Consider the following 251,276-nt stretch of genomic DNA (forward strand, 5'->3'; position numbering starts at 1 on the left):
GTGTGGCAGGGACTGCAGCACTTAACCAACTACAAGGGCAGTACAAGGAACATGGTTAATACCGATGCCTTGTTGGCAGAGGAGCTGGATATCTTCTTCGCTTGCTACGAGGTGAAAAGACCAGACTCCGTAGCCTCTGCTGGCTGGCCGCCTGATTTTCAGCAACTCACCCTGTTTGAAGACCATGTGAGAACTGTATTGAAGGCTGTGAATCCCAGCAAAGCCGCAGGCCCAGATGGGGTGCTGGGGATAGTGGTTAAGAACTGTGCCAACCAATTAGCAGAGGTCCTGACAAGGATCTTTAACATCTCCTTGCAAACGGCATGTGTACCATCATGCTTGAAAGCAGCTACCATTGTCCCAGTCCCAAAGAAAACTGCAGTTGAGTGCCTGAATGACTACAGACCTGTTGCACTAAAGTCTGTAGTCATGAAATTCTTCGAAAGATTGGTTCTCCAACATCTTAGGACATACCTCCCACTGGATTTCGACAAACATCAATTTGCCTACAGGGGGAACAGGTCGACAGACGATGCCATAGCTACTGCTTTACACTCTGTAGCAAGTCATCTTGAGAAACCTGGAAGCGATGTCAGGATGCTTTTTGTTGATTACAGCTCGGCTTTCAACACCATTTTGCCGAGTGCTCTCATTGAAAAGCTGACTGACTTGAAATTTTCCCCCTCCATCTGCGATTGGATTCAAGACTTTCTCAGGGACCGGTTACAAACAGTGCTTTATCCATTCCCCCTGAAGCTTTGCACCGGCTCGCCACAGGGCTGCATGCTTAGCCCCTACCTGTACTCATTGTTCACATATGATTGTGTATCATCCGACCCATCTACTGCGATAATTAAGTTTGCAGATGATACTACCGTAGTGGGTCTTATTACAGGTGGGGATGAGACAGCATACAGGGGGGAGGTACAAAAACTATCCATATGGTGTTGCAACAACAACTTGCACCTGAACATCGGCAAGACGAAAGATATGGTGCTAGACTTCTGGAGGTAAAAGGAGGAACCTGACCCACTTTACATCGGGGGGGCTGTTTGAAGAGAGTTTCCTCGTTTAAATTTCTGGGAGTCTACCTCTGTGAAGATCTTACCTCGAAAGTTAATACAACCCAGGTGGCCAGAAAGGCCCAACAGAGACTTCACTTTTTCAGGGTCTTGCAGAAGAACAGGGTAGAACAACGGCTAATGACCCTCTTTTACCAGTCTACTATAGAGAGCGTCGTCTCGTACTGTATTGTGGTTTGGTATGCTGATCTGACAGCCGCGGATAGGAAAGCATTACAGAGGGTGGTGAGCACAGCACAAGACATTGTGGGCTGTGCCCTGACACCACTGGATGACATCGCGAGGCTCGTTGCCTTGGAAGAGTGAGGAAGATTCTCAGGGATGACTCACACCCTGGACTCTCCTACCATCGGGTAGGAGATTTATTTATTTATTTTATTTTAATTCCATTTATATCCCGCCCTTCTCCGAAGACTCAGGGCAGCTTACAAGCTTAGCAGTAGCCTTCATTCTATGTATATGCCTGCTTGTTAGGGCTTTCACACACACCCCAAGCGGCATTATTACAAAGTCAGCTTAATTGCCCCCAACAATCTGGGTCCTCATTTTACCTACCTCGGAAGGATGGAAGGCTGAGTCAACCTTGAGCCTGGTGGGATGCGAACCTGCAATAATTGCAGGCAGCTGGTGTTACTATAGGAGTATAGCCAGCCATACCAACAGGCTGAAGAACAGCTTTTATCCATGGGCTGTTAGGCTTTTGAACGGGAAATAATTTTATAAACTTTATGTATGATTGACTCGCGAGGCCGGTGTGTTGTGCAATTAGCTCACATGGTGTAATAAGATGGAGGGTTTGTGTCACTGTGAGTTGGGGGTGGGGGCACGAAGGGAGGCTCAGCCAATCTCAATGTATACATGGTTGTACTTTGACAATAAAGGTTCATTCATTCATTCATTCAATATCAGTTCTCAGACAGCATTCACGATAGTGGTTCATAATGAGAATTACTTCAATTTGTTGTTGACACTGCAGTCCACAATACCTCTTCTTTATAAGATTGTCCTACATGGGATGGTGGATCAATCACTGCAGCTTCAAAGAATTATGGAAGATATGCTAGCAGATTTGGCATTGCCCCAAAGAATGCTAAGTTTGTTTATTTTGAACAGAACACCTACAGCTTACACAATCAGGTGTGTGTGAAAGTCATGGACATTACCTGCTGGCAGCTGGTTGCTCCTCCTTGCTATTACACCCCTTCACCTGCTTACTTTTGGGAAGGTGATATGAGAAGGGGGTGATAAACACTTTCCACAAGCCAGTGAATGAATGAACTGCTGCAGGCCTGCTGCCCAGGTCACTTCACCTCTGTCTTCAGTTTCAAAACTGTCACCAGATCCCTCTCCCTCTGCTCCTGCAGTTTTACACTCAGTGTTTGAATCTTTTTCCTCTTTCAAAAATGCTGAGCTTTTTGACCTGCTGGTCAGCTGCTGAAACAAACATCTCAAATCCTCATGCTAATTGTGCAGCTTTTCGAGTCCCAGTTCCTTTTACCAACAAAATTGAAACTGAACATTTGTCTGAGCTGATAAGGTTAGTACAACCCTAGGTTGCTCTCCCAACTATTGGTGATGGCTGCAATTTTTGGATGTTATTCATTAAAGCCATTGGACCTTTTTCAAACTTTTGCGTGAGCTAGGCCTGGAAGTCTGAAAAATGTCAGGCTACTTTAAAGAATAGCAAAAATGCTGTACCTTCATGAAGCACTTCTTCCCAATCATTTTTCAAAGCACTATCAGCTATAATGAGTAATTTATAGTACATTTCAGTGAACCATATGGATGAAGGATTACAGTCCAAAATTAAAGTCAGTGTTATATAGATTAATATACAGGAGTAATTTCCATGCTTTCTTACAGACTAAAATTTCTCCAGTCGGATTGGCATTAAAATCATGTCATATCACACTGTGATCCAGTAAGTGACCATATGAATGGACAAGCCATTCTACCAAAGCCTTTGGGTTATTGCAGAAATTTATGGGCCATCCTGTTTCAAGTAAGAAGATGTCTTGGACAAGACAAATGACTGTGCTGCACTTGAGTAAAGTTACCTGTGAAATAAGAGCAAGCTTCCAATCTGCACTGGAATAATGTCACTGTAAAAGGAATGTGTTTAATACTTTTTGCCATAGAAATACCTGGATTCTTGTCTCCAAAAAATAGCAAAGGCAATCACAGCTTTATATATTTGCCACAGATTTTTAAGTTTGCTAAAAACACAACAGAATCTGGTAAGAGTTGTATTTCTGAAATCCACTAAGGTATGGTTTTATGTGAAGGGACGTGGTGGCTCAGTGGGTTAGGACGCTGAGCTTGTCGATCAGAAGGTCGGCAGTTTGGCGGGTCGAATCCCGAGTGCTGCGTAACAGAGTGAGCGCCTGTTACTCATCCCAACTTCTGCCAACCTAGCAGTTCGAAAGCACGTAAAAATGCAAGTAGAAAAATAGGGACCACTATGGTGGGAAGGTAACAGCCTTCTGTGCACCTTTGGTGTCTAGTCATGCCGGCCACATGACCACGGAGACGTCTTTGGTTTTGAAACGGAGATGAGCACTGGCCACTAGAGTTGGAAACGACTAGCACGCATGTGCGGGGGAACCTTTACCTTTACTATGGTTTTATGTATAGTTCAGTCTCATCCTCCACATAAATACTACAAATGCAAAATATTCATATTTAGATCAGGAAGCTAAGCTGGATTTTCAAAACCATTACTGTAATCATTTGGGATATGTTGATGTACATGTTAATAATAATATTAGGGTTATCCTCCAATTAAATCAATCTCAGTATCAGTATCCTTACCAAGCCCTGGTTCCCACAGAAAACAAGTGGTAGACGTCAAGGTGGCTGGCAAAAAACCGGAATGGTCTGACAAGCATTTAATCACAGCAAACAAAGTTAGCGCTGGGAGTCGTTTCCTCCCAGCACCTTACATACATTCCTCCCCACCAGCTGCACCCCCACCACACACACACCTAACCAGCATCCGATGGCTAGTGCTAAGAACAGCGATGCAGGCCTCTGGCTCTCTTCTCTGTTCAGCTGTTCGGTAGACACTGCTGGGTGACGCATCAGCTGTGCATTGGACGCGCAGCTGCTCAGCTGTTTAGCGGCTCTGCGTTTGGTAATAGTTCAAGTAAGGCTGCCCCTGGCTTCTTCCCGGGCATTGTCCTTGCCACTGGCCTCTGCTGGCCTCCTCCCTAATACCTCCCCACTGGCTTCCTCCCGGCGGTTGTCCTTGCCGCTGTTCTCCTCCCTAAGGCCTTCCCGTGCCAAATAGCTGTCTGGCGGCCCAGCCAATGAGCCGCTCAGCCATTCAGTGATGTCACTGGCCTCCTCCCAGGTATCGTCATCTCTCCCCCCCCTCCTGTCAATGTCGAGCCCATGGGGCTTGACACTCAGTTTATTACCCATGCTTTTAATTCACTGATTAAATTTTTATTTATTTGCATATAAATCAATAGTTCTGAAGCAAAATAATTCTTCAAATGTTTTAGACAATGCATGTAGGCACTGCTTAAAAGCACAGAAAGAAAAAGTAATTTTTCCTAAGATGCTTGCCATCTATGTTTAGAGAGGAACCTTTATTTAAAATTATCAAGTTTAAAATGTTTCTAGCTAATTAATTGGGAGCACCTTTCAGTCAATTGATTACAATCATTTGTTCAGTCTGTGATGACTCCCCCCCACACACACTTCCCCAGATACCTCTCCAGATGTCAGCTCGGAGGAAGATGAACCAGTTCCAGGCATGTCTGGACGGGAGTTGGTTAATGGCTCCGAGCAGCTGTCTGAGAGGGATTTGGCTGAAGCACAGCTGCAGCAAGAACAGCCCTGAGGCTTCAGGTGGGGAAAGTATGCAGCTGCAGCTGGTCAGTGATGAGGAAGAGGAACTGCCTTCTGCACCTGATCCAAGTACACCTAGGGGAGAGAAGGTCAGCCAGACTACTCATGAGGAAAAAGCCTTGCCTTTCTTGATGGGCTGTACCAGAAGCTGGAAGCGATAGTGGGAATATCATGTTCATTTCCTAGCTGTGTGTTTTCTGGTTGTTGTAATTCTTGCCTTGCTTTGGATTGACACCTTGCCTTGCCTTGGATCATGCCTTGTGAACTCTGGAATTTTCTTGCTGTGTGAACCCTCTTGTACTGTGGATTTAATTTTGCCTTGTGGGTTTATTTTGATTGGGAAGCTTTCAAGTGCTTTGTGGACTCATTGGCCATTGCTCTGTGGACTAGCATTGGTCTGCTTGTGGCTTGACATAATTGGGACAGTTCTGAGGTTTTGATGAAAGGAGTTGTGGGAGAATATTAATAAACCTACTAAACCAAGGTTACATGTGTGTGTGAGAGAGAGGGACAGCACACTAATAAACTATTTAAGAGAACTGGGATCCTAAATAATGTTATTACTACAGCTATTTATAAAAAAATCATCATTATTATACATCTTGAAATCAAGTAGGAATGCATAAATAATTTTAACATGACCAGCTTGGTAGAAGTTTGAATATACTTCTCTCTATACCATATAGTCACATTTCATTCAGTCACAGACTTTGTGTGTGTGTGTGTGTGTGTATACGTGTACATACTTATATGTGAAAATCAGAATTTCTTCTTCCCAATGTTAAAAGATAACATCATAATATCACTTTCTTTACAATTAATTATTGTTGAGATCTGGAACTGAGATAAGATTGCATTACTGCAGGATTTTTTTTCTTCCATTATTCTTAAATGATACCCACATAAAAGAAGGTTAGGTATTATTTAATATTGCACCTATGCAATGAATCTTTTTAAATTTTGCTGTAACTCAGAACACAATACAGACTTTTTCAAGAATGCCACCCGTCAATTGCAGATTATTCTTTGCTGTGATATGAAATTTAGCGTTGTGGTGTCATTTAAAATCTGTGGGATGTAAGGGGCCCATTCTTTCCCTTTCCCCTTTTGTGGATTGATCTTCTCCAAAGACCCAAGCTGGGGAATGACAGATGCAAACAGCAGTGTATAGATCTGAGAAATCCTGTATAAGTACCATCTCGTTCTATTGCTCAGATATATTATGGAGCAAAGGAAGTGATTGTGCTTAACTGAATAGGAAAATACCCAATATTCTTTGGTATTCTGGCCTGTCTCAGATTCTCTGAAGAAAAATCCTAAGTCTCATTCATAGGAAAAAAACACTGCAGTATTTTTTTATGTCCAAACAGTCAATTGGATCCTTAAGAACCTTCTGTCTCTAAAAAGTTTGTGTTTGATGATTGGATGAAGCCTCGCATATGATAATTTAATCAGATGAATTTCCTATTGGACTTTAGATTTCCTCTAAAGCAGACATGTCAAACACAAGGCCTGGGGGCCAGATCCGGCCCGCGAAGTGGTTTCATGTGGCCCGTGAAGCCATCCTGGAAACAGTGAGGGAATGGCCCTCACTGCTTTGGCCCTGGCCCAGAGACCCTCCTTCTGCCAGAGACCCTCAGATCTGTCCCACTCCTGCCCAGGCCCCCATAGGCACCCTTGATGCAAACGATGTAGAGCTGGCCATGCCCACCCAGTAGGCCATACACACTCTAGCCACGCCCACCCAGTAGGCCACGCCCACCCTGGCCATACCCACCCGGCCCCGAGGGCAACCGCAATGCTGATGCGGCCCTCAATGAAATTGAGTTTGACACCTCTGCTCTAAAGGTACCTGGGAGTTACAGGTAACTCTCAATAGTCTCTGACTTGGTTGTCTCCTTTAAGGGACAAGAGACTGAGTCATTCCATCACATTCCAGAACATTTCCTTCCTTCTCCTATTGGTATTGGGAATGCACAAATGTATGACATTTTAATGGTCTAAATCAGAGGTCCCCAACCTGTGGGCCGCCACTACGAAAATTGGGCACTGCACGGCAAAAATGGGGCACTGCATGGTGAAAACGGGGCGTTGCTAGTGTCATGTGCACGGTAGCACTGCCCCTTTGCATCGTGCATGCTCGCGGCTCCATTTGTGTGTGCGTGCATGCGCATAAGATGCTTCCTCCTCCCTTTCCCTTCAATCCGCCAATTGAGAAAGGTTGGAGACCTCTGAGACAAAATGCACGTATCTTTATATGTCTTGCAAAGCAGAGAATAAGGAGGTGCCCAAATCCATAAATCAATTGTAGCCCTTGAGCCTTACTGCCCATTGCAACATTTCCAATTTTATGAGCACATTTATCCTCCCCACCCCATAATAAAATAATATTATGGCAGAGGAAAACTCTCAGCAATAAGAACACAAGAAACTTTTCTTTCTTTTCTTTTTTTTTGCCTAAACAGCATTGCATTTCAGCTTTTAATGAGGAATCTATTCTGTAAGCATAAATAACCTAAAGGCTCGGATTTATTAAGAATGCAAAAAAAAAAAGAATTAAAAAAATAAATCAGGGCAAAAGGAACATTTCCACCCCCCCCAAAACAGTGTAGCACTTACTTGTCACATCTAGAGCTATTGTCACTGCAATTTTCTTGCCCTGCAAACAGGGCTCTCCTTTCTTACCAACCATTTAAATAATAAATTTCCAACTATGCTGCTCGCAGCATTACTAACAAAAGAGAGAAAAAAAATATTAACTTACAAAATATCCAATTCTTCATACATAATTATGACAAATAAACATTTTAAATTAAACAGCTTTCTTTCTTTCTCTGGTTATCAACATTTCATTCCAGTTTCAGGTAGCTTGGCACTGAGTAATTGAACATTAAAAAATCAAGTTTGTAGACTTCATACAGCTGTGTTTGGTGCTCTGAACTGATGTTCTGGAAGAACTCTGTAGTCATTTCATCAGTAGTTCTTGTAGACTTTGCATAAGTGGGGAACTTGAGATAGTTTCCTACTCCTGCTAGTTGAAGAATGTAGTTGGAATCCTCCTCAAGAGTCTCATACTTCCCTATGAGGTCATAATGGATGTGACAAGGATGGCACAGAGAAAAGACAGTTTGCCAGTGTTCGTTGAAGGGCTCCTCTCTTTGAGTTTGCGGGTCTATGAGGTAAGCCACAAACTCTTCAAATTTTACATCATCACCTTTATGCAGAGCCTCCTGTGTTGCATTTTTCCTTTGGCGCTTCACAATTTTGGTACCATATCTCTTGTGAAAGGAGGTGTTATATTTTTGGGTAAATTTGTTTCTGTAGGCTGACACCAGTCTCTCAAAAGGCTCACGGACAAATAAAAACTTCATGTAGTTTTTCAAGCGATGGTTGATCTCTGGGATGCTGTACTGGTTGAGTGTTTTCAAGTTTGATGAGACATGTGCTTCATTTGCTGGTATCTCCATTGGATCGGTGTATTTTCCTCTCCCAGTCAACACCATCATGACTCTTTTCCAGTTGGTACAGGCCACTTTGGGGACATAGCAATAAATCAATTCATGATCTTCATCGACCACTAAATGTTTGAGATCATTAGGTGTTAACACACGACGCTTCTTGCTGGACATGCTGTTGGCTCGGCATGTATCTGTCACTTGATCCCTCCGGATTTGATGAAGGATTGCCGTGCTGGATAATTCCAACTATGTAAATAAAACACAAATAAAGACAATTTAGTACTGTTTCGAAAGACTTATTCCATCTTGTTATTTATATCTTTTGTTATCCTTGTTGCTAAGGCCCACCAAAGTGTTACACTACTACAGATCTCAAAGATATCCTAGGCAGAAATTGAAGAGCTACTTCTAATTCTCTTCTATACATATTCTTCTTCTGTTTTATTGGCACACAAAACTTCTTTTACCACTTTGAAATAAAATAGTTACTAAAAATGCACTTTCCTTGAAAACTAGTGGCTTGTTCAAGAGCCACCTACCCAGTCTTCTATGTGCAAAACCAACATTACAACTTAAGGATGATGCTGAATCTTGTACTTTATAGGCATACTCTTTAAATGCAGTCTACAGATCATACATTACAGTACACCTTTTGAAATTCTACTAAGAAAAAGGGTTCAGTTCTTTTGTGTACCTCTGTTCTAAAAGAACATTTTGAAGGCGACAGCATTTTATCAGTTGCTACATTACACTCCAGCTAGGAACACAGCAGACAAATTTGCATGTAATACGCTCTCTTTCCATCCTTTTTCTCCCCTGTGCTGGATTTTGATGCATCTGTGGTTTATCAATGCACAATTCCCCATCACCTTCAAATTGTGAAATAGATTTTATACTGGGCTTCAAATTAGGATCAGATCCTGACTCATTTCCAGTCTCTAGTTAATAAATAAACCATTGTTTACCTATGTGGAAGTAATGGAAATTGTGGTTTGATTAATTCTACATGTATTGGAATCTGCCTCAGGCAGTAAAGAAGGATGATGGATAATGAAAGACTATAAGTAAAAGACCCCTTCTTTGGTCAGATCAAGTTGCTATCCCTGTTATAGCTAAGATATCATATTGGAGAGAAGGGTACCGAGTATCTGGTTCTGCAGAAATGTGAAATGGCATTTACCAGAACTTAATGTCCTTTCAAAGCATTCTACCTACAATAATTGTATTTCTTAATGAGTGCAGAAAATCCATATTTTCCAAAAATTGCCAAGAAGATTTTTTGCTTTCAAGCAAGAATGACAATGATTTTCCTACAAGTTTGCCCTAGAAATCCTACAATCAGAAATCTAGTGTCTCTATGGATGGATGTTCCTCTTGCAGATAGGATAATTGTGGCTGTTATCCTAGCCATGCCCAACCTACAGAGACACTTATAGCCATAATGACAAGTGAAGCTACAGATGGAAGCAAACACGTTTTATTGGCTCCTAAGGACAATGCAGTCGTATAACCTAGTACCAAAAATATTTCAGTCTACCTTTGTGAAACAAGGCAAAATAAATCTTTCCCTTATTCTAAAAAGACTTCTTCCTGCAAGTCTAGTCAAACTCATTTTGAAAGAAGAACAAAACTTGGTGTGACCTTTGCTGCTGAGAACAGGAGGAGGACACTTGTTTTCCAAACACCTTTGAAAATGAGCACAGTATGTGTGCTTCTGCTGTTGATATGTATCTCAGCCTAAGATTAATTGTTTTGTCTGGTTGGCAGTGACCTTGGCGTGTGAAATAAAATATGTGGAAATGCACCAAAGGAATTTTAAAATATGCTTCCCAGAAGTAGTTGTTTTGTTTTCTCTCAGTGCTGGCTTCTGAGACCCACATCAAATAGGGCAAGCACGAGTTGGCTTTTAACATACTGTTTGCTTATCATATTCTTTATTACTAGATGGATATACTTAAGGTAAAGGTAAAGGTTCCCCCGCACATGCGTGCTAGTCGTTTCCAACTCTAGGGGCCGGTGCTCATCTCCGTTTCAAAGCCGAAGAGCCAGCGCTTGTCCGAGGACGTCTCCATGGTCATGTGGCCGGCATGACTAGACGCCAAAGGCACATGGAACGCTGTTACCTTCCCACCGTAGTGGTCCCTATTTTTCTACTTGCATTTTTACATGCTTTCGAACTGCTAGGTTGGCAGAAGCTGGGATGAGTAACAGGCGCTCACTCTGTTACGCGGCACTCGGGATTCGACCCGCCAAACTGCCGACCTTCTGATCGACAGGCTCAGCATCCTAACCCACTGAGCCACCGCGTCCCTTATGGATATACTTACTAAGGATTTTTGTAGTTCCAAATTGGAGCAATTTTCTTTTATAGGATAGGAATACATTCTTTTTTCCTATTTTATTCCTCTAATCCTTGACACACTACAAACACACTACAAGTTTTCTGGGTAGGTTGCTTAGTTAGTTAAGATATCGCAGCAAAAAACAACAACCCTGTAATACACTGGGATATAGCACATGGATGTTCCAAACTATAAAAAGCCTTACTGTTTATTCTGTTTTCTCCAGACATACTCTTAATACTCAAATTATCACTGCTCTAAATCCACATTATCCTTAAACGTAAAATTAGGTCTAATATTACCCATTTCCTTGTTATTTTTTTAATGGCTGAAGCACAACTTCTTGCTTTTTCAACATTCAGTTAATTTATCTGAGCAATTAATACCAAATAATGAAAACAATCTCACCTATAGAGAAAATTAGTCCACTGAAAAATTGGCTTGTGCTGATAGATGATTCCTGGATGACAACTTTCACCACAGGGAAGTAGCTTTACTGAATGGTTCATTACCAAATATACTGTAGTTCCTCATCTAGTTTCATTTTAGTATACGTGCATCATATTTTTTCATTATATTGGAAAGTTATCTATAACAGTGTGAGAATAATTTTGAGGCTGCAACCAAGCTGATGGTCATATAAGAGAAATTTGATTCCATATCAGGAATGTAATTTCAGAAAGCATCTCAAACTTGCAAGATCCTGTCACAGCACTATAATCTTAGAATGAAAATAACTTTGCTTTTCTGATCTGGACTACCTTAAAGGGCTGACTATAACCTACCTTCCTTTTCCTCCTTCCTTCCCTCATCTGAAGAGGACTATTTAAAATTCCACTGATTTGCCATGAATGAATGAACGCGCAAACATTCATAAACATTCCCATACCATTAATAGGCTTCATAATTTACACAACCAAAGTCTAATTGCAGCAGGAATTTAACCATTATATATTACCAATAGCAATCAATATCTTTCCTATTTTTCCTTAATTAATACTCATTGTGTTGTGTTATTTTATTCCTTTGCATTGTGTTATTTTATTCCTTTGATCTGAAAGTTAAGTTTTCATTTAAAATAAAGTGCCATGCAAATTCTATCAAGGTCCTGGAATCATATTGTCATGATTTGTAGCCCCACCTCACCCTCCAGTTTTACATTTTGTTCCTGCTGAGGTGTCTGTGTAACCTTGAGCTTGTTGTTGCCATATGTGACTGGCATTCCTAATATGTGTATGAGACAACTGACCTAATAGAGCTTTTATCCAAAGTCTTAATGACAACAAATTAAGAGTCACATTGGAGCTTATCCTCTTTTTTGGATGCTGACATACCTAGAGACCCTTAATTTGCAATTGCAAATTAATTGCAAATTACTTTTAGCAGATCTGCTGATTGAAACTGCACTGCAACAATGCTAACTTTTAAAGCATTTTGAAACTAATGTTTAATAATAATTGTTTTTTTATCGGCTTGCTGTTTTTTAATCTTGCCGTATGCCGCTCAGAGTCACCTTTTTGCAAGATAGATGGATAGATATGAACGTGCATCAATATGCTTAAGCGTTTTTGGCAAGCATTTTGAAACTAATGTTTAAAAATAATTGTTTTTTATCTGCTTGCTGCTTTTTAATCTGGCCGTATGCCGCTCATAGTCACCTTTTTGCAAGATAGATCTGATAAATACATAAATAAACATTCTCAATATCTTTAATAGCTAGGGACAGATGTCTCTTCTCAGCACTTTTATGACATAATCCACTACCAGTAGCAAGAAGAAGGCAGGTGTGATACATGTACGGGTAGTCCTTGACGTACGACCACAATAAAGACCAAAATTTCTGTTACTAAGCAAGAAATTGTTAAATGAATTTTGTCCCATTTTATAACCTTTCTTGCCACAGTTGTTAAGTGAATCACTGCAGTTAAGTTAGTAATAATGGTTGTTAAGTGAATGTTGCTTACCCATTGACTTTACTTGTCAGAAACTCACAATAGGCAATTACATGACCCCGGGACACTGCAAGCATCATAAATATGAGTCAGTTGCCAAATATCCAAATTTTGATCATGTGAGTGTGAGGATGCTGTAATCGTAGGTATGAGAAATGGTCATAAGTTACTTTTTTCAGTGCTGTTGTAACTTCGAATGGTCACTAAATGAACTGCTGTAATCAAGGACCATCTGTATGGAACCTTACTGTGTGGCTTTATTGAAACAGTATGATAATTATTTAGCAGTTTCCAAAAACTTCACCACATGCCAGCTTTTACCTAAAGCAGTCTGAGAACCCATGAAAATATACAAATCAGAAAAGATAATCCTTGATTTCCCCCATATTTTAAGATACTTCAAATCTACAAGATGAACAGAAATATTTTTTATTCCAGTGTATGGATCCAAACTGGTTTGAAAGTTTCATTTATGTCTTGCTACCATCTCTGGGCAGATTGCATAGGTAGGGCTTTTTCAAAACTTTGGAGACCCAAAATTGCTCAGGAACATTATCTTCCTATACCACGACTTCCTTTCACTGTACCTGTGGATTTATTTTTTGTTCAGAGATGTCAATTGCCCAATTATTGGGATTGTTTATGTAATCAGCAGCATCCATAAAAATATTTTTTTTAAAAAAATCAAGGTGGTAGCTACCACTGTTCAAAGCCTTGTCCTCTTTGATGTGCATGACATTAATTAACAAAAGGATGAAGCTTTAATTGTGTAGTCATGGCCACCAAGTTAACTTTTTTGGTGCTTCTCCCATGGGTGCACCTGTCTGTAATAAGCTTTTCTATTACCTTTTAACTGATTGTTTTTGCTACCTTGAATGCATCACTCCATCTGATAAATCTCAAATACTAAGCATTACACTGAAATTAGAGATAGAAAAAAAGCAAAGTGGCCCCAATTTTTATGAACATCATAGAGGTAAGTATTGTGGGTCCCAATCCAAAATACTGCCCCATGTACTAACTTTAAAAAAAATCAAAGTTGTAGGCAAGTCATTTCATGTCACATTTAACTAAGACATATCTGAAAGAGTAGGGAGACATTCTTTGTTTAAAACTCCTGTAAATCATTGCTCGCTAGTTTTTTCTGAATTAAAATAAATTTCTATTTTTATCTTCAATGGGTTTTTGTCATGTTTCTTGCATGTACCATACATATTTTCTTTACTTTCTTCTTACTTTGCCTCCCTTTTGTTATTTGCTCCTACTGTAATTCTACTTCATTTGTCTGCCTTGCATTATAATCTTTTCATCGTGTTTGAACATCTGCCAGGTCCTCACTGTTTCATTCTGTTGATGTATTTGAAGATGCTAATTCCACTTTGGATGGCTTTGCATCCTGTCCCACCTCATCCACAGAAGCTCCCAGCAAGACCAGAAATCAAACAGATCTAAGGCATCTTTGCCAGGGGACGTGCACACAAGATCCTTCTCTTTGTCTCCCTGCTAGACTTCAAGGGACAATCAGATAAGGTGATCCTGATAGGCCCTTTGGTCTATGAACCCCAAATGTGATCCCATTGTTCCTACTCTAGCATCACTATGTGTCCACTCATCCTCTGGGTAAGTTCTTTCATGGGAAGCAATACATTGTATAATTTCCTTGTGAGGAGAGAGAATGCAATTGCAAGACATTTTGTGCACAATTCAGTGTTTCAAATGACCAGATGGATTTGTATATTTTTCATTTCAGTTTCAAAAAAACCCTTAATGGTTAAAATATAATCCCATATATTATTTCAGCATCAGAGGTTCTCTTGTGTAATCCTTTTGATATGGCCATTGTCTCCAGTGGACAAAAAGTAATAGCAATAGCACTTAGATTTATATACCGCTTACAGCACTCTATAGGTGCTTTACAATATCAGGACATTGCCCCCAACAATCTGGGTCCTCATTTTACTGTCCTCGGAAGGATGGAAGGCTGAGTCAACCTTCAGCCTGGCAATGAGCAGAATTAGCCTGCAATACTGCATTCTAACTGTTGTGCAGTGAGTTCTTTGCTGGCAATAAGCGAGACGAGAGGTTGCAAACAGGAACATTGCTTTATTGAGGCAAACAGGAACAGAACTGAAACAGAGGCTTCTGCTCAGCTATTTATATGGTTGGCCACTAGGCGGCGGCCAATAGGTTTAAAGGAACCCATTCCCGCCCCAAATCATCCAATGATCTGTTTGGAGACAGCAAGTCTGGCTTAGCCAGTGGCCGTTACACAGACACCCCAATTGAGCAACCTTAAGCAGCATTCAAACAGACACGTGAAACAGTTCAAGTAAAATCCCAATACATTACACTAACCTTTACACCACTACAGCTCACAAAAGCAAAAGAGGAAGTGGATGTTGACATCAAGCAGAAAGTAAGGTTCCCCTGGGTTTCTTAGAATATACTACCAGTGCAGATGGTAAAGATGGGAGTAGCATACTGGTTCAGTGAGATTCCAAAAACAAATTACAATGGCTGCATCCTGGGGAGGATTGTCTTAGGTACTGGAAATAAGTATTTTACCTTGTTAAACTGAATGAAATGTGAAGAAAAATAGAGAATGTTTTGGCCTGGTAGAAAGCAATGCTCACATCTTTTCCAACATTTAGTTTGACTGAATACTAATATGTCAGTTCAATATTAAGTCAGAGTCATTTATAAAGAAACAATGTGCAATGAATTTTAAGATAAATATTTAGCAGTCCAAGCCAAGCATGGAAAATCCACACATAGCTTTCCAAAATCTTTGGTGTAGCTCCAAGAACTCCCCCACCCATTTCTATTAAATTAATTTAGTATAATAAGATGGTGAAATTAATTGTATATAGTCATATTAACTGTCAGCAATAATTTAAGATTAATTAAAATTTAATAACATCAAATTCTATTGTCCTCCACCATCCAATTTTTTTTGTAGTGTTCCCCCTAGCACATATGTGGCTAATCAGAAGTTAAACCCCATCCTGAGCTTCACAAAAGTATTCTGTTTTTCAGAGTATTTACTCATCCTTTCTGTTTTGCTAAGAGTTAACCTCTTAGTGTACCCACAATCAAGTGATGGGTATGCTAATTCAGAGTGGTTGTATTTTCTCTGACTTGCCAGACCAAACTTTGTTTCTCCTTGAGAAAAGATGACTGTCATGAGCTGGAGTGGAGAAGTGCAATAGATCTCTTCAAATACCTGAAACAGATGAAGGTCAAGACCTGACTTCTACTCTTTAAGCATGTAGGATATAAGCTAATGGATGGGCTAATAGGTTTAACTTACAGGAAGAGAGCCTCCAAATAGATATGGGGAGGGGGGGAACTATTAATAAGAGTAATTCAAGAAGTAAATTGCCTAGAGAAATAGTGAACACTACGGTATTTGTAGATGTGTTCAGGATAAAGGTGAACATTCATTTGCTGAGGTAGCTTTGATCTGGATGCTTGGAAGATGGAGGTGGTAAAATACTCTTCCAATTCCATGGTTCCCCATTTGTCTGACTATAAAATAGCAGTCTTGGCAGCTGCCCTTTCTGTGCAGGTGATATTAACATTCTGAGGTCAAACCTCCCTTCTGTTGCTTTTCAGTGATTATGATCCTTGAAAGATACTGCTTAGATTCTTTGGCATCCTGTCATTACAGCCATCTGGAAGAGGTTTTCTGTCCTGTGTTTTTATTTTTACCTTTTTGTCTTTGTTTTCTTTTGTGTCTTGAAAGGGGCTCATTTTTCTCTGCTCGACCAGCAACAACAATAACATGAAACTGAAAGGTTAAATGAAGGCTACACGTGTGTAATAGATGATAGATGAGCTTTCAACTACCAGGAAATCATCTTTCAAATGCATGAAAGAATAGTCAGGTATATCCTCACAAGAGAGAATTGCTCACAATCATGCAGAAGGCTTTCCCATTTAAAAAATAATAATAATCTCCATCCAACCCCAAGCAATCAGCCCTCTTATTTGTGATTCTCCAATAATTAAAGTGGCACTTTTTCATATTTACATTTGTTTATAGCGACACATATCAAAAAGGCATGTTAACATATTGAACCATCCTTTGGAATTGGAGGCTATTTCCAGATCTACTCTAAAAGCTTGATATTTAAAATTATGAAGCTCATTAGAAGTATTTTTCAACAAAATGTCAGCTGGATGCAACAGTTTCCTTATGGGGTTTTAAAAGTTGTTATGGAAACTTTTGAGAGCACATCAGTAAAACAGTAGCTGGTAAATTCTGGTTCATGAAGAGATCCAGTAGATAATTGCCTGCAACATCACTACATTCTCTACCAATCAATTGGCCAGGCCAGGTCAAAGCACCCCTCCCCCCCAAATTTCTTTGTGTTAGCTGATTTGCACTAGTGGATCAGAACCTGAAAATAGATGCATTTGTGCATGTCAGTAATAGAACAAGAAGTTTTGCATGTATGAGGACAATAATTAGGATCTGAATGCAGTTACTGATTGTAAAGCTGTGCGTACTGTGCTAAGTGGAACTGGGATTTTCCACACAATCAACGTACAAGAAAAATGCAAAATGAAAATATGGTGATTAAGATATATAATAAACAGGGATTACTTTGGCCTGTAAATCCAGTAATCTCTAGCCCACAAATTCTAATGAACATTCCTGAACAACAACAGTTGTTATGATGTATGGAGTTAGTATAATTAGTTGGTCTTACTAATTATAGTAGTAATATCAAAATTATAGAAGATAATCTTTTTTTATGTTGTCATCTGAGATCCTGCAAAATTTTAGACATACAAATCTTCCTTTCTTCCTTCCATCCACATTGCATAAAATCAAGTAATGGCCCCTCCTTCCTGTAATAATAACTGATCTTAATGTCAAACCATAAACTCTTCTATAGTATGTAGATCCAAATCACCACATTTCGACTTACTCTGATGTGAGACTCCAATCGTTTTATCTGTCCCAACATCCACAATTTTTCTGAAGCTCTACGGCAGGGGTGTCAAACTCAATTTCATTGAGAGCCGCATCAGCATTGCGGTTGCCCTCAGGGGGCCGGGTGGGTATGGCCAGGGTAGCCGTGGCCTACTGGGTGGGCGTGGCTAGAATGTGTATGGCCTACTGGGTGGATGTGGCCAGCTCTATATCGTTCGCATCAAGGGTACCTATGGGGGCCCGGGCAGGAGTGGGAGAGATCTGAGGGTCTCTGGCAGAAGGAGGGTCTCTGGGCCAGAGCCAAGGCAGTGGGGGCCATTCCCTCACTGTTTCTAGGATGGCTTCGTGGGCCACATGAAACCACTTCACGGGCTGGATCCGGCCCCCGGGCCTTGTGTTTGACATGTCTGCTCTACGGCTTCTTTCTATAAGTCCCCCAAATGAGAAAGAACATACAAATCTGCTTTTTCTTTTTTTTTCTTCATTCATATACGAACTTCTCAGTTCTCCTTTAGGGGAAGCATAAACTGAGAAAGCTTATTTCATCTAAGAGCCTTGGTGGAGCAGTGGGCTAATGCCTCCTTAAGTAACACCAGCTGCCTGCAATTAGTGCAGGTTCGCATCCCACCAGGCTCAAGGTTGACTCAGCCTTCCATCCTTCCAAGGTAGGTAAAATGAGGACCCAGATTGTTGGGGGCAATTAGTTTATTTTTTAGTTTAGTTTTTATTAAATTTTTATACCGCCCTTCTCCCAAGGGACTCAGGGCGGTGACTTAAGCTGACTTTGTAATAATGCCACTTGGGGTGTGTGTGAAAGCCCTAATAAGCAGGCATATACATAGAATGAAGGCTACTGCTAAGCTTGTAAGCCGCCCTGAGTCTTCGGAGAAGGGCGGGATATAAATGGAATTAAAATAAAAAAAAACCTGACAAAAGAGAGCAAACACACAAACCCGCTAGTGAGGCCAAAACACAAATAACTGAAAGTTGCCTCAAGAGTTTACAAATTAAAATAACACAAATCCTACTGTCCTACTTTAAACCTGATGCAAAACATCTACTCCTGCTTTGGTTTTCACCTTTTCTGTTTTCTTACCTAAATCTGTAATGAGAAGGCGGGGACAGATATAACCGGATATAAATGAATATAAAATTCTTGCTGGAAGTAGAGAATCCTTATTGTGGCCAGTTGAATATTCAGAAAGAAAGCCTACAGACTGAAAGTTCAGCCAGATAAGGAGGAGATTTGTTCTTTTACATTCTCTCTTAACCTGTCTTTGCGATTGCCCTTGTACCTTAAGAAATGTAAGTTATTGATTGTATTAGAAAGCCCAAAGGGGGAAAAAGTGGGGGAGAGAGGAAAGCTTGAGAGAGACAGAAGAACATGTATTGTAGGGAAGAGAACAGTGTATAAGTAAAGGGGCTTTTTTCTCTTTTGTTTATCAGCTTCAAATCCTGCCTAAGCTAAGAAAAAGACTTCATTTGATTGTCCCACGGAAGGAAAGAGATATCAAATATCCACTTGTTCTATATAAAGAAACTGAGCCAGGTGGCAGCTGAATCTTAGGTTGACACTAGAAAAGACTCTGGCAACCTCAGCCAAGCTATTTCCAAAGAGGCCTGGGTAGAGAAGCAAGCACACATACTGGAAAATGGTAGGAGGCCTGCAGAGATTTCTTCACATCAACTTCTGCTTGCCCAACAGCAGAACCAGTGCTGACAGTCTTGCATTGTCACTGCACGTTTTTTTTTTGTTCGTCAGAAAAGTTCATTTCTAACTGTACATTTCCCCTGCTCTCTACACCTGTGGAGATACCACTTATCTGGTAACCATAGTGAATCCCATATGTTATGGTTTCAGACTGTTTTGTGCGCATGTGTAGAAAAAGTTTATTGTCTTTCACTTTGCTGTTACTGTCTGTTACGTTAGGATGTAGTCAGCTAGCTCTCTTTATAATATATATTTAGTTTTTATATTTTTTGTAATTAAAAGGTATTTAGTAGGATTATGCGTCGTGTTTTATTTCCTTCCTTCATGCACATCATGCATCCTCTGAAGCATGGTCCTTCGCCCTCTACTAAGGTGATTTATACCTTAACATGTATTATGACTTGTTGATGTGGATTCTCCTAAACAACTTCTTTTTACACAAACTTAAACAAACTTCTTTCAAGACATATGCAAAATGCATCTATTTGTAATAATTCTTGAGTTTTTAATTTATATTGAGTTCTTAACAGAAGCATCTCTGAGCAAATTCATTCAAGATGATGATGATAACTTACTAGCTCAAAATGCATTTTTCTCCCCCAGTTGGTTTGACCCCTCTAGTTTTAAAACATACAGTAACTTTAGCTCACCCTGGAAACAGGCTGCAGAGCACAAGCTGTCTTCACGGGAGCTATCTCCACTGAATACCATAATGTTATGATCAAATTACAGAACTAATTTTTCAAGGAATACAGGATGAGCCACTCCATATTAAAGTTAGTAAGTTTCCCTAACATGATAGAATTTGGATAAACAGAAGTATATGGCAACCAGCTACTTATCTGGAAATCTAACTTTCTCTAAGCTGAGAATCACATTCTTTAAAGTTAGATTTAACATTCTTTGATCTGCACTTCTTCAAGGAGGTATAATAAAATCCTTGTAGCTGAGCACATTTACTCTTTTAAGATTATCCTTCAAGAAGGTTGAAATCATCTGTCATGTACTATTGCATTTTATTCTTTTTTTTAGTTTTTGTTTTTTTATTAGTTTATAGCAGGGGTGTCAAACTCAATTTTATTGAGGGCCGCATCAGCATTGCGGTTGCCCTCAGGGGGCCGGGTGGGCGTGGCCAGGGTGGGCGTGGCCTACTTGGTGGATGTGGCTGGAGTGGGTGTGGCCTACTGGGTTGGCATGGCCAGCTCTACATCGTTCGCCTCAAGGGTGCCTATGGGGGCCTGGGCAGGAGTGGGACAGATCTGAGGGTCTCTGGCAGAAGGAGGGTCTCTGGGCCAGGGCCAAGGCAGTGGGGGCCGTTCCCTCACTGTTTCCAGGATGGCTTCGCAGGCCGCATGAAACCACTTCGCGGGCCGGATCCGGCCCCCGGGCCTTGTGTTTGACATGTCTCGTTTATAGTATAAAATACAAAAATACAAAAACAAATAGGAAAAAGGGAGGAGGGAAAAGGGAAGGAAAAAGTGAAAAAAAGAAGAGGAAAAGAAAGAAAAGGTGTTGCCTTACGAGTCCCTTTGGTGCAGTAAAATAAGATGGTAACCTATTTTTTTTACTTTAAATAGTAGTATAAACTAGCCATTTTTATATCAACAAATCTATGTAATGGGTAAAACTCAAAATCAAAGTTTCACTTTTTTCCACCTCAAGCAAAGTCCAGAAGCGGTTTCCAGGTAGTACTTATATATATTTTTCTTTTATCAAAACTGTCAATTTAGCCATCTCTGCTAACTCCATCAACTTTTGCAGCCATTCGTTCATTGTACGAATCAGTGTCTTTCCATTTTTGTGCATAAAGTAATCTTGCTGCCATCAACATATGTAACATCAAAGTTCCAAATTTTTCCATTAAACCCAAAAGAAAAGTTACTGGTTTTATTTTAATATTCACTTTAAGAATCTTCTGTATTAAGATATGAATCCTACTTCAATATTTCTTTGCTTTATTACATGTCCACCACAAATGATAAAAAGTCGCTTCTTTACATTTGCATTTCCACATTCTTATATGTTGTTGATAACTTATCTGGTGTTAAATACCATCAATACATCATCTTATAAAAATTTATTTTAAATTAATGTTAAATTTAGTGTAAATGTTGAACCTTTCATCCACATATTCTTCCATTGTTCAAGCTTTACACTATATCCAAAGTTCATTGCCCAATGAATCATACAATGTTTTACAAATTAACTTTGCAAATTCAAATTCAATAACTTTTTACAGACCTTAGCAATAATACATTCATCACTACCACACAGTAGGATTTCCAATTCATTTTTAACAAAGTCAAACCCATAACTCTTTTTGTCTAATTTAAATCTTTCTTTCAATTGTAAATACATAAACCAATGGCAGACCTGTCCTTCTGATTCTAGCTCTTCCTTAGGCTTGAGGATAGGTTCACCAAGATTAAATGATATTATTTTACCATAGGTCCACCAGTCCGGTTTTGTCACCATTTCTTTTCTGGGGAAAAAAGCTTCCTGAGGGGATACCCTTCGTAGACGCTTAGAATGGCACATCTAACAAAGTTGTTGTTAAAATCAACATTTACTTTAATCTCACCATACCAGAAATAACCATGCCATCCAAATCTTAATTCAAATCAAGTAGCCCCTTTTTCTGGAGGTTCACCCACTCTTTTAGCCAGACCAAATAACAAACATCGAAATACAGTTTCAAATCTCATAAACGTAAACCCTCTCTTTCCTTAACATCTTGCATACTACTGCGTTTTATAAAGACATTAGGTCAATCTATATTGTGCCACTAATACATAGGTTTTCTGAGAAGCCAAATACATTTTATATGAATTGTCTCCTTTGGGATTTAAAACCATTCATTATATGTAAATAGCTAAATTTTGTACCTATCAATGTTTTAGATTTATTACCCAGTTAACAACTATATTAACATAGTAATAGAGGGATGAATATTGTATTATATGATTGATTTTGCTAGTTCTTTGTATATTATTGTATTCATTTGCTTCACTCTGTTTTTGTTCTTTTAAATTTTTCTGGCCATTGACTGAATAAATAATGATTGAATTATAATTTATGGTGAAAAATAATGCTACATTGAATGACATACACAGTTATATTATCATAATATATCATACATAAAAGGTATACATAGTTATATTATCTCCCCTGCCACAAATTATGGGTACTTCCCACATGTACAATAGGTTAGAAATTACAGCATTATCTTATTGGCATAGTTATTAAATAATTATGGCATTATCTTTCATTGACTAGAGATTATACTTCATGAGTCATATAGAAGATAATTGGCAGGCACAGGAAAAAAAATCTAAATAGTGGGATCAAACAGCAGCAAAAACAAAATACATGTGTGGCCTATAGCAATTAGTAATACCAGTCATAAGTACTAACACAATGGAGTTCATCTCAATGTTACTAATTCTGGCTTGTGTACTTCCTCTCTTTAGTTTTTTAAGAGATTGGACAGCCTCTTCTCAAGGATGTTCTAATTGGTTTTCCTGCACACTGAAGAGAGTTGGACTAGATGATCTCTGACGTATAGTACCTTCCAAATCCATAATTCTACAATTCTGAAACTAGTTGCATTGTGAATCCCAGCACTTTAATTATATTGCCTAGAATAAATAGTGTGGGAATAGGTGAGTGGCACTGCAGTTGTAGGCAATTCAATAATTAATTAAAAAGATTTGTGCGGTTATACCCATCTTAGAGCACAACTCTGGGCTAGTTACAACAACAATAAAACTACAAAAATATAAAAACCCAGTCTATTTGTTTTGCTCAAACACCAAATACGTTTCTATGTACTTGCCCTGTATGTCAATGCCTTTGTGAAATGAACAATATTTATCCTTCACATTTCAAGCCTCATGTCATACCTCTGCTTATGGCTGGCTGTGCAAGAAGTAAATTTTTTCACCAAAAAAATTCAGTGGGCTTCTGTGCTCTGCATGCCACAAATACAAATTCCTTTGAAAACAAATTAAATACAAGTGTCGTGTGTACTTTATTCTGAAGTGAAGACTGTAAAATTAAGCAGAGTTCTGTTGGCGGGATACCATCCTGGGCACTGAATGGGGAGATAACACACAACTCTTGTGTTGTTTCCTTGGAAAAATACCACAGGAAGGAAGACAAGGAGAGCTTAGTTTCTGCAGCTGAGCTATAATGTGCCCAAAGGAGCAAGATTAGAGGCCTAGAGTTAATTATGAAAAACAGGGTTTTCATAGGAATGCATTTTCAGACACCCAAATTACCACGTACATTTAACCAAGGCAAATACCTGCGTTGGGAAAGGGACCGAAGAACATAAGGGCTGTTGTATAGAATCAAGCCAACAATTCTTTGGAGCAGGCAACCATTTTCCACTGAAAGTAGCAGGAACATGGGCAGAATGTGGGAGGGGCAGGCAGGGATGGGTCCCATGCTGCTTGCTGAGAATGTTGAAGCAACCATGGATGGGGCAATCATTTTCTCTTAGCAACTTTGGGGGAACATCTATTTTCCCCCTCTTTTTGACACCCTCCTTGGTTTTCTGCTCCCATCAAAGAGGCTCACAGAGAAATGCTAGATTCCTTTGTCCTGTGGTCTGAATTGCAAGATTCAGCATAATGTTTAGGTTAAAAGCTGGTGGCTTTCGTTGTTTTGGGGTATCATTTGAGGCAGGGGCCACAGGTGTTTGTCCCCAGCCTCTCAGCTCTGGGAATTACAAAAAAAAAGATGTTCACAGAATGATATCACAGAAGTGGCTAGGATGGTTTATTTTATTTCATTTTTGTATGGTTTGAATGTTTCTTTATTCTCACATAACTGGATATCCAAGTATCCCATGCTACAGAGGGACAAGCCCAAGAGCTTCATAGCTCGTTGGTGCTTCTTTTGAATTTTTAAGGTTCAATCACACTAATAAAAAAGTCCAGAATAATCAAGGCTGAAACATTAAGTTATGTTAACACCACTTCTTCAGTGGTACTCTTGTTACAAACGTACGTTTGAATCTCTTTTTTGATATAAGGCCAAATTGTAGAGACTGTTCCTGATCATTAATTCTCATTGTATTCCTTTACATTTTGGTTTCCCAACCCTAAAATGCAATGATATGAACTCTACATGTCTGTCGACATGTTAAATAGACATATTACTCTCCATTCATTATATGTTCCATATTTTCCCCAGTTAAGTATTTGGCACTTCTGGCACAAATCTATCAAGAACTAGAAGGATCAATTATATTCAGTTAATGTGAATTTTCTCTGGGCGTGTAAAATGCACAACTACAATTTATTTAAACTTGTTAGAAGTCCATATGGCACACTACACGTCCTATCTTATATTTCCTAGACACTTTTGACAAAAGATCACCTTCCATTTCCAAAGCACAAATATCCTGCCCACCCCATGTCTACTTACTTGCTTACTTACTTTATTCATTCATTCATTCATTTATATATCAATCAAATTAATATGACCATTCACATTACATGTGCTCCCATGTTTGGCTTATGATCACTCACACAGTCCTACTCTCAACTAGGCTGGCACTAGAGGGATGGAAGTGGAAGCTGCCAAGTCTGGATCCAAAGACAACTCAAAGGCTTTAGGATCTCTTTTACCCCAAACACCCTTGATTCACAAGGCTGGTAATAAATAAATAAATAAATAAATAAATAAATAAATAAATAAATAAATAAATAAATAAATAAATAAAGTTTATTTATTTTGTCTTATTAATTTACAAGTATGGTGGCTATTGAAGGGACTTGGGAGCAGGGGATGTGCTCAAGCCCAACTTCCTTTGTCTAGTTTAAGTCCCATTTTCCCCTTTGCTTTCTTAGCAACTTGGTTCCTTCTTAAGTACCTCCCAGAAGAGATGTTTAGGCAAATTATTGGCTTTTGTCCATCCTGCTTATGTTCCTGTTTCATCTTTAGCTAAGGCAGCCTCAGCCTTGTCTCACACCCATCTCACAAAAAGTGACTCTGGCTGGCATACAACAAGTGAGTAAAACAATAAATATAGAAAAATAATCATTATTAAAAATATAAATTAGGCATTATTAAAAAGTACAAGAGTCACAGGAGAGAAAGGATATTAACGACAAAGATGGAGCCACCTTAGAATGTCATTGGTCCCTGATATCATAGCCTGATGTCATAGACAGGTGTTGAGGGACTTCTGGAAGATTAACAGGGATGGAGCTTAGCTAACTTCAAGAGAAGAGGAGGAATGTTCCATAAGGCAGAGAAGGCCCACCACCTGGGATCTGCCAAGCATAAATCCCTAGCAGACGGGACCCGCAGCATGCCTTCTCTGCCAGATCGAATGCACTGGACTTGAGCAGTCATGATTGCTAACAAGTTCAAGGAAAGATGATGGAGTTGGCAGAGATGGCAAAAGTGTTTTAATTAAAGAACGTATTTATTTTTGTTGCTACTTGGAAAGCACTTCTCAAGTTTAAAAGGAAAACATGGTTTCAGATCCATTAAATCTAAAATCCCGAGAGGATATATTGGCTTTGAAACCATTTCAACAAAGTAATTCCAAGACTATATATTTTTATTGATTGAAGTATTATTAAATCTACTAAATTAAATCATTATGTAAACATTAATACAACTCAGTGTAGCTTTCAGGAGTATGTATTGTTTCGGCCAAAAACTCACTAGAAACTCTCAAGAGAGTTTCAGCCAATAACAGAAAAACGCTATGCAGACAATCTCATTCTCTTTTCAACCCCAAATTAGCCAGATGAAAACCTGTCATCCTTCAGTTGGCCAAAAATATTGCTGCCAGAGAGTGACTTAATTGCACATTATAGCATATTGTCTACACTCTTCTGACACTTGAACATGTGCTCAATAAAAAAACAACTAATCTGCTGATGCATGGTGGAAGTTTCAAACACTTGGCTTAGCTAATAATGAAGCCCCAGGAGCCTTCTCTCAGGTAGCAAGTGAACAAAGAACATTCAAAGGAAACCTTGGATACGATAAAATGAAAAAGATGGATCACCAAGAGGACATTTTAAATACAGAAGGAGAGGCCAATATTGAAAGCATCTTTTCTAATAACACTGACCAGGGAGTCCACAGGGTGTGTGTACAAGATGGTGGGTGGGAGCTTGCCACAAACAAAATAAGTAGGCCTACTTATTACAGGTAGTCCTCGACTTACGGCCACAACTGAGCCCAAAATTCATGTTATTAAGTGAGGCATTTGTTAAGTGAGTTTTGCCCCATTTGACAACCTTTCTTGCTACAGTTGTTAAATGAATCATTGCGGTTGATAAGTTAATAACCTGGTTGTTAAGTGAATCTGGCTTCCCATTGACTTTGCTTGTCAGAAGGTTGTAAAAGGTGATCACATGACCCTAGGACAGAGTAATGGTCATAAGTATGAATCCATTGCCAAGCATCTGAAATTTGATCACATGATCATGGGGATGCTATAAAGGTCATAACTATGAAAAAGAGTCATAAGTCACTTTTTTCGTTGCTGTTGTAACTTTGAACGGTCACTAAATGAACTATTGTAAATCGAGGACTAGCTATATTCTACTATTGTTCTTGGGTTTCCCATTTTCACAATTTCTTTTTACTCTCTTCCAGTTCTGAATGTTGTTTTTTTTGGGGGGGGGGAGATGAATCTCCTTTGATCTGTCAATTGTTCAGTGATATTTGAGTCTGGATAAATTCTTTTCCAATGTTCAAACATTTGCTTTAAGTACCCCAACTCTTTGTTGGTTATAATGGTGTAGTTTTCAAACACAGCAGACATTTGCACTGTCTACATTTGTTGTTCTTTCAGTGATGCTACAGGGCTAGGCCAGCCATTGTTCCTGAGTCCCATTGCCCATTTGTTGACAAATTCCCAGGAACTGATACAGTCTGATCTGTGAGACACCCAATTTGGTATTGTTGTTGTTGTTAGTTGCAAAGTCATCTCCAACCCATCGCAACCCCGTGGACAACATTCCTCCAGGCCTTCCTGTCATCTACCATCTTCTGGAGTCTATTTAAGCTCATGCCTACTGCTTCAGTGACTCCATCCAGCCACCTCATTCTCTGTCGTCCCCTTCTTCTATTGCCCTCAATCTTTCCCAGCATTAGGCTCTTCTCCAGTGAGTCCTTCCTTCTCATTAGGTGGCCAAAGTATTTGAGTTTCAGCTTCAGGATCTGGCCTTCTAAAGAGCAGTCAGGGTTGATCTCCTCTAGGACTGACCGGTTTGATCGCCTTGCAGTCCAAGGGACTCGCAGGAGTCTTCTCCAGCACCACAGTTCAAAGGCCTCAATTCTTTAGCGCTCAGCCTTTCTTATGGTCCAATTCGGTATAGGAGACTTTTATTTTCTCACCATATTAAATGGGTTGATGAATATGGTTAATCTGGCTCTTCCGCTAAGACCAGTCTGGCATTGGTAGCCCTTCTGGTAGAATACCCAACTGACAGCACAGCTCTCAACTGCACTGGAACATTGCAAGCATACTCAGCCAGTTGTTTGGGACTGGATTTGGAATTTTTATCTACCTATCGAGTCCTTCCTAGAGCCTTGTGATAGGCATATGTTATTATTTCATGATATTAAAGATATTGTCATAAGATATAAATTGTTCCGAGCAAAGTTGCCATTTCCTAAATAATGGTGATTTTGTCAGTGCTAAAGGTGTTCAAGTGATGCTCCAAGAGGGGAAAAAAATGAAACTTTTGACTTTGGGTTTTGTGGATTATATAGATTTTTTGCTATAGAAATGGCTAGTATATATCATACTATGTAAAAGGAAAAAGTTAAGATTGTATGCTACTGCCTTATTCTACTGTGCTAAAAAGTGTTGGAAGTCAATGTTTTTCTTCCCTTTCCCCCTTTTTCTCTACACTTTTTCCTTTCCTCTTTTCCTCCCTAACTTTCCCATTCTTTTAATTTTTCTTTGTATTTTATATTTTGATTGTTGTTGTTGTTAGTTGCAAAGTGATGTCCAACCCATCGCGACCCCATAGACAACGTTCCTCCAGGCCTTCCTGTCCTCTACCATCTTCTGGAGTCCATTTAAGCTCATGCCTACTGCTTCAGTAACTCCATCCAGTCACCTCATTCTCTGTCGTCCCCTTTTGATAAACGAATACAAATTTCAAACAGTAAAATGATACTCCAGATGTTGTGGGATTGCACCGAAGGTGCCTATTACTATTTGTACTATTTTCTCCTGATATTGAGACAAAATAGTAAGGATTCCTGCCCTCCAAGCACCTTGGGTGTCTACTTCATGCTGCCTAGTATTCTAACAAAGTGCCAGGCTGTGGAAAACTGATTTGGTTGCCACAATATAAAAAAGATGCTGAAACTCTAGAAAGAATGCAGAGAAGAGCAAAAAAAGATGATTAGGAGACTGAAGACTAAAACATATGAAAAGTGGTTGCAGGAAAGGGTATGTCTAGTACAAGGGTCTTCAAACTTGGCCCTTTTATGACTTGTGGACTTCAACTCCCAGAATTCCTCAGTCAGCATGGCTGGCTAAGGAATTCTGGGAGTTGAAGTCCACAAGTCATAAAAGGGCCAAGTTTGAAGACCCCTGGTCTAGTATAATGAAGAGAGGGGCAAGGGGTGACATAATAGCAATGTTCCAATATCTCAGGGCTGCCACAAAGAGAAGAGGGTCAACCTATTCTCCAAAGCACCTGAAAGCAGGATAAGAAGCAACGATGGAAACTAATCAAGGAGAGAACCAACCTAGGACTAAGGAGAAATTTCCTGATAGTGAGAAAAATGAATCCATGGAACGATTTGCCTCCAGAGGTTGTGGTTGCTCCAACACTGGAGGTTTTTAAGAAGAGATTGGACAATGATTTGTCTTAAATGGTGTAGGGTTTCCTGCTTGAACTGGAGATTGGACTGGAAGACCTCCAAGGTCCCTTCCAACTCAGTTATTCTGTTCTGTTCTGATTTAAACAATTGAGAAATCTATTGCATGTTAGCAGGGATCTTGATCTAACTTCTGCAAGTATCTTCTCTAAAGTTTCTGGCAGGGGGGACCTCCCAGCTAAAGGAAAATAAAATATAATATCTGAACAAGCACACAAACAAACGGATGTATAAATGTCAGAACTGTTGTTACTTCAGGCAATTTCTGAAATATCGACTTTTAGTAGACTGTGAAAAATAAGATAAAGAGTACCGTATAGAAACAGCATGGCCTAACTCAGACATGTCAAACACAAGGCCCGGGGGCCAGATCCGGCCCGTGAAGTGGTTTCATGCGGTCCGCGAAGCCATCCTGGAAACAGTGAGGGAACGGCCCCCACTGCCTTGGCCCTGGCCCAGAGACCCTCCTCCTGCCAGAGACCCTCAGATCTGTCCCACTCCTGCCCAGGCCCCCATAGGCACCCTTGATGCGAACGATGTAGAGCTGGCCATGCCCACCCAGTAGGCCATACCCACTCTAGCCATGCCCACCCAGTAGGCCACGCCCACCCAGGCCACACCCACCCGGCCCCCTGAGGGCAACTGCAATGCTGATGCAGCCCTCAATGAAATTGAGTTTGACATCCCTGGCCTAACTGAACTGTTTCTTCTAAAATGTCACTGTGTGTGTTTTAATCACTAGGTGGCAGCACAAAACACAAAACTTTGATTGCTTATACAATTTCCTATTATCCAAAGCAGCAAACAAAAGACAAAGCTACATTAAGAGGTCCAGAAAAAATAAAGTAATACAAAATTTGCTCTTTTGTCACTTATCAAAGTGATAGTTGCACTTTTGCAGCAAAAGTAACAATATCACATTTCAAGTGACGCTTATGGAAGAGGTAATAGAAAATAAAGAAAATCCCATATGTTGAAATGTTCCCCTATTATTTACCCCAATGACCAGCAAAATATGGGGGAGGGGGGTTTGCTACAAATGTTGGTTCTATTGCCAATGAACTAAAGTAGTCTTATAAATAAGAACTAGGATGATATGATATCTGTTCTATGATGGTCCTGTTGCCATAACAATGGAAACTATATGCCGAGATTCCTGGATTTCGTTTACAGTGAGGTACTTGGTATGGAAAGCATTTCTCTGCGTTTTTGTAGTTATTATTCTTCATTTGCACTTTGACTTATTTTGCTTTTCAATGATGTCTCTGCAGTCAAGGCTTCAATCCATCCAATTGATATTCAGCACAAACTATTAAATAAACAGTAGTATATGATGGGATCCGAGGAAAATGCAAACGCAGAGACTAGGTGATATTCAGCCTTAACTACAGCTCGTAATATTACATAGAGGTAATGTATCTGAACTGAAAAAGAAAAAAATGACAGTATAAACTCTTAACACATAATGTCAAGTTCTTACCCTTTGATTCTAATCTCTAGCCTTTTCACTGTGAAGTCACAGATAAAACAAAGACAATTATTTATTCATTATTTCATATTGTCTGGCTCCAGTTTTTTTTAAATCTAGAAAATAGTTGAATAATGAATTGTAAGTTATAGCCCTTATCAAAATTCACAATGGAGTTAAAGAAAAAGTCTGATCTTTAGCTGGATGCCCCTGACTGGACCTGCTAGTGCCATTATCAATGATTTCAGATTTTTGCACAAAAAACACTGCTAGGTACTAGGAATGTCCATGAGACTCTTTGAAAGATTGTGGCCTACAAAGTCTTTAGTTAGTAAATAAGGTACAGTTCTAGTAGCTCCAGCCACTTGAACAGTATTTCTCAACCTTGGCAACTTTCAGATATATGAACTTCTAATTGGGGAATTCTGAAAATTGATTTCCCCATATGTTACAATTGCTAAGATTGAGAAACACCACACTATAAGATAGCAGGACTTGGTTCCTTTCCAAGAGAGGGCCAATTGAAATAGGACACTAAATATGTCTTCAACCACATTACAAACAATCTCAATAAAGATTAGCATGATCATCATAATTGTATTCATTAAAATATTTTGGAGCTCCTCTTCATCCTTGCAGATACCAGAGCAGTACATAAGGCTGCAAGCATAATTATTATACAGTGTACCAAAAAAAACCCCAATTAGAATCATTTCAACAAATGGCAAAAAATGAACAGATCTGATTGTTAGCTCAGGCACAGAAGCTTCCATTTATGCTACCAAGTATTTCCTTTCTGGACTACTAGCAACCATAAAAGCAGACTGAAATTGCATTAGAATGAGTGTAGTATTAAACCAAAGCATAATCATTACAGAGTTAATATTTTATTGTTGTTCTCAATAAAAAAAGGTTTGGTTTTGGAATGTGGGTTAAAGCTTCTCATCCTACTGGATTCATTCCTGATGAAATCACCCTGCCTCTACTGATGGTTTAAAAACTCTGATTGGTAAGGATATTGTTAGACTCACCTCTAATTCAAAAGACCACTGTTCAATCAAGTACGTCCTCTGTAGAAGAGGCACATATGCAACCATGCTTATGTGAAACCTATTCCATGATATTTTGTGATGAGATGACTGATCACAGTATAGTTATTACCATCTAAGAGATGCTATATAAAGCAATGTAATTGCTCTTAGTGCTATATATATGAGTTTCCTACAGAGTTGGCCTGGATCCAGGCGTTAGGGTTTACTGTTTTAACCAAAATGGATAACCACATAGCTTTGCTAGTTTCTCACCATGAGTAGTAGTAGTAGTAGTAGTAGTAGTAGTAGTAGTAGTAGTAGTAATAACAATAAAAATAATAATAATAATGTTGGAAGGGACCTTGGTCATCTAGCCCAACCCCCTGCTCAGGCAGGAAACCCTATATCATTTCAGACAAATGGCTGTCCAGTCTCTTCTTAAAAACTTACAGTGTTGGAGCATTCGCTGCTTCTGGAGGCAGGTTGTTTCACTGATAAATTGTTCTAACGGTCAGGAAGTTTCTTCTTAGTTCTAGGTTGCTTCTCTCTTTGGTTAGTTTCCATCCATTGCTTCTTGTTCTGCCTTCAGGTGCTTTGGAGAATAGCTTGACTCCCTCTTCTTTCTGGCAGCCCCTGAGATATTGGTACGCTGCTATCAGGTCACCCCTCGTCCTTCTCTTCATTAAACTAGACATACCCAATTCCAGCAACCGTTCCTTATGTTTTAGCTTCCAGTCCCCTAATCATCTTTGTTGCTCTTCTCTGCACTCTTTCTAGAGCCTCAACATCTTTTTTACATTGTCGTGACCAAAACTGGATGCAGTATTCCAAGTGTGGCCTTACCAAGGCATTGTAAAGTGGTATTAGTACTTCACATGATCTTGATTCTATCCCTCTGTTAATGCAGCCTAGCACTGTGTTGGCTTTTTTGGCAGCTGCAGCATACTGCTGGCTCATATTGAAGTGATTGTCCACTAGGACTCTGAGATCTCTCTCACAGTTACTACTATTGAGCAAGGTACCACTTATACTATACCTGTACATTTGGTTTTTCTTGCCTAAATGTAGCACCTTACTTTTTTCACCATTGAATTTCATTTTGTTAGATAGTGCCCAGTGTTCAAGTCTGTCAAGATCCTCCTGTATCTTAAGCCTATCTTCTGGAGTGTTGGTTATTCCTACCAGCTTGGTGTCATCTGCAAATTTGATGAGTTCCCTGCCTATCCCCTCATCCAAATCATTGTTGAAGATGTTGAAGAGCACTGGGCCTGGAACAGAGCCCTGGGGCACCCTGCTACACACTTCCCTCCATGTAGTGGGTACATGGAGATTCAGGCTGCTTATATTAATTCTATCACAGATTTACAGAGTTATGACACTTACTGTCATAAGCTTGTAATTCAGCTAGACAACCAGTCCTTGCAGGCAAGCAGGGGTAACAGTAGAGCTGAACAACTATCAGCACTGCCTGAGGCTCTAGGATGTAAAGACCTCTTTCTCTTACTGCAGTGCCCTTACATCTTGTCCTCATTTAAAAAGCTATCACAGACCTTTCACAAAGAACTCTTGTCATTCCATGTCAGTGACATAATACTCGGTAACGAAATGCCCTCTATTTAAAAATATTTCTCTGAGCTTCATTTCTGTCATAATCTCAGTGCCTCATTTTATCCTCCTATGGTCAGAAGAAGGCAACATCTGATGCCAAACTATTCTTCCATCAGAAGTATTATTTGCTGGTTTACATGTAGAAATGAGCAGCCAAGTCTATTTTTTGCCCTGTCAGTTTTGCATAAATTAATTCATAAGATTGTTTCAGCATGAAATTGCAGCTTTGGAAAATAGCATTAATAAAACATTTTAAAATGAGCGCAAGTTTTTGTAAACTACCCCTTTGGCATACATTTAATCCTAAAATATGAGTCTTTGTATTTATTTTAGCCTGAAACTGCCATTCAGAGGATGCATTTTGGTACTATAAAATTTGAAGAAGCATAAATATAAATAACTGGATCCCAGTTTGTCCAAAAGTTCTCTTTGGAGTGTTGACTTATTACAAGGAGATGTCTCCAAAGTTTTTTTAGTAGCAAAGGAAACTTGTTTTGTTTTGAGGAGTTTTTTTTCAACTTTCCAGTCTGGCTTCAGATTTCCTGGTGGACTTGCAACCAAATCCTAACCGGATCCAACTGAGCTCATCTTTTCAAGATCAGTAAATTGGCTTGATGCTATCACTTTAACAGCAAACAACATATGCAGGAATTCTTACCATCATATTTATCAATTTACTGAAAAAAACCCTAGTTACCATCATACTAGCTGGATAACTAATAGTGAGTAATCTTCAGATGTGCCCTTATACCTCTAGTAGAGGCTAATGGACTTGCTAACTTTTCTATTCACATCATGACATGTGACTCTCCATAAGTGATCATCTTTATATTCTGAAATGCTTTACTTAATTTGTTTAAATCAACGAGATCTTATACTATACTTATATACTTATACTAATATACTAACCTACTTTATAATCATTTTTAATGGTTTTTCTAGATAAATGCAGTAGTGATTGGGAAAATCCCATTTTAAAAGGTTACAAAGACTGCTCGTCAAACCTGAACCAGTCAGTCCAGGATGGGTGGGTGGGCAATCTACCTCCAAAAAAAAAAATCAAACTGCAAGCAGTCAAACAGGAACAATGGGTGGGCATTTAAATGGGTGGGCATTTAAAAAGAGCAAGGGACAGCTCCCAGTGTATACAAATTGAATTGGGGAGCAATTATTAATCCTGAAAGTTTGGAAGTGAAAATTGGATGAGGAATAGGACTTATCCTTTACTTAAAGGATTGTGACCATCAATTTCAACCATTTCATCAGGCCTCGTCCTTTTTGTGTATGGTGTTGAGAGTTGCCAGGAGTCAAATCAGTGCTGACTCTTGGCAACTGCCTGGACAGGTCTCTGCAGTTTTCTTGGCAAGATGTTGGAAGAGGTTTGCCCTTGTATCCTTCCTAGGGCTGAGACAGAGTGACTGGCTAATATCACCCAGTTAGCTTTGTGCCAAAGGCAGGCTAGAACTCATGGTCTCCCGGTTTCTAGCCTACTGCCTTTACCGCTATCCCTCGCCCATAAAATCTTCCTTCTTTTGTTTCTGCAATTCCCTTTTGTTCTTTAGATATACCTAATAAAAGACTTGGATTCTTACTGAATCAGTGAATGAGAGAAAGAATTTAATTACTAGCACATGCTTGTCTCCACTTGATTAAACCACCCCAAACTAAGGGACTTTACTTCCTCCTCAGTAGACTCAGGAGAAGATCTTTGGGGATAAAAATAAAGAGGCTTCCAGGGTGTCTGAATTTGGACAAGGGCATAATAGGAGTTTAGGAGGAAAAGTTAGAGACCTCTCTAAGATCAGGCATGTATAACCATTGCAAAAGCATGTTAAAGGTACTTTGAATGTTGTTGTCATGCTAGGTGAAGATGAGGTTTTCTTTCAATATTCAATACATTCTATTGAAAACACATACTTATTCTATTCTACTTCCACACAACACTTTCAAGGGAGATTTTGTGTATAGGTAGTCTCATTGTTTAGCGATCATTTGAAGTTATGACAGCCTCCCCTCCCCCACCCCACAAAAGCTGCTTACAACGTGGCCCCCCTGGGGTCACATGAATTCATTTGAGGCGTACAGCAGCTGGCTCACCTTTACAGCCAGTTGCAGTGTTCCCCAATCACATGACTGCAATTTGAGACTTTTTTTGTTGGTTTTGGCCTTTTTGATTAGTTTCCAGTAGAAAATACCCATAGTTTAATGACCACCACATTCACTTAACAACCATGGCACCTGCTTAATGATCACTGCAAAAATGTCACAATTGAGTCTGGTCACATGGTTGCCATGAGTTATGACAGAAATTCCTGGCTCCATTATGGTTGTAAGTTGAGGCCTGTCCATATTTTGTGGAGAATATTACAGGGGAATATTATGTATCCGGGGAGGTTGAAAGTGTACAAAACAGGAGGGTGTAACCATGTCATCAGGCAAATGTTGCACAATGATATCTAAATAGAACTTGTTAAATATGAAACTGAATAGCTGAGAAACTATTCTGAAAGAAACACACAATTATATATGCTTACAGGAGGAAGGGGAATATACAATATTGATTTTACTGTTTTATGCCAGTGAGGATAAGAATGGTTTTATTTTAAGAATAACTGCCAGTTGTCAGGGCAGCTGCAGCTTTAAAATATAGTCAACTGCCCTAAAATGCAACGTTATGATCTCTACATATTTGCTTGACAAATAAAATAGCAATAGGGATTTTTCAGCATAACCAAGGAAGTTGAATGAGATGTTACCATTTTTAAATAAAATTACAGTGAAGGTTTTTTTTAGAAAGCACTTGCATCCTACACAGACTTCCTGTGGTTTGGTATGTACCTTAGAAACAACTTTGTCAAACATAAACAATTCTTTCCCATTACTTTTTAGTAATATACAATAGTACTTTAAAAAAATAGGCAGAAACTTTTCCCAGCATACAAAGATGCTTTTTAGAGGAACTGTAGAATTAACAAAGGTGGCTCGGAAATATTATTTTAAAAGCATTAACCATTAGGACTATTTTTAATTCATCTTCTTCTATATAAGTTGCTATCCTCGAGTTTTTGCTACATTTTACTAAAATGTCTGCACCAATAAGCCTTCTTTTGTATTCCATATCCAAGAGCTCAAGCTACCTTCCTTCCTCTGTACACCGCCCCGAGTCCCTCGGGAGAAGGGCGGTTTATAAAAACTAATAAATAAATAAATAAATAAAATAAGTAAAATGGGTCACAAGTTGAACCAAAATATACTGGCTGAACTACTGGATGAATGTAACTTCAAACTGCTGCTTCAAACAAAAGAGTTAGGTTGCAGAAAAGATCTTTAATAAAGTACTTAGATAAACATAATAGGAAACATTAAGAGGAAATGAGAATTTGGCTTGAGGTTAAAGGGCCAATCTCAGCCCAATATCTAAAGCTGTACTTATAACAAATAGAAAGCAACCTTATATTCTGTCAGACTTTTTATCCATTTACACATTAAAAGTAGACTGTAAGGGTACACTGGGAACAGAAAGTCCCAGGTTCAGATGGAACTCACTAGGAAATTTTGAGGTGATCATTAATTCCAGCAACCTCATATGTTTGCTTGTTATGGAGATGCTGCAAAGGGGAACACTCCCATTTGCTGCTTTAAACTTTAAAAAGAAACTGGAGATGAATAATTAAATGAAAAACAGTTGTCTACTATATGCTGATCCAGATTCCCTGCTCCGGAGCTTTAATGTTGTCTGCTACCTTAGTTGGACAAAATAGGGTTCAGCGAGTTAATGATATTGCAACAAATAACTCAACTCTTAGCAATGAACAAGTAGCTAACTCCCCCCCCCACCTTAAAATCATTTGTTTATTATCTTCTAGTTCCACCTGGATTTTCCTTCAGCATTTCTTTATCAGCTCCAAACCTGAAAAACTGTAAAGCAGTTTAGTTCTTTTCTTAAAATACAGTTAACAGCTTATCAAAAGAAACAGTTACTGTACGTAAAATACATAAACAAAACAACATTTATGAATAGAAAAATAATATTAAAATTAAATGTTGGAAAAGAATTTTAAATGCACAATGTGCTTCTACAAATCACACCTTCTTGGACTTTCTACAAATTTGCTAAGTGTGATCTCACACACTTCTTGGAATATAGTGCCTGCAAGGCACTTTCGAAACCTGTGATTACGTTCCTCTGAATTTTTGCATAATCTCCCCAGACCTTTTACTGGGACTTGCATATTTTGCAATCACAGCTTTTCTATCCTGAGAAAAGAAGATTTGTGATATGATGAGGTGCATTATTGTCTTCCCATAAAAATTCCAACAAATGTTTTCCCTGTTTCACCTGATCTTGTGTAGTTGTTCTAAATAATATCTTGTTATTGTTATTGTATTCCACAACAGAAGCAGTGGGAAGCTGTTTCATGTAAACATGGGCATCATTTAGAAATATTGGGAGAAGCTGTAGGATACAAGGGCATTGAAGAGGATGTTCTCCAAGTGAAATTTGTGAATATCTAGAAGGACTCTTATCTTGGTTTTAACCTCCAATAGCCTCAATTTATGAGCATTCCAGATTTATGGTTGTATTTTTACAATTATCCCAAGCTAACTGCCTATGTTATTAGGTAAGTTCATTTATCCACAAAGGAAAAAGATGGAAATCTTCCATTTCTTTTTATATCTGTGTAAAAATAGCCAATTAGAGCAGACAGTTCTAATATATTTTCATTCTTTCCTCTACAATAGTGAGAATAAGAAACTTCCCTCCATCCCAAAATTGCTACCTTTAAACTCTGTTGATTTTAAAGAAAAGGAAACCTCACATATAGTTTTTAAGCAGGTTTCATTGTGATTGAATCATGGCTTTCCTAAATACAAGCTGGGATTTTCAGGAAAACAGATCTAAAATTCCATAGAGCATAAGGACATAGTGTCCTGTCCAAACATATCCCATACAAACAAGAGTAATCCATGTCCATAGGAACACAACTGGCCCTTGATTTTAATTTCATGCAGCTTTAAGTCTAAGTTCAAAACTCTTTTATAATTGAACAGTTTGAAAAGAGCACTCCATCCCTTCCATCAGCAAAATGTTGCATGAAGAGAAAGAGAAGAGGGAAACAAGGGGGCTTTTTTTGTCAAAGATTTGCAGCCCTTCTACAAAAAGAAAAAATGTTTCCCCAGTTCTGGAATGTAGTAAACATTTTATTAGAATTTTCATTTGAGGAAGAATTAGAGCCAGAAATCTCTTAGTGCAAAGGTGGAATGGAACATTCTGGAGTTTTCCAGAACTTTCCATCTTGAGAACAGAATGTTTGATATATTTCCACTCTGCTTTCCTGTATATAGGGATGTGCTTTGGTGGATTTTGGTGGAAAGAGAGATGAAAGTGTACTTAAAAATAGTGCACAATGATTATACAACCCAGAGGATCCACTTGTTCTAGGACCAAACTGTTTACTGTAATTTCAGCTTTGCCTAAGCATTTTAAAGATTCTGGAGAATCTTTATGCCTATCCCCATATCAAGAAGCACCCTAGGTTTTGATATAGAGCAGGGATAGGCAACCTTGGCTCTTTTATGACTCGTGGACTTCAACTCCCAGAATTCCTGAGCCAGCTGACCATTTGTCCAGAATGGTACAGAGCAGGGGTCTTCAAACTTGGCCCTTTTATGACTTGGGGATGTCAACTCCCAGAATTCCTCAGCCAGCGTGCCTGGCTGAGGAATTCTGGGAGTTGAAGTCCACTAGTCATAAAAGAGCCAAGGTTGCCTATCCTTGATAGTAACCAGTGACACTGGAATCAAAGAGGCTAACATCTGGCCTCTGTATCATAACCAAGTCTCTGGAACCCATTCTGTAAAACAGGAATTTCAGTTTTTGGGAGTGCAATCTTTTAGCAGCTTCCCTTAAAAATTGCTCTCTTCTGCACAGGCATCTGAACCCCCATTTGAATGTAGCAAGTGTGTTTGGAAATACTTGTCTAAGGAAAAAAAGGCAAAGGCTGCCTGGCCCTTTTAAAGCCTTCCACCTCTCATGGAAAGACAGAGCACAGGAAAAATTGAGCTCTTCTTGTAGGAATAAAACATCACAGTCCCTTCGCATATTTTGCAGCAAGACGTTGCTTATTTGGAGCTTTCCATGGTACTGAAACTAATAGGCTGTCTTATCTCATATTGCCCCTCATATCATCAAGACAGAACAGGACCATGACACATTATTATGAGTATTGCTCAGAACTTGCCTGTCATCCTTCTTATTTCCTACTACATACTGTAAGTATGTCTGTTGCTCAAAGTATTTGTTTTCCGGTAACACTGAAAATATTGAAAGTTGAGTATACTGGAGGGACGCAAAATTGGGGAAAACTGTCATGGAGTTTCACATTCTGATGCAGATGAGCAGCTGTAGGAATTTGTCTACGTTAGAAGAAATAATTTACACATCGAGGACAGTACTGTTTACTTTCTATGGTGCTGGCTCTTTCAAGCATTAATTTTTCTTATTAACTGATACCTGGCACTTTTAATAACAGATGCTAGGGACTGAACTTGACACCTTTGCAGGAAAAGCTGTATCACTTAGGTATAATGTTAGTAAAATCTGTATGCTCAGTTTTTTAAAAACAGCAACAAACAAAATTTATGCAACAAATGAAGGTAGAAGCTTTTCTGGACTTTCCTTCATTTAAATCCCCATCCACAGTAACTACTAAATCTCATTTTGGTGCGGGTAAAATGTAAAAGTAAATATGCAGAATCATTACCCTCACAAACAGCAGGACCAATAGCCACTTTATGAAAATAAGTAAAATCTCCCTCAAGCTTGGCTTATCTTCACTATTTCAGGTGAATGTTTTGTTTTCATGTCAGTAATACAGAAGATATTTCATACTTTCTTCTTTTTATTTCTCAGTTTAGTCTACTGCCTTTGGTTTTTTATGGTCTCTCTTTTAGGTATTAAACCCAATTCTGCTTAAATAACTCAAAGTTATCCAAGGGTTACATTTAGGAAAATAGGCACAATTTATATGAAGACAAAAGCATATACCAGTAGGTAGTCCTCAACCGATGACCACAACTGAACCCAAAATTTCCATTGGTAAGCAAGGCAGTTGTTAAGTGAGTTTTGCCCCATTTGATGAGGGCAACTTTTTTTTGCCATAGTTGGTAAACGAATCACTGCAATTCTTAAGTGAGTCACATGGTCATTAATTGAATCCAGCTTTCCCTACTGACTTTTTTGGAAGTCAGCTGGAAAGTTTACAAATCATGATCACATGACCTCGGGATACTGCAACTGTCATAAATACATGCCAGTTGCCAAGCATGTGAATTTTGATCACAAGACCATGGGGATGCTGCAACAGTTCTAAGTGTGAAAAATGGTCATAAGTCACTTTTTTCAGGCCACTGTAACTTCAAATGGCCACTAAATGAATAGTTAAGTCAAGGACTACCTACGTGGAAAGAAATAGCTACTCTATCACTACAATATTTTTGAAGTAGCCAGGGGTTGGTTTTAGGCTGAAAAAGAGAAGTCCAATGTTATGGATTTCCAAGTCACAACCATACTCAGAGACAAAGCATATACTTAACTCCAACACTGCAATTAATGAAATGATAACTATGGATGTTATTTTACCTATCCACAATGGAGCTCTAACTTCAGTCTTCTGTTTTTATCCTGCTAATTGACAATATAATCAGAATTCAGTTTACAATCAATATATCACTGTTTTAAATAACTGTTACAGTTCACTGCTGTCTTGAGGTGGCTACATGTCAGAGGCCATCATCTCTTGAAGCATGAGAGCCAGATGCTGAAAACACAAGATCTTCTTAGAACGGGTAAAGGCATATAGAGGTTGACTTATTGCCCACAATGTGGCTTTCAGCCAAAACCAACACAGAATGAGTGAAATGCAAGAACTCTATATAGAGTATAAATTGACCTTATGTTTAAGGATAGGGCTTCTCTCCCTTTGCCTTCTTAACAGCTTGCTTAAGAGCTAACTGACAGCCTTTGACTTCTTGAAACAAGATTGCATTGTATAAGTCACTGCCTTTAATTGCTCAAACTTCCCTAGCTTATATAAGATACCCCAGAAACCTGTCATGTTTTAGAGATACAAATATGATAGTGCTTCAGTACAAGATTGATATATTTAAAATCCTCCTCCATGAAACCTTTTTGTTAAGTTAAGCGGTCAATCATGGTTTACATTTAAACTCAGAAGAGTTCAATGTATTTGAAGAGGTCAATGGAATCCACTGAATATAGGCAAATAAGTATAAGTCTATCGCCATTATATAGCGATATTGTATGTTTTCTCCTTTGAGTCAAAAATATTTAATTCTCTCTTTAATAAATAAACAAATAGGGATGTGCAAAATGAACTCCAGGGTATTCTGTCTGCTTCCAGGCCACCCCAAACTACTTCTGGACCCCATTATGGAGACGGGTGATTAGAAGTTTCCAGGAGTATATCCTCTGAACCAAAAGAAGTTCAGAGTGTTTGGAACACAACATTCCCAAACAGGCATGGTTTTAAGATGAGAGCATCCCTGAGACATCTAAAACTACTTCTTGTTTAGAGGACTTACTTCCAGAAATATCCAGATTACCCTTCCCAAGAATAGCCTGGCACAAGGGAAATGAAATATTCCAGAGTTATCTGGAATAGATTCTTCCCAGATTGACTAATTTTTCTCATTCATATAAACAAATATTCAAATATTTATACACCTATAAAAAGAAAAGTAGTAAAAATATTTTTGTCAAATAAAAATAAATGATAGTTCAATTGTCATTAAAAGTAAGCAAAGCTACAATTGACATGGTCCTATTTCACATTTAGAATTGCAAATTCCTCAGAAGACTCAAATTGTTCTGCAGGAAGTCCAAGACAACATAGGTAAACATTGTGGAAATGATATATTTGTGTACTGATCCCTCCAATGTGAAACATAGATCTAGATTGACTTTAAATTGTGCCTGTTGCTGTCTTGGGAATGGGAATGTGCTTGTTGGATCCACTCTCTCAGTCATGTATTTATCCTTCTGAAATCTGCAGTAGTCATAATGACATCATGCAGAATTGAAATCTGTAATCTGAGAAACCTAAAGAAATAACAAAGGCATTCCTTAAGGATTGTGGGGATTGGAGAAATGCCTTCTGCATTCAAGTATTTCCAATCTAATAAGAAAATAGAACTTTGGTGTGTGTGTGTGTGTGTGTATCAAGGTTTTTCACTTCCCAAAATAAAGATATAAAATATATAAACACTTTCTCATACAAAGAATTGCAATTTGCTAAGTACAAATATGCACAATGAACTCCTTTATAAGAATATGATGAGATTGGTATCTAGTCTTAAATCCTGGGAGTAACCTACATTATATTTAATTTATCTGTGAAATTTGCTACTACCTAGTTGCTTATAAAAGATACATCTGGAGAGTAAATGTATATATAACATTCATTGAGGTAAATAAATACAAACCCTATATATATAGACAGGGAATTTCTGAAAGAAAAATAAGACAGCAATGATGGTGATGATATGATGATGGCAATAATAACTATGATTCAAGACAATAAGAGCTAATATTGTCTCTGCTAGATTATGTTCTCTGTTCTTTATCCTTTCAAATATCCCAGATGTACTGATATAACATGACCTTGGATTATACTAACTGGCATCTGGAAGCTGTTGCTACAAGTCCTAGGAATTTATACCTGAAGTCATGCCAGAAGACTTAGGAATGAACTGTATCATAGTATAACTTCCTTTCTCTCAAGTTAAATAGCAAGTGACTGGTCTGTTGCCAAAAGCAGTAAATTTTGATGCTGATATAAAAACTAAGCTACGCTCTAATAGCATCTGTGACAGATGACTAAAGGCCAATTCACAAGGCCATTTTACTGCTTTTTTGTGATCAGTATGCCAAAGAAGATAGTGTGAATTTTCCGCAAGTGGCAAGAGAATTGATGGGCAAGTTATATTTGGCCTTCAAACATCATTCCTTGAAACACAAGCGACTGGAGATATTACACAGTGTTCCACAGCTGTCAAAACTGAGCTTCAACATAATCTCATGAAATGAAGAAAGAGATAAAAGCCCTTCAGTCTTTTCTAAAGTTCAAGGTTGCTGGCATCTGCCTTAGAGGCAAAATAATAACAGCTAGCATGAATTAATTAGTTTCGCTTTTCCCTTAGCTGCCTTATGATTATTTTTTAGGGGAATAATTTAACAGCCATCCCAATGTTGCTAGTTGAAAGATAGTGGTAATCGTGGTTTAACAATATTTGGAGGGCCACCAGTCCCACAAGATTCTTTTTCTTGACATTCTACAACTCTACAGTAGAATATAATAACCATAATACTCCAGTGTAAAATAAGTCAAACACAAACACACACATGCACAAATCTCTATCTATGTGATCCTGTACAATTGGCATGGCTTCCCCTTAAAATTTTCCTCACATCCTTTTTCCAGGCAGCCCTTGTAATGCTTATCAGTTCCACACCTTCCTTCACGATCAAATATCACCCAACATTTAAAACCACTATATTTAGATACCAAAGGTATATAAAAATTAACCCCTCTCCCACTATTTTATTCTGATCTTAAAACAAAATAGCCCTACTTTGAATAGTCAGGACAAGTATGGGATACTTGAAATGCTGGACTTAGGACATTCTGCTTACCGCCATTAGATATGTACATAATTACGACCTCACTGGTCAGGATCTTGGCTGAGAAAGGTTCATGAAATAGAATGAATAATATGTATATAAAAGCCATCATAATTTCCCTCTCAGATTACTCTACTTGGAATAGCTGCCCCCTGCCTCTTTCTCCTAGATAGTAGATAGTAATTACTAAATAGTACTAACGCCATTTCAGGTATGTGTAAAATACATTGACAATATATTTTATAGATAGGCAAACAGGATATTCCTTCACATTCCAATGTCCTACTTACGGTATTCCTACTCACTTTTTAAAAATAATAAGACAAAGGCAGGCAGTAAGTAGGTGAAACTGAAAAAAACTCCCTAAAGCAATTAACAATTCTATTCAATTCAACCTTTCTTAATGTGTACCATATAAATATGTTGTGAATTCTAATTCCAGAATTCTCCAGGAAGCAGATTAAAGGTCATGCAGGGATAGGCAATCTTGGCTCTTTTATGACTCGTGGACGTCAACTCCCAGAATTCCTGAGCCAGCCATGCTGGCTCAGGAATTCTGGGAGTTGAAGTCCACGAGTCATAAAAGAGCCAAGGTTGCCTACCCCTGTCTAGAGGGTATCAAATTGGGTGAAACTGCATTTTCTGGGTATGTTCTATATGAAAGCAATTTATTTGAAGGAAATATCAATAATAATCTCAAGAGGTCTTTGCTATATTTGTCTGTGTCTGTCCAAAGATTGGTAGTTTTCAAACTAAAACCATCCTGATGATACCTCATAGGTTAAGAGAATTAACTTATTCTCTTTGCATTCCTTTCCCCTGATAAAAACTGAGAATCAGTGCAGGAGGTCAGATACATCAAAGAGGAAAAAGGGTAATCAAAACGCTTAATTAATGATTCACCTTTATGGGAGACATTTGAACAATTCTGTAAAGTGCCTAAGATCAGCAAGCATCTGATATTATTAACATAATCACAGCACGATAATAATATGGTGATCGTTCTTCTCCCCCCCCCCCACCGCTTAAGGTTTTGTTTTACACTCCTTTATATTCTACAAGTTAATTATTTTATAAATTAGCCATCAAGGCTGAAGAAGACCAGTTTGATTGGGGATGATGTGCTAAAGTATCCGGAAGGTTCTTAGATTGGGATACCATTTATAGGGATCTTGCCTCAATTGAAGGGATAAATGTCACACAGCAAAATGTTCCTCCTATAACATGTGAATTTTATGAACTTCAACACACAAATGCATTGACATTAAAATTATAAAAATTATAAAATATTAATACAAATAAAGATACGGATCTTGCTTTTTAGTCAAAAGACTTTTTCCTTATCTTTTGATTGCCAGATTCATCCAGAGTTTACCTAACATTTCCTCATTCAGGATATTTAAAAATGACAAAGTAGCCTACTCTACTATAATCCTAAACTCTTCTGGGCTTGTCCAGGCTTGTAAACTGGTGTGACTACAGAGAAAGTCTTCTGTTAAAGTTAAGATGAGAACTGCTTTGTTTCTCCTTGGCAGAGGAAGCAAAAGCAGGCCTTTGACGAACATTATATCAATGCAAAGATCTGAGCCTTTTTTTAAAAAAAATATGACTTTTTAATATTCAAAATATCAGAAGCAGGCACATGAACATTGCTGCCATAATTTCATTCCTGCTGCCTGTAATCCTGTGTAGGTGAACATAGGGATACTAATAATACCTCCACCCTCAGTTTTATAAAATAAATTGGTATTCATGCTCACTCTCACTCAAAGATCTTGCCAGAGACTGGACTCCAGAGAACTGGAGAATTGCCTGTATGCTGGGGCATGTGGGCCCTCTGGGGAACAGTCATAGTTCAGCAGATCACTGCAGATGAGGACTGTAGCCAAGAAATTAAAAGACGCTTGCTCCTGGGGAGGAAAGCCATGGCAAATCTAGACAGCACACTAAAAAGCAGAGACATCACCCTTTCAACAAAAGTGCGTATAGTCAAGGCTATGGTCTTCCCAGTTGCAATATATGGCAGTGAAAGTTGGACCATAAGAAAGGCTGAGTGCCAAAGAATTGAAGCCTTTGAACTATGGTGCTGGAGAAGACTCCTGCGAGTCCCTTGGACTGCAAGGCGATCAAACCAGTCAATCCTAGAGGAGATCAACCCTGACTGCTCTTTAGAAGGCCAGATTCTGAAGTTGAAACTCAAATACTTTGGCCACCTAATGAGAAGGAAGGACTCACTGTAGAAGAGCCTAATGCTGGGAAAGATTGAGGGCAAGAGAAGAAGGGGACGACAGAGAATGAGGTGGCTGGATGGAGTCACTGTAGCAGTAGGCGTGAGCTTAGATGGTCTCCAGAAGATGGTAGAGGACAGGAAGGCCTGGAGGAACGTTGTCCATAGGGTCGTGATGGGTCGGACACGACTTCGCAACTAACAACAACAAGAAGAAGAATACACTCAGTCAAGCAAAGATGCCAGAGTCAAACTACTGACTGTTTGACTCTGGACAGCTATTTTCAGTCATTTGATAAGATGTCAATTAGAGATAGGCAGTCTGCAATCCACTTGGAACTTCCAGAGATCTCTCCTCATATTTGATTCAAAAGCAGCATTTCTTTTCTGAGATAATTTTTTTCTGGGAGAATTTTTTTGGGTAGTAGGATTTGAAAATTGGTCTATATTTTTCTTGTTTTTTTCTCCTTATTTTATTCATTTTCTCCCCAATCCAGCCCACTGTTTTTGAATATGACCTTGACACAACATTCAGTGGCAGATGAAGCCCTCACACTCCCATCCTCCATGTTTACGCCTACCCTTGCTATAGGTATGACTCAATCAATATAAGCAATTTCTAGAAACATTTCCACCTATCCCATGTCAGGACATAATTTCAAAAAACTTTTAAACATGGATTCTTAAAGAGGCAAAAATGAACGAAGGAGATTTATTAGAGACAGTTGGAATATATACTATTCCTCTCTCATTCTGCTCCCAGCGTTTTACAATGACTTATGTAAGTACGGTCCTGACTAAAGGAATATTTGGAAACAAATCAAAGTAATAGATTAAACGTATTGCGTACTGAAATAAATCCAAGGTAGAAAGGAACTACTCCAATACTTAATTTTTTCATACTGTGCTGTCTTATATTTTGTGCCATATTTTTCTATCAAGGGAACAAAATTGCAAGCTGTGTTCTTTGTGTTCTATGAAGCCAAATGCTTGCAAGGGTGTACTGAAAGGACCACACATATTCTGGCATTCCTGAGCCTTCAAATGATATCGTCCCTCTAGCAACAGAGAGATGTATTACAAAAACCTAACAGTGCTGTGACAAGGTTAAGCCCTTGCTACCTGATCAAGTAGCATTCAATCTGCTAGGGAGGGTTTGCTTGGGACACTGCTTTATATAAATGAAGGAACAATTTCCTACCCAGGTTACTACTGAAACATATGATTTTCCACAGGAGCTACTGCTTGCATTTGGACTGCAGTCATGTGCCTTGTTTTGTTTAAGCTGCCTTTCTTCATTCTCATGTGAGCAGTGGTGGGATTCAAATATGTGAACAACTGGTTCTCTGTGTGGATGCTGCTTCTGGAAGTCCATTCTGGGCCTGGGCAATAAAAAAAAATAGCTACTGGTTCTTACATTTCACATTGAAAGAGTAATGTCTTTTCCAATTTTTAAATATTCTCCAAATGCATTTCTAAATCCAGTGAATTTATCTCTGTTGTGCCCAGGGGATTTGTTCATCTTTGGTCATAATTTCTGGTTCCAGTAAAGGGTTAAAAAGTTCAAGCACTTCACAGGCCCATAAATCAAATTTTTCCTTTAAAGTAGCTATCTTGTGCTCTGGTGATTGACCTTCAAGGTTTTGTTTTACAACTATGTAAACAACACATCTTTCCCAGAGAAGAGGTTCATTCTATTCAGTCTTTCACAAATAAAACCTATTTCTTTCCACTTAAATATTTTAATATCCCTAGTTGTCGCCTATTTGTGAGGTAAGCAAAAGTCAATAAATTCTCAGGAGTGTATAAATATTTTAATCCCAGAAATAAGGAAAATCTCCAGAGAGAAACATTATGTGAAGAAAGTCTCTCTTAAACCAAAGAACAATTTATAATCTCAAAAGTGCATTAAAAGTCAGGAAGATCAATTCTAGTTTCTGTAAACTTAGGATGTATTACAGCTGTGAATTTGACAGAAGAACCTGCCTCTCTGTCACTCAATTCACCAGCCAATTTTGGAAATCTAATAATAATAATAATAATAATAATAATAATAATAATAATAATAATAATAATAATAATAATAATAATAATAATAAGAAGAAGAAGAAGAAGAAGAAGAAGAAGAAGTTGGAAGGGACCTTGGAGGTCATCTAGTCCAACCCCCTGCTAAGGCAGGAAACCCTATACCATTTCAAACATCTGCGTTTGTACAAGTTGCTAGTGGGAAAGGAGAGTCTGGAGGGCAAATGGGTTGATTTCAGATTTCCTCTTTAAATCTGGAGGAAGAGGAAGCCCCATCTCCACCCCTGAGCAACTAGAGCACGGGGTCTTCAAACTTGGCCCTTTTATGACTTGTGGACTTCAACTCCCAGCTATGCTGGCTGAAGAATTCTGGGAGTTGAGGTCCACAAGTCATAAAAGGGCCAAGTTTGAAGACCCCTGAACTAGAGGCAAAATAAGCTGTGATGCCATCCCTTCAGAGACAAATTGACATTCCATCCCCCCATCCCCAAACCGAACCAACTTCCTCCTGCTGTCAACAGCGTTCAAAGTGCTGCTGCAATGGTGAGATGCCACCAAAAGTCCTCTGATCAACTTTGATAGTATGGATGTTCTTTTGAGGGACATTAATTTGGGGCAAATTTAAATTTATCAGATTCATTGCCCCCCTTTCTCTAATATATCAAGAGAAATGCCTGCATTTCTGAGATACATGAAGTTGATTCTGTTGATAAATGTGCTTTTTTCTTAAAAGGAAATGTGCAAGGTTCTGTTAGATTTCTCCTGAAATGGGATGCTTTTCCACAGTTGATGGGGAAAAATAGCCTCCACTGCTCTTTCCTCAAGTTAATGGGAATGGAGCAAAGTGTTTCAAATTTGAAGCTGTAGAGCATTTTATACCAGAAGTAAGCAGCAGAAGTATTGTGGATCATAGTTCACAAACCGTTAACTTTAATCTTTATCCAGAAGATACATATTTAGTATATGACTTTTGTTCTGCAAGGTTAACAAATACAGAATTAGTTGAAATTTCCCTCCCTTTACCCCACACTAAGATATTGTTGTTTTCAATAAATTATAAATATTTCTTTACTATCATTTCTGGCAAACTGTGTGGTAGGAATAACAGAATAAACAGAATTGGAAGGGACCTTGGAGGTCTTCTAATCCAATCAGGAAACCCTATTATCATTTGTCCAATCTCTTCTTAAAAACCTCCAGGGTTGGAGCACCCACAACTTCTGGAGGCAAGTCATTCCACTGATTAATTGTTCTCACTGTTAGGAAATTTCTCCTTAGTTCTAGGTTGCTTCTCTCCTTGATTAGTTTCCATCCTTTGTTTCTTGTCCTGCCTTCAAGTGCTTTGGAGAATCCCCCCCCCCTTATTCTTTCTGGCAGCCCCTTAGATACTGGAACACTGCTTTCATGTCACCCCTAGTCCTTCTTTTCATTAAACTAAACATGCAATTGCAATTCCTGCAACTGTTATTCATATGTTTTAGCCTTTAGTCCCCTAATCATCTTTGTTGTTCTCTGTACTCTTTCTAGAATCTCAACATCTTTTTTATATTGTGGCGACTAAAACTGGACAAAGTATTCCAATTGTGATCTTATCAAGGAACATTTATACAATGGGAACATTTAAACATGATGAAGTTAGTCACAAAAACAAAGATATGAAAAACCTTCATAAATTCACAAACTTTGAAAGCATTCCTTTTACACAACATTCTTGAACTTGAGCTATTTTGCATCATCATGCAATGGCATCCTAAAGTGGTAAATCAGGCCTTTGCAAGTAGAGCAATTTTTTTTAAAAAAATTAACCTTTAGATCCAACTGAATGAAATGATAGAAAACATACCATTTCCATAGGCTTTTATTGCTGGCCTAAAGGGCAGTAAAAACTTAATCCTATTGATCCAAAACTAAACAAAACATGATTAAAAAGGCATTTCTCGGGGGAAAAAGTTGCTGACTGCTGCAAGGCAGAGGAACTAAAGACAAATCCCCAAATATTACTGCCAGATCTGCTAATCCACTTAATTGACCAGTAGCCAATTATGGAAAAATTTGAGGACTGAAAGAAATTACTGTGAATACAACCTGCTATTTTCTTCCAAGACATCCCATCCTCAAACTTTGCATTTGAAAAACTGCTTTCTTCATGAAACTGTGACCTTGTTCCTTAAAAAGAAAACCTCTACTTATTTCCAAAGTACTATGATTCACTTGAGGCCATCAATGTATGCCAGTAACTGTGAGAGGGATCTTGGAGTCCTAGTCACTTAAACACTTAATGAGCCAACAGTGTGCATGAACAGCCAAAAAAAGCCAAAGCCTTAATAAGACCATACTTGCAACCAGTTCTGGTTATCACAATATAAAAAGATGTTGCGCCTCTGGAAAGAGTGCAGAGAAGAGCAACAAGAATGATCAGGGTGCTGGAGGCTAAAACATACAAAGAACAGTTACAGAAATTGGGTGTGTCTAGTAAATCTAATGAAAAGAATCACTAGGGGAGACATAGCAATATTCCAATATTTGAGGGGCTCCCGCAAAGATGAGGGGATCAAACTATTTTCCAAAGTGCCAAAAGGCAAGACAAGGAACAACAGATGGAAATTAACCAAGGAGAGAAGCAACCTAGAACTAAGGAGAAATTTCTGAACATAAGAGCAATCAACCAATGGAATAACTTTCCTTCAGAAGTTAACAGTGGGTGGTCCATCACTGGAAGCTTTCAAAAAGAGACTGGAAAACCATTAGTCTGAAATCGTATAGGGACTCCTTGAGTGGGGGGTTGGACTAGAAGACCTCCCAGGTCCCTTCCAACACTATTATTCTATGCCGCCCTGTCAAGGTCCAGTCTTATTCTAGAACTATTGAATCTTCAGCCCTTATAAAGACCCTTCATCAAATTACATTTCTCCCTCTTAAGTTGTCCCTCGCCCCACAGAATATCTTCAGTTGGAAACCTAAGATTCAACAAGAACTATTATTCCTAAATAGATATGTACGTAAGAGTTACAATAAAATAATAAAAAATAATAATGGCCAATCCTGTCTAAACATCTAGTTGACTGTGCAATCAACAATAATAACTTTATTTATTTTCTGCCTTATTATTTTTACAAATAACTCAAGGCAATGAACATATCCAACATACCTTCCTCCTTCTATTTTAATAATAACCCTGTGAAGTAAGTTGGGCTGAAATAGAGTGAGTAACTCAAGGTCACCCAGCTTATTTTCATGGCTAAGGCAGGACTTGAATTTCTGATTTTCTGCTTTCTAGTCTAGTGCCTTAACCACTAAACCAAACTGGCTCTCAAGCCTCACCACTACTGGCATTGATAAAATCACTATCAAGCATTTGCAAAAGGCAGCTTTAGTTGGAACAACATATAAAGGTAAAGGTAAAGGTTCCCCCGCACATGCGTGCTAGTCGTTTCCAACTCTAGGGGCCGGTGCTCATCTCCGTTTCAAAGCCAAAGAGCCAGCGCTTGTCCGAGGACGTCTCCGTGGTCATGTGGCCGGCATGACTAGACGCCAAAGGCGCACGGAACACTGTTACCTTCCCACCATAGTGGTCCCTATTTTTCTACTTGCATTTTTACGTGCTTTCAAACTGCTAGGTTGGCAGAAGCTGGGACGAGTAACAGGCGCTCACTCTGTTACGCGGCACTCAGGATTCGACCCGCCAAACTGCCAACCTTCCGATCGACAAGCTCAGCGTCCTAACCCACTGAGCCACCGCGTCCCTTGGAACAACATATATGCTCAGTCTATACGTTTAACACCATTAAACAAAAATGTCTGCCTCTCCTAGTTCTTGGGAAGAACTTGATAGGTGGATAAAAATGTCAAATTCAATCTAAACATCTGGCTAGTCCAATCATATTAATTGTGCATAATTTAACTTAAATTAAATTTAGTTTCTCACCTTGCACTGCTCAATCCTTTGTTCAGCTCTTTGAAATATGGCTCCTGAAATACCTACCAAAGGCTAAGGGTGGTCCTCCATTTAAAAAACATCATAAAAGCTTTTGGGTATAAAATGGAACCATACATTTGTACTCCATTTATATCAAATGGTAATCTGAACCTTTGCTCAGGGTCCTCCTGCATTGTGGCAGGACACAACCAGAATATTCAAGAACATTGGAAAGCTATTTATGAGTGCTTCTTTTTCCTCTTCTCTTCATGGAAGAGGTAACATGGAAGAGCCTTGGTGGAGCAGTGGGCTAATGCCTCCTTAAGCAACACCAGCTGCCTGCAATTAGTGCAGGTTCGCATCCCACCAGGCTCAAGGTTGACTCAGCCTTCCATCCTTCCGAGGTAGGTAAAATGAGGACCCAGATTGTTGGGGGCAATTAAGCTGACTTTGTAATAATGCCGCTTTGGGGGGGGGGGCGAAAGCCCTAATAAGCAGGCATATACATAGAATGAAGGCTACTGCTAAGCTTGTAAGCCGCCCTGAGTCTTCGGAGAAGGGCGGGATATAAATGGAATTTAAAAAAAAACATTGCCTTATCAATATCACTCAATGTATTGGTAACTCTAAAATTCTTACAGTTCTCTCCACATTTACTCCATCAGAAACTTATTTATGCATCTTCTCTATTTTCTACATCTCGCCCAGTCTTTTTTTTTACTGTCACAGAAGTTCTCCTATTTTTCAAATACTTCTCTCAGTTGCTACACATCCTCAGAGCCCCAAATAATCTCTGCATCTCAGATGTCATGTCAACAAATCCATCTGTTTCATTTGCTACTCTTTGCATGGCAAATGCTTCCATATGGGCTTTTTCCACTACTCCAACAACATTTGCTCAGTCACTCATTCCAAAGAATGCAAAGAATATTCCTACTTTGTTATCCACAGCTTTCTCACTTTTCCTCCACCTTAGTAGTTTCTTTTTTTTATTAAAGAGTTTTACAAAAACATTTTTACAATACATATCCCCAAAACCCACCCACCCCAAACCACCCCCCTTCCCCCCCACTTCCCAGAGCTGAATACAGGGTTATAGATATAATAATCATATTCTAACTAAAAATATTCATTATAAAATTAACCAAATTCATAATGTGCTTTAACTCCCCTTTAACATAGATACATTCAAATTATTAAAAACATAATAATAATAACTTAAACAAAAATATAATCGATACTAATACTAAAATTAATAACAATATCCCTCTAAAATCTACTCATAAGCTAAGTGGAACTGTTTAGTCCCATATTTATTCTGAATATAATCTATCCATCTTCTCCAAACTGAAATATATCTTTCTTGTGAATGATCCTTCAAATAAGCAGAAATCTTAGACATTTCTGCAAGATTCGATACTTTAAGTACCCATTCTTCTATAGTAGGCAAACTATCCTTCTTCCAATATTGTCCCACCAGTAACCGTGCTGCTATTATCAAATTCAACATCAGATTGGTTTCTTTAGTATCACAATCTACAACAACACCCAATAAAAACAATTGTGGAGAGAATATCTTTTTCTTAAAAATCTTTTGAATGTTCCACCAAATTTTAATCCAAAAAGCTTTTATATTTCTGCAAGTCCACCACATATGAAAATAGGTGGCATCTAAACTACCACATCTCCAGCATTTAGACTGTAGGTTAGGATACATGTTAGACAACTTTTTGGGATCCAAATGCCATCTATAAAACATTTTATAAAAATTTCCTCTTAAATTTTGAGCCTGAGTAAATTTAACATTTCTAACCCAGATTACCTCCCAAGTATCCAACGGAATTGGTTCCTGGATATTTTGTGCCCACTTTATCATACAGTCTTTAACTAATTCCGTTTCCGAATCCAATTCAATTAAAACATTATATATCCTCTTTATATGTGCACGATTTAAATCTCTAATTTGCTTTACTAAGTTTTCATCTGTAGTTGTGATGCCAACCTTCTGATCCAGCTTCCACCTAGCTTTCAATTGGGTGTATTGGAACCAAGAGTAACTTATGTTTTCTTGTCTTAACTCATCTAATGATTTAAGTTGCCAATTATTCCCTTCCAATCTAAGTAATTCCTTATAGGAAAACATATCCAAACTCACTCTCATAGATACGCCTTCTATCACGTAGTTTCTTATAAAAGATTTCATTATCTATTTATGCCAATGTTGAAAAAAGTGAAGGGGATAAACACAACTAAAATTGAAATAAAACTTGAAAGTTCTGACAGATAGACCATCCCTTTGTGTGATACCAAGCTATCAAAAAGGAAAGAGGTGTCTAATAGTTAGGGCGTGTTCCTTTGATAGTCCTGAGCTTTACGGAATGAGTAGAAATCTAACCTTCTGCTTTAAATCAGATAAATATGAAAGTGAAGAAGGCAAAAGAAGCTGAAAAAGAAAAGTTCTGTTTTTTTGTTCTTGTCCACTGTGGGTGGGGAGAATTCCTGAAGGAAGAAAAAGAAAATCAGGAGAGAAGAGCACAGAAATCTATTTGGTTGAAATCTTTCCCTTTGCCATTCGAGACCACATTATGAAATGCCTTTTGCTTACAATATATTATATTGCTTGTTGGAAAGACTTTTATCTACTGCAATAAATAATTATAATAAATAAGTAAATAATGGTGGGAAATCAACAGAGACATCAACAGAGATTTACCTAACTATCCCACCTCAGAGGGATCCTGTTTCAGTCTATGCTCTGCTGCCTGTCCTCCTTGTCATTGCTATCAAGATCTCAACTGGTTGTCCTGTTTTCCTCTGGGAGATTATATCAATTGACCCACAGGAAGGAAACTTTATATGTATGTGTATATATATATATATGTATATATACTGTATGTACATACATACATATAGTTATACATACAGACATATATACATACATTGTTAGCTGCAAAGTCGTGTCCGACCCATCGCGACCCTATGGACAACGTTCCTCCAGGCCTTCCTGTCCTCTACCATCTTCTGGAGTCCATTTAAGCTCACGCCTACTGCTTCAGTGACTCCATCCAGCCACCTCGTTCTCTGTCGTCCCCTTCTTCTCTTGCCCTCAACCTTTCCCAGCATTAGGCTCTTCTCCAGTGAGTCCTTCCTTCTAATAAGGTGGCCAAAGTATTTCAATTTCAATTTCAGGATCTGGCCTTCTAAAGAGCAGTCAAGGTTGATCTCCTCTAGGACTGACCGGTTTGATCGCCTTGCAGTCCAAGGGACTCGCAGGAGTCTTCTCCAGCACCAAAGTTCAAAGTCTTCAATTCTTTGGTGCTCAGCCTTTCTTATGGTCCAACTTTCACAGCCATACATTGCAACTGGGAAGACCATAGCCTTGACTATAGGCACTTTTGTTGACAGGTTGATGTCTCTGCTTTTTAGTGTGCTGTCTAGATTTGCCATGGCTTTCCTCCCCAGGAGCAAGCGTCTTTTAATTTCTTGGCTACAGTCCCCATCTGCAGTGAACATACATACATACATACATACATACATACATACACACTTTATGTAGTTGGTGAATGAAGCTAGCTAGCTAAATGTGAGCAGGGCCAAAAATGAAACCTATCTTGTTTCTTTCCATCCTGTCTCAGCAAGCTATCAGAGGAAAGATGGATCACTCTTGTCAGAAAGCACTGATAATCCACAAAGGAACTCTAGTCCGCTTCCATAGCTTCATCTGTTTCATTTTCTCCTGATACTTTTCTCCTTCTAGGTTCACCTGCTTAGACAAAATTATATTGAAGACTGCTCATCACCCATCCTGGTTTGAAGCAAACACATAGCCAGATAGTGAACACAGAACCTTACTGAAAAATGAGGGTCAACTGAGAGAATAGCAATAGCACATAGACTTATATACCAGCCCTTTACAGCACTCTCTGAGCAGTTTGTAAATGTCAGCATATTGCCTCCGACAATCTGGGTCCTCATTTTACCAACTTCGGAAGGATGGAAAGCTGAGTCTACCTTGAGCTAGTCAGGATCAAACTATGGGCTGTGGGGCAGAGTTAGCCTGCAATACTATATTCACTGTGCCATCAGGGCTCCTTAACTCAGGAAATAACTGAAATTAGATTTTCCTGGGTCTAGGAAGGATAGCAGTTCAATAGTATTTCTTAATTTATTGCAAAAACATCCTTCTGTGTTCCATACATATACTGATTTTTACTTTTTTTAACTTTCTTTTAGGGGAAAGCATTGGAACAGCAGCTATCTGAGAGATGGATTTTAAAAAGACAAAGAAACCACATGGTTTGACCAAAGTAATCCAATCCAACACCATTTGGCACAAATGTAGCAATATATTATTACAGCAATAGAATAACATTTTCCTTACTGTCATCTGGTGTCACTTCATGACTTCTTCCACAAACTTGGGGACTTTGTTATTTAATATTTCAACAAGCTATCAAAAAAAAAAGAGAATCCAGGCATTTTGCCCACTTTTTGGCAGTACTGTGAGCTGATTGTGTTATGCACATATTCTACATGCTTTGAAGCTTTTTGTTATTCTATGCCATTTCTCTCCATTAAAAAAACTATAATAATCACAAAACCTGAATTCATACAAGAAGCAGAAAAATGCTTCAAAAATCTTAAAACTGGAAGTTGGCTGGAAATTAAGAAATGTTCTAAGAACAAGAGTAAGTTGCCATGGAAATGGCTGGTTTTCTCTGTATGTTATTTGTAAACAATAATCAAAATTGATTTAATGTTCTAATCTTATTGTCATTAAATAATTCAATGACATTTTAATGGAATTTAGCCTTCTGGTTAAATTACTGTGCAAAGTAATAAGGAAAATGTGTACCTGATTATATGCAGTGTCCTTTCTTCTTGACAGAGCAAACACCCCAAATTCTCAACGGAATTAAACAGAAATATATTTGTGATGGACATAAATTATTCAAATTACAGTATCTTTCAACTGATGCTCTTTTGACAAGCCTGTTCAAACATGCACTTAGTAGATATAGATTATGATACTTCAAAACTGCCAAAACTCTTGGCTTCCTCGATCTGTTTCTTGCTTAACACAAGAATTTGTTTAGGAGGGAGGGGAAAAAACACCAACAGACTTTACAATCTTTTACAATATTGTTAGGAAGTATAAGAAAGAAACTCAGAGTACAGTAACTCTGCCTTAAAATAAGGTACAAATAGAGCTGCTGAATGAATTGACAGGCTTTTGACCTTCTATTACAATACTCAACTATCAGTAAAGATCCTTCCCAAAATTTTTATCCCCTGAATTTGCTTGTCTCAAAGTACTTGACAAGTGGCAGCTAAAAAACGAGCAATTACAAGAAATTGCAGATGATCCATTACATTTGGGACATAAGATATTTATGAAAAGCTTTACCTGGAAATGGCAGTCTGTTAAACAAATAGCAGTTATGAGTTGGCTTATTATTTTTTGCTTATTTTATGAAACCTGTGTGTTGGTGTAATGTAGTTTTCATCATGAACAATAAAGTTGGCTAGGTATTATGGGATCTGTAGTCCTATTTATTGGAGGTTATCAGATTTGGAGAGGTTGAGCCAACTCATTCCCTTTTCTAAAGGTACACTTTAACGCGGTATAGGTAGGGTTCAGCAACTGTTAAAAATTATGACAGCACTGAATGAATGATACTTCTGCCCAGTGGTGCAGTACTGCCATGGTCAGGTGATCAATATTTGTGTGCTTGGCAGCCCACCTGCATTTATGACCACAGGATACATGTCAACTTCCCTCCACCCACCCACCTTCTCCTTAGTCTGTCTTTTTGGCCACCTTGTACTCCACCACCTCGGCTGTCATGCTCTGCAGCAGGAGGAAGAAGATGGCAAACGTCAGTTGGGGAGAGCAACAGGGTTGGTGGAGCACAGGGTGGCTTCTATGTCCTCCTCCTCCTGCTGCAGAAGCCACTCCCCCCTCCCCTAGCCTAGCTGTGTTCATGTCAGGCCTACAGCAATCCCTTACCTGCCTGTCCACCTGCTTGTAATCCTCCCAAGACTCCCAATTTCCTGCTGGCTTCTCCACTGGCTTTGCTGTTGGTAGCTGTTGGGAGGTCATGAGAAAGTCCTTTCATAATGACCTGCAATCCTTGATTAACAATGGCAACTGGGAGGAGCAGGATTGTTGCTAACCTATGTGGTCATGTGATATCATACTTTAAAACTGCATAACTTAGTGACAGAAATTCCAATCCTTCTTACTATCATTAATCAAGAATCGTTCCCTTCTAACAATGAATTTGGTCAGACTCGTGAAAGGACAAGAGGTTAAAAAGGAATAAGCATTCATCTTTGTTATCCTCTAATTTTCTAAGATTTAATAAATGAACTAAGTCAATTTCATCTTTGTTTCTTACTGATTTATTCAGTAAGAATGAACCTCCATTCTGTGGCTATGTAGTCTCCAATATAACTTCCAGGACCCAGAGAGCAGTCTTTTGGGATCACTTGATATTAAACAGTCCTATTCATAAAAACCCTGTCCTTTATTTGATTGTTTGCCTTTATAGCTTCTTTGATTTCATTGTAGTTTGTTCCAGTGTAAAATAATAGGATGCCTTCAGACAGAAAGAATAAGTTGAAATAGGGAATAAACTCCATAGGAAAGAAAGCAGTTACTTCCAAGTGCGCAAAACACAAAATTGAGTTGCATGAATGTTAAGTGGGGGGCGGGAGGCTTCAAGAAAGAATACGCCACAGTCAATCTTAGATTAAAATTGCTTTGCTACTTATTCCTGTTCCATGTCCTAGCTGGCTCCCAATATCAATTCCTAAGCTAACAAGTAGAGTTTATTCTAACAATATTACTGTGCCATTCTTTGTTTGATTGGGATGTTTTCTGAGGCATGAGCTTAAATGGGCTCCAGAAGATGGTAGAGGACAGGAAGGCCTGGAGCAGACATGTCAAACACAAGGCCTGGGGGCCGGATCCGGCCCGCGAAGTGGTTTCATGTGGCCCGTGAAGCCATCCTGGAAACAGGGAGGGAACGGCCCCCACTGCCTTGGCCCTGGCCCAGAGACCCTCCTTCTGCCAGAGACCCTCAGATCTGTCCCACTCCTGCCCAGGCCCCCATAGGCACCCTTGATGCCAACGATGTAGAGCTGGCCACACCCACCCAGTAAGCCATACGCACTCTAGCCACGCCCACCCAGTAGGCCACGCCCACCCTGGCCATACCCACCCGGCCCCCTGAGGGCAACCGCAATGTTGATGCGGCCCTCCATGAAATTGAGTTTGACACCCCTGGCCTGGAGGAACGTTGTCCATAGGGTCGCAATGGGTCGGACACGACTTCGCAGCTAACAACAACAAACCTAAGGAGACTTGTCTAAAGATTTATTTCAAAGCAACTTTGGATTGAGATTTGTCTTTGTCTATCCCAGTTATTTTGGAATGTACTCTGTACTGAGATGAGGGGCCCAATCTCTTTCTTTCTCTCTCTCCGCCCCCACTTTTTTTAACCTTTAAAATGCCCTAAAGTACATCTTTGAAAATAGGCTTTCAGTTATTGTCTTTAACATCATTGTTTGAATTTTAATTTTATAATTCATTGCAAACTGCTCTAAGATGTTGATAGTCAACACTATAAGAAGGAAGGAAGGAAGGAAGGAAGGAAGGAAGGAAGGAAGGAAGGAAGGAAGAAAGAAAGGAAGGAAGGAAGGAGGGAGGGAGGGAGGGAAGGAAGGAAGGAAGGAAGGAAGGAATCCCTTGCAATGGGACAATACAAACTTGAGCATCACTGAATATTATTTTTGGAGTACACCTGAACTTCTATATGAAAATAGCAACAATCAATTCTGTATAGTTGTGTGCCTCATGCTGTTAAATATTTTATTATTTTCACTATTGTCCAGGCACATTTAATGGCAAAATTAAGTGGGACTCTACTTATATTAAGAGAGAAGATCAAAGTGCTTTTAATATAATTTTAACTGCTTTCATTCCAAATCTCATCCACCTCAGATGAATTAAACCTCCATTCAGACTTAGATGAAAAAGAATTCATAAAGGCTTCACCATAATCCATATCTGAACTAGGTAGAATTCAAACTGCAGTTTCTGAAGATTAGGCAATTGCATTCTGCAACCTGCCTCCTTTTGAATAGAAACCTGATAGCTGTATTATAAATCCTAAGCATTTTTTTTAAAAAAAAATCTAACCAAAAAGGAAAACTTAGTCTAGGAGTTGAATCATTCTTTATAGCCAAGCCAAAAACCCCCACAAAGATTTTTAAAATTCTGAGCATGGAAGATTTGACATCTATCGGTTCTTTGCTCATGTCCATAATGGCTGCATAATGACCATCATGCTTGAATATCCAATAGTATCTGTTCTATGTAGTCTGTCTGGCACCATTTGTGTTTTGTACAAAGATTCCTGTTTTTCTGTTTATTATTTATCAATCATTTCCCAGTACCAATAAATCACTGCCCTGTGGAGCTTTAAATATAGAATTAAAAAGCTGGGTTTTTTAAAAAAAAAATTACTACAGCAATTAAAGTGGAAAGGGACCATAAACCTAACTCATAGTATGCATGGATAAGGCTCTCCCAAAATTAAATAAACACCAAGGAGCAAAATGTGAAAAGGGCTTTCAGAATTGCCAGGAGCTATTACCCTGCATTAAAATTCATTATGACCATTTATTTTCTTTAACAGCTTGGTGTAAGGAATAATACGAAGGCAAGAGATAGATATTTAAATTTAGATTTGTTTTTATTCCAGTAGATCAAAATATTATTCAAATATTGGTAAACATTTGTTATTCTAAAAAGTGCAAAGATTAAGTGCTTAACCTTTGAATGAACAGAGTCCAAGCTTAATACTCTGTGCATAAAATTCTGCTATGAAGAACTTTGTCTCTAAGCAGTCAGGCTGATCCATAAGAAAACCACATCAAAACCCAGATCTGCATTCAGGATTTTTCAAGTAAGAATCAGGGATCTCCCAGTCCTATGGATGGAACTGGAATCTGTGGAGTAATGGGTAGAAGACTGAGGAAGATTGCTCTGTCAGTCTCCCAAAACCTATTATTGTCTTTTTCCTGCATTATTCCCTGCTCCAGAGACCAAAGTAAGAGCTCTTGGGTGACCATCTCTCCTCAAAGGTTTTGGTTGATTAGTGATCAATATAATATGGAACATCATCTTCACTTACACAAACTACATGCCCTTATTTCAGTAAAAGGATACATGAGCGACTCTATTACCATTTCACTCTGTGGTCTTTGCAAAGCTGGAATTCACCATAACTGATCCATCTGTGTTGAATAACAGCATCATATATGATAATTGGATTTTATTATTATGATTGTGATTTATCACTTGTTACTTATATGTACACTGAGAGCTTATGCACCAGAGACAAATTGTGTATCCAATCACACTTGCCAAATAAAGTAATTCTATTCTATTTTACTCTACTCTACTCTACTCTACACTCTACTCTACTCTACTCTACTCTACTCTACTCTACTCTACTCTTTACAGGTAAAAATTTCCTAACATGTTAGCACCTGAATAAATCTGGAAAATGCTGAATACAACAACATTTTCAGTACCAGTGTTTTTATAAATTCTATTAATGAAGTTATTGTTAATTGAACAGCTACTGTATGAAAACCATATTTTGCAGATAGGAGGCATTTCCCCTAGAACATTTTATTTCATTCACTTTCTTCATCAACTGCCCATTTTCTCTATTTCTAAAAAGTTTTTTCCCCTTATACCTGATGAATTTTTATGCATGCAAACTAAAATAAACAGGAAGAGAACCTAAATTCCCCATGTGAGAGTTACTCCAAACCATAAAATTATCCTACGCCTTCCAGCTTCTGGGTCTATGGATACAAGATTCTGCCCAAAATTGGGAATAATTGATGATAGAAGTGAGATGAGATGAAGGTGTACAAATAGTTGCGTGGTGCCCAGGAGAGAAAGGAGAAACAGAAACATCAAATTAAAGAATTCAGAGCTGAGAATTTAATTTTAGCTTAAAATATCAGAACTAAATAGCAACCGTATGCTTTTTTCTACATGTGGTTCCATCCTGGCTATTAGCTACATTAGAATTGTTTCTTCATTTTTCTTTTGGGGTAAAAGAGAGATATTTCCCTCTATTACCAGAGCCATGAAGGATCAGAAATATTTGCCCCTTAATATAGCCAATAAATCTTCCAATAAATCCAGAGATATATTGTACCCATCAATGGAGTCCTTTTGGAAGGAGAAACTCCTATAAATATGCAACTGCAGGGACTATTTTTTTCACCGTTTTATTGTTAAAATTGCATATTATTTTCACAATCAGTGTTCATTTTCTAAAACTGGTCAGAGGATTCAATGGAAAATTCCCTCATAGTATTTGCTGTTAGGCACAGTATTACACTGACAATCCTTTCCCCTTTTTTAACTATAAAGTGTTCTTTAAGACTCCAAGACTATGCTTCAAATAGAAAAAAAGGTGTTTCCTAATAGAAAAAAGGCAAAGTTATGCTCTCTCTCTTTTTCTTTAACTTTCTCTCTCTCTCTCTCCCCTCCCCCTCTCCCACATTCACAAGGTATGTGAATCTTGCTTTAGGAGCAGAGTCAACAAACCCTCATGCTACGCAGAGGACAAAAAGACCGTGTGTCCCTACTACTACATTATGACTTATTACTTGTGAATTACTGCAGAAACCAAAAGCAGTTACTTCTGTATATCTCACCACACCATATGCATCTCTGTTATCAAGTTCAATAGTGTCAAGATGTTATCCATTGAAGTGGTATATTAAAAGCGTTATGCAGACATACTGATCCAATATCTGTCATGGCAAGAAATCGTAATCTCAGTCTGATGTACTGCATTTCATGTCAAACAAAGAAATACCAAGCTGATATTTGAGTGGTGATTGGAGGTGAGCTATCTCATTTTTTTTTTACAATCTTGTCAGTTTCACTAGAATCAGACATGCTTCTTCTGGATTATTCGTTTCAAACTGAATATGGAAGCTACAATGGGTTGGTGAAGTTCAGTCCAATGATATATTTATAAATCTAGTATTATAGAAGGAATGATAACTTATTTGCCATAAAGAGGACCCTGAAATGTTTCCATTCTAAAATCAGGAAAAGGTGGGGGGAGGGGAAGAATTGATGGTTTCCTTTGATCACTCTGTTTTAAGACCTAAGAGATCTGTAATAGCAAGCTAGAGGCAAAAAGTTAACAGATTTTGAATAAAAACTTCATAAGCAAAATAATGCAAAAAAGAAAAAAGAAATCTGCCAATTTGTGTTTCCCTTTTGATCAGGAAAATATGTGTTTGTAAAGATTAGATGACAGATGAACCAAATTTTCAGTCATCAAGCACAATCGTGTGATTTCATGAGTATTAAACAAAAATAATAAAAATGCAAAAGGAAAATAAGCTAGATTTCATGAAATCTTATGGTACATGGATATCTTGCAAAGCTGAGCAGAGTTTTAATTTTTAAAAAACATTTTGAGCAGCATTGGAAAACCAGTTTGGGCATTTTATGGGCTCCACAGTACTGCAGAATCATACTGCTGACCCCACAATTAAATCTTTAGTGCTGTTTATATATGTTCCTGGTCCTTTTGGACCAAAGAACCTTTACAACATGTTTAAAACTGTCTTCTAAAACAGAGGTCCCCAACCTTTTGGGCACCAGGGACCAGTTCCATGGAGAGAGGTTTTTCTGTAGACCGGAGGGTGCATGGTGTTTTGTGCTGCCTGCATCCTGCGGATGGGGCTTTGCTTGTTTGTGTAGACCGGTTGCTGGCATGCCATGGACACCGGTACTGGTCCAAAGACCAGGGGTTAGGGACTCCTGTTCTAAAATGTTTGGGTTTTATGATCTTTTTTGTGCTGAAGTATTCCATTTAGAAGGGACGCGGTGGCTCAGTGGGTTAGGATGCTGAGCTTGTCGATCAGATGGTTGGCAGTTTGGCGGGTCGTATCCCGAGTGCCACGTAGCAGAGTGAGCGCCTGTTACTCGTCCCAGCTTCTGCCAACCTAGCAGTTCGAAAGCATGTAAAAATGCAAGTAGAAAAATAGGGACCACTGCGGTGGGAAGGTAACAGCGTTCCGTGCGCCTTTGGCGTCTAGTCATGCCGGCCACATGACCACGGAGACATCCTCGGACAAGCGGCTTTGAAACGGAGATGAGCACCGGCCCCTAGAGTTGGAAACGACTAGCACGCATGTGCGGGGGAACCTTTACCTTTACCTATTCCATTTCTGAGAACTAAAGGAATGTATGAAATAGTAACCACGATTAAGATATTAACATTTTGTCCCATGACAGCTGGCAACAATCTGTATTTCCAGAACAAACAAGCAAAAGGACATTGATTTTTTCTATAGGTTTCTCCAATATACTGTAGTTTTACTTAATATCCATTGAAAAAATTGTTTGCAATTTTTATTAGCTGTATCAAGTTATACAGTTGACTCAAATCTTTTGAATTAATGTACATATTGAAAAGCCACATCCATAAGGTTTTCTCTCAGGGAGAGAAGCAACCTAGAACTAAGGAGAAATTTCCTGACAGTTAGAATAATTAATCAGTGGAACAACCTGCCTCCAGAAGCTGTGAATGCTCCAACATTGGAAGTTTTTAAGAAGAGACTGGACAGCCATTTGTTTGAAATGGTATAGGCCAGACATGTCAAACACAAGGCCCGGGGGCCGGATGCGGCCCGCGAAGTGGTTTCATACGGCCCGCGAAGCCATCCTGGAAACAGTGAGGGGACGGCCCCCACTGCCTTGGCCCTGGCCCAGAGACCCTCCTTCTGCCAGAGATCCTCAGATCTGTCCCACTTCTTCCCAGGCCCCCATAGGCACCCTTGATGTGAACAATGTAGAGCTGGCCACACCCACCCCGTAGGCCATACGCACTTTAGCCACACCCACCCAGTAGGCCATGCCCACCCAGGCCACACCCACCCGGCCCCCTGAGGTCAACCGCAATGCTGATGCGGCCCTCAATGATATTGAGTTTGACACCCCTGGTATAGGCTTTCCTGACTGAGCAGGGAGTTGGACTAGAAGACCTCTAAGGTCCCTTCCAACTCTGTTATTCTGCTCTTTTTCCAATGTTGTTGATGTTTTGAGTTCAAAAAATATATACACACACATACACATTCCCAGCATAAAATTAGATATGTAAATCCTCTGTAAAAAATGTCTAACTCCTCCAACAATTTGTGTATTTTTTTTAAAGAAATGGGGATTAAGATAGAATTTTTTTTAAAAAAATGTGTTAATGGATACATAGAAAACAAGAAGTAGACTTAAACATTTATATTTATATTTTATAATTTATAGCAAGAAGATGGTTTGGAGGGGGGAATTAACTATGAGCCTAAACTTCTGACCAAGACTTTGCAAATTGGAAAAAGAGAAGCTGCACAATGTTGCACATTGATGCAGATCAATGTTTCATATCATCTGAAAGTTGATGATACTTGCAAAATATTTTCTGACATGCCAAAGTAAAGAAAGAAAAACACAGATGAAGGATCTGTCAATCAAAAGTCAAGTCATTGCTAAGGAGCCAAAAAGGAGACAAGGAGGGCTGGGCATTCTCTTTGCTTATTTTTCTTCATGCATATACTTATTTATTTTTGAAAGAGTGCCTAAAACTCTCCATTGCAATTACCAGTATTTCAGCAACTGTGGAAAAGTACCTAAAAGAGGCAAGTCCAATGTCAAAGAACACTGCTGACTTTGTTTCTCTCCCCAACCCAATACCTTCCAGCTCAGATGCTGGGAAGAATGAATGATTTCTATTCTGTTCCCAACAGAAACTAAAAAAATTTCCCTTCATCATCTTAAGCCAAAGAAGTACAGGTAACTCACTGAACAAGCTTCTATTGCCTACTTTTTCTATATTGCAGAAGAACTTACACACAGAGAGACATGATTATAAAATGAATACCTTTTTTAAAACCATGGAAAAAAAAGTAAAAAAAGAAAAACAGCTGGTGAAATATGATAGACTTGTTTGATTACATAGTGCTGCAGTGAACTCTAGGCATTTAAATTTTTATTTAGTCTTCTCCTTTAATAAACCCTGCACTTAGAAAACAATTTAACAAGTAGCAAAATTCAATACTTGTTGGATCACCTGTGCTAACACTATGGCCAGAAAAGGGTTAAAGGTCTTTATATTCAGTTTGCATCTTCTAACTTGGCACTAGCTGTGTCAACAAATGAAAGAGTTCACCTTTCATCTTTTTCATTCTTAGGATTGGTGCTGGTAGGGAATTCCTGGAGGACAACAGACCACTCTACAAACAGCCCACATTTTGCTTTCCTTGGTTAAAAGCTTTTTAACTGTCTCCCAATTGATTTTACCAGACACAAGGGGAGAATTAGCTAAAAGGCTCTTTAACAATTCATCCTTTCGAATTAAGCCTAGCCTCTCAAGGCTTACCTACTGTTCCTCTCTCTTCTTCTTTTCTTTCCTGAAACAATTTCTCAGTAGAAGTAAATTATTAAAACAAACCTGAAAGGTAAACCAGGTGAAATAAAAGAAACATTGCAAGTAATCACCAAGTGCCTCAGCTTTTAGCCCAAAGAAAGAAAGAAACATTGGATGAAAGTATATCATCACAGTCCAGAACATATTTATTACTCAGATGTACCCTGGCAGTTTTAGCGGGTGGCAGTGATGAAGAGTGGGAAATACTGAAGCTTCCTTGCACCATCTGTGCTCTGTATTAGTTAAGCAAATTAGTATATTTATTGTGGGTATTTCAGAGAAGACTTAAGCATACATGCCTTCACTCATATCTTTTATGTTAAAATAAGCCATGTTTTCAAATTAAAAGCCAAGGCATCCCAACTATATCTTCCATACATTCAAATTCTGCATCAGTGATTGATATGTGGAATAGGCTATGGTAGAGAATTAGGCTGGAAGAAGCTGCAAGCAGGATGGTCTGCAGATGAAGGACTCAACTACCTCAAATTGATGGGCATGACTGGGCAATTGAAGCCCAGACATACGGCATGGCAGACATATAAAAAGGGGCAGGGCCTTGATCTCTCAGTCACACCTACAATTTGACTTCACTGACCCCTCCCTACGATTGCCCCTGTCTATAGATAGATGATTCCAACACACCATGAGAGTCCATATAAAAAGAGCAATGTGGAAATATTTATTTTAAATTTATTATTTCTTTATATATTATATTTAGAACCTGCCCATCTCCTTCATAGAGCAAATTTACCATTTCCACCTCTCCTAATCACAAGGAGAAACATATTGTAATAATGAAACAAGAATATTTTGTTATTTGCTCAACAGCAGTACCAAAGCAAATTGTTTGAAATGTTGGTGACCCTTTGGCACTGCAATATTAGAGACATGAAAACCAGTGGAAAAGAATTCTTGCTATCTTCTTGTAAAAGGTTAGTTTCATCTTTATCGGACAGTCAATAACCTAACCACCGCTTAGTAACATTTTGAACATTTTCAAAGGCCAGAACATTGGAGTTCACAGATTTGATAATTTACCTAACTGGATTAGAAATTCCAGTAAAGGAGAATATTTCTGGTTCAGGTGTGGAATGAGGAATCCTTGGTGCTCTCTGAGATTGGTTGTTTTCTTGCAGATGTTTCATTACTCAAACTAGGTAATACCATCAGTGCTAGTGAGGAGTGGTGTTTGTTCTCAGTTTATATTCTAATGGCTTGCCTGGGGTGGTCTTAGAGGTTCTGTGGTTGGGTTGTTTACTTTTGGCTTGTTTGGCAATTCCTTGATTGTTCCTGGATTAGAAATTATCTGCCAGGATTAGCCGGGCCAGGGTAGTAGGAACAAGTTTAGGTTTTAGCCATGCACAAATTCAGGATAATGTATGTTAACCCTAAATGTAGTGCCACTTTTGCACACATACCTGCCTAACTGTAGGACTATATTACAGAAATTAAGACCAAATCACCTCCTATGCCGTGAATCCCCTGGACATAGCCCTTACCCCAAAGATCCCTGTGGGTGCTGAGATATAACATCCAACTATCCTTAAAAAGCAAAGCAAAGGGGGTCACATTCGTCTGAACATCCTTGGACAAGTATTTGGCATGTGTCTTCTAACGCCAGCATAATATAGAAGGCAGTGTCAAAATATTTATAAAGTTTGTCCTGTATAATTAATTTCCTATCTGTTGCCCCTATTATCTTCTTTGGGAAACAATGGAGCTGTTGGTAGTTGAAAGTTGGTTGAAAAGTCTCTCAGAGACACACAGATTAAATGAATATTTTGTTCCCCATTCAATGTAGGCCAGGGGTAGGCAACCTTGGCTCTTTTATGACTCGTGGACTTCAACTCCCAGAATTCCTGAGCCAGCATGGCTCAGCTAAAGCCCCAGAATGACAGTGTGACCATTTGTGAGCTAGATCTGTGCTTCAAGCTCCAGGAAGGGGACGAATTAAATTAAAATTAAAAAGTAATTGACTCAGTGTGTGTCTCAGAATGTTGGTTTGTCATCTTCCTGCCAAACCTTGTTCCAGGAAGGCTGAAGTATTCAGCAACAACAAACATTTCCCGCAGTCCCACATGAGGTTAAAAATACCAGGAGTCTGGAGCTGTTGTTGCAGCAAATGTATAGTGGGGAGAAAGTGATAAATTATTGACAGCACAGCTCAGCTCTGCATTTGTTGGTTTTATTTCTTTTCTGGCAGGTTCCTGCAAGGGAGGCTGAAAAAAGATTGAACAAAAACATTTTCCATGATAGTTTTTAAAATAGTAATTTTATTAAACATTATAATTAAGAAGGTAAAAACTTTTTTTACACAAACTAAAGAAAAAAATAGAAAGTGCAGAAAATGAAATCAAACTACAAAAGAAACAATACAAATGTAGTAAAAAAAATAAAATAAAATAAATTTATAAATGACTTCGCCCTTCATTGCAACAAGCACAAACTATTTTAGCAACTTAGTATCTTCTCTTAAAATACAATAGATGGTATCTTTTCCCCTTATTTCATCTCTTCTCTATAAACAGATCCTTAAAATCTTGTCATTTAGTTATGATCAGCAAATGTCTCTTAAGGGTTAACAGAGCTAACAACTTATCTATTTTAACTTTGATCCAAAAAAGCTCAACATTATATTCCTTCCTTTTACTTTTAAAGATCTTGATCTTTTATCCCTTCAAATAATGTCATAGAACTTCATTTCCTTTTATTTTTTCTTTGATCCATCTCATAGAATTCTTCAAAACTTTTTAACATTTTTAACATTATCTGTCACTCTTTTAATTGATTATTAACATGTTAAAAAGGTAAAGGTAAAGGTTCCCCCGCACATGCGTGCTAGTCGTTTCCGACTCTAGGGGCCGGTGCTCATCTCCGTTTCAAAGCCAACAGTTTAGAAGTAAAATTACTTTTAACACTAAGATCTCAGAATGTGGCCGCACGGGTTGTGATGGGAGCATCCCGATACTCCCATATTACACCCCTCCTGCGTGAGCTGCATTGGTTACCGGTTGTCTTCCGGATGAGATTTAAGGTGCTCGTACTTACCTTGAAAGCCCTACATGGCCTAGGCCCGGGATATTTGCAGGACCGTCTGCTGCCGGGGACGACTTCCCGTCGCCCAGTGCGCTCACACAGAGAGGGCCTCCTCAGGGTGCCGTCGGCTAGACAATGTCGGCTGGCGACCCCCAAGGGGAGGGTCTTCTCTGTGGGAGTGCCAGCCCTGTGGAACCAACTCCCCTTGAGCTCCGGATGGCCCTGGATCTCCGGTCCTTTTGCCACGACCTCAAAACTTTCCTTTTTCATCAGGCTGACCTGGATTGACGACGGGTTTTTAAAATGTTTTAATTTTTAATTGTTTAGTTAATTTATTTTGGGGCTGTTTATTTAATTTCTTTTAACTTTTGTATTGTTGTTTTTATTGTTGTTAGCCGCCCTGAGTCCTTCAGGAGATAGGGCAGCATATAAGTCCAATAAATAAATAAATAAATAAATAAATAAATAAATAAATAAATAGTCTTGAGATATAATTCTTGAAAAAAGATTCCTCCTGTGATCTTGTGTAAAATCTTCCAGCAATTTCCAGAGCCAGCCTAGGTCAGGGCAATAAGGTTGGTTCACAAATCAATATGTATCAGTCTGCAGCTGTTGTGGTATGTAGTCTGGAGTCACAAGAGGGAAAGGCTCCTTCTCATAGGGCAAAGAGATAGCAGAACGTGGAATGCCTAATAGGCAGGAAGAGGGCAACGACAGACCCTTTCCAGCAGTTCACAAAGTATATCAATAGTTTTGCAGATAATTGCTTTAATCTGGCAAGATGTTGTCTGTAGGCCAACAAAACAAAGCAACTAACACCATATGTTTTTGTTTTTGTTTTAGTTCTTTGGGCTGACATCAGCCTAAGAATAAAGCAGGGAATCTAAATTGGGCCACCCAAAGAAAGAGGTGAGGCAGAGGCATCAGTTCTGGAGGTATAAAGGGAATAAATGACAAAAGCAATATTGGGATGTAAGCTCTGCCTGTTTTGTACGTGCACTCTGACATCACCATAGCAGACGCCAAAAAAGCAGAGTTTACGGCACAACACTAGTTTCATCATTTTGACTAACTCGTCATACTCTGTGGATGCTTCTGGATAGGGCCAAGAGAAAAAGGCCTAAACTGTATTTAAGTTAACGTTAATTAAAATTGAAAACATGCAATATGTGGCCCTGATGCAAAGGCTGTTTGCCACTGTCTAATGCAATCCTGGATACTTTTCTTGGCTCTGCAATCACAGATTCTTGCAGTTCTTTATTGCAGCTCATCAGCCAATGTGATACAGTTGGGGCAAGGATCAAGAGACGACCTACAATTCCTATATTCTTTTATCAGTGGCATCACTGATAGAAATTTAGGAGAATTTTAAAGAAAATCTCAGATATTTGGAGAAGGCCAGACTGCCTCTCATGAATGTTAAGATAAACAGAGGAAATACAGTTACGGGAAGTCTGTGATTTTTCTGGACCACAGGAAGTCTCGTGACATGAGACTACAGGGTGAACATATCCAATAACCCTTCCTCCTTCTATTTTCCCCATAACAATAGCCTTGTGAGGAGGCTACCAGCAGCTAACCACTACCAGTAGCTTTAAACATAACAATGACAGGACTCTCCACCCCACACACCTATATCTAAGCAAACATACACACAAACTGCAGAATATCCATCCTGCATTACATGCTAACATAAACATATGCAGCAAATAAAAAGGTAATACATATGAGTGAGAACGAAAATATGTTTAAAACCACTGGCTGAAACTCTTTTAGCCCATTATGCTGGGTACAGTCTATAAATGTTAGGACAAATACTTTCAGCTTCTAAATGTTCCATATGCTCAACCTTTAAATTCTGCATGAATTTCTACCTTTAATACCCATATTATATAGCTCTACCTCTGAGTAAGCAGAGAGGTTTTCTTTTATCCACAGAGTGAGGGATATATTCAAGGTGAGGCTTAGCTCATTATAAAGATGTTCTTTTCAGGAGAAAAGGTGGAACACTGAAACACCTAAGGATTGTTAGTGAAAATAGAAAGAGGAACCTTTATTGAACAACTGCTATTTTTTTGGCATTTCCATGCACTTTAGAGTATTGTCAGATCAATGCTGACACAGGTTATGACAGGGCAAAGGAAATATGATGCAACATTGTCAAGTGTCTGAACCATTCCAATGTCTTCTTTTCAGAGATCAGTTAAAGCTTCAGCACAATTACCGGCTTGTGAGACAGAAAGATCCCTTTCAATAAATCAGCTTATCAGGTTTCTCCTACTGCATAGGGATTACCCATAGGCCTAAACCTGTGCACGTAGTGATATGCCCATGTCAACAAGCATAGATTAAGTTTCGTTTTCAGATACAGTTTCCCTCCTATCTCATTTAACCAAATCTTTGAAATGCACGTCAATTTGGCATGCACACCCTCAGTTTTAGATTTTCTTTTCTGTTTAATTGACCTAGCATTCAGAAACAAGATTATCTCACCCCAGCTCTCATGCAACCTATTGAAATATTACAAGATAGGTAAATTAAAACAGATTACCTTCTCAGACCCTCTCTCAATGTCATATTTCCTTTTGGCTCCAGTCAAGTAAAATTTGTGACACTCTACCACCTTTCCACCAAGATATTTTAATATTTCTCTCACTCACAGATTCTACCATCAATTTCTCTACTTCCCCAGTATCTTCACATCTTATTCTGACCTAGGCCTTCTATAATACTATTAGGGGGGGGGGAAGAAATGCCCACATCTTCAGAGATTCTTCAAGGAATTTCTAAACAGGTTGACTCTTTCAATTATTAACTAATGTTTTAATAGGTAGTTGCCACATTCAAAATGAAAAACAGTGTTCCAATGTCTTAGGGGTTGCCACAAAGAAGAGGGAGTCAAGCTATTCTCCAAAGCACTGAAGGCAGGACAAGAAGCAACAGATGGAAACTACTCAAGGAGAGAAGCAACCTAGAACTAAGGAGAAATTTCTTGATAGTTAGAACAATTAATCAGTGGAACAACTTGTCTCCAGAAGTTGTGAATGCTCCAACGGTGGAGGTTTTTAAGAGGAGACTGAACAGCCATTTGTCTAAAATAGTACAGGGTTTCCTGCCTGAGCAGGGGGTTGGACTAGAAGACCTCCAAGGTCCCTTTCAAATCTATTGTTGTTGTTTTGATATTGTTATTGTTGTTATTAATAATAATAACAATAATATAACTTGTCATTTGCTTAAATGAAGGGCACATGGTGCCAGAATCTATTTTTAGTACCATGATTGAATGTAGAGAATCTTTGTAAAAAAAATCTGTTTCATACACAAAGTTCTTTTCTTTCCCATTTCCACTCACTCAAACGTATATCAAACCCAAGCTACTATAATGCTATTACAAAAGAAATTTATCAAGATGCGGTTCTGATTTCCTTCTATTGTATTTCTAAGTTTAGAAACATTTTTAAAAAATTCTTGAAGATGAGAAAACTTGAATTTGAAATTTACTGAGAGAAAATCTACTATTTTTAAGATCAAAGGTATATTTGAAAGATCTATATATGGATAAATAGTGATCTATCCCATTAAAGTGAGATAAAACAATACTAGATACATCTGTGTCCGTGCGTATAGACATTTAGAGCACAGCAAATAAAAAAAGGACAAGTCAATCTATTAAATGCTATAATATTTAATGACACAATTTGTATCAAGAAAGTCTAATACTCTACATATTGCAGATGATTTGTGTCCTCCAGATGTGGTGGAACTACAGCTCAGCCTCTGTTCCTGGTGGCCAAGCCATCCAGGGCAGCTGGAAAATATAGTTCAGCAACATTTAAAGAACCACAGATTCTCCCAGCAATCTTACTTTGGTGTCTGAGAGCCTGCCAAATCTATTACTGTCTTTCAGTTACTCTTTAACTACAAAAGGGAAGATTTATGCAAATTGCAATGAAGCAGATAAATTATATATTTCAAGAGGAAAGCAGCAGCTGAAGCACAGGTTTTTCTTCTCGTGTGTACCCATTCCAAATGTTCAGATTTCATTTTATGATTATCTATTAGTGCATAAGAATCAAAGCTACAGCAAAGGGATGAAAGCAAAAGTATTTAAAGGCTGCATGATGAAGTTGGGTTTTCTCCCAAGAACATAGAACAATATATGACCAAATTTACCTTCCACCATAATCCAAACTTTCAGTGAATTCCTTGAGGTACAATATGGGTGCTGTGAGTGTATCTCCCTTCCCAACTCCTCACGCCCAATAGCTTCAAATGCTCAATCTGACTTCCGTCTAATTGAGTCACGGTTGAAGGCCATGAAGTAAAAGATTTGGGAAATGTTTTTGTGTCCTTTCAAAAGAAAGGCAGGATTGTGTTTTCCCAATTCTCTTCCAAGAGAAGAGGGAGCCTCTGATTTAAGATTGTAATATACAAGAATCTGGAAACCCCCTTCCCCCCCCAAAAAAAAAGAAAAGGAAGGAAACATTTGTTGATATGTCTTTAAGGTACAAGTAGTACACGAGATATTGCAAAAGATTACTTTTTTATTTTGAATATGTGCTGCTATTTAAGCTTATTGTCTCTGATACCTCTTTTTTCCCACACGCTATTCTTTTATGTTTTTAGGTAACTTGGAAATTCTTTATGTTGGGAAGCTTCATATATGTATCAGGTGGGACCAAATCAGCATCATCTGGTAGTTTTCTGAGCCTTATCTTTTTCTGTAACTTTTCCTATTAGAAGTCCTTTTAAGATGCTGTCAGTTAAACAGCATTCTATTTGCTGCTATTTGTTTTATGTGTAAATACTTAAAGTCATAAAAGAATGTTACATGAGCCCTCTTTGTTCTTAAAATAAGATTTTATTTTCTTTACCTCCTGTGAGATTGGACAATCACATCACAAAGCAGGAAGGAGAGGGAGAAGAGAGGATTTCCCTAGTCCAGGGGTAAGGAACCTTGGCTCTTTTGTGACTTGTGGACTTCCATACCCAGAATTCCTGAACCAGCCATACTGACCCAGGAATTCTCGGAGTTGAAGTCTACAAGTCATAAAAGAGCCAAGGTTCCCTGCCATAGCCACATGTCTCAATGTCAGATGACCAGAAGTGGGTCTACAGTTTATTGCCTTGTTACCTTTTTTAAAAAATACTTTTAAGTAAAATAAAATACTCAAGGTAAGTACGATTTCTCTCACCTGGTGAATTTGAAGGGGGGCCAGCAGGCAAAGACATCTCCCTGGAAGATAGATAGTTGCAGCAATAACTACTAACTTGCTGCATCAAGGCAAAATGCACAGCTAAATTGTATTAGACATAGAGGTTTCTGGGGAAGAATTTTTGCAATCTCCAACTTTTCACCATCCATGTCAATGCGGCTTCATTGAAACTTTTCATTTGTTTGTTTGTTTGTTTGTTTGTTTGTTTGTTTACCACTCTTTCCAATCTCAGAGCTGTGGTGGTGCAGTAGTTAGATGCAGTATTGCAGGCTAACTCTGACCACAGCCAGGAGTTCAATCCTGACTGGCTCAAGGTTGACTCTGCCTTCCGTCCTTCCAAAGCCAGTAAAATGAGGACCCAGATTGTTGGGGACAATATGTTGCCTCTGTAAATCGCTTAGAGAGGGCTGTAAAACACTGTGAAGCAGTATATAAATCTAAGTGCTATTGCTCATCTTTTAATGAGCTGTGAATTATCATGTTTATTTCCCATTTGCTCTATGGCATTAATATTATCCTCAGGGGACTTCTGAGAAAAAGTTATACTGTTTTGTTTCTGAAAGTCTTCTGAGAAAGTTGTTATATGATGAGATGTTTTCCTCCATTACCCAAACTGTGGGAAACCAAGTACTTCCCAGTAATTCTTCACAGCCTGAAGAATTAAAACTTGTTTTTAACAAAAGAACTCTTATTTTTGATATTTCAAATTCTCTGCTCAATAAGTAGGGAATTCAACCCTTGCCATGTGAGTAAGCTAATTACATCTAAACTTTCAATGGTTTGAGCATTGAAAGCATATATGCCTTAGATGGGATAATTTATCATAGTAAGTAAGCTTGTCTACATAGCATGGCACCACAGTTTATCACACTCAGATACTATGTGAAGTCAAGTGAAAAGTAGCAGCTCAGCTGAAGAGTTTATGTGCTACGGTATGCTGAAACACTGAGATTCAGTACTCCACTGGAAACATCTATACTACAAATATGAAAATACACCACTTATCCTTGTAGCATGAATGACTTTAAAGTTTGATTCTATCAAGATTTTTACCTTGTATTCTGTATCCTTGTACGGTCTGTTTCAATTATGGTTTATTGGATAAGACACAATAACTGGATTATTAGTTTGTAATAGGACACAAACTTTACAAGCCAAAGTGCTAATGCAGATAACCCCCCTAAGGTCTGGGTTCCTGATTTCTGCCCTCAGGTGCCAATCTGCACATCATGCTTAAGATTCTGTCAACTGAAAAATAAAGTAGTGGGATGCATGCAGACTGCAATATAAAGCATTGCCTTCAACTGTAACTGGCATTTCTCCTGCTGCTTCTCAGCTCTACATTTATTCCAAACAAATTCTTTAAAAGTAGAATGGTAGGTGGCTAGAATCTTGCGCTTTGCCTGCATTTATTGGTGGTGAACCCTCCAAAGTCATATAGTTGAGATGGGCAGCTGTAAAAATGGGAATAATTAATAAAATAAATAAATGTCTACTCTGGGCAAACAGCTCATAATATGTTTAGCATTGCAAAAGAGACACTATCCCCCAAAGCTTGAAGCACCCTTTCTAAACCAAAAACTGAACAACTCACATAGTTCAACACAAGGCATGAATTGCCTTTATATATAATGCCACTTCAGATTTGCCAAATAGAAACTACTGGAGAATTGCATCAGAATCTTCAGGAGACAATGCTGAGGATACAATGGAATTTCTAAAGGGAATGGAATGTTCTTTCTCGGCTTCCACCAATCCCAGCTGGGATATTATTGCATCATCACGTTACAGAGCAGGAAATAATTTCATTAAATACCAGTGGTAAATTTGTCCCTTCCCATTTTTTCCTAATGCAAAATGAGACAATGTTCTGGAAAAAGTATCCACCAAGGTAATGAAGCAGAGGCTTGCTGGAATCTATCCATCCTCCAGCAGTGCAAAAAGAAACAGGTAATTCTATTAGCACCAGACATTATAAACAATTACAGTTATTGTAGTGACATTAACTACTATTTTATTTCCCTTCCGGTGGGACTATTCACACATCTCATCTTCTTGTAATATTAGCAGGAAACTTTAGAAGATTAAATACTTAAAATAGATCTGTAACCTACTAATCAGGTTAGTTAATTAGCATCACAAAAATCTTAGTAACCTGTGGTTTTTATTAAATGCCAAAAATCAAAGCACCACTTATCAAGGGAGGTGAATACCCACTTAGGATAAAGATAGACCTGCTTCAATTAACCTGTTAATCATCATTTACTCATGGTGATAACTTCCATTCACTGACTGGTCTAGCTACAGCATAAGTAACAATCCTAAATGCTAAAGAACTGGAAACAGTGGGTTTTGCTTCCAGGTCAAATCCATTTCAGTGGATTTGCACTGCAAATACCTTGCAGTAAGGTATTTTTCCAAAATGAACCACCATTTAGCAAAACTATTATAGCCCCTTTCAACAACTCTCTTTATTAGACTATCCAGACTGTTTTCTAGGTTTTATATTCAACTAAGCAATGTTTCTCAACCTCTGCAACTTTAAGATGTATAGACTTCAGCTCTCGGAATTCCCTAGACAAATGGCCAGGGATTTCTGGGGATTGAAGCCTACTCATCTTCACGTTGCTGAAGTTGGGATATATTAAATTAGATAAACTGAAAACAACAAGAAATTTTTTTCCACATTTTCTATATCTCCCTTTAAACATACCTAGATAATGTCCACTCAGTAAAAAAGAAAGAAAGAAAACTACATATCTGGGTTTAGAAACTATATCGAAAGATGGTTTTTAAATTATTCTAAACCACAGGGCAATAGCTCCCAGAAATAATAGCTAGCATAGGTGAATAAGCAACTAAGATGATTTAGCCTGGAAACTAAAACATATGAAGAACGGTTGCAGGACGTGGGTTTGGCTAATCTAGAGAAAAGAAGGACTAGGGAGGACATGTTAGCAGTATTCCAGTATTTGAGGGGCTGCAACAAAGAGGAGGGAGTCAACTTATTTTCCAAAACACCAGAGGGCAGGACAACAAAAAATGAAGGGAAACTAATCAAGGAGAGAAGCAACCTGGAATTAAGGAGAAACTTCCTGACAGTGAGGATGATTAACCAGTGGAACAGCTTGCCATCAGAAGTTGTGGGTGCTTCATCACTGGAGGTTTTTAAGAAGAGACTGGACAGTCACTTGTCTGCAATGACAAGGTCCCTTCCAGCTCTTTTCTGATTGATTGATTGATTGATTGATTGAAGAACGAGGAACTATCAAGTAGGCTGATCCTGTAAATCCTCTGTGAGGAAGGAGAGGCCAAGAGATTGCCTACAAGCACTCAGAAGAGTAACTTCTGACAAGGGGATCATAGAACAGCATTCCCCCTGTAGAACTGAACACCAGGAGATGAGGGAGATGACACAGGAACAGCGGAGCCTTTACAAAGGACCCTAACCCCATTGTATTCACTTTCTATTCACTTTTTGGAAATAATAGAACAACAGAATAACAGAGTTGGGAGGAACCTTGAAGGTCTTCTAGTCCAACCCCTTTACTCACACAGGAGAAAATAATTAAATTAAATTAAATTAATCTCATAGATATTTCAGACCTTCACAATGCTGAGTTTAATTTGACACCAGGTGAGTTTTGCTTTCTTCTTTTGATACTCAATTTTAAATAGATACTTAACAGTTTAAAAGCAATATATAATTGGCAAAAAAGGTGAAAAAAAAGATTTTGATATAAGAAAGTTATAAACAGACTAGGAGACCAGAAGAATTCAGAACTTTTGTGCTTTTCAAAAACAAGTATATAATTAAATAATATCTCTGTGGGAAATGGCTGAAATGGAATTAAATCCATATTAGGAACTGAGATTCTTTTTTTGTGCAGATGGACACTAGAGGGGACCAAAGGACCAGACAGAAAGAAAAAAAATGAAGTGCATCTATCAATGTTTAATGGGCAATCCTAATATAACTTTTGAGTTAATTAAAATAATTCTTTGGAAAATGGACTGTGATATTAATAACTAAAGCATACAGAAAGTATATAGGTTCCAATGGTTAAACTTTTAAAAGATGTTAAGGGAGATTTTTAAGAAAGCATCTTATACCTCACACAGACATAACTTGTAAGAATGGAATATAATAAAACTAAAACAATTACTAAAATCCAGAACCGCAAAAGAGAAATGAAGAAAAGGACATGGACAGGGAGCAGTTATGACCCAAAAAAATCCTGGACAAAAAAATCCAGCCTCTTCACTGAATTTACAAAGTAGCTTGGGAGAGGATTTGAAAAACCTTTCCAAATACCAAAAATTGAAGAAAGATAAAATCTTGCAATGCTACTGGAATAAACTGAAGACCAAGATTGTTAAGGCGCAAAAGGAAGAAGCATAAAGTTGGATTATTTGATCACAGATAGATTATATATTTGATATTTATGGTAGCTTCTAAATGACGTTTTGCTAAATCAGGAAAGAAAAGGTGAAAAATAATTCTGGATTGAATATAGATGTTAGAGTATGGGAAAAAGAGGTTTTTTTGTTTGTAATTTTAATACAGGGTGAAAAGTTAGCATCAGTGGTGGGATTCAAATATGTGAACAACCGGTTCTCTGTTTGGATGCTGCTTCCGGAAGTCCATTCTGGGCCTGGGCAACAACAAATTAGCTACCGGTTCTGCCAAACTGGTGCGAACCGGCTGAATCCCATCACTGGTTAGCATGTTGGCTTCAGCTCAGCATGATTAAAATTGGTAGCCACTTCTTCTATTTTTATTGAATTTTTTTAATTTTTTTTAAAAAACCCTAAAACAAAAATATAGAAATCTAGGTGATACTCCTTTATTGCTATTTGCATATTTCTTTCATTTGATGAAATGAAATGATCCTTTATAATTAATACTTGGCCATCTTGATAGTCTATGTTGATTATTTTTATTGTCCTGTTATTAACAGTAATAATTTATAGTTTTTAATTTAGTTCTCTAATGTTTATTTTGTACAGGGATCTCATGCATATACATGAATTATATTTCTGGATATAATTCCCACTTGCCTTGTTCAGATTTCTTCTGTTATTTTTGGAAAAAATATATCCACTTTACAATGACCAAGGAAGAGCAGATCTTCCTTGTTGCTCCTTTAATTTCAATGAATAGAAATAAATCTGAGCTTTTTGTTTATAATGAATATATCCACAAGTAATTAATTGTGTATATTGGGTATATTATTTTTCACCAAGGATAAAGGGCAAACAATTTAACACTCCTGCAAAATTTATCAGAGATGTTTATAGAAGAAATACTTATTAAAGTTTCCTTTATACCGGACATGTCAAACACAAGTCCTGGGGGCCAGATCCGGCCCGCGAAGTGGTTTCATGCGGCCCGCAAAGCCATCCTGGAAACAGTGAGGGAATGGCCCCCACTGCCTTGGCCCTGGCCCAGAGACCCTCCTTCTGCCAGAGACCCTCAGATCTGTCCCACTCCTGCCCAGGCCCCCATAGGCACCCTTGATGCGAAGGATGTAGAGCTGGCCATGCCCACCCAGTAGGCCATACACACTCTAGCCACGCCCACCCAGTAGGCCACACCCACCCTGGCCACACCCACCCATCCCCCTGAGGGCAACTGCAATGCTGATGCGGCCCTCAATGAAATTGAGTTTGACACCCCTGCTTTATACTGTTATCTTATGAAACTGTTCTGAAACTGAAGATCTCCAGAAGTGTTAGACTTCAATTTAAATAACAAATAACATAAATAACATCTGGGGTTCATGAAGTTAAATACATTTGAAGGTCCTAGAACAGAAAAGGTTGCTGTGCCTGGTTGTACAGAATATGTGGCTGTTCAGATGATGTTACAGCATAATACTCAACAACCTTTTCCATCATGTAGGTCACCAAAATCTGGAGGACCACAAACTATACAGGATGAATCCACAGGCAGTATATAAGGATCCAGCCTACACTGCCAGATGCACCCAAGAACTTTTGAACCAGTTCCGTTGGGATGTTTTTGATCACCCTCCCCATAGCCCAGATTTGGCACTGAGCAACTACTACTAAGGAATTTCAAACCTTGTAAGATGTTATGACAAGTGCCTCAATTTGAATGGTGATTAGGTCGAAAAGTAATGTAATGTTGTAGTTTTCTAATGTGCATAATAAAAGTTCTGTATCTGCTAGTGTCTGTCATTGACAACCAAACAGAGGTTTATTTCCAAATTGCCCTCATATTACATTTGCTTTTTATTCTCCTTTCACTTCAGCCTTCCCCATGATTGCCTCCTTTGGCTTAACCAACCAGGAAAACTCTTCCTCAGCACAAAAAATATCATCAAAGTCATAGACACTTGGGTTTAATAAGTGATTTATCCATTGAGAATAAATATATATGAGTACTGCTTTGCTCTCACCTGAATGGATATGCAAAAGGAAGGAACTACATTTGTGCTTGAGGTTCATAATAGCAGTAGTCTATCTTCCCAGTTTGTGCTACTGATCCCTCGACTCTGTTAGTCAGACCCCTTGATTACCTGCCTGTTCCTTCCTTCTTCACTGCCCTCAGACAGTAGCCAACTATTTTTATCCTCTTTTAGTTCCTCTTTTGGGGCAAACCCCACCCACCCCAAATCTCTGTCAAAACATGGTGTGCTTGCAATAGATAGAACCTGTTTCACCTCTGTCCTTATTACATTTTTTTTCATTTTTCTCTTTTGTATTCCTCTTCTTTCTTTCTTTCTTTCCAATTTTATTCTTTAATTTTAAAAAAATTAGAACAAGACTTACATTTCAAATTGCCTGCTATTAAACTTGTGTTTTCAAGCAAGGCTGAGCACATAGCTGGAATGGTTCCCGTACACATCCCTCCATCCAGAACACCAGCAAAACGGTTGCTTCAAGTGGGCGATCAAAAAAGCACCTGCTTGATCTCCTGCTCACGTGGTTAGAATTTTAAGCATTGCATCTGCCACAATCACCAATTATTTCAAATTACTCACATTTCTAGGGATTGTCTTTTAAAAGATCATTACTTCTTAGACCATATAGACATTCATAACAATTCAATAAAATAGAAAGCCCCACCCAAACAACAAACACCACTGACCCTTTTAGAAAAATTCTAATTCAGATGATTGAGGAGCTGTCCTTTCCATTCATAACCCTTGAAGCTGTTCCAGCTGAAGCACACAGAATCTGAAATGGCCTGGGAGTACAGAGAAAAATCTTCCTCTGTGAATGTTATACACTGAATATCTATGTCTAGAAATAATTCTGAAGATACTGCATCATTTTCTAGTAATGCAGCATAAACATTTTCGAATGGAGAGGTTCATTCAATTCTAATATCTTCTAAGAAAAACTGTCAGGGATTTGTAATTTATATCCCTCTGCAACCTAGAATTACCATATAAATCATAGTAAATGTCTTTATCCACAATTGCATAAACCCATAAAACAAACATCATTCTCCTCCCCATTTGTCTTTGTGTGTGTTTTTTTAACTTCAAAACGAGACTTCAAGCACTCTTCTAAAAACAACCTGGAATTGCTACAGTATGATGTTACAGAAAAAGAATTGTGCAAGCAGACAATTTACTTTTTTATAGTTGTAAATGGTGGTGTCTTCATCTGGAACTGCTATTGTTAGGAGTTCATTTGTATGTTCTTTCCTTTATATAGAAAAGAATGGCTGGTGCTGTTTAATATTACCCATCCTTGGTGGGTTTTGCTTTCAGAAGTGTGGTCAAGCATATTGAAATTGGCTATTGTATTTCCGGTTGCAACTTCTTTTCAACGGAGGATTTGTTAAATATACACAGCATATTCGCTGGGACAGTTCCTTTCCACCACCTAATTATAGGCAGTCATAATACCAGCTTTCACATTATTGGTGTTGGAATGCTGCCATAAAAAAGCCCACTTTTTAGGGATGTACAATGTTGACATCAATCTATCTCAGTATTTCTCAAATTTGGCAACGTTAAGATGTCTGGACATCAACTCTCAGAACTGGGAGTTGGAAGTCCAAACATGTTAAAATTGCCAAGAAAAGTTTGAGAAACACTGTTCTATGTGCAGTGTGCTCCAGTATGATATTTATTCACTAGATTTACTAAGTTCAGTTATGTTTTCTTATTTTGACAACTGATTTTGATAATTTAAGCCTGGCAATTTGTGCCTTAAATATGAACTCTAGGTTGAGATTTGTACTTTTAGAATTGCAAGATTTTGTTAATGTAGCTTACAATAAAGTTAGCTCATTTTCATTTGGTTGTGTTTTCTGTCTGGTTTACCTAGGAAGGTTGACAATAATCGATTTTTTTTTATTTCTTGGCTATCCATGGCATTCTCAAGAGTCCTCTTCAACATCAAAGTTCAAAAGTGTCATTACTCATTCCATCCTGCTTCTTCAAAGTCCAAAGACAAAATAGCTTGAGGGGTCCTTGGTGCTCTCTGAGCTTGATTGTTTTCTTGCAGACATTTCATTACCCAAACTAGGTAGCATCATCAGTGCTGGGCAATGAAAGGTCTGCAAGAAAACAGTCAAGCTCAGAGAGCACCAAGGACACTTCATTTCAATCCTGAGCTACTAATATTCTCCTTTAGCTTGCTTAGTATTGGCTAGTGAGTTTACAACAGAAGGGAGATTTGAATGTAGGACTTTTTAGTTCAAAGCCTAATCTTTTCCAGTGCTGTTTTGGATGTATCTTCTCAAATTAAGTCCCATCAATTTCACTGAAGTTTCATTTAAGGTAAGTAAGAACAGAATGGGTGTCCTAGTCTGTATGCTATAATTATTCTAATACATTAAAGAAACCTGCAGGCAATGAGATAAAAAAACAATAACAGATAATAAAAACCCACTGCTAAGATGCTATATGTGTAGAAATGAAGGTTCCTGATATTTATACTATAAATATGCCATTCTTTTCCAAGGGCAAATGTGACTCAAGTAGTCACTCTACATTGAATAAATCACTGTGCAGATTAATTGTTGTCAGTAACTAAGTCTGCAGGACTGTATTTAAGATAGCACATATGAAAGGTCTATATAATTGTATTTAAGTGAACAATAATTTTGCTTCACAGTAGCATGGAATGTAATATGCAATACCAAAAGTGCTAGTGCATGATGCATGGGTGGTGCTGATGCATGAAAATGTGAAGAAAAAAAAAGACAATTAAGTTTCAAAAGAAAGTCCAGTTGAAGAGTAGACTGAGGTCCTTGCCACTGCACAACGGAACATTCCTCCTCCAAAAATCAGTGCATAAAATGATATTAGAAATACTTGACATTTCACTTCAAATCCTTATGACATTTCATAAGGACTGAGATGATGTATATATTATAACCTCCCAGAGAAATTTCTAAAAATAATCTTACTAAACTACAACATTGGAAGGGAACAAAAAATTGACTTCATTTCTATAATTCTGAATATATTTCAATAAGATACCACACTATCAGATTTTAACACCAATCCATTAATATAAGGGGAGTGAAGGCCAGTCTGTTGGTTGTGTCAGAATGCCTATGCCTTATATGTATATCTAATCATTTTCCAACACGTTGTCAGGTTTTTCAAATCTGTTAATGTGCACCCAGGCTTTCGAAGGAACCATAATTGCCAGTTGTCTTACAAGCAATCATCGTATCAAAAATGGGGTCAGAATTTTTTTTTAAATTGCACAGGAAGATGACTGTTTTACATTACCTGCTGCAGATCAATCTCTGTTACCTGGTGGAAGAACAAAGAAATTGCTGCACCACATGAGCACATTTAACATTTGGTTGAAAAGCATAACTGAAGCTTATTTATTATGCTGCCATAGGTCACATTTTTCTCTTGCATTTTAATGATTATTAATAGCTTTCTAACAGGGAAGGAGCTTATTATTCCTAATTCAAATAAAGGTGATTCAGTTAAGGTAATTTTCCTGCATTCACCTCAGTTGATCAGGGCAATCATTATTTACCAACTGCAAATAGAAGCAGGCACAATCATTATTTAACAGCTGCAGCTAATAGCAGGCCCTAAATAGGATAGAGAAAGATGATATGACACCTTTACAGGCATAGCAATAGTAGATTTATATACTGCTCCATAGTGCTTTACAGCACTCTCTGAGCGGTTTACAAAGTCAGCATATTGTCCCCAAAAATCTGGGGCCTCATTTTACTGACCTCAGAAGGATGGAAGGCTGACAACCTCAAGCCCTGTAAGATCAAACTCCAGACTGTGCACAGAGTTAGCCTGCAATACTGCATTCTAATCACTATGCCACAGGCATAGCTTTATACTTGATTAAAGAATCAACTGACAGCAAGAGAAGGTGTCAGTTGACACACTCAAATGAACATACATTTATTTGGTCTCCCACTTTTTAGCCTTAACCACTATACCAGGGATCTCTAAACCTGGCAATTTTAAGACTTGTGGATTTTAACTCCCAGAATTCCCCAGCACGAAGACCCCTGCACTAGGCCAAACTGGCTCTCTTATCAAATTTATATGGCAGTCCATCTGTTGTATGGCATATAACAATTGATGTAAGACATGTAAAACATGTGTTAAACATGTAAAACAATCCTTATTAAATAAAAAACAAAGCAGAAGGGGGAATAGGTGTTAACTGCAGTAAGGAGGCCATTTCAAGATCTCACTGGTCCCCTACATCTCCCAGGGCTGATGACAGAGTGAGCTCTTGAAGGACATCTGAAAAATTAACAGGGATGGAGCTAACCTCAATTTAGAGTAGGAGAGAATGTTCCACAAAGTGGCACCATGACAAAGAAGAGCCCCAAATGTAAGCCTCTAGCAGATGATATCCACAGCATCTGCCAGATCTGACAAGCAGCTCTATAATCAGGAAGACACAGTCCTTCAGATGACCAGGCCCCATGCCATGAAAGGCTTTAAAGCAGGGGTCTTCAAACTTGGCCCTTTTATGACTTGGGGACTTCAACTCCCAGACTTCCTCAGCCAGCGTGCCTGTCTGAGGAATTCTGGGAGTTGAAGTCCACAAGTCATAAAAGGGCCAGGTTTAAAGACCCCTGCTTTAAAGGTTAAACCTGCTCCCTGAACTTGACCCGGAAGCAAACTGGCAACCAATGCATCTTGCAAATCAGAGGGGGAACTTGTGCTGATCTAAGGTACCCATAATTACCCCTGCCACTGCACAGTTGAAGCTTCCAGATACTCTTCAAGTGCAGCCCCAGGTACAGCTATGTAGTCTAGCATCTAACAGAACTCAGTAATGGCAGGACTAGCAAACCCAGCATGAGTTTCAAAATGAAAGAGAATATTGGACATGTTTTGAAGAGAGAAAAGGGCAAATCAATCCTCATCCTCAAAACTGCTCTGCAATTTAGTAATCCTTTTATCTCAGCATCTATATGGCTTATAAAAAGCTCTGGAGCTCCCTAAAACAAGGCTCATGTTGTTACATTTATTTTAAAGAAAAAGAAGAATGAAAGAAATGCTCTCTCAAAATAGCAGCCACAATGATGGAAACATAGGCCATGTTCTGTGGATTAAATGACTTCCTAGGGTTAATGGCTTTGAGCAATTTGTTCCTCTCAGGCAGTCATTAATCCCCTGGAAATGCCACATGCCTTCATTGCTTTTGCTCATAGATTGGCATAAATACAAAACTCTAACTTACCCTGGATCCTGTGGAGACTAAAGTGTACATATTTGAAGCAATCAAGCCTATTAGAAATAGATCTGCAGCCCCTCCAATTGATTTTTCAGGGCAAAATAAACTTTCCCTTGGTTTACTTTTAACTTTTCAGATGTAGATGACGTCCAGCAGTATGTTAACAGTACTATTTCAGTATTTTGTTAAAAATATTAGAATTCAAATAACAGTGTTTGGCTGGAACATTTAAATATTCTGAAAAGAGATACCTTGGCACCTAGCTAACACAGATAAGGCAAGGAAGAAGAACAATAAATAATGTATTGAAACCCATTCTTTCACCATTCTTTCACCTGAAGTATTTCATTTCAAGATCATTTACACCTTGCAAAGTCTGCCTTTAAAAAAGCAACATTCTGGACTGCATCCTATTGAAGTAGGGCATAGGAGAGCTAGATCAGCTATGCGAGTGAAGAGCAACCCCAAATAATTAGAGGTGCTGCCACAAAGAAGACAGTGGGTCAATCTATTTTCCAAAGAACAAGAAGGAAGTACAAGAAGCAATGGATGGGAACTAATCAAGAAGAGAATCAACCTAGAACTAAGGAGAAATTTCCTGACAGTGAGAAGAATTAATCAGTGGAGCAATTTGCCTCCAGAAATTGTGGCTGCTCCAACACTAGAGGTTTTTAAGAAGAGACTGGACAACCATTTGTCTGAAATGGTATAGCAGGGGGTTGGACTAGATCTCCAAGGTCCCTTCAAATTCTGTTATTCTGTTAGATGGAGGAATAGGGGAAATATTTCCATTTAGGTGCAAAAATGTCCATAACAAAAGTTAAAGGATTTAGGGTTGAGACAGAAAGCAATCAAGACTTTTCAGCAAGGCTCTCAATCAGAGAGATGTTCTGTTGACAAGTGGAGTTTATTTCTATTAATTTCTCCTGCTATTTCAACCTTCTTTCCAAACTTCTGAAGATGCATTAGCTAGTTTCCTCTTGCATGGGAAGGTCACAAGACTGGAGATTAGGTAATAATTTTCTTTGGCTATTTTCTCCCAACATCTGTACAGTAGTTAGGCCATCATGACTGGTAGCCTTTGATAACCTAATCCAGGGGTATCAAACTCGCAACATCACATGATGTGTCACGACATACCATGACTTTTTTGCTATTGCCAGCAATGGGGTGGGTGCGGTTTCGCTATGATGCATCTGGCCCACGGGCCGGCAATTTGACACCCCTGACCTAATCCAAGAATTTATCTAGTCTTTTTTTAATAACATTCACACTTATGGCAGTGGTTAAATCTGACAGACATAATGCTGTAGTTTGATTTTCCGCAATAAAAGAAACAGCTAGATTCCTTTGGAAAAGGAGCTGGAGGTCAAACTGCACCACTCAGTACAGTCAAGGCTTCTCCAAAGACAAAACAATACAGATTTTACACAGCCCGACAGGGAAATATTTCTGTCTGGAACCCTGGAGAATATCAGCCTAGCAGAGAAAACAGTATCTACCAAGAGAAAATAATTGTTCAATTCAACTTTCTGTCTTCAGCTCTGACCGAGCTCAGCATTTGGTTTTAAATGAAATTAAAAGAGACAACTTTGTCCATATAAACCATGTTTATATCATTTATTCAACCATTTACAAAAGGTCATTCTACCCTAAAAGATCTCCACACTTTTAAAACAATGTCGAAATGGCTGTTTTCCCAGGTCAGGGGTAGGCAACCTTGGCTCTTTTATGACAGCTGTGCTGGCTCAGGAATTCTGGGAGTTGAAGTCCACGAGTCATAAAATGGCCAAGGTTGCCTACCCCTGTCCCAGGTCCTAGAGTAGGTTGGTTGAACAGCCCCTTTCAGATTGTTTTCTGGATTGCTATTTGTAACTCTCTCCTCATTATTTTATTATTTTTTTGGATTAATTTTATTGCATTGGTATTAACTTTTTTTACAGTTTCTTATTTTGTGAACAAGCCAGAGTGGATTGAAGTTGGGTGGCATTAACAATGAATGAATGAATGAATGAATGAATGAATGAATGAATGAATGAATGTTGAAATATTCCCCAAACACATTAAACAAAATAAAACAATCTTTCCCAATCTAGTGCCGCCCAGATATATTGGGTCTGAAAAAGCAAATAAAGGAGGTCATGATACCCCACCCAACATTTTGCATATATTCACACACATACACACAGAGACGCCACAGTATCATCCACAAGATGGATAAGGATGGTGAGAACTGTAATCCAATAAATTTGGAAGGAACTTAATTGGGGAAGGCTGCCACAGAATTTATGTCCATTCAATCTGTGCAAAGTAAATATCTTGAAAATATTCCCCATTGTCAACTATGAGTGTTTCCATGGTAGATCTTTCTTGTATCACGGTAATAAAAAAAATCAGATTTAGAAAGTAAAATAGTCTTGAGAACCCTGAATATTTATAACTGCAGTTGTTGAAAACAGTCTTCTCCAACTTGGCATTCTTAGGATATTTTTGAGCATAATTCTAATAGCCATAATTTTAAGTCTTTAGCCATCCATCCTACCTTGGAATTTGGAGGTTAAAGCTGATTTGATATCTTTATTAGGCTTATAGAAGGTCATTTTAAAAAGCTTTTCTCTTTGAATGTATTCAGCTTCAATATTTCTTGAGCCAAAGCTTTTTAAAAAGTTGTATTTTGTGGACTCCGTGAATTGCTTAGATGAACAATCTCTTAATTGCTACTTTTTAAAAAGTTGCCACATGAACAAGACTGTCAATAAGGTAATACATACTGCCATTGCAGACATCTAATATACATCTCATCTTCATGCAGCAACCTTCACTGAATTTCCACTGAAATTAGAGATTACATTTTGGAGTGCCTCCAAAGATCTTAACCATCAATATAATCCTTTGAAAAATTCTCTGTTTTCTGTTGTAGCTGACTGTGACTATTTAATTCTTTCAAAGGAACTGAAAAATCAGCCATAGTGTAACTAATTTTGACCTTCTTCTAGTCTATTCTCAACATACTATAAGACACTAAGTTTTTTATTACCTAAATAGAAGTTTTTTTCAACAAGACCTGTCATTTCTCAACAGCAGCCTTATTTTGCCCTTCATTCTCTGTTTAACTGAATCATTATGTCCTTTGTAGCAATCCCTACCTGATCTCCACAGCAGCATATCACTTTCTTAGAAAAGATGGAAAGCACAAGTGGAGCTATAAAAATTTAATAAATATATAATATAAATATAAATATCTGTAATAAAATGTTGCAGTGTAGAGTGCTTGGTCCTTAAGAGTTCAGCTACTGCATCCCACCAACCTGTTTCCATCCCCTTCACTGCATCCTGAAGAGGTTAAATAAATATTTTAGTCTTTATTTGCTTCGGCATGGATGAAAATATTCTAGCCTTTGCTTCTCTCAGCATATTGGAGGCCACTAAAATTAAGTGAGTTGGCCATAAAAAATACAGGTTCTTCTTGATTTATGACCACAACTGAGCCCAAAATTTCTGTTGCCAAGTGTGATAATTGTTAAGCAAATTTTTTCCCTATGTTACTTTTTGTTAAGTGAATTACTGCAACTGTTAAGCTAGTAACACGGATGTTAAGTGATTCTGGCTTCCCCATTGATTTTGCTTGTCAGAAGGTCGCCAAAGGGGATCACATGATCCTGGGACACTGCAAGCACACAGATGCATACCAGTTGCCAAGCGTCCAAATTTTGATCAGATGACTACGGAGATGCTGTAATGAGTGTGAAAATCAGTTTTTTCAGTGCCATTGTAACTTTGAACAGTCCTTAAATGAACTGTTTTCATCACCTTAAGGAAGGATAATGCTGTCTGCCATTTTTAGTAATAAGCAGTCCATTCATAAGTACAAATTCTGACTCACATACAAATCAGGGTTAAAGACAGACTTAGGAACAGAAGTCATTTTTAACCTGGGAACTGCCTGCATAACAAAACGCTGTATAATTTGCCACTTCCACCAATAAAAGAAACAAGAGTAATATTTAATAAACTCTAAAGCATCCTCAGGTAACAAAAACAGGAGCCTCTTTGTAGGGGAAGAAAACATGTGAGAAATTGCAAGACAGATATCAGCACTGCTTCACATACAAACTCTTATTATTAAGTTACAATTACCATACCTTGGGAATAACATCCCCTCATTCTGGTGTTTTCAAATTAAAGATGTCTGACTAGTTTGCCTTGGCTTTTGACATATAACGCTAGGATATGATATATGATCCAGAGCTGAAGCAAAGCAGTTAATTTCCCTGATGTCTAAAATACCGTATCCCATTTCATGTATATGTTAATAATACTGCTGTTGTGAGATTAAGGTAATATGTCATCATTGGCCATTTGCATGCATTACACAAAATAATATTATATTAAAGTATTTCCTCAGGAATCATTGTTTTAATATGACAAGAAAAAATATTTTTAAACATTATATCAGCGGTGGCTGCAATTCAGTTGTCTCTGTCTTTACAATTTATAATGGAAAAAGGGAGAGCTGATTTATTGTAGGAGGGAAAAGCTGAGCAGGGCACAGGCGAATGATGGTTTGCTGGTTTGTTGTGGTTCCATCATCCTCATCACTATTTTATTGTATAATATCCTTCCTCCAAGGAACTCAGCGTGATATTCCCTTTAAAAATGCTGTCCTCACAAAGAATGTACGGTATATATTGAAACTTTAGAGCTGAGAGTTGAATAGGAATTTAAAACACAAGTATCTAACAGCAGTTGATGTCCTCAAACTAATTCAAAGCTAAATAGGGTCAGGCTTCGTAAGAATTTTGATCAGTGATCACCAGGAAATCCCTAGACTTGAAAGTAGCAAATGACACAATAGCATATTATGCACTATGCCTTAGATCCAAGTGCTGGTTCAAATATTTTAATGATGTTCTCTCTGATAACCATACTAGGCTCCAGATGCAATTAAAGGGATACATATGTAATGGTATGTGAGAAAGACTTTGGAAGAAGGAGAAAAGAGATGTTACTTAGGCCCAGGGAATGGTCAGATAAGCGAGGCTGTAGCCCATGGCAGCATAATGGGTAGAGAAAATGGCTAGCTTTATGGGCTTAATTCTCCTCAGCATTCATTAATGTTTGCTCCATTCAGTGAATTTATAATGCTTGAATTGTAAAAGTGTTTTAGGAAGCATAAATAAGCACATTATTTTATATAGTAATCTATGAACCTTTAAAAAGTAAGATCCACTCTGAAGCCTAAACATATCTATTTTATTCTCCTGTCTTTGGGGACATAGATCTACTGCTTATATCCTGGCATTTTTGTCTTTCTAAATATCTGAGTATTGCATTTGCAAGCAGTAATGGTTTCTAAGGTTTTATGTGAAGGAAACAGTTAGAAGCTGCATAAGTTAAAGTAGCATACTTTAAAATTATTGTTTAGTGTAATAAAGTTTGTATTTTCTGATGCCTTCAAACAAGGATTTGTGGGGTGGGGTGGCATTAAAGCACAAGGTGAAATAATTGTGGATACGGCCTATTTACTCCCTTTTCAGTCTTCACATACATGATAGACAAACTAGGAATGGAAAAGCTTTGTGATTATATAACTTGTTTATCCTTAGGTTTAATATCCTAGCTGGACAGTGCTGAGAAGTGTAATCTAAAATTGCTTTAAGGAACAGATACTTCTGTTTCCCAGTTACATCACAATTTCATATAGCCAGAAGTATTTTATTAGTTCATATAATTTCTCAGGCTGCAGTTCTTGTTCAGTTCTTTTGCTTTCCCCCCCAAAATAGATGTTATAAATTGGGATTCAATTAAATAAATTACATAAGTTGTTTTACTATTAAAAGCATGGTCAATCTATTTTGTAAACCTTTTCCCAAATCACCATCTCCTTATGAAGTCCACCCAAAAATGACACTACGACAGAAGCAGACCTGGATATTGGTGAGAATGCATAATAGTACCTAGCCAAATGTAAATATCCAATCAAATATTACCTGAGGATAGGAACAGCTCATATGCAAATCTTTATAAACAGAGATATCTAAGAGTTGACAACAATTTGATGGCACACAACCAATCAACCAACCAACAGAGATAGTCAAGCGGTAATCCTATATATCCACAATAGGCACTAATAGTTGTAACCTCTGAGACTTAGCTTCAGCAACCAGGATCAAATTTATATGTTGTTTCACTGTGCATATACATCAAAACCCCTACCGTAAAATAGTTTAGTGTGCAATTAAAGAGCTGAGTAGAAATTTATGGTGCAATAGATATATTAGTCACAGAGATCTGTCTGTCAGAAATTTTAGCCACTGCTGTACAGACAAGAGAGATTTAAAGCAGCCAAGCAAGAACTGTTTGCATCCCAAATGTCCATTAGCTTTTTTCAAAACCATGTAACCAAATATGATTAATTTATGTAGGGTATCAAGAGATCTCTGAAATATCATTCCTGAAGTAAGCAAGCATTAGAAATATGATTTAAAACACTGCGTCTAATCAATTCAACTTGATTCAGAGCTCTATGTTTTTAATAAATGAAGTAAATTTGGCACACAACCAAGATATATACTTAGGAAATAAAGATGCAAAGGCCTGGAAATTTAATCATTATTAGAATGAGAATTGACACATTTAGAAATCAATTCTGAAGCTTGTGGACCTTCAGAAGGTATTAAATTCCAATTTGCACAAGCATGGACAGTGATGAGAAATGATACTGTGGTACTTTAAGGTTGAAGAGACATCTTGTCAATGCTGCAAACATGGACATGTTTTTGCACTGACAATATAAGAGGCAGCATTTTGCTTTAACTGTTTGGTTTTGAATCACTAAAGCGCGGGTGGAATGCAAGATAAGGGATGTTTTGACAAGATAAGGGCAGGGCTTTTTTTCTCATAGAATGCTCAGAACGGAGTTCCGGCACCTTTTTCTTTTACAAAAAAAGCACTGGGAAGTGAAACTTCGTGTGTTAAATTAATTGGTAAATGTGATTCATGACGTGTAAAGACAGAAAGGAGTTTTGGCATGTTTCTAGACATGTGGAAAATTGGCAATTGCTTGCACAAAATGATGCCTGCCCATAAACCAAATTCTTGGATAAAAATGATCAGTCACATAAAAGCAAATTGTAATGGGCTGTGAGAACAATTGTGGGAGACATAGGAAGAGGAAGAGACATAGCCTAGACTGGAAATGGAGAAGCCACCTTAGATGGGACTTTCCCTAGTTCTCTAGAACAGGGGTCCCCAACCTGTGGGCCATGGCCCATTACCAGGCTGGGCCTCTTGGCCACCAGGCCATGTGAAAGGCTGGCCAATGTGTGCTTGTGTGCGCGCGCACTCCCCCCCACTTATGCTAGCGCTGCTCTGAGTGTCATGTGGGTGCTAGCTCCGCCCTGAGTATCACGTGGGCATTAGGCCTGCCCTGAGTGTCATGCGGGTGCTAGGCCTGCTCCCAGCATTGCACAGGCTTTAGGGCTACTCCCAGCTTTGTGCAGGTGCTCGCGCCACCCCGAGCATTGCACGGGCACTCATACCATTCCAGCTTCATGTGGGTACTAGCCCTGCCCCAGCATCACATACATGCTCACACTACCCCCATTTGCATAATGCATGTGGCCCCATGCCTGTCCCTCCATTCCCCTCCATGCAGCCAACCTGGAAAGGTTGGTTACCTCTGCTCTAGAATGTAAAGTTAGGGGAGGGGGAAGGACTTTCAGATTTGTAAGAGTCTGTTAATGGAAGTTTAATCTTACATTAAAGATAGTATTAGTACCCATGATTTTGGTTTCCTGTCTGGACTATCTTAAAAGGCCGACAAAAATCACTGAAATGCAAATACATATAAAGTGAAAGGGAGCTACATAGTATATGATAGTCATGGACATTACTTTGATAATTTATATCAATAAGCAGGCATAAACATTCCTCAATTACTTGATTAGTTAAGACAAATAAGTTATAAAACAATTCTAGAGTTATTTATTTAAAAAAATATCCTCTTTAAAATAGGTTTTTTTAAATTGGCATAGCAAGGAAGAGTTGATAGTATTTAGTTAGAAGTTTTTCCTATATAGAAGAATGGCATCGAGACCCCTTCCAAAGAAGAAGGATAGTAATTTTGTCTCCCATCATCCTCTCCAATCTGGTCACTAAATTACTTATGATTTGTTTCTCTGTTCAGCTGCAGTGAAAAGATCAGTGACACCCACAGATGTACTCAAACCTCAAATATGTTGGCATCTTTGAATCTTAGTTGACTTAAGCTCTGTAGACTGGTAGGTAATTAACTTATTTTTAGACCACCACAATCCAACAAGTACACACTAATTACAAGATGCTTCAGTGCGTTGCTTTTCTAAGAATATACTTTGCAAATACATAACTTTTTTTAAAAAAAAGAGGCCTGGAAATACAAGCAACAGGACCTGAGAAGTTTGATCCTTTTTCTATTCAGTTAATTCTAGTGTCTCCCTAACTCTGCCATACATGACATTCACCTACCCTGATCTCCTGCCATTCTGCCATCAGTGGCAGGGATGGGATTCAATAATCATGTGGAATCATGCATTATGATTTTCTCCCCTATACCACCTTTCCTTAATCCAATGCCATTCAGATAGGTGGACTAAAACTTTCCAGAATAACCATGTAGCATGGCTATCTGGGGCAAGTGATGATCTATCACAGTGTTTCTTAACCTGGATAACTTTAAGGTGTATGGACTTCAACTCCCAGAAATCTTCAACCAGTTGCTGAAAGTTGCTAAGACTGAGAAACACTGTTCTATCATGATGTGTCAATGAGGCCATGAAGAACCTTTTCTTATGGACAGCCCTTGGGCACAGGGAGCACATATCCTCCACATGCCAAATCCCTGGTGACCACGATTACAGTACCAAAAATTGGCAGCACCATTTCCCTTACTTTGTTTTTATATTTTTTACATATTGTTCTATTACTGTATTTTTAGTGGGGGGAAACATTGTAAAACATTGGAAATATAACTGTGTGGGAGACAGTATTGAAGTATTATTGCTTCAGCAGAGGGCAACCACCTAGTGAAACAAACTATGGAATCAGAATCTATATTGGGTCCTTGCACCTGATTAAATGTGCATGGGAGAATCCCAGGGCTATAGGCTAGACTGGGAGGTTGAAATAACATCCCAAAATATATCAGTGGCAAACAAGTGCCATACTGCTCCCAAGAAAAACCCACACATGTATCCATGAACTCATCAGGAACTGAATTCAACTTGGAGAAGACTTTCTTTTGTAGAAATAACTTAAATTAGAAAAGAAGCGGGCTTAAAGGCTACTATAGGAGCCAGTTCAGTGCAATAATTTAAAATACTGGAGTAAAAGTTGGGAAATTAAAAGCCAGCTGGTTGACTTTATTTCAGTTCTAGGAAAAAGGTACTGACAAGCAACTTTTAAAAATGTTGCCAAGAAAACTACATGTACTTGTTCCTGAACTCACTATGAGTCAAGATTGATTAGAAAGACCGTAATAAGAGCAGGAGAATATATTCTGGGATAATTAAAAGAGAAGCACCTATGCAAGTCACCGGTATTCTGATCTGCCTCAAAGAGAAAGCTTTTCCTCTTTCTGCTCAGAAAGAAAAAGCTGCAAAAGAAGAGAGGCAGCATAATGGAATATGGCAATGACCTTGGGAAAGAGTACGAAGAGTCACAGACTAGACCAGGGGGTCCCCAATCCCCAATTGTGGCCAATACTGGGCCTCAGCCCATTTGGAACTGGGATGCATGAGCAGCTCCACTTGGCACAGGGTCTCCTGCTTGAGGAGGGGGTTGGACCAGAAGACTCCAAGGTCCCTTCCAGCTCTGTTATTCTGTTATTAGCTGGAATGCTGGGATTTGCTCAATATCTGTACAATATGTCAGGAGGGGTCTAGGAGCCGCTTTTCTATCTATCCCAGCAGTCCCCAATCTTTCTGGCTTGGCAGCCCAGCTAGGGGGAGGAGAGGGGCTGGCTTTGTGTGAGTGACAGGCTCACGCGCACAAGTGAAACTCCATTTATGTAAGCGGCGAGTGCGGGCACCCGCCAGTGGCACAAATGGAGTTGTGCAAGTGCCTGCCACTCACACAAAGCCATCCTCTCCCCCCGCCAACCTGGCCGGAAAGGTTGGGGACCACTGGGTTAGACAATGGTCAGATAAGTGGCAGCTGAGTCTGCAAAAGGAATGGGGGCATGGCAAGCATCTCAGAAGGGACCCTCCCTAATTTCTTGGACTGTAAAGGCAAAAGGGGAGAGGCACACTTTCACAGTTGCAGGATTCTGTTACTGTAACCTTATAATAAAGATAGAGCTAGTATTTCTGGGTCTGCTTCTTGTTTGGACTACCTTGCAAGGCTGACAGGCTGAGATAAAGAATTCTGACAGAAGAAGAATATATGTAGCCCAAGTTGGAACTGTAGAGTCCTTGGTGCTCTCTCAGCTTGGTTGCTTGCTTGCAGACATTTTATTACCTAGATGGGTAATGAAACAACTGCACACCAACAACCAAGCTCAGAGAGGACTATAGAGATAAGAATTGTTTGGGTTACTGGCTGCCAAATGTCTTGGAAGAGCGGTAACATGTGGGCTGCCCAAAGGGGTCTTAGCAGGTAAGAAAATCTAGAAAAAAGCTCCTAAGGTATCCTTTCATCAGAACCTGCGTACTTCTTAATGAGAAAATTGCCTTCTCGAGTTTTCCTGCCTCTGTGCAATTCTAAAATACCTGTTCCAAGCTGTGCAACTGAAAGCGGTGAGAGATATTCAAGATGACTATTACTGACGCTCACCTCACTTCACCTCTCCATCCCGGTGTTCTCTTGCTATTTTCTCTCCTCTGAAAGAAACGGTGAATGTCAACAGTGCACTGTTGAAATATTGCTACACCATGTGCCCTCTCTCTATTTATGTATACAAAGGCTGTCCAAAAAGGTAGCTTGAATGCCGTCTAGAGTCTTTCCACTTCTTGCCCTTCCTCTCTCCCCACCTTTCCCCTTCCTTCAATCCAGTATGAACAGAAATGCCAGTGTACTGATGTCAATTCTCTATGTGTGAAAAAGTCGCATTCAGTCATGTTGATGAGAAATTCTGGCCTTATTTAAACATTGATTCTACTTAGCTCTCCCCGGTTGGAAGACACTGAAGGAATTCTAATGGTGAATATTTGGAGAAAACATAATTAGAAAGGAATGAAAGAGAATAGTATTTTAGAAACAGAACTCACTGCTTACCCACAAAAAGGCAGGATACTGTTGCATTCGTTGATTCTACTGGAATTCAGATCTATTGAACGGTCTCTCTTGCTTGTTATCCTATTTTATAACTTTTAGCAATTGTTGGTAAATCAGCAAATCTTAAATTATATTTAGCTATTATCTTTGATATTTAAATTATTAATTAGAATATATATTTTGTTATTTAAATTATTTTAAAAAACTGATCTTGTATTGTATTTTATATTGTAAATTCAGTAAGCCAGAGTCCATCTGATTTTAGTAAGTAGATAATTCATATAAATATATTCATAAATATAGATGCTACTATTTCCTCTTTGGCAGATTTACTCTCTTTCTGTTGAAAGTTTTATTTATATCTTCCAGTTAGGACTTGCCCTAATTTACACAATTTCAAGTAAAACTATGACTCATTTAATGACATTATATTAGTATGCTTGACATTTGACACTCCCACATTATGACAATTATGCATCTCTCAACTTCCAGCAGTTCTGTTAAAAATGAAAGAGAGCCCAATTTATAGTCAAGTTAAGATTTCAATCATTTAGTGACTTATTAAATCTAGCAAGGAGATTTATTATGGGACACTTCCCTTAATATCTGACCAATTTTCACAAAATGCTGTTCATTGTTATAAATATACTGTAAAATCAGCAGGTCTTAATGCTAATAAATATGGTTAGAGTGCCTGAAATCTATTGCTAAGATTAAACCATACTGTAACAGTCTGTGAGAACGAGGAGGAAGAGGAAGAATCACAGACTAAGCAATGATGAGGTAAGAGGCACCTAAGCCCTCAGAAAGAATGTAGGGCTGGCAAATACAGGTGGTCCTCAACTTACAACAGTTCATTTGGTGACCCTTTGAAGTTACAACAGGACTGAAAAAGTGACTTATGACCATTTTTCACACTTATGACCCTTGCAACATCTTAATGGTCACGTGATTTACATTCACATGCTTGACAACTGGTTCATATTTATGTCAGTTGCAGAATCCCAAGGTCACATGATCTCCTTTTGTGACCTCCTGAAAAGCAGTCAATGGGGAAGCCAGATTCACTTAACAATCAGGTTATTAACTTAACAATTGCAGTGATTCACTTAACAAATATGGCAAGAAAAGTCGTAAAATGGAGCAAAAAGTCACTTAACAAATTTCTTAGTAACATAAATTCTGGGCCTGGTTGTGGTCGTAAGTCGAGGACTACCCGTATCTCAGAAGGAATCGTTCCTAGTTTCTTGGACTGTAAACGCCCTGGGGAAGAAATGTATCTTCAGACTTGCAAGATTGATGTCAGCCCCTTGAGAAAGTCCAGACAAGAAGCACCAAACATGAGTGCTAAAACTACCCTTATTGTAAGATCACAGTAACAGAATCTTGCTATTAGCCACGGGTATTATTCATTAAGTAAAGGGGCAATATGTACTTAATTCCTAAAAATAATTTTTGGCATGTAAACTTTATTGGCAAACTAGTTTGTAGATGACTAATCTAGATTAGTATGGTAAAGAAGAGGTAGGTTTCTCAAATCATCTACTTCCTATAATGCTTGCAATCCCTAAAAGTACTTTGGTCTTCCAGGATGCAACAGAAAAGAGGCATTGTATTCTACTTCTCTGATATATGAAATAACCGAATACATATGTGAATAAGAACATACAGGAATCTTGTTTAATTACACTACATGTTTTAACCAGCTGATTGGTACAGAATATCTGCCAAATCTAACTACTCTTTTGTTTACAGTTACAAGAAATGTCACTACCTTTTAATATCTTTATTTTTACAATTCCCTCCTTTTCTCTCCCACAAATAACAGGGAGAAGTACAATATGCACTATGTTTTCAATATTCATTTCTCAAGATGATATTCCAGGCATCCAATGAAGAGCATTGTGATCCACAAAAGCTTTAAAACAAAAGATAATGTGTTAGCCGTTAAAGTGCACAAATATTGTTTCTTTAATTACAAGAGGTTAATACATTTCCCCCCTCTGGAGCAGGTTTCAGTTAGCACCAGGATGAGTTTTTTCACTCTCTCCCTCTATATCTTCATTTTCACCATCAGCAGTTCCTCCCATACAGTTAAGAAAACAAAGATGCTATAAGTCTGTAGGTGTTGTCACTACTTTATTGCTCTGTCCACAGAAGATACTCACAGGCACTCTCAGATAAGCAAAGGTAGGGCATCCTTTTTTGGCGTCTTAGGCACTTCACTATATAATAGAAGATTCTTTATAAAAAGGTAAGAACGGAGTCTCCAGGATGACTGGAGGGAACTCACCTGGGTTGGGTTGTAGAGTTCTTGTAATGGGCTCCTTGATCCTTTTCGGCAGCAGATGTCCATCCCAAAGCTATTCCTACGTATTACTGATAGAAAATAAACTGAAATTAGTGGATAAAATGCTAACATAGTTTCAAAGCATACATAGAAGAATTAAGTACAGGTAGCCCTCGACTTACAACAGTTCATTTACTGAACGTTCAAAGTTACAATGGCACTGAAAAAAGTGACATGACCATTTTTCACACTTGCAACCTTTGCAGCATCCCCATGGGAATGTGCTCAAAATTCGGACGCTTGGCAATTGACTCATATTTATGATGGTTATAATGTCCCGGGGTCATGTGATCACCTTTTGCAGCCTTCTGACAAACAAAGTCAATGGGAAGCCAGATTCACTTAACAATGGTGTTACTAGCTTAACAACTGCAGTGATTCACTTAATAACACTGGCAAGAAAGGTTATAAAATTGGGCAAAAATCACTTAAATGTTTCGCTTAGCAACAGAAACTTTGGGCTCAATTGTGGTCATAAGTTGAGGACCATCTGTATTTTAAAAACTGAGATACTGACACACATACACACTCACACCCAGATATATCACACATAACAAAAGCCAGATGTAAGTGTAAGAGGAAATATGACATTACGTGCATTTCAGCCATCCCAAAACATTCATCATTGCAATAATTTTATCCAGAACATTAAAATATTATATTTCCATGTAAAGATGAAACAAATTGCAAAACAAATTACCTCACTCTAGGTCTAAGCATTTGGAGGAGGAAGTTGTGCATTGTATTTTCATATTGTTTTCATTTTGCAATAACATTATCAAAGATCTAACATTTTTTTTAAAAAAGAAACAGAGGAGAAGTTTACCAGATTTAATTTAGTTAAAGGCCATGGTAGAAAACTTGGTGTCCTGCACAAATGAAAAATTGTGGCTGGAGATAAAGAGATCCATTTATGTGACAGGAGACCCAACAAAAAGCATGCTCCATCTCTAGTAGTGATTTTAGCCACCAGCAAACTTCCATCCTCAAGGCCAGACTGTCTTTAGGAATACTGTACTATTATATTGAGACAGAAAGCAAAGGTCAGTCACTATGTAGGTGCCTCTGTGCACCATACAGTGGCTTACCATTAACTTTGTGATATATGCCTGAAAACAGAATCTAAGGAAATAAATAAATTGAGGTAAGTTTATTCTTTTATCTAATTAAAATCTGTATAAAAACTGCAGAGACTCTGCAGAGGTAAGGTGGCTTTCAAACATTTAAAAAATAAATCTTAATTTCAACGGCAATATTTTAAAAAAATATTTTTGTGTAACAACATGTGACTTTTCCTTCTTAGCAGAGAAGTATACCACAGCTTGGTAGGCTCTTGAGTGGCTTCAATAAACAAGTAATTCTGCATGCTTATTTAATTATCAAATTTGTTCCTGCATGCTCTCAATAAAATCCAAACACTTAATCAATCCTATATGTTTTAATTTTCCTTCATAGTTCAGGTAAATGGATATTATCATGTGCTATAATTTAAATTAACTGTTTAATCAAATAGTTAATTGGAGCAATTACTTAAAATTGGAACACATGCAAGCTAATAATCACTAATCTCTAGCAGGCACAAATATGCCAACTTGGAATAAAAATATTCTTCTCTGGAGAACCATTTGAAGCTTCTAGCTTCAGTCAGTATAAGGTACCACCGACCCAAGGATTGTTCATGTCAGTTTGGACTGAATGAAATTGCTTCCCTCAGATTTCTGCCTCTCCCAAAATTTATCCTGGAACGGACATTTTGATGTTATCAAACTATGGGCTTTTCTACTGTGAGCAAAGACAGTTACTACAAAGATATTTACATATCACAGGAAGATGGAAACTTGGATACTGAGAAATGTGTCTCTTAGCAACAGTAGTGTAAGACTCTGGGTGATTTATAATTGTTATATGGCACAATATCAGTAAAACTATTGACTATTTTTTTATCAGTGGACTTCTAATAATGGTTTACTTCCACTTCCTAAAAACCTCCTCCTTTTTGTCTACTTAAAAATGAATTATTTAAACATTGCTACTAATAATTGGCAGGCTTCTATTGGAAAATATTCCTCATACCTTGTAACTTCTTTTGCAATGTTTTCAGGGAAATAATCCTCAATTTTAAATGCCATACTACATATTCCAAGTAGACTTCACCTCCAAATGTTGCTGCTCCTTGAAGGTAAGAGTGAAACTGAAAAGGTTTTTTTTTAAAAATAGGCAATTCTGCCTACTCTAGAAGTTTGAAGCTGCGTGGGCATGAATGAGTAAATTTGTGAATGAAATTACATATAAATATCACACTATTTATAGAAAGATAATTGGATTCCCGTAAGAAATATAGTAGAGAAGTACATGGCTATGAAGAAAATATGTGGAAAACTTGAACTTAGCTCTGGGGAAAAAGAAAGCGTGAAAAAAGAAATTCAGAAGTGCCTCACACTAAATCTCCTTGGTATAAGAAGATGGGAAGGAGAAACCCTATCAACCTATATCAATAAACTAAGCTATATTATTTTTTGTGATCTTTTGTTTCCTGACTTGCTCTACCTTGAAGAGCTATCATGTAGCTACATTTGAGTTCTAGCACTCTGAGAAGTTCCCTGTTGGCACCAACAAGAACATCATTGCTATTTGCTTTAAGCAAGGAACCCACCCTGACCCTTCTCATTTTGTTCCTAACCTTCTCTCACACCAGCAACCCCCCTTATTTCTTATCTGCACACTGAGCAGTGGTGGCACAATGGTTAGAATGCAATATTGCAGGTTAATTCTGCCAACTGCCAGGAGTTTGATCCTGACCGGCTCAAGGTTGACTCAGCCTTCCATCCTTCCAAAGTCGGTAAAATGAGGACCCAGATTGTTGGGGACAATATGCTGCCTCAGATGTTGACTTTGTAAACAGCTTAGAGAGAGCTGTAAAGCACTATGAAGCTGTATATAAGTCCAAGTGCTAGAGCTACTGCTACTGCTAACCACCTGAAAAGATCAAAACTCTTTCAAAATTCTCAAAACTCAAGGGACATTTGTGGCCTTGCGTGACATGGTGTCCTCCAAGCATTTTGTACTGCTGCTCTCATATTAACCAGCAAATACTGCTGAAAAATATAGCACAAGGTCAACCCAGCTTTCCACCTTGTGAAGTCAAGTGAGCAAATAGGAACATTTATGCATGGAGTTTGTCAAAAAGTCTTTGGCAGATCAGATGAAAGCAGAATGGCATGAAAATATCTGTTAGTTAAAGGGCAGAACAGAATTTTCTACCAAAGCTAGAAATAATAGACTGACCTTTAAAATGTATCATACTTGTATTATTTTTGTGTTTTCACTGAAATATTAATGCTACTATCTTGAGAATTCAGTATAAATAGCCAGACCACTATTATGGGTCTTTTTTCTAATAATGTTACTGTATTTGCATTGTTGATATTGTCATAATTGCAATTTACATCATTAAAATATACTGATATTGAGAAGTTGCTTTGTGAACTGTATATCATTTTACGTTTCTAAGATATTTTAATAGTTAACTTTTCACTTTATTACTATAAATGTCATTTACATCAATTGAAGTAATCCTTACATTGACCTCATTAGAATCTTAGAATCAGAATAGAGCTGGAAGGGACCTTAGAGGTCTTCTAGTCCACTCCCCTGCTGAAGCAGGAGTCCCTATATAATTTCAGACAGTTGGATGTCCAGTCTCTTCTTAAAAACCTCCAGTGATAATGCAAATTTTTGCAAGTTGCCTGAATTCTGGTTGGTTTTAGGCTGATGAACAAATAAAAATGATATAAATGTACAGAAGTGACAAATAGGTACAAATGAATTATGCAAATTCATGTACAGAGTTTTTGATGGAATCAATTTGTTTAGCATTGGGGGGATATATTTGGATATACATTTGATTCACTTCATCTACTGTGAATGGTGGCTTATTAAATCAAGATTTCATTACTGCAGTTTTGTGACTGATTGCAGTGAAGGTAACTTTTCCTGGTAGTGATGGTCAAAAAGATTGGTCAGGATAATAGTTAGTCTTTTAAAAAGAGCTGGAAACACCTTGATAGACTTTACTTTCCATTGTGTTTGCTTGTGAAAAGTTTTGTCCCAATAGGTTTTTAACAGTTTCTGAAACAATATCCTCCAGGCATGGGTGATAGTGCAGATATTAAGCAGTAGTCTCTCTTGAAAGCACATTCAACCCTATCTTTTTTTTCACCTTTTATTCGGAATAAAAGTACTTGCCAGTTAAAGGTAATATCCCTAGTTTTGGTGAAGGCTGAAGGAATTGATGCCAGGCAATGGAAGACTTTTTCAGTTCTTATTTCCATTGCCACCAATTTCTTAGAAGCAGATAGCTGAATCTCCAAAACTTGATTACAACAATTTTCCCTGAACTACTTCCCTACAAGTTTTATTGCATGACAATGTCCATTCACTCTAGTCAATATGTGGACTAATGTGTTGGAGTGGATCAATGTATTTAAGTGGATCACCATTTTGGAGTACAAGTAATTTGTCTTTGAATTAACATGAGCTGTGAATCCACCCATTATGGTTTAGTGGTATGTGAATTAAAAACTGATTTAAATGTATGTGGATGCAAGCAATGTGTGAAAATCTAATTTTGCAGTAACACAGTAACTGTAAGATAGAATTCATATTGTACCAAGGATTCTACACTAGAATCCAAATGGCTTATTTTCTGGAGTACAATGCACCTTGATGCTGGCTTGGCCTCTGCAGTACTATAACATCACAATGACAGATGGCCGGGGAATGCTATTGCAACTATAATTTTGACTAGGATCAGAGGACACAGGAGACCAATATTGTTTCACCTGCTGACTCTCATTTGAATGATTTATCCTTCAAACACAAATTTAGTTTCTTGGGCTGCCCCCTCCCTTAACTTCATACTTCCTTCTCATGTTCAACAAAATATTATTTTCCCATACGATTCATTTAGCCCTACAATTCTGTGGCTAGAAAAAATTTGAGATCTGTTAACTTAAGTCCTAGACTTCAGTTTCTGTTTATTCTGTGTCTGGAGTATTCATGTTGGGAATGTATTACAAACTATCTGTCTAGTGGGTTGCATTTTTAAGAATTAAAACAGTCTTCCTGTTGATTTTGAAAGATCAAAATCTTAATTAAATAAAAGTAAAATATAAAATGTACTTCTTAAAATGTAAAACATACTTCATTTAGTGAAAATGTTCACTAAAATCATTTTAGGTGCCTTGAAGAATATATGTGTGTATTTGCCCATTTAAACAGTATGCATCTTGTTCCGAATGGACACATGAACACAGGAATTCTGTTTGTATACTTGGCAAATACTTGAGTGAACTGACAGAGATGGTTACACAGGTGCTCTTCCAAACTCTTTAAGATTTTGATCATGAGTCCCCTCTCCCTATAAGCACCGATGATGTTACCTAATTCAGTAAAGAACTGAAGCATCAGCAAACATCTGCATGAAAACAACCAAGTTCTAAGAGCAACAAGGACCCCACAGTATAATTAAATATTCAGACTCACCCTGATTGACTGACTTGATTTTTATTCCTGTCCATCTCAAAGACAATAATAAATAGGAAATCAAAAAATACATATACAACAAATTAAAACATGCAGCAGCCAGGAAAAAATAACAAACAGCCATTCCCACAATCAGGAAGCGAGCTCTGTCACACACCCAGATCCCTAGGCTCAGGCTCAGAGCCAGATCATTATGGCTGTACAAAAGGCCAGCAGATTTGTTAGAGATCTCAGATTTTGAAAATAAATGAAATAAAATATTGTGTCTGTGCTAATCAATTCTAGTGTAGTTTATTACATTAAAGGTCTAATGCAGGGGGAGCAACAGCAATACACAAAACAGAAGTCTGTTTTCATACAAAAAAGAAAAGTTAAATTCTGATATTCTATAATAGGGGGAAAAATGTAACAAGCTTGAAACTGCACAGCCATGGAGAAGACACAGCATTTGATATTTTTTCTCTTCTTTACTAAATGCCACATCCTGAAGGACTAAATATGAGCTAATTGTTAGTTCAGGTTTGAATGACATGCTAAGATATATTGCTTAAGACTAATCAACTATCAAGTGTGGTTAATAGCTTCTCATTTAAACCTGAAGTAACCATGTTTCTAAGTTCAGACAGCCAAGCTGTAACCCTGCATATTATGTAACTATAGTGACAGTATCAGGGCTCACATATAATAATAAGCCATAAAGTGTCTTAATTGGTTTATGTGCATTATTAAGTGAGAACCAAGATATGGCTTGTTCAACATACCATTTTTTTAAAAAATTAAGTGTTCCATGTGACAAACCTAAATTACACACAATTGGTCTTCCACATATGCCAATGATGGTGAACCTTTTAGAGACTGAGTGTCAGTGTCCTTACCAACCCCTGGTTCCCACAGAAAACAAGTGGTAGACATCAAGGTGGCTGGCAAAACACTGGAACGGCCTGACAAGCATTTAATCACAGCAAACAAAGTTAGTGCTGGGAATGATTTCCTCCCAGTGCCTTACATACATTCCTCCCCACCAGCTCCACCCCCCACCCACCTAACCAGCATCCAGTGGCTAGCTTGAAGAACAGCAATGCAGGCCTCTGGCTCTCCTCTCCATTTGGCCATTCTGTACACACTGCCGGGTGATGTTCCTGTGCTGATCAGCTGCTTGTCGAACGCACGGCTGCTCACCTGTACAGCGGCTCTGCATTCGGTCACAGTTCAGGTAAGGCTACCCCTGGCTTCTCCCTGGGTATTGTCCTTGCCTCTGGCCTCCACTGGCCTCCTCCCTAATGCCTCCCCACTGGCTTCCTCCCGGCAGTCGTCCTTGGCGCTATTCTCCTCCCTAAGGCCTTCCCTCACCGAACAGCTATCTGGCGGCCCAGGCAAGGAGCCGCTAAGGCGTTTGGAGACATCGTTGGCCTCCTCCCAGGTATCGTTGTCTCCCTCCCCCCTTCTGTCAATGTTGAGCCCACGGGGCTTGACACCGAGTGCCCAAACCACAACCCAAAACCCACTTATTTATCGCAAAGTGCCAGGGCCGCATCAGCATTGCGGTGCCCTTGGGGGGCATGGGGATGTGGCCCACTGGGTGGGCATGGCTGCGGTTGTCATGGCAGACTGGGTGGACATGGCTGTGGTGGGCACAGACACCTCAATGTTGCTCATGGGGGGACACTTGTGTGGGGGTAGGGCTGGGGGAGATCCAGGGGGTCTCTGGTGGGTGGGGCAGTGGGCAGGAGGTCCAGCATAGATGGGGGAGGCATACAATCCTAGCTGGGACTGGGGGACCATGGTGCTGATGGGGATCTGGCTTTCCCTGCTTGGGACAGCCTTTGGCTTGCTGGGCGTGGGCATCTTCTACCACCTCTACTCGAGCTTGCTAGCTGGCCGCTTCAGATCCTTTGTGTTGGGTGGGGCTGCAGCTCCGGGTGGTGGCAGCGGCCTAATGGACCTGCACAAGCTTCTGGCAGCAGCGGCGCGCATGCCCACAGAGAGAGCTCTGCGTGTTTCCTCTGGCACGCGTGCCATAGGTTCGCCACCACTGACATATGCTTTTCTCTTTTAAAGATGAATGCATAGTTAATGTTGAGCATTTAACTATGAATTTTATCTGCAATTGGTATTGCTTGATGTTTTGTTTTGTTTTGTTTTTAACATAGCTTTTTTAGCAACAGTTTTATGTTTTGGATTTTTTTTCCAAAGAGAATCAGCTCTTCTTGATTTTGCCAATTTCCATAGCATCCCTCACCACTGGTCCAGGTGGGCAGCCTGCTGTTCATTGTAATTCAGCAATATTTAGAGGCCACACAATGTCTTACTGCTGAATGAGAAGAATGTAATTTGCAGGTAGAATATAATAGCAATAGGAAAATATTGAATTAAAGCAGCATGAAAGAAGATTGAAATAGTATAATACAACCAAATGAGATTAAGAGTGAGAAGTAGGCTAAATAATCTGAGATGCTTCCAATTGCTCTTATTTTCTGTCTCCCTTGGCTACATACTAACACCTGTAAAACCCTAACCTCATCAACAAAGAGATAGCTTGAAATGGATTGTGTTTATAAAAGCTATTTAAACAAATTGCATACCCTTTTCATGCTGTTTTTATAGACTCCCAACTCCTTTAAGGAATTCAGGATAACTTTCAAATCTCCATTTAGACATAAAAGTTCTCTGTATGGGAGCATCTCCTTTCATTCCTTAAAAGGGCAGGGATTTTAATGCAATCTTGGTGGGATGCAGGGGCAGAATATAATACTTTCATAATCTACAATTTGTCACATGTATTGAATTGTATTCTTTGGTGTATTTAGAGTTAATTTTAATCTCACAATGGATGAGTTCAGAAGAGAGTTCCCACTGTGAAAGGATAAATTGATCGACCCTTTTCTCATGTCAAAATGGACTCAGGTATCTCACTTCAGAAGTCTGTAGATATACAGGGGTGTCAAACTGCTGGCCCATGGGCCGGATGCATCACGTGGAAGCCGCACCCACCCCATTGCCGGCAATGGCAAAACCGTCCCAATATGTTGTGCAACGTCACGTGACATCGTGAGTTTGACATGTCTGCATTAGTATGTTTCAAGAAGACAAAGGAACAAGTAATTAATTGTTCACATTTATCTTATAGTTCAGTGTTTACTTCTCCTGGGTAAGGGATTTTTACTTCAGTTTTTCAGAGAGAAAATGTTGCTGTGAATATAACTATTTTAGATTCATTTTGTGTTTAGCCAGTTTAGATATGAGGGCTGCCCTTCTATTTTGAATCCTATTTATTAAACACTCTTAAAATAACCTTTTGCCAGATGTACAATGGCTGAGTACATCACTGTACTTTTGCACGTAGACAAAAAGACCATGCAATATTATTGAGTAGGAAACCGAACAATTTGCAGCAAATGTTAGATTGTTTACCGGATGCAACAAACAGAACGGATCTGAAAATCAACGTATCAAAGACCAAAGTGTTTGTCTTCAACAGAAAAATTAAGTGAGCGATTGCAAGATATATAAATGGTGAAAATCTGGAACAATCAGATAAAGAAATGTTCATCAGTAACATTATTAGAAAAGATGGGGAACTGATGGATTTTGGGGAGGACCATGCCAATGAGGCATTAAAAAGAATAATAGTTGCGTGGTAGTCTTTTGTGAGGAATGAATGTTTATTAAAAGCAAAAACACCAGTGTCTGAAAGTGTGATTTCACTCACTTATATGTTAAGGGAAACATAAAAGGGAGATGAAAGAAATGGGAATTGGGTACATGCGATAATGAGGCACAATAAGATGAGTGTAAGGTTCAAGAACAAATCAGTGATGAATCAATGTGGACTGAATATAAAAGCGTGTGACAAATACAAAAGAAATATGTTGAAGTAGTTTTGTTATACAGGGATAAAATCAGAGAAGGCACCTGGCCAGAAACTGAGAGATGATGAGTTATAGTTGTACGTTAGGCATGAGACTATATGGGCCAGTCACTCTCTCTCAGCCCAACTCACCTCACAGAGTTGTTGTGAGGAAAAATAGGAGGATGGAGTATTAGATATTTTCACTAACTTGAGTTATTTATGGGTAGTTCTCATCTTACGATCACATCTGAGTCCAAAACTTCCATTGCTCAGCAAGACAGTTCTTAAGTGAATTTTGCTCCATTTTATGACCTCTCTTCCCACAGTTGTTAAGTGAACCACTGCAGTTGTTAAGTTAGTAACACTGTCAGAAGGACGCAAAAGGGGATCACGTGACCCCAGTGGCGTAGCGTGGGGGGTGCAGGGGGGGCCGGCCGCACCGGGCGCAACATCTGGGGGGGTGCGCTCGCACTGAGCTGCTCAGGGAGCCCCAAGGGCTGCACAGAGTCAGCTTGGCTCCGCTCTCAAGCTGCTCTTTCTTGCAAAGTGAAACGAGTCCGGCAGGTGAGATGGGCGGCCACATAAACTGAATAAAATAAATAGAAGTGCCCAACTCTCCGCCCAGGCTCAGGCCAACCGCAAGCGCCCCGCAGGCGCCCCGGCAGGCTTGGCCGAGCGAAGACGGACCCGCCGGCCGGCCGGCCTAGCTTCATACGCATGCGTGGCTTTATTTAGTGGGGCTCACGTGCGAGCTTGAATGCAGTGGCTCTTGCAGGTCGGAGCCCCGCCCAGCCGCCCTCGAGAGGGACCCGGAAGCATCCCGCATGCGCGCGACTCTTCTTAGAAAGTCTACGCCGCTGTGGGGCGTGTCTTTTCGGCAGTGCCGTGACGTCACTTGCCTTGCTCCAGGTGCTGACAACCCACGCTACGCCACTGCGTGACCCTGGGACTCTGCAACCATCATAAATACGGGTCAATTGCCAGGTGTCTGAATTTTGATCACATGACCATGGGGATGCTGCAGTGATCATAAGTTTGAAATACGGTCATATCACTTTTTTCAGTGCCATTGTCACTTCAAACAGTCACTAAATGAATAGCTTAAGTCAAAGATTACCTGTATAAAAGCAATAAAGGTAGATTATAAATAAATACTTTAAAAATATTTAAATATAGGAAGAGAGTGAATGGGTTGAAAGGAAAGGTAAGACCAAGTCCTACTTGATGGAGGTCTTCAAAAAGTCAGAGCTTAAAATTTTAAAAAACAAAAGGGAATGTATAAAGTGGATATGGTGGAAGCCAGACTGGTTGTCAAGGAGTGACACTTTCCCAAGTAAATAATAGTGCATGGTGTTTGTGTAAACTAGATTGAGTGTATTTCAGGGGTGTCAAACTCAATTTCATTGAGGGCCGCATCAGCATTGTGGTTGACCTCAGGGGGCCCGGTGGGTATGGCCAGGGTGGGCGTGGCCTACTGGGTGGGCGTGGCTAGAGTGCGTATGGCCTACTGGGTGGGTGTGGCCAGCTCTACATCCTTCGCATCAAGGGTGCCTATGGGGGCCTGGGCAGGAGTGGGACAGATCTGAGGGTCTCTGGCAGAAGGAGGGTCTCTGGGCCAGGGCCAAGGCAGTGGGGGCCATTCCCAGGATGGCTTCGCGGGCCGCATGAAACCACTTCGCGGGCCGGATCCGGCCCCCGGGGCTTGTGTTTGACATGTCTGGTGTATTTCATATCTCTTATTACATGTTCAATTTTTTTTGCCTACCATTTTCAACTTCTTTTCAGGTCTTTATATACGTATACTTGAAAAATATTGTGCAGTCCTAGAAGTATGTAAATTTATACTTGTATGCCATTTTAAAATTTATTCTTAAACTATAAAATTATTCTGTTTCTAAAAACATTTTTTCCTCCAGGAACTCAAGGTAGCATACACAGATGCTTCTCTGAGCATTTCTTAAATAGAAAAATGGGACAAAATATTTTAAATAAATAAGGAATATTTATTCCAGAATTGACTTGGCATCAACATGAAGCTGACCTGTCTGTTGTAGCACAGCTCTTTTTCCCCTTCCCCACCTTTTTGAAAATAGAGACATTTCCTTTTACCCAGTCCTCAAAAATCATACAAAGTGGCTCTGAAATGACATCATCAAGGGCCCTCATATGTAATTGATGATCCTGGAGATTTATATTCTTGGTAACCAAGCGCTCTCTTAACCATCTTTAATTACCTGGGTTGCCACTCTGCTCTTTTGTCAATCATTCAGCTTAGAACACATTTTCTCTTTGGAGAGGAGACGAAAATAAAGTTGTGGCTGTCATTGGGTTCTGTTAGCTTTATGCTAATGCCAACTTAAGCCTGTCTCAGTCATGGACTGGAGATGAAATGAAAGTAATGAGGCCATGGGACAAAAATGATGTTGCAAAGCAGGTTTATATTGTGATAGGTGTAATTGAGGAAAGGCTCTTATAGTATTACTTCAAACACACTCTTCCAGTACAACTGATTAGCATTCTGAATGGGTTGATCTCCATCCTTTTCTCCACTGTATAATAGATGAAACAGAATCTCATTAGCAAAACCTCAATGGATTTACAAACACCATTAACAGTTCTGTCTTCTCATCTCACTCCTTCCTTTAAGGATTTCAAGGAGCTTTGATGATAAGTAATTACCTTACAACATAGCACCCGTTAGAGGTGGAGCTCTGATTTTACCTGTTTATATTGCCACTGTGGTTAAGGGAGGGGGGATTATTATGCCATATGTTGCACCCTGCTTTCCATTTACAAGTCTCTCGCCAACAGATTGGTGCTAGGATACACACCTGTCTACAATATTTTATTCCTAGTAATAGAAGTTTTGTTTCTGTTATCTCCTAAAAAGCTCTTATTTTTGAAATGATCTTGATCCTGAGCAAGTCATCCCTTCCTCTTAAGCCACTCTGTGTGGTTGCTATATAAAGGCGCCATTTTGAATGCCTTGGTTCTGAACAAAAAGCTGCATTTCTCTGTGCACAATATATTGCAATTCCAACTGAGATTCCAGTCAGACATTTCCTGAGTATTCTCTTGAAGCCTAAGCTACGATAATTTCCCACAGTTCAAGTTAAGTGCTTGGAGAGGGAGAATGAAATGCAAAAATTCCAGTAGGAGAACATTTTTGGCAATCCCCTTCTACTTCTAATTTAAAATTTACATTTATTACACTCCGTAAAGAATTGTATTTAGTATTATAAATGGGCAATCTTCTTGCAACTATATTGCTCTAAACACCCATTCCATCCACAACCAGCATGGCTATCAAGCTGGCACCCTCCAGATCTGAAAGGACAGCAAATGTCAGAATTTGTCAGCCAGAATTGGGAAACCTGGGAGCTGCAGTGCCAAGACTGGATACACTTGAGCTTTCTCATTGCACAAGTTGAGCTAGAAGAGGTGGAGAATTTAAATGTGTTCATTTGCAAATAAGACTGCGTGTAATGTCTGTATGACCTGAACAAAGAAAAGTGTGTGCACACACCACACACATAAACACAGTGACTGTGATAATTAATATGCAACACATTTTCACTCAAGAAAGAATCATAGATTGCCTATGTAGAAACCTACTATATTAGAGCTGACTTTAGTAGGAGGGAAGCAGACAGAATAAAAGCTAATTCAGAGACGTAGAAAAATGCAGGGGATACAATTGCTTAAAAAGCTGTTTGTTCTGATATTTGACAAGCAAACATTTCCCTGTCTACTTCCCCTCCCCCATCTCCACAAGCCTTGAAAAAGGTACATAATGTGATTTTTGTTAGGAAAGGACGGTCCTGAAAGTCTTACTTTCGCTGTATAGCTTTCTATCACAAAAAACAGCTTATCTGTGAAAGGAAACTGATGACGATGCGTAATTTTATCTCTGACCTGTGCTAGAACAGCTTTCAGATTAGAAATACAAAGCAACATGAAGGTGAAGGTAAAGGAAAAGCCTTGTGAAGAAGGCAATGGCACATCAGTTCGAAACTGTGGCCAAAAAAGCTACATTGATGGATCCCTGAAGTGAGCAGGGATAAACTTAGCTCAGAAGCTTAACTTTAATCAATCACCTTCCACTGTGTCCCCTTTGCATCCAGGACCTCAGAAATGGATGAATTGCTTATCCAGTGACTAGGAGCAGAGAGAGTGCTAGGACAGCATAGCTCTCTTTATTTTTATTTTTTTTAAAAAAAACATCTCGAATACATGCAATAAGAAGCACAAATTATAAATTTGTTTTTCCAGATGTTTTGATTATATATCAATTATATAACAATGAGAAGATGAATCAGTGCTTGCCTTTTTACTGAAACTGCTACAATATAGCAACTACAATCTGCCGACGTTGCTTAATTTGGTTTAAAAGCCCTAATTTTAGTGTACTACTTTTAGTCCTACTATTTTCGACTTTGAGAATAAACCTTACAAAATTCAGCTGGACGTATATCTCTATATGGACAATAGGCTTGCAATGCTCAGATGCTAATTTGTCCAAATATTTCTATTTTATTTCTTTGTTTGTTTGTTTAAGCAGTCAAGGCATCTGACAAGGATAAAATTGCAGTGTATAAAACTTAAGAAAACAAAAACAACAAAAAGAAAAATTAAACTCAAAAATTAAAATAATTAAAAGTTAACAGATTGACAAAATAGTTTTTAGGGGTTTTTTTAAACCATCTTCTTAAATACTGCAAGGGGAGCAGTCCAGAGCACCTCCCTGGAAAAGGTATTTCCAGAACATGGCTCTAGAAGATCATTTCCTGTATATCCAAAAACTGAGTTTTTGGTCAGGAATAATAAATGGGAGGTGGGGGGGAGGAATATTCAGACAGGTTCTTAGCTGGAGAGACAGTCTCATGCAAAATCAAACCTTAAGTCACTTAAATTGTGCCTGGTAAGCAATTGGTAGCTAACAGAGATCTTTTAAAATAAACATCCTCTAAGCCTCTGGATCTTTCAGTGGAAAATAGCTTGGCTAACACAGGCACTTTTCTAGGGTAGCTCATTTTTAAGTACATTGTACTTCTAACAAAGATGTGAGTAATTCTTATTAAACCTGACTGGCTCAGTTGGTGCCATAACTGTGCAAAGGTGCTTCTCACAACCGCTGCCAGCTGAAAGTCCAGGGGATGTTGGAAATCAAGAAGCCTGAATTGCAGACCTGCTCTTTCTGGCGAGTGTTTCTTGTTTAAAGAGGCAAAAATCTTAAGATACATTGACCTGGAAATAAGCCACCATACATCATATAGAACAGCACCTTTTGTCAATACATGCCTTTGCTTATTTCTGAGTAGGCATACAGGAAAGGGTGATGGTGCAAGTAATGCCTTTGATTATTTTGGAAGGATCTCCCATATAGTTCTTCTGTGTGTGTGTGTGTGTGTGTGTGTGTGTGTGTGTGTGTGTGTGTGGTTTGTTGTATCTTTGGTCTTTCAGATTTACAATTTAGCTCTTGAAGCCTTTTAGAATTGAGCTGAAAAAGACTTTCTGTCCCTTGTTGTCTGATGTAGTGTTTTACCTCTCCTTGACTATAGAGTAACCTTGATACTCCTCCATTTACAGCTCTGAAACTCTCCCTTGACATGATCTGGAATGTGTACATGACTCTGATCCATTCAGCAAATCACTTACCAATTAGTTTACCAGTTAAATTTGCAAAGCCCTGGGCTGAGTCTTTTTATACAGGGAGCCTTCTAATTCTCTCCTAAAAGTCTCCTCTTGAAGAAATCACAGTACTGAGCTAAACTAATCAGATCTCATAATTTGTTTTCCTTCCTCTGGGCTAAATACCAGGCTAAATTCCTGGTATTTGGGGAACTGTCTTCTCTTACCTATAAAATCATCCCAAGAAAGACTATTAGTTGTCCCTGACTTCTGTGATGTGAGGGGGGGGCGTGCTGAAGTTAGGTAATGCTAACCATAGTCATGATTATGGTTTTATACAATAGTCCTCTCTTGATGGCTCCTTCTCCAATTCTTTGCAAAATATGACAAAAATCGGTCTGTTCCAGAAAGTATATGGTGACTAATTCTCTTCATTATTTTATCATTACATTTGTTGGTTTTAATAGTTTATCACTTAATACATAATGATTAGATTTTTTTCATTCTTTCAATTAGTTATTGATTGTCAGGTACATATTACTAATGTTTAGTGGCTAATTATAAGTGTGAGTCTTGGGCAGATTTGGTTATATAGAAATATAATTAGCTATTTAATAAATTAAGACAACAAATAAAAGACTAGTGAAGGAACAGGAAAAAGGGATGAGCTGTACTTGAGAGACACTGAATAGACAACTCAAATGTACAGTCTTTTATTTGTTGTCTTAATTGATTAAATAGCTAATTATATTTCTATATAACCAAATCTGCCCAAGACTCACACTTATTCCTTCTTTTATTTGCTGTGCAGGTGTCTTATTGAGGTAGAATAGATACTTGATGTTAGGCTCAAAGAATGACATGTGGAGTTACTTCTGACTAGTGCCTTTATTGTTTTTGTCCTACAAACAAAATCTTACCAGACTAAGGCAAATATCTGCAACAACTATAGATTATATGTAGAGGACAGGAAGGCCTGGAGGAACGTTGTCCATGGGGTCACGATGGGTCAGACACGACTTCGCAACTAAACAACAACATAGATTATACCTTTGTGAATTGCTAGGGAGGGTTTTATCTTGCACTCTTCCTGCCCACCAGACACTCCAAGTTCTGATATCTCTTTGGGAAAGAGCCTCTCTCTCTCTCTCTCCTGCAACTCTAGACTATATTCCACCTCCCTTAATGAGGAAGGAGAAGGAACATCAGAAGTCATAATTGCTATAGATATTTTGATTTCTTAAAAGGACAAGTTATCTTCAGTCAAAATAGGCAACTGTATTATAAATGAATAGTCTTCTACAAAATCTCTGGCAAACTGACCCATTTCCCATTGAAAGAAAGCTGAATTAGATGAGTTTTCCTTCCTTCAAAAGTGCAGAAGGAGGACTCCATAAGTAAAGCAGAGTCGTAATCCAGTCTGCCTTTCCTTCACACACAAACATGAACCATTTACGGTTCTGACCTCTTTCCAATTCCTCTTTTCCATCTGACATGACATAAACTGTTGATTTAAATTCCTGGCATGCATAGACCATTACTTCACTTCAGTGTAAGGATCAAACAGCAAAGAACCGGAAATCAGAACTAAGCTGGTGATAACATTTTTTCTTTTGGTAAATAATGATGAGTCACAAGAAAAAGATGATCAGCTGTTTTATTACTGTTTTACGAGGCAGCAAAGAGAAATATCATGTCCATAGATTGTTTATTCTAATGCTCAAGGGGAAAATGCTGCTCTGGTCTTGCTGAAAATAAATATTTAGTACCTGAACTTCTGTAACCTCAACAAATCCTTTGTTAAATGCCTTGTGCTTAGGCAGCTTTATTTCATTTTTGGAGGAATGAGGCTATGAGCAAATGGATTGGTAATGGCTAAGATCAGGCAAGTCATCCTTGGACTCTAGACAAAACAGGCAACAACTTAGTGGCCAGCCATCAATATCCCAATCAATAGAGAGGGGGCCACACAGAACCAGGCACCATATAAATACTGTGCATGAAGTAGCCCAAAGCACACAATCCAGTAGCGAAAAGTTCCCTGAGGATAGGCTCAGCATGAGTCCGAAAGCTAGAAAGACTAAACCACTGGTCCCAATGACTGACCCAGAATGGATCTAGGTGTCAACTCTACAATGAACCAGGCTGCAGCCATTTTCTTCATTCTAAAGTGCCATAAGATTGGGAGGGGGATGGAGGATTTCTACTAGTCGATACATTTTACTGTCCCGTGGGAACCAAGGTCATTTCTGTCAGTTAGACAGGGGCAGGAGTATTTAGTTAGAAAGCCCGCCAAACTCTTCTATTGGGGAACGTAGCAAATTGCATAGCACTGGGGTGGGAAGTTTAATTTTGTAATATTGTTGCGCTCTGAAGGGATCTTCAAATTTGGTTTCACTTTTGACCGTGCCAATACTATGTAACCAATAAACATATTCTTTGAGGAAATCTCTAGCCTCGGAGTTCTGATTTGTTTGGTCTTGTCTATCAGAACCGTGACACTAGACAAAAGTCTTTGTTGAATGGCCAGTCATGCTATAGATCACCTGTCACCTACAGAATAGGAACTCACTTCCTTAAAGTTGATTCTAGAGAATAGTGGTTACCTATGAATCAAATCTTTATTACATCACTGGCTTCTATATTTTAAGAATTTTCTTCCATCTATAGAGATATGTCTGTCTGGGTAGCAATTTCTCCTGGTGAAGTAATTACATGTTGACTGGAAGGTTGCCAGCCTCCATTACAGACTTTTCCAAAAGATGCATACTATTTCCATTCATAATGATTCATTTCTATTCTGCATAAATGGCATTAGTCATTGTTGCCACACATCCCTGCACAACAGATGCTACTGCCACACATCCTTACTCAGAAAGAAAAATGAAAATGCAAAGAACATTTTGTTGTCCTATCTGTACTATTTCAGTACATAAATTAAAGCAAGTAATTCCAAATACACCTGATCCCATTCTTCTATTCTGCATGTCTTTGGATTAAAAAAGAGAGTGTGAGGGAGAGCAGCTCATATTTTACAAATGAGCTGAGTTTCCAATGAAAAGATTTGATTGGTAAGGATTAAACTAGGTCAGAAGTCAGCAACTTTTGAGGGGAGTTAGCAAGTCAAATGTTGTGTCAGAAAAATGGCTGCCATGGTGGACATTACAAAACGCCCCTTTAGCAGCAGTAAGCTGGTAAAGAAACTCCCTCCCAGTCTTCTCCCTTCCCAAAATGCTCCCTACCATCCTTGCAACTTCCCCCCACCATTGTTGAGTCCCCTTTGTAAGCAAAAAGGTTGGTGATGTGCTTTGCATCATGCCAGCTTCCCCATTATTTACTTATTCAGCAAAGTTATGGCTGAAAAAGTGATGTAAACTAAATTTAAAAATTACAAACGCTAAGATAGAACATCAGCTATTAACAAAGATCTCACTGGTTTCCTGGGACCTCCAAACCAGATGGCATAACCAGGATTTGAGGGAGTTTCAGACAACCAATAGGAGTGGGGCCAGCCTGACTTCAGAGGAAGGAGGATGTTCCATAAAGCAGATGTCACAGGACAGAAAGTCTGCCTCCTGGGATCCGCCAAGCGCAAGGCCCTAAAAAGCTCCCCAAGTTTTAATGACAGTATTTTTTAACTTGAGTTGGAGTGGCAGTTGCCATGAGATGTGTCCATAGACGTCATCTGGTTTATTCCTGAACTAAGGACAGAATCAAAGAATTTGAATGCAATATGTTGAGGATGCCATCTATGGTAAAGTTTCCCTAGTTGCTTTTATCTCTCTCAGCCAAGGTTCTGTATACATATTTTTAGAGCTGTAGGGAATAGCAACAGTAAGAACTGAGCTGCAGAAAATGATAGCTATCACAATGAGGTTTTGACCTTTCCATATTATTTCCAGATTCTCCACTACTTAAAGCAGTAATTTTCAGCTAATTTTTAGTCTACTACAATGACCAGGGTTCTCAGACCTGCCCTAAAACATCCAGTTCGGGGAATTGGAGAACAGTTCATTCTTTTCATTATCAATCTGTAGCAACTTCAAAGGACAAACCAGTTCCAGGACTGTTTTTATTGGTTGGGACCTCTGATTCTTATATTCACTTGACATTAATTTACTATTGAAATTGAGAGATGAAGGAAAAGTAGCATTTAGGAAATCTTAAGATGGAGTTTTATGAATCTATTTGACATTTCGAGACAAAGGAAAGGAATATCCTGGCTGTTTAATGTCAGTAGTATATTAATGTCAAAGTTAAAGCTGAAGACTTCCATCCCTAATGACTGAAAAAGACTATAAATGACTGATTTGGAATGTACAGTATAAATGTATCATGAATGGGAAAGGTAAATGTGATGGCTACATTATTATTTTCATGAAATTTTGGGCAATGGTAGATTTTTATAAAACCGAGAATTTTTATTCAAATCACAGTAACTATGTTGATTGTATCCAACCATTTCCTGTATCCAGAAAAGTATATGCTTATGAATTACAAGGATAACTGGCTTGGTAACAAAATGGTTTGGTTTTATATTCTTTATCATCTGTACTCTATCATTTAGGTTTAGGTGGGGACATTCTAAGTATGTTGAAAGCATTTGGAGATCTTCTGGAAGGGAGTTCCACAACTGGGTGTAACCACTGAGAAGATCCCACTCACTAGCAACTGCACCTTCCATAGTTACCTTTGAGTGGAAATTTCCTTAAATTCAAAATGATTCCTCCATTGTATAATTTGGTTGGGTGAACTGGAAGAAGCAGCCTCGCCTAGTGTCAGATGAGGACAAGCAGTCATCTATATGTTCAGAATTCCTTGCTCTGAATTCTAAAAATTATATGTGGTATGTCATCCTTTCCAAATCTGAAACCCTCTAGAATAGATGCATAAGGATTACAATTCCCAGAATGTTGGCCAGCCCAGCCCAGAAATTCTGGAAATGTAGTTTCAAAACAAACAAATGACAACTGGCTGTGGAAAGCTGTGCATGCCATTCATAGTTGTTCCATATAAAGCACTTTCTAATGTAAAGGCTGTTCTTCTTAACAACCACTTGCTCAGTGATTGTTCAAAGTTATGCCAGCTCTGAACATATGGTAGTTACATCTGATCCCCTAAGTTTCAGCCATTGTAGCACACACATACCCCAAAGTCACATGATCAAAATTTGTGGACTTGGTAGCCCATCTTCAGGGGCTTACAATTGCAGGGGCACTTCAATTCCACCTACCCACCTATTTCCTCCTTTCTGCTCTTTTGGCCATCCTGCAATCCACCACCTTTGCCAGTCCTGGACGCCACAGGCTTGGCTGGTCCTGCTGTGCCCCCCCCCCCTCCGCGGATGACCTCTGCTATCTTCTTTCTCCTGCTGCCACTGAGGTGTGCCTAGGCTGGGCCTTTATGAAGGAATTGATGGCTCTGGCAGGCCTTCCTCCCGGAACTGTGTGTTGACTTGTCCAATTTATGTGTGGATTTCTTGTGAGACTTTGGAGCCTGGGATGGCAAGGTCACTGGAGTACAGGGTTGGCAGAGACAATGTAGGGCATCCAAAAAAGCAGATAGCGGGAGGTAGGTGGTTGAGGAGTGTGGAAGAGAAAGCAGTCTCTTACCCTACCAAGGTTAAGGGCTGGGAGGAACCAAGCTGGGAATGGCTTGGATCAGGATGGGTCTTTGCCAATAAGGGAAGGAATTTAGTTACTAATGGCAAGGTGCTAGGATTACTGTCGCTAAATGATGTGATCATATGACATTGCACTTTAGGAATCACTTTACTTACAGTGGTCATTCCAGTCCCTACGGCTGTCATTAATCAAGGACAACCTGTATGTTATTTCACCATCTTTATAAAATCTACCAAGAAGTTCTGCATTTTTCTGTTTTTTACTGAATCTGAGCATCATCTAGGCCCGTGGTGGTGAACCTATGGCACGCATGCCACAGGTGGCACCCAGAGCCCTCTCTGTGGACACACGCACTGTTGCCCCAGTCCTAAGCCTTCAGCTGGGTTTTATAAAGCTTTTTCACTTTAGGCCTCTACTGCCATGTGCAAAAAAAAAAAAAGGTTCAATCAATCAATTTCAACTTCTCGCCGAAAAAAAGATCTCACAAAGTTGGAATTGATTGATTGAACTTTAGTCCCACCCAGTCTGCTGTTACCACCTCAGCCACGCCCACCCAATGGGCCATACCCACCCGGCACCCAAAGATTCATAAGTGGGTTTTGGGTTGCAGTTTGGGCACTCGGTCTCTAAAAGGTTTGCCATCACTGATCTAGGCCCCAGGCTAGAAGCCAGGAGACTGTGAGTTCTAGTCCTGTCTTAGGCATAAAAGCTGGCCAGGTGACTTTGGGCCAGTCACTCTCTCTTTCAGCCCAACTCACCTCACAGGGTTGTTGTTGTAGGGAAAATAGGAGGAAGAAGGAGTATTACGTGTATTGTATAGTGAGTTCTTTGCTGGCAATAAGCGAGACGAGAGGTTGCAAACAGGAACATTGCTTTATTGAGGCAAACAGAAACAGAACTGAAACAGAGGCTTCTGCGCAGCTACTTATATGGTTGGCCACTAGGCGGTGGCCAATAGGTTTAAAGGAACCCATTCCCGCCCAAAATCATCCAATGATCATCTTGGAGACAACAAGTCTGGCTTAGTTAGTGACTGTTACACAGACACACCAATTGAGCAACCTTAAGCAGCATTCAAACAGACACGTGAAACAGTTGAAGTAAAATCCCAATACATTACAAGGCGTTTCCTGCCTTGAGTTGTTTATAAAAATGATAAAAGTGGTATTATAAATAAATAAAATCTAGAGCACTCCTTTCTTTGCTTTCATCCCCTTGCATGGAAAACAGAAGACAATATACTATCACCAGAGTTTTTTAGCCAGCAAATGGTTGGTTCATTTTGGCTTGCAGTTCATCTTCTGGAACAGCCTTAGTCATAATACTAAAAATTACTTTCCCTATTAACAACCTGGCGTTTTGTACCAAGTAAGTACCAAATAAGAGAACTGAAAGGAACAGAAATAATCAACCATTATGGTTCTGCAACAATCACCTCAGCCCACCCATGTTGAGCTTTAATCATACTGCTTGCAAGCATGTGCAAGTTTTTATAGACAAATTTGTGACAGCTATCATTTTCTAGTGGCTCCGATCATACTAGCAGACACTCTGTCCAAATCTTTGCCTATGAGAATAAAATCAACTCATACTTAACTCATATTAAAGCGGCTACATGGACGACAGATAGTATTGTGACCTTTTGATGAACAAGTAAATAACAAGCTGTATTATTTCCATACATATGAAAACAAGAGAAGATCTTTGTGCTATTCTTTCCATGGTGATTATATGTTATAATCTTAACATATCCCGAGATTCCTAATTTGGTAAACACAAGTGAAAGCATGTTGTGAGCAGGCTCACAAAAAACCTGTTGGTATGCCTTCTCATTTTAAAAAATGGCTACTATAGGACAGGGATGCCTTTAGACCAAAACTGAGTAATCCTGATCTAGGGTGCTAAAGCTTATAGGGTGCCAGTGCCACCCCCTCCTTCTGACTCTGTAAAAAATGCAAATCTTTGCATTGGCAGGAGATAGCACCATCACTCGATGCAGCCTATGGACATAAAATGTCCTTGAACCAGAATTGCCATAGTAATAAAACCAGCTACACAATAAATATTTTAGATTGCTATTTATCACCCCTTCTAATTTGCTTTCCCCAGACACTCCAAGAAAAGTACCTGCCAGCCTTACCAGGTAGGTCAGAAAGGAAATATGACCAGTTCAACTAATTCAACTTTATGGGAAAGCTCCATTAACAGAATTTTACAAGTCTGAAAGTACAAAACTCCCAGGTTTTCTGCTTATAGTCTAAGAAACTAGGGAAGGTCCCTTCTGAGCCTCTTGCTTCACCCATTATCCAGCTGTGGGCTATGCCTTCTCTTATCTGACCATTCCCTAAGCAGCATCTCTTTACTCCATCTGTCACAGTTTTTACCACATATCATTAAGTACCATACTGCAGCTGCCCCTGCTTTATTTTCTAAGAAAGCATAGGGGTTGATCTGGACCACAGAAAAAAAATCTTGGAAACTAAGATCTTGCCAGGCCATCTCTTCTTTTTGAAGTATGTCAATCTTTCTGCATTGCTCCCAACTGCACCTGATAGAAAGCCTTTTAATGCCCCATCACAATGTGGAATGACTGGGTTGAATAGGGAGTCTGAAGGAATTTTACCTGCTGCTTTCCCTCCTTCTCAAAGCATACTTGGACATCCATCAATTACCAAATCTTTCCCATTCTATTTGAGCACACACTTAAATCTGGAAATCCAAGCTTACAGTGTCTACTCTTCAAACAGGAAAGGGAAGGAGATCCCTCCCCTTGTAATCAGTCCTGCTGTTTATCCTAAGGTGCCTGGTCTCCCCTCCTGTTTTCAGAATGCAGCATTATGGAATTTCCTTTTTAGTGCCCTGGTACTCATTCACTCCATAAGCCTACGTCCACCCTGCAAGCAGCTGCTAAATTACACCGCTAAGCAAACAACTAACTAGCTATTGCCATAGATAGCACTGATTAAAGGCTGCTGCTTGTGCTCCATATTCCATTATATGCAATAGAATGAGCAAGCAAAAGCCACCCAGTCAGAAGGGACTATAACTGTACTGTTCTGTGCTACAGACGGAACTGTGGAAAGGCATTTCCTGAGCATGCCACTCAGAAGCCAAAGTCTCTAAAGATTATCTTCCAGACACACCATTTTTCAAAGACTAGCTGATCCAGCTTCCTTCTCCTCCCAACTGCTGATCCAAGAAACAAAACTATATACTATCCTTAAATTTGGGAGGGGGGATGAATTGGGGCAGCCTGCTTTAAGAACCATGGCTGTGCACCTCTGATACCAAACTTCCATAGTCTTAGTAGTTGGCAACTTCCTGTCGCCTCTCTCTTTGGATATTTTACACCCAATTCTTTCTGGAAGAGAGGTATGTACATGAAGTCTTGGACACTAACCACTATTAAGTCCTTGTGTGCTAATAACCTCCAGGTTGCATATTCCAGACATCTTTTTTTGGCAAATAAATTTCTGTCACGTATGTTGTGTTCATAACCAATGAAATAATGTTCTGCTCTTCTCTTAAGCAATAAGTGAGGGGACCTTATCTGGCTCCACAGCTTCAGAAGGTGGTTGATGTCATAAATAAGGTCGTCTGTATGAACAAAAAGATTATCAGCAATAATGCCATTATACAGACATAGCTAAATATGGCTACATCCTTCACTATTACGAAATATGTAAGCTTATTTGATATTATATATTTCTTTGGTTAGGCAACTCTTTATTTCTTTTCCAATATGCTCTGAAAAGTTGCAATATGGCAGTACCAGTTAATTAAGTGATGGCTTTGCAAAGATGAAAGTAAAGCAGATGATATCTTGCATGAATTAAATCCATGCCTCCGCTGTTGACAAGTAACAGAAAACAATGCAGTAAAAGTAAAATATGCAATAAGTAAGGATTCTCCAATATACATTCTTGTTGTAAGTACATGGATATTAGTGACCTCTGGTACTTATGATATATCATCGCATAAAAAGCCCTGCCGTTTTGAATCAGATTTTGAATTTTGTAATCATGTTGTAGGAGAATAGGCTTATAGCAGATTGCACAATTCTGGAATTTAGCTTCCACTGGCTTTCTGATAGCAGCTATTTAAGAGTTTATTACTGTTCACATTTTTTCTTTTCTCATAAGAGTTTCTATGTTTAAAGCAATTCTGGCATTAGCAAAAATATAATATAGAAACTATGTTGAAGACACAGAAGCTAATCTATTTCTTTATGCTCTTTAAGTGAAAATAATGAATGAAATTGTCTTCTAAAGCACAACAACGGCACAGTAGGGATCAAAGGCCTAGAAAAGAAGGCAATAAAAGATTTAAGAGACTAACCACATCACACTCATCCTGGGGTACAATGCTAAAAAAAAGGTCATTTCTCCTGGATAATTTTTTTTTAAAAAGACTGTGTGGAGGGGAAAGGTATGATAGCTGTGTATAATAGTGCCCAGTGGAAGCCCAGGGCAGGGGTGGGGATGGAGGGAATAACCAGGCTGAATATTGCAGTGCCACTGTGGTTGCTCGCAAGGGCGAACAATTGCCATGGTGCTGTAATATTTGTAATTTCAGGACTTGCTTATAAGCACTAGGCCAGGGGTGCTTATCACATAACTTCGAATGAGTGTTAAGTGAACGCTCGTAACTCAGGGATTACCTGTATCCCAAATTGGGTAAAAGTGTTTTTTCTTTAGGTAATGACACACATCAGGGACATTTAAATTGACATGCTTTACCTATATTGGGTGAAAAAGACTTTCTGGGTAATAAAGAAGAAGGTTTGGAAAGCACTGGCTTAATAGAACCACTCCTAGTGGTAATAAAAATCTGACACTGGGATAAGTTATTGAAGGAGTTGGTGGGCTCCCTTCCTGTGGCTCATTGGGGAATATTTTAATTTATATTCCTACACTAAACAAGGGCATAAGTGCAATGACTGTCAAACTTCCATTCCCCTTCAGTTTAATAGAAAAAAATATTTTTCCCACAAAGAACAAATATTTGATAACATTCTCATTAATGGACTCCTGTATTTATCTTAGTTACAAGACCAAAGTGTGGGCACGAATATTCTAGCTTTTGCTAGACAATTATTTCTCCAGCAATCTATCACTTTCCTGGCTTCCCAGCCTGTATTGAGACGAGGAAATCAATTTCTCCCATAGAGGAAAAATATGAGCAATCAGTGAGACTTCAAAATAATGGACAGCTGCATAATTTGAAGAATGTTTTCTACCTCTTGGCAGCAATGAAACAGATTCGAAAGTACCAGTAAAATACATTGCAGAGACATTTGAAAGCTCAAGAATAAGGTAGAAAAGGGAAGCTTTCTTTGCAAAAAATAAAGATTTCAGGAAATTAGAAGAACAATGTCTGCACGGTATTAGTGAAAACTGACCTAAAAAAAATCATTTGTGGGCTCTGGTCAGCAGAGATTAAAAGCAGAGTACAGAGGCTTTGTCACTGCTGGAATTACAAAGAAGCAAACATAACAATCTGCAGTGACCACAGGAAAAAGGGTGATTTTCATTATTTGAGAATTTCACAGAGTCAAGGATAAAGCATTCTGAAAGCAATAAGAAGTCAGAGTATGGTTAAAAATAACCAGTGGCAAACAGGTGTACAAAAACCAGTGAAACCTGAGTGGTTAAGAAGGGCAGAGACATGTCATCAAGCATGACTGGCAAAATTGGCAAAAAGTGATTTTTATGAATCCAAAAGCAATAGGACCCTTCTTAAGAGGAGCTTCTCCAGGAGAAAAATCAGATACTTCACAGCCTCTGATAAAAGGGAACTTGGGAATTTTTTTAAATCTGAAAAAAAATGGATACCATAACTTGCTTCCTCTAAGTAGTCTGCAGACTACTCAGAAATTATCTCTTTTGGGAAAGAGATCACAGAGAGGGATTTAATTTCTCCAAGTGATTTTCTTCCAGCTTGATGCTTGCTTTTGCAAATCAGTTGAAACCATCTGGCCCAAGCAGATTTCACTTCATTTGCATTTACTGTTGCAAAAAAATCAAACAAACCGGAGACTTATTTAGCACTAGATACATATACATTTATACAGTCAACAGTTATTTAGAAATATTTCATTTGGTGAGTAAGCTTCTAACAAGATTTTTCTCCTCCCTAAATGACTACATGATTGATGATGATTGATGATGATTGAGGGAAACAACAACTCATGATCACAAGGAGACTTCAACTTACTTTCATTTGAGTACAAGTAAGAACCCATTTCAAATTTTGTAGCTTAATTTTTAAAATAAGAAGCAGCATATAGTTTCTTAATAACTATTTATTATCTTTCCTACACCTGTAATTAAGGTAAATGGCTTACTTAGATTATAGCATTCATAGTAGAGACAATGTTTCAACAGCATACCTCCTGATTTTTACCGGCTGTATCAATATGACTGGTTTTACACGCTGCAATGGTACAACAATTGTATTTTATAGCTTAAGGCGGTGTGTGAATCAGGACACTAGGACTTGTCCAATAAATATAGTAAATCAATGTTTCCTTTCCCATTTCACCATCCAATTAATTTCATAACACTATCATTAGGACTCTAAGATTCAGCATAGATAAGTAACTGGGTGTCCTTTATTAATTAAGTGCTAGCCAAGGATAGAACATGGGAGTAACAAGTGATGTATGACCATTGTATTTGCACTGGACAAAAATAAAATAGTTAGCATTCTCTCACACATGTGAGATTTAGTGTTAGGGGTGTCAAACTGCTGGCAATGGGGAAAAAGTTCTGATACCTCATGCGACGTCACGTGACATCGCGGGTTTGACATGTCTGCCTGGATTCCACCTTCATTCCAAATATTCCAGGCAAAGAAACAACAGTGTGACCTTCCATGTTGTTTCTCAGAAGTACAGTAGATCGTACTGAGTTCAGTGAAGCTTATTTCCAGATACAGATAGCAGCCAAAATCACATGTTGGCCACAGCAGCATTTGGCTCGAACTAAATAAAACTGAAGAAAGAAATAAAATTTTATTTTTATAAAATTTTAATTTTAATTTTAACTGGGGTTTTATTTGTTCAGGGACGGATATAATTTTTTAAATTGTTTTTAACTTTTGTATTTTTGCTTTTAATCACCCTGTAAACTGCCCTGAGTCCTTCGGGAAAGGGCGGTATATAAATGTAATAAAATAAATAAATATCATTTAACAAATTTAATGGCATAATCACTGAGCTAACTAGAAAGGGCTAACTAAAAGTTAGCAGAATTCAACTGTCCCTTTTATGCCATTTTTTTTAAAAAAAATCTCTTTTTAACATCAGTATTTTAAGACTAAGAATTTAGGGACCAATCTACACTAGAGTTTTCTTCCAGGCTTGAATCAAAAGATATACCAAATACATTTTAATTAAGTCTTCTGATGCACTCCCTCTTCATTCCATTTTACCCCAGTTTTTTTTTTCTTCTAAGTTTCAGTAATTGCACTTTTCAAGCTCTATCAAATTACATGCATTCTAATTTAGCAGTACTCTATTATAACTGTTTCTAATAGGAATACTGTAGGTTGAAAGCTATAGAACAAGGATGGAGAGTTCTCATCCTGGTGGAGTTTTGAGTCTCAAGATTACTGCCAAAATTTGATGGTGTGGTGTTTTCTTTTTTCTTCATCATTTCAGCTAATTAGTGCTTCTAATTAGTCTGTCTACTACTTTTTTAAAATCTGAAACATTGCATTAAGACAAAGGTCATATTTGTGGAAACATGATAGTTTTTTTAACTTCTATATTCCTGCATAGGTGCAGAGATTATTTATTAGCCTAAAAAAAGAAGGAAAAGAAGGAAAAGAAGAAAAGAAGAAGAAAAAGAAGGAAGCAACTTGAAAGAAGGAAGCAACTTGTAGCACATTTAGTGCTCCCACACTAAATGTGCTACAATTTAAGTGATGTACTTATGAAAATGATAAAATGCATTTTATCTTGAATGTTCAGGCTTCTTTTTCACAATTATAAGAAAATACATGGCACTCAATTGCTAAATAAATACGGCAACTTCTCAGAAGTCCAGAAACAAACGGTGCAGTTGTGTAGAACCACAAGCAAAACGCATTACACCACTATGTTGAACTAAACAAAGTTCCTGCCATTTTTAACTTGCAGTACTTACTCATTTATCTATTTATTCATTAAATTTATTATAGTGTTCCCCCCCCCCATCAATTCCAACAGATTCTGGGCAATGTACAAAACCAGTTTTCTTGACGAAATAATTTTTTTTCCAGGTTGGAAAGCTTTAAAATTCACCAAGTTGTCATGAGATAGTTGTAACAACTATATGTGTGATAGGTTAAGATAATCTATTACTATTTCAGTGATAAAAATGTCTTAAAAAGGAAAATGTCAAAATACGGTATAATACCTTGTTAAACATTCTGGAAAAATACATTTTTGTTGTAATGATATACAATATTACCAAAATTTCATACCAAAAGCCTGTCCTTACATATTATATGCAAAGACCCAAAGGACCGATAATTCAAACAGATACTTCAAGCAGAAGGTTCATATAGCTACTAAGAATTAACTTGACAGCACATAATCCATCCATCCATCTATCAATCAGCTTTTTATCTTGAAATATCTCTTCCTAAAATACCAGAGTCCAGTTGTTTCACATACTCTTAATTAAGCATTTGTTTTAATATTCTCATTATAAAAATCACATGACATACAAGACAAAATCAAGATAAAAGCCTTCTAATCATTTCAGGGAAAATTTACCAAAGCAAATATTTTGCCACATATGCAGACAGTGTTTAAAAAAATTGTATACTATGCAGGAGGGAGGCGCTATGGCTCAGCAATTAAAGACACTGAACTTGCCAGGTGGAAAGCTGAGGGCCTGAGTTTGAAACACAAGTGCCATGCCATGGGGTGAACTCCTGTTACTTGCCCCAGCTCCTGCCAACCTAGTAATTCAAAATGTGAGCAGATCAACAGGTAACACTTTGGTGAGAAGGTAACAGCATCTCAGTTTATAGTCATGCTGGCCACATAAATACAGAAGTGTCTTCCGACAATATTGGCTCCCTCACTTAAGAAACAAAGATGAGCACCAACTTCTAGAGTTGGTTGTTGTTGTAGTTAGCTGCGAAGTCGTGTCCGACTCATTGCGACCCCATGGTCAATGTTCCTCCAGGCCTTCCTGTCATCTACCATCTGCTGGAGTCCATTTAAGCTCACGCCTACTGCTTCAGTGACTTCATCCAGCCACCTCATTCTCTGTCATCCCCTTCTTCTCTTGCTCTCAATCTTTCCCAGCATTAGGCTCTTCTCCAGTGAGTCCTTCCTTCTCATTAGGTGGCCAAAGTATTTGAGTTTCAACTTTAGGATCTGGCCTTCTAAAGAGCAGTCAGGGTTGGTCTCCTCTAGGACTGACCGGTTTGATTGCCTTACAGTCCAAGGGACTCGCAGGAGTCTTCTCCAGCACCATAGCTCAAAGGCCTCAATTCTTTGGTGCTCAGCCTTTCTTATGGTCCAACTTTCACAGCCATACATTGCAACTGGGAAGACCATAGCCTTGACTATACACACTTTTGTTGACAGGGTGATGTCTCTGCTTTTTAGTGTGCTGTCTAGATTTGCCATTGCTTTCCTCCCCAGGAGCAAGCGTCTTTTAATTTCTTGGCTGCAGTCCCCATCTGCAGTGATCTTGGAGCCCAGGAAAATAAAATCTGTCACTACCCCTCCCTTGTGCTCAACCTGGTCAACTCTTTCAATTTGTGGGCTTTTCTAATTATATTCCAATATAACTCAATTGTCTTTAGTACTATAGATTTTAAGAAGCTAATCTGGAGGCAGGGATAAACACCAATGGTTGTTCCACTTCAGGCAGCAAAATATCTAAGCCCCAAATATGTCATCTATAGTCACATCTTTTGCCATTTGAACATATTTCACATCTGTATATTTAACTGAACTGAATAAATGACCACACTTGCCTCTTCTTAAATTCAATATATTGACTTATTTCATAATTGATGAATCATTTGGTCATCTTCCTAAAATGTGGATCAGCTTAAATATGAGTTGTTTTAAACAAACCAACTTCAAAAAAATAAATAAGAAAACCTAGCATCTCCTTCTTCACTGAAGCAGCCTTGTCTCTTACATCTACTGTTTACAAGAACAGGGCCTCTTATTATATAGCATAACCTTTATTTTCTCTCTAGCCCTCCTTTTTTACTTTTTGGAGAAAACACTGTGTTTGTATAGAAATTAATGAAACAGTGGTTTACTTGCTTTGTGTAAAATTTTGTACCTGAATGTGTTGTTTACTCTCTGCAGTTAAATATCATGAATTGGGGAGAAACATTTAAAAACTGTGCGCTTCCAAGGATGCACTTCTATAAGGACATAATGGCATATTTCAGTTATAGTATCTATATTCAATCAGGCAGGGGCAATTAATTTTTCACTTAAGAGAAAATTTATGAAGCATTATAAGTAGACATGAAACATTTTTCTTTCCCCACAGTGACAATTACCCAATTCATTACTGAAGAATACAGACTCATTATCTTCGGATGGAAGTCTTGCTCTTCTTATTTACGTGGCACCATAAAGCAACATAAAACTTTAAAAATATAAAAGCAATGTCCATACTTTGGAAGCAGGCCTAATTTTATAGCATTTCCTCATGTTAAATACTGAAATAGCATTTTCCACATAATTAGGTACCAGGAAGTAAGAACTAAAGGGCAAAGGTGGTTGTAAATGGACAACAGAAAGCACCACTTTGTGGTCACTTTCTATATCAGAGTTACCACATAAACTGACTTTTAAGTTATCCATGTAGTTTGAACATGGAGGATTTCCAGAATGTTGACCCTAAAATTATAATTTCTAGCTTCTGAAATTCTTGGCTCTTCCTGGAGTAGAAATGTTACATTACAAGCTAAGTATTGACATCCTTCAATTTGAATATTTTTCTGATGGATTTAATTTGTGGTGAGGAATATCTATGTTCTCTGAACCTAGCATTTTCTTGGAGTTTTGAATCAAACTGGGAAAGGCTGGTCGTGGTCTGGGAGTTGAAGTCCATGAGTCATAAAAGAGCCGAGGTTGCCTACCCCTGGACTAGGGGCAAAGAAATCCAGGTTCAAGTCTACGTTCAGCCATTAAAATGCCCTGGATGACTTTGGACTGATCACTCACTTTCAATCTAGGCTGCTTCAGGGGATTGTTGTTTGTGGAGGAAAAGAGAGAAAGTCAGAATTTTGCATGCCACATTGACTCCAGAATTACAAATAGGATGTAAATCTAATAAATAAAACCATGTTTGTGGATTTAACTTAGTTTGAATAATAGTTTGATAAATGGGTAAACCCTAAAAGCTTCTGGCATCAATTTATTATTAATTTTATGTTCTATTTTTAGTTCGCTTTTTTGCAAGTCATATTAATGAATCTCAGAATCAAATTGACTGGGGTAGCATATAAATGTTGCAAAGGGAGGAAGGAAGAAGCTGGATAATTTATGGTGTTATATGGTTACAGCTATTGAATCCTTTTGAATAGATGCATTTTGTTTGGTACTGTAAGTATACTATAAAGCAAGTTTCAGACATACAACAAAGCTAGACCTATGTATACTTTGGTATGAACCCAAACACGGTGATTTACAAATCAAGGTTTAATATATGGTTTATAATAATATGTGAACCCAGTCAATTGTATTCAATCCGTAAAACATATTTAAACAAACTATATTTGATATAATGTGGGAACCTGGGCTAAATATCTCAGGTTCTGGTTACTTACTATTTACCTTGCATGAAATGAGACATTTCTTTTACCCAATGAGTAATCATCATCATCATCATCAGATGTGGGGGTATAGTACCTGTATAACTTTTGGTTTTTCTGCATTATTCATCTGATACTTTATATCAGACATGTCAAACTCATGATGTCACATGACGTCGCACAACGTATCGGAGCTTTTTCCCCATTGCCGGCAATGGGGTGGGTGCGGTTTTCTGATGATGCGTCCCGCCCGTCGGCCGGCAGTTTGACACTCCTGCTTTATATCATTACATCCTATGAGGCATGACACCTAAGGTATGTGGCTTAGGTTTCAATTTCCTACTTACATGGCATTTGGGATGGTCTTAATTTGGATTTAAACAGAAATGTTAATATCATTTCAGCTAGAACTTGGACTAAAATCCCTTCCCTGAGTCCTGAGAAAGAATGCTTTCCTTTTCAGTCTGATTTGAGTTTTCTTAAGATCCAGCATCAAACCTTGAATTATGACCACAGGCTGACTTTGTCATACATTACACTAAGCTATGATTTACTTCAACATACAATATACATACATATTTTAAGCTTAACATACAATATGTTAAAATTAAACCAAGTGGACAATATTATAGCATTGTTCAGTGCCTAAAACCAATTGTTTCATCAACTGAAGAAGGAAACTTGCATTAAATGGGGGGGGGGGGAATGGTTTCAATCCAAAACAAGCTTTATACTTATAGAAGTGTTCAAAATTTAGCACTAGAAACCATACAAAGCCTTGTACTGAAAATATATATTTAATTTTAGTTTGGCATTAGGTCAATGACATCTCTCATGAATGACATACACTTGTATTTGGAAAACCTTTGGTTTTGACCCTAGGGTTTTTTTTTCACAAGAAATACTGTTAGATCAAACGTGCCATCCAAAGTAAACTTTTGGATATTTTTAATTTAGTCTTAGACAATTATTTGTTAGGTAGCTATATAGAAAGAGCAGTCTTTTGAAGGAAAAATAATCTGTTGAGTGTTATTTTAAGAATATATTTCTGAAATATAGTGAAAACAATTTTTACACAAGACAACTGAATACAGTATCTATTATACTCAAATAATAACAAAGCTGAAACACTGGCTCAGAACTTTGTTGCTCTGGTTCTGGGAATCACTGTATCCAGAGATGCAGTATTGAACAGATCAAGATGAAAGCCAAAGCCAAGCAGTTCTAAATCAGGGTTGATGATATACTTAACAGCACAAACGATAGCCCAGGCTTTGAATTCTTGTTTGTATGCACTCTAATTTTGCTCTGTATTATAATCAGCATGCGCACATTCACTTTTTTCAATCTTCAGTTCATTCACTCTTAAGTCATTCACGCACAGCACTTACATAATACCCAAAACTATTCATTTTGACAACAAATGAGACTACAATTTCCAGAAATCCTTCACAGGCCAGGCATCCTTAGTGTTGTAATCCCACAACATCTGGAGTGTTCCAGAATAAAGGAAAATGGTTTAAAGACCTGTCTTAAACTAAACAAATCAAATAAACAGAATTTCATTTAGGTTTCATGGCTACAAGATGAACACTGTAATAATCGCCTTTCCATAAAATCTCACTGACTAGCAGCAACCTTTAACTTCAAGCAGCGGTGGGATTCAGATATGTGAACAACCGGTTCTCTGTGTGGATGCCGCTTCAGAAGTTCATTCTGGGCCTGGGCAAAAAAAAATTAGCTACCAGTTCTGCCAAACTGGTGAGAACCAGCTGAATCCCACCACTGACCCCAAGGAGAAAAAAAAACCAGCTTCAATTGCACCTGTTCAACTATGACATTGTCTTATACCACTTTGATCCCACCTACGCCTACAGCCATTCTTCATTTAACAACCACCTTGGTTAGTGATCATTAGCAAAGATAACAGTAATAAAAAAAGTAATAAGTAATTTTTCTGAGCAGTACACATATTTATGACTAAATTTTGTGTGCTCATCTAAGATTGGCTCTCACCTTGATGGTTTTCTAAAAGCCCCTCGACATGGTTCTGCCTGCAGGCTGGTTGGCCTGGAGCCAATCAAGTGATTGTGTAATTGTGCCTGTTGCCACCATGGGGTGGGGAGGGTATAAGTTTTTATACTACGGAATTTTAATGTTGTAAGCTACCTGGAGTCACTGTGTGTGAACTGGGCAGGCATATAAATGAGTTTAATTAATTAATGAAGTAAGAGTAATACGTAGCTGTATGAGAAAACTGAACGAGACAACAGCAATTGTTGTTCGCAGTGTCTCTATTTCTCTTTGCCAGAGGTTCACTTATGGACCATTTTGCTTAATGACCAAGTTGTTGGAACAAAATGTAGTTGCTAAACAAGGACTGAGTGTACTGTGTATCTCACCTTTTGATTGTGCCTTGTAAACAAAGCTTCCTAAGAGAATTAATTAGGAGAAACATTAGAAAAAGCTAAATCCATTGTTATCCTGTGGCAAGACAGCGTTAGCACTCACTGCATGATAGTTTGATTTTCACTGCAAGAGAGAAGTCACATAAATGGAGAAAACAAAGTTTTACATTTAGGCAGGAAAAATCAAAGGTACAAGTACAGATTGGGTGAGATCCGGCTTAAAAACAGTAACTGTGAGAGGGACCTTGGATTCCTAGTGGACGATCACTTGACTATGAGCCAGCAGTGTGCAGCAGCAACCAAAAAAACTAATACAGTCCTGGGTTGTATAAACAGAGGCATAGAATCAAGGTCACTTGAAGTATTAGCACTGCTTTATAAAACCCTAGTAAGACCACACCTGAAATACTACAACCAATTTTGGTCACCATATCACAAAAAAGAAGTTGAGAGTTTTGAAAAAAATCAGAGAAGAGCAACTAAGATGATTAAAGGCCTGGAGAATAAAACATACGAAGAACGGCTGCAGGACTTGGGTTTGGCTAGTCTAAAGAAAAGAAGAAATAGGGATGACATGATAGCAGTATTCCAGTATTTGAGGGGCTGCCACCAAGAAGAGGGGGTCATGTTATTCACCAAAGCACCAGAGGGCAGGACAAGAAACAATGGATAGAAACTGATCAAAGAGAGAAGCAACCTGGAATTAAGCAGCAACTTCCTGACAGTGAGGACAATTAACCAGTGGAACAGCTTGCCTCCAGAAATTGTGATGGCTCCATCACTGGAGACTTTTAAGAAGAGGCTAGACAGTCGTTTGTCTGAGATGGTAGGTTCTCCTGCTTGAGCAGGGGGCTGGACTAGAAGACCGCCAAGGTCCGTTCCAGTTCTATTCTATTCTACTTCTTTACAATCCAACAGTTACCACTTTTGCTCAGCACAAATGGGGTTTTGAAATTCTCAACCTAATCATTAGGTGATTTCTCTGATGTTCTCCGGGAAAAAGAAATCCAGTAATTTCTCAAGGATAGGATTCCTCGTGATGCTGATAAATGCAACTGGCAAAGCTTCACGGGAACATTTCCTTCATGCTATCTCCCCTGACCTAAAGATTCAATGGAAGTGCACAAGGTTAGGGATTTTACAGATTGAGAATTTATTCTAAATTCACTTCTTCTTCAAAAGACTTTCTAAAACATTTTCTTTAAATGTAGGCAAACTTCTGTATCTGCCAATAATGGTAACATATCCAAATTGAGTTGCTTAATAGTTAGCCACTTTCAGAATGACACGGATAAAGCACCTGAAAATGGCAACTCCAAATTAATATCAAAACTGAAAGAACCACAAAATATTTACAAATTGAAGAATGAAAAGCAGCAAAGAAATACAAGGTTATTTTGAAATGTCTGAGGAAAAAAGGTGCCCTTTACCTGTTGTGAGAACAGCTAGAGATATTTATGTCTCCAGACAGCATGAAGGTTTTTTTTTCCAGCTAACAGTTGAGGAAAAAGCAAGATGACACACTTAGTACACTGGAACCCACCAAAAATGAAATGTTGCCATTTGGTATTAAAGGTGGTAAAAAGTGCCCAACCCAAAATCTAAACCCTGCTTTCTTGCCTACTTGAAACAATCTTGTGACTGTTTGCAATTCCTGCAACCTTTCATTTCTTAAATAAGATGGAACAAGACAGACTTTGCCAGTAGGACACTGCAATAAATCGTAATATAGCTTTGCGGGGCGATGTTGTAGCTTGTCAAAACTTGCCACAAGAATTTCAAAATCTGAAATATAGTCTCTTTCGATTGCCCAAATTTATTGGGAGAGAGAAAGGTTTCCAATCAATTAGATTCTGTTTCAGCCTTTAAAACTGTATGAGAAGATAAAACTGTTCATACCCCAAACCAGACTTTCTTAACTTGCTGCCCTCCAAATACTAGCTGATACAGAAGGAGTCAAATGGCAATTATGTACAGCATATCTGGAGGGCACTCAGTTGTAGAAGATTGACATAGATAGTATAATTTTCTACAGAGAAGTCCCCAACCTTTTGGGCACCAGGGACCGGTTCAGTGTAGAAAGGTTTTTCCGCAGACCAGAGGGAATGTGGTTTTGTGTGCTGCTTGCATCCTGTGGATGGGGCTTTGCTTATTTCTGCAGACCGGTTGCTGACATGCCGTGACCCGGTACCGGTCCACAGACTGGAGGTTGGGGACCCCTGGTCTACAGCATATATCAGATATTTGGCTGCATTAAGACCCTGCATCAAGACCCATGGTTTTTCTGGTTTAGGCTTTCCCAACTACTTGTTTTATATAAACCATGATTTATGCCATATTATTACATGTGAATCATACCTTTATGCTCCATTAAACAAATCTTAGTTAAAGCACACTATGGCAGCTTTAAACTAGCTTCTGTATTATCTTACCTCAAAACTCAGTGCATGAACTTCCTTTGCAGAGATGGAGTTGGGGGGGGGGCAGGAGTAGAGGAGCATATTAAAGGGAAAGCATCATTTAATTCAGAAAGAGGTAACAGTCTGTGCCTAGAATTTAATTATTGCAGAGTCTTAGAACTACTTTAATTGTTCTCTCTTTACTTGCCAGTTCCCTCTTTTGTCTTCCTTTTTGTTTGTTTTGCTATTAAGAATTGTTCCTCTCACTCTTTCCAGGATTAACAAATTGCCATACATGGAAGTGCTCAGCATTTATGATTGATCTTGTCTTATTCATCTTCAATCTTCCATTCTGATTCAAGAGTTTAGTCAGCTCAAAATAAGGGTCATAATTGGTAAGATACAGGCCATACTTGGACCTCTTTCCTTTCTGTTTGGAAAAACATTTAATATTAATCAATTAATGATATTCTGCCCATGCACCGGATGCTGAAAATATCCAGGATCAAGGCCAGCCCTGTCAAATACCCACTTATAAACCTTTGCAGATACCAACAATGTTTAAAGCCATATAAGTAAAAAGTTAATGTCACTCCTGGCATTATGATTGCATACAATATGGTGGCAGTGCATAAATGGCCCTTCAATGTTTCGTACATTTATAATTAAAATGGGTATCGACCCAATGTTCCCAAAATATTAATTAGCACCCCAATGAAAAATTGTTGAATCTGTCAGGGGGAGTCCTAATAGCTAAACTTTTACTGATTGGCTTGCTATGCTCCTAAAATTTTCAGAACTTGCTCTTTCATGAAAGAAAAAAAAAAGAACATAGCTGATAAAAGCTATAGAAGGCATCCATAGAAAGCAAGACAAAGGAAGAAAAGTTAAAGGAGACTTTTATATAAGATTTTAAAAGCCCAGCGTTAGCAAGAATTAGCACAGCTTTGTTTTTCAATTAAAAAGGAAGCTAGATTGTGTTCATTATGCCAGGGGTCCCCAACCCCCGGGTCCGTGGGCCAGTAACAGGCCATGGCATGCCAGCAACCGGTCCGCACAAACAAGCAAAGCCGCATCCGCGGGAGTCAGGCAGCACACAAAACCACGCACCCTCCAGTCCGTGGAAAAACCTCTCTCCACAGAACAGGTCCCTGATGCCCCAAAGGTTGGGGACCTCTGCATTACGCTATCCAGGAGGCACTACTAAAGCTGCTCCAGATAATAACAGCAGTTCAGTAAATAGTAGCAGTAACAATAGTTTTTCTGTACTTATGGATATGTTCTGCAATGCAGCTTTAACTATTGATAATATTAAAGAATTGTTGAAAGAAAGATCTTCATCAGGGTCCATTCCAATCTGGGAATAAACAAACTGGAGACTGCTTTAGAAAGAAGGCTGTAGTTTATTGAAGAGGAGAGCCAGACAGAAAAATGGCTCTGGGAAAACTGACCACATGTAGCAGGGAGTGGTGGGTTTTTATACCTTCTGGGGCTGTTGAGTTGTTTCCTGTTCCTGTTTGAGACTTTGTATTTCCTGTGTCATGACCTGAGTCTGAGTGGGCCCTTTTGGTATTGGTTGATTAATCCTATTATGTCTCCTGTCCTTAGAATTTGGGTGGGCTTATATATTTTAGGTGTCTTTATCTTCCTAATAGCTGCCTGGCTCCAATCTTCCTGAATGGATTATTACATCTGCATTTGTAAAAGCTGGCCTCTGCCTAGTTTCTGCTTGGGGGAGTGGGGCTGGGGCTGGTTTCTGTCCCTTTTTTCTAGATCTTCTCCATTATTCCTTTAGGGAAATATATTCTGCCTTTGTAATATTCCTCAAAATATTTATTTCTCTGGATTCTTCCCACCGAATAATGCAACAATGGCCTTTGTACAGAGAAGACTCTGTACTTCCTCTTCTCATCAGTTTGTGATAAGTTCAGAAATTAATTTGAAATTTTCCCACCATCATCACTACCATGACTAATCGCCAGAAAAAAGGCTCAGCCTTCACTACTGCACACAAACACAGAGAACAGGCTGTGTGCACTCCTCATTCCCCCCCCCCCGGGTGGTATTTCAGTATCAGGGGAAGAAGGCCTTTTAATGTAATAAGGCTTTTAAACAGTGTGTCTTGATGCAACAGATAGGGAAAACAAGATGAGGACACAAGATAAAAAGGATTCCAAAGTTTTAGAAACTCCACTCATTTGCGGTTCTGCCTTCGCCAATTTCACCTCCAGACACTGACTGAGATTTTCTATGAGTTAACATGCTTTACAGGAAAAAGGGTTCAAACTTTTCATGTACAAAGAGAAAGGTCTTCTCCCTACCCTGTATAAGTGGTCTTCTTAGTAGATAACAGCTGGTGAATTTGCCAACCTTCCATGTGAGGATTGTGTATGTATTTGCTCAAACCTAATGGCTGCATCTGTTTTACAGATCCTTTTAAAGTACCTTCTATACTTTCCTTGGCAATCAGAGCTAATACAGCCGCTCTTGAATCTGACGAATTCTACTCATGATAAGATTGAAGTATTCTTACTAAACAATCAATGTCCAGTGTTTCAAAGGCAGTAGCAACTTTTTATTTATAGACTTAAGTTAATAGAAACCATTTGGTGCTTTCAATGAATTGTTACTTTAGGGTGTTTCTTCCTTTTATATATGTATGTATTAATGGTGTATTGTATTTCCAATTTTTGTGAGTTGGTCTTTCACTGTAAATAAAAACACATAAACAGAAAACTTAGTCTAGACATAGGTTAAAGACTGAAATTGACTCACTCTACTTGTCTGATGATAAACCATAAGTCACAGGGTGGGAAGTATTCTTTTATGAATACCAAAGTTCTACATGCTGTCTTTGTCTTATGTCTTGCCCTGTTCAGCAAATGTATGGTTGAACAGACAGATCACAGTATTTTCCAGCTTTTATGAACACAGGCCAGCTACATTATATATGTGGAGTATTAGCTTCTCCCCAATCTAATACAGTTAGTCCATATTGCTTCATATTAATTCTTGGCTGTAGAACAGAAGTGTCCAACCTTGGCAACTCTAAGATTTGTGGACTCCTAACTCCCATGTTGACCTGGGAATTCTGGGAATTGAAGCCCACAAGTCTAAAGTTGCCAAGGTTGGACACCTCTGGTATAGAGTTTGTGGACATACCGGTACATACATCATCATAGGAGGCTGTATAATTTCTTGATTATTCATTTAGAATCATTTCTATTCCAGAGCCAATTATTAACATGATTCACTTTGTATAATATTATAGGCTGTGGAACTCACTTGGCAATTCAACATGACATTCTGGAACATAAAATTACAGAATATCTTAAACATTTAGTGCAAAAGTCCCAACTTTTGGGAGTTGGTGGGGCCTTGTGAAATGTTGAAGACATGCTGAAACAACTCATGTTGGAACAGCTTGCTCATTTGCAACATCCATCCATCCATCCATCTATCTATCTATCTATCTATCTATCTATCTATCTATCTATCTATCTATCTACCTACCTACCTACCTACCTACCATAATCAAAGGTCCCTTACCAGGCATACACATGGCTAATCCAATATGGAACATCTGTAGGAAAATAAATAATAGTAAAGTAACTGGAGCAACATGAAAATAGCTGCTATATGGGGCATATATAATTGGAAAGCTCGCATATATCAGAATGCTGCCTACCTCAACCTTTCCTACTCCTGGCTTGATTGTGCCAACTCTTAGCAATCACATAGATAGATTTTCTTCATGACCTGGTCTTCAGATTATCGTCATTATAATTGAGTTCATTCACCTTGCTGTTGGTTGTCCTGTTCTCTTTCTTTCCACTTTTCCCAATGTTAGAGGAGCTCTGCTGGCACAGTGGTTGGAATGCAGTATTGCAAACTAACTCTGCCCACAGTCTGGAGCTCGATCCTGATGGGTTCGAGGTTGACTCAACCTTCCATCCTTCCAAGGTCAGTAAAATGAGGAGCCAGATTTTTTTATTAATCCCATTTATATCCCGCCCTTCTCTGAAGACTCAGGGCGGCTTACAATCTAAGAAGCACAAATCAATGTGCTTAGCAATAGCCTTCATTCTATGTATATGCCTGCTTATTAGGGCTTTCAGCCCCCCCCCCCAAGCGGCATTTTTACAAAGTCAGCTTATTGCCCCCAACAATCTGGGTCCTCATTTTACCTACCTCGGAAGGATGGAAGGCTGAGTCAACCTTGAGCCTGGTGGGACTCGAACCTGCCCTAATTGCAGGCAGCTGGTGTTACTTAAGGAGGCATTAGCCCACTGCTCCACCAAGGCTTGTTGGGGAAAATATGCTGATGTTGTAAACTGCTTAGAGAGTACTGTAAAGCACTATGGAATAGTATATAAGTCTAAGTGCTATTGCTATTATCATTGCTAGTCTTCTCATAGAGCTAGATTTTCACATAATGAGTCTGAACTAGGTTAATTTGAGCCTGCTCATTTGGGCTCAAGTTAGAACTTGATTGATTTGTTTGATAATCCATTTATTTTGGGGTGGGGTTTTTTTGGCTGTTCAAGATAATTTCAGGTGTCTTCTCCAACACCAAAGTTCAAAAATATCAATATATTTCCTAGCTGACTGCTTCAAAGTTCAACTTCAATCTTTTATGGAAGGAAGACGCTTTTCTAAGCAAAGCGCTATGCTGCAGCTGTCCATTTCTAATTTCTCTGAAAGCCTATAGGTGCCATTTGGGGCTTAGAAGCCATTCTTGGAAAAGATAATGTTAATATGCTGCTTTCCAGTATGCTTGTCTCTCTCTCTCTTTTAATTAAAAGCATTTTAAATGTAAAAATTTAAATGAGGTATGGAAGTTGGTGATGACAAAGGGAGATGTCTCCAAGCATCTTGGGAACCCAGATCTTGAACTTCTCATATCTTTGATATTATATTGTTATAACAACATTTGTGTTTTTTTAAACATGGCATTTTTTGACATCTGTTAATCTAACATTCATCTGATGCTTGCATATTAAGTTCCAATGTCATGCAGACACTGTGCAAAGCACCTAGGACTTCAAATTCAGCCTTCAAATTCTATTTATTATATTATAAAGAAGAATCCTTTCAAGCTGGTAAAATCTTCAGAAATGCCACAGAAAGTTTAAAATACAATAAGTGAAGTGCAGTGGAGATGAAGCAGAAAAAAGATAACAGTTTAACAGCAGCAAGTCCACTGATTAAATTGATTTTTCCTCCCTCCAATTACCTGTCATCTTTCATCTCCAGTCTTCTCTTACAGAATTAATAGATACAACGATAAAGCATTGGGGAAAATCAAATGGTAGTGTGAAATTCTCCCAGCCTGTTCCAGATCTACCCGGCTTCCGGAAAACATGGAAATACCTAACAAGCTGCCAAGCAGCATCATCCAGCATGCTGTTACTATACCAGAGCCAATTTCTTATTAATAGATTTATATAGTTGGATTTGATGTCTTTATTCTCCTCACTGCCCAAAGTTCTCAGGATGGCTGTCTATATAAATTTGTTGAATAAATAATAAAGATTTATATATATATCCCCCAAAGGTTTATACAGCTCCTACCTTAACGATGTTTAGAAGATCGTTAAAAGATTGGTGTCCCAGACCTTGGAGCAGGATAGTTGGAGAGTCCCTATGATTTTTGGATTTTCATTGGTAATGTGCAGCCTTCTGATGAGCCTTCTGATCATTTTTCTTTCTATATATCTTTCCTTTTTTGTTTGTAGGCCACCCAGAGTGTTTATGAAGTTAGGCAGCCTCACTTTTGATTTAAATATATAAAGAAACAAATAAATCTGGTAATGGGGAAATCAGAAAAAAATATCCCCAAAGGCCTCTACACAGCAGGAATTAAACCTGATCTATCATATTCCTGGAAAAAGATCTAGCTCTGATTTTAAAGTCCTCTCTTTGATATAGCTGAACAGGTAGTCAATAATGAAAATTCTAGCGTAGATGCTTACTGATATTTTAATAAAACTCAATCAAGAAAGCTGTTCAAGAAAATTGAAATCAAATTTAAGCCACTGGTTTCCTGTCAAATAAAGTATATCTCTCCAATAGGCCTATTCTGTCACCTCTTCCTAACTACAGGTAGTCCTCGACTTACAACAGTTTACTTAGTGACCGTTCAAAGTTACAACAGCACGGAAAAAAGTGATTTATGGCCATTTTTCACACTTATGACCATTGCAGCATCCCCACAGTCACGTGATCTATATTCAGATGCTTGATAGCTGACTCACATTTATGACAGTTGGAGTGTCCCAGTGTGATCACCTTTTGCAACCTTCTGACAAGCAAAATCAATCAGGAAGCCAGATTCACTTAATAACCATGGCAATTTTACAACTGCAGTGATTCACTTAACAAATGTGGCAAGAAAAGTTGTAAAATGGGGCAAAACCCATTTAACAAATTTCTCACTTAGCAACATCAATTTGGGGCTCAATTGTGATCATAATCTGAGGACCTCCTGTATGTAGTCTATTAGTTTTTCTTTTGAATGTGTGTACCTCAAACCTTTACACTTATGCTATATTCCCAACGTAGTATATATACGCACATACTTTCTGCCCCTAGAGTCAACCGTATCTAATGAAAAATATACTTCAAGTTGGTGTTTCATGTCTCCCTGTAATCTTGCATTGCAAAATGATCTTCCACGCCTCCAGCACTGCAAACCAAAATGCCATATAGCAGATGTGCACTCCAGGCTCCCAGTGGGTAAAGAAGCAATTTGAAGAGCATAATGTGCAAAGGGCAGATTAACCACTCTACATAATTTCCATCCCTGGCATTAGTTTTTAGAGGTAGAACTCAAAAACAATTGCTACTAACCCTTCCCTGCTCCAGGCAGAATGTATACTGTGTCGCAGAATATTTACCTGCTCATCGTATTCAATATCAGCTGATTTAAAATTATGGACCTTTTCACAAATAAATAAATAAATGTGTTTATGTTTTTTACAACACATAAGAATGTAAAAGAGTTAATATCACTATTATTGCCTATATGGTCTATTGCCTGGCGAAAGTACTCCAGTAGAAGACAAGATGAGAGGAGTTCTTGAAGGGCTCTGCGCCTGATTGGTTTTTTGCAGGCGTTTCATTACCTGACCAGGTAACATCATCAGTGCTGCTGGGTGTGCGGTTTGCTTCCTGTATCTACTACAGTATCTACAGTAGCTCTCTCTCCCTGTCAATGTGGGTGGGGCTGTAGTTTTCTTCTTGGTAGTTCCTTGATTGTTTTCTGCTTGAGTACTCCAATATTTCAACAACATTCTTTTCCCTTTGGTCTGGAAGTATGCTTACCTGATCAGAACAGAAAATAAATATACCGTATATACTCGAGTATAAGCCGACTCGAGTATAAGCCGAGACCCCAAATTTCACCCCCAAAAACTGGAAAAAGTTGTTGACTCGAGTATAAGCCGATCCGCCGTTCTGCAAGCCTCTGCCGCCAGCAGAGGCTCGATCCGCCATTTTGCAAGCCTGAATACACAGTCGCCGGGTCTCCGTTCCTCTGTGCCCTGCCTGCCTGCTTCTTTCCACAGCGGAAAGAAGCAGGCAGGCAGGGGGCGGAGGAACGGAGACCCGGCGACGTTTGGGGAGGTTTGGGCGCCTCTCCAAATATCCCCAAACGTCGCCGGGTCTCCGTTCCTCTGTGCCCTGCCTGCCTGCTTCTTTCCACAGCGGAAAGAAGCAGGCAGGCAGGGGGCGGAGGAACGGAGACCCGGCGACGTTTGGGGAGGTTTGGGCGCCTCTCCAAATATCCCCAAACGTCGCCGGGTCTCCGTTCCTCAGTGCCCTGCCTGCCTGCTTCTTTCCACAGCGGAAAGAAGCAGGCAGGCAGGGGGCGGAGGAACGGAGACCCGGCGACGTTTGGGGAGGTTTGGGCGCCTCTCCAAATATCCCCAAACGTCGCCGGGTCTCCGTTCCTCCGTGCCCTGCCTGCCTGCTTCTTTCCGCTGTGGAAAGAAGCAGGCAGGCAGGGCGCAGAGGAACGGAGACTCGGCTTCGTTTGGGGAGGTTTGGGGAGGTGCGCGCGCACCTCCCCAAACCTCCCCAAACTTCGGCAGGTCTCCGGACGGCGGTGGCTTGGGAGAGGTGAGCGCGATCCCGGAAGCTCCAAAGCCTCGGCCGCGCACAAGTCCTTGGTAAGTTTTTTTGTTGACTGGAGTATAAGCCGAAGTGGAATTTTTCAGCCCAAAAAGTGGGCTGAAAAATTCGGCTTATACTCAAGTATATACGGGAAGCAAGAAATATGACACAGCCCACTCTATGCATCTGATGAGGTGGACTGCAGCTCAAAAAAGCATATGCCTTTTAATAACATTTGTTAATCAACAAAAATTTGCTACCATATTCCTGTTTGTTTGTTTGTTCGTGTAAGATGGAGTTGCCACTGAAGAGGATTCAGAAACTTTACTTAGTCCACAGGTCTGCAACCCGCGGCTCCGGAGCCGCGTGCAGCTCTTTCAGCCGTCTCCTGCGGCTCCCAGTCCTCTGCCATGTGCAGTCCAAAGAAAAAAAGTGGGACTAAAAAAGTTCAACCAATCAATTCAAATATGCAGGGTAGGTGCATATCTCGCCTTGGCTCCACTCTTCAGTCAAACCCTGTTCTGCGCATGCCTACATGTACGCGCATGCGCACACATTTTTTGCGGCTCCCAGTTTTTCCTTTTGTGAGGGAACCGGTTCCGAGTGGCTCTTTCACTGTTTCAGGTTGCTGACCCCTGACTTAGTCCAAAGAAAGCAATTATCTGCTGACGGAAGGAAGCCAATTCAGCAACATTAACACCCATGTATAGTTGCTGCACTGATTCCTGCTTTGTCCCTGAGTCCAACTAAAAATGCTGTTGATTTCCTTCAGTCCTATGTTGATTAGCCCATCCTGTGTAAACGTTATGCTTCCTAGTTTTCAGGAAGTTCTAAACATCATTCTTATTTCACAGAGCATATGGACAATTATCACAATTAGGTAACCTTTGTAGTTATATTCTCAGTGGCCTTTAGTTACTGTATTTTTTTAAACTGCATAACAAACGTCCTTTGGGAAATGATTGGCCTGTAAATAATTGCATAATAAATAAATGCATCAAAGCGCCAACAATCGGAGTGACTGCTGACAGATTCAGAAAACCCCAACTCTGCCACCACCTAGTGGTCCTTTGGATTTTGGCACTTTCAAAGTGCCAAAAGTAGGATCTCCCAAACATCGGCCCAGCATTATAATGGAAAGTTGGACATCTCCCAAGAAGGAAAGTGTTTCTTAGTATAAGTAATGCATTGCCTTTAAACAATCAGATAAAGGAACATTTCTGCATTACAGGAAAGTTTAATGTTGGCCTTTTTAAAAAACCCTTTTTTCATGACCAGTGTATCAACTGAGTGAAGAATTCAACAGGAAGATAGATCACAAAGATTTCTGCAGATATAGTGGAGAACAAGGTTTTGAAAGGCAAGTTGTTTAGTTCATTGTAATGCAGCTAAAACATCAAAAAGGGGAGGGGGTTATTGGCAGTGTTTTTAGAGATGTTCAGATACCAAATTAAATTGCCAGAAGTCGTAAATCACTAATAGCCAATCATAACATGTCTCATCTTTTCTACAGTAAAAATACTGCTTTTTTAAAATGTTATACTCTTTGAGTAGAAATCAAAACATTAAAAACGAAAGGGAATTGGGAAATATGTATTAGATCCCTCCAGATACATAGTGTTCAGGGATTATACAAGCATCCAGAAGCAGAAAACCTTAAATAAATCAGGTATTGATCATAAACGCAATTGTGTCTGGATGAACTAAACCAGAAAATTACTGCAACGTCTAAGGATTATCTATATTTTGCAGAATGTAATCATACGGGGAAGGCAGTGTACTTCTGAATTAATACTGAAATTAACAGTGGGCCATTAGTACTAAAATTAACCACTGACCTTATCCAGGGAAGATAGCTTTTTAGTTCAATACAGACAAAAATGTAATATCAATTTTTAAAAATAACCTTAACTTCACAAGAAAAATATTTTTCTAATTAAGTTAATTTTGTATTATCAACACATGAAGTGCAGCCCTGTTCCTGCTCCCAAATTCCATTAAGCATGGATCTTGACCTGCAAAGGCTGTCCATTTCTGATATACAACACTTGAATTACTCTTTGCTAAAGCATCGTATTCATAAAAGTAAGAAAACAGATTCAGAGATTATATCTCTTTGGTATATCCTCAGAAGCTAGAAAAAAAATCTTCAATATAAAGATAGTTCTGGCAAATTCCATTGAGGATTCCTGGTGAACTAGATATCTCTGAAGGAGCAGAGACAGCATTGCAGCAAGAATAGTGCCAAACAAGACTTCTAATTTGCACTGTCTTTCTGGATAAAAGAGAGATTGTGAGATTGCCCATATCTACTCTGGACAGTTGCTTCTCATGAATAAACTGCAGGAACCATGAGTTGAGCTCATGAGTTGAGTGGCTGGGAGTTGAGGGGTTACAACTAAGCTCACAACCACAATGTAACCTAAGTGGGCAAAGTTCTGCTGAACCTCATTTTGTAAATCACTTTTGGAAATTGCTTTTTAATTTCTTTTCAACTATTAAAAACCTTTTGGTTGACACTTACAGCATGCATCAGGTCATATTTTAATCCTTAATGAAAGACATTTTAAGGATAAGTTTAAGAGCATTTTTTTTAAAAAAAATTTTGGAATAAACAGCAAAAAAGTTTCCATTTTTTTTCTTTTTTTGTAGTTTGTTTTATATTCTGTTATAGACCATAATCAATAAAGGAAAGTTCTAGTATTACTAATGGTGTCTATTTTCTGATTGGCCTATCTTGAAAGGTGACCTCTGGAGGAGAGAAGAAAAAGAGCCATTGAGATCTGTGATGTAATGAGTTCCCATGATCTCATTAGCATCAGAATAATATGACACTCATTAATTCCTATAATAACTTACTTTTAAAAGGTAGATATAAATATATTTCCTTTTATAAACTGAATATGGAAAAAATAAATTCCTTCTCATGTCCTGCTACAAGCAATAGGTTCTTTTCCTAAAATGTTACTATGCATTCCAGCAAAATCAGGATTCACCTACTAATCTACCTAAATAACCAAGAAGTTATCCCATGCCAACTCCAGTTCCCAAGAACAAAAGCAATACGAATCCTATAGCAAAATTAGTAGTGCTAATGAGGTTAAAACAATGCAAAAGGCTAATTTGTCGAAGAATTGCCTTACAAAACAGATTATTTAATGAAGACAAAGCACTTATGCATGTACAAGTAGTCCTCAACTTACAACATTTAGTGGCCATCCAAAGTTACAGCATCACTGAAAAAAGTGACTTATGATCATTTTCATACTTACGACTGTTGCAGCATACATGTAATCAAAATTTGGACATGTGGCAACTGGTTTATATTTATGACAGTTGCAGCGTCCCAGGATCATGTGATCACTTTTTGCTACCTTCTGACAAGCAAAGTCAAGGGGGGGGGGGACAGATTATTTTAACAACCATACTACTAACTTAACAGCTGCAGTGATTCACTTAAAATTGTGGCAAGAAAGGTTGCAAAATAGGGCAAAATTCACTTAACAACTGTCTCATTTAGCAACATAAATTTTGGGCACCATTGTGGTCATAAGTCAAGGATTACCTGAACAAAAGAGTTGGATTTCCACCATAGACCTGCAGCCACCAACCTTTTTGACCCTGCCTCTATCCCTTGAAGCCTTTATATTTTGGATTGCAAAAATCAGCAACCCTGATTTTTTCCAAAACCTTGTGACACTCAGACATAGCCGAATTTATTTCCTGGGAAATGTCAAATAAGCTCAGGAACCTAGCCTGCTACATTTTTTCCCCACATTAGTACACACGGCATTCTGGATTAATACATAGTGTATATAACCTGCATTATTCTGCAAATTATTTTTGGTAAGAAAACTGACTTAATTGACAGATCAATGATTGAAATTACAGTATCCTTTCCTCTTCCTCCTCCTCAACATCTGTTTAAGAAATGATGGTTTTAAATGGCTCCACCGTGTAAAACACATTCGTACTATTATCAATTCAGCCTGTGGAATAAATCTGAACCTTTTCTACAGCATGAATGCATAAGTGGCATCTTTTGGGTGCAAACATTAACAGGGACTGGTATCAACAGAACCCTTTCATTGACTAGAAATTGGATCGCTTGCAAGGCAATTTACCCGCCAAGAGAGACTCTTCAATGTCCTCCTTTCATAAAAAGTAATGAAATACTAGGTCCATCCAAATTCTGGCTAGCATTGTACATACACGTCTTGCCAAAGTAACCGAAATAGAGGAAAATCAAAGAAGGAGACACTCACTGAGTCACAAACACACAGAAGAAAGCACCTTTTGCTGCTAGCACATTGCATACTCATTCACATCCAAGTGTTTATGAATGCATGTGAATAAATTGTAGAATTGGAGTCTATTTTTTAGACTGAAACCCCAATTCTATCTTGTCAAAGGAAAATCCATGGATTTTAATAAGACTGCCATGTCAATCCATTTTGTGTGATTTTTGTGATTTTGTAATACTACATTTATTTTATACATAATGATTATATTTATTTTATAAATACTCCAGTTTGGTATAGTGGTGATTTCTAGCTGGCCTAGAAATCAGGAGTCTGTCTCTTAACAGAACAGAATAACAGAGTTGGAAGGAACTTGGAAGTCTTCTGGTAAACCCCCCTGCTCAAGCAGGACACCCTATATCAGGGGTCTTCAAACTTGGCCCTTTGATGACTTGTGGACTTCAACTCCCAGAATTCCTCAGCCAGCATGCCTGGTTGAAGAATTCTAGGAGTTGAAGTCCACAAGTCATAAAAGGGCCAGGTTTGAAGACCCCTGTCCTATATCATTCCAAACAAGTGGCTCACCAATCTCTTCTTAAAAACCTCCAGTTTTGGAGCACCCACAATTTCTGGAGGCAAGTTGTTCTACTAATTAATTATTCTTACTGTCAGAAAACTTCTCCTTAGTTCTAGGTTGCTTCTCTCTTTGGTTAGTTTCCACCCTTTGCTTCTTGTCTTGCCTTCAGGTGCTTTGAAGAATATAGCTTGTCCTCTTCTTCTTTGTGACAGACCCTCAAATATTGGGAAACTGCTGTCATATGGGGTGATATGATACACTAGATATGTTTACACTAGACATTTTATTTATTTATTTATTTATTTATTTATTTATTTATTTATTTATTATTGGGATTTATATGGCGCCCTATCTCCCGAAGGACTCAGGGCGGCTAACAATAACATACAATAATACAGAAGTTAAAAGAAAATTAAATGGCCCTGTAGAATAAATTAAAATTAAAATTAAAATAAGTTAAAAATTAAAGTTAAAAATTAAAAACATAATTAAAATCCCTGTCAGTCCAGGTCAGCCTGGTGGAAAAGGAATGTTTTGAGGCCGTGGCAAAAGGACTGGAGATCTGGGGCCATCCGAAGCTCAGGGGGGAGCTGGTTCCATAGGGCTGGTGCTCCCACAGAGAAGGCCCTCCCCCTGGGGGTCGCCAGCCGACATTGTCTAGCCGACGGTACCCTGAGGAGGCCTTCTCTGTGTGAGCGCACTGGGCGATGGGAAGTCGTTCCCGGCAGCAGATGGTCCTGCAAGTATCCAGACATACCCAGTTTCTGCAGTCATTCATCTTATGTTTTACCCTCCCATCCCCTAATCATCTTTGTTGCTCTTGTCTGGTCTTTCTATAGTCTCAATATCTTTTTTATATCATTCTAGTCCTGCCTTAGGCATGAAAGTCAGCCGGGTGACTTTAAGCCAGTCACTCTCTCTCAGCCTAGCCTCCTCATCTTGTTGTTGTTGTGGATGAACATAGGAAAAGGAAGGCGTATTAGGTTAAGTCCACCACATTGAGTTAACTATAAAGTAGTAAAGGCAGGATACAAATCAAATAAATAAATATAAATATGCATACCCAGTTATCAAAAACTGTTATAAAATTCTGTAAGCATGCATACAATTAAATTGAAAAGCTGAAATAACATAGTGTAGATAAATACACGGGATAAAAGCAGTCCATGCCCATTGCATGGCTGACCTTAACTTCAAAAAGGGGTTGGACAAACTGCCCTGTTAACTCATTTTCTCCATCCATGTCCTGCACAGTAGTAGAATAGCCTAAGAAGCTTCTGGGCAACATAAAGCAATTGGATCCAGTCTTCATTCTGACTTCACATGATGTCTCCAATCACCCATCTGCTGCAAGACATTACAGGAAATAAAAATACCTTTTATTGCTTTGGCTTGGGGGAGGGGGAAAATCTAAGGAGAAGGACAGAAGGAATGGAGAAATTAAAGGAAAAGAATGGCTATCCAAGAACGCTGATGTAAATGTCAGCCATAATTGTTTTTCCAGTGGAAAAGGATCACTTTGGTGCCCAAGGAAAGAAGCCAGAAAGTGATGTGCTTAAATCTTTCCGAACCGACTGCTGTTCCACTAAATTTTCCAAAATATAATTAGAAACCACTAGTCCCTCACACATCTCTATAATGGGCAGGAGAAAGAAGCATTTAAAAAGATGCTTAGGAATTTTTGCAAATTGTGCCTAATAGAGAAAGCAAATGATATGAAAGGTTTATTTATTTCTTTATAACCCATGCTTATAACCCATGCTTTTATAAATAACTTGGGTGGCAAGCATACCTAATACTCCTTCCTCCTATTTCCCCTCAACAACAACCCTGTGAAGTGAGTTTGTCTGAGAAAGAATGACTGGCCCAGAGTCACCCAATCAGCTTTCATGCCTACAGCAGGACTAAAACTCCCAGTCTGTTGTTTTTTAGACTAAATTTCTTAATCACTAGACTAAACTGGCTCTCCTACCTGGTGGGATGTATATAACAACATGTTGGCTTGGAAGATAGTATCAATACTATAATACTGGCGATAGCCTTCATAGAATAGTCTGAGTATGCTTGGAGTAAAAACTGACTTTTGGTTATGCATGTTACATGCTGGCCAAAAATAGCCAGAGTTTGCCCAGAGTGTTCCCATTGTTGAAGGGTATGCTCTGCAGACCATGGGTACAACTAAAGCTAATAATCTAAATTGCTACCTCCCTAAACTGTTTTATTCAAAAGCCTCAATTCATTAAACCATGATCAATGATAGACATCATATTAACAGAGTTGGAAGGGACCTTGGAGGTCTTCTAGTCCAGCTCCCTGCTCAAGCAGGAGACCCTATACCAGAGGTCTTCAAACTCGGCCCTTTTATGACTCATGGACTTCAACTCCCAGAATTTCTCAGCCAGGCATGCTGGCTGAGGAATTCTGGGAGTTGAAGTCCATGAGTCATAAAAGGGCCGAGTTTGAAGACCCCTGCCCTATACCATTCTGGACAAATGGCTGTCCAATCTCTTCTTAAAAACCTCCAATGATGGAGCACCCACAACTTCTGGAGGGAAACCGTTCCACTGGTTTATTGTCCTCCCTGACAGGAAATTCCTCCTTAGTCTTAGGTTGTTTCTCTCCTTGATTAGTTTCCTTTCAAAAAAGCTATTGTTTAGGGCTCTTTATGAAGATACAAACCGGTCCAGTCTCCCCTACATCAGCGGACCCATTGGGAACACTGTGACTTGGAATGTAAGACAAGTAATTACAAAGAGATTGAATTAACAAATGAGAAAAGAAGAACAGACATACATATTATTGCTTGTGCATTATTGTTTTTTATGTATAAACCAAGGAAAGTCGAATATGATGGCATTAAAAAACTGTAAAGAAATGTATATATAACTACATCATTATTTAAGGGAAAAGGGTAAAATATAATATACTATCTGAAGGAAGGTGATCTGAACTTGTGGACTGGAGTTGATTAATACACACAGGGAAGTGAAGATGTAGGCTTAATTATGAATGACAATTGTATGTCATGCTTCGGTGAATGCTGCCAATGAAAGAGTCAGTGATGTATTTCAGGAATGATTATACAACATTCATAATTTGTATTTTGGATGTTGACGACGTCAGGTTGTTTGGCTGAGAACCTGAGAGATTTGCAGCAAGTATTAGCTACCTCTACCATCTGAAATATGGTATGGGATACAGCTCTAAAAAGGTATGTCTGAAACCTCAAGATGGTTCTATTTAACAGAAAAAAGAAGTAAATAATAAACGGTAAAGAACATGAGCAAATAGATCAATGTGACTACTTTGGGTGAGTTTACTAAAGACAAGAAAATCGAGAAATTTTAAGACAGGTAAATGCGAATCGAAAGATAATGGGCTGTGTGTGGTCTGGGGCAAGGACTGAATGTTTGTCAAAAGAAACTGCCTCTAAATGCATGCTTATGTCCACTTCAATATATAGAAGCAAGAGTTGGATATGTCACAAGACACATAAAAATTAGCCACACGCTCTGGGAATAGGATACTTAAGAAGTGTCTACAATAAAAAGAGAAGAGATGGGGCAAGAATAAATGGGTGTTGAATGAATGTGGATGGTTAAAAGGATATGGAAAGAACAATGCTGGGATAAACTAGATTTAGCTATATTCGCTTTTCTTTACTTTGACCCATTAACATCAATATCTTATTAATTCTTATATCTTTCCACGCTTTTTTTCCAATTAAACACTAAGAGAACAAAGAACAAATATAGGCAGTCCTTGATTTACAACAGTTCATGTAGGGACCGTTCAAAGTTACAACATCACTGAAAGAAATGACATGACCATTTTGCACACTTACGACCGTCGTAGCATCCCCATCAAAATGAATCAAAATTCAGACGCTTGGCAACTGACTTATATTTAGGATGGTTGCGGTGATCACCTTTTGACCAGCAAAATAAATGGGGAAGCCAGATTCACTTAACAACAATGTCACTAACTTAACAACTGCAGTGATTCACTTAATAACTGTGGCAAAAAAGGTCATAAAATGGGGCAAAATTCACTTAACAACTGTCCCAGCTACAATAGTGGGCTCAATGGTGGTTATAAATTGAGGACTACCTGTAATGAAATGCAAATGGATAAATACAGAATTTGAGGTATAAAAAAAACTTTTGATATATTGTTATGTACGTATGATATAAAATACATGATAAAAATTCCTATTAAGCTTTAGACTAAAGATATCTAATTAACACAATATAAATTGCTAACTCCTTTCAGTGTTTTGCATAATCTTGCTTATCCCAAAAGGGAATAGTATGATTGGCATTACATTTCAGTATAAATAAGTATAGAATGCCTTCTCTAATTAATCTTTTAAATTCTATCAAACATAAACACTATTTTATGCAGTATCAATTACATCTATTATATGCTTAAAGCACTAAAGAACGAGCAATTATTTGCTGCCATGCTTAATATTTAATCTTCTAATTTCTGACATGGTTGTTGTATCACAGATTATCAGAGAAAGCACACTCAGTTGAGATTTGCATAGTTATGTACAGAACCAAGAATTGATACAAAAGTATATCTGTAACTCTAGGTTTTGCATGATTGAACTGATGGATTCAAATTGCTAAAATCTTTTTACATAATGATGGCAAGAGGATGAGAGAATCCAATTATGAATATTTCTGACTATATGCACAAAGTTCCATTATCCACTTCGTGCCTTCTTATCACTGTGCCAAAAGGGAAGAGTTTGTGAAGCTAATTAAAATCCAGCAATTATTTTTCATTATTTTTATTGCACCGATAACTTCATAAAAGGGTTTTCCTTCAATTAACCAGGATTTTTTTCTGCATTAAAACTCCTGATAGAGACTGTTTCAAGAGAGGAACCTCTAAATATTTTCAATTTCTGTAACTGAAAGTGAAATTAGAGAAGTACTTCCACATGGGATTTAATATAGCCATACTTTATTTACCAAGATATTCTTATGAACAAAAACATCTGATGAAATTAATTCACAATTAAGTCCCATTCAGTAAATGTCCTCTACAATTTCATTTAAAAACTGCTTCCTACCCTATTCAACAAAGTGTACTGCGACTTTTTCTATATGGTTGAAATTTGTAATGGCTTGCCCCCAAATTAGTCACACACTGTAGCATAAATCAGATTAACTGCAAACTATATTCCTTTATATTTTTCAGAAAAATAACACTGGCATACAAGTCAATACTAAAAGCACTTGTAAATGCCATCTGACACAATATAATTTTAATTTAATTTAATTTAATAACATTTATATACCGCCCTTCTCCCTGAGGACTCAGGGCGGTTCACAGGGCAGAATAAAATACCAAATACAAATATATTCAAACATACTGAATGCATGTCAAAATAATAAAAGCAAGACATTATTAGTCCTGTTCACTTTATAGAAGTTTTTGTCCATCTCAACAAATATGCTTGTAAGACATTTCACCCCATAATACTTTCCCAATTTATAGAGTGTTTTCCAATTTAACAATAAAATAACATCAAATGGAATGACTGCCACAAAAAAAATCAAAGGACATAAATTCATCATATGTACCTGGGCCACATCTTGTTCTTGTTCAATTATTGTAATCCGGAATACATCCTTCTGATTCCTCCTTTCAAAATTATTATTATCTGAGTATCAGCTGGTTTGAGATACTCAGCTAATGTCCAGAAAAATCATCAAACAAGGAATTTACAAAGACTACAGGAATTTTTAAATGGCAGCTTTTAGCATAAGAATCCTATAAGAGTTGATGTTGATGAGGAAGGAATCCTTTCTTCTCATACCAAAGACATTTTATAAACAAGGGACGGATGGTAGACACAGCTGATGATTCAAAAAGGTAGGACGAACACATAATTCAAATCTGAGACTAATAGATATAAAGAGCAAGTTTCCTTGATATTGTCAGATGGACAACTTCTTTTACGTATGACTGTATAGTTCTTTACCATAATCCATTTATCTAACCTTCTTGAGTCTTCTGCAGAAAGCAGTCTAATCACCATATCTGGTACAAACTCATGGCAATAGTAGACAATGCATGTCAAAAGCCATGTCACAGCTATTCCAGTGAAGCATTACTTCCTGAAAAAGAATCTGGGAAAGAATTGAGGCCCATGTTTTAAATGTGAAAGCTCAAATATAGATGTTAAGAGTTCCAAGAAGTTGCCAAACTAAAGATGCATATGTGCAATCTGCATTTCAAATGAACATGAACATCCTTATTATCAGTTACTAAATGCTTAATATCCAAAGCTGTTAAAAATAACACGTTTTATTTTATATATCTATATAAAAAAATTTGTAATTGTAAAGAAAAAAAGTCTCTAAGAGTGCTGGAGAAACTTGATTTAATCCTACAAAACTGATGTCTATGAATTCTTCAAATAAATTATTCATCTTAGCAACAACTAGAGCTGTTTACAAATCTCAATAATGATGTAAAAAACTTTGTTTTGCTGCTAGTGAGAGAGAGAGAAAGAGAGAGGGATACTGTTTGCACAGCAAGTCAGAAGGACTAAAAATGTTCATTAACAAAAGAATAGGGCCTTGGATGCTTCAATCTCATGTGCCAAGATAAACAGGAAGGCAAATATCATAATCACTTAAATAAACCAACCAAATTAAAAGAGAAAGAAGAGATTGCAGAGTAATTGTTTAAGTAATGTTAGACTCCAGAATTAATGTTTTTTGCCTCCATCCTTTACAAAATTTCATGTATCCATTCCAAAGTAGTAGAAGCCATCTCTTTTTCTCAGTCTGAAACTTTCTGCTCACTTAACTAAGTAAAATCATGGCTTTACCATTAAATCTTGCCCTGATGGAACTATTCCGGAAATCTCCAACTCAACACTTAGAAAACCCTCTGAGCAGTTTTAAACAGTGTGTTTCTAAACAGGCAATTGTTAAAAAAAACTGAGTCCCTGATGGTGTATAATAAACAAATTAAGCTTGTATACAGATCATCTCTCATCCACCATGATACATTCCAGATTTCTTTCTAAATTAAAGACAACCTTTCTACTCATAAATATGCAAGGATCCACTTGGAACATGCAGTTGATTGATTGTTGTATCTTCTTGTCCTTGCTGATATACCTTTTCTTTTAATGATATGTAAGTGGCCTAGCATCTTTTGTGCTAAATCATCATGAAGCATCTTATATGCTTTGAATGAAAAATACTATCACAGATAACTCCACTGGAGTTATATAGGGGTATCTGTTATGTCGTGGGTTATGGTGAGCAGGAATGAAGACACAAGGTTGGGTACAGAGAAACTCATTCTTTATTTCTGTACTCGGCTTGACCTGCTCCCAGCCCCAATATATAGCCAAGCCCTATGGTAGCAGCCAATAAGATTGAACCCGCACTTGCCGCCTTAGGCTGACCAATTGCAGACCTGGAGACGGCTCTCCAGCAACGCACGTGGTGTGGTACCCAAAAGCCCAGTACATAACAGTATCAATATTCCAAAATAAAGATTTCAAGAAATCCTTAAGTTCATGGCACCACATTGTCTACTCATAAATACAGAATCACCTACAAATGTCAGTATCTGACCTCATATAGATTCTTTTCTTCTGGCACATATCCAGCAGAAGTACATAATAGGAAAAAAACAAAAAAAAAATGCTTTAGATCAGGAATCAGTGCTTGGCTGTTGGTTCAAGGACCATACTAGATGTATTCAGTATTTCAAAGGCTACAATCCAAAAGTGGATGTGCAAGGATCCATTGTGAGAGAATGGGTGAATTGTTTGCTTTAAATTTCTGCATTCCCCCAACTGCATAAGTACAAAAAGGAAACTAAAATGTTTGCCTTCAACCAGTCTAGGGGAGTGAGGGAAGTCAGCTCCCTAGAGAAGGAAATATTAAAAGGGCAGAAAATATATATTTCCTAAAAAGAAATTGAAGAACCAGGAAAGCATGCCCAGTTTTCTTAATAGTCTCAGGTCTCCTTCCCCCTAAGCAGAAAACCAGTTCTATAGACATGCAAATGTGAGCCATCAAGAAGGTTGGAGCTAGATGCTTAAGAAGACAAAGGCTTAACATCTACATACTCCAGCCCCAGGGAAGCAGGGGCTGGGACATACCCACAACCAGCAAGATTCCTAGAAGGGCACACCTGGACTCAGGACAGAATATGTGACACAGGAAGTAGCCTCAAACAGGAACCAGAAATAACTCCAAACAATAGAGTCCAAGGGGTATAAAAACCCACTACCCACATGTGTGCAGCTCTTTTTCTGTTGGATCCATCTTCCTGTCTGGCTTTCTTCTGCAATAAACTGTAACCCAAAGATCCCAAAGCAGTCTCCATGTTGTTTGTCCCTGGCTTGGATGGAACCATGATGAAGACTTTTCTTCTACAGGAGTTTGGAGGCTGTTAAAGTGATGCTGGCAGGCTGCATGTGGCCCCATGTCACACTTTGCATACACCTGCTTTAGACCAAAAGCCTTTTCTAATCTAACTCAGTATTATCTCTGATTAGAAATGTTCTGTGTTTTTTTCTGATCAAGCTGAGGAACAAGCATCCACTGACAAGAATGGGGGCAACTGTACATTTTTCTGTGATTGAATTTTATTTTCCATACATGTATGTAAGTACCATGCCACACCACACTAGACTTTTTGGTCTTATAAAATATTCATGTAAAACATCCAGTTTTAAAAAATTCTTTCACATAGAAACTATACAATATTAGAAATCTTAAAACACCTAACTTTGGTATCTGAATGAATAATTGATTTGCCCCATAGTTCAAATGGGCAAAGTTGTTGTTAGTTGCGAAGTCGTGTCCAACCCATCGCGACCCTATGGACAATGTTCCTCCAGGCCTTCCTGTCCTCTACCATTGGGCAAAGTTACTCTCACAATAATTTTAATTTTCAGTGATTTAGAAATATACTATCATTTTTTATTTCAACATTGAAGTTTTTAAAGTCCAGTTTTTCAAATACAGTTGTGATGGGAAAACACTGGTACAGGAAATCCAGTTAATTGAATTTTTAAAAAAACGTTTTAAAAAGCTAATACAAGCCTTAAGCAAATGCCTCCAATAAATAACTAAATAAAAACCTCTCCCCTGAGTTAACTATAATTTTCAAATACCATTTCTCCACTTAGATTAGGGATTACCTTGTTGATAAACACAGATTTTAATCACATAATAAATACCTAATTATGGATTAAGGCAACATTAAATCACGTGAACCAGTCTATCTAATGGTTTGTAAATACAATTGAGGTTAAACTTCACCAAGGCAATACATGACGAACTATAAAAGTTACAAAACTAAATGATGAGTCAAGATTCCACACAATCACCTGTTTCTTGAATTTTTTTTGATAGAATGTTGTATAGTATTCCTTTCATCTTGCTCTTTATAAAAAATCAACTTTGTACTCAAGAGCAAACATTCAAATTAATGAAATATGTACTTTAAAAAAAAAAAGAACAGATAGGGGAGTTAGACCAAGAAATGGTCACACTATAATTGCAATGTCAAAATATGTTGATTTAATTAAAGATGTAAGCCTCAGAAAATTTAAGAACATAAGACTTGTAATCTGGTTTCACTACACACAGGCTTCCAAGATGCCAACAAAATATTTTTCTTTAGACAAACTATTCTGATTCATCCGTATCCTTATATAATGAAATCCCTTCATCTTTTTGAAGTAAATCCTAAATCATTCCTTTGTGTTTGACTTAATGTCCTGGATAGATATTTTCAATCTGGAACATAGTGGCAGTAGATTATTCGTATAGAGTGTGATTATTTAGATTCTGGCATCATTAAACTAGTGCATATCCAGCCTTTCCCTTTCATATGCATTAGACCAGGGGTGTCAAACTCAATTTCATTGAGGGCCGCATCAGCTTTGAGGTTGCCCTCAAGGGGCCGGGTGGGTATGGGCAGGGTGGGCGTGGCTAGAGTGCATATGGCCTACTGGGTGGGCGTGGCCAGCTCTACATCTTTGGCATCAAGGGTGCCTATGGGGGCCTGGGCAGGAGTGGGACAGATCTGAGGGTCTCTGGCAGAAAGAGGGTCTCTGGGCCGGGGCCAAGGCAGTGGGGGCCGTTCCCTCACTGTTTCCAGGATGGCTTCGCAGGCCACATGAAACAACTTTGGGGCCGGATCCGGCCCCCGGGCCTTGTGTTTGACATGTCTGCATTAGACTCTGGAAAATGCAAGGTTTCCAGCAGCAACCCTGGAAATGATTGTCACATAAACTACAGAAATAGCCATAAAACATATTCACAGTTGGAACTAAGTGGCTGAAGGCACTCAGTACAAAATATCTATGCAAGAATATATTTTTGTGCAACAGAGCAATATATTCATCATTATTCTTCATCATTATCATCTCATTTTTACACGAGACAATAGTTGTTGTATTACATCCAGACTTTGGTTCAAACTTTAGCATTGTTATTGTCTGACCTATTTATTGATTCCAAACACAACTCCATTCTCATTTGTATGCCAGGACAACATATTTCACTCTTAGGAAAGAGAAAGAAATAAAGACTACACCAATGCACTAGACTCGAGGAACTAAATTATATTGTTAATTGTCCACAGTGGATGATTCAGTGACTGCTTCTTGCTGAGTAAACTGAACCTGTAAGGAGAATACAAGGTATTCAGATTCCAGGAGGCAAGCTTAAATACAGAAAGTTAACATAACTTTGTTAGAAAGGTGCATTGGGGGATTCCCTAACAAAATTTCCACCTAAGGCAAGAATTTGTATTGGCTAAACTGAAGGGGTGAGAGGAAAACCAGAAGAAATATGAGCCTTCCAACAGCCAATTGCCTAAGAAACAAAACTGAAGATGAATGGACAGGAATCTACAAGAGTGACTTGTAATATTTGTGGAATGTTTGTCCTCCTGCTGCAAAACCATATAACATATACTTGCAGCAAGTGTAAGCTTGTAGTAGCACTTGAAGAAAAGGTCAGATGATTAGAGCAGTGGGTGGCCATGCTTCGAAACAGACAATGAATATTTTATTTAAGGAAAGAAAGGAAACACCATCAAAACAACAGAAAAGACAATGTTCCGTTAAAAAAAGATAATCAAGCAAAGGAACAAGCCCTGATAACTAAAAGCTAGAACTGAGAAGTAGCTTTTAGTCCCTTCCAGAAAAAAGGGCTTTGAAATTATTGGTAAAGAAAAAAAAACAGTACTGAAAAGACAACAGCACAATAGATTCCTGAAGAATGTAGAAATTCTGAGTAGATGCAGCTGCTCCCTGCAAGAAGACAAAACAAATATTCTTTGTAGTTGATGATTTACTACTGCAAGGAACTAAAACAAATATATGCTATCTGGATCTATCACCTCATAAGGTAAGCTGTCTGCCAGGAACTGAGAACAAAGATATGACAGAACGTAGAAGATTTATGAAGTAAACTCATAGTTATCTCTTTCTGCTATTCCAAGTAAGGCAAATGATGGTGCAAAATACTTACAACTCTATCACCGGTGACTTTGAAGATATGGGAAGGAAGCTCAGAAATCTGGGAGCTGAGAGTTCATCCCTTCTACTACAGGGAAGAGGACTGGATAAGCAGTGAACAATACTGCAAATGAATGGATTATGACACAAATTCTAGATAATGGACTACTTATATGTCACAAGAACTGGTTAAAATACTTCAGGCCAAAGCATACCAAGCTTCAACTAGTTTCAAAAGAGCTTGTTAAACCATTTAATAAAAATTAGGAAGAACACTGACTGACAAAGTTCATAGAGTTTGATATTTATGCACTAAGCTCAGAGTATACTTCTTTTTTTTCAAAAACCAACAAGATGATCTTGAAATGGCAAATATGATTTAATGGGTACCGTGGAGGTTTTGTGAGATGACTTGCATGACTGGAATATAGACTTTGAGAAATACAGTCGGTTCAAAGGGAACAGCATCAATAAAACAGGGGAAGCATCTGAGCAGAAATGTAAATAAATGAACCTGGCAGTATTATAAAGTAGAATGCACAGTACGAAAAAGTATTTCAGAGATATTGATTAGGACCTGGCATAGGCATGAATTCAAAGATACCATCAAAGCTCCTACTTATATCAGATCTAAAGCACTTCCTTTAAAATACTTTTATGTAGGAATGGCTCTGTTTACTGGTACAGGTAGTCCTCGAGTTACGACCATAATGTAGCCTGCCCATCACAATCATAACCTATGACAGTAGTAAAATGGGTCACTCAGGTGATTGACCCATTTTATGACTCTCCCACCCAATTTTATGGCCTTTCTCTTAAGTGACTCACTGTAGTTGTTAGGTGAACACCACAGTCATTAAGCAAACCAATGGTTTGCAATGGGTGCAGTTTTACCAAAAACCAAAAATAAATGCCCTTTTTTGGCAAAACTGTCATAAAACACAGTCACATGACCATGGGATGTTGCAAGGTTGACTCAGCCTTCCATCCTTCCGAGGTAGGTAAAATGAGGACCCAGATTGTTGGGGGCAATTAAGCTGACTTTGTAATAATGCCGCTTGGGGTGTGTGTGTGTGAAAGCCCTAATAAGCAGGCATATACATAGAATGAAGGCTACTGCTAAGCTTGTAAGCCGCCCTGAGTCTTCGGAGAAGGGCGGGATATAAATGGAATTTAAAAAGAAAAAAAAGTGGCCATCGCCAAGCACTTGAAATGCAGTCACATGATTAAAGGGGGAGGGTGGATCATTGAATCTAGCTTATAAGTATCCCCTCCCCCAAACAGGTCTGCTGGAACACTGAACAGTTGCTAAGCAACCAGTCATAAATCGAGAACTACTTATCGTTCCAGAAGGTACTTATCAGAGCTAGTTTTCCAAGATAGTTCCAGAACTACCAAGGAGAAAACCACACCTCAACCAGCACTGGAAAGGCAAGCTAATGTATATAAACAAACAGTAAAACCCACATTCACTATTAGCCCAGATGATGTTCCCTAGTTGGGTAGTGAAACGTCTTTAAGTAACAATCAAGCTCAGAGAGCACCAAGACTCCACAATTCAGTCCTGACCTACATATAATCTCTTCTCTTTATTTTGATTTCTCTATCTTTGTTATATTTTGTAACTTGTTGTGAGCCCAACTGTATTATGTAGTATAAGATGGTTGGTCATATTAATATTTTATTTTTTTAAAAAAACCTCTGAGCACCAAAGTTGCTACAGTTGGGGCATCTCCATTTTGTGGTCATTCCTGCCTTGCAGGTCTGCATCTGGAAATGGGAAGGAGTAATTAGCCATCCATTAATCTCCCTGTCTGGGGCCAGCTGGCAGAGTGAAAAGGTCAGGTTTAAACCAAATTGTCTACAGATTTAAGCTCAAATGCTCTGCTATAAGCAGAGTTTAACTTATAGTTCAAATTCAGATACCGAACCTTGCCATGCATTAGCACACCATATAAACCAGAATTCAGATAAAGAATGCACAAACAAATGCTTAGTTTTGGGGGCGAAGGTTTTAGACAAGATAATACTATGCAAAAAAGAAATTAAACTGTACTCCAAACACAGCTGCAAACCAATCATATTTAATTCTTTACTAACGGATACTTGTTTAAGATATTTACAGCTTTGCTCTATGCAGCATGACATAACAGCATTTATCATTGTGATAGATTTACAATTAATCATTTCAGTAGCTGAGCTGCACAAAATATACAGCCCAATTTGGTTATCAAAGAGAATCTCCTAACCACAAAAAAAACACCACTTTCCCTGGGATGCAAACTATGGCCAATTCAGATCTAATCACTTCACAAATATTACTTAATGAAGTTTGGTTTTTCAATCCGAACTGTGCCTCTTTGTACTCTTCCATTCAGATTGCAGCTAGATCAATCTTTCTCAACCTTGGCCACTTGAAGAAAGTGTGGACTTCAACTCCCATGCTGGCTGTGAAATTCTGGGAGTTGAATTTGATACACCGAGGTTGAGAAAGACTGAGCTAGATCATCACCAAGGATCAAAATAACCAGTATCCTAAATTGCTTCCCAAAAATTACCCAATGCCATAAATTGGAGAAGAAAAAAAATGTTCTAATTTCATAAATTGAAACTTTAAAAGTTCCATTTGTCCTAATCAAATCTTTGTATTAAGGCAAGAAATGTTAAAGATAATCCAACTCTATTTTTGAATGGTCAATTTGCAAAAAAAAATAAAATTCTTCCTTTGCGATTAAGTTCACAAGCCACAGATCACCCAGGCCTCAGTTGAAGTCTCATGCAAGTTATTTGCCTTCAGCTCCTCTAGCTATGAACTGAGCTTTTACCAAATTGTTCTGAACAGTTAAAAAAAAGCCAACAGAAACATATGTGAAAGTAAGGGAAGGAGGTGTAGCGACACAACGGAGGTTGTTATATTAATTTGCTTCAGTCCTGAAAAATTGACCCTGAACAGGTCTGTTCAGAAAATAGATGTACAATATTTTGTTGAGATCAAGGACACATACAAAAACCATATTCAATAATATTTAGCACCGTTAGACTGCAAAGCTAAATCAGTGTTGTCTGAACACGATATTGCCAATTAAGCTACAAATGATCCACAAATTCAGAAAAGTTATTCTCATGAATCAAATCCAAACTCTGCTTAATGTTCAGCAATGAAAATGTGCTCAGTTATGTTCAGTCCACTTAAAATCCACTGCCTTTTTCCTTATACTACAGTAATCCAGCCACAGTCATCTGAACTGGCTGCCCAGAACAAAATCAGATGCAAAACAAATGGTCCAGTTACATATTTCTTGGCATAGTGCAGCATCTCAATTAATGCAATCCTACTGCATAACCTGAAACACCTGTCAACCTGTTAATATTGACAACATTTTTTCATCACCTCTTGAAGAGACGCAATCGCTCAGGAGTTAAAGGCACTGCGCTTGTCAATTGGAAAACTGACGGCCTGGGTTCGAGACCCAAGCACCGTATGATGGGGTCCGGGTGAGCTCCCATTACTTGCCCCAGCTCCTGCTAACCTAGCAGTTCAAAAGCATGCAAATGCAAGTAAATAAATAGGTACCACTTAGATGGGAAGGTTCTGTGCACCTTGGCATATAATTATGCTGGACACATGACCATAGAAGTATCTTTGGACAAGGCTGGTTAACTTGGCTAAGAAACAGAAATGAGCACTACTCTGTAGAATCAGACATGGGGAAACCTTTGCCTTTATCTTTATTCATCAGCTCTAGAGCAGATCCAGAAAACTGACTTCACAATAAGGTGTATATCAGAGAACCAAATCCATTGTTTTTTTATTGACACATTTGAAGAATTAGCTATCATTTATGGTTGAAATTTGTGGTTAAAAGTACAGGGATTCCACAAGTCAGATACAGGACTTTAGGAATCATGCTGTCTTCATTACAGCAGTCACTTATACAGCTCATCACTAACCCTCCTAAGGTAGAGAAGAAATATAGTTATGAAAGAAGTTGAAAAAAAGGTGAAATAAGTACCTGGAGAAATACAAATCCGAAACAGCAAGACAAGATCATAACAAAGAAAGACACAGTAGGTTTTAACCATCTGCCTCCCAGATACTCACTACCAATTATAATTCAGGATCCTCTTCCTTCTGGTTATTCTTTTTAAGTCAGAGTTTAAGACCTTCAGTTAGATGTCTTTCTATTTTAAAGAAAAGCACATCACCCTTCAAAACGTAGGTCTTCCCTAGCTATGTGTGTGCATGCATCTCTATACTTTTAAAATTTGCATTTTATAGTTTTCCTAGGATATATTTACCAACTAATGAAATGTTTGTGGGCAGTCTATCCAGCAAGGGATGAAAAACAGTTTTCTCCTCAAGGACAGAACACAAAACTTGCTCTATTTGCAAAAATCATTTTCTTCCTGGAACCATTGGAGGTGTACTCAGTTCATTGCAAAGGTTGTGTGATTCATTCATTAAGAGCCAGAACCCAAAATGCATAAGGCCACCACAACCATTTAAGACAGGAGATTCTTTTGGGGAGAGGGAGGTGAACCAAGACAAGACGTATCATTCTACATCCAGACCCCCTTTTAATCTAATTTGGTGGCAAAACAGAAGGAAGTGAAAGAAGCTTCACATGATTATCTTCCACAGGCTTGCTATTTTCAAACAACTGCTTTCAGCCAAGAGCCTCTTCCCATTAGATGCAATTTGCTTTAATTCAGAAGCCGACTCCAGTCATGGAGATGCATTTCCATGTTCCTTTTAATGTTGGGCAAAGGTTCAATTCACTAAATCAGACCTGTATTATTTGATTGCAATTGATTCTCCCAGCAGCTGCTTCATCCAAAGCTCTTTGCTTTTTCTCTTTAAACTCTGGGGAAATTGGCTCACACCCTCAGGCTAAACTGCCTTCTTTTACAAGGTCAGACTATGCTGACTGGGATAAAGACATGCGGTTCTTGTTCCCTTCTGTATGTTTAGCGAAGACCTATCTGAGCTGGTTAGAAAATATAATTTTATTTAATTCAGTCATTACTTGTAGACAGGAAAACAACTTCATGCCACAGTAAAGCAGGGTAGTTCTGTTCCCAACAATACAGAACCTCTGGATCTAGGCGGCAAAAAAATATGGATGGCTTTTGGATAATATCAAGTGTATTCTCTGTATCACTTTGTTACCCTGTAGGGATTTTCACATTCTTATACTTAAGACTTGTTTTGCTTACAAGCCTAAATTTTAGCCTAGCCTACTCTCTTCCTTGTGACATGTGCCTTTAGAAAACTGAGTTAATTGTGATCTGCAGGTCATGTGAACATAGCCAGCATGAACCTAGCATATTGGTTCCACCAGGTAGACTAAAATACAAATTTATAATATTTCCAAGAACTGGTTGGTTGGTTCGCTTTGTTTTTATGAATATTCTTAAATTTTTAGTTACAGGATTAGAAAGGAATTAAGATTACTCAAAAACATTTTCTTGTCTCAGACAAAGGACTAAATATTTCATATTCCACAATATTTGGATACTTGTCTGGGATTCCCTATGAAACTTGTTTTAATGATGGTCATAGAATAATGTCCTCTATTACATCTGAAAGTAGCACATCACTTTAAGAGAAGTCATAGGACAAAGAGCTGCCTTTCAACTGATGGGAATGGCTACAAGAGCCTTGGAATTAGTACCAGTCCTCAGCTTTTAGCATCTGCTGTTACATGGCTCAGATTAAATACAGCCATTGGGCTCACATAATAAACTACCGTAAGCCCAAACCAAATCAAAACCAAGCCAAACCAAATAAACCACTTCATTTTAGCATACTGCATAAGCTGGTCAGCATAGTGATAAACTATAATTAATGATTAAGTGTGTTACTTAAACACAGCTGAATTTATTTAATAAACTATTATTAAACAAGGCATAGATTAGCATATTGTGTGAATCAGGTCAATGTAGAGTTAGTAGTGTTAAAAAGTAAGTATGTTTGAAAGTGCTCTCTAGTTATACAAATAAGTAACGATTGTCTGGAGACTTTAGACTTTTTCCACATAGACCTCCAATGACAATTTGTGTGAATCTCAAAGTTATGTTACTTAGTGCAACTGCAGCTCCGTTACCTGAACTGGATGTTGCTAAGTGAGACATTTGTTAAGTGAATTTTGCCCCATTTCATGAACTTTCTTGTCACAGTTATTAAGTGAATCTCTGTAGTTGTTAAGTTGTTAAGTGAATCTGGCTTCCCCACTGACTTTGCTTGTTGGAAGGTCGCAAAAAGTGATCATGTGACCCTGGGACACTGCAGCCATCATAAATATGAGTCAGTTGCCAAGCATCCAAATTTTGATCATGTGACCATGGGGATGCTGCAATGGTCTTAAGTGTGAAAAACGGTCATAGGTCACTTTTTCAGTGCCTTTGTAACTTTGAATGGTCACTATATATATATATATATATATATATATATATATATATATATATATATATATATATATATATATATATATATATATATAATTTTTATACCGCCCTTCTCCCGAAGGACTCAGGGCGGTGTACAGGGCAATAAATATTAAAAAACAAAGTACAAAAGTTAAAAAACAATTAAATATTATGCCCGATATATACAATAATATATATATATACAATAATACTAAATGAACTGTTGTAAGTTGAGGACTATCTGTAGTTCACAGATATGCTGGCACTGCATACCAGGGTGAGAATTAGGGAATGTAGATAGCTTCCTAATCCATTAGCTGTTAGCTACTTCTTCCCAGAATCTTTTCCATTTAATTGGTCTTTAACCATAAGCTTTTTCTTAGAGGTTTTCTGTATCCCATTCACCAATGTCCTCATTCAAACCAACTGTTCAAGTGCTTCATCACACCTTTTTTAGAGCTTAAGATTCCCAGAGTACAGAGGTCATTACTGTCTTCTAGACTATAATACCTAAAGACTGGATCTTGATCCCTTACATGTTTATAATATGTTTATAACATATTTTCAACTATCTAAGCACAGAACCACAATTTGCTTGCCCCAGAGAGAAAGCATGCATTGTTGCAATAGGAAAGCACTCCTTCTGGAGTAGTTTTAATCACAGAGGTTTTCATTCAGACTCTGTAGGAGAAAGAAAAGAATATACTTCACTGCATGTTTTGATTGCAGTAATTTTTTTACCAAATGAAATGTTCATGTAAGAAAGTGGATACTGCTACTCTATATTTAACATTATCTCTCTTTTGGCTCTCACTCTGGTCTTAATTTAAAGAAAAAATAATCTAGAATTAGAGCTAGATACTGTAAGTGGTCAGCAACAGCAAACTGTGCTTTGTCTGCCATGTCTCCAGGACTACCCAGCCCAACTAGGAAAAAGAAATGTGTTGGTCTTTTAAAATATTAGATGACTGAATTGCTTAGGCACAAGCTGCTTGAAACAAAAGCTATTCCCCAAGGCTCACAATTTATACCAAGCAGAGCGCAAAGACAGCATTCTTCTAGGTAATCTATCATTTAAACCTTGTGGGACATCTACCATGACACCTAACTGTCTAATCTTTTGCTAATGAGAAAGAGATAGACTGCTAAAGAAATCTCCTCCATTTGATTAGTCAACGTAATCACAGAGCTGTTACTTGGGTTTGCAATGTGACAAATGTACTGTAAGAGAAGTGGATTCAGTGGGAAAGTTGTCTCAAAATAGCAAGTCAAAAGTGGAGAAAACTTTGTGCACATATACGGGTTATAAGAGCTGAATGGAAAAAATGATGTTATGGGTAGGATCTGTGTGCGATGAGGAAGCATCTTTTGGATACCAGCATGGTGACTCAATACACCAGATAAGAAATACACAGTGCAGTCATTAACCTAACTACTGATTACTTCTGTTAGACCTTAGATAGTTGTTTGTTTTTCATTATACTACACCAGGGGTGTTAAACTGCTGGCCTCTGGGCCGGTTGCATCATGTAGAGGCCGTGCCCACCCCAGCTCTGGCAATGCAAAAATATGTCACCTGACGTAGCGAGTTTGACACCCGTGTACTGCACCATCTTGAAGTGTTAAACTGGTAACACTTACTGTAGATGAAGACCTAATGTTAGGATTATTTTAGGCACCACTCTAATTACTGGGAGAAAGTATGTCACAGTCTCATGAGAAGTGATGACATGGCCAAACCAAAGAAGCAAGGAAGTTTGATGTCACAGTTACTAATATGCAAAGTGAGAACAATATGTAAAGTGAGAACACTTGAAATGAAATGTAAGAAATTGAGTATTTAAGAAGTAAACAAATTTGAGTGTTTGTTTACCCCAAGTGAAATTAACCACTAAATAAGAGTTAACATGATGTGCTGTGCATTTTGACAACCACTGCCAGTTGCTGCAGATTCAGCAGTATACAAATGGGAGAGAACTGTTTTCTCTTAAGGTAGCCAAAAATCAGGAGAAGTCTGGTAGCACCTTTTCAGCCTTTGTTAAGCTTTTATTAAAAGGCATACTTTTTTGCAAAGTACATCTCACTTCATCAGATTCACTGATTGGTCAATGTATATAGGTTTTAAATTAGGAGAAGGTGGAGGAATAAGGGGAGAGGAAGACAGGTCCCAACTCATCTCAGTTTAAATTTTACATCAATTTAGTTGCTTCAAGCAGCATAAATCAGACTCTAGATATATGGGCACTTCCAATACAGAACATCTGAATCAATTCCCAATAGTAAGTAGAGTACATGTATTTCACTCATCCAGCTAATCCAAGTGTAAGTTGCAGAGCAGATCATGGATTATTGAGGTCACATATATGGGTCAAGTTTAGAAAATTAAAGAGTTGAGCCAACAAGACTTGATTTGACTTGAACCTCAAGTCAGAATGTAAGATGAATATAAGGAAGAGATTCAGAACATTCAAGTTATAATATGTAAAAGAGAATCTGAAAACCTATGAGAAGAAATAAGTGACTGTATGAAAACCAATTTTTTTCTAATAGTATATATAGCTCAGAAAAATAGGTACTGAGAAAAGAAAGGACATAGATGGTTTCATTTGGATGTGGTTAGTAATAGTATCAGAGACTACAAGATAAACCAATGAACTCTGGGCAAATAAAGACTGGCTGTTTCCTTGAGGTGATGATGAACAAGCATGTATTTTGGACACCTGATTTAAATGTCCAAGGTGTCCATAGTCAAGAAAAATGACTGTGCTTGGGAAAAGTGAGAAAAGTAGAAGAGGAAGGCAATGGATCTAACGATGGACAGGATCATGTCCTTGGAACACTACAGATTATGGCCAAAGGCAAGTTGATATGTCAAGTGTTGGATGCTCAAGAATCAATATGTCATAGTTGCATCTCATGCTGTAATGCTGATAAGCCATCTAACCATCCACCCACCCATCCATTTACTTTACAACTACAGTATGCATTTATAGTGCATTTTAAATCTCATGCAAGCTTGTGAAAGCAATATCTGATTTCAAATAGTATTGAAGGGATCTGTGATAAACTTACATGTGAATGCACATACTGTATATCTTTCCTTATATTCGGCATATCTGCCATGTTGGCCTAGTAAATCATTAAATGAATGTTTTTTTCCATATCAAAATCTATCTTTATGTTCCTCTTTTTGATTGTCACTTTGAAATAATCCTAGGCACATATCCAAAAGGTATCATGTGATGCCCTGGATCCTTGTATATCAACCAGTGTGGTGCCATGGAAAATAGGATCCATTATTTTTTTTTATTTATGCAGTGATCCTATTTTTGACAGTGGCTCTTTTTTAATTTCTCTGGCAAACATGTTTACATTTTTAAATCTGGGTGCATACAAACTACCATATTTTGGAGAGCGAACTATTGTTTATTGATTTCATATGTGACAATAGATGTGTGTAAAAATCATGGGCTTATGTAAAGTTACATGTCTGAGATGCAGGTCGGTTGTGCAGTAGTAGCACAATGAATCGCTGATTCATTGAACTTTCCAGTTCAGGGAGAATATTTGGGAGAGGCATGGTTTCTATGATTCATAAGGATTTATGCCTCAAATGCACAATTTAGTTCTGATTTGAAGAACATTTCATATAAAATTATAATAATTCTTAAGAATATCCACCTCAGATCTTCTTCCCATAAGATCTAACAATAACCATATCAGCTGAAATTTTAAAAAATCTATTCTCTTTTGCATCACATTAGAATAAAAATAATTAAAAATTGTGATTTTGTTCTTTTTGTCTGTTGAGAAAGAACTGGAATTTATAGCTTCATGGTATTTCAGGCAGATATCATCTAGAGCATCCATATCCAAGGTATTAGGGAAAGGTGGTTGCATTATAGCAATGCCAAAAATAATCAGAACTATGATTCTGATGGCTGATTCTGTGCATGATGTGGGCTATGTTTCTAGTAAATCTCATATAAAAAGCACAAGAATCCATGTTTCAGAGCCACATTTTGAAACTTTCAGTGTCAGATGAGATTCACAGTCATTCAGGTCATGGTTGTCCCATAGGTGCTTTTTCAAAAGGCAACTAGACTTTTTTTGTTCTTGCTTGAAAACATTTCGCTTCTCATCCAAAAAGCTTCATCAGTTCTGACTGAATGGTGGAGAATAGAAGGATTTATATTCCTTGCAGTCATCTGGTCATTAACACTCTGAGAATCTTTGAGGCCACTTGAATGTTTATGAAGGGACAGTCCTTTCAGCAGTTCCAAGAATGTTCCACATCCATTTGCACTATTGAGGTGACCCTGAGAGCACAGATAAACCTGCAAGTGGCCTCAACGAATCTCAAAAAGAGTGCAAGGAAGATAAACCCTCCCATTCTCTATCATTCAACCAGAACTGAAGAAGCTTCTTGGATGAGAAGTGAAACGTCCTCAAGGAAAAACAAAGAAAATCCAGTTGCCTTTTAAAAAAGTATCTTTGGGACAAATGTCAGAAGTTATCAGAATAATCATGGCTCATTCTCTGCAGAAAAGTGTGATATGGCTTCATGTAGACGTCACCAGAAATTGTAAACTGCAGTGAAGATCAGTGGCCAGTGTCATGTTTTTCCACCACAGTAGTGCCAAAAAATCATAGGCTATATGATTGTGATGGCAGACTGACTGCTGTGCAAATGAAATGTGGCCTGTAATTTAATAATGTTTTCATGTGTACCTTATATAAAGACTTATAAAAAAGTAAGATCTAAGAAAATCCACAATTTGCCCCATGCTGGCAGCAAAAATAATTGGATCGGTTATCTTGAAACTATAGTTATGGCATGGTCCCCAGGTAAAATCAGAAGAATCTTTAAAGAACCACAGCTCAGATCCCAAATAGTTCAAGGTCTGGACAGCTGGATATATGTGATAAGGCAATAGCTTCTTGTGGGTCTCATGTAGAAATTATGTGAATCCATAATTTAGATCCTGCATCCTGCACCACAGCAGGATGAGGAACTGTTGGTTCCATGATTTTGTTGCCTGAACCCATGCAAACAGCTGTGATCTATGATTTGAGTATGTTTTCCTGTGGATTTTTTTATAAAAATCATGCAACTCAGGAAGATCCAAGTCTGAGTTCCACATGTTCTTGTTATCACTATGTCAATAATTATCACACTCACACGTGATGATACATGTGCTCAGTAATTTGAGGGTAGTTTCCTAGGGATACCCTAAATAGATCATGCAAATTCACTGGAATGTTTAGCTGCATAATGAACATATGATGTTGTAGTGATTTGTTGGTACTTTTAAGGGGAATCCCGTGTATGAAATTACAGGCTGGGTTTCATGACAACTTTTCTTTAGACCTTTTGCTCTATTCTAAATTAGAGCAACTAGGCAATGAGAACTTGACAACCAGGGTTAAGTTATAAATCCGAGTAAAACAAAAGCAGTAGAGACCTAGGACCAGAAACACGAAGAAAGTCATTTGGATGAGTGAGAAAAAGGTTATGGTACCACCACCACCCCTGCCAACCGAATAGTTTGGCGGTTACTTTCAATTGCGATCGCTAAAGGACTTTATTCCAATGTCCCGCTCGCGATTCAATTCTCTCTAGTCAACGCTCCCACCCACACCCAAACCAACAAGAAGGTGCGATCCTGCCGGGTGTTCGCTCCCCGTGTCAGCCGCAAGCCCAAGAAAGAAATCAAAAGCAGCCCAAGAGGAGCCGCCGCCGCCTCCGTTCTTCCCCATCCTCTCCCAGTCGCTGGCGCCGGAGCTGAGGATGCCCCCCCCACCTCCGTGCACATGGCCAGCAGAGCGAAGAGCCTCCGCCACGGCCGCTGAGAGGATCCCGAGACTCGTCTTCTTCTTCTTCTGCTACAGCAGCCTTCCTTACACACATACACACACACACCCCGCTTCCCGGGACTTGATCGCACCGAGAAGACCCTTTCGAAAGACCGTCCCGATCGCAGCTTTCTCCCTGCTCTGTCTCTGCTCCTTTCTCCCGTTACCTCGCTGGCTCCGTTTCACCCAGCCCTCTCCGGTGCCCTCCACCTGCGTGGGCCGAGGACGCCCGGGCTGGTAGCCCCTGGCATCCGCGCCAACCCGCTGAAGTTCCTTCTCCTCCCACCCCCAAGCCGCCACCCAGCCCCAGCTGAACTCCCCAGCGCGGTTAGGAGGAGGAGGAGGACGACGGCACCGCCGGCACAAACACACACACAGACACACAGACACACAGACACACAGACACACACACCTTTCCTCGTCACCTCCACCTCCGGTCCAACTCCAGGGTCCCCGGAGAAGCCGACAGACCGAGCAGCCGTCCTTACCTGGATGCAACATACTTTGGAAATAGAAGATGACGAGGGCGAAGGATCCCAAGCAAGTGACCAAAACCATCCGACAAATCCGATTGATCCTCATCACTTCCAGCAGCGCCTGCTTCATGGCTTTGTCCCGGCGAGAAGACTGTAGGTAGGTGGCGGGGAGGAGGGAGACCCTCACCCCGCAGGCTCTCGGCCAAGAGTTGCGTGACGGAGGAGCCGGAGCGCACGAGCGCAGGGGCAGCGACAGCCTGGGCAACCGGCCGGCTGCTTTGGGGAACTGGGCTGGCGCGAGCTGCTGCTCTGGAGGATGCCTCGAACAGCAGCTCGCAAGAGCCGCTTCATTTGGCTGGGAGCTAGGTCCTAGCTTGGAGGCTACCACTCGACTCAGATTGAGGGGGGGAGACCATCGAGGAAGTCTGTGTAACCTGCGGAAGGCCCGCATAACCTCCGAGAAGGTCGCTTTTTGGAATAGCGTTCGACTCACCCTACTGGAGAATATGGTCGCGTCCGACTGTTTCCCAAGCCGTCTCGCCGCTTTCTTCGTGGTCCTAAAATCTCCCCAGTCGCAGTGAGATGCAGTGCGCAGGCTGAGGTGGGCTCATGGTCTCGGATGGTGAGGAGCATCTCCTCCTATCCCGTCTGGCCAGGTGAACCAAAATGTTTGTCTGGGGATTTCCATACTCTCCTTTCTAAGGTAGCTTTTGTTGTTTGGACCCGCCTGATGATGAGTTCTGGAGGTCTCCAAATATTCCTCATTTTTCCTAGTATTTTGGAAGTAATACAGGTATGGTGACCATATTTTCTTGGGAAAATGCCTGAAGAGGGAGCAAATCTGAAAGAGGTTCATAAGCATAAAAAATGTGTTTATAATTTTGCTTTAAAAGGAACATTCAAGACCACAATCAAGAAGAACGTTACAAAATTTAACAGAATTTTTCTAACAGAAAAATTCAAAAATTAAGCAGTATATGTATTTTTTAAAAAGACAATTAAATTTCTATATTTTTTCCATAAATGTGAAAAACTGTCCATTAAGTGATACCCATTGTACAATAAAAGTTAAATGACCAAAATAAAGGACAAAAGTGTGTTTTTGAAGAATAAATAAATCTAAAGCACATAAAATAAAAGAGTACCCTTTATAATAAAGGATGTATGGTTATTGTAAATATAGGTATTAGCCAACTGAGGATTTTTTTCTCTGTATATTTTTGGTCCAGTACAAATATTTATGTAAGAATTTATTTTAAGTAGAAGGAAAGATCTCTTCAGAGAATAAAAGGTGGATGTAGAGAATAGCATAGAGCATCTTTGACATTCTTGTACTGTTGCAAAAAAATAAAGGAAAATGCTTACATGGAATGCATTTTAAGAAACTTATCACATATCAGCAGGCCGAGATATTTCATTCATTGAGGTATTAAGCAACTTAAACTAAAACAACAAAAACAGAAAAAAAATATTCTCTTGCATTTAACTAATTTCAATCTGTGTTTTAATTTTTTTTGTTCTAGATGTTGTAAACTGCCTTGAATGCTTATATAGGTGGGATTGCTTAGTTTTAATAAATAAATAAACATTACTCAAGTTTTCAATGACCATTGTTCAATTTTGGAAGCTAAACTTTAACTGATAAGAAATAAACGTGATATCCAAATATCCACAAGGGGAGGAGGAGGAGTTCAGCAAAGGAGGACATCTGAATTTCAACAAATTTCTAATGTTGAGATAGGAAATATATGAACACTGTCTGGTAAGACCTAAAATAGGGTTAACACTTCTTTTTTTTTTTAGAAACTCATAGCCCCCAGTTTAAATCCTTACACTAAAGAAGAATCTGGCAAATCTGGACATTACCTGCATGAGAGATGCAAAACCCCAATGCCATCACCTTTGCGTTGTCAATCCTTAACCTGCTTCTTTTCTAACACAGGAAAATGAAGAAGCTGGAAACTGCAATTTTCTGGGCAAAAAAAGAGCTCATAGTGACAGACTAGCTTATTATCTACAGATCTTGTCTGCATATCTTCAGATCACATTAATTCTTTCTTTGTTACATGATGACATGACTAAAAAAATCCTTTAAAAATAAGGATTTCTTTAAATAAAATAAAGAGAAGGTCCATCTTCTGTCTGTCAACAATGTACTTTGAAAATTTATTCTAAAGACACAAGACACAACATGTTTATATCCAGACAGGAACAAACACAGAATAAGCATAACTTTTTGAGGCTATGATAGCACAATGAATACTTGTGAAAAAATAAATCCAGACAATTTGGCTTTTTGATATCCTAAAATCCTTAGGGAGCCTTTTGATGCTACACACCCTAATTTGTGAAAGTAATCAATGCAATGTACTGAATCAGTAGAGTTTATGCATCCCTCTGAAATGTACAATACTGTACTGCTTTCAACTGTAAAACAACCTCTGCTGCAAAGATTATAAAAAACAAAGGCAAGTAGGAGAAATTCTCCTTGATGCTCGTTTCAGTAGCATTAATTTATGATTAGTTCTATACAATCCTCAAAATGACAGAATGATCTCAGTTCGAATCCAAGGCAAACCATTCAATATCACAGTAGTTCAAGTCTATGCCCCAACCACCAGTGCGGAAGAGGATGAAATTGACTGGTTCTATGAAGCCCTACTGCACCTTATAGAACTAACACCAAAAAATGATGTTCTTATCATCATGGGGGATTGGAATGCTAAAGTAGGAAGCCAAAAGATAACCGGAATAACAGGCAAGTTTGGTCTTGGAGTACAAAATGAAGCAGGGCACAGACTGATAGAATTTTGTCAAGAGAATACGATGGTCATAGCAAACACTCTTTCCCCACAACCCAAGAGACGGCTCTACACATGGACATCACCAGACGGTCAACACAGAAATCAGATTGACTATATGCTCTGCAGCCAAAGATGGAGAAGCTCTATACAGTCAGTAAAAACAAGACCAGGAGCTGACTGTGGCTCAGACCATGAGCTTCTCATTGCAAAGTTTAGGCTTAAAATGAAGAAAGTAGGGAAAAGCACTAGGCCACTCAGGTATGAATTAAATCATATCCCTGTTGAATATACAGTAGAGGTGACAAATAGATTTAAGGAATTAGATCTGATAGACAGAATGCCTGAAGAACTATGGACAGAGGTTCGCAACATTGTACAATAGGTAGCAACCAAAACCATCCCAAAAAAAAAGAAATGCAAGAAAGCAAAATGGCTGTCTGAGGAAGCTTTGCAAATAGCTGAGGAAAGGAGGGAAGAAAAAGGCAAGGGAGAAAAAGAAAGATACGCCCAATTGAATACAGAATTCCAGAGAATAGCTAGAAGAGATAAGAATGCCTTCTTAAATGAACAGTGCAAAGAAATAGAAGAAAACAATAGAATAGGGAGGACCAGAGATCTTTTCAAGAAAATTGGAGAGATGAAAGGAACGTTTCATGCAAAAATGGGCATGATAAAGGACCAAAATGGCAGGGACCTAACAGAGGCAGAAGAGATTAAGAAGAGGTGGCAAAATTACACAGAAGAACTATACAAGAATGAGCTTAACGTCCCTGATAATCACAATGAGGTGGTCACTGACCTCGAGCCAGACATCCTAGAATGTGAAGTGAAGTGGGCCTTAGAAAAGCTGAACAACAACAAAGCTAGTGGAGGTGACAATATTCCAGCTGAGCTATTCAAAATCTTAAAAGACGATGCAGTAAAAGTGCTACAGTCAATTTGCCAGCAAATTTGGAAAACTCAACAGTGGCCACAGGATTGGAAAAGATCAGTTTACATTCCAATTCCAAAGAAAGGCAGTGCCAAAGAATGTTCAAACTATCGCACCATTGCACTCATTTCTCATGCTAGTAAAGTTATGCTTAAAATCCTACAAGCTAGACTCCAGCAGTATGTGGATGAAGAACTACCAGAAGTACAGGCAGGATTTCGAAGAGGCAGAGGAACTAGAGATCAAATTGCCAACATACGCTGGATCATGGAGAAAGCTAGAGAGTTCCAGAAAAAGATCTACTTCTGCTTCATTGACTATGCTAAAGCCTTTGATTGTGTGGATCATAACAAACTGTGGCAAGTTCTTAAAGAGATGGGCATACCAGACCATCTTATTTGTCTCTTGAGAAACCTATATGTGGGCCAAGAAGCAACAGTGAGAACTGGATACGGAACCACTGATTGGTTCAAAATTGGGAAAGGAGTCCGGCAAGGCTGTATACTGTCACCCTGCCTATTTAACTTATATGCAGAGCACATCATGAGAAAGGCAGGGCTAGATGAATCAAAAGTTGGAATTAAGATTGCCGGAAGAAATATCAACAACCTAAGATATGCAGATGATACCACTCTAATGGCAGAAAGTGAAGAAGAACTAAAGAGCCTCTTGTTGCGGGTGAAGAAGGAGAGTGCAAAACGTGGGTTGAAACTTAACATTAAGAAAACCAAGATCATGGCATCCGGCCCTCTCAATTCCTGGCAAATAGATGGGGAAGAAATGGAGGTAGTGACAGATTTTATTTTCCTGGGCTCCGAGATCACTGTAGATGGGGACTGTAGCCAAGAAATTAAAAGACGCTTGCTCCTCGGGAGGAAAGCCATGGCAAATCTAGACAGTACACTAAAAAGCAGAGACATCACCCTGTCAACAAAAGTGTGTATAGTCAATGCTATGGTCTTCCCAGTTGCAATGTATGGCAGTAAAAGCTGGACCATAAGAAAGGCTGAGCGCCAAAGAATTCAGGCCTTTGAACTGTGGTGCTGGAGAAGACTTCTGCGAGTCCCTTGGACTGCAAGGCGATTGTAGTGTATGCTGCTAGCATACACAGGAAATGCCAGCGCAGCAGGGGGCTGGATAGCTCCAGGCGATAACCGCTGAGGCGGGAAAAGCCGGACGGAGCAAGTTTGACAGCCCCCGGCATGGTCAGCTCTGGCGGGAAGCCAGGGTTTAAACCCATTGGCCACATGCACTGGCGGGAAGCCCAGGTTCAATTCTATTGGCCATCATTCACCTGGGCAGGTATAAGAAACACCAGGTAAACCCCTTTGTCCCTGATTCATTCCTGATCCGAATAAAAGAAATACTACCCAGCTCAAGTGTCCATCTCTCTGTGCGACCACGCGACTTTGCAGCGATCAAACCGGTCAGTCCTAGAGGAGATCAACCCTGACTGCTCTTTAGAAGGCCAGATCCTGAAGCTAAAACTCAAATACTTTGGCCACCTAATGAGAAGGAAGGACTCACTGGAGAAGAGCCTAAAGCTGGGAAAGATTGAGGGCAAGAGAAGAAGGACGACAGAGAATGAGGTGGCTGGATGGAGTCACTGAAACAGTAGGCATGAACTTAAATGGACTCCAGAAGATGGTAGAGGACAGGAAGGCCTGGAGGAACATTGTCCATAGGGTTGCGATGGGTCGGACATGACTTCGCAGCTAACAACAACAACTATATGAAAAGCATATTAAGATATCAGATTTACATCTCAAGTGTGTCCAAATAAATCAAAACAGTTATACATGCATTCAAACAAGAGTCCAGAGTGATTTTTTTTCTTTTCTTCTTTTTTTTGCCAGACTTTGACATAGCTTATTTCTCTTTCTTATACATTTCTCTTGCCACTTGTCCTCATTGCTACATACCAGACTATGACACCTATTATAGTTTGGTGTGATTAAAATAAAACAAGTTAAAATATGGTTTTCTGAAGGAGCCAAAGCAGCTCTTTTTACTACTATTTCAACATTGTCAGCTCTAACATGCTTGCGATTAATTGAGTTTGCTTTAATAGCAGGGTACCCTATGGACTAATTCTTTCTTCGGGCCAGGAGGTTGTTCCAGTAGAAAGGCATGTTCACAGTTGTCCCCACAATTTCCTGTATTTTGCTTACTAGAAATTACCATTCTCGTCCCCTGGTATGACATAAGCTTACTGAGCACCGAAGTCCCTTGTCTTGTTTTCTTTTATCTCTACTAATATCAAATTGTGAAATATACAGCCTGAGGCTATCAGGCATTAACTCATTTCATTTCACTGTTATTCAGTTTATGATGAAATCAAAATTAGTTTTCCCTGGCCCTGCTTATTTTTTTAATGTGCTGTCAGCCTAGGAAAAAAATGAGGTACGGACTTCTGGCCTAATGATACAAAATGTGTGGCATACTATAAGTGGCAGGTTCCTCACCAGTGAAATATCTAGGCTGGGGAAATATAGTTGTTTGATGGTGTTTAAAGGTATGTCACAGGGTGTAAGCTGTTCCAACTAAAGCTGCCTTTTGCAATTGACTGATGATGATTTTGTTAATGCCAATGGTGTTCAAGTAATGCTCCAGATGTTTTCAGTTTGCACTCAAGGCACCTATTACTACTACTGCTGTGTTGTTGTTGTTGTTGTTGTTATCTTCAATTCAATTCACAGGCTGGGGCTGGTAAAAACTTAACAGTTCAATCCCTAACCATGGTTGTAAGAGCTGTTAAGGTATTATTATTATGCCTGAGTCCTGGTGATTCTGAAATTCAGCAATGCTATTATTGAAAACCATTAAATTAAATGTTTCCTAGTCATCTAACGCATGTATTCTTAAAGCACCCATTCTAAGTTGTGATGTTATAAAAGGACAGCAACTTGTGAATTATCAAATATTTATCACTGAGTTGATTGAATTTTACTGTCGGGGAGGAGGAGAGATGCTCTAGTAATCTTATCCCTCAAGTGCCCAAAGAATAAGATCAGACAGAGTTAGCATGCTCCATATCCCATCAATTAAACAGTGTTGTCTTATGGGACCCAGGAAGCATTTCTACTCCATAGCTGTATTATCCTGTGGAACAGTCTCCACCTCAAATGGGTTGGCCCCAGCCCAGCTGGCTTTTAGGAATGTCCTGAAGAAATGCTTCTTCTCCCAGGCACTGAATAGGAAGTTATGTTGAGCTTGTTTTAATTATGTGGTGTGTGTGTTAGTGTGTTTGGCATAATGTGTTTTATTGCTTTTTTCCCTTTACTGTGATGTTTTTAAACCCAATGTTGGTTGGCAAGTGGGTGGCCATGAGTGGCCATATAAATTGAAGGAATGTATGAATGTACTGTTTTGGCTAACAGTTACACAAACTCACACAATTTTCAAATAAAAGAATCTAAAACATATAGCTAGCTAGTAGCTGATTCAATCAGAGGGACCCAAGCAGAACAATTGACAAAAGGAAGTTATTCTGTCTTTGTGAGAATATAGATCTGGAAATCTAGAATCTCACTATGCCAAGATTCATTTATTGTGATTTGTAAATGTTTATTATAGTCCAAACTAAGTTTATTTTCTATAGCAAGTTCATGCCGAAGGTATTCAGTTTATGAATATAGTAGATATGCAAATAAAGACCATATGAATTTGAAACAGATGCTGATTGCAAAAAGACAACTGCGATGATGAAATCAGTAGATTTTAAGAAATATATAGAACTATGAGGAAAGGAGTATTGCAGCTTACTTGAATAGGCTGTTGTTAATCCCTGTGATCCCATCTCAGTAATATAAGATCTCATATTGTCCAACAAGAGTGCCTTAGGATCTCCACAAATCAAGTAGCTTCTAGACTTGATTGAGTGCCAGAGGATTTTAGGGTTGGAGTAGCTATGATGTGGACTGGTTACAGTCCTTACTCCACATGGAAGAATCTATGTTCAGCAGGATAGTTTAGCATGAAATGATAAGTAACTAACAGCATTATAGGAATGACAACTCAAGGTAAGACAGTTTGCTAGTTATAGAGCAGTTGGCAATCTCAAACAAATTTAAGCTTCCATAACCAGACGAATTACTTAACCAGAGACTTTTTAAAAGTCATTTCATAGCCTTTTTTGTTACCTTTAACAAGTCATGACAGATGGCTATATTAACAGGCACTGGAAAATGGTCAGTGTCACCTCTGGCTTAAAAGAGGAGGAAAAGAGGATACAAGTGACCATAGACCAATTAGCTTCTTATCAGTACTAGACTAGCAGTTGATTAAGCATTTAGAAAAGAATTCATTGCTTTCCAGGAACCAGTAGGAATTTCTCAATAATAAATAATGTCAAACCAATCTAATCTGGCTACCCTATCAGAAAAGGAGATCAGACTGGTTTGGAATAATGGGCCAGCAAGATGAATTTCAAAGGACAGATACAAAGTCTTACACTGGTTAGGAAAAGTAAAAAGGCATGCATATGAAATGTGTGGGGGAGGGGGGATATGCTGGCTGAGGAATTGTGGGAGTTGAAGTCCACACAGTGTAAAGTTGCCAAAGTTGAGAAACATTGCTATAGGAGAAAAGAGAAGAAAAAGCCTCAGGCACAGAACTGTTGGTTTTGGAGGTGACCCTGCATCTGATGTAATGTCTAGTTTTTGCCTCAAAATGAAAGATCTACAACAAGTGAAATACTAATATCCAATTGTTTATTATTCATGTGGCATTTCCATTTGCAAATTGTTTTTCAATAGTTAATATGCTCCCTGTCCCAAGCTGGAAGGATTGAACGGAAATAAATTTCAACAGAATAGCTGCAATGTGTAGGGAAAAATCCATTGCACTAAAGCAATTACAGCAGCATTTATGTATGTATGTATGTATGTATGTATGTATGTATGTATTTATTTATTTATTTATTTATTTATTTATTTATTTATTTATTTATTTATTTATTTATTTATTTATATGGCCACCCATCTCATAGGCATGATTCTAACAAGCTAGCAGTTAAAAACAGAATATAAAGATTTTTTTTAAAAAAAAGCATCCAAATTTTAAAAAACAGAAACAACATAAAAATAACAGCAGCGAGAACACAAAGAAATGGGCTCCGCCCATACTATCAGGGCCCCAGGCTTGATAAAACAGCCAGATTTTCAGTATCTTGTAAAAGGCCAGCAGGGTGAGAAGGCAAATCTCATCACTTGGGGGAAATGAAGTTCCATAGGGTTATGGTTTTACAGCAGAAAAATCTCTCTTCCTGGGCAGGGCCAGTACGTGTGAAAAGGATTTAGGTTTTTAAAAAGACCACTAGCAAAGTATTATTCAGCAACAGATACTGTGGCTGAAAAGTTATTGAAATTCAAGGCTGCATCAAGATAATTCTAGTGTCCAGAACACAAATAATGAAGCTGATCTAGTTTGCCTTGGTCAGAATTCATCTTTAGCACTATGTCCAATACTGCTGAACTAGACAATGCCCAGGGAGCAATAACATTGATAAGCAATGTGGAGGTCATACTTTGTAATGAATAATTGAAATAAAACTTAGAAAAGAGGTGATTTAAGAACAATATGATATCTTCAGATGTTGTAATTTAAAGGGGTAGGCTCTGAAACAATGAAGACAAATGATAAAAGATCAGATTTAAGCAGAAAACCACTCTAACTTTCAACAGTGCAACATACTAGTATGTATCTTGGAAGGACACAAATCCTTCATCATGAAGAATACTGAAGGAGAGTCACCTGCTTGGACAATGATAAAGCAAAAATGGATCTTTAGGGATTATCCCAGTTTTAGTTTGTTCTCATCGTATTGTTTTATAGTACTGTAAAGAGTAAGAGTCCCTCCAAAGTCAATTTAAGGAGAAAATAGAAAAGCAGATATACAAGTAATAACATCACTTCTGCTTTTAATTATGTGCGACTTCCCTGCTTTCCTCCATCTGCTAAAGAAAATATGGTACTTTTAACATTTAAATAATATGAGGCAATATTTCAAGGGAAGGAAGAGAAATCATGAATCACAGGGTAGTCTTATGAGGTAATGCAAACTAGAATCACTTCACACATTATATCCAGCCAGAAAGTTTGCAAAGCATTATTCATTAATGTGGGCAAGTTAAATAGACATCCAAATGGTTCTGAATATTTGGCTTTGGAATGTTGTTATGAATAGAATAACCATATTCCATTCATCTGAAAGAAGTTTGCTGGAAGAGTGATTCTTTTTTTTTTCACTGTTCCCAGCAACTAGCTACTAAACATTAGGCCACAGATGAAGGCTATTTTATTTAGTTAGTTAGTTACATTTATATACCGCCCTTTCCCTGAGGACTCAGGGCGGTTTACAGGGAATTAAAAAATCCACCATACAAAAGTTAAAAACCAAATTAAAAAATATTAAATTGACCCTGTACACTTAAAACCCCAATTTTGTAAATCAGTGGGATGAAATGCAGGAAATATAGGCAGGACTAGAATCACAGTTCTGCATAAATATGAAACTTTCTAGATGTTTTTGAAAAAAGTTGGATTACCAATATTTGTTCCCGTTCTTTTACCCATATCCTGATTCAGAAATTAAGTAGGGGAATCATTTGTTGGTAACATTTTAAGGGAGAAAAAGAAAAAAAAATATTACCAATAAGAGTTCAATTGTAGAAGATTTAGAAAATTATGATAACTCTTCTAACAGCGGCTATTCACAGTTGTTGATGACACTTAAATTATTGCATTGGGAATCTGTATTATGTATTCAGTCTTCTTGGCCTTTGTTTATTTCATTGGAAACAATCTTGAAAATCTTAATGGATGTTGATGAATTGTTTTGCAGTAAAATTAGTCTTCATGGAGATTTACAAAGATTGATAACACCATAGCCTTTGCCCACTGCTTTATTTGCAGTAAGGGGATGGAGATAAAAACAAAGTTAATCACAGATTCTTAGTTACAGACACAAAATTAGAATATAAGCGTTCATTGGGATTCTTCCTGGACAGCAATTCCTGGCAAAAAGATCCGTGTCATAAGAAGGACAGAGTGTCCAGCTGAGAAGGTATTGATGTTTCTTTTAACCCCCACTAATCTTATTCATCAAAGTTTTCTATTAACAAACAAATAAATTAAAAAAAAATCTACCAGAATTCCTACCTTTGATTCTTGGAGAAACACAGTAGCCTAATGATTCATTTTTCTCTCGTATTCTCTACAAGTTAAAAACTACATTTTTTTTCTTTAATGAGGCTTAAGAAGACAAGTCAGTTCTACAGTTCTACAGATAGTAGCTGTTACCTTCCCACCGTAGTGGTCCCTATTTTTCTACTTGCATTTTTACGTGCTTTCGAACTGCTAGGTTGGCAGAAGCTTGGACGAGTAACAGGCACTCACTCTGCTACGCGGCACTCGGGATTCGACCCGCCAAACTGCCAACCTTCTGATCGACAAGCTCAGCATCCTAACCCACTGAGCCACCGCGTCCCTTACAATAAATATTATGGGGAGGTTATTCATTCTTCCATAAAAATTGTCTGGTCATTTTTTCCTAATTTAAAAAAAAACATTCTTTTTATTAATTTCTGTTGTGAAATGAAGTAGGATAAAAGAACTGGGCAAAATATTAATAAAGAGAATTATTGGTAGTTTTATTTTTGTGTTTAATATCCTGATCATTCTAGGCAGTAACTCTTCCCCTACCCCACTTCAGTAATTTCATAAAATTAAAAACTGATTGCAAGATAAGGCATCCATCTTATCTTGATTGGCCCAGGCTGAGACAAATCTTGTCTCCAAGTATAATACATTCTTGGCATTGAAACTCCCAAAGGAATTAATTCAGTTGTCACTTCTAAAGATATCCTTCCATCCTTAATTTATCCTTTTCTTCAGCTTGTGACTATTATTTTGTCTTGAGTCCAGCTGCCAATGCAAAGCATAAGCACTCAATAATTTCAGAATCCCTAGAGAAGCAAGATAACAGAACAACTCAGGTGGTCATGAATAACATTTGCTACAGTGGTAAAAAAGAAAAGAAGGGGCGTTTGGCGGTGTTCTGTGCATCCTTCCTGCATTCTCAATGTCCTTAAAGGTCATCTCAAGATAGGTTTTGATTTAGCTAAAATGCTATAACAGGTCCCTGGGTATTTTGAACCATTCCTCCGCCATTTAAAGTTATCTTATATAGTTCCCCTTTCTGTCTGTTTTTTCCAAAAAAAAATTCTGTGTAACATGACAAACTTATTCTTTAGAGACAATGTTCATCATAGTTAGAATAATAGAATAGAATAATAACTTTATTGTCTCTTTGAATGTACACTAATTGGCATACATTAAAATGAAATTTCATTGCATACAGCTCTCAAAGCGTTACCACCTCCGATATACACTACATAAATATGACAAAAATAAATAAATAAATAAATACAGAATTATGTGGCTGCTTCATTGTATAACATGTGCATTCTGTTTATAGAACATACTACATTGTACTTCTACAATAGTGGAAATTGATCAATCCATACTATTAGATTCTGTAGAAACATGTTGATGTAATTGTTACCTAGACTTTAACTAAATTCAGCCCTAGGCCTAAACTCCCACAAAGGCTAAAACACTGTATTACAATGTGAAGGTGTTGAGTGTGTAAGCATCTCCCCTTAATGGAAAGTTTACTTATATTAGAATAAAGGAAATTGTGACTCTTGCTTGGAAAAGAGAGAAAGAATAGAGAAGGATGATCTGGTGATTATTATAGTCAAGCTGTAGCCAAGGGTGATTTGAGTAGGAAATGGCACAAAATAGCCATACTGTGGTTAAAAGACTAGGGATGCAGAACACATAGCTTTACTGTACTGTGGAATGAATGCCTTCAGAGATGAATGCTAAAGCTATTTCTATACCTTTATACTGGATAAAGGCATTCTTATAACTTTTATGAGAAAGTATTCTTCAATCTGGTGCTTGCATGAAAGAAAAACAAATACGAGCTTTATGTAGAAAATACTGTAACATGGTGATAGGAATGCCTAAGTTATCTACAGCTAAAAGCTTCTACAGTGCTTTTATATTCCTCTGTCTTGAAATGAACATCCCTCTCATCACCTCACATCAAAGCTGGATGGCATCTTTTTTCTATCAACTCCCAGTGATATGACCTTTATAAGAAAGGGACTATATGACAGGAATCTTGAGAATCAGTGAGAAGTACCCATGTTATATACACTTTTATTGTCAGCATTGTCTGTTTTTCATTGCACTTCAATGCACTCATGGAATCCCATTTTCTCGAATTTTCTAACAACAGCAACTCATCTACTATTGCTATTATTTTTATTATTATGATAAATATTGATGAATTGCTAGAATTGGCACTAATCAGGCATCCCCTCTTCCTCCGTTCAGATTATAGAACTTGGTTGGGAAAGCAAAATCCTTGGTGCCTTTTGATTTAGCTGTCAGATTTCTCTACTCCTACTCAGAGTAGTGAGCCTTGGAAGAAGAACAAAAGACCTTCACTGTTGCCAGTTAAGATACTATAAATTTAAATAGCTTGAAGAAGTAGCATGCACTGAATTTAAAGGCACTCATAGGAGTTGAATTTGGCCCTGGTCCATTAGTTCCACCTCCCTGCATAGATGTTAAATCTAGGAGTGAGAGCAGTTTCATCTTCTCTTTAGATTTAAGGAGAGATGCATTTGCTGGAAAATTGGGCTTGGAGAAAGGCAGACTTGATAGCCCCGACATAGATTACTGCTTTGATTCTCAACAAAACTGCCTAAACAAATAAATCTGGTAATCCATCTTCCCTTGTAAAGCTAATGACACAGAACAGCATGACTAGCATTTCATTTAAAAAAAATAATAACATTTTCAAGTGACCTCCTCATATTCACAAATAGTGTGCAGGTGTGTAGCTAAGATCTTATAACATAGATCATGTTATAAGAGAGGGATAAATGACCTTCACAAATTGTGCATCAAATCATGAAGTGGGTGACTGATTAAAACAAATGAAAGGATTTAGAAGTTGAGCAAAAAGTAAGCATTGATGAAATGACCTCCAGCATCCCTTGGATTGGAGCCGGCTGAGAATTTAGTTATCTTTCCAGCTTCAGATTTGGCCTCTTAACTGTACCAATTTTATAGATAATATACCATGCTGGAAAATTGCACTGCGTATATTCTGAGTAAACAAATTTAAAGGCCTAATAGTTTCTTAGAGCAGCTATATCCAATGATAATATGACTGGGCAGACATATCACAGACTGCACTGTAAAACTAAATTAAGATGTCACCATACCTTTATTTAAATTATCTTTGCTATATTGATAATGTGTAAGGGTAGATTTCACAGTGTTAATTAATGATGAGGATAATGTGTGGAATAAATGTGTATGGTTGTATAAAACATGGCATTTCATTTGTGTCCTTTCAATATGTTTTTAGAGGAACAGGGAGATTTATTTATACGTTGTTGCCTGTTTATTGAGATCTATTTCTCTCCCTTCTGAGATGAACTGCATAACTTGTATACAAGGGTGCCATCTAATGGGAAAAAATGCAACCTGCTTGCTCTGAGGGAACAAATAGATGTTCGTGAAAGGAACAGAAAGAATAAATTACCGGTACATGTATGACTCCATAATTGTGTAGAGGTAGTCCTCAATTTAGAACCATTTGTTTAGTGACCATTCAAAGTTACAACAGCATTGAAATAAGTGACTTATGACTGGTCCTCGCACTTATGACTGTTGCAGCATTCCGATGGTTATGTGATCAACATGAAGGATCTTCATTTGTAACCTTCTGAACCTGCTTCTGACAAGCAAAGTCAATAGGGAAAGCTGGATTTGCTTAACGACCGCATGTTTCACTTAACTGCAGTGGTATGCTTAACAACCGTGGCAAAATAGGTCATAAAATCAGGTTTGACTCACTTAATAACTGTCTTGCTTAGCAGTGGAAATTCTGGCCTGAGTGGTGGTCCTAAGTCAAAGACTATCTGTATTTAAGTAAAAAATTGTAATTGTGAGAATCAACACAATAGGTTTGCACATATAGCTATCCGCTAATATTTCATGCATCAAAATAGAGACACATTCATATATGATTGATAATAGTATCCTTCTTGTACAAAAGATCATAACAGAGATGCTCTTTTGCATATGTGGACAGACAGACACACACACACACTTGCTGTTTGGCTATTGTCCTTCAGCAAAAGATAATGGTTGTCCTCCTGAGATTCAGGAAAAACAGGAAACCATCATTGCTTTCCCACAAAGTCTGTCATCTAAGGCTCGTTTATTCTATTGGTAGGGTGAATCTCATATGAAATTATGCAGCAAAGAAAAGAGAAGTTATAACAACTGAGTTAATACAATGAAATGTACAATCCAATCTCCTAATTTGAAGAAATCTCTTGGGGAAATGCCCTCTGGTGGTCTTTTTGTATTTTAATGGCTCTGTTACAGAGACAAGCAATGAACTATAGTTGCTGTCCCAAGTAAGTAACAGACACTTATGAACAATACCCATACAGATTAAATGTAAGTGCTCTGAAAAGTAGAAATATGAAGGATGAAGTGTCCTTTAATGACTGTTGTAAGCATCTGTTTTTCTGAAATTTAACAATAGAGAATAATGATTTATCTATTTTAATAAGAGTCATGATATATAAGATCAAAGCCTTGGCAGAGCCAGCATTCCATTCCCACAATGGCTATGTATAGCATCCTCTGTATTTTTTATTTCCTGGTTAAAAATGCCATGTTGATGTCTCTGCTCTATCCAGAAAGAAACAATCCTTTCCCCATGCATTTATCCATTCTTGCCAACAATCTAACATTCATACCTGTGGGATTTTAACTGTCATAGTTTCCAGCTAATACAGTCAGCGATTACAAAGGTTAAAGTCCATCATAGCTAGATCAGAAAAATTCTTAAAGCCAATTGTCCTACCCCTGTCTCCATCAGATCCTTTCTCAAGCATCTTTTGCAAGCATTTCCTGGATCTACATGACATCATCTTTTCAGTCATGTCCTGTTTCTCTGCCAAATTTTACTTCTTTAATGCAAATTGGTTCATTAGTTTTTATTGCAATAATCAGAACAATGAGACTTAGAAGGTGGCACTAGAGACAGTTTTCTCCTAGAGCTTTTGCACCAAACTATTTTAATTGTACAGCTGAACAATTGTTTCTTCTTGCTTCCTTATATGTGTTAATATAGCATGCTTGTGTGCAAAACAATAAACAAACTATAGGCATTAGATCATTTATGCTACTTACCATACATTTTCTTTGTATCTGCTATGCCCGTAGTGGCGAACCTATGGCACGCATGCCACAGGTGGCACGCAGAGCCGTCTCTGTGGGCACGTGCGCTGTCGCCCCAGTCCTAGGCCTTCATCTGGGTTTTATAAAACCTTTTCACTTTAGGCCTCCACCGCCGTATGCAAAAAAAAAAAAAGGTTCAATCAATCAATCGATTTCAACTTCTCATGGGAAAAAGAAAGATCTCACAAAGTTGGAATTGATTGATTGAACTTTTTAGTCCCACCCAGTCTGCCATTACCACCGCAGCCATGCCCACTCAATGGGGCACACCCACCCAATGGGCCATGCCCACCTGGCACCCAATGATACATAAGTGGGGTTTGGGTTGCAGTTAGAGCACCCGCTCTCTAAAATGTTCGCCATCACTGTGCTATGCATTCCCAGACAGTCTCCTAATAAATATGCTCTGAGCTAGCATATCCTACGGGGATGCAGACAATAATATAATGTACATAAAACTATTTGAATAAATTAGTGCATACAATAAGAATACTACCCATTTCTGATTCTAAACCAAGTGGTTTTGGAATTAGAAAGAAAATGGAGAATTTTGTAAACACACTTTAGGCTGTGATTTTGGAAAGGAAATAGAATTATTTAATTTATATTTAATTGGGAATTCTTTAATATGCACTCTTCCAAAGTATTTATCTCAGTTAGAGTTTTTTTTAAAAAAAAGTAAAGAAAGGGTTTTTGAATGATTTCAATAAAGTTTCCCTTAAACTGAACTCATGGGAACCACAACAACATGAATACGTTCGTTTCTTGAAAATAATACTTGTTTGTGTTGTTTTATATCCTACTTTTTCTTCAAGAACCTCGAGTATTTTCCTATTTTCCCCCTATTTTTCTCTGAGAAAGATTAGGCTGAAAGAAAATGCCAAACTCAAAGCTGTTCGTTGTAACTGTATGTTCAGAGCCTGAAAAGTTTCCCATTCTGGTTACCTGGAGAGGATTCATTTTATCAGTCAAAAGGACAAACACTCTCCTTTTAACACAAAAACAAGTTGACACAGAGATTTTGTGTTTCTGCCCAAGCCTGATGCTGAGATTTCTATAATCCAATCCACTTTCCCTTTCAATAATCTAATTAAAGATGCCTCTGGCTTTTGTATTTAACCAGATTTCAAGAGGTTGACATTCAATGCCCTTCAGTGGCTGAGGATAAATTTGAACCTGAATCATCCCAGTGATAGTCTAACCACTGCAACACACTGGTTGTTGAAACTAACCAATGAAGGAACTAGAGAATTGTTTTTCCACTGCTTTTTTCTGCATTTTTTTCTCTTTACTTCCCAGTCTATTCTACAGGGAGTGCAGAATTATTAGGCAAGTTGTATTTTTGAGGATTAATTTTATTATTGCACAACAACCATGTTCTCAATGAACCCAAAAAACTCATTAATATCAAAGCTGAATATTTTTGGAAGTAGTTTTTAGTTTGTTTTTAGTTATAGCTATTTTAGGGGGATATCTGTGTGTGCAGGTGACTATTACTGTGCATAATTATTAGGCAACTTAACAAAAAACAAATATATACCCATTTCAATTATTTATTTTTACCAGTGAAACCAATATAACATCTCAACATTCACAAATATACATTTCTGACATTCAAAAACATAACAAAAACAAATCAGTGACCAATATAGCCACCTTTCTTTGCAAGGACACTCAAAAGCCTGCCATCCATGGATTCTGTCAGTGTTTTGATCTGTTCACCATCAACATTGCGTGCAGCAGCAACCACAGCCTCCCAGACACTGTTCAGAGAGGTGTACTGTTTTCCCTCCTTGTAAATCTCACATTTGATGATGGACCACAGGTTCTCAATGGGGTTCAGATCAGGTGAACAAGGAGGCCATGTCATTAGATTTCCTTCTTTTATACCCTTTCTTGCCAGCCACGCTGTGGAGTACTTGGACGCGTGTGATGGAGCATTGTCCTGCATGAAAATCATGTTTTTCTTGAAGGATGCAGACTTCTTCCTGTACCACTGCTTGAAGAAGGTGTCTTCCAGAAACTGGCAGTAGGACTGGGAGTTGAGCTTGACTCCATCCTCAACCCGAAAAGGCCCCACAAGCTCATCTTTGATGATTCCAGCCCAAACCAGTACTCCACCTCCACCTTGCTGGCGTCTGAGTCGGACTGGAGCTCTCTGCCCTTTACCAATCCAGCCACGGGCCCATCCATCTGGCCCATCAAGACTCACTCTCATTTCATCAGTCCATAAAACCTTAGAAAAATCAGTCTTGAGATATTTCTTGGCCCAGTCTTGACGTTTCAGCTTGTGTGTCTTGTTCAGTGGTGGTCGTCTTTCAGCCTTTCTTACCTTGGCCATGTCTCTGAGTATTGCACACCTTGTGCTTTTGGGCACTCCAGTGATGTTGCAGCTCTGAAATATGGCCAAACTGGTGGCAAGTGGCATCTTGGCAGCTGCACGCTTGACTTTTCTCAGTTCATGGGCAGTTATTTTGCGCCTTGGTTTCTCCACACGCTTCTTGCGACCCTGTTGACTATTTTGAATGAAACGCTTGATTGTTCGATGATCACGCTTCAGAAGCTTTGCAATTTTAAGAGTGCTGCATCCCTCTGCAAGATATCTCACTATTTTTGACTTTTCTGAGCCTGTCAAGTCCTTCTTTTGACCCATTTTGCCAAAGGAAAGGAAGTTGCCTAATAATTATGCACACCTGATACAGGGTGTTGATGTCATTAGACCACACCCCTTCTCATTACAGAGATGCACATCACCTAATATGCTTAATTGGTAGTAGGCTTTTGAGCCTATACAGCTTGGAGTAAGACAACATGCATAAAGAGGATGATGTGGTCAAAATACTCATTTGCCTAATAATTCTGCACTCCCTTTATAGTCCTAAATTTTATAGAAGCATATAATTGGAAGCAAAATCATAGGTAAGGAAGGATATATACACCAGAAGTCAGCATTTTTTTTTCTTATTCTTGGTACCTGCTTCTAATATTGCAATTTCTGGTGTGGTTTCAGTGATTTTTGTCTCCAAAGCTCACAAGATTTCACACTAAGTTCTCAACTTATCTTGAGCTGAATTTAAAATATTCTCTTGTCACTTATTGATCATCCTGTGGAAGTTCTTGTGACGTGTGTGAAACAGCATAATGAGTCATCAGAGGACACAAGGATGCTGTTTGTGTTGCTGGCAGGTGCCCTGTTGTTGACCCTTGATAGACAGTATACAGAGGAACAGAGTTTAGACAGAGAAGGCACACTTGTACGTCTTTCCAGCTTCCCTCAATAGGAACAATGAAGCTGAGAAAACAGCTTCTTGCAATAGGCAGCACTAAGCAAAAGTGCTTCAGATTTTCACATTTTTATATGTATCCATTTGAATTCAATGCACTGAGAGAGACCTGAAGTTAATCCTCCATATCACTAACCAAAATTTATGGAACAAGCCGCATGCATACTGTACTATTGTATTTTTGTAGAAAATTTTGCCACATATTCTATTTTTACCAACAATTCCCCCAGTGCTTCAACTATATTATTTTTCACCAATACATTATTTTGGGGTTATTTTCCATAAGTGGCAATTTTTCTGTACAGATATTGATTGGATACTTACAATGCAATGATCGAAGAATTGCAAATGTTGAGTAATCATTGAACTTCAATGTGTTTTTCAGTTTAGAAATGTTTGCAATACAAAAATGCTCAAAGAACCCTAACAGCTGGGGCATGTTGTCTACTGTCACAAGTACAAAATTATCAAAGATGAATTAAAAGGTGAAGCAGAAGACTTTCTTTGCTATCCCTATTTCCATTCTGCCTGTCCACATGTTGACAGGCAGAACAAGAAACAGATTGCATTGTGGCATAGATATCAAGGGAAGACGTGCCATGTTTGAATACACCCCCTGAGGCTATTCATTCCTCATATCTGTCATACATGATCAAATGTTGCCTTACTAAATGGCTATCCTCCAGATGTGATGGAACTACAATATCCATCATCCCCAGACAGCAGTAGACAATTGAAAAGAACCATGTTGAGAAAGGCTGCTATGGAGGCAGAAAAAATTTCAATATGTGATTTGAATTCTCTCTCTCTCTCTCTCTCTCTCTCTCTCACACACACACACACACACACGTCTGTCTGTCTATCTATCTATCTATCTATCTATCTATCTATCTATCTATCTATCTACTGCTTTTACTAGAATTGGGAAATTGTATCCACAAGATATGGTGTTATTTTAGTTAAAGTAATTAATAGTACCCTGTGTTTGTTAGACAAAACCTTTATACTGAATAATGTCTCTGATGTCTACTGACTGAGGTCTTTGCTATTCCACTCTGCTTCTTATTGACATTCCAGAGAGATCTGATTGGTGAAACAAGACAACAGACTAGACTGCTCTTTGGTCTAATCCATCAAAATTCTTCTAAGATTTTTTTCCCCTGCACTGTATAGAACTTATTCCACTTGCCGGCTCCATCATTCCCAAATGAATTAATAGCAGCAACAGAAAAAGTTATACACTCATTCAGTAACATGCCAGCCAGGAACTGTCTCTGTCTCCAGGTATATCCCGTATGTCTGTTAAAACAGCTAATTAATTTAAACCTTTGTCTTTTTAAGTTCAGAAAAGAAAAAAAATTATGGAAATGGCTTGTGCCATAGTGTCTTTGGCCAGTGTCCTTGACTTTAAATCTACCCTTTCTATTCCTCAGCAGAAACATTTTTTGAAATGTATTCATTGTTTCTACTTGTTTCTAATCTCTTGCATCTTTAAAATGTATTATTATTCAAAATTAAAGAAAATTTAGAACTCAACATTTCATCTATTGACTGCATTTGTAAAACCAATGTTTATGGGGTACAAAAAGAGAGGACCCTGGATTATTACTTCAACCATTAAATACAGACTAACAACATATCACAGCTCTACGATCAAAATGAAAATATAAAGGGCAGCCTGGATTTATCTTTGAAATAATTAACATTCTATCACTCTAACTCTGCATATGAAGTCAAGACTGATCAGTCTAGGGAGCAACTATTTTTGTTCACAAAGAATACACAAGTATTTTATTATTTAGCATTATTTACCATATATTCCTTGCCTGCTGAACCTTTTGGCAAGCCAGCATCAGCAGAGAACCTATATTATCAACTGTAATCAGCACGAGATTTAGTGTGAGATAACATTTTAAACCTTTCACAATTATACTTCCCCAGAATAATGGCATTCTGGGACATGAAATTTGAATCTCACAAATTAACCCAAGCACTCATGGCAGTTCTCAGGACTATGGTGGGCCGTGCTACAATACTTGTGGCTCCTTCATACAATCTCATGACGCCATCTTGAAAATTGGTGCCCCCAAAGTGTATCTTTCATTGCACCTGAAAAATGTGATTGGTAGAGAAGCTGCACATACATGAGTTTGCCAAGCTCTACTAAAATACCCTAAATTATCTGATACTCTGCAGTGACATAAGCAGCCTTATTCAGAAAAAACACCCTTCAAAGAATGAGGTATTTAACCTTGAACTCATATATGGTGAAGATTCATGGACTTTTTAAAACAACTGTAAACTATTGGCTTTTTTGGCTATACAAGTAGTCCTTGACTTACAACAATTCATTTAGTGACTGTTCAAAGTTACTGAGAAAAGTGACTTATAACAGTTTTTCATACTTACTACCATTACACCCCTCCGCATGGTCACGTGATCAAAATTTGGACCCTTGACAACTGGCATGTATTATGATGGTTGCAATGTCCCAGGATCATTGCAACCTGTTGACAAGCTAAGTCAATGGGGGAGCCAGATTCAGTTAACAACCATGTTACTAATTTGCAGTGATTGACTTAACAACTGGCAAGGAAGGTCATAAAATGGGCAAAAAACATTTAACTCTTTTACTTAGCAATGGAAATTTTGGGCTCACCTGTATTACTTATTTAGCCTTAGACTAGAAAAAAAATCAGCCCAATAGGAATAATGATGATGATGATGATGATGATGATGATAAAACGGACCTAGGAGGTCATCTAGTCCAACCCCCTGCTCAAGCAGGAAACCCTATACAATTTCAGACAAATGGCTGTCCAGTTTCTTCTTAAAAACTTCCAGTGTTGGAGCATTCACAGCTTCTGGAGGCAGGTTGTTCCACTGATTAACTGTTCTAATTGTCAGGAAATTTCTCCTTAGTTCTAGGTTGCTTCTCTCTTTGGTTAGTTTCCATCCATTGCTTCTTGTCCTGCCTTTTACTGGAAATACCTATTAAAAACCTTTGCTAAATGAAACTACCTCTGAAGGCAAGTAGTTTGATTAATTAATGTATGTATCTAACCCCATTTTCTAGCTGCTATCCTTGCTTCAGAAACAGGAAGTGAACACTGCATTGTGTTTTTTATAATACCAACTGTCCATTTGTAACACTAACAATATATTCTATCCTTTATTCTACATTTCAGCACATTTGCCTGATGCAGCTACACAGACTTACATCCTTGATCAAATTAGTACCAACAGAAGGTGGAACTAAATCTAATCTCCACTTCCTAAAACTATTTTTAAAACCATTAGCAGTTTTCTGGCAGGGATTTAAGAATGGAGTTTTAACAGCAAAACAAGATTAGGACTCATCTGTACAGTAATTACTCTTCTATGCATCTCTATAAAGATTACTTTCTACGCATACACTTTCTTTACTGGATTCTCACTAAACAATATGCTATTATATTTTTAACTTTGTTCTTCTGTGTTGATATATTGAATAAATTTTGAGCCAACACTTTGACTCCTAAACCAACAGCCAATCCAAGAAGATCCTTTAGAGTTCAATCCAGCTGATTAATGGAAACACAGACTAGCATCACATGACCTGCAGTAACAGGGATTATTTGAAATCATTTGAAATGATTTCAACAGATTGTATAAATCAGTCACTATATCAGACAGTTTATGCCAGGGGTCTTCAAATGTGGCCCTTTTATGACTGGTGGACCTCAACTCCCAGAATTCCTCAGCCAGCACGCTGTAGCAATGGATTGAACCCAACTAATTGCTGCTAGCTAAGCAAACCAGGATGTAATATAACATGTGAAGCAGAACATACAGAAAAACCACTGCAACTATCTCCCACGCTACCTTGCTGAGGTGGGCACATTTCATTCTCAGAATATAAATCACAGTGTCCGTAAATTATTTATGCAGAAAGTTTTAATTTATATTGGGATTGTATAGGAGGAAGAGTGGCAGAAGCTGGGGGCAGAGTTAAAAGAGGGATCAGTCTAAAACCCATATATAGCCACAAGCAGACTAAATTCAAACCCAGCCACCCTGAATTTGGTGGACCCTTATCTAACTCCAAGCAGATGCTAACCATCAGTTAAGAAGATTCCTGTGCTGGCTGTTTAGCAATAAATCGGTTTAATTGGACCTTTATGTGTTGATTTGATCTTTTGCACCTGCTAGATTGAGTGGGAAGGAATATTTCTTTTAAGAAACCCTTGGGAGGCTACCAAGTAGACAGGACTAAACCAGAAGTGACAAATACCATTCTTTCTCTAACATTATCTCAGGGACTTGGGAGAGTCCTGCAATAAACTAACTGATTAGAAAGTCCTGCAATAGAGTAACTGATTACTTACAGAAATAATCTGGTCACAGACTGCCCATGTTTCTTCAGTCGTAATTGAACAGGGTGATGTGTGTGGAAATGGGATGGAGTAGATATAAACAGAGCACATTAATATCCAGCACATCAAGAAAAAAAGTACTTCAGAATGCACAAAGGAACATTATGAACCAGAAAAGCTTTCAGGAACATGTTTATAGATCTCTTTCTATATAGTCTTTTATATAAATAATTCAGACATGGTTTGCTTTGATGGAAGGGGGGTGGTAGTTGTTTTTTCCTGTTGAATGACTCAGTGTAATTAGCATCAGAAATACAGCACAGTTTCTAAACTTGAATAACAGTGACACAGTATCCCTTTCAATTTTACAGAATCTGAGAGAGCACAATGATCTGCTGTTACATATTAGAAACCCATTTATTTCTTCAGAACTTGGTCACTTGTTTCTGTAGAAGTCCAAATTTGTGTTGTTGGAGGGTCTATAAAAATAACGAAAGTGAAAATAAGTCTGTTTATTCCAATAAGAGAAAAGAGTTAGTTTCAAGCTGTGCTGGCAATTGTTCCATCATTGCCTACCAGAGACACTGGTTTTAGGCTATGACTTCATGGAAGCATCTTGCCAATGCCTTGCCAGCAGCATCTTGATCATGAGTCCATCCCACTGTTGTGCCAGTTGCCATGCAATCATCAGAACTAATTTGCAGCTTTCAGTGTTCTTCACCTGCTCCTCTGCCAGCTGAAGGAAAGCAGGTCTTAATGTTTTCTTACTTCCCAGCTACGGACGTCTGAAGGTTGCAACGGTGATGAAAGTCAGTCTTTGGCAATGGCAAACAGTGGGTGACTTTAACCTCAGCATCCAGACTGAACAACATTTCCACCAGAACGCTTTGTCACTGACAATGTGGTGAATATCTAAAAAAAGACAAGAGAAAACACAAGATATGGATATTGTTTAGAAAAGCTTTTCTGGATATGGAAGGTTATGTTGATTTGCTCATTTCTTAACATGCAGTTCTCCATGGATGTCTGGCCTTCTACATCCACAAATAACTAGTCTGACTTTGAGATTGTTTTTAAATAGCCAAAGCAGCATACAGAACTGAGATTTTATTATGAGAATTTCTCAGAGTCTTATAATCCTCATGTATGCAATACATTGATCTATTCTTCACATTGTAAGTACTGTTTAAAAAGGCTAATGAGACTTACTTATTATCAAGTCATATTTAATATATCTTGCGTGGATGACCTTTTCATGTATGAATCAGGCATTGGGGCTTGTAAACCATGGCTTGTGACTTACCACTTTGTGGAAGTCAGTCAAAACAACCCATGGCTTAGTGCAATACTTTAATAATTGAACATTGTCACTATACTATAATATGCTCTTGACCTGATTTTAATTTTTTGACCAGATAATGGGTAGGTAATACTGTAAATCATTAGGAAGAAATGATCTGGCTCTTATTTTTAAAAGTTAGATGAGAAAGGAAAGTGGCTGAGACTGTATTGTGCCATCTCCACAGAAATAACTGGCTGCAGATTATTTATTCTGTAGAGGAATGGGTTATCTACTTAACTTTGCACTGAAATTAAAGAAAGTGAGTCCCCTGGTCTTAAAAGCTTTTGCTGGCTGAGAATCAGTCCAATATATCTCATAAAAATGTTTTGGAAGATTACAATTTATCAAAGGTAAGCTTCACACAATGAGTCTTTAATATGCCATATCCAAATATTCTGGTGGACAAAATCAGCAAGGGCTGAGCAGTGTTTCCATTTCTAAAAATATAAACATTGGCTAAGAAATATTTTCAAGAGACCAAAGTAGAAGTATGCCTACATTGGTACAAATGGGATGTGATTAATTGGTCATATGGGAGGAAATGTGGGACAACTTCATGCTCATAGGATCTAACCTGTCAATCTGAAAAGACATTCAGGCAATCCCAAAAATAGAGGCAATACCTATTTCATAGAAGAATATGGTTCTTGAATTTCAGTGGCAAAGAATATGCTTTATGTGCAGAAAGTCCCAGATTCCATCATTTCCAAGTAGAGTTGGGAAAACCTCTACCTGATGGAAAGCACTGCCAGTTCACATGGAACATGTGAGGCCATGCTAAGCCTCTTTCAAGATGAACTTGAGTTTGGTGGCTGCATAAAGAAGCCCATGTTGCCTTCTTGGTAATGATGTGGCAGTGGCTGCTATTGCATTTCTCCTGGTTTGTTTTGTTTTGTTTGGTTGTTTACGTCCCCACTTAGCTTACAGCCTTAGCAACTTTAAGGTAGCTGGACTTCAACAACGGAAGAAATCCCCAGCCAGGAAAGCTATGTCTAGGCATCTTAAAGTTGCTAAGTCAAGAAACACTGCCCTATGGTTTCCCATCCAAGTACTAATCCTATTAAGACAAATAAGATGGCAGTTCCTGGTGGGGTTTTTTAAAATCTAGGTTTAGAAGCTAAGCAGGGGTAGCTGGATGAGTGTATGTAAGATTATGAATTTTATGAGGCTCAGCTTGTATGAAACATGTTCCTTGCATCATTTTTATTTGCACTTCCTTCAGCTATTACATTTTTTAAAGAGATGTAGAAGACTACAATATATTGTCTGAAGGACCATCAGGCACGGATCTGAAGCTGTGGCAGAACTTGAATCTATAGTCCCAAGGGGTGGAATGAGATTGAGGGTAGCTCTGGATCAGAAGAAAACTGTGAACAAAAATGTCACATGAACACATCGGACTAAGGCAAATGGCCCCTGATATCTATGAAAATATGTGGATTAGATTTACTCAGCTGTCTGAGCAGCTATAGTTTTTCACACAGCTTTAAATGTGTTTAGGATGCTTTTTCAATCCTAAACTCAGATAAATTGATGAGGAAATAACAAATATAGTGAGTTGGTTGTCTTCAGTGACTTCCTGGGCAACTGCTTGCTTTGCTACCACCAGGACATTTAAATACAGATAGGAGATTGACAGGAAATCAGATATAATTCAGTCTAACAGGTTCAAAGCAAAGCTATTAGCTGGCATCAAAGCCACCTTTTGGAGAAAATAAATAGGAACAGGATACAGCATCTGCATATCTTAGCCATGCAAATAAGTTTAGTGCACCTGAAAATAGTAAGGATAAGTTTCAACCTCTTCCCATCTCTGGCTTTGAACAGTATTATTAGTAGTCGCTGACTTTTAAATATAGCAAATTATTTATCTTTGCTTAAATCCAAATTAATTATTGCAGTATATTTCTATGAAATATTTATTCTCATTTTTGAATAGTATTAAAAGATCTTTGGCAATGCTAGTGCCAAAAGTTCTCTTAAGTGTAATAATTACATTCTAATTTATGTGAATGCAAAATGAAGTGTTTTGCAAAATTTCATACCTAAAATTATGCACATCTTTAAATTCTAGATTTACAGATCTGTTAGGAGGAGGGAGAGCAGGAAAGACAATAGATTCATTCTCTTTTGTTTTCTTTTAGACTCACATATAATTTCAACCCATTTTTTACTACTTTAACCTGTAATTTTCCAAAAATACAACTAATACTTCCATTTTAATGTTGAGAGAAATCATCCAGGTGATTCTCTCTTCTGTGCCATTGGCACAGACATTCTGCTTTTAAGGTTTTTTTCTGGATTTCTCTTTTTTTCTTCTTTTGAAGAAAAGAATTTATTAATTTTTTCAGTTCAAACTTTTAAGATGTTTCAATGGGAAACAAAATAATGACCCTGGGTTACACTGTGTGCTTTCTTCTTTTAACCTACAATGAGTATGATACAATCAGGTGAGTCTAGCTATGATGTATGACAACAAGAATAAAAACAGAAATAAGTTCATGCTGTGGTTTCTTGGCACTCAGTCTTAGGTTTCATAGCAAGTCTAAAACAAATTAATCAATTAATTTACAGTAAATACAATTTTTTTCCTGAAATTAGGTATACCAAATATAAAAGTAACACCCATCATACCTAATTATAATCATATTGTCCTTCTAGCAACAATATAAAAGTATTGCTGCTGGGAGCCATACTACAGTAGCACTCTGCCTTTTTCCAATTTCTCTACAGATAAAGGTAAAGGTCATGTCCAACTCTAGGGGGCGATCCTCTTCTCTGTTTCTTAGCCAAGGGAGCCAGTGTTGTTCAAAGGCCCTTTCCATGGTCATATGGCCAACATGATTATAGGCCAAGGCGGACGGGATGCTGTTGCCTGCCCACCAAAATGATACCTACTTATCTAATTGCATTTGTAAGCTTTCAGGCTGCTGGGCGTGCAGAAGCTGGGGCAAGTAATGGGAACACTCAGATCTCGAATAGCCTGGGTTTTCTTGACATTCTTTGTTGTCAGTTCTAACTAGGTATGACACATTTAGACTGCAGTTTCAGAGATTCACAGAAGAATTCACAATTCAGTATTGCAGGCGGTCTCATGCTGGCATGAAACTTTGAATTTAAATGTGAAGCATTTTCGTTAAGCCCTGAGAATCTAAACCCAAGATTTTTTTTAGCTGAGTATCAAACTGATTTGACAGAAACTCTGCAGGGGTTTAGATAGGAGACTTTCCAAGACTTCTTTTGGGACACAAGGAATTAAACCCAAGAGCTTTTCCAGGGAAAACATTAGTTCTGTTATTGAATTCTTAGGTTTCTATTCCACACTTTCTCCAAGATCTTAAAGCAAGTTACAGGGGGATTGCCCTTCATTTTCACTGGCCCCAGTCAGGTTCAAAGACTAAGAACAGACTTGAACCTCAAACTTACAGGCCCAATGCCTCAATTGCTCCTCCACACTGTCTATCACTTTTCCCATCCCAGGACAGCCAACTAATTATAGCAAAGGAGAAGAAAAAAGTATTTATCAAAATTGCTCCCCAAAATAATAAAATTTCTATGAAAACATAAGCTTTTTGCCAACCCACACCAGATACCCACCTCTGCACAGACTGGATGGATTCCTATTGTGCTGTCCAGCTGTTCTTTTGTCATTCCACATTTCATGGCTGCTGCAAATCCTTGAGTAATTTCTCCAGCATTGGGACCAAGGACATGGAAACCAATAACTCGATTCTAGATAATGAGAGCAGCAAAAAGGACTTAACTCAGCTAATTATTTTGTCCACCATTGTCTAAAGATTGCTCATTCCTAAGAGTACTGTCATTGGACTTCTTCTGTTCCATATATTCTAGCTGGAAAATTGCACAAAGGATATATTTTAATTCAACTAGGAAGTTTTCTAAGTTACCAAAAATGATGCAGCAAATGACAACAGGCCATTCTTATCCTAAATATAAAGCCAGCAAGTAATTATCAGTTGCAACAGATGGAAACTAATCATGGAGAGAAGCAACCTACAACTAGGGAGAAATTTCCTGACAGTTACAACAATTACTCAGTGGAACAACCTGCATCCAGAAGCTGCAAATGCTCCAACACTGGAAGTTTTAAAGAAGAGACTGGACAGCCATTTGTCCGAAATGATATAGGGTTTCCTGCCTGAGCAGAGGGTTGGACTAGATGACCTCCAAGTCCCTTCAAACATCATCATCATCATCATCATCATCATTATTATTAATAATAAAAAAAACTTTTATTTATAAAGTATGAGTCAACTGAACACTCAAATTGACTGGCACTAACGGTTGGCACAGGCTGCTGCCAGCATCCTAGGTATCAACCAGGTATCTCCTTAAAATGTAAGATGCTCCAAGTAGCGCAGTTTTTTGTAGCTTTGCTGGAGTTATTGCAGGAAGCTGCAATTTCTTGATGATATTATATTATTATTATTATTATTATTATTATTATTATTATTATCATCATCATCATCATCATCATCATCATCATCACAGTCAGCCAGATGTTCAGACTGGATTTGGCATTTTTGTCTACTTATCAAGTCTGGGATAGGCAGATGTGGATGTTTGATTACAGATGGAAGCAGTTCCTAGTAACGCTGCCTTTTGCAATTGACTAATGGTGAATTTGTCAATGCCAATGGTGTTCCTGTGGTGCTCCAGTTGTTTTGGGATTGCACCCAAGGGGCCTATTACTATTGGTACTACCCTTGCTTGCCTTTGCCACAGTCTATTTCTATTTGTAGGTCTTTGTATTTTGTTATCTTTTCCAGTTTTTTCTCGTCTATTCTGCTGTCTCCAGGCACTGCCATGTCCACTATCCAGACTTTTTTGTCTTTCTTATCGACAATTGTTAAGTCCGGAGTGTAATGTTGCAGGTGATTATTATTATTATTATTATTGATCATCGCACAGTCAGCCAGATGTTCAGACTGGATTTGGCATTTTTGTCTACCTATCGAGTCCTTACCAAGGACCTGGGATAGGCAGATGTGGCTGTTTGATGGTATTATAGATATTGTCGCAGGTTAGAAGCAGTTCCTAGTAAGGCCACTTTTTGCAATTGACTAATGGTGAATTTGTCAATGCCAGTGGTGTTCAAGTGGTGCTCCAGTTGTTTTGGGATTGCACCCAAGGCGCCTATTACTATTGGTACTACCCTTGCTTGCCTTTGCCACAGTCTTTTTTATATTATGATTATGATTATGATTATAATTAGCTCTGATTCTCTGGTCAAGTTTCAACTCCTTACTCCTACTGTATACAGTTCATTTTTTTTCTGGCACAACTCACGCTTGTCCTGGTCTGATACAGTATAAGTAGTGTATCGTTGGTTGTTAATCTGGAAAAAAACTATGGACTTCTGAGCTATATGTCATGGAAGACATAATTTTTCTGACTACTTTCTTTTTCCTGAAACACTGAAGAAAAGTGACATAACGAGACATGCTACATAATGATATCAAAATCTAATAATTTCTGAGCAATTAGGATCTTACAATTCCTATAATTAAAATATCATATATTCTAATATTTCAGAAAAATGTCCTGGAATAAATGGGTAATTTTGAATGGCTGGCTTTTTATTGCCAACTGCTGCATTTTGACAGTAGCATCAGAGAAGGGGCATTTAGCAGGACTTAGTAAATGGTTCATACTACTTGTTGCAGACCTGAAAATTTCAAGTCGTCACTTCCAATTTAGGAGTAAAATTTTTGATAAACTGCAAATGGGGAGTCGCTGATTTAGATTAGTAAATATATATCCAAATTAACTGCAGTGGAAACTGTGAGAAGGATTCACAGAGACTAAACCCACTTGCCCTAACAGACATGTCAAACACAAGGCTTGGGGGCCGGATCCAGCCCAGAAAGTGGTTTCATGTGGCCTGTGAACCCGTCCTGGAAACAGTGAGGGAACGGCCCCCACTGCCTTGGCCCTGGCCCAGAGACCCTCCTTCTGCCAGAGACCCTCAGATCTGTCCCACTCCTGCCCAGGCCCCCATAGGCACCCTTGATGCGAACGATGTAGAGCTGACCATGCCCACCCAGTAGGCCATACGCACTCTAGCCACGCCCACCCAGTAGGTCACGCCCACCCTGGCCATACCCACCCAACCCCTTAAGGGCAACCGCAATGCTGATGTGGCCCTCAATGAAATTGAGTTTGACACCCCTGCCCTAACACAAACAGCCTTTGAGACTCAGGATACAATAGTTTTTCCAAAGTATTTTGTGTTTCAGCTGTTGTTATACTTTGAAAATTAAAACATTCACAGCTATTAACTAAATACTGAGCAAAGTTAAAGAGGGGTACTATTTAATGGTTGCAAAGCCTAGCCAAGGTGTTATTATACAATGACTCTATAATTTAGAAGTGGATTTGCAGGTGGATTTTAACCAACTAATACTTTCAAGGTATCATTGATGCCTGTCAAATGAAAGCAGTTTCATCCTCAGATCCAGATAGCTCCAATTTAAGGATCTGAAGATGACACAGATTCAATTAGAATTGCACGTGTACTTTAGAGAGAGAAAAAAGCAATCAGGTGGTGAGTCACAATGCGTACAAAATGAATATTAACATTCCTTCTCCTTCTACAAAATGCCAATCATTTTGCAGAAAAAAAGCAAAGGATTCATGGCGCACTGAAATTACCCTATCTGCAAGATTGCAAATAACTTTTGCATAGCATTTGTTGTTGTCCCTGGATGGGACTGTCCACTCCAGTGGCCAGAAGTAACTGTGGTAAACCTGAAAAAGGAAAGAAATGATATATAAATACCTATGCTGACTTTCAGTCAATTTTCAAGCTCATGTCAGCACCCTTCTACATTTCATTTAACAAGATTTATTGAAAAAGAACAGGAACAAAATTACAGATATTTCAGCAACTGGATTGCTTTTATTTTTTTTTAAAAAAATTCCAGCTTAGTTAAAGCAGAGACAGTTCCATTTCTTAACTAATGGCCTTTCTCTAAATCAGTATTTTTCAACCTTAGCAACTTAAAGATGACTGGACTTCAACTCCCAGAATTCTCCAGCCCAGCTTCTTCCAGGCAGAATTCTTTTATTGTTCCATAGACAAAATAGACACAATCTTGCCAAACTGAGCACTCTACTATTTACATCTACCATATACTCCATGAACTATTAGGGAGGGGCTATCTTCATTCTCTCTCGTACATAAAATCTGAATTGTCATCTGCACCCCTCCTTCATAGGAATCCACCTCCTCACTACATTCCATCACTACTCTAAATGGTAAGGAAGCTGTTCCCTTAGCTGATAAGTGACGAACATCCAGATGCTCTATCTTAGGCTCCTGACACACCATTAATTCCAGTGTAAACTTACATGAACATTAGCCTTCCCTAACCTGGTTGCCATCCAAATATATTGGACAACAATACCCAATATCTCCAGCTAGCATGGCTTTGTTGAATACAGGGGATTACATCAAACAAAGCAGAAGCATCCTGGGCTAATGGCCCTGAAAGAGGCTGTAACTGGACAGGTATGGAGGGGGGGGAGGGAATTCGGACAGGGGGATGCTGTAACATCCCAATGGTGATGGACATGGGAAAATGTAATATGTGGGACAGGGCACTCATGGGTACTATGCCAAAGGTATATTTTTTTCTTGTGGCACGTTCCAGGCCTTTGAGCTCATTCCCAGGCCCCAATGGCAGACCTTTTAGACCTGGGTTGTTGGCTGCTACTGCTGAATACCAGGTCATTTGTAATAAAGCCAGTAAGACTTGATCATGGATGAGGAAGCTGACCTGACATGTATCATGGAGATCTGCCTGGGAGGGGGGGTCGGAAATTCAACTTTCTGAGATATGCCCATCTGACTTCTGGCTTTGGCACTAGCCAAGACTCCATGTTGCTTATCAAAAAGATAACTGCTCTGCAAACAGTATGGTGTTTTTCTTTAAAAACACAGAATTTGATTTTCAGATCCAACCACTTGCTTGTTCGCAGAGGTAGATCCCATCACACACACAATAAAATCAACAATCATATAATTCACCCTCAAGGGGGAGTAGATAACAATCATTCACTTAATTGTGTTCATCAGAAAACTTGAAATGCAAAAGGTTTTCTGAATTTCATGTCAAAAACGTGAAAAGCCATAGTCCACATTAGCAATTTCCAAAATACCTCAATCCTATTATTGCCAAATCTTTCAATTGCTTTTTCTTCAGAGTAACCACAGGCTCCGTATTCCAAAGGAGTGAATACTGTAGTGGGGATATTTATATAATCACACTGTCAAGGAAAAATATTTGGAGATAAGTGTTAGTTGCCCAAAGCACAAGCCTATAATATCTCAGAGCATTAAATGATTTTAAAGTTGCAGCATTTAATTCAAGGGCGATCGCAAAGTTAGAAAAAGAACACCACTTAAGCGTTTCCTGGTTTCTTTTCCTCAGATGTTGTTCAACTATAATGCCCATCATCCCTAACTACCAGCAATGGTGGCTGTAGCCCAAAGAGAGTTGTAATTCAAAGAAGCTAGAGGAATTTCATTTGGGACTGTTGCTGTAAGTTTATGAATGTTAGCTACCAATTACATGAGCATAAACTTAAAACAAAAATGCATTTCAAAACCATTGCTTTTACAACCATCATGATAAGCACTGATTTACCTTTGTGAATGCTCCACCATAAAGCCTCCTCACCAACAGCCTACCCGCCTGAATTGCCACCGGGGTGAGTTCTGGTTTGCCTTCCAGGACATCTCCAATAGCATAGATATAAGGCACATTTGTTTGTTCTTTGTTATTAACAGGGATTTTTCCTGTCCTAGAGGTTGATTGGAGGAGAGGAAAAAATATAAAAGCTGATCCATATGCAAGGCTTTGGTTGCAGATTAAAAGAATCATAATCTCGTTAAAAAGGGACTATAGCGTGCGCTTTGTGGAGAAACATTTGCAGAGAAAAAAATTGTGATTAGAACAAACAAAAATGGTTTGCAGTTTCTTGCATCGCATCCCTGTCTGAACCCAAAACCCCTCCCCTCCCCAAGTGCTATTCTTCACTGGTTCTGGCACTTTCGTCAGGTTATTGTTTTGCAGATCTCAATAGCAGAAGCATAATAGCGCATGAAGGCAAAACCATAGCATATATGCAAATAGTGGCAAACATCTGTAGCTCGGGTGTAGGATGAGGGTGAAGGTTTGTTCTCCAAGATTGTGGGCCGGTTTCCAAACATTTTGTTACCAGGCTAGGTAACATCTTCAGTGGAGTTTTAGGGATGTCAATGTCAGTGTTCTTCTGTTTATAAAGCTTTCAGGTGTGGGTGAGCTGAGTGAAGGTCTTGTGATGGGTCAGATGTGAGTAATCAATGAGAGTCTTGTGATGGGGAGGTTACATCAGGTCAGGGCCTTTGGGAAGTGAACTGCTGGTGGGAGGGGGAGCTTGCGTGGGTTGGATGATCTGTGCTGTCTCTGGTTGGCTGTGGGGTTGATTTGGATTCTGATTTGACCTATATCCAGCCTATGAACCCCTCAGAATACAAATCAAACCCACAGCCAACCAGAGATAGTACTGACCCTCATCCAACCCACACAAGCCCCCCTTCCACTAGCAATTCACCTCCCAATGACCCTGACCTGATGCAACCTACCCATCACAAGATCCTCACTCGACACACCCACAAGCCCTTATAAACAAAATAACACGAACACTGACATCCCCCAAACTCTGCTGAAGATGCTACCTAGCCTGGTAATGAAATGTTTGGAAACCAACCCACAAGCTCAGAGAACGAACCTTCACCCTCATATATGCAAATATTTGTGCCCTAAAATGCTGTTAAAAACAGACCTGTAACGTTGCAGGCTGCAGCCATTTCAAGCTAGGGATAGTCAAAATAAAAATCACATTTTCAAATTCACAGAAATCAGACTCATTTTGATTCTACCTGAAATCATTGCTGTAGCATCTATGGGTGGGTGGGTGGCTATAATTAGTATATTGCTGCAACCGAAAAGCTGCATTTTTCATTTTTTTCCTAACTACTAAAAACAAAGAAGCTCTGCACCCCACCACAAGCATTAAGAAAATAGAACAAAGAAACAAAAAAAGGATTGCTCAGGGTTTTCTTTGCCCAAGACATCTGGCAAGGTGAGATAACTCAAAAGCCTTAATAACAGAATGTTAATCATTAGCATTTTAATTATTACTAAGTTTGCCCTTTTGGCATCTCCAGTAATAAGAAGCTGTAATTATGGTGTCATTCTTGCTGAAGCAGATAAGTTTCAGAAAAGAAATGTATGTTTCCTTGAAAATTTATATGCATAAAGACTTCAAGATTGATGTTGCAAGTAAGAGACATAGTACAATAAACAGACAAGAGATTTAGCCTTACTTTTCATTGATCCTCACTCCAACTTTCTGTAGTCCAATTTTTTTTGTGCAGGCATCTCTTCCTATTGCTAGCAACACCTGAAGAAGAGCAATATTTTAATTTAATCCACTTATCCTAGGGAATTTATGAGGATTTTTTACTCAACAGGATATAAGACACAATTAAGTTGTGAGAAATGTACACTGCATAGCCGTTTCAAATAAAATTAGTATGCAATAGCTTCAATGTCACAATTTCATGAACACCAGTGTGAATCAGATGACATTGTACAGTTGGGCAAGTTACATCTCTAAGGTTTTATTTGTCCCTTAAACTGTTTTTTAAGCCCTTAACATCCTTCTGCCATCAGCATTATGGAATTTCAATTTCTTATTGTTATGAGGCTGGAAAGACATGAAAATGAAGGTAAACCTCATTCCACAATCACTATATCCAAAGTGATATAAAAATGTTACAAAATGAGCTCTCTACATGGGGCTGCCCTTGAGGACCACTTGGAGGCTTCAGCTGGTGCAGAATGCGGCCGCGCGAGTTGTGATGGGGGTCTCCCGATACTCCCATGTAACACCTCTACTCCGCGAGCTGCATTGGCTTCCGGTTGCCCTCCGGGTGAGATTCAAGGTGCTGGTGATGACCTATAAAGCCCTACATGGCTTGGGTCTGGGATATCTGAGGGAACACCTGCTGCCGGCATCAAGTTCCCTTCATCCAGTGCGCTCCCACAGGGAGGGTCTTCTCAGGGTGCCACCGGTAAGAGATTGTCGGCAGACGACACCCAGGGATAGGGCTTTCTCAGTGGGGGCGCCTGCCCTTTGGAACCAGCTGCCAGTGGAGCTGAGGACTGCCCCCGACCTCCGTTCATTCCGCCGGGACCTGAAGACCTGGCTCTTCGAGCTCTCTGGCCCAGGCTGAGGATTAATCTTAATTTTAACTGGGGTTTTATTTATACAGGGACAAATATAATTTTTTAAAACTTGTTTTTAACTTTTGTATCTTGGTTTTTAATTACCCTGTAAACCGCCCTGAGTCCTTCGGGAAAGGGCGGTATATAAATGTAATAAAATAAATAAATAAAATCCAGGCCCATTCATATAAAGCCATTTATGACATTGACCAAGGAAGCATTTTGTTCTTCATTCCTTTGCCTATTTTGCTCAGAGGCATTTTCCACAGTTTAATTGAAACTAAAATAACACATGAAAATTACTTACTGTGTTGTATTCTCCTTCAATTATTTCAGAGTTCTCTGTAGACTGAGCTGTAACTTTTAACAGTCCAGGAGTTCCTTCCTTGATCTGTTCAATCTGCAATATTTTTATAAATTAAATATTGACTTCAAGTAGGGGATAGTGATAAACTTTAATCACAAATGTATTTTCTGTATTTTTATATTTTAGTTATTATCTTGTGACTTAAAGAAAAAGCTGTTGTGTTTCTGGACCCTTACATTTTTCAAGAGATTTCCTACCTGTCTTTTTTTCTGCTGGTGTTTCTCTCCAAAGAAACCAGCAGTTTGAACACAAAGGAAAATGATTTTGAATCTACATAATACTGAATTTAAGAAGCTGTTCATGTGACCATTTCAATCCATGGCTCCTTAAAAAGGTCCAAGCACAGCAGAGGCAGCCATGTCCCTTGCAAAAAGATAGATCAGCCTTTTAAAATCTATGTTCTCATCAATTTCCCATTCCTAGTTCACCAAGAAACTTTGTATACTGCTCTATTCAAACACTCTTTCTTAGCTTGAAGATGGTTCAAATAATTAGTATTGAGTGTAGGAAGAGCACACTAGGTCTGTTAGAAAGTCTAAAAACGGAAATTCAACATAGGCCAGAATCTAACAAGATAGCTAGACCTTACAAGATGTGTTTTCCATTATTTGATATTTATTCATTATGTTCATAAGCTTGACCTGTCCCCTAAGAAAGACAATGCAACATATTTTCAATTACTCATTTATTTTTACCCTCAAAACCAACCCGTGATGTAGGCAAGCATGAGGAAGAAAATGGCCCAACATTTTGAGCTTTATGGTTCATTTCGTTCTTGAATCTAGATTTTCCCAACCTATTCTGAAACCCAACCACTATGTCAAATTGGCTTCCATGACACCTCAGAGGCAAACTTAAAACGCTGAAAAAAAGTAATTTAAACATGTATTCCATAGGCACATGGAATTCTGCCTAATGCCTTAAAGTTGACTTCTGCCTAAGAATATAATAAGCCACTTGGGATTTATGTCTGCCAACATTGTCTTAAAGCATCTAGCTATTCATATCATGAAGGGAAAATCTACATATGATGAATATTGGGAAAAAGTAATGCCAGTATTTTAAATCAAAGTTGCCTTGTCACTCTTTAAGTGTTCAATCCTGACAGGAGAAAAGGCATCTCAAAGTCCCATCAAAGAATGAATAAAGCACTAAGGTCACTGAGTAGTCAAGGGTTAATCCCTGGATCAAGAATTTGCTACTGGCAGTAAGAGAAGTAGATAATAGTTTAAGCTAGTAAAGGACAACTTCTGATGTTCTACAGTTGTACTGTTTTGTCGCTCAATGGATTGCATGTGGACTCAGATATCAAATTGTAGCCCTTAGATTGTGCCATCAAAATATCTGATTTTCAACAATGATTTTTTCATTGTGAATGCAGTCTGTTGCAGCAAAACACATCCACTGCCACCTTTAAAGCCTTTCAACTCCTGAAAAACAAGTTTGTCTTCCAGTGAAATCAGTACGACATCAAACACGCCCCATGCAGTCCCAAGGCTGACATTAATTATATTTTAAAAACATGAATACTCTGTCCTCCAAAATATTGCCGCTCTCTGGTTTAAGACATATGTGACTTACACAAGAAATCTTGAAACCTGCAAGCACTTTTGAAGTCTTAGGAAGAAGGAATATGAACCACAAAGCATGTTACCAGGAAAGCCACTTTTAAAATCACTTCTTTTGGGCAAGTCTTACCTTAGTGGGCACATATTTTCTTATGAACTTTACACCATGCTCTTCCATATGCTCTCCTATTTTATTTGCCATATCTTGATCAAAGCCTCTCAGGAGAATGGAACGCACCATGACAGTCACATCTAAACCAAGTCCAGCAAGAAATCCTGCACATTCAAGAGCAACATAAGAAGCTCCAACCACCAATGTCTTTCCTGGGCAGTAAGGTAGTGAGAAAAGGTCATCGCTGGAAAATATATACATAAATTAATTTAGAGACAAAAATATTAAGTGCATGAATCCAGAAAAAAAAGTAAATTGTGATGAGAGATGGGCAATTTCTTTATAACATAGAGCAGAGGTCTCCAACCTTGTCAACTTTAAGACTTGTGGACTTCAACTCCCAGAATTGCTCAGCCAGCCAAGCTGGCTGAGAATTCTGAGAGTTGAAGTCCACAAGTCTTAAAGTTACCAAGGTTGTAGACCCCTGACATAGAGGGATCAACATCAAGAATAAGGCTATACTGTATATATCTCCAGATATTTGAGTGAATTTCAATCACTCCTTGGAACCATGGCTAAGTCACAGATAAAGGAATTGCCCCTCAACAACTGAAGAATCCCCAGTTGCCTTTTCTTTCATCAGAGTTTCTGGCCCCCTGAAGGGACATGTGGGAAATTTTATTTCAAGAAGATTTTGAAGTCATCAGACAGACGGTTTCTCCTTCCAGAGATAAAACTATGCTGAATATTTTCCGGTGGCATATGGTAGAATCTTTGAATAATTTCAAGAAACGTATTTACAAAGACAAGCAAACTGGACACTTTGCTGTTATATTTTACAGAGACAAATGTTCCATATAACTTTATTCTAACAAAAAAATGTTATGGTATTATTTTTCTAGCACCACTCCTCTAACTTAACAACTTTCTATGATCAACAGTAAGACCCCCATTTATTAACTATTCTTTTATTTGGGGATTGTTGGTTATCTCCCTGTGAGTAACATCATAGAGTCTTTGGCAGAGGGATAAAAACTGAATATATTTGGTCAATGTCTAGATCAGTGTTTCTCCACCTTGGCAACTTTCAGATGGATGGACTTCAATTCCCAGAATTTCCCAGTCAGCATGACTGGCTTGGGAGTTCTGGGAGTTGAAGTCCACCACTTTGAAAGTTGCCACAGTTGAGAAACACTGATCTAGATCAACAACATTGTATTGAAGAGAGCTAGAATTATCAATCTCCTCTTCCACTCTATTTTAAAACCTGCCATTTTTATCATATTAGACCCATTAGAAACTTTTTTAGTTGCAATTTGAGGCTTACCTTTGAATTTAAGCAATGTAACCTGGGTGTTCCTAGAGATCACCAAGATGGGACTGGAAAGCTAAGTGTGCCCCATAGACACAACTAGCTGGAGCCTAGCCATTTTCCCTTGCCTTTCCAAAGGTGTATGTATCAAGTTTTCATTTTGAAAATATCTGTTTCAAAACAGGTTGTTCCAACCATATTGGAAGGCCTCTAAGCTCAAAATAGCATTATTTTAATCTTGAAACCAGTATTGCAAGCTCATAATGAGATTCTTTCAAGCTCAAAACAGTTGTTTCAAACCTGAAAGCTCAACACATTACGAATTCTCAACATTTTGCAGACCATTACTTTTTCATATCAGTTAATGCAGGACAATTTTCTCATGGCTTGAATTTTTGAACTACACAAATATAACAGCTTTTCCCCTTCCCTTACTTCCCACTCCTTTACGCATTTTGCTTTTGGCTGTACATTAATAGACCTTTGCAGAAACTGAAGATGTGTTTTCAATGGAGATGAGCAAGGTAGGTTTTATGCATACAGCCAAGACTTTAAATGTTGATAGACAAATTTAAAAGGTTAGTCAAAGGCTTTATTTTAATGGTTTCTTCGGACTGTAGCCTTCCAAATTCTCAGTTACAATCTCCAGGTTGTTGTCTGAAAGTGCATTCAAGTGCAATTTAAGTTACCCCACAACAGCATCTCCAAGAAAAGACCTAAAAACTGGTCCTCTGAGGATTAAAAAGAAATATTTTCAATAAGGAACCATTTTACCACAAGAGTTCTATTAAGGAGCAACCTTGTCTTCCTAATGCTACATTTTAGCCAATTTCCTTGAGTGCCATCAGGCAGTATAAAACACATCAATTCATTTATTTTATGTTACCTGGTGATGCAATACTCTTTGTCTCCTGGAATGTTCAGATAGCGAGGTCTTTCTCCAGTGGCAATCAGAAATCTTTCTGCTGTGTAAATTTTCTCTACCCCTTTATTATTTGTTGTCTGTAAACAACAGAGCAAGTTTTTTAGCTGAACCCTGGGATATGAAATAAGACTCCTCATAATGTAGCAAACTCGCTTTTCATTGGGCTGAGACTACTAGACAAAGCACTGCTTGTAAATATAGCTAGTGACCCAAATAAGGCATTAGCCCAAGGAACTTTGGAAATCAATCCACATGGCTTAAAAACTATACTCAGATTTTCTGAGAGTAACAAAGAAGGAAATATTCCCCAACTACTCTTTACCTTCCATGGCAGGAAATCTTGAAAACGCTTCTCTTGCATTAGTCCTGTTGCAAGTTACCTTCCTTCTGCTCTCTTACCTTCCCCACAACTATCAAACTAGCCGTTCTCTTCCTGCAAACCTTCCAGATTTTGCCTGGCTGATACTAATCATCTAAATCCAGAGTGAAAAAATCTCTCCCACCTCTCCGAATTTATGGACATCAATCACGTTTTTGTCAGCTGCATCCATTACTTCTTTACCACGGAGACTGATTTGGCCGTCCAGCTGATATTACATAAAGACACTGCTGGCAGACAATAGTATATACTATACCTCATAAGGTGCCAAGAACTATTAAGAGATTGGGCGGCATACACATTTCCTAAATAACTAATGTTAAAGACATGCAGGTGAATGAACCTATATGGATGATGTTATTAAGAGTGATGCCTAAATGGGTAGAGAATGGCTGCTATTTCAGTTTATGGCAAGATCTAGGACCTGGCTAGGCACCCTTTTTCCATTATGCCATAATAATAGGCTGAGGATGTGCTACTTTAGATCAGGAAGCAGTTTTTTTAATCAAGGAAAAACTGCTCACGGCTAAGAAGAGATAGGTTATTTTTTAAGAAAAAGGGAAGTGAGCTGGGTAACCTTCAGCTTTTGAGAATCTACCTTGCTTTGTATTAGAATCCAAATGATTCACCAAGCAGGGCCAAATGCAAACAATTCCAGTTATATCCATGCCCAGCAATTTTTTTTACAATGTATAGAGAATTCTTGTTCATCTACAATAAAACATGGAAGTTGCTTTTATAAGAAGATCCAGATGTATCTGCTGTCCACCTTTGATAGATTAGATATTAATTACCATTAATTCTTTGCTATGTACTTTTAATAGCTATGCCAGATAGCAATTGCAATTGCACTTAGACTTATATACCACTTCACAGTGCTTTACAGCACTCTCTGCAAGGACTTGTCCAGGCAATCTCCAAGAATCAAACACAATTGACCAGAAGGGGGGGGGAACTGGTCCCAAGACTCTATCTGATTCTGGTTTCTAAGACTTAAGACCTTGAACCCAGTTTGCTTTGATATTTAAGCCAAGGTCAGGACAAAGAATTGGGCACTTCCTTGCTGCTAAATAACAGAAGCTAATTCACTGAATTGCTACAATTGATGGAAAGATAACTTCAGTCTACTCTTTCACAAAATGGAGAAGAATCCATGGTATCAGACAAGCATGACTTATTTGGAAGAACAGTAGGGCCTTGTCATTTAACAGACATGCTCCATACCAACTTCCCACACAAGTAAAAGAAACATAAGAGATCCAATGGAAAACAAGTGATGTAACAAAGTATTCAAAAGGTATTCAGTACCTTAATTGTGTGTGGTCCAATGAACTCTCCATAAGCATTTTCATATGTGACTTTATTCTCTCGTAGGGACACTCTATATCCCCAATTCAGAGAGCCAATATAATTCTGAACAGCTTCTGTCAAAGAGCTCCAGGTGTGCTTTATGGCTAAGGATCAAAGAAAAGAAAGAAAGAACCTAGCATTCATCTATGTCTTTAATTTTAACTAAGGCTTCATTACATAGCTACATATACACATGATTTCGATTGTGCCTTCCTTTCTGAAAATTATATTAAATTATCCTGGGTTTATTAAGTTTTGCTGACATGAAACAAAGAATAATAAATATAGTCAGAAATGTGAAAGTAGTGCAGCATCTTCCTCTTAACCCGTTCAAGATTTTATTTCATGCATGCTTCAAATAAATTATTAGAGAGTGTCTTATCAGTTTTCAGGACATTTGTGAAGGCTCTGCACTGAGCTCTATGCTTCAAGCATATTGGAGAATTGCTTTTATATACCCCAGTTTGGAGGTAGCATTCAGGCCTATGGTATTAAATCTCTAAACTAAACACAACCACACCATTTATTCAACCACGCCTTCTTCCTGCACTTTAACATAATATAAAAATATATCTTTATCCCACTATGCATCCCACCCACTGCCTTTCTATTCCCATGTCATTTTTCCCAAATAATAGTGTAACATTCACATAAATGGAATTTTATATCCTTACGTTTGTCACCAAGTTGCCATCCAAATGCAGGTGCATCTTTTATGGCTTGCCCAAGCAAAGCTGTCTGATGCATCAGCTTTTTAGGGATGCAGCCTACATTTACACAAGTTCCTCCAAGACCTGTAAAAGTAAGCATAGCAGAATCATCCAGGATCATCATACAGAAAACAGGGAAACAATTAACTGGCAACTTTGTTGGTGAGAATCTCCAATGGCCAAGCAGTTGTGGAAGGCCTTTCAGCCCCTTTGTATGAAAGCCAAGCAGAATTCTGAGAGCCAGTGTGGCACAATGGTTAAGGGGCTGGGCTGGGAGCAGGGAAACCCTAGTTTTAATCCCTGTTTAGCCAAGGAAGTTCATTTGAACCAGACACCGTCTCTCAATCCATCCCACCTCACAGGATTATTACTGTGGGAAGAAATAGGAGTAGGCATTACAGTATGTATGCTGCCTTGAGCTTCTCCACAAAGATCAGATATGAATCTAATAAAATAAATCCTGAAGAATGTAGCTGGTTTCACATATTGCATTAATCCAGAGCTTACAAAGTCTGTTGAATAAATAGCAATTTGCTGAATTCATGCAACATGCTATTAAGTATAAATCATAGTTTACAAACTACAGTGCTGGGATATTGTAAGTCAAAACCAAGCAAAGTAAATGGTGGATTAGTGTAATGTATGAACACAGCCCAATGTGGTATTTCTTCATACCTTATTTCCGTAATGTGAAGATGAATCATAAGCATAAGCAAAACCAAAACTGGGGTATTTCTTTGTACTAAGATTGAGAACCACTAACTTACCCCAAGTTGTTCCTAAAGGAGTAGGGACAACAAAATCCAGGACCAATACATTCTTGCCAAGTATGGCTGCTTCCTAAAAATCAATAAAGAGAAAAATGTGAAGTGGCTATACGACTGCCCTCCATTCCTGTTTTTTTTATTTTTTTTCCTACCTCCTCCAACTGATTTATATTTGATGTTCATAAATGTTCATAAACATGTTCACACACCATTTCCTCAGCTTTTCCTGATGGGTTATTTTTTTTAAAAAAATATCTACAAATCTCCAGATTATCTCAAATCTGTTGATACCTCTCATGCATAAAGGATATTGTCCTTTGGGAAAATGAGTGTCAAGTTTCCGACGTATGGGCTTTTCAAGTGACTCTGAGGCATTGTTTACCTTAAAAGTCCTTTATTAGCCTAATACACCGGCAAATGCTTGCTTGAAAGAAGCTGGAATCTGAAATCTCTGCCCCTTGCACAATATATTAAAACACAATTCTCCACCTTTCTAATTTTGTCATTAATCATATTCTCCAATTAATTTAAAGAATCAGCTTCCCTTCGGTTAGAAGAACTGCCAAACCTTATCTTCTTTAGAGACACAAATGGCCTTGAAAGTGCAATCCTACTCATTCCCCCCTCCTAACCTTAAACTAAAACAATACCCGTCTTAAGGCAATACACAAGTTTAACATATGAAATAGCTACTTCTTCATCTCATGTCAAGCAATAACATTCGATGTTAGCAGTGTTGACAATGAGTTTATTGATGTGTGTCTAACAACTGATTTGTAGAACTGTTAAATTTCCCTCATGTATTTAACAAAAGGGTATATTTGTAACTCAAAGATAACCAAGCCTTGGTGGAGCAGTGGGCTAATGCCTCCTTAAGTAACACCAGCTGCCTGCAATTAGTGCAAGTTCGCATCCCACCAGGCTCAAGGTTGACTCAGCCTTCCATCCTTCCGAGGTAGATAAAATGAGGACCCAGATTGTTGGGGGCAATTAAGCTGACTTTAATAATGCCGCTTGGGGGGTGTATGAAAGCCCTAATAAGCAGGCATATACATAGAATGAAGGCTACTGCTAAGCTTGTAAGCCGCCCTGAGTCTTCGGAGAAGGGTGGGATATAAATGGAATTAAAATAAAATAAATAAAAATAATAAACTGTGTTCTTGGTAGTCCCCTAAGCTTGGTTGTTTGCTCGTAGAGATTTCATTACCCCAGCAGGTATCATCCAAGCCTTATCTATCTTCCCCTATAACTGTGATGGCGAACCTTTTACACACCAAGTGCCCCAAAACCACACCACCCCATCTGCCCCCACCCACTCTGCTCTTCCCCCCCCCCACGCAGCGCTGGCTGGGAACTACAGAGCTCTGACTTGGGAAAGCTGTTTGAAATATATAAGCTCCTGATCCACACTGGTAACCATTATTACAAGGATTTGTTTAAATGTTACATGACTCAGATCATCACAATAAGCCAATGTTCTCCCTAATTAAAGTTACCTTTAAACTATCTTATTAAAATATACTTTTGAGCCAAAACAGGCCCATCAGTTTGACTCGATCAGATGTCTTCTAGCACTGTGAGGTTCTAACAATTCCTCCTTTCCATGTTCTCTTTCAGTGAAAAGACAAGATGCATAGCATTTACTTGAGAAAGGCAATTGTTGATCATTGTGATAGCAAAGAAATTGGGGGGAAATGAATCTAACAACTCAGTAGTAATTAAATGTCAAGCAATAATTTGGCTGCCTAAATTGCCACAATTCTATCAAAGGATGAGAAGAAATTTTCATTAACTAGATCACATGCTACGTAAAATGACAATGCTCCAAAGCACTGTTTAAAATGAGCTTCAGGGCTTTTTTGTCATAGAACGCCCAGAACTGAGTTCCCGCACCTTTTTTGGATGGAACCTTGTAGAGTAGGCAAGGCGGGTTGTATGACATGTGTGAATTCTGGCATTTTTTCTTTTTTACAAAAAAAGCACTAATGAGCTTTATTATGAGACATAAAGGGACCTTTGATACCTGAGGTATTTGACAGGTGACCTCAGTCTTTGCCCTCACCTGCAAATTGAGATGAATCTTTACATATAAACCCACCTAGCAATGGTGGATATGCTAATCCACAATGGCCTACCACAACTTAGAAGAACAAACTGCTCATTAGTCAGTGTTTCTTCTCATTCCTTTTTAAAGGTCAATTCTTAAAGAAACCCATGTTTGGAAGGAAATGAAGCTGCTGATCCTTGGTTTGGACAATGGTCCTAACACTTCCTATATTTCTCTTTGTTACATTTCTATCCCATCTTTTCTACAGCAGTCAAGGCTACACGCACAATACTCCTTCCAATTTTTCTTACATCCTATGAAGGAGGTTGGGTTGATAAATTGTGACTAGCCTGAAGTCAGAGAATGAACCTCTGGAGGTGAGACATATGATTTGGTCTTCCAGGCTCCAGTCCAATACCTGAATTACTAACACCTCCTCAGCTTGTTTGCAATAAAAAAACATCTTAACAGACAGGGATCATGAAGATTTTAAACAGACAACTGATATGGGTCCTCAGTTCACATTGGGAGTAATACCTGACCATCACACCACAATTATTGGAAAAGAAATATATTAAATATACTCATTTCCCACCTAACAAGTGTAATATTTAATTGGGCTTCAATAAGTATCAAAGGTACTTGATCGGATTAGGGATTATTTAAAAGCCTAATATTTCTCACTTCTAAGAATTGTTCCAACATCTATTGGCATCTACCAGGCAGATGTTCCAGAACCAACATTGTCTAGACCTCCAGGAGTAAATCATGTGCATCTAATAAAAGTCATAAGCACACTTTAATGACAACACATGCATCATGAAGTCATCAGACAAATCATACAAGTATATAATTTGAGTCCATCACATCATGAAGTGAAATACAAGTTCATCATGTGCATTACCCCTTTTCCATTTGTGCATATCTATCTTGCACCAAGTAGCTAGGTAGGCTATTATTTTAGTTTGCCACTAGGTTACAGCCCTTCAAAGTAAGTTAGCTTCATGGAAAATTGAAAAGTTGACCAATGATTCCTACTCATCCTACGCAGCTTACAACACAGTTGCTGCCATGTGCATAAATATGGGTAGACTGATGAGAGCAATTAATGCAGCATTTTGCCAAAGGACTCTTGAAACTTAGATCTCAGTTTCTGTTCAGTTTGTAAACAAAACTACATTCACTGACAAATGAATGATCTTTCTAAATTACTATGGAACTAACAAAGCCACGAGATATATTTTATGTTATACAACAATTTAAAAAGGGACAATTAGTTTTAGTAGGAAGCTCATCAAACTGATCTCTGTTAGCTCAGCCCAAACTGGCAGATATGATATTAACTCAGCAGTTTGATGTTGCAGTCTCCCTTTGAAAATCAACCCATCCCTTCTTTGGAACTAAAATGTGGCCTAGGTATCCTAGAAAATCCAGAGAGACAAAAATGCTTCCCACTAACTTTTGCTTTACATAACGTTTGTCTGTTGGCAGAAAATCTGTCCAGTTTGGTTATTTACAAGATAACTGCTAAATACATGGGAAACCCAATAGCAAATACTACCTCCTGTATTTTCGAGGTACCTGGGGTCACAATTAACTCAACAAGAAACTAAAAAAAGCTATCATAACACCTGTATTTCCAGAATCCCCATCCTTCCTGCTTAACTATCACAAATGTTTATTCTTCTGATGGCTCTCCTATTTTAGAAGTAGTTCTGCTGTTATAACCTATCCGGTTATTCCTTGAAAATCGAACTAGCTTCAGATTCAGAGGCAGAAGCACGTATCCTGGCAGATTCAGAAGGATTACTATCTTGCCAGCAAATATATTTGTTATATACTTTAAAAGTGCTGAAGGAGCTCTATTTGAAACATGATTCTGTATTATTTTTATGTTGGGGACAAAGCCACTACAGTAAAATATCTGTAGGACTGGCTTAGAATGGATGTTATCACTACAAGTGTTATGCTAGCGATGATAAAGAGTTATAACCATGACTATATAAAATGTAAAGACTTTTTTAGACAATTTACGAAGGAAGTACGGTTCTAGCTTTTTTTTTAGTCTATTCAAGCTTGGAAAATGGCAAAACCATGATTTAGTCATGGACTACTCAGTCTAACTATGAATGGTTGAAGGATCAAGTTCTGATTTCTTTAATTAGCACTGAAAAGATTTCCTGCCTAAAATCCTGAGGCACTTTCTACAAGCAATACTAAAATAGATGGTCCAACTCAATATATGTCAACTTACCATATTATTATAATATAATGCTATGGTTTTATGTTAAGTTTGAATTGCTCTTCTAGCTGATGGAGGATTTAAAGATGAACAAACTTCAGGAAGAAAGTTTCACATTCTAATAGTGGGTTAAATAGATTGTTTTCTCCAGCAAACCAAAATACACCCAAACCCCAATGAAATACACAAGATATTATAATTAATCAACCAGACTAATCTTTCAAGATATCAACCACAACTCTAGAAGAGCATAAACCTCATCTGGACCACCAAGACCCATAAGTCCATTTTAATTACTATTGGGAAGAAAAATGTAAATGGAGCAAGAAAGTTTCTTCTAAGAAATTAAATTGTTCTAAGAATCAAAGATAATATAGCTGCTGAACTATATAACAAGGGCTGTTGGTATATTTCAATTTCTATTTTTATTCCCTCCCACTTCAGATATTTACTGCTGGCAACCATGTTTCCAACGGCAGCTGGATACATATTTTATTTTAAAATATAAATATGACACTTTAGATGAAAAGGGAATTCAAATTTTTTATCCTTCAAAACTATTAACACTAACATCTCATACTTTATTCCCACCAAAAGAATTGGAAATATGGTTACACATTTCCCCACGAAGGTAAAATAGGCAGTTAATTATTTTTCATTTATTTTGAACAGATTCTCAAACAAGATGGTTTATTAATTAAATGTTTCAAATAATTCTCTTTAGATCAGTTTTTTCAGTCTTTAATTTGCCCTCCAGTTGCTGAAGATTATGCTGAGAGTCATTTCTAAAATATCTGGAAGGCTGATGAGGGCATACCTTAATATATCAACTCAAGTTATCAGGAGATATGACTAGATTTCAGTCCAATGTAATCTTTTGTTAGGTTTATATCATTTTTAAAGGGATTCTCAAAGTATTTGAGAAATACTCTTTGACATGGATCTATAGGGAATAGTTTGAAGTTTTCCATAGGGCTGTATAGCAACGTCCCCTGCCACACTGATTATATAGCACAGTTCTCCAATTTGCAGATGTGCTGCGATTAAAATTACTGACTTTCTTACTACGGCTAACATAGATGGCAGGAAGCCGATTAGGAAAGCTGTATGAAATATAAAATGTATTCTGCATTCCACAAACCAATCGGTGGCTTATAAACAGGAAGCTCATTTCCTAGACTCTGCCAAAACATACTGGAACAAATTCTAGCTATTAGAATATTTTTTGTGACTCTAGCTTGGCTGATCTTACCTTTGAAGCTGCCAGTCCCCCAGAACCTCCTCCAATGACAATCAGATCATAGTCATATGAAGCCTGTTTCATTTGCCTGTGCCCTTCAAGTAGTTTAAGAAAAGCTCCTTCACGGTGTGCCTGAGCAGAGAAAATATAGAAAATGATCAATATCCAAAAGCAGTACTAAAACTCAAAGGTGAAGTGGAAATATTATTACTTCGTGATAAGAAATCCGGGGGGAGGGAGGGTAAACTAAGAGGTGGGGAGTAATTTGGATGCTACTGGGAAAAGATAATTAAACTACTTGGCTTAATGCAATCAAATGCAGTCAACCCTGAACAACTGGCGGTGTTTAATTCCATCTTTATCTGAACTACTGTGAGACACAATGTGAAAACTTGTCTATCAGCCTGCTTTCCATATATCTGCAAGGTAGGCATACCATTCCAGCCTACATCAGCATTCCTTAAATGCTCCAAAATCAATGGATTGGGGACTACATGCTTTAGTTATATGAACACTGTTTTTTTCATAAAACATAGAAGAATGGAATGGAATTGAAAGGAATGGAATGGAACAGAACAGAACAGGGTTGGAAGGGACCTTAAAATTCTTCTAGTCCAACCTTATGCTTGAGCAGGAGACACTATACCAGGGGTCTTCAAACTTGGCCCTTTTATGACTTGTGGACTTCAACTCCAAGAATTCCTCAGCCAGGCATGCTGGCTGAGGAATTCTGGGAGTTGAAGTCCATAAGTCATAAAAGGGCCAAGTTTGAAGACCCCTGCTCTGTACCATTCTGGACAAATGGCTGTCCAATCTCTTTTTCAAAACCTCCAGTGATGTAATAACTTCCAGAGGCAAGCTGTTCCAATGGTTAATTGTTCGCATTGTCAGGAAATTTCTCCTTATTTCTAGATTGGATCTCTGTTTAATGACTTTCCACCCATTACTTCTTGTCCTGCCCACTCAGGTGTTTTGGAGAATAGGTCAAACCCCTGTTTTCTGTGATAGCCCCTCAGTACTGAAATACTGCTGTGATTTCACTCGCACTCTTCATTAGAATAAACATACCTAGTTCCCTCAATTGTTCATTATATAGTTTAGCCCAGGGCTCTTCAAACTTGGTCCTTTCATGACTTGTGGACTTCAACTCCCAGAATTCTTCAGCCAGGCATGTTGGCTGAGGAATTCTGGGAGTTGAAGTCCACAAGTCATAAAAGGACCAAGTTTGAAGACCCCTTGTTTATTCGTTTTAGTCATCTTTAACTTATGGTGCCTTTATTTCTGCAAACAAAAATATTTCAGTTAATACAAATTCCATAAACTTTGAATAACAATAAAACTGCATTTTGTAGCTTGAACATATATTCAGCAATGCATCTTTAAATAATGCTGTTTTCTCATTTTGTTCTTGAATGATACGCTATACTCAGAAACCTTGTCATTTGCCTAGAAATAATCTCTTACATAGGTGAGAGCTAAAATGAAATTGACCCCATTGTACTGCATAACAGGAGAAGCCTCTAAAAAACAAACTCCAGTAAGGGATATCTCTGGGAAGCAACTTAAGTTTAAGCAACTTAAACTTCCAAAACTTCCACTGGGAATGCAACTATGCTTTACCAGGATCACTTATAAAATAAAAGGTTTATGGGCAGCTACTCTGTTTAGAATCTTGTTTTAACAAAACTTCAGATATATTATTTTACTGTTCCACACTGTTCAAAGAGAAAGGAAGCTAGGAAGAGTGATTTCAATCAAGTACATGCCCTTCCTCCCCAAGGTTTAATCAATATTTTCCTTTCAGCCTTTACTTCTTTTTTCTGATGCACCTGCATCTAATAAGGCTGTGATTCTGGTCTACAATTTCCTTTGCAAAAACACAGCAAACAGCACAGAGAATGGGTTATTAAGTGATAAATCTTAAATGTAATTCACTCACTGACTCATTGCATCCATAAACAAAGTGGGATTGTATCACAAGAATATCTAGGCATCCTAAATAATTACCAAGCTTGAATATCTAGTTTATTAGAGTAGGAATTATAGTCTGAGATGTATTCCCTGCATTTTCCAATAGCTGCAGGCACTTGGTCAGAAATGGTGTAAAAATTACTTCCATAATGTTAATTCTTTGATATGCACATGAAGACTTAATATGCTTCTCCTAGAAGTCATTGGATTAATATGAAAGGAAGCTGACATAGATGCAAGTTGTTTAGTAGAGAGAGGTAATGTTTATGGGGGGGAAAAAGACTTAACTGACTGGTAAAAGAGATAGTTTGGTGTAGTTTTAAGGAACAATTCATATAAAAATATTCTACAAAAGCAGAAATATTTGCTCATGCTTCAAAACCTGATTAACTCAAGGTGCTGTGCTAAATCAGAAAAGAATTTGGCTTTTAATCCATGTAGATAAATTAGCTGCCATTCTTCATTTTAAAAATTATCTTTCAATTTTCTAAATATCCTTTTGGACAGATAAAGTCTTTTTTCCACTAATTCCCACAACCCCCAAGATTAAATCAGCAATTACACTTATAAGGTCAGGAATGTAGCTACATGTTGACATATCGCCCTTTGAGGTAGATATTTTTATGGGTTTTTTTATATTCTTGTTTTTATTGCATTGTCGGCCAACCAGAATTGGTTGGGTAGTGAGATGGGCAGCATATAAATTTAAAAAAAAATTCGGTATAACTCTGTATCCTGAGCACAGTATGTATACATCTTAATTGGTAGGATATGGGTAAGAGACTGTTGTCTTCCAAAATTATAGGTCCTTGTTTATGCAGAATAATGAGAGCACGCTTAGAGCAAAACTGGGCAAAGCTGACTGATACACCCCTTACTTCAATTATCTTATGAAAAAGCATTACACAAATGTTTCAATAGAGCAAAGTTATGATAAGCAGCGGAAATCAGTATCTATAAGCATATCTTATAACAGTAACCTATGGAACTTTGGAAAGCAAGAGGATAAAGTAGTACAGAACATGAATGAGTAAACAAAATGGGAAGGAGCCTTGGTGGAGCAGTGGGCTAATGCCTCCTTAAGTAACACCAGCTGCCTGCAATTAGTGCAGGTTCAAGTCCCACCAGGCTCAAGGTTGACTCAGCCTTCCATCCTTCCGAGGTAGGTAAAATGAGGACCCAGATTGTTGGGGGCAATTAAGCTGACTTTGTAATAATGCCGCTTGGGATGTCTGTGAAAGCCCTAATAAGCAGGCATATACATAAAATGAAGGCTACTGCTAAGCTTGTAAGCTGCCCTGAGTCTTCGGAGAAGGGTGGGATATAAATGGAATTAAAAAAAAAATAGGCTGTGTGTCTACAAAAGTAAGATGACAGGAAAGCATAGATCTAAATTGGCCTGACTATGCAGAAGTGATTTATTTATTTTATTTTATTTTATTTATTTAATTTATTAATATTTCTATACCGCCCTTCTCCCGAAGGACTCAGGGCGGTGTACAGGGCAAGAATAAAACACAAAGTTACAAAAATTAAAAAGTAATTAAATACATGCCCATAAAAACAATAAATACATTAATAAAACCCCAATAAAATGATAATAAAAAACCCCACCAATCCCTCCTCAGGCCAGGCCAGCTTGTTCGAACAGGTATGTTTTCAGATCGCGGCGAAAGGAGCGAAGATCGGGCGCCGTCCGGAGCTCAACCGGTAACTGGTTCCATAGCTCCGGGGCGCCCACAGAGAAAGATCTCCCCCTGGGGGCCACCAATCTACATTCTCTGACCGGTGGCACCCTGAGGATAAAAATCATATTATAAATGATTTAATTATAATTGGAATGGCTACAGTATATGTCAGAAAGTAGGAATTTAGTAGCATGGACTTTGCTAGGAATGTATCTGAAATTATGAACCCATAGGTGGATAATAGTTGCATGTTGTGTTTCAGTGAAAATGAGACAACCAGCGATAAATTCTGGGGGGAAACTGTACCAAATTCTAAACACATACAATGCAGGGCAAACAATTATTTCTTTGGGAGCATGACTAGATGGATGAGAATGGGATTGGTAGCAAGGGAATTAATATATAGGTAGTCCTCAACTTTACGATCATTAGTGAACCCAGAATTATGGTGGCAAGTTATGCTGGTCATTAAGCAGGTCACCCACCACATGACCAAGTCTAAAAAAAGACCTTCTTTTGCAGCAGTGAATCACCACTATAATGTTTTTTGCCAAAAGGGTAAGAAAATGCTGTTTTCTGCCAAACAAATATCTAAATTGTGGTCACATGACTTCAGGATGCAACAAACACTCATAAAAGCGGGCCAGTTGCTGAATTCCCAAAATACAATCACATGATTGTGAGGGAGGGGTGGCCATTAGAACCTTAAGTCATAAGTAGCCCTGGAGAGGTGCAGTGTAACTTTGAATAGTTGCTAAGCAACCAATTGTAAGTCAAGGACTACTTGTATACTTTTAAAAAAGGACAGATGAAATAATTAGATACATCAAGTGATGCCAGATACAGAATCTGGAAAGACCCTTTTCTGGCTGTGTCAAAAGTAGTTCCACAAAAGAAAAAGAAAAAGATAAAAGACTAACAAAAAGAATAAAAGAATGATTGTGAGAAAAGTATAAGATATGTATGAGAAGATATGGAGTCATTTCCTAACATTCTGAATGGAAGGTAAATATCAATATTAGGATTCAGGGAAAAATAATGAAACCAAATAAAAATTATCAAAATGTTGAATGGTTTAAGTGGACAAGCATTGAAGTTTGGACATGGTTTGCTTACAGAGTGGCCGTTTAATCCATACATGATTGGAAAAATGCTGTTACTGCTTTCCTATATAAAAAAGGAAAAGGTAGCAAGAGTGAATGCTAACAATGGTTTATTACTTGTGCCCCAAAAGGGCTTTGGCAGGACTGTGATTGTGACTGTAGGGTACAAAAGATTATGACAATTTGCAAAATTTGGAGAATACAGTGTGACATTATGCCAGAGAGATCTGGGGATTTCAAGAGATCACTGTGAAAAGTATGAATGTGAGAAAATATTCCACAATATAAAGAAACCATATGATAAATGAAATGAGTCTGACAGAATATTATGCACAAACATGGAATCAAGGTCGGCTGTTGAATGGAATACAGGTGGCATACAATGGGAATAAGGCATGAGTGAGAATAAACAAGCTGTTTTACAATCGATTGGTACTGAGCAGAGAAACTGAAGCTCAAATACTTTGCCCACCAAATTAGAAGAGAGGACTCAGTGGAAAAGGCCTTGGTATTGGGAAAGACTGAAAGGAAAAGGGGACGGCAAAGGATGAGATGGCTAGATAATGTCACTGAGGCAACAAACAATTTGGGCAAACTCTGGAAGACAGGAGAGAACAGGGGGTCCTGGTGTGCTATGGTCCATGGGGTCGTGAAGAATCAGACATGACTTAGCAACTGATCAACAACAAAAGGGAGTAAGGCCAGGATGGTTCTTTAATGCATTTGTGGATAACTGTATAATGGATTGGTAGAGGACAGGAAGGCCTGGAGGAATGTTGTCCATAGGGTCGCGATGGGTCGGACACGACTTCGCAGCTAACAACAACAAGTATAATGGATGCTTTCAGTGATGTTAGAAATCCCATGGGATTGGATATCTGAAGGTATATGTTCTGCACTTTTGAATGTAGATGATGCCAGGGTATTGGCTAAGGAGCCTAATGATTTGCAGTGAATGTTAGATTGATTCTATGATGCCCTAAGGAAAATGTACCTGACATTCAATATACCAAAGATCAAGGCAGTCGTGTTTGCTGCGTAAAGGCAATGAACAATTATAAGGTATACATAAATATGCTCCCCCAGTATAAAAAAAAGGTAAAGGTTCCCCCGCACATGCGTGCTAGTCATTCCCGACTCTAGGGGCCGGTGCTCATCTCCGTTTCAAAGCCAAAGAGCCAGCACTTGTCCGAGGACGTCTCCGTGGTCATGTGGCCGGCATGTCTAGACGCCAAAGGCGCACGGAACGCTGTTACCTTCCCACCGTAGTGGTCCCTATTTTTCTACTTGCATTTTTACGTGCTTTCGAACTGCTAGGTTGGCAGAAGCTGGGGCGAGTGACAGGCGCTCCGTGTCCTTCCCCCAATATACACAGACACAAATACAAGTCAATTTATAGACCAAGTAGATGAATTTTGTAGTTTAGCACTATTTTTATTAAGACACGAAATGGAATGGGAAATTTTAAGATATGCAAATAGTGTTAAAAGAAATCAGAGGTAGAGTAGCAGCTTTTTGGAGTAACACATTATTAAAAGTTTTGTGCAAAAGAATTAACGGACCCAGGTTTGACATCGGGATCCAAAATAAGGACAGAGTAATATTAGAACATCCTAACCAATTATGTGTAAGGCAACCTTTAGCTCCTTCAAAATCTCAAACAGCCCAGTATTCTTGCACATCCTCCTGCAACTCTAATTACTACCTGTTTCCCTCTTTACTATGCCTTCAGCTCTACCAGATGTTAGGCTGTGCCATCAACAACCAAGTTACTTTATGAAAGCCTGTACATTTTTTTTTCCAAAATGCCTGCAGTTTCTAAAGTATCAAGCATCCAAAGATCTGCGACCCTGGATTCTGATTACAACCTCAGCTGGAAGGTGAGAGAGCAGATCACGCAAACTAGATTGGCAGGAGGATGAAAACCACATTTCATTCCAAGTCCAGTCAGAAGTCCCATGGAGTTCAATGGGACTCGTACCCTCAAGGAAAAGCGGAAGAAAACGAAATCAGAGGGGGTTACTTGAGAGTTATTTCGGCTAGGATGCACGCAGCTGCTCATCCCCCCCCCCCTTCCCCATCCGATCATTTTATTCCAACATCTCTAACTAGCGGGCTACAAAACGGGAGTTGTCGCCCCAGATATCTGGAAAACTCAAGGTTCAGAGGGGAGAGCCAACCCGCACTGCACACCAACCACGGGCAGACATTGGTTCCCTACCTTCACAGTCTGGTAGTAGCCTCCTACATAGTGCTGTCGGGCAAACACGGCAGGCAAGGAAGGCTCCATCGTAAGTTCAAAGAGCGCGTTTCTCAGTTGATGCCCATGCTCTGCAACACAAAACAGGCGAGAGAGGAAGAAACGCTCCGGCTCGGAGCTCCGCCTTTTATGGATTGACGGTAGAGGCCCGCCGGGAGGAGGCGGGGCTCTGGCCGCCCCACCTTTCCCTCTTGCGCCGGCCGCGATTCTTGGCAAGTTGCTCCAAGTAGCCGTGAGTCACTCGCCAGTAAGCATGACTTGCTGGTTTTTGTTTCCCCTTGCTCCTCGTCACAAACCTGACATCCCGACTTTAGATTTCGGGACTGTACGTTGTGCTTCGGGGCAATTCCAGAAGCCCCAGCATGTACACGCGTCATCCTAGAGCACAAGGGTCTCCAACCTCGGCAACTTTTAAGACTTGTGGACTTCAACTCCCAGAATTCCCCAGCCAGTGCTGGCTAGGGAATTCTGGGAGTTGAAGTCCACAAGTCTTAAAATTGCCGAGGTTGGAGACCTCCGCTATAGCAGAAATTTCCAAGCGGAGCTGGTCCGCGATTCTACACGTCCACCGCCCGTTTCAGAAGCGGTAGCCGTTTGAGTTCAAGAAGGCTTTGCTCGTTCATCCCAAGCAAATGGGTACAGAACTGCAGCCTTAGTACAGCATACAGGGAGCTAAGCCTGGTTTGGAATGCAAATCCCATACTCCCCAGCCAGTAGTTTCAGAGTTATGGGAAATGGATTCTAATAGTTCTATCCGGTCCTCAATTGGCCAAAGCTGGAATGTGCAGTTTGGCACTGGCATAAAAAAAGGCATGCTTTTATAAATTCTCTTGAGAATTTGGGATGTTGATCTTTTTGGACAGAGCTGGAAGTCTGGCATTTTTCCTCCTAAGTAAATACTGTGACATCAGAATGTTTTCCCACCAGAAGAGCAGAGGCTGTGTTCATTGGACACTAAGTCAAATGATGCGTGTGTTCAGCTTAGAACAGGGGTAGGCAACCTTGGCTCTTTTATGCCTCATGGACTTCAACTCCCAGAATTCCTGAGCCAGCCATGCTGAGGGAAAACAGAGGATTTCAAGCTGAGCCATGGTGGCTCAGGAATTCTGGGACTTGAAGTCCATGAGTCATAAAAGAGCCAAGGTTGCCTACCCCTGGCTTAGAATGATGCATATGTTCATGTCACATGTCAAGCTGTGGTTTAGCATGAGCCGCAGTTGGCTGAGTTAATATGCCACGTTAAGCTTCTGACCAACAACTGGATACACAAAACACTATGAACCAAAATTAACCAAAGTATGCTATCAGAGAAAATAACAGACAGTAAAATTTGTAGAAAAATATTATTTATATAGAAGTGGTTTTTTTAATACTAACAGTTTTATTGAGGCACACGTTTTCTGAACTAAAGCCTGCCTCTTCACATACATCCCAGTGGGTAATCACAGGTCTGCATACACAAACAGGATAAAGAAAGAACAAGACCAAAAAGATGCAAATTGTGAGAAGTTGACAGAGAGCTAACATATATACAGGCAGGCATACTGGCATCAGAATAATTGGCAATAAAGCAATGGCTGTGATCAAACAGTGTGGTTTGCTGTGGGTAAACAACTATTGCAAATTGTCCATGCAGCCCTTCCAATTGATGCACAGGAGGCTGAGGGGGGGGGAATGTCCAAATACATTATCCTGGGTGCAAAGATGAACAGCAGTATAAAATGCATTAAAGGGATATATACCTTGAAATATTCTAGTTAGCATTATGGAATAATCATGAACACCAGATAGGCCTTTGGGACATTGGGCCATGGTGGAAGCTGCAATCAGACTGTTAAAGCCCAGCCCCTAATTACGTTTGTCAGTCAGAAAATTGTCACTAACACCTTAACTTTTTACACATAAACACACCAACACACACACACACACAAACCAACATGGATACCTCCACATCTGATGGTGTACCACAGGTGATAGAAGAAGGATGCTTTGTTGATGAATGTATATTTATTCCTCTCTTTAATTAAAAAAGTATGTAAAAGAAAATTAAATAGGAAACTTCTATCATATTTTTCATTTTCTAAGAATGCTTCCAGGTCCAACAGCCATTTATAGAAAGCAAATATACTGGGTGGTACGATCCAGCCAGACAAAGGGACAAAAGTAAGGTTGGGTTGGATTACAGAATAGGGTGGATCACAGAAGTGTCAGGAAGCAATTCTTACCAGCTGGCTTCTGGTGAATGGATTGTTTGTGACTGCCTATCCCCCAGTACAGGATGTGATGAACAGAAAATCTTTCCTCCTTGGCACCATTTTTGGGGGAAAACTCAAGATCTCAAGCTATGAATGAGGTCCTGTTATTCCAAAAATTACTTTTCCTTGCTACAGGGGGTGTTCCTCGTGTGGCTTAATCTCAGTTTAATCTGCTGGATATGTATGTACACATCAAATGAAGAAAAAGTATTGTATTTGCTGGTATTCTTCATCTGAGTTATTGTTTACAAAATTCTTTTCTACAACCGAAACCTTTATATGATGTCCACAACTTAATATAAACCAATTTCATCTACAAAGTGATTTTTAACTTCAAATTGCTAAAAGGAAGTTTAATGTCAACTAATGGTGGCCAGGGTCAGGAGATGGGAAATATCTAAAGCTTCACATTAGGTAAACAGTTTTACAACTGACAAATATTTGTAGCACTCAATGAACTTGTTTTAATTAAGCATTTTCTGCCCCCTTCCTGAAATTGCAGAACAGAGGGAGACGCAAAGGAACATAATGCACTGCACTGCATGAAGGTTTTTAATCATACTATTCTGTTTTGAACTGATATTCTCTTTTGAACTGGGCCAGCTTTGCCGGCAGGTGCATGAAAAAGCTAGGTAAACCACACATTTCTAAAAGCCATCCCTTAACATATGGAATAATATAATTTTCCCCATATCTCAATATAATTCCTTTAGCCACACCCACATCCACCCCTCCACAACACAGCCACAATTCCTGATAAAGTCAGATTCTTTAATATTTAAAATTGACTCATTAATCTATTTATATACATTAAACTACCATTTCAAAAAATAGCATAAATAGTATAAGATTCTCTTATTTGATGGAATCTACGACAGAAGTAAAACTCACAACATATTTCTGTCAAAAACTAAAGAATTTTATTAAAGTGGACATGTGTGGGATATTTCTGGGTTTAAATATATTAAAATGGTTTCAAACAGATTTGAGATTAATTCAAATTGCAGTTAGAGCATATTGAACTGCCTAATTAATGTACCTGCATAGATGGACATTAGGGGTTTTTTTGTGAAAATTTAAATGGAGGGTTCACTGATTATGTGATATCATCATGTGATCATCTGGTATCTTTTTGGAATGGTATTTTAATAGATAGGTACATATATACTAATAAAGGAGAATATTTGTAGCTCGGGGATGACATGAGGGGGGTCATTGGTGAACTTGGTTGCTTCCTTGCAAGACATTTCATTAATCCAAACTAGGAAACATCATCAATGCTAGTCACTAGCACTGATGAGGTTACCTAGTTTGGGTAATGAAACATCTGCAAGAAAACAAGCAAGCTCAGAGAGCACAAAGGACCCCATAGACAGACAGACAGATGTGAGAGAGAGAGAGAGAGAGAGAGAGAGAGAGAGAAAGAGAGAGAAAGAGAAAGAAAGAGAGAGAGAGAAAGAAAGAAAGAAAGAGAGAGAGAGAGAGAGAGAGAAAGAAAGAAAGAAAGAAAGAAAGAAAGAAAGAAAGAAAGAAAGAAAGAGAGTGAGCGAGCCAGATCTTCCGTGCCTTTCAAAAGGTTAAGAGGGTTGAGGCCATTCAAATCTTCATGGGGACGCCATGTAAGGCAGGTACTGCCACTGAGAAGAAACCACTCCAGGGTCCAACTAGGATGATATAAGGCATCCAGAGCATACCCTCTATACTAGATCTGGAAGGCCAAACAAAAACAATGGGAGACATATGGTCCCACAAAAAGCCTTGCCCTATGCCACGAGACCTTTGAAAGTAATAACCAGCACCTTGAATGGCACCTGGAGACCTTCTAAAAGCCAGTGCCATTCACAGAGCAGTGGTGTTTTGGGAGCATAATGAGAAATACCAAAAACTCACTGTGTTACTGTATATTGGACCAGCTGCAGCTTCCAAGGGTTTTTCAAGGGCAGCCCCATCTAGAGCGCACTGTAGCAATCAAAACAGGAGGTGACTAAGGAATGAATCACCGTAAGCAAGGTCTCCTGGTCCAGAAATGGGCACAAGTGATGCACAAGATGAAATTGTACAAAAGCTTCCCTAACCACAGTTGCCACCTGCTCTTTGAGCAGGAGCTGAGAGTTTAGGAGGACCCGAAAATGGTTTACCAACTCTGTCAAGGATGTAGCGGTAGTCCTTGACTTAAGACCACAATTGAGTGCAAACTTTCTGTTGCTAATTGAAACAGTTGTTAAGTGAGTTTTGCCCCATTTTGTGACCTTTCTTGACCCATTTTATGGTTAAATGAACCACTGCAGTAGTTAAACTAGTAACACTGTTCAATGACTCTGGCTTCCCCATTGACTTTGCTTGTCAGAAGGTCGCAGAAGGGGATCACGTGGCCCCAGAATACTGCAACCGTCACAAATATGAGTCAGTTGCCGAGCACCTGAATTTTGATCACATGATTATGGGGATGCTGTAATGGTCGCAAGTGTGAAAAATGATCACTTTTTTCAGTGCTTTTGTATCTTTCAACATTCACTACATGAACTGTTGTAAGTCAAGGACCATCTCTACATCCCCAAGCAGAGTTAAAAATGGAAAATCCTGAGAACCAGGGGACTTTAAAATCCACAGCTGCTCACTCTTGCCAGGATTGAGCTGAAGTTTTTTCTCCTTTATCCACACCCTCACAGCCTCCAGGCATTGGGAAGGGTCAAATGTTTGGATAGCATCAAATGTTTGGGCCTAGCTACAGATGTATAACTGTTGTCATCAGCATATCAGTTACTAAATAAGTTAATAACATTTCGTGAGACTGTAATAATGTCATTCATACACACACACACATACACATTTTTTTAAAAGTACAGTAAAATTTTCTGATGAATATAATAGCAACAACAACAAAAAAATAAAGTTTTATGTCTAAGGCCATTTCAACAGCCTGGATTTTAAATCCTTCTTAGAAGCATGTATTGTTTTTGATATTTATCTGAATATCTTCCCTGTTAAACAGTTTTAAATAAAATGTTCCACCTCTTCTCAGAAACTATATACAAGCATAGAAATGATGTAACAGCCTTGTGCGGAGTTTTTACAATGCCACTCCTTTTGCACTGTGCAAACTGCCAGTGGCAGCATGACAGTGCAAAAATAATTTATTAAAGGTGCTTACTAAAGAAGTGTGCTCTGTTCCATTGTGTGTGAATTCTTTTTCCGTTAGGCATTTCCTGCCCGGTAATATTAACTCTCTGAAACAACTGAGCAATTTCTATACTATACTGTACTTCCTATTTCTGTGCTCAATTTCATTTAGTAGGAAAGGTCTTTGGACCCATAATAGGTAGCTAAACTTCAGCCTTTTCAAAAAAAATCCTTAAAATTATAAGATGATGCTACTGGGTCGAGTGAGTGGCTGAGGAAGATCACACACAGACCTTACCTAGTACTTCTAGCAAATAATATTTGCAACATGATTTCCTCAGTTTTAAGAGATGGTATACAGGTACACTGGATGACTGATAACCTTCTTTTTGAACATTTTTATCTGGTTGCATTTGCATCCAGATGTTCTGACCATTAATTTCTTTCAGTCTTTTAGCCTGTGTGGACAATCAAATTAGTAATTCAATACATTCAAAGAGCACCAGATTGAGGAGGGCTACTGGCATCTGGAAGATAAAATGGAGTGACAGCCATATAAGTAAAAAGCTGCCACAATTTTTTATATATAGTCCCTACTTCAGCTGTTTATTAAAACCATGCTACCACCACCACCATCCCATTAATCCTGCTCAGACTGTGTAATTAGCACAGCATCTAATCATAGCACCTTGGATTTGCACGAGGCACCTCCAGGGCTAAGGCTGGAACTTGGCCTAATATCATGTGTCCTGAACCAGTTTCTTCACTATCTGAAGTCAAAAGCTGAGGAAATAACCTTGGCCTGAATTTCATGACACTAAAAACTGCTGTGCCGGAAGGGGTCAACCACCTGAGTCACTGCTGAAATAGTCATTTGTTCCTCAGAGGAGACTCCTCTCTTTCTGAACTAGCATTAAACTGAAGGCCTATAAGTAAGGAACTTTCTCCTGTGTCTTTCTCAAAGAATGGAATTCCTTGTCTTCAGACAATGATGGCCTAGCTGGCCCTCAAACTGTGGCCTTCTGAGCAACAAAAGTTCATAATTGCCAATACAGGTAGTCTTTGACTCACAACCTCAACTAAACCCAAAATCTCTGTTGCTAAGCAAGACATTTAAGTGAATTGTGCAGTTCTTTAAGTGAATCTGGCTCCCCCTCCCAATTGACTTTGCTTGTCGGAAACCAGTTAGGAAGGTTACAAATGGTGATCACATGACCTCAGTGCAACTGTCCTAAATACATGCCAAAAGTACAATTTTCAGCATTTCTCACTAATGAAGTCTGGATGTTGTAGCACAGCAACAACTAGAAAATTAGTTTCTCCCATATAGTTAGGCAGGCTTATCAGGCTAAATCATAGTGATTTACTGTGTTTAATTTTGACTTAACGTACTGTATGAACCCAGTTATTATGCTTAATACCTTGGCTTTTATATGAATCCAGATGAATGCATCTTGTTCCACTAACCATTTTTAAGTGAGATGACCTATCATGATGCGAAACTGAGGTCTGTGTGTCTTGAGCGCTTATCATTCTCACTTTGAATGAAAAATTAATCCTTCAGTTTAAGAAAATGTGCAGACTGGCCTTCGCGTTTCCTTTACATTCATTTTTCAATGTGGTGCTCTTCAAAATATGTTAAATAAGAATTCTTTATGGAAGAGGGCAACCTAACATATATGGAGGACATTAGGATATAAATTTTTATTTAAGTATAATGATATTTGAATATGAACAGTCTTACCAACTTGGTCAAGTTCAAGAACGAAATAAGAAACACCTGTGGACTTGAACAGATCCTTCACCTACATAAAGCACAACATTTCAATAAGATTAGCAACTAGAATTTTTAAAATATACCCTCCCATTTTGTAGGTTAGGGTATACTATATTATAATAATACTGTAATCAATATACAGTGAGAACAACAGCACTTTCTTCTTCTCTTGTACCATTTTTCCTGATGGAAGTGTTAAATACCGTATTTTCCGGCGTATAAGACGACTGGGCATATAAGACAACCCCCTACATTTCCTGTTAAATTATAGGGTTTGGGCTATACTCGCCATATAAGACTACCCCTCTTCCAATGCACACCAAATAAAAATTAAAAAACATCAGATTTGATTTTAATATGGTAATTTTAATTCAAATGCTTATGACATGCAGGTACTTAGTAGGAAAACTATCACTTATATACATAAGGCTGTTTGTCATCAAACATGTAAACATAAAACAGTGCAAGTGGATTAAACATAATAATAATAATAATAATAATAATAATAATAATAATAATAATATAATTATAATAATAATAATAATAATAATAATAATAATAATAATAATAATAATAATAATAATAATAAGTTGGAAGGGACCTTGGAGGTCATCTAGTCCAACCCCCTGCTAAGGCAGGAAACCCTATACCATTTCAGACAAATGGCTGTCCAGTCTCTTCTTAAAAACTTCCAGTGTTGGAGCATTCACCACTTCTGGAGGCAGGTTGTTCCACTGGTTAATTGTTCTAACTGTCAGGAAGTTTCTCCTTAGTTCTAGGTTGCTTCTCTCCTTGACTAGTTTCCATCCATTGCTTCTTGTCCTGCTTTCAGGTGCTTTGGATAATAGCTTGGCTCCCTCTTCTTTGTGGCAGCCCCTGAGATATTGGATCACTGCTATCATGTCACCCCTCACCCTTCTCTTCGTTAAACTACACATACCCAATTCCAGCAACCATTCCCTATTTTCCTAATTCACTTTTTCACTTTTCCTAATTCACTCTAAAGCTTTCCCTGCGCAGAGCCTTAAGTAACACCAGCTGCCTGCAATTAGTGCAGGTTTGCATCCCACCAGGCTCAAGGTTGACTCATCCTTCCATCCTTCCGAGGTAGGTAAAATGAGGACCCAGATTGTTGGGAGCAATAAGCTGACTTTGTAATAATGCTGCTTGTGGTGGTGGGTGGGTGAAAGCTCTAATAAGCAGGCATATACATAGAATGAAGGCTATTGCTAAGCACATTGATTTGTGCTTTAAATTGTAAGCCACCCTGAGTCTTCGAAGAAGGGCGGGATATAAATGGGATTAAAAAAAAGACCAAATGGGAGATACGCTCCAGGTTTTCCAGCCAGCCCACCCAGTTCCTGAGTCAAATGCGTCCTTAGAGCTAAGCAGCTGCTCTGGCTGCAGCATTCCCCACCTGCCTTTCAAGTTGGGATATACTACAGCTGCTCTTCAACTTTAGAAGGAAAGACGTCCAGACCCCAGCCTGTAAAAAATCACAGACTGCAGCTTCTACTCCAATTGGTCCCGCTTTCCTTGCGCAGACTAAATGGGAGATCCGCTCCAGGTTTTCCAGCCAGCCCTGTCCCTAAAGTTTCAGCACCCGGCGTATAAGACGACCCCTGACTTTTGAGAAGATTTTCATGGGTTAAAAAGTCGTCTTATACGCCGGAAAATACGTTAGAACTCAAATTTACTTACTAACTTAAATATAACTTTTGAAATGATGAACATAGTTATCTTTCTTTTAAAACATGTTTTGATATTTTAAGGTATTGTGGGATAGGTTTTATAAAGAAAATTGTGTGAGCCTGCTGTTTAGAATAACAGAATCCACAACATTTTACTAGGGACCACGCTTGGGTTCTGAGGTGTGTGTCAAGGATGGAACTGCGTAAATTTCGTGAAATTCATATTAAATACTCTTTCCCCACTCGTTTGGGTCACAAGGTGTAAGAACCCCCAATAGGGTGATGGTGTCATTTAGATTGCCATTTAATCATTATATTATTGTTATTGGTTTATGTTTTGTGGATTTTTTTCTAAAGTTTTGCTGAATTTCTTGTAAGCAGCCCAGAACCATCTTGCTTCAGTTGGGCAATTATGTAAATATTTTAAATAAATACATAAATCAAATACAATTACTGTGTGTTCCTCTTTGGCCCTATACTTCAGATGTTTTCTATCCTTTCACACAAAACCTCACAAATGGAAAAATAACTTTTGGTGGCCATATCTAATATTTTTGAATGCTGCACAGGGCCCTCCAAGTAAGGGCACTCAGAGCCACATGTGGGTAGCCCATCAATTGAATAACATATGCAAAGAGGCGGAATGAGTCAACTTGCTGCAGACAACCCGCCATGGACAGCTCACCACGGCCAACTCACTGTGGACAATTTAACAATTCTATTTAATTATTTAAAATAAATTTAAAAATATTTTAATTTTTGCCATTCAATTTCATTCTGTCCTTCCTTTTGCATCCTTTCTTTAATGATTTTATTCTACGATTTCTTTAATTTTAGTGTAACCTTTGTCCTGCAGTGTCTTGTCCTGCAGTGTCTTGTCCTGCAGCACGTTGGCTGTGGCAAGTTGGCCATGGTGAATTGTTGTAGACTTGCAAAGAAGGGGAGTCAACTTTTGCCTTTGCAGTGACTTTAAATCATGGAATTTCCTCTCTAGGAATTGATCCTTTCATATCTTTTTAATTCTCAGATTAAGGCAGGCGGTCTGCTTAAGTGGGTTGGCATTCCCGATTGCTTCCTTTCCAGTCACCTGAGTTGGATCAGCATAAACAGCGCTGAGAATGTAGTTTTTATTTAAAATTTATTTGGTTAATTTGAATTAAAGTGAAGATGTTTAGCTCAGCAGATTGCAGCTTCAGGGTTGGGTTTAAAGGCAGAGATACAATCACTGAAATAAATGAAAATGCACATAAATATAATTTATGGGTCTCTTCTAAGGTAATTAAACTGGGATTCTACCCATTTTAATGAAATAAAATAGATGAAAATGACTGGTCATAGAGTCTAATTGTATACTGCTTAAAAACATCTCCTATATTCATTGGATCTTTCTTATTAATAAGTGAATGAAAGTGTTTTTCCTTCCTGTGACCAAGACAAATATCTTATTACAGATAGTCTTCCACTTACAGCCATTCGTTTAGTGACCATTCAAAGTCACAATGGCACTGAAAGAGTGACTTATGACTCTTTTTCACACTTAGGACCATTGTAGCATCCCTGTAGTCATTCACCAAAAGTCAGACACTTGGTGACTGGCATGTATTTATGATAGTTGCGTGTCCTGGGCTTATGTGATTACCTGTTGTAACCTTCTGACAACCAAAGTCAATGGGGAAGTCAGATTCATTTAAAAACCTAATATAACAACTGCAACGATTCGCTTAAAAACTGTGGCAGGAAAGGTCGTAGTTCCCCTCTCCTGATTTAGATACACATTCTGCATCAGAAAACAAACGCATTACCTTTGCACAGAATTCGCAGGTGGTATAGCTGAAAATCATGACACTGTTTTCATCAATGAGTGTCTGGATCGCTAATTTCCAGTCTTTCTTATTAATAGCAGCCTCCACATTTTTTCCTTTGCCATAAATTTGGAATGCCTTCTGAGTAGCATTTTTGGTGGCTGCAAGAAAAATAAATATTATGATTGTAATGAACCAGATTACAGCTCTTCTCCTGAATTTGATACCATCCAGATGTATTGTGGCAGCCATTTCCAGAATTACTGACTGAGAAGTCCAAAAGTTGGAATATGGAGGGATTAGGGAAGCCTAGGTATCAAGAAAGTTTACTCTTAACCCTCAAAGTAAATTAAAAGGCACTATTAATTAGAGTGGGTCTAGCCAAGCCATGTGAGATTTTGTTTAGATGCATTGTTTTCTGCTTCTATAAATGCTGATGGAGTAAAAGGCTGGGAGTAAAAGGCTCCCAAAAGTGGGCTAAAACTTGGCATAGGGGATATGGATGTTTTAAATTATTCTTTTTTAAAATAATGTAAAGTCTACCACTATAAGGTTGTACATATCTCTAGAAAGACATTTGCAGCATTACATACATCTAGAGCCATAGAACTGTTTTTATTATATGTTTTGTTTTTGTTTTTTAATCCCATTTATATCCCGCCCTTCTCCGAAGACTCAGGGCGGCTTACAATCTAAGCACAAATCAATGTGCTTAGCAATAGCCTTCATTCTATGTATATGCCTGCTTATTAGGGCTTTCGGGGGGGGCCCAAGCGGCATTATTACAAAGTCAGCTTATTGCCCCCAACAATCTGGGTCCTCATGTCTTATTGGAGACATATAAAAACTCCCTTTTTACGACTCTGTAGTCCCTATTTGAGCTAGAGTCATGCAACTGGATGGAACTGAGCATTTACTGACTGGATGCCCTTCCTGACATCTACACGACTTTACATCACATATTTTTTCTTTGCGCCCTAGGAGAGAAACATCTGCTGCAATCTAGGATTGAACTCTCAACCTTCCAAGTGGGAGGTGAGCATCTTCACCACTTGGCCACCACTATGCAGTCCCGTTTTGCTACAGGAACTAAATTGTACATTGGATGCACTGATAGCTGACATTATGCTTTTAATGGTGTATGCAGCTCGGGAGGGGACACAAGACTGGCTCCAGGCAGTAATTGCTTCTTTGAGGGAGGGTAGCTTCCCTGCCGCCTTGAAGAAGGCGGTGGTGAGGCCCCTCCTCAAGAAGCCTGCCCTGGACCCGGCTATTTTGAACAACTATCATCTGGTCTCCAACCTGCTTCTTTGAGGGAGGGTAGCTTCCCTGCCGCCTTGAAGAAGGTGGTGGTGAGGCCCCTCCTCAAGAAGCCTGCCCTGGACCCGGCTATTTTGAACAACTATCGTCCGGTCTCCAACCTCCAACCCCAAATCAACCCAGTGATGCCCTCGACGTGATGTCCTGTTGCCTGGAGGCGGTTAGGGTCTGGATGGGGAGGAACAGGCTTCGACTTAATCCCAACAACACCGAGTGGCTGTACATACCGGCATCTCGGGTAACCCAGTCTATTCCATCTTTAACTATGGGGGGTGAGGTGTTAACCCCCGTAGATAGGGCTCACAACTTGGGCGTCCTCCTGGACTCACAGCTCAGCTTGGAAGATCATATAGGAGTTGTGACCAGGGGGGCTTTTGCCCAGGTTCGCCTGGTGCGCCAGTTGCGCCCCTATTTGGACCAAGATGCCCTATGTACAGTCACTCATGTGCTCGTGACCTCCTGTTTAGACTACTGCAACGCTCTCTACATGGGGCTGCCCTTGAGGACCACTCGGAGGCTTCAGCTGGTGCAAAATGCAGCCGCACAAGTTGTGATGGGGGTTTCCCGTTACTCCCATGTAACACCTCTGCTTCGCGAGCTGCATTGGCTTCCAGTTGCCCTCCGGGTGAGATTCAAGGTGCTGGTGATGACCTATAAAGCCCTAAATGACATGGGTCCGGATTATTTATGGGAGCACCTTCTGCCGGCGTCAACTTCCCATCGTCCTGTGTGCTCCCACAGAGAGGGCCTCCTCAGGATGCCGTCGGCCAGGGAGTGCCGGCTGGCGGCCCCCAGGGGGAGAGCATTCTCTGTGGGCCCGCCTGCCCTCTGGAATCAGCTTCCTGCTGAGCTCTGGATGGCTCCCGACCTTCGCTCTTTTCGCCGCGACCTGATAACCTGGTTATTTGAGCTTGCCGGCCTGGACTGAGGGATTGGGATTTTAAACTTTAGAATTTGTCTGGTTGGGGCTAACTTAACTTAACTTAATTTATTTTTTAACTTTGTATACCATGTTTTAACTGCCCTGTACACCGCCCCGAGTCCTTTGGGAGAGGGGCGGTATATAAATCCAATAAAATAAAATAAATAAATAAATAAATAAATAAATAATGGCTAGGAAAATGAAAGGGGTGGGTTATTGACCATCTTGTTATACCTTTCCCACAAGTGAACTTCTGAAATTCTTTCCTTTCCTTCATTAATTCTTCCCTTTCCTTATTAATATATCTACTTTTCTATTAATAATCTAATTTACAAATAAAGATACTGGCGGTGCAGTGGTTAAAATGCAGTACCGCAAGCTACTTCTGCTGACTCCTGACTGCCAGCAGTTTGGCAGTTCGAGTCTCCCCGGCTCAAGGTTGACTCAGCCTTCCATCCTTCTGAGGTCGGTAAAATGAGGAGCCAAATTGTTGGGGGCAATACGCTGACTCTGTACACCGCTCAGAGAGGGCTGTAAAGCACTGCGGAGTTGTATGGAAGTCGTCTAAGTGCTATTGTTATTGCTATCTGTTGAAAGGGCGGATTTTGTCCAGGTTCACATAATTTTAGTGCATTTGATTGATCTCCCTTATTTCAGGATGTCCAGTGGAGGTAAGCCTAGAAATGTAGTCGGATAAAATTATAAATATTTCCACAGTGAGATGGAAGTCAAGAAGTAAAATATAATGTTACTTAGATTGTGAGTTTTATGTTTTGTGCTGCTTGTTAAGAAATACTGTTTTTAATGTGGCTGCAAAAGAGGAAAAGGATGAAAATTATAGATAATTTTTCAGAGTAGATATTGAGATGAAGCTTGATGTCACAATGAGGACATTCTCCAGAAAGTATCTTGAACCCCTTAGGCCCAAACACCACAATACAAGCATGATGCATTAATCATAGCCAGCTGAGCATTTCCATAAGGTCGCCACTGGCTTCTCTTCTGACAGATATACAGGAATTTAGTTATGCAGCTTCAATTAAAGTTAATTGAGTTGTTTTTGTGTACCTAAAGAAATTAGGTTTTAACCTTGAGACATTTCTATCAGTATTCACAATCTAAATTACACATTCCTAGCGGTAGAACAAGATCTAGCCAAATAAATCCAGTTTTTCCAGAACACGCTCAGTTTTGTTCCTTTGAAACAACTGATGTTCTGATTGGGTAAATATTTAGGTAGATCAGGGATAGATTTAGAGTCAAGAGAAGTCATTACTTGCAGGTTTGGTCTATTGAATCGGTACCTGAAACCATTTGTGGATTTCAGCAACCAGAGTGACAGCAAATTTTGCAGTGGCAAAGCTGAAAATTTTAGCTTTCAAATCTTGATGTGTGGCTACATCAGACAATTGAGACTTAGATGAGAACTGTTGAATCTCGGTGTACTTCAACATAGAATGCCTACTATTTGGGACTATTTTTTTTCTTGATGATTTCATGTTTCCGTTAAAAAAAGGGCAATAGAGATTTTGAGTAATAACACTCGTGAGGTGATTATAAATTTTCTTCCCACTAAATATCCTGTTCCTGGCCTGACTTATTCTTCTGCCCATTTACTGTTGAGCTACTATTACATCTACAAAAACAAGTTAGTTCTTTCCTTCTTCAAAATGCTCAACAGTGGTTGGATGATTTTGGATCCTAAAATTAATGGTCTTTCCTTATATGGTTTGTTGTATTAGCTCACATTTAAATGTGGAAAGACAGTAGAGCTGTCTTTGGGGGCCCCCTGCCGGTCATTCTGATAAACAGGGTCAAGAAAATATGGCCTAAGTCCCCCGCTGACATACAACAAATCCAGGATGCCAACTGGAGAACTGACAAGACTAATATTGATGCTTCTGACAAAATAATTGTCTCTTACCTACTTTAAAATGTGTAAATAAGCAGCAGGATAACTGATCTTAGATATTCTACACAATTTATCGCCTGCAAGTACAAACATGCCCCCCGTTGGCACTGAGTTTAACTCAAATGGACAGAACAATGCCAAGTAGTTTACTATTTATTTACTATTTAAATTAGAAATAATAATTACAGGATATTTATTAAGTAGGGACGCGATGGCTCAGTGGGTTAGGATGCTGAGCTTGTCGATCAGAAGGTCGGCAGTTTGGCGGGTCGAATCCCGAGTGCCGCGTAACAGAGTGAGCACCTGTTACTCGTCCCAGCTTCTGCCAACCTAGCAGTTCGAAAGCACGTAAAAATGCAAGTAGAAAAATAGGGACCACTGTGGTGGGAAGGTAACAGCGTTCCGTGCGCCTTTGGCGTCTAGTCATGTTGGCCACATGTCCATGGAGATGTCCTCAGACAAGCGCTGGCTCTTCGGCTTTGAAACAGAGATGAGCCCCTAGAGTTGGAAACGACTAGCACGCATGTGCGGGGGAACTGTTACTGCTACTGTTATTTATTAAGTGCCTTTTTGTTTTAAATCTGAAAATTACCCTATTACATCTGTCATACTTTCAAAATAATACCCAAACTATATTGTTGTAATCCAACTCTTTTCATTCATAAAATAAAGGCTCCTCCCCTTTTTATCTGCACTCACTTGATTCCTCATTGATACTGTTGTATCCTCTCTGCTTTGCACCATGTGGGAAAAGTCGAATGCTCTCTATGCAAAAGGTTTCTTGACAGCACCTGCATATGACTGTGTTTTGAATCAGAACAAAAGAACATTTTATGCCAATTTTCCGCCTCCTGTTGCTTAATACATTAGGACTTACTTATCTAGCACCTACTGACATAAACATGCCCAAATTATAGACATTTTCTATTCAAGTTGGGAGGATGAAATTCTGCTCTTTGCACTTCCCTACTTCTTTTAGGTACCGCTTCAATGCTGACATGAAAAAAGACCCCCTCCTTTCCCAAGGCATTTCCTTTAAAAAACCCAAAAACGCCTTTCAGTGAAAGAAACAATAAAGAAAAATAGCATTTACAAAATGGCAAATTGTTAGTAATAGCCACAAAACGTCAGAGGACTAATTTGACAAATAAGCAAAATGTGTTTGTTTATTTGCTTGTATCCTGCCATTATGCTGCTGATACAGTTGTACAGAGGAATGATTGAATCTGTCGTTTGTACTTCTTTAGCTGTCTGGTTTGGCGCAACAACTAAACAGGACAGGTACAGTCTCCAATGGATAGTTACGACTGCAGAAAAAACAACCGCAACCAGCTTGCCTTCCATAGAAGACCTGTATATTGCACGGATCAGAAGGCAGGCTGAGAAAAAATACCTGCAGACCCCTTACATCCTGGTCATAAAATGTTTCAACTCCTCCCCTCGGGGATGGCGCTATAGGGCATTGTATGCCAAAACAACTAGACACAGGGACAGTTTTTCCCCCCCATGCCATCACTCTGCTGAACACCTAATTCCCACAGCACTATCTTATGCCTAAGGATATTTACTCATGTAGTAGGGCTGTATTACTATTATCCTTCTCATCTTTCCTATTGCTTTCTCCTGTTAGTGTCTTATGATTATGTCACTTTGTTTGTATGTACATCGAGAGCTTATGCACCGAAGGCAAATTCCTTGTGTGTCCAATCACACTCCATTCCGTTCCATTCCATTCCATTCTATATTACTTTTATAAATAACGTAAGGCAACAACCATACCTAATATTCCTTCCCCCTCCTCTTTTCCCCACAACCACAACCTTGTGAGGTGGTCTGGGCTGAGAGAGAGAGACTGGTCCAGTGTCACCCAGCCAGCAGTCATGACTAGGGCAGGACTAGACAGAATTCACAGTCTCCTGGTTTCTAGCCCAGTGGCTTAACCACTAGACCAAGCTATCAATATTGGCTAATCCAAGTTTTATCTCCCTGGACCCAATCCAGCTCTTTAAAAAACTGGAATTCAAACAGGCATAGCCGAATAACAAAATTACAAAGCTATGGCACCCTCTGGTCCTCCTTGCTGTTTGGTTGCCACTCATTGGAATTGTTGTGATTCAGGGTCAGCCTGTGGGTTCGGCAGTTGGGTCGGACGACTCAGAGGAGGAGGAGGGGGGTGTTGAAGACCTTGCTGAGGGGGTTGAAGATCTTGCTGATGAGAGCCCTCAGCCAGGCCCCTCCCACTTGGTCACCATGGAGACTCAGCTGTGTGAGCCTGACAGCGTGGATGAAGATGACCCACAGCTGGCCCTGTTCAAGGACGCCCGACGCAGGAGGCAGTCAATTAGGAGTAAACAGAGGAAGGCAATGGGGCTTCTCGGAAGGAGGCAAAGAGAAGCCACGCCCTGAACTCTATATAAGGGGAATGTGTGGGGAGGGCTGGTTTGCTGAAGGCAACCGCTTGGATAGTTCGTGTTTCTTAAAGCTCCTGTTTCTTGGTTCGTGTCTTGTTTGTTTTTGTAGCTATAAATTTGGCAGGCATAATTCCAGCCTCTTGCCGTTTGTAAAGGGGTTGTCCCTGCCTTTTCTGCAGGGCCGGTAGCAGGCTGGTACAGAACAGGAATCTGGAAGATCTTGGAGCATACAAACCTCTCTTATATGTTGAGAATATTTGGGCAAGTAGACTTGTGCTACTTCAATTGGAATACAAATGCCCCTTGCAGCCTTACTTTGGCACTTCAGCACTAAAATATAGAAAGTGGTTGAATTCACATGTCATGTATTTTTTTTAAAAAAAAGTTAGCTTCAATAAAGGAGAATATTTGTAGCTCAGGATTGAAATTAGAGGTCTTTGTGCTCTCTGAGCTTGGTTGTTTTCTTGCAGATATTTCAGTGTTTCGTTGCAGACGAGCACTGATGATGTTACCTAGTTAGGGTAATGAAACATCTGCAAGAAAACAACCACGCTCAGAGAGCAGCAAAGATCCCTAACCATTCAAAATTATGAAAGTCTTGGGAAAATATAACTTATGAACTTCACTCACTTTTATGATCTTTGTACCTCCCACATGGGCATGTGCTTGCAACTGGTTGCAGTCTCCTGTGGTGATGTGATTACAATTTGTTACCTTTTTGGGCTGATTTCCAACCAAAAAAGGCAAAAAATGCCCATTGGAGAAACTGGATTTGCTTAACCACCACTATAAAAATTGTCATAAAATCAGGTCCGATTTGACTTACGACCAGTGACTTACAATGGAAGTTCCAATCCCAATTGTGGTTGTAAATCAAGGACCAACTATTTTTTTGTCTTCTGCCAGAAAAGAAATTACACCCTGTCAGCATTAAGTTTCCGATTGAAGGAGTGAACTGGAATTTAGGATAGACAACAAAGATGCTCATAAGAGAGTTAAATAATGTAAGTAAATTTAATCTCTAGAGCCAAAGGGATTATTTTATATGACAGTAAAGAAAACCAGCAGAGTTGGTAAACTGTTGGTAAACTATTGGCAAACTTTGAGAACTGGAGGTCTGGTAAGGTCTCAGATAAGAGCAAATATTGTCTTCAAGAAAGAAAATTTCAGGAAACCGCAAACTTTTCAACTTGACATCTATACCAGGTGACATCCTCAGTTTATCAAACATCATGTTTGCAAGCTACAATTAACAAGAGGCAGTATGAAATTGTTAGAAACAAATCATACCAGTTAACCTGGGCATCTTTTTTTAATAGAGTAGATCAGGGAAATACCATAAGCATACAGCAATATACTTGAACATCAGTAAAACCTTTGACAGAAGACTTTCATTATATTCTTCTTACAGCGATAGAATAGTACATTGTGATTAGGTGGATTTGCAAACAGTGAATGAACAAGTTCAAGGTGTGTTCATCCATAGCTCTAAATTAACTTGGAGGGAAGAATCAGATGAACGGGCAGGTCATTTACCTTTAGGAGGCCTGCTGAGTTTTACACCACTGAACAAGAATATACATTATTGTTTATTGTTCATTCACTAGAGAATCATCATATACACCACAATATCAAAAGTCTGATTGAGACGCATGTTTGCTGACAAACGTGCTCACACCAAAGTAACCACATGGCATGGCTTTTTAAACGTGTGGGTTGTATGTTGACTGAACACAAAACAGTAGCAGATTTGAAACCAGTATCGATACCCCAAACTTGTGGTAGATTACAAACCTTAGTCCCCAGAAACCGTAAACGGCAATGTCCTGCCTTAGTCATGAAACACACTAAACCAGGGGTCTTCAAACTTGGCCCCTTTTAGCCAAGGCACGCTGGCTGAGGAATTCTGGGCGTTGAAGTCCACAAGTCATAAAAGGGCCAGGTTCAAAGACCCCTGCACTGAACCATCAGCCTTGATTAATGAGACATATATAACAGTTGCATCCATAGCTATCCAGTCCCTAACTTGGGGTGCTTCTGCTTTGGGTACAGCAGATGCATTTCGGAAGAAAGAAGGCTGCCCCTCTTGAGATTTTCTTCCTTCAAAAGCTGTGCTCTAGTCTAGGGCTGAGCTGCAAGCCCTGGAGAGTGGGGGATGGGGGAAAGAGCAGTGAGAAATTCCAATGTGAACATAATTTGATCAATTCTAAAACTCTTAATCTTTGTGATCAAGAAGAAATCACTTGTTTTGTCCACCTGTTGTGTTGGGCTCTTTGGAGAAGGAGGAAATAGGAAGATAAAAGAGTACCTGCAAGACACTGATGTTTATCATTCATAAAAAAGGCTCTAGCTGTAAATGCAGTTTTTTTGGAGAAAGTGCTGGGAGGAAAAAGCAACAGTGGGTTAGAAACAGGTCCGGAGAGCTTTGAGACTGAGGAGTCTTCTTTACTAAACTTTTCCTCCTTAGCCAGATTTCTGGATGGATCAGAGGGGGGGGGGAAATCAGGTAAGTTGCAAAGCGCTGGATCCCCAGAACATTTCTTTAATAGGCAGTGGGATAATAAAGAAGCAACTTGCTTCTTGAAGCACCTTCTGTAAAATGGATGATGCATTTGCACATCAGGCTTACCCACGATTAATAGGACTATAATTTACTGAATCCAATTTGCAAAACTCTCCATTGGGCCATCAACTAATTGCACAGGCTAGAGTCATACAACATGCTAAGCCATGGGTGGCTAGTGTGTACATCGTGTGAATACAGCCTGCAGCTGATTTCAAGCATCAGGCCAGCGATGATGATGATGATGATGATGATGATGATGATGATGATGATGATGATGATGATGATGATGATAATAATAATAATAATAATAATAATAAGAAGAAGAAGAAGAAGAAGAAGAAGAAGAAGAAGAAGAAGAAGAAGAAGAAGAA

General features: G+C 38.6%; 2 protein-coding genes across 2 annotated transcripts; both read right to left on the reverse strand.

Annotated features, from left to right (window-relative positions):
* Window positions 1-6,841: 6,841 nt before the first annotated feature.
* On the reverse strand, window positions 6,842-174,923 carry CHST11 (carbohydrate sulfotransferase 11). The gene is made up of 3 exons (XM_083365704.1): window positions 174,740-174,923; window positions 100,207-100,292; window positions 6,842-8,641 (listed from the first exon to the last, which is right to left on the reverse strand). Exons 1-3 carry the CDS (start codon window positions 174,855-174,857, stop codon window positions 7,787-7,789), a joined length of 1,059 nt encoding a protein of 352 aa, XP_083221830.1. The 5' UTR covers window positions 174,858-174,923; the 3' UTR covers window positions 6,842-7,786.
* Window positions 174,924-197,411: 22,488 nt separating this feature from the next.
* On the reverse strand, window positions 197,412-231,240 carry TXNRD1 (thioredoxin reductase 1). Its single transcript, XM_083366206.1, has 14 exons — window positions 231,091-231,240; window positions 224,120-224,239; window positions 218,579-218,651; window positions 217,776-217,895; window positions 217,060-217,205; window positions 215,334-215,449; window positions 213,154-213,379; window positions 211,396-211,488; window positions 210,185-210,261; window positions 208,461-208,617; window positions 207,973-208,080; window positions 206,464-206,559; window positions 203,386-203,520; window positions 197,412-199,358 (listed from the first exon to the last, which is right to left on the reverse strand). Exons 1-14 carry the CDS (start codon window positions 231,157-231,159, stop codon window positions 199,296-199,298), a joined length of 1,599 nt encoding a protein of 532 aa, XP_083222332.1. The 5' UTR covers window positions 231,160-231,240; the 3' UTR covers window positions 197,412-199,295.
* Between the last annotated feature and the right edge of the window lie 20,036 nt (window positions 231,241-251,276).

This window comes from Vipera ursinii (genome assembly GCF_947247035.1).
Source record: "Vipera ursinii genome assembly, chromosome: 6".
Taxonomy (NCBI): Eukaryota; Metazoa; Chordata; class Lepidosauria; order Squamata; family Viperidae; genus Vipera; species Vipera ursinii.

Coding starts and splice junctions, on each gene's coding strand:
- CHST11 (XM_083365704.1), bottom strand. CDS start 174,857: ATGAAGCAGGCGCTGCTGGAAGTGATGAGGATCAATCGGATTTGTCGG. Junction 100,293..174,739: donor CCAAAGTATGTTGCATCCAG/GTAAGGACGGCT, acceptor ATTTTCTATCAG/TAATACGTAGGAATAGCTTT. Junction 8,642..100,206: donor AACTCTACAACCCAACCCAG/GTGAGTTCCCTC, acceptor TTATTTACATAG/TTGGAATTATCCAGCACGGC.
- TXNRD1 (XM_083366206.1), bottom strand. CDS start 231,159: ATGGAGCCTTCCTTGCCTGCCGTGTTTGCCCGACAGCACTATGTAGGA. Junction 224,240..231,090: donor GCTACTACCAGACTGTGAAG/GTAGGGAACCAA, acceptor TTCTCTGCTCAG/GCACACCGTGAAGGAGCTTT. Junction 217,896..218,578: donor TCCTTTAGGAACAACTTGGG/GTAAGTTAGTGG, acceptor TTACTTTTACAG/GTCTTGGAGGAACTTGTGTA.